General features: G+C 30.7%; 4 protein-coding genes and 1 non-coding gene across 5 annotated transcripts; 4 read left to right on the top strand and 1 right to left on the bottom strand.

Annotated features, from left to right (window-relative positions):
* The first annotated feature begins 3,775 nt into the window (after positions 1-3,775).
* On the top strand, positions 3,776-31,815 carry LOC131847827 (uncharacterized). The gene is given in 28 exon segments (XM_059197494.1): positions 3,776-3,928; positions 4,284-4,426; positions 4,805-4,969; positions 5,362-5,554; positions 5,785-7,974; positions 8,679-8,819; positions 9,198-9,356; positions 9,716-9,861; positions 10,664-10,734; positions 10,993-11,084; positions 11,982-12,242; positions 13,104-13,289; positions 13,933-14,057; positions 14,850-15,011; positions 16,067-16,153; positions 16,528-16,726; positions 17,033-17,158; positions 17,664-17,792; positions 19,609-19,812; positions 20,325-20,531; positions 21,224-21,326; positions 27,364-27,459; positions 27,651-27,790; positions 28,572-28,812; positions 29,649-29,816; positions 30,048-30,135; positions 30,220-30,325; positions 31,652-31,815. Coding segments are annotated over 28 exon segments (6,201 nt in total). The 3' UTR covers positions 31,772-31,815.
* Positions 31,816-73,087: 41,272 nt separating this feature from the next.
* On the top strand, positions 73,088-73,280 carry LOC131848495 (U2 spliceosomal RNA). Its single transcript, XR_009357760.1, has one exon. It is a non-coding gene; the product is annotated as a U2 spliceosomal RNA (small nuclear RNA).
* Positions 73,281-92,125: 18,845 nt separating this feature from the next.
* On the bottom strand, positions 92,126-242,931 carry LOC131846377 (uncharacterized). Its single transcript, XM_059195655.1, has 7 exons — positions 242,646-242,931; positions 240,737-241,148; positions 101,880-102,068; positions 96,157-96,344; positions 94,949-95,165; positions 94,010-94,238; positions 92,126-92,855 (listed from the first exon to the last, which is right to left on the bottom strand). The coding sequence occupies exons 2-7, from the start codon at positions 240,969-240,971 to the stop codon at positions 92,378-92,380; spliced, it is 1,536 nt and encodes a 511-aa protein (XP_059051638.1). The 5' UTR covers positions 240,972-241,148; positions 242,646-242,931; the 3' UTR covers positions 92,126-92,377.
* Positions 242,932-243,397: 466 nt separating this feature from the next.
* Positions 243,398-250,038, top strand: LOC131844910 (GTP-binding protein 128up). The gene is made up of 7 exons (XM_059193907.1): positions 243,398-243,577; positions 243,808-243,928; positions 244,759-244,934; positions 245,503-245,742; positions 246,281-246,449; positions 247,330-247,582; positions 248,126-250,038. The coding sequence occupies exons 1-7, from the start codon at positions 243,536-243,538 to the stop codon at positions 248,226-248,228; spliced, it is 1,104 nt and encodes a 367-aa protein (XP_059049890.1). The 5' UTR covers positions 243,398-243,535; the 3' UTR covers positions 248,229-250,038.
* A 609-nt stretch (positions 250,039-250,647) lies between these two features.
* Positions 250,648-252,629, top strand: LOC131847244 (centromere protein S-like). The gene is made up of 4 exons (XM_059196765.1): positions 250,648-250,680; positions 250,938-251,095; positions 251,202-251,268; positions 252,379-252,629. The coding sequence occupies exons 1-4, from the start codon at positions 250,648-250,650 to the stop codon at positions 252,610-252,612; spliced, it is 492 nt and encodes a 163-aa protein (XP_059052748.1). The 3' UTR covers positions 252,613-252,629.
* Positions 252,630-258,462: the final 5,833 nt, after the last annotated feature.

The raw sequence follows: 258,462 nt of genomic DNA, 5'->3' as shown, positions 1-258,462 counted from the left end.
CCATCATTATATCTCGGTGTTAATAGCTGCACTAAGTTAAAAAATGATTTTTTTTTGCACTGATTGGCGTAAATTCTCACGATTAGATAGTTCATCCGTACTGCTATCATCCGAGTCGTGGTATAACAGTAACGTTACCCCACGGCTATGGCAATGGTGCCTTTAGGTTCACCCTGTTTTTTTTTTGGACCCGATAAAGAATAATTGAGGTAAAGATTTATCCATACATTAAAAAAGATAGGTTGTGATATCTTGAGTCTATGATGCGGAGTCTATTCAGTATATTCTATGTTCTTGTTTATAACATTAATAACTAGTTAAGTTACAGTTTTTTTTGCGAATATTTCAATTGATAGACTAATAACTTTGATATTAATTACAAAACATTGAAATTATATCTTGCAAACTAAAATCATCAACAAAAACATAGAACTTTTAACTGGAATAGTAAATTAATTGGGCAGTCTAAAAAGATATTTGGGTACAATAGCAATAGTTAAAACTTTGTGCGCACGCAAAGTTGCAATTTGTTTGTTTTGAATTATACATTTATTTTATAGATAGACTAGAGTTTGATAAGACACACATATTATTATTTATTCAATAAATGAAACCGGCTGAGAATAAATTAATCTTTATTTTTTCCTTATTAAAATTTAATACATTATAATAATCTAGGACAATTCACACAACATCAACTAGTTCCAATTTAATAAGGATAACTTGTGTTATCTGTATTAGACAGCTGATAATTACTTAGATACCTTTTTTGTATGTGGCGCTATGTTTTTGTTGTGGGGTAGGTATACGTTTTTTTTCTGACATGTGGTCAACATTGATTCTGTTTTGTAATGTGTGTAAATTATTGTTTATATTTTTGGTCATTATTGTTGTGTCGACGAGTCAATAAATTCCATTCTATTTTAAATACATACAATATAAAAGTTTCGTACGTCTCGTACGTATATTATTATACGTAATGTTTGTAACGTGCGAGGAATCGAACCCGAGATCATTCGAATGAAAGCGGTGTTGTTGAGGATAACATTTTTGTATCGACTGCTTTTATTATATTTTGACAAATTGTTGCTTTTGATATTTATTGCAATACTAATATTTTATTGTAATAAATATCAAAAGCAACTGTTATTTTTACCAAACTGTTACTAGTATTTCTCCTTCACAATGTATTTTTTAACTTATTATTTCACAATTCCTTATGCTCGAATGGTAATACATTAATTTCACACATTCATTAATTAAATTATAGTTTTATTCTTAAGAGTTAAATTACTTTAAGTTAAATTACTGTCCTAAATGGTTAAATGTGAAGTTTATTGTTACATTGTGCCTTTTCAATAGTTTAATACTTAAATAGAATTGTAGCAGATTTTATTAGAATTGTAGTTGTAAAATGTTTTATCCTCTGGTATCCATAAATCTTGAAATCAAAAGTACCGCGGATCGTAAAGAACTAAGGTAACCACGGTTTACGAGAATGCTGTTGATTGATCGAACACTTATGGCAACTATACTTTGTAGTTAGAAATAGTGCAATATAAGTATATTTTTCGTTTTCGTTTCAATTTGTATCGCCCATGACTAACAAGTGTTAGTCATGGGCGATACAAATTGAAACCACAGATAGACTTTGCGAAAACTTGTCTGCGTGGGTCCTACAGTTTCACCAAGCATCTCCTGCATTGTTTAAGGGTGGGATAGATAGAACCATTACTGGTACATTTTAGTGTGGTACTCCGGAATAGCAACATATGGGTGGTATAGTATGGGTGTCACATGATAACGTGATATCCATCAATTCATGGTGACGATTACCACTTACCATCAAATTGCTTGCAATTCCAATTACATAAAAAAAAATCAATGTCAGTCATAGTTGAAGGCATAATATATACATTAATTAGGCAATACATTAACTGTAAAAATCTAAACAAACCAAAACGATAACCGGTTAGTTTCATAAAATAATATTTATTACAAAACTATAGACACGGGCTTCTATAGTGAATACAGTATTCTTCAAGCGTTACCATTATTTTTATGTTTCTTTACAAGCAAGTCTAGTAAGATATTTCATTACCAAATGAGATAAGGTCTAAAATGTTTTCTGGGTACCAATATTTCATTTGTGAATCATGCGGGCGAGCGAGAGTGATAGCATTTATTTGTGATCATTAATTGTATAACGATTAGGTTTGATTTACATTTAGAATTTAATCAATGTATCATAGCCGGATTTAAATTACCATAAGTAATCAAATTTATACTAATTTTATTATAATTCATTGATTTGATTTTAATAATTTCAGTACGGTAATACCTAAGATTCATTAGGTACGTCACGAGTCTTCTCTGTTGCATAAACTGTCGGCGCTATAACATTTTCTAAGACGTATATAAATATTTATATATAGGTATGTTGTACTAACAAGGAAAATCCTTTACTCCGCAGAATGCATCATGAATTTTTGGTATTTAAAAGCTTTATAGAGTTGTTTTTGTCATTTTTCTTTTTAAATTCTTAAGTAATTGTGTAGGATTTTCCTAGTAAAAAGATTTAGTCTGAACTATAACAATAATATCTGATGAATTTGTTATTATCTCTAAATAAATAACCTAACTAAGTAACTAATATAGAAATAAAATAGGCCCTAATTAAAACGGTTTTACTAACATAAGTAACTTTTTAATTTATTGATTCCCATATAGAATTTTATGTTCATTGTCATTATTTATTGACCACATACTTTACGAAATCCATTATGTTAATCAAATTTAGGACATAATCAACAAGTTAATAGTCAAAATTGAAGGAAATCCCAGGAAAATAGACTAACATATAATATTTTTTTTGTAATCATAGAAATAATTACGATTTTCAAGAGTAATAAACTATAACAAAATCATCTCTACACGATGATATAAATGAAACATAACATGATCAAAGGATCTTTGTGGTGTAACGAACCTACATCGAAATCTAAAAGAAACTCGGTTTCATTACACTATCTGATATGTCAAAAGCAGTCTTGCACACGCATTATCTTAATTAAATGGATATAGCACTAGTGTTTGTTACTGAATGCTCTGTTTGCGAGAGTATTTCGCAAATCACGCTCAGCATCCCGCAGTTTTCCGTATATCCCTTTGTTTCGTGCAACGATTAAAGAGCTAGACTTTCATTCCGTAGCTAGCTTATTTCAGTAAAAGTTGGCCCTTAGCTCTATTTAAGTGTTAATAAATGTTTGTGGGTTAAAATTGTAATCCGACTACATAACTATGAGGTAGGCAGTAAGCTAAATAGTAAATATAATTTCTTTATTTAAGCAGCCTGATGTTAATTCACAAAGCTATTTTTAGTACTAGTAGAAAAATACATAATTATAATAGCTAGGGGAATTATTATCTAATGTCATTTACAAAAGTATTTATAACCTCTGTGACACAAAATTATAAATAATGATAATCTAATACTGTATCTCAAAATATTACTAAAGTTTTTTAGTGCTCTGAGTATTACTACCTAGTACCTTGCATTATTGGAAATGGTAATAGGTTTAATAATTAAATGTTATTGTCAAAAAGTTCTACAGAAAAATAAAAATGACTTCAATCATAATAGACAGAGGATAATTTTGTTTACCAAGCTGGTACGTAAATATTTATCATCACATTCTAAAATTTCATAAAGAGCTTCCTAAATTACTTTAAAACTCCATAAATTATATTTTAATATTATTATAGATTATTAACAATGACTAGTGTTTCGAGAGACGATGATGATCAAGACGAAGCTGATGATTCGTATGAAGATAAGCCGATACAGTGGAGTGATTTAATTTTTCTCCCATTTCACCCTGTTTTCAAGATCATAGTTTTATTCAGCGTCATTCTGAAGACGTCATTGGTATATATTAATTAAAAATAGTACAAAATAAAATAAATTAGAAATGTAATATCCCGCATATTTTTATCGATATATTAATATGTGGATATTGCAATTTCGTTTAAAGTACTGAAAGATATTACCCACGAACCTAATAGTTTAATACTTCCGTTAGGCGATTAAAGGACTGAATAGTAACCTAATTACTAACGGTTTTTAAAAATGGTGTATTGCAAATATTTGAGCAAATATTTCATTTTTGTAAACATAAAAGAAATGTATAAAGTTCGAAGATGGGCATAAAGTAACGACATAAAAATATTTCGCGCGGATTTCAGAAATGTGTTACGAATCCATAATGCACATTTACTTTTAGGGGCCCATACAATCTGTACATCCAATTGTTTACTGCTCCGACGTAATGGATACTAACTGGTTTACATCTATTTTGAAGTACTACTATCTGTATTTGGGTGATTTGCTATACTTCACAGATACCTTACTTCATATTATACACAGGTAAGTCGTCAGTAATATCTTGACAATATTTTTTTATAAACTTCGAATGGCAAACAAGCGTAAAGCCAACGTAATTGTATGTGGTAGGTGTCGTTTAGATACAAGACTTAAAACCACGGACTTCACACCAGCATATGATCCTGTAGAATGCCTCATGCGTACCGATTGCGAACTAAGATATCTCCATTACTTGAAATTATGCTGTTTTATTAAGCCATCAACCGAAATACATCTTATAAGGATAGATGGTTATAACTGAAATGGGTAAAGAAAAGGTAACTTTGTGTATTACTTTTTATTTCCTTTCTAGAAACTATCAAATTAATTATTTCGGTAACTATAGCAGAATAAGAATACAAAATATCAAGTTTGTTATAGGCAAGTCATAGAGAAGGCAATGAGACGTGAATACCTACCAAAATCAGCATTTTTCCTAATACTGGACATGATATCGTTAATACCATGGTTTGAGATTATCAACTCGGATGTATGTCCAAAAGTTCAATTGTGGCCAAATGTCTTAGCTTTCATTGAGTTTGTTATGTAAGTTAAGCTATAGAACACTAGACAAAGATTATATTAGTATTTATTTTAAAAGCATATACTATATAAATATATATAGCTACAATAACAGCTTCATGAACATCCAAAATCAATGATCAAACATAATTTTCTTTAATAAATACTGCACGTAATAGCAGTCACTTGCTAATAGCAAATGACTAAGGCACATAATAATGTGCCTTATTATTTAAAAAGAAGACGCATATTTGTATATTTTGCTTCAAAAACTTATTAGATGGAACCGTTTTCTGTAAGAAGTGGCTTAAGATACAGGTGATGTGTAATCTTAAATTGACTACTTTTATGCATGCAATCAAATATTTACTATAGATTGTGTTTCTTACTAAAATATAATCTTATTTTCTTTACAGCATTTACAGGGTTGTAGAATATTTTTCTTTAGTAACAACTCATTCATTTTGGAAATTGTTGTGCGGTTTCACAATTTTAACCCTAATATGTGTAAACTGTATTTGTTGTTTTTGGTTACTATTGACTGTTGAAGGATTGTGTGCAAATTGTAGGAATGGTATATACGATTGGAGAAAATTTGTTATGCATAAGGTAAACTATCGAAATGTATTTCGTTAAACATTTTCCTTTAATTTTGCGTCATTTAAAGAAGTATTCGAAAGACTACGATTTAGTTTATGATGTTGAAACTCTGTTATTTGTATAGATTGGTCGTAAAGATACTCCTTACAGTAATTTTATTACCTATTGATAATAATGAATTGCTACTCTATGACATTGTAATTTTATATCTTTTATTAACTGCAACGTTAACCTTTCAGCTGAATGAAACTGACGAAGGATATACGACCTATGTTTATGGATATTCATACGTATTGTCTTTTGTTGTAAACATAATATATGATGAAACAAAGCCTTCCACTATAGTAGAATATTTATTTGTGATTATATTTATGATTTGCGGTTATATATTAGACATATGTGTTGTTTTGCCAAAGTTATTTGCTGAATCCATATTATCGCTTAGAAGAATTTGCACATATCATCCGCAAATAGTAAAAATAGTAGGCGAAACTCGTAGGAGGAATCCGGTGCCTGATGCCCATATTAGCGTCAAAAACTTTTACAAACTTATGTGGAACAAACGAAACGGAATTACTTGTATACCTCCTATTATAAGTGAGTTGCCACGATACTTAAGACTGGATATAAGACAAGATCTTGTATGGCCTGTTTTTTATCACAGCCCTTCTTTTAGAAAAACTTCAAATCCACTTAAAAGATGGCTATGTGAATTTATACGGTACGATTACAAGCTACCAGGAGAAAAAATATTTGCTGGACTTCATTGTCACACCAATTTGTATTATCTAAAATCTGGAATTGTACAATTAATGTCCACTGATGATGGCATTACACCTTTAATATCTGTAACAAGTGGAACTATATTTGGAGATATCAGTTTTTTTGTACCTCCTTTAAAAAGAAAAGTAACTGTTCGATGCCTTACTTATTGTGAAGTTCTTTACATATCACGTTACGACATTTTGAAAGGTTTACATAAATATCCACATGATAGAGAAGAAGTTATTAAACTAGCCCAAAATAGGATGAAGCATGCACGGTTATTGTATACGTGCAAGCAACATGTCAAAGGTTTAGATATAACCGAAGACGAAGGTATAGCCTGGATCAAGAGACGTTGGTGGGAAATATCTGATGCAATTGCAAATTTTAGAAAAAAAGGCATCAATAGACCGATAGATAAATATGAGCTTCCAGCAGAAGAAACAATTTACCATTGCGCTAAGTATATTGGACAGTTGGTGCTTTGTAGCGATGCACAGTTACATACAAAGTCGCTATTTACAAAAGATGCATTTCCGTGGCTATTATCACCTGATTCCACATTTGTTCATGTCTGGCAACTTATTGTTTTAACTACAGTTTTTTTTGTTATAATTTTGTATCCTCCTAATATAGTAAGATACGAAATGATGAATTGGTTCACATTTTTTAAATATTGGACTGATTTCATATATGCTACTGATTTATGTATATCTATGTTTACTTCAATAGCTAAACATGATAAATATGAAACTAACTTTATTGGAGTTATGTTTGCTCGCTGCAAGAGCCTCAGTTTTATTTTAGATGTCTTAGCAACTATATGGATAGAAAATATAGTTGTTATTATTGGAATACCAGAATATTACCATGCTAGTCAATTTAATAGATTAATAAAAGTTTACATGTTATTCTGGTCAGACTTGACACCGCATAATTATAACATTACAAGCAACCCAAAGCATAGAATATATTGCAATATGGCTTTAATGCATTTCTCCTTTGCGTACATTGTTGGTCACATTGTTTTTATGCTATCGAAATATATACCTGACCTAACTGTAACTTACTTTTTCGGTCTACATCCTTGTGGAATAGCCCCAAAGATTCGTAATGATAGCAAATGTGATCCAGCAGATACTGATCTTTTTGCTATTGCAATTGGATGGACATTTGAACAATTATTTTTAGAATATTTGCCACATAATTTGGCAGATATTTATGGTGCGATGACAGTCACTTACCTTGGTTTTCTGACTTATATGTTTTGTAGATCTAGATTTATTGCATTTCTTTACTTAAAATATAGAGAGGTAATTAATTACCAATTTTTTGTAACTAACTTGAAGAAATATTACGAACATCATAAAATCCACCCAGATCTTATGAAACGTTTGAACAGATATTTAGATTGTCACTGGAAATATTATAAAGGAATAGATGTGATGCACCCAAATCTATTAAAAGACGAACCTTATGATATATATTGGAAGGTTCAAGGTGAAGTTGCAGAAAAAATAATTAATCAGTCTTTAGCGTTCGATGGTGCTGAATCTTCGCTAGTAAGAGAACTCGCTTATGCTGCAAAATTTTTAATATTGCCGAAAAGTGCTACATTATTTTTATTTGGTAGTACGTGTAAGAATGTTACGTGGATAATTCAGGTTAGCAAAATCGTATTTCTTTTTTGTGGACTCTAGAGATACTGCTCTAATGGTATCGCAAGAATATATAGCATTAATGCATTGCCACGTTAAGCAGCTTACTTTCTAAGCTCTATGTTAATGTTTAGTAAAATCATATTTTAAGATATGTTAGTGAAATTATTGCATGCAGGCATGCAACCTTAATCCTCCAGAATAGCATCGCGTTGTAAGCGGGATACTTCAGGCGTCTCATAAAGACGCCAAGTGATGCCTGTAGTGCTGGTGGTATATACTGATGATGTAGATGTTACTACTTACTAAGAAGTTACCGTTACGTTCTTATAGCATACTCTATATCACTTACAATCAGGTGAGGCTGACTCTCACCTGATTGTAAGTGATTACCGCCGTCCATGAGCATTCGCCACACCATAGGAATTGTAAGTGGATTGCCTGTCTTTTAAAAAGGAACAAGCTCTTTTCTTGAAGGTTTCAATATCGTATCGGTTCAGAACTACCATAGCTTGTGGCGATTCTACAACTTTTCAAGTTATACTGCCAAATTTGATTTAACATAATAAGCATTTACTTAGATAACCTAAATGTAGCGTAAATAAAACTTCATTTATAAATAAACATTTTATCATAGTACCAAACGCTAAACACTGATAAAGTATTCGTACATTTAACTATATTAATTACCCATTTCATATTAACAAAAGGGTTATGTGAAAATCGAGTACCATAACGAAGAAGGGGAGCTACTCAAGACGTTTTATGGGCCTGGGCAAATGGTGTCTGTAACCTCAGTTTTGCTTGGGCAACCCTCGCAACGGACTTATAGTTCGTGCACTGAATGTGAGGTAAAAGTAAAATGTAATTTAAATTAGAAATATTTATGTCTATATTTCAAGTATTGATAGATAATATTTTATGCAAATTTTAATTATTCTTTATAGATTCACTTGTATAACTTATCTGCAATTATTGACTTTAGAGGACAAGTGATATTATAGTGATACATTTTTGCTTTAAATACCTGATATATTTGAATATTTTATGTATCTAATTTGTTTACAAAGCCAACTGTTGATAAATTTCTACATAATTGCAATTATCTTGATGGAAAAATAGCAGTTTATCTGTAAATCTACACAATTTATATCCTTGGTATGATAGGATATATTGACTATAGGCCAAGTTTTTTTATATTCGTGAATTAGTATAATTGTCTGTTTTAGATTTTATACATCAAGCTAGAGGATTTTTTCAATATTATCAAACGTTATCCCAATGAATGGTCGTATTTTCAAAATTGTATACATGAATATAGACCGCTTTTTCAACAGCTATTTCAAGCCAATGTCAAGAAACACAAAGAGGTGCAATATTTTTTAAATGTAATATTTTCGGATTTATAATTGTCTTATATATATATATATGTATTAAGCTAATAATAATTAAGCTGATAATTTAATTTAATTTTAAGTAAGCTGATAATTTACCGTACATATTTACCCCAAAAATAAAAATAAATATGTAACATGATGTTAACTTTAAAATAAGTTACAATAATATTACATAATGTAGAGTTGTTATATACTACTGTAATATACCAACTTTCTTGATTGAACCGCTTTTTAAGTCATCTTCGACGGGTATAGTTCAAAGATATTGTATGCTTACTCAGTTACCATATAGAGAATCTTAATATCAGTTATACATTAATATTAATATAGCTACTCAATATTCTCCTTAGTACCAAGAGAAAATTCGTGATCATATTCTTCATAGACATGGCAATAAACCACTGGTTCGTAAAGAACCGACAGAACAGTTAGGATATGAGGAAGACGTGGTATGGTCGTCATTAAAATCCGATTACTCTCTGCACCCTGAATCTGAGTAAGTAATAATAATAATACTATCTCGTCCCAAGGTAATCAGAGTTTGTGTTATTAGTACTATATAACTTGTAATATAATTAGAAAACAGACTGACGGATACAAATAATTATACTCCATAAATACAAATGTTTGTACCGTGCGAGGAATCGAATCCGCAAACTGGAAGTATGTCTACCTGTTAAACCGCTAGACCAGCTAGGCTGTCATAAGTATTACTTATATAAATATTTTTTAAGTAATGAAATGGCTCAAATTAATATTGTATAGTGACTGTAGGTATAAGTGTAAGAATTCTATATTATAATAAGACTGCCCGACATATCTATACATATATAAAATTGGAGTGTCTGTTTGTAATTGAAATAACCGTTTTTTACTACATGCATATGAATATAAATACGGTACACACACCAAAATAACATTTTTGTCTGTCTGTCTGTTTATTCCAGTTAATCTCTGAAATGACTGGACCGATTTTGACGGGACCTTCTTTGGCAGGTAGCTGATGTAATAAGGAGTAACTTAGGCTACTTTTATTTCGAACAACGACGACGAAGTCGACGAAGTCGCGGGTACAGCTTGTAAACAATAGATATTATTATATTGTTACTACAATATCAGTGACTCCAACTACTTACAATTGTACATCACTATCTACAGATAGTAATCAAACTACAATAAAAAGTATACATCTCAATCTATTATTACATAAATTAAATTATAAGTGGCGTAGGTATATGAATTTTTCAAAAAACACGTTTCCTATATTAATTGATAATTCAGAATCTTTCGTTTTTAAGCTTCATCAAATATTGGATGTTATTTCGTGCTATTACCGTTATAGTATCTATAGCAACTGCATCTTTACAAGGTATGTCTACATATTGCTATGTATTAACACAAAAAAAAATATTCAAGAACGTCGTAGTCTCTTTGATTACTACCCTGACTTAGAGGTCGTAACTTCAAATCTGATCGACTACAGAAAAATCTGTGTGTCAATTAATATTTCTGCCTCCAGTGAAGGAAACACCCAACGAAAAATAATTCAAGAGATTGCGATAGGCACACCTCCTGCCGTTGTAGACTCAAGTAATGTATAGTACATTTCTTTTTTTTTTTTCTTTAGGAGGGAGCGGTGCAGTAATCAAATGGCCATTGACTATTATCAGTATTTTTTGTGACTGTGTTGCATATGTTGATATCATGCTAAAGTTATTCGTAAGTCCACAAACTTTATATGTATTTATCAAGTTTAGTATAATGTTCGAGAGATATGATTCTTTATAGGTAATGTGCATACATTGTTGGTCGGCCTCGGTGGTCTAGCGGTTTAACACACCGCTTTACTTCCGGTGGTCGCGGGTTCGATTCCTCGCACGGTACAAACATTTGAATACATGAGTACAATAGTTTGTATTGATCTGGGTGTTTTCTATGTATATGTATTTACAAAAAAATATATGAGTAATTATATTAGTTATCTAGTACCCACAACACAAGCTCTGTTTACGTTAGGACTTGACGACGCTGTGTGAATGGTTCAGAGATATTATTATTGTCATTATTACAGCAGCCATACTTATATTTTATTTTTTGTAAATGTGTACACTGGGCTTCTACTACTTTTGGCTTCTCGACCAAATACTCCAATAGATTACTGCTATTGAGTAAAAACAACATATGCATGATGACTAGGGCCCTCACAGGACACTGCAAATTGAACAAGCATATGGCTAAGCTAGGCCTATGCACGACAAGTATCTGCAGATTCTGCCAAACTGAAGAGGAAACGCCGCTTCACATCCTATGTGGTTGTAGCCCACTCATGCATAAACGAAATATCTCCTTTGGAAAGTTTACACTCTTTCCCGAGGAGATAAAAACGATCGCTCCTAAGAATATCCTTCAATTCTTGTCCCTGACGGGTCTAGGTAGCGAACTCTGAAAAGGGCGAGCACAATAGATCTATGTAGGTCGCAGTGCTACAGGTGCTACACATCTGACAATAGCCCAAACAACCCAATAAAAAAAAAAAAAATGTGTACACAATATTACTAAAAATACAAGTGAGTGAAAATGCCTACTGTCTGTGATAACACATTCTCGCCATTCCAGTTACCTTACTACAATGAAAAAGGCATTCTAATATACAGTAAACGTAAATGTTTATGGAACTACCTATCGCGAGGATTTTTAATGGACGTCATTGGTGCTTTACCTGTGTTCGAGTTCTTTACGCTCGTAATGACTAAGACGATGTCGAACGATCAAGCTATGTTTATGAATACCGTTTGTAAATTTGCACATTTATATATTTTGACTGGATATTTTAATTATATTGCTGATGCACCGTCCATGAATAGTGGTTATCTGCTGGTTAGTTTATTTAAATAATTAATTTTACAAATAAATTAATTTCAGTCTCATTGCAATACGAACATTACCGATAATGTTCGTTTTGCATTGCAACTGAAATTCATGTAATTAATCTATACATATAAATAAAATTGGAGTGTCTGTTTGTAATATTGAAATAACCGTTTTTTACTACATGCATATGAATATAAATACGGTAAATACCACCAGACCAAAATAACATTTTTTACAATTTTTGTCTGTCTGTCTTTCTGTCAGTTTGTTCCGTAATCCATAAAATCCATAAAATGGCTGAACCGATTTTGACGGGACTTTTTGGCAGGTAGCTGATGTAATAAGGAGTAACTTAGGCTATATTTATTTTAGAAAAATAAAGTTAAATTCCAGGCGGGCGAAGTCGCGGGAACAACTAGTAATGATATAAATATTGTCTGTTATATAATTTATATAACCTGTTACCGGTATAACGGATTGCTATCGCGATTTTCACTAAAGAGGTCATATCATAATTATGTTAACAAAGTCATAGAAATATATATAAATTAGATTGTTTGATGGTGCATTTGTCCATTCTGATCTCAGAAACGACTTAATCGATTGGAATGTCGATTATACTGATAGATTTATTATAGCAAAATATTTACTTTATAATTTCAATTTGTTTATAAATAAAATATCTTATTTACCATAAATTATTAGTGTTAAGACCCTACTACATATATTATTAATGCATACAACACGCGAAAAATGAAAACAACTGGGTACTTTCGTAAATTTATTACAAATATCAGAAGTGCAGAGTGTGTAGTCTAACATTAATTTAGATATATATGTATATAGTGATAGATTACTCATTTACAGATAATTAAATGGCAAATAGTGACGATACTAATAATGCTGGGTGGAAGCCATTATCTGATCAATCATTGTATTGAATTCACGTTTGATGCAAAATACAAGCTTATTCACATGGCTCGTAGAAATTCCTGTTGGATTCCATCATACATGATTTTAGATAAAGAACCAACAGTGCAACAATTGCATGTAGTGAGTATTATATAAATTATTGATTATTACCATTGATAATATCTATGTAATTATGTAGAAAAAAAATCGGCATTCGTTCTATTGTAAAAACAGATTTCTCTGCACATACATATTTATATAATGACTGTTGCCAAAATAAACAGAAAAAAAATAGTAACTAAACAATCTTTAAAAATAGTTATTTATTATGTTAATTTTGATGGTGTTATATGTGTACGTACTAAGTACTTCTACTAATATCAGTTGTTTAGAACCTACTCATATAGGTTCTGAGTTTGGAATGAAACGGCCATAAAATATCTACAATTATTCTAGAAAAAAAGAAGATTATTCTAGAAAAGTATTGTCGGAAAAATAATAGATTTCTACAGTAATACTACACTACAAATCACATGATCTTGCAAAGAATCCGTATCTGCTGTTAAGATACGGATAATTATTGTAATTCTTACTCTAATATCATCTACGAATAATCGTTTTCAACATTAACTATCATCTACGAATAATCTCTTATTCATACAATATTATCATATTCATATTGCGTGGTTACTAATTAAATAAATCAATTTTAATTACATCTTCTCATATTACGTAGTTACAAAAGTAATTAATTGTAATTAATTAATTTTATTTCAATGGTCAGTTGTTTGCCGAAAGCATAAATTTAGCACAATCGGGACTTATGAAAATGAACTTGGGTAAGTTTCGAATAGACCGAGTTAATCTAGGCGTTGGCTTCACTCTGTTCACATTTGGAATTTTGTTTTGGTAAGTGTATATTTGCATTATTTATGTGTTTATGTAGCTGGAATGTAACGGTCTCCTATGTACATGAAAAGGGCCATCGATATTACGCATCGTGCGACTGTACCACAAATGCTTTGGAACTAAGATATCATGCCTCCATAACATAATCATTTATTTAATACACAAAGAAAACTAGTTGATGGTTAATACATTATGTATATATACATATAAGATCAAAAACTTGCAAGAAAATAGTTTATATATAGGAACATACCCTTTTGTGGTAGTATGTGGAATAACTCTATATAGTAACTAATATGATGATGTGAATTGATTTTGATAATGTGAACGGAAGAAGTTGACATTGATTGTTGAATTTCTTATTATATAAATACCGAATTATTTAACTCGTTCTCGTTATGAATATCATAATAAGAAGAGAAATAATCTAAGTTTAAACAAATTTTATCTTAAATACCTTTATACAAAAGTCATTTATTAAATTTACCATTTTCCGAATGCAGATTCAGCCAAGAAACGGTGATATAAATTAAATTCATGTTTCTTCTTTATAAATAACGAGCGACCCGTCTTAGCTTTACACTGATGTATTATAATTCTTTGAATTTATCGACTTCTATACTATAACACTCATGTATTAAACATATAAACCATCCTCTTAAATCACTCCATCTATTGTCAAAAACTGCATTTCTCAAATGGGTAGTCTTATTAAACCGTTGCGTAATTAAAAAAATATAAACGACCAGACAACGACTTTAACTTATGCTATATAAATCATGTATATTTCAGGTATGTAATATGCTATTCCCTAACAATCCTAGTGCTTAGTTCTCGAGGGGATACTTTATATCAACACGGTGTTAGTCAACTGAGGAGATTTTTACAAGCTGAAAGAGTCGACAAAAAACTTATTCACCATGCTATGGCCCATTTTAGTTACTGGTGGATAAGGTAACTGCATTTAAAATATCAGTAATTTTTTGCGCCATCTAATCCCACATTATATAATGCTTTTTGGGTACTAGACAAGTGATAGAAATACTAATATTTATATACATTGTAAATCAATTATACTTATGAATAGAAATGATTGTTATGTAAATAATTTACATTTATAAAATACATTTAAGCGTCCTATTATTGTGGAAGTAGCGACCCGCGACCCGTATTTAATATGAACGTGGATGGGGCCGATCATATTAAATACTTTAAATCATAGTCCACCCTCTCATGACATGTCCATACTAAAAACCCTTTACAAGTAAATTCGTATAACGTTTAATAATTTCCCCTGGGATATCTACAATAACGATTGTCCATCTGAAATATTGTACATTTAGTTATATATTACAAGTCCAATAATGAATTTCGATATTCAAACTTTGTATAAAGAAGCAAACTTGAGTGGAGCGGGGACAGTAATATTCGTATACAAACTACTTCAAACATTACTTCAGTTGTCAAAACTGATATTAGTCTTGGGTCTCGCTCTTGGCTGTTTATTGTCTAGTTCCCTATAGAACAAGATTAGTTTATAATCTTACAATGGAGGTGATCGTAATTGAGAATAACTTAAAATTTATTAACCCATTGCGTATTCATTTTGGTAGATAAAAGATGCAAAATATGTGGCCGGTAAAGATAGCTAGTATATTATATTATATCTATACGTATAGCAAAAACTTTATACACCTTTGTAAAAAAATTCTATTGTATTCTATTATTATTTAAAAATACAACAAAAAAAAATATATATTCATTACACTTACTTAAATCTGGATTTATTATATTTATTATCGGATTACGATCACTCGCTAACCATTACTTAATATAAAAGGAAATAAAATAGGAATGTGAATAGAGAAATGATTTTAATTTTAGAACTAATTTAACTATTATTAATAATGTCCTAAAAACATAAAATTAATAGTGCCCGAATAAAATAGTGTATTATTAAACATTAATTGATTAAGCATTCCACAATTTGTTTTTCCATTGATTTTCAGAACTAAAGGCATCAATATACAAAACTTAATGAATAGGCGTATTGGAGTCGTATTTAGACAAGATTTAAGTTACTACTTCTTTAAAAAGTACGTTTAGATATGTAGATATAAACATTTTAGATTCAATCTGTAATTATAGACTAGTAGTAGGTCTACACTACACGTGACTAGTAGATTTAGCAGTGCCCTGCATCTCTTCCTCGATCGCCGCTTGTGTGGCTACTCTTTGCTCAGTTTTAGTATATTTATTTTGTGTCAATTTTGATTTTATTTTTTTCACAGTTTTAGAATTGTCACGTATATTATTTCACCTTTTCACTGCTATTACTACTCGTGCAATGTATATGTGTATTTGTATGTGTATTTACCATTATTTATCCATTGTTTAATTCATCTCACACATACAGTCCACTGAATTATTGTACACGCTTAATGTTTATATATTAATACAATTTTTCTAGAACGTTTATAGCTTTGGATACTATTATAAACTGTGGAGAATCTCTTAGTCGGCAACTATCCAGTGTTTGTTCTCAAGTGTATTATTTGCCTTCACAAGAGATTGTAAGAGAAATGGACTTAAACCCACAGGTTTTTATTGTCCATAGAGGCAAAGTTAGCATAAGTCAGGGCGAGGAGAAACTGGCTGTTCTCACCAAAGTGAGTATTTTATTCTGTTACTTAACATAAACAGAATGGGTTTATGCAAAGGTCGGGATAACAAAGTGAGGAATGAGTAAAAACAGGATGCTGTTGAATTTTTTGCCAGTTCTTCTCAACTGAAATAACTAGCTGAACTAAATGTTAGTGATTATAGTCATCATTTCGAGTAAAGCTGGACGGCAATCACACAGAAATTACAAGGTGTTACTAATATTATGTTATTTGACTGCTACTGAATTTTTCGTAAAAATATAACGTAATACAACGAATGTTCTGTATGTTTCTATTTGTTTTATTTAACAGGGAGCAATATTTGGTCAGCTTAAAGGCACTGTACCGCGACCAATTCGTATTTCAGCTATTGCCGATGGGTATACAGATATTTTGCAAATACCCGTAAAACAGTTTCATGATTTTATTAGCGATGAGGTAAATATGTAATAAGTTAGTATATTACTAATAGAAAATTTGGCTTTAAACTGAGCACAAATTGAGATAGGGATTGAACATCATCTTAATTATTTGAATCGATATCAATATTATTAATTCAAATATGTCTTTGTTATATTTTTACGACTAAATGGTTGAATATATATATATATATTAATTACGTAGATAGAAATAGATGACGCAAGTATCTTAATATGAATACCTATTACTTATCATTACACAACAATTTACTTATATTACAAAAGCTATAAATAGCTTTTGTAATTAAAGCATATTGAATACCAAACTCTCTTCCTATACTGAAGTTCTATTTGCTATTTTTATTAACCTCATGTTTTTTTTACTCAATCTTTGCCCTACATACTCCGAATCGAAATTTGTCGTGCGTCAGCAGGGTTCTACAGAGCCCAATTAGGGTAAAAAAACTGGCTTAATCCATTCAATCCATTACTGTATTTCGAACTACAATATTTCACACTACTAGGTAAGGGAAACTATAGCTCATAACTATCAATCTGAAGATGACTATATGGCTACAAAGAAACGTTATCACGAAAATCCATATAACACCGTAAGATATATTCTTCGTGGTCGGAAAACTATAAAACTTCCAGTAAGTTCATCCTTTGCATATACTAAAAGTTTTTAAGAATCTTTTTAGTCTCTATTTATTATAATATGCTTGTATAGCAGAAGAGTAGTGATATTTTACATACATTGTTGTATGTATAAGAATCTTTAATATTAATAGAAGGCGACGTATTTACGAAGTAGTCTTATAAATCGTCAGCATGGGAGCTTCAGACGAAATATACTTAATTTTTAATAGTATAATAATATAATAATAATTTTTAGTAGTCAAAATTAAACACCACACCTGTAGTGTGGTAATTCTAGTTTTTGCATTCCGATTGTTTTAGTAACTTTTTGACTATTTAATAGTCAATAGTTACTAAAATATATTATTACTAATATCACTAATATATATTACCACATAATATTTCGTAGTTTGAACACTATACTTGATATACATAGTTTTAACACATGAAGTGAACCAAAGAAAAATGGATTATAGTATAAATATCAACTCTAAATCTCTCCTTTGCAACATTCAAAATTTACAACGTCATTTTCCACTTTTGAACACTTGTTTATTCACAATTAGAACACATGTTCACAGCTGATTCACCTGTCGAGACTTGTTATGTATTTTCCTATTTAAAGCCATGCCACATACATATAAGCTCTAGTTAAGTCCATCGTGAATGTTTTAAATGATTAACCGTTAACCTTACTCAATAATGTATGATGCTTTAATTCTATTACAACAGCTCAAATGTCAAAATAGTTTTTTATATATTATATCTAATGTTTGCTTGTCGTTTGAAGAAACCAGAGCCTGTAAAATTTTTTCACAATAAAAAAGAATATTTTATAAAAATTGGTAAGTTCTTATTTCACAGAGCTCCTCTAATTAATGAATATCGGGTAAAACATATAGTATATACGTTGCCATGTGAACCCAGTCTAAGAGTTTCATTTACGTTAATGAGTAACAGATTTATTTTAAGTGTTTTCGTTAATTTCAATTCCTCGTCACACGTTTTATCTGGGACAGTGTTTTCAAAAGTAAATATGATACCTCGACCTTGACTCTCTCGGGTGCTCTAATTACTTGAAGGACTATTTTAACGAGTGCGTAGTCTGTAACAGTAAATTATGTTTCTAGTAATTTAATACATTTATTATATATTGTAAATCGTAGTGTGCTCTAAATTAAAAAAATAATATACAACTGTTAAGGAATAACAGTTGTATATATTATATATAAACTGAATTCCTTTACAACCATTTGGTTGTAAAGGAATTCAGTTTATAAATAACCAACCTACTTTATAAAACTTACTGTTGTATATATATATACATATATAGATTCTACACAGTTTAAATTAGGTATTACGTCTTGATAAGATAGACAAGGTTACTGGGGTAAAGTTTCTAAAATTTGTTTGCGTGGGCCACCTAATTTCGAAGCTGTATTTCGATAGAAGGATCGAGATAGCAGTGAAATTACAGTGTACTAGGCATGACTCTTAGTCTTATAGAATTGCAATCCATGCACACATGATCACGTAATTTTCATACGTATATAAACACGCTGTTCATGTAGATATGTATAGGCGACTGCTACCAATACAGTACATTAGTACATATATTTTTTTAATGTTTCGATTATACTTTTCGTTTGTATACTTTTTACAATATATAATGTAGGTATTATCATTGCATGTAGTCTTATTACTCGAAATAACAGTAGCATTAGCACAAATATCAATAAATTTAATTAAATGGAATTGTAGATGCATTTTTTTATATTTGAATATAAGTTAATTTTATATTTTTTAAGGTGTACTTTCTTATAATTACAGTGGATGGTACTGCCAATGGAAGCACGTAGTAGGACTTGGTATTCAAAGTGGCTGGCTGTGGCTTGGTTATTTGGACCATTCTCTTCAGCCGTTATTGTTCTCATACTTAATACATTGCCAATAGATTTTAGAAGAAATGTAATTTGGATATTAGTTGCTCTAGATCTTCTGCACTTGGCGCATTTCTTATCAGAATTTTATACCGTAAGACTAGTTACTTTTTTCTTAATAGACTTCAAAGAAGGAAGGTCTGTATTAGATAGAATATTTTGTGTGTATATTAAATTATATTTTTATGATTTATATCTAATATTATTAAGTTATAGCGTTAATGCTATTGGTAATTTAATTAATAAATATCTATTATATACTTTTTAAGATATATTTTTGCAATAAACTTACCGCGTGGTTTATGTCTAGCCACGATTTAGTAACTGTCATGAATACATATACTTATCTTATCATCCTACAATGTTACATCACAAACATATATCGTTAGCACAGACGGGAGGATCATTCTATGCATGCATCATCATTATTTCAATTATCACAAAAACCAAGTTTTTTTTTCCATTTGGTTCCATTTGATTCCATTTGCATCCATTAAGGATGCAAATGGAATGATGCTCGATTTGTTATTTTCATCAGTAGATATTATGTCCTTATGTAGTCTAAGAGTTAATACCTACATAATTTCAGAATTTTATTGCTTATAGATGGAGCTGATGGTCATTGGTGATAAATGCATAAATCGGGTGGTTGGTTTTCGAATGCTAAAGAATTGGATGTTCTATGTTGACGTCTTATCTCTTATATTTCCTATGATAACTTTAGTAACTGGCGATTGGACATATCAGATCGCCAGGTTACTGAGGCTACAATTATTGTATCAGTTCCATAAACATTTTTGTAGAAGTTTTAAGGTAATTTAATTTTTACTATAAACTATAGTAATAAATTTAAAAAAAAAACACTATTATCATATTATGTGACAATATTATTATTGTCATTGTATTATACAACAATATACACAACATAATCTAATCTCAAGTGTTATGGGTACTAGACAACTAATGGATATACATTTTTTTTCTAAATACATAGAAAACACCTAGACCAATAAAACAATCATGCTCATGAATGAATGAATCCAAATGTTTGTACCATGCGAGGAATCGAACTCGCGACCTTCGTAATTTAAGCGGTGTGTTAAACCGCTAGTCTACCGAGGCCGTCATGTCATCAAGAAACAGAAATATAACTACGCTCCTTACCAGGGATAGGAGCGTAATTATATTTCTGTTTCTTGATGAATGACATGACGCCATGTAGTTTTAGGCAATATAGAAGTACCCTAACAGATTGTAAGTAAGTTATCAATTGTTAATAGAAAATATTGCAGCAATATCTAACTTGTAAGAGGGAAAAATATTACAACTTAGTTCTTAAGCAACGCATGAGATGTAAATTCAATCCTTTGACTAAAGAATGCTCTATCTAAAACATTTTAATATGAAATAAAAATAACATTACAGTAAAATTGCTAATGACGTATACATGGACGGATAGCAGAAAAATTGTGAAGAGGCATCTAACATAATGTACAATTTTACAGAGCAAGGCGGCGCCACTTGTGATGAAATTCATAATTTTATTTTTACTACTGCATTCTATGACATGTGGGTGGATATACGTCGCATGTAGGAGTGAGTTTATGTGTTACTTTGTACACACCATTTTTATTTTCAAGCGCACATTGTAACGAGTCATTCATCCTAATTGAAGTCTCTTGTGTTTGCTTAACGTATTCTGTATACGACGTAGAAATTTATATATTTTTGTATGTTTGAATTTTTTGAAGTTTGAACCCAAAATAGTAAAATGGTGCTCCAGATTTGATTTTACCTGTGCGTCAATCAGATTAGCAGTATGCTTATAGTATAGTATACTATTTTTAGCCTCAACTAAGGAAATCTCAATTATAATAATATTGTTTGGAATCCTTCCTTTGCTAAACGATTACTTAAATGACTAACGTGCATGGTAATAGTTGTTCATGTACAGGATTTTCATTTAATGGTACGGGATGCACGGTAGAAGAGTCTGTAATATGCGTACATTTGTTGAACAAAGATATTTTAATTTTATTTAAAAGTTAGACAGATCTATACATGTAAGTACATAATGTAAATATACTGGTTTAAAAAAAGAAAATCAGTGGTATTTTTGTTACCAGTTCTTCTCAATTGTATCTGTATACTGAACTGGACGGTAGGGAAAAAATATTAATACAAAAAACGTGACATTTATAAGCGGCTTAAGTGTCCTAAATGAATAAATTATATTTGATTTGTGATTCTGAGTTACAGTTCCGATTTTTTATAAACCAAGCATAATATTTTATTCTTAATAAATTTGAACTAAACAGATTTAAATATAGATATTATGACTCTTTAATTGGCAGGAAACTTCAGACACCCAATTTATATTTACTCAAATTCTGAAAACAAATTCTATTTGTTTTAAAATAGATTTATAAATAGCCGACGTTGAGGGAGAAAATAGAGATTGTACTTGAATTAACTGTTAAACATTACATATATTTTATTTTAAAAGTTTACTAATTACAATACAAGTAAATTACTGAAAATTGACATTAATAATTGTGGTATAATAGATACTTTTTATAGACCAACGTCATATTTATAATTTATCTAGCTGTTGATTGACATTGTAGAAAAACACGAAACTATGTCACTATATTCGTAACATATTAAATATATTCCTCAATTACTATATTTTAATACAACATAAATTTGGCGACGAGATGTCGTTGGAACGTTTTAATTTTAATATATTTGACAACAATACAGAAGACTGGGATTACTATATACAAAGATTTGAGATCGAGTTACAACTTCATGGGCTTGACGGAACAACATCAGATAGTAATAATAAGAGAAAACAATTACTTCTCTCCCGAATCGGTCCAACATCATTCAAGGTACTTGTGGATTATTTTCGACCGACTCCCGTGACATCGAAAACTTACGAGGAACTTATTAAAGTACTACATGAATATTATGGCAAGAAGACCTACGTTCTCTCCGAACGGTTATCTTTTGCTACAAGATATAGAAACGAAAATGAGACAATTTCACAATTTATACTACAACTTCGTTCACTCGCTGGATACTGTGAATTCGGAAATACACTAGAAGAACGAATTCGAGATCAACTAGTAATCGGCATTAATAACATTACATGGCAACAGGAACTCATCAAAGAACATCCAACGAATGATTCGAAACTTGCTGATATTATCGCTACACTGAACAAACTGGAACAAGCAGAAATACAGAGTCAACGTTTAACAAACAACAATTATACTACTATGGAAACTACTAATGAATCACCGCAAGCTGTAAACAAACTTAACATCAACATCAATAGAAAACCCGGAAAGAAAACAAACATTCCCTCAAAAAAATGTATATTTTGTGGAGGAAAATACCACCAAAATTTGAACGACTGTCCTGCAAAGGGGAAAAGATGCAACGCTTGCAATAAAATGAACCATTTCTCGAGCGTTTGTATAGGTAGTGGTCATTTAAAAATAAACAAGTATAATACAAGACAAGTTTCAATAAAGAAACATCGTACTGATAGCGAAAATGAAGATTCTGATGCTGAGAGCACACACACTCGTGCGGTTGGTTTTCGTAATCCTGCCAGCAAAATTATGATATCGACGAAACTTAACAGTATAGAAGTTGATATGTTATATGACCCTGGGGCAGTACACTCAGTTATTGGCAAATTGTTATGGAAAGCAATTGGTCGACCAACACTAAAAAAATGTAAGAATCTTGTTGCCTACACAGACGTCAAGATCGAGACTCTGGGAATCTGCGACATAACCGTAATGGCCTTTAATAGTGTGAAGATATTGTCAGCCTATGTAACAAAACATAATGACTTACCTTTATTTGGATTAAATTGGTGTTTACAATTCAACCTACCTATGCCACCGGGGGCTCGGCTCTGTAGCATAAAAGAACCCATAACAAAAACAATTCCCCCTATAACAGGACAACATAATAAGGATGAGGTTGAATGTTTACTAAAGGACTTTAAAACACTATTTGATGGGAAATTAGGTACAATTAACTGTCATACTGCCAAGATCCATATTCCTAACAATGTACGTCCTAAGGCTTTCAGACCACGACCAGTTCCATTGGCCCTACAGGACCAAGTCAACGACGAATTACAGCGTTTAGTAAGAGAGGGGTTCTAGAACATATTGATACAATGGTAACGCCGATTGAGTGGGCATCACCTATAGTCATTGCAATTAAATCTAATGGAAACGTACGTATTTGTGCTGATTTCAAAGTAACGATCAACCAGCATGTACAAGTTGATGACTACCCCTTACCAAGGTTTGAGGAAATTACATCCAAATTAGCTGGGGGTCAATTGTTTACAAAAATAGACCTTAAAGACGCCTACCTTCAATTATTGGTACACCCGGACTCCAGGAAGTACTTAACGATCTCAACACACAAGGGTTACTTCCAGTATAAAAGATTACCCTTTGGTATATCTTTTGCACCAGCAGTTTTTCAAAGAATCATGCATCAAATCCTAAGTGGGCTGGATGGTGTTGTATGTTACCTCGATGACATTTTGATAACGGCGGAAAACCGACATGAGCACATAAAACGAGTCAGAACAGTCTTACAAAGGCTACAAGAAGCAGGTATTAAAAGTCAGATAACTAAATGTTTCTGGTTACAGGAGAGTGTAACTTTCCTTGGTCATAAGATTGATAAAAACGGTTTACACCCAACATCGGAACGAGTTGAAGCTATCAAAAAAATGCCAACTCCAATGAACGTGGCCGAATTACGATCCTTTTTGGGTTCCATTACATACTATGGTAGATTTATAGACAATTTACATGTTAGATGTGCACCGTTGTATCGTCATTTGAAGAAGAACCAAAAATGGGATTGGACCAGCGAGGATACCCAAATAACAAACGATCTGAAAAACATTTTAACATCGAACGAAACACTTGTCCACTATGATGAGAAACAGCCTATCTACGTTAGTAGCGATGCCTCTGATAAAGGAATTGGAGCAGTGTTATTTCATAAAATGAATAACATCATGCGTCCAGTCGCATTCGCCTCCAGAACTCTTTCCGAAACAGAACGTCGATACTCAACAATCGACAAAGAGGCATTAGGGATTGTTTATTCAGTAACAAAGTTCCATCAATACCTTTATGGACGAAAATTTACTTTGCTAACAGATCATAAGCCTCTTGAACGTATTTTTAGTCAAGAAAGAGAAACACCCAAAGTCGCAAGCAACCGATTACTTAGATGGGCCATGATCTTAAACAGTTACGAGTACACCATAAATTACCACACGGCTAAGGAGAATACTCCAGCAGATGCACTTTCAAGATTACCGCTGCCAAACTCTGATTTAACTATAGAAGAACGAACAGGGTTACCCCAATTTGCCCATCTCTTACATCTTAGACTGAGTAATATACCCGTAACAAAACAAAAACTTAGAAAAGAGACACTTAACGATATAAACCTTAACAAAATCAAAAACTTCATAACAAATTATTGGCCGGAAAAAAAAGAACTACCGATAGAAATGCATACTTACTTCGAGAAACGAGAACAATTGTCATTTGAAGATGGAATTATCCTGTGGAACGGAAGACTATGTATACCAAAAAAATTACAATCAGCCATACTAGAAATGTTACATGACGGACATAATGGGGTAAATGCTATGCAGTCACTGGCAAGATTGCATGTGTACTGGTCAAACATAGACAAAGATATTCAAAATTTTTCGAAACATTGCAAATTATGCCAATCTTCAAAAACCAACACTAACTCTGCACCGGTGTATCCTTGGGGAGTACCGCCGGAACCATGGCATAGATTACATATAGATTTTGCGGGACCATTTCTCGGGTACATGTGGCTTATAGCAATAGATGCTTATACAAAATGGCTGGAAGTTATACCAATGAAATCAACAACATCAAGAGCAACAATAAGTCGTCTAGACAACATATTCGCCACATTCGGTATTCCGAAATATATAGTTACAGATAATGGCCCTCAATTCATATCAAGCGAATTTAGAAGCTACTGTCAGAGTATTGGCACAACACACATAAAAACAACACCATATCACCCTAGAACTAATGGGTTAGCTGAACGTGCTGTCCGAACATTCAAAGAACGTATGCTTGCCTCGGATAAGAATATTGACATACATGGACGCCTTAACAGAATTCTTCAGGCATACCGGAACACAACCCGACGTTCAACGAACAGAACCCCTTACGAAGCGATGTTTGGAAGAATAATGCGTACTACCTTCGATTTATTGAAACCTAACATCCGAGACGATCTAGAAAGAACGCGATTATATAAGGAGTTGAGACCAACAAACAAAGAAGTTGTCCCACCAACATATAAACTTGGAGATAAGGTTTGGGTAAATAAGCCCTTGACAAAGGGATCAGATCCTGCAATAATAACGAAATGTAATGGACCATACTCTTACGAGGTGGAGTTTTCAAATGGAGTTCGTAGCCGTAAGCATTCCGATCAATTACGTCCAAGATTGAGCGGCAGTCAGGATGATGACCCTACAAGTGCTTACACCCACTACTATAAACGTATAGACACAGAGGATCAATTACAACATGGTGATTATAGAAACCAGTTATCACCGATACCCTCTACGAGCGCGCAACATCCTGAGGGTCCAATAGTGTTTCAAGATGAGGATGCAACTTTTCCGTCGACATCACGTGGCGCCACTGCCACTACCACAACACCGCAGCTGCAAGTGCCACGTCGTTCGCAACGCCAGCGGAAACTACCAGCACGATTAGGTTTATAGAGACTAGAAGCTTTGTTTTCCATTGGGAGGGAGTAATGTGGTATAATAGATACTTTTTATAGACCAACGTCATATTTATAATTTATCTAGCTGTTGATTGACATTGTAGAAAAACACGAAACTATGTCACTATATTCGTAACATATTAAATATATTCCTCAATTACTATATTTTAATACAACAATAATATTAAAATGCACTCATTGAAGGGATAAAAAAAAGATTATGTTGTGTGTTACTTGGAATAAAAAATATTAAGTACTAGTAGGTAATATAATGTTGATAAATATAAATAAACCGGATCGACAACAAGTGACATATCTGGTGTTTCAGGTGTTCATAGGCCACGGTAGCTGTTTTTCATCTCGACGTATGCTTATAGTGGTATAAAAAAATAATTTCCATAGATAATATGACAAATGTAAATGCCTTTGCCTACGAATTGGTTTAGTTTTATGAGCTATTTTAACCAGTTAGAGGGTAGACGGGTACCGAACCGTCTACCCTCTAACTGGTTAACTGGCTCGGGAGTTAGAATCTCGACTTAGGCAGTCAAATTTCGCAAAAATGGTATTGATCAGATAAGTACGGGATTTGTTGGGACGATATATATAATATATAAATAACAGCCATATATATAATAAGATACTTATAATATAACATATATATTACACTATTGTATTTTAATGTTTAGTTATAATGTTAGATTGAAGTTTTCCTCGTTATTTCGCACTTTAATAATCTGTTCTTTAATGTATTCATCAGTTTGATTTATTATATGGTTATGTTATTTTTTGACAGGAACTGATTTTCCTGTACCTGTATTGGATGTACCACCAGACATTAATAAAACTATAGATTATCAAGAGTGGCAAAACCCAAAGGATAGACAAGGAGGTAATGAAAATTTATTTTTTTTGCTAAAAACGACAAAATTGAAAGACCTACCCAGATAATGCTATATATTAATGTACATTTAATTTTTTGCTAGCTATATTAAAATAAATTTCAACTATTTTGAGTATTATTCTATGTATAATTAAATATATTCAATTACATAATTATATAGTAAATTATTTAAATTGCAGGTTGCGCAAGAATAACAAGAAATTTTAATTATGAGAATCAATCAAGAGTGAGTTTTCTGGTACCAAAAAGTTGGCAAGACGATTACGTAGTTGCATTAACATTTATTATACTTCTGCATACACATACTGTTTTGGACACTGTAAGCATTTTTATGAAACATTTTAGATCATGTATGGTTTGTATAAATACAAATTATTGTTAAATATTAATAATTTGACGGCTTCGGTGGTCTAGGTATCCAGTATCGCACGTTAGAAACTTTCGTATCTGCAGTATAATTGTTAATATTAGTCTGGTTATTTAAACATATAAATGTTTTTGGTTTTAGAAAAAAATATACATTTATACATTTCTATCAGTTGTTCAGTACCCATAGAATGAGCTGATTAGTTTGAGACTACATGATAGTTTTGTCCTTGCCTATTATAATTATTCAAAGATAAATATTTGTAATTATTTCCATTTTCTAATAAACCGGTTATAATAGGTTTCGATAGATGCGAATTTTCATTTCATTCAACTAAGGTTACTTTATAGCAGAGTTTCAGTTAAAGAGTGAGATATGTTTGTAAATTACACTGTATGTATGACATTTTATTACTCCGGAACGGAAATGCAAGGTGTCATGGGCCCACATGGCAATGTTATCCGTGGTTTTAATTATGTACATAGGCGTCTTTTCCCACTTGTCATTAGGGTGCTATCAGCTTATTTGTCATACTAATATATAAAAAAAAATATGTTCACGATCACTGTTGTAGTTACAACTACACGTTAATGTAATAAGTCAATGCAGGTATCGAAGGTTGCTATATGGCACACTATTTGTTTGCATAACTTCGCCTTTTCGCGCGTTAAAATTACTTAATTTCAATCATTTGAACTTTAAATAACATTATACTTCTTATGGTTTATTTTAGGTAATGCCACTATCAATAACAGAAATTTATTACAAAGTCTTTATAAATTTCTTCATATATTTGATTGATATATGGCTGATGAGTGTAGCAGTGAGTGCAGTTTACACGACCTACCGGGAACTGTATCAATATGACTACAATGTCTCTAATCTAATATCCTATTTGAAGCATAGTGGATTGTCACCGGTGCTGCTGAAAGCTGTAATGAAGTATACCAAACAGTTATGGAGAAGGCAAAGAGGTAATTTTATATTTAAAATATTTTTCTCTATAAGAATTGTGTAAGAGTGAACTAAGAATATATTTTTGTCAGCAAACAACTATGCCCATTTCTTATTGTTTACTAACTACTCGCCCTGGCTTCGCCCGGGTGTATATGTTTTATACATATAAACATTCCTCTTGAATCACTCTATCTAGTAAGAAAAGCCACGTTAAAATCCGTTGCGTAGTTTTAAAGATTTAAGCATACATATGGACGGACAGACAGCGACAGCCATTTTCTTTTATACTATGTAATAATTTCTCTATCCACCCAAAGGTAGTCCGGAACAGATTGTTCAGCGATAAGACCGTCTTTTGTATTAGTAAATGTATATTTTCTATTTTAATTGTTTTTTGTTCTGTAATTGGTGCAATAAGGCGTATAAATAAAATAAAAATAAATAAATAGGCTTTGACAGGTTTATTATGGTACTGAAATTACTAGATAACTATCTATGGTAAAATTTAGATATATTTTTAAATGCATAAATGTTAGAGAAATTATGGGTATTATATAGATCATATTATATTTTTAATTTTTCGGCTGAAGCACACATAATAAATATTTGGTTTATCCATTGTAAAATCAATTTAGAAATTTTAGTTTTTTAATTGTTAGTCCATCTAAAAAGACCCAGAAAATTCTCAGCATTGTAGAGCTAGTCTAAAAAACATAGTGCCTAATTAAATTCAAAATGTTTTTTGTTACAAATGTGGACTCGTGGACTCTGTTAGCTTATAATGTGCCTAGTCAAATGTGACTTTAAGTGTATTATAATTATGTTCTTGTAATATTTTATTTTTTCTTCTTAGGTAATTGGCTACCAGAATTAGCTCATCAAGCACCAATGTGCCTTCGTGAAGATCTTCTCAGTGCTTTGTATATGTATCACATACAAACCCCGCCATTATTTCGTCTACTGCCTAAATACTTTGCAAGACAACTCGTCGCAAGGGTACAAAGAATTGTGGTTTTTCCTAGTAAGTACATTATTGTAACGCTGTCGGTTTCAAATAAATAAAAAATTGTGTTTTGAAGTGATTTATCATATCAATTATTTATAACTTCCGTGTATATTTTATTTATATTGGTAACCGGGTTCACACGTTTCTAAATGGTTCTGAACAAACTGATGACTTTGAACTACATTTTTAGGTTATCTTTTTTTTTGTCATAAATTAATATTTTTATAGTCCTATTCATTGTTTCAGACAAATGTATTGTACAAGAAGGTGACATATTTTCATGTATTTATTTCATACACGAAGGCGAAGTAGAAAAATGGTTCACCGATTCTAAGTAATATAAAATATATTACAATAATAACATAATATTTTTACTTAACATTATTGTTTAAAAATACTGAGTTTATTATTGTTTTAGTGGTGAAAAGAAGATGACGGCACTACTTTCCTCCAATGGATACTTTGGGTTCATACCTGGTCTTTTTCCAAATACACCGTTTCAATTCACGTATTATGCACGCACGGTATATTATTTTTCAATAATATTTTTTTTCCGGTCAATTAATACAACTCCATTTAGTCCTAGCTTGTGTTATGGTTACTAGACAATTGATATAAATATTTAGATATTTTGTGTAAATACATAGGTACACAATTTAAACACCCAGATCGATACAAAAAACATACTCATGAATACAAATGTTTGAACCGTGCGAGGAATCGAATCCGCAAGCATCGGATGTAAAGCGGTGTGCTAAACCTCTACACCATCGAGGCCTTCCGATTGTCATAAATAGCTATTTAAATACACCAATATAAAAAACGGTATAGCCAGAAGCAAAAGTATATCATTTATATTGAACTTGTTTTGCCACTTATTTATACACATCCCAATTTTTAACCCTACTGCCAAGATCTTACTGCACTGGCTACCTAGTATGTAATGTTATCTTATCTGTGCTAGTGCTACTTTAGTTGAGAAATGGCAAAAATCTCAACGAATTGACTATATAATCGTGGATTACAGTAAAGAATAGGTTATGTTTCGAAAATATTCAAAGTTTAAAATCGAATATAGTTAAGATAATTGAAATACGAGTATAAATGAAATCAATTTTGAACATTACTCACTCAAATAATATATATTTTATGAAAATAAAAGTATATTTTTATTTATGACAGAAAATATACTCAATTAAATGCTGTCGAGAAAATAACAATAGAATGACAGCTGGTTAGCCAAGCGGGATGAACCAAACACGAGTGTCGGGTGCTCTCGTGAGGGTGGTTAGCTAATGAAACGTGAAATTGTTGATATCTTCAGTATATTCGTTTATAAATACAAAATAGAGATAATATTTTGAGAGCATCGTAACCTAGTGATTGACTACTCGGACTTGCATCCAAAAGGTCGTGAATTCAAATCTGGTTGAAACAAAATAGAAACTTTATCACATTATATTACCGAATAACTCTCTTGAAACAAATATCGATTACAAATTTAGTCCGAAGTATAGCGGTATCTTCGCCCCCTGTCACTTTAGTTTCAAAATATACCAAAAGTAATGTATATCAATATCGAGTGTTGCCTTCTCCATGAGGTCGACAATTGATATGTCTCCTGACTACCCTATCTGGAATAACAGTCTAGATTTCCGTAATACAGTGGCAGCCCTAATATTTAGTGGCATCCTCAATCAACTTTCTAAGATAGTGACAACTACAGGCATTTTAAAATAATATAATATGTATAATTTATTTATGTAAATTAATTAATGAAATATTTAATGTCATATCTCATTGTACTAATATATATCTGTGGTTATACAATAGATTTTTTTCTATTTCAGGTTGTGGACTTGGTATACCTCCGTCTCTCTGATTGGCAGGACCTTCTGAATGCTTTCCCCGATGTGAAACAAAAGTTGTATATAGGAGCTAGACAACTAAAAAAGGATATTTTGAAATGATTGTAACTTCACGCTTTCATGTAATGAAGATATTTTAATTTTATACATTGTAATTTTTATGATATTTTTAAATATTTTCATTGACCAATATGATATGGACAATAATAAATATAAGGTATTGAATTTTTATTTCATTTTCATTTAAATGCGTTGTCTTTTGTTCATTCCATGGTGGTGACAAATCAGTATACGTTCACATTACCGATCCTTAAAAACTTTTTTATACCCTTCTTGAAAAACCCCATGCTGGTCTCTAGAGAAAACCTTGGCAGGTAGTTCATTCTACAATATAAGTATACCTATGCGGGAGTAAGCTCCTCAGGATTCGCACTGTCCGAGCCCACTTATGTTCTATTATGTGGTTATGAATTCCCTGTCGAATGATCGGCCTCGGTGATCTAGTGGTTACCTCACTTCTGATGGTCGCGAGTGCAAACATTTGTATTCGTGAGTTTGAATGTTTGTATCAGTCTGTGTATTTTTTATGTATGTATGTACATATTTACAAGAAAACTGTATCTATACATTTGCATCAGTATTACCCATAACACAAGCACTAGCTTGGAATTAGTCGGCGCTGTGTGAATTTTCCTGATATTTTATTAGTGTTTTTAATTATTGTTTGCAAATATACAAACAGCGTATATAGCACTTCGTTATGAGTGACAACGTTGTACCTAATCAACTTCATTAATTATGCTTAGATAATGTATAAAATAAATGGAATTACAATTAAAACAGTGTATATAGGTTGCTTTATTAGTTAATTATGTTTGAAGAATAAAGAAGACGATATTTAATATTTTGATTCTTCTGAATTCGTGCTATGTAGTAATTGGTATTTACACAAATTTCTCTAACTGTAAATATTTACATTTCTTAATAAAAAAAATATATATACAAATTTTAACACACATGTATACACATATAAATCTTCGGACATTAATGTCCTCTATATAACTGTAATAACTGTAAAAGTGATTTGCTCTATTATTAATAATTTCCGTAACGTACGATATACAAGGAATTTTTGATTAAGCATTTGTTTCATATAAATTATTAAACAAAAAAAAACTTCGATAATGTAAACCTTATCTTATATTTATGTTTTTGGATATATTCTATCCGCATTTAATTATTCTATTGCCTATGTTCACCAAGGATATAGTAGGATTCTAATGGTAAAAATATGCATCAATTTTTTTTTCATCAATCAAATTTTTCTTCTTCATAATATTAGTACAGAATTGACAGTGTTTGATTCAAAGGATTGTATATAATATAGAATTAGGACGTATGCGTACATATAAGGTTGAACAACAAAGATAACTATACATATCGTCCGCATCCAGAGAACAATTGAGAAAGTTTATTGGACCTTGCTATTGATATTCTTACGTGAACATGTTGTAGCTGTTGGTAGCCGTTGATGTGCAATGTAACTGCAAGTTAAACATTCAGAACAAACAGTCTGACCGGAGTCTAGTTTTGTTCTGCTATTGTACAATTTGCACGACTGAACGTTGCCAGATAATGTGCAACGTATTTTATATTGAACGTCACATGTTGTAGCTTGTTTTTTGACTATTATGTTATTGATGATTGAATATATATATGAACTCTTACTTTTATATCTTAGATAGACTTATTTTTATAGTTAAATTAGCTGACACGGTAAACGTTGTTTTATTACATAAAGTACATTAATACTTTAATTTATCTGGTAAAACCTAGGCGTTGATGGTAGAAGGGTGAAAATTTTGGTTTGTAGGTATTTATTTTTTAATGTCAAATCAAAAGAATATTTTACTGTAAAAACAAAATTAGGGTGAACCACCCTTATTATGTACCACAAAATTTTATTTAGTAGTATAGAGATCTCGAATAGATCTGAATGCTAAGGATTTATCCTTATCTTCTCGTTCGATTACTTTCATAATATATCATACTATGAAGTGTTGTATTATTTTATCCTATCTTAATTCTATAGGTATTTAGTAACATTCTACGTAAAACATGTTGTTTAAACTCTAGGAAATAATTAACTTCTATTTTGTTATATTATTTTCAATAATAAATCCAGGAAAGTCTGCTCATTGTTTTATTTTAACGAACTGCTCGTTGAGATCCTAAATTTTACAATATTTAATTCTAGCGCTTTATGTATATCTTCACCAAAACTGCATGGATTTAATTTAATACAATTGCAAGTGATTACAAAATAATGTATAAAATATGAAATTATTTGAAATAAAAGATTGAATATAAGAAGAAATAAAAAGAAACGATAATTACTAACTAGACTTTAATAGTTTTATGTCTTGTGAATACAACATAAATGGAAGGCTTAAAGTAATATTCTGAATTAATATATAATGATTTAAAGCACCCGGCACTTTGTGGCATAAAAGGGCAATGTTTTCTATAAATATTCAGAACAGAAAATTGTTTTAGAAATGGTACGAAGAATTTTAAGTGCAGAATGTGGATTCAAAATAGGTTTGTTAGTAATGTAGTTTTTTAAAGTAGGTGCATTGTAATTTCACCTGCTGGTATAGACAAGTGACCATTTGCCACTTGATTAGTCGAATGATCGTTTTATCGATCGAATAAGACGCATGAAAAAGAATTCAGTTATTACTATTACTGTCTTATGGAATCCAATGCATAAATTTATTGAAGAATAACATAAGACAAAAATGTATGGCTACAATTTTATTTAAAAAATTAAAATTGTTCTTACAATGTGTGAAGATCGACTTGACATCATTTTTTTAAAGTCGGTGGATATATGATAAAGATTATATAATTACATACATTGAGTTCATTTACATTAAGGAAATGTTAGTTTTTATGTTATAAATAATATCTTTGTTACGCTACCGTCACATAAATTTGTCGACAAAGACAAGGGTCTTTGTTTAGTGGTTAATCCATCTATCTCCTGTAAAATCTCCCCTAGGGTATATTTTACCGTTTGTTTATCCATTTATCCTGGTAAAAATAACATCCTTATAAGTCTGAGGTAATGTCAGAGAGTAAAATTGAAAAATTCTAGTTCCTTTTCAGATTCGACGCCTTAGGGGTGCAAACGAATAGAGAATACCTGTCTGTTCGAATCTCTTAGAAGCGTTCTAATTTTGAATTAAAATAAAATATCTAATATCTCTTTTTCGAAAATATTTTTAACAGTCTATAGATTTACTATTATTATTACATACATTTACTTCTCAATGTTGAGGGTGGGTCTTTACATAAAAGGAGATTCGTTTCAATCTAATTCAGGTGGCATAGCATAAGGCTTAATTTCAATTTCTTAATTTATACCGGTGTTTCATGTTGTATTAACCTAGTCATCTTTTACATCATGGAGATAAAAGGGAGGATAAAATATTGTTATACTTATTTTGTTACTACATGGACCCCTGAAAGTCGAATAGATAAGGTATTTTTTATAGGATTTGACTCTATGAGCTAATTTAAATTTCTAACTCTTTGGTGTTATAAAGTACGAGTAACATTAACAAACCAATACCAATGGATAGCAGTGCAACTGATGCTTGGCACGTTTGGCGCAAATATTCCCAGCGAAATATAGATATATCTAATGTTTACGTGTACAATAACATCAATAATTGCCTATGCCTCTACATATATAGGCATATCTAGTCTTACAGTTTTCGTTAGAGTAATATTTTTTTTTATATATGTAGAGTTTATATTATGTATGTAATATCGGGTATGCAATTGTAGCCGTCATTTACTAAAATTTATGTATTTCGTTGGTATACATAGATAACGAAAGGAAAGTATTATACATATTGATATTATCTAAAATTGCTCTGCTTTTAGTTTATTTAATATTGGTTTTGCGGCTCGCTGTATCTACGATATAAAAGTTACGATAATGCTTATACTTTCTCCACTAATTAATAAATAAAAAGAGTCTTGATAAAACTAGATACTTAATAAAAAAATATTAATTTATTCCTAAAAAATTTTTTTTTCATGAAGTCGAATGTAGGTACTAGAATTTTTTTCGTATCTCTTTTGTTTAACTAGCTGATAATCCACCTGATGCTAAGTGACGCCCATTGTAGAGCACTCAGATGTCATAATATGTTCATATCGTGTAATTTCATTGCCATATCTAATCTTTAAAGTCCTAACAGCTTACAAGCTAGCTGCTAAGCTGGCCGATGAAATAGATTAGAAAGAGAGGTAACCAGATGACTTTATACAAAGTCTTCCTCACAAAACGCAAAACAAATAAATAAATAAAAAGTCGCATAAAGATTCATACAAGTTAACTACTGCAACGAAGCAGAATTTTCGGTAATTTTATGGAATTAAATTCATTCGAAGCCTCCCTACTCTGGAAAGCCAAAACAATTTAGGATAATTTGCCTTTGAATATCTTATCCAAATAATATTGTGCTATTATCGCCTTTTTATTAACGCTCTAAAGATGAAAAAGCTTTTTATGGCTGCTTTTACATCGGCAATTTAGGTGGAAATTATATTTTTCTGTTTTCAAAATTATGCACGGGGTATTGGATAAATATTTTGGTATCAGTTTCCTGAATTTTACATTAGAGAGTAGAGTTTGTGATAAATTGCAGAGTTGTTAAAATACTCAATTATTTAATGCACTGAACTTTATAATATATGCATGGAATAAATATTTTCATATCAGTATTTTTTACAACAACTTCTGTCATAAGAAAAACACACCATTATTATATTTATTAGTACACATATGTAACTCTAATCATATATAAACATGTTATGTAGGTATATATATCATAATAACAGCATAGACGTATTTAAAGCACTTGCGTCGAATTGCGTTACATAAACATAAAAATATCGTCGAAATAAAAACCTCTTTACTTTGTTAATCAGTTGAACATATGAAATATATGATTTTAACTAACTAATCCCACCTAGTTATTCTGGCACCTAATTAATCTACTCTATGGTGAGAACAAGTGCGGGCTGCTGCAATCTTCTTGTTATTAATTCCTGGCTATGAGGTTCAAATTAAACTCAATGGCGAATCAGACGATGTACAATCACTTCTTTTGGTCTTAGTTATAAGAGTAAGCGATTTTTATATTTCAGTATAAATTATACATTGAAGATTAGCGAGGCTAACGAACTTCAATGACATTAGTACTGTGTTAAAAATTATGCTTCTACGTACTATAATATAAATAATTTTTTATAAACAGGTAAAGACTAAACCAATTTTGAAATTTCTTTTACTGTTTGATAACTGATTTTTTGAGGAAGGCTACATAAAATATAACATCACGCTATGAACAGTAGGAGCACAGTTTCTATGAAAATGTTTATAAAAACGTGACACTGACGATGTTGGTCGGGTTAGTTAGTAGTTAAAAGTTATAACAACTTATATTCAAAAGTATTTATTGTATTAACCAGTCCTATTATTTATAATTACTTATACTCTATAATTTAAAACATTTATAATGGATTAGTATGTGTGTAGTTATATTATTAATGAATTGATAAACGCTACAAAATTTGAAAGTTTTCTTTTTAAAAGTCAAGTTAGTAAAAATGAATCATTGAAACAGCTAAGAGTAATTACAGTTATATATATATTACTATTATTGTATATTAATTAATAATAAAATTAAGTATATCATATGTACATACATAATTATTGGTATATTTATTTTGGAACATATATTTGTGTAACATCTGATTTTAACTTGTCCCACTTCAGTGTATATTTTGTTTAATTAAGCAGCAAGTTAATCTGAGTTCCAGAATATTTGGTTAGCTAATAGAATGGTTCGTGAAATAATTAATTTTAAATATAATTATCTCGCCCCAGTCAAGAATATAACAAACAAATACAATCAACCAAACGAATAATTCTTGTAATACTTATAATATAATAGTATTTATATAACTTGTAAGATTTTATTGTTATGTACATATATTCTTGAATATATCTGTTGGTATTAATCTTGGTACGTTTGTATGTATGAATGTATTTATAGAGATTGTATTTGAGTTTGTTTTACAGATACATAGTAGTAGGGGTTAGTTTGAGTTTATTATTGTTATTCAGGATTATTTATATTATTTATTAAAGATGAAAAAATGTATACAATCCAACAGATACCACCACATTATAATTCTTCATCAACAAATAATATAGATATATTAAAATTATTTTAATATTAACTTATTATAATACAATTTTTGTTTAAATTATGTTACAGCTGTATGTATATATGTTCTATTCAATTAAATATATCAATATATCCATCTATTAGTCTTCAAAAAGTTTAGTAGAATCTATATCAGTAGAATTACCTAAACAGATTTAGTCCCTAAGGTTTTCTCAAAGGTATTTACAAATTGCTACAAATTTAGTAAGTTATGCCTACTGTACTTAAGTATATTTAGCTCTTTATCTTCATGAAATCCCATCTGCACTAACGTAAATGAGATTATATTAATTTGATTAGATAAAAGTGGATTTTTTATGTATCTATCCAATACTTTGCAGAGGTATATGGTATATTTCTAAAAGACTTTCTTGTAGCTTAAAAATTATATTATATTTGTAAGCTTGATGTCGGTGTTAAAAGTTATAGAATCATTGGCACACAGCCTTCTATGAGAAGATTCTATCTTGCACTTCCACACTAGGCAAAGCTTGATATATTACAGTCACTATTTTACGTTTAGTATCTACTACCATTTTCCCTGCAACTGATAATAGGAAACCTTCCCAGAAAATTTTAGATATGTATACTTATATATACGTAATTCTTCATCTTAATATAAATTAAACGAATATAATTAAAAATATGTACTTCAACATGATTTTTTTTTATTTATCTACTAACTAAAACGCTTTATTTAAACTATATTAATAGGTGTACTATCTGTTGAGAAAATTTCTGTTTTAATTTGAAATTAAATCTTTAATTACTGTATCAAATATTGTAGTCATGTTTTTAATATATATTAATTACAATAAAGAAATTGAATTCGCTATGGCCAACTCTTCGAGGCAATTAATATCTCTGATTTATCGTCCATTTTCCTTTGTTTTCGCGAGTGAATAAATCAAGCTAAAGAGGTTATTGAGTTCATATTATTCTCGGGAAAAAATGTAAACTCAACAGTTTTGTTAATAAGAAAAATGAATCGGGTTCTGTATTATTTTACTGATATTATAACGACTATGTTAGTATATTTAATACTTTTACACCTTTATTATTCACGTGTCACGCAGAAAAAGTCTAGAAGCAAGTAATTTATAAAACATAATATAGCAAGACACATGTTTATATACATAGATAGCAATATTTCTAACATTTTATTTATCGAATCAGTAGTTAGGTAAATAAGGAAAAATATTGTTAAGAAAACGAAGAAATAATTTGTGTAGGCCTTATTTGTACTATGCGACTACATATTTATTGCTGACGGTAAAAGATTCCTATTATATTATATATATGTATATATACCTTACTACGTTGAATAGTTTCAGGATGGTCAGAAAAACTTTCCGTTTTCTCTGCCAACATTTAGTCGCTACTTATTTCATTAATATGTTATATGTATACCTCTTAAGTTTAATCTTTGGGATCAATATTTTTTCAATATATATCTAAAGTTCGGTAATTTTCAGGGTAATTCGCTGTTCATGAAATGTTTAAACTCTAGTTCTAAACTTTATTACAACAAAGGTTTGATTAGAAATTCTCTCATGTTAGAATTAATAACTATCTATTAACAACCGTCAGTACCTACCTTAGGTGGTACTTTCAACCTGTGTTCATTTTATTTATAATATTTACTTTTTATTTTACATACAATGAAAGTAATAATAGTTTTATTGTAAAATTATGTACAAGGCTAATTCTGTAAGAGTTCTCAGCAAACCGAACAGTGTAAAGAGCACTAAGTACCATGGATGGTACAGGATGTATCTAAAACGTATGTCTTATACCTTCCAATTCATTTCCATTAGAATCCTAAAATAATGTAGGTAATACGAAATAAAATATTTCGAAATTATGTATCTGCTCACATGACAATTCGTATTATGATATTCCTAAATTCTAATCTCAAATATGATCACGTACTGGTAGTCGATCTTTCCTTTCATTATCTGCATTTGGTTCTAGTAACAATTTCTCAATTGTCTCTCGAAGGAACCGTGTGAGAGATATTTCTTTCTTTAAAAGCAATTCCGCTTTGTGAATTTTTCATCGTATTATGGTAGCAATAAAAGTCTTGGATATTTTATTATTGCGGCTGTAAAGCCAAAGAAGCTAATAAAAGGTACCACTCCAATTATCACCTCATTTTATGTGAGGCAATTTGTTAGAATTTATTTGTTTTAATTTGGATTTCAATATCCGTATTGTAATAATGGAACGAAAGCTGTTTGTGTACCCAGTGTTTTATTTCGTTTATTTACTTTCATAATATGTATTAATTTTAAACTCTACAATATCTATGATACTGTACAGGTATTATAAATTTTAAACAGACAGACACATCCGTCTGTTTATCACAGATTTAGTTTTCAGAGTAAACCGGCGGATCTTCTTAAAAACTACACTAGTTTATTGTGTTTTTGCTGTCCATAATTGTATCAACAACTTAAAATTAAGTAGTAACTTTTATTTTTATGTTTATTATTTAATTTTTATTTGTCAAGAAAATAAATTAAATAATACACACAATCCTAAATAACTATCTAAGATATTACAGGACTGCTAGTAAACCTATAACAAGAAATAATGTGTGGAAGAAAACCGTGTTTCTTACCTAAGTTTATGGATTACTTGTATCCACACAAGTTCCTTTCAATGTACACCACATTGCAAGGAACTTGTGTGGATAAATTCTATTGAAACGGCCGAGTGAACACATAGTGAAAATATCGTACACGTCAAGCCAGAAGTTATGAATAGGTTTGTTTTCGTGCAATTTTATTCGCATAAAGTACTACTCAAGAATTTCCTCATTCTACTTATACGCACTGTTTATATATAAATATATAAAAGGGTTATAAGGTTGAAGTGAAGTATTGGAAAAATTTAGTAATTGACTGAAACTTATTAAAGAAAAATAATACTATAATTTTTAAAAAATCTTATTTTCCTATCAAATATTTTTATACGATATGACGGGATTTTAAAATTTCATAAATAAAAAATGTGATGTATATTTGTTATAAGTCAGATATTATAAATCTCATTTGAAATTACAGTTATTTTAATCTAAATTCCAAATCTAGGCGTCATTCACACTCAAATAATTTAACATTGTATTGTGACATAATAAAGTCTTTTGATGATTATTTTATTTTTCAACATTATAAGTACCAAGTACATATGGCAAGCAGTGAAAAAATACAAAAAAATATAATTAAGTTTTATGCTTCCGAATTTCAAATGGGATTATAAGTAATTGTCTAATAGGCTAAATTAAAATAAAAATTATAAAGTATCCAAAAAAATGACGAAATCATAAATTATAGCTTAAAGTTAAATATTATTTTTTCAATAGCATTCATTCACCACTTGAATAAAGTTCCAAGTTTGATTTACTAAAATATATCTACAAATAGCTATTATTAGGTTTTCGCAGTAATTTTGCGAAGTAAACACATGGATTGGAACTTAAGAGAGAGAATTACTCGAGGAGGTGTTAGATATGGTTTAGTTAAACGACTAGCGATAAAGTTCCACATGTCGAAGTTTGCGTCGGAAATCTTATCTACTGCTAGTCTTGTTTTCAACATTTGAATTTATGTAAAAGCCAGATAGGTACGTTATTTTTATAGTTAATAAAGATAGTGATTTATTCTAAAGTAGGTAACAGGTTCAATATTCTATTACTTAGCCTTTACCTAAAGAGAACGTAATAAGATTACGTTCTCTTTAGGTACTTGCATTTTTTTATTATAAATTAGTGACTTGCCCTTTTTTTGGTACTCAAAATTGCATACAGTATTTGCAAAAGGCTCTAAAGTGTTATTTAATTTACCTTCGTATATAAAAAGTAACTATTAAAATACAATTATTCTTAAATATTTAAGAACTCTAAATGAAATGCATATATACATAAATGATATGCATAAAAATCATTTTCGATCAGCAGTAGTTCTATTATTTTCTGTACTGCGTCGTTAGATTTATTTAGTTATAGAAAAATTAGTCGTGAATATAATGCTTTTTTACACCTAGATTTATTCACGATTTTAGTATGAGATAGATTGTAAACTAAACCACAGTTGTAATAATAATAAAATAAAGCACTTAAATTAAATCTATGTCAAATTTTCGGATATTTCCATAAGTTTAAGTCTAAGTATTTCTAATAATTCACCGGCATTATTTGAAATACTTAGAGTATAATAAATCAATTCAACTAAATTAGGTAATTAAAATTAATTTGCGAAACTACCTAATTCATAATGGAGTCATGTTGAAACTTTATACAACTGTCTAGACAACTTTTATAACTTAGAATTGCTGTTGAATAAATAATAATTCTAAGACGGTGCGTCTTAGAATTATTATATATATTACTACTAACACTACATATACAACGAAAATAAAAATAAAAAACTTTAACAATAGAACTTCATCCTTTAGGTACCTATTTATTTTTGGTTTTGGTTCTAGGTTTGATTCGATTGAAGTGTTAAAATATGATAGAAAAAAAAATAGAAAAAATTCACTATTTTTATCTTACATTATAGTTTAGTTCTTTATAACAACGATATGTTATGGTTTAAAAAAATACGTATATATATGTAATCCGAATTAAATAAATAAATAAACATTTAGTGCAGTGACTTTAAAATTCGAATTACCACATATGTAAAATTACCATGTAAGTAACAGACGAAGGTGATAATAGTGTTAAAAAATTAATAAGCCACTAGATAGAAAAAAAACAGAAATAATTTTATATCTTAATATTGAATAAAAACTTTTTATAGGATAAAATACAAACTAAATATATATATTAATAGAATAAAAACTTTTTAATAAGGATATGATTAGCTACATGGAGCTAACTATAAGCATTAGAAAAATACAGTCTCATGCAATCAGTTTCATTTTTAGACTTTTTAATACATGTCTCATTTTGGATATGAAGCACCTATTTAAATTGTTAGAGACACAGAGAAGAGTGGTGAATTGCGGCCTCTGTTTTATTATGATACATGCAAATTGCTGTTTTTGAAGTGTATATGAAAAATATGGTCACTGCGGCTTTCATTATGTATATTTTTTTATAGCAATGTTTTGTTTAATTTTGTTGCTAAAATTTGTTACAAATTTTATGGAAGGGTTTGCTTGCTATTTAGATGACGAGAAATAGCTTTTCTCATTCTCACCGAGATTGAATGTTATTATGTCGTAATATCTTGTCTTGCGCTGTTTTAATATGATTAAACAATAATATTCGCACACAAACTTGTGCAATTGAAATAGTGAGATTTAGATAGATAGTACACATATAGTTTGTATCCATGTAGTTTTCGGACCACCACTCCGACAATGAATACAACGGTTATAGATATTATTATTAATAAAACACACTGAATTAAAACTGAACTGACTGATTCAAGATTTTGAGCACAAAGTGGAGTCACTTACTCATAAAAATAAAATATTAACCTACAATTACATTATCCACTCGCATTACAGAGCCTTGTTTCATTGTCACCAAGTATTCTATAGAGATATGAGGTTTTTTTAGAAGGGTACATTATTAAGGTTTCTTATGGATCGGCAACTCGCACGTGATTCTTCGTGACTTCTCATATGCATAAGCGTTTACCACCAGATTGCTCGTAAACTTGTTTGCCACTATTGTGGTATAACAAAAAATTTTAATTCATATAAATAGCTCGTATGGATAATAAACGAAACAGTCCAATAGATAAAATTAGTTTATTGGAGGTTAAGTATAATTATGTACAGCGTATAGTGTAGGTACAACATAATATATGTATACATGTATACACATTACATTAATAGATTTAACAGCTTAGATGTTCTAGGAGTATGATTAGTATGATTGATAGTACTATTTACTATATGTACTATTTACATAAGTATTTACAAAAAAATATTTAAATATTTCTATCAGTCGTTTAGTATCCATAACACAAGCTCTGCTTATTTTAAAACCAGATGGTTCTATGTGAATTATTGTCCAGTACTGGCCAGGGTTATTATTATTATTATTATAGATGTTTATAAGTCTTCATTATGTTATGATATTAAAATGACTAATATGTAGCAAAAGGTGAAATATTACATAGCGAATAGGCATGTGTGTGGCACGTATAATTGTTCATAATAACGCCATTTTGAAGGCATTACAGCAACGTTGACTAAATGCATGATTAATGTGCACTTTTACATTGTAAATTGATATTGCAGACAAATGTGGGGAGCGTGTTTAATTATTTTCGACATGGAAAGGATTTCAAATAGCCATATAGTTATATGGTTTGGATGCGGTTTGTGTGAGAGCGGAAATAATTCATGAAGATTTTATGTAAATTGGAACTTTTATTGAATTTAGAATTTTTACTGTATCAATACAGTAAAAATTATCAAATTATATAGATATATTTATATATGTATACATACATTTTATATATAAATATATTGATTACCTTAAGCAAGTCTTTTGTCAAAATCGACTTAATTACATAACAATAACAATTAAATTCCACAGTACGAACACTACACACAGGAGCTCGACGGACGGGACCACTACACTTACTTGACTGGCGCTGGAGTGCATAGTTATCCGGAGCGCTAAGAATGATTTTCAGATTATGGTTGCATATTAAATCGATCCTAATTGGACGTAGTTGTATGCGATAGTATCCACTTACTATGAAGTGAGTAGCCAGCTTTTGTGTTATTCAAATTTCAATAAAAAAACTCATCCAGATAATATACACAGTAAAAATAGCAAATAGAAATAGAAATAATCTTCATTCAAATAAACTTATTATAAGCACTTTCAAATAGTTAAAATAATGTTACAATGTTATGATTAGTAACAAACCAGCGATACTGTAACCCCAACCTTATAATATAATAAAGTATGTACCAGACTTAATGTTAAAGTAACGCAACCCCTTAGTCTACCCTACGGCTTCTTATCCCCGGTAGAATTACCCATTGACTCTACACCATTCATATTTTATGGAGCTCAGACCGTAAAAGTCACTATACTTTCTTTATTACTTCATTTTTAAACAGTTTGTTGACATTTTAATATTATACTTTTACTTAAGAATATCATACTTTCATCTATACATTAGTAACGGGTGAAATGTGACAAAAATTACTGAGGCTACACTATTTTTATTTTGGTCATAGAAAGCTATACCATAGATAAGATAACTTCAACACTATGATCAGTAATATTATTTTTAGTTTCCAGCCTGTAAAGCGTTTGTTGAAATTGTTTATTTATATAGGCACATACTTAGTTATTACTCCTTTATCATATAGAGATTCCTCATAATCCAGTAACTTCATTACTGTAATACTATAAAAGAATAGTCGTAATTATATATGACGAATACAAGCTTTTTACAGTTTGTTTTACAATAGTGACAAAACAAATTTACTGTTATTGAAAAATGATACCAAAAACGAGTACTATACGAAATTACTATAATCTATAGAAATAAAAGTATTAAAACTCCTGATGAAAGCTTGATATTATACAAGTCGTGTATATACTCATACTTAACTGTTTATCTTCTAAATATACAAAAGGCTAACTTTATTGACTGACATGTAGGTATAACCTCTGTATGTAACTTGAAATTTTGCACAAACGTTCCAAAAGTGACGTAGGTATCTGCTAACAAAGGGTTTTGGAAATACGTATAGAATTTCACAGAAACCGTTGGAAATGGGTTCCGCGCGGTGAAGCTGCAGGCAGTTATTCTATCTTTTCATATCGTTCACAATATATGGTGGTTATGCTACTTGTTTATCTTTATGTATAATATAATGCATGTCCAGACAGAATTAAGGGATTAGAATTGTAGACATTAATCATCTAAACTATATTATAAAATTGAAAAGGTTTTTATTAAACCAATAAATAAATATTTAACCAATTTTAGAAACCATTTTGTCTACAGACTAAAACTTTACAATATTTAGTTCCGAAACTGTATAGTCTCTCTTACTAATTACATGAAGAAGGAAATGTACATTAACCATTCCATATATACCTATATATTAGTAGAATTTATTCTACTATATAATGGCAAAACACTAACATATTTATAGTACTTACGTAAGTACTATAAATATGTTTAAATATGTTAAACTATAGTACTTACACTACTTTGTATTACGATGTATTTATAAACAGGTGTATGCATGGTAGGTATTAAAAACCTACATCTAAATAATTATTTTCTAGTATGGAGTAAAGCCAGTTACATTTTCATTCGTCATAGCGCTGTCGGATGACCAACGAAAGGCATGTAATTTTCGCTCGTCGCTAGTTTATTTTCTTTTAATATTGAATCTCAATCCTGGCTGATTGCAGTCGAGCAGTTTTGAAAGGCTGGAAAAGCAGTTCAATAAATTTCGCTCTGAAATTGAGGACGCGCCATTTGCAATCGCTTTTTATGTCGGTGCTGTATTTATGGGGAGATTATTATTTTTTTTATTTAGAGTTTTATTACTTTATTTAGCTGTGTCTGTGTCTGTAAACTTTTTATGTATCGCCTGTTAAAGAATGGCGTTTTCAAATTGATGTTTTTTGTGTGACATTTTTCAGTCGTTATTCCCGAGTTGTGTTATTTATGTAAAACGTTTATACAGATTTGTAATAGTTTTTTTTTCTGTACAAAGATGTCACCTTCAGATTTGAAAGTATGTTAGTTTGTAACCTTTTTTTCGTATTATTCTAATTCAGTTGGCCATAGCTGGCCTTTACAAATTCAGGGTCTGAAGATTTGAACCTTGTCAAGAGTTTATATACAGTCGAAATTTTCAGTAGTTTGTTATATATTAATACAAACCGTCAAGTTGTGAATCGTCCGTGATTTATCAGTCAAGTTCATATAAGTATAAAAAATATTAAAATACGAAAACTATAATTCAGACTACGTTCGCCGGTTAGATATTTTTTAATTTGGTGATTCGATGCTCGCCGGTCGATGTTTTATGTTGTTTAGTACCTTATTATATTTATAGTAGTTGTTCTAGGTTGTTACAAATATATGTAAATAGGTAGATGCAAATGGAGATATAAGTGTCCGCCGAAATCGATTGAGGTGCGTAGAATCTTTGATTACAACGGCACTATTGTACTTCCTTATGTAATTGTTATGAATATTACCACTTCCTTAAGAACCATAGAATAATACCAGTGTAAGTACATAAATTCATGTTGTGTTCACTAACAATGACAAATGCGCAGAGACGCGTGAGTACACATCTCATACAAGAGCATAACTCTTCATTTGAGTAATGGTGATAACCGCGCCTTTTCTTCCCTTTTATTGTTCAATAAACATTTGTAAATATGGAGTAGAGTTGGAGGAAGGGATGATCTAAAATATGAAAGTAAGGATAGTCGATGTATAAAGATGATATCTATATAAAAATAATAACTTGGACGGTAACTATAGCGTTGCTTAACGTTAAAATATTTATTAGCGGAAGATAATTAAATAGTTATTCTGTGCTAATAGTACATAATTGTATAATAATAAAAAATATTTATTTATTAATTTCTTACAAACATTGATGACAACAAATACTTGTAGTTTTTTTGGATAACATAATGCAAAAAAATACTGCTTCAAACAATTTGTGAGAAGTTGTTATTTGAACATTTGATTTATATAACTGCTGGCAAGATAAAAGTGAACTATGAAAGAAGGTCATTCAGCTAACCTTATGAATGCATGAAGAATTAACGACAATACTTTTTGCATGAGACGGCATGAAGAACGACAATACTTTTTTAAATTATGTAACCTAAGAAAAAATTTATAATAATATATAGACTATATGTATATTATTATAAATTTTCTCTTTGTCTTATTTACATCGGTCGATATTACAGACATGTAGGGGTATCTTTTATTTCATTTTTCATTAATTTTAAGGAATATTATACTATTTTACATTCCTAAATATCATTAAGAGTCAACTTAAATTGCAAACTGATATTTGACGGTGATATTTAGAGACAGACGAATAAAATAAATTAAACTGGTTGTTCAACCTAATCCCGTATTTCCCAATTGACTAAAGAATCCTAATAAATACCCTGATAAATTTATGTTATTAACTACGATTGGCAGTGATATGAACTCACACAAGTGAATAATCAAAATATAAAATAGGTATGTGTACGCACGAAAGATCAAACGCCGTCAATATTATGTAATTTTGTATTTATATTTTGTGTTCTTTTTATTTGGCAACAGCGTGGGTAGAATATCGTAAGTCAAATACATTTTATATGGAGAAAATTTGTTGTCAACAGATATATATATATAACAGACTTCACAATGATTTTAGCGTAGATTTTTAGAAGGATAGTAGAGGTTAAAGTGTTGTTCGTTATATAATTAAAAAAGAACTACTCTTTCTTCCTAACTATATAATATCACACGTGAGGTCAGCTTTCCTTGTTCTTCTCCGTCACATTATCCTGTCTCCGATATAATCCTTTGTGACTTCCCACTCTAACATGTCCCTAGCAATAGTATTCTGACGGGACATCTGTGAAGGATGATGTTATAAAGTGAGAATATATGTATATATAATACACAATTAGACGAACTGAACAGTTGATCGAATTAACAAGTAGTCTCTTTTAGTACTGCAAATACCATAAAAAATAATACATAAATAGCTGTTCCGAAAAATTTAGTATTTAAAACTGTACTGATAAATATAAGGAATCTCGAATTTAACTCAAAGAAAATTGTGTGAATATATTGACTTACTATTTTTAGTAAACGTTAGGAAACATAATTTATTATGTGAATATACAACTGTCACGAAGTTTTAATTGAATTCAGCCAGTGACTTGAATATAGAATCGATTATAATACTAATCTGCTAGTTCAAAGTCTGGCCTATTTTTAGCTACAATCATGAATTCATTTTCCTTGAGTTACAAACAATTCATATTCCATAGGCTGCATTTCGGCGAATGTGCTTAGGAAATCCATAGCCTCATTTCTCCAGCATCATTCCATTACTGCACAATAAGTACATAAGGAACGACTCCATCCATATAAAGTTGCCATTCCTGCTGCTTGTACCGACCGATTTGCATCATTTTTCCTAATGCGAGCTGCTAAGGAGTGGAACTCTCGCCCAGTGTACAACCAATGTTGTAAGAAACAGGAAACACAAATAGGCAACACATTACCTATTGCCTATTTAAGACCATTCGGTCTTTCTAGTCAAGAGTGAATAGGCACTATTTGAGCTCGCGTGTAATAGCTTAGATGGCATCATCACTTAACATCAGGCGAGATTGCGGTCAGACGCGCTTAAATTAGGTGAAAATAAATCAAGTTCTCATTAACCTAAGTTGGGCTCATATTATTGAATTAAACGAGTCCCTATTTAAATTGGACTATTATTGTCATTTAAATATGAAAACCATACGATAATGATTGTATATTATAGACATGTTATATATTTATCAGTATATTACAGACAGCTAGGTAACAAATATTTGTAGTGCAATCATAAAACAATTGTACATAAATATTGAACGCAGTCAAACGGTACTCTATCGAGGCCTGAAAGTTCTGTTAAACCGTGCAAATATCAGAATATCTCTCGCACTGCGCCTCGGGCACGTATCACTCGATGTAATATTGATTTTAATGAAATACTGGTTATTATTTTATCAAAACAGCTGTTGGTACTGGAAGTATAAGTTATAATATAAATAAAGAATGGTATATCATCACGACTGCTAATTCAGATAGGGGAGGTAGAGGCATTGTCAACTGCACACCCTATGGTTAACAACACTATACATTTTGCTTGATATATTTGAATTCAACGAGGTAGGGGGAAAGCCTATATCCGTCTCTCAGATTAGTTTATAAAATAATTTCTTTAATATTTCATATGTCAATATTTATATAAATAACTTAATACTTAATGTAAAAAACTTCTTTAAATATATGTAGTATTGATATTTTGCAACACTACAATTTAATTATAGACTCAGTGTAATTAATAAAATGACATTAATTAATGAAATATTTCATACATCATAGTATACAATAGAATAATAATTTGTCTAAAGTCATAATCAAAAGTTAGTATAAGTTAGAATAAGTTATTTCTTCGTTTCTTTAAGTTACTATTATCATAAATGCAGGTGTTGCAGGTGCTAATAGGCACTTCTAATCTCTTATCACTACGTGAGAAGCACGCTCGCTTGGACACTATGCATAAATAAAATATCCATTAATAATAAACTAATTGAAGTGTCATTTTCTATTTCCGCATTATCTACAACCTATCTGCCCATTTTAATTTATTAATCTTATTTCTACTGTATGAAATTTAATTTCAACTAATATTAATTCCAAATTAATTTTCTTAAACTTTTTTTTATGGTAAAAAATCTTCAATTATATAAGTTACACGTGTACCTTTGGGAGTAAATGTAGCAGGTTCTATAGCATTTCAGCATTAATAAACGATGGATATAATACAGCTAGCAACATTTGTAAGAATAACAGAAACTCGTAACACAAGAATTACTTACTGCCGTCCCAGGGGTATACGCGGGGTGAACTCAAAATTACACATTTATGAGAGCAGAAAAGTATTCATATAGACACTACACTCAAGATGGGATGAATTACACCCTGTCCATTCCGTATCGAATACAAAATAGGAATTGTTCAGACTAGTATATTTTCTGCAAGTTTGGAATGACAAAGAAACTAAACAATTATCTATGTAATGAAAGTACTAACCACGAAAAGATACGTGTTGTCATAAAATATGTAGTAGTGGCGGGGCTGATACATGCAATGACGTAATACAGCAACCTCTATCACCTCTTATAAGATACTATACGAATCTGAACAAGAAATTTGTAAACATCTTAATAATGACCTACATTCGGAAATAAAATATATTACTATTGTGCCTTCCTAAAGACTAAATTCATTTGAATGCCCTAATACGTACAAGCTTAGTAAGCTTACTTGGCGATAGATATAGTGAAATAACGATAAGGTACGTAAGGTAAAGCATCTGCAGATTTTCAAAGACTCCCTCTAGTGTTCTGTGTTCTTTTTTATTAGCGTACTTTATACGTGAATAAATTGTGTAATATTTTTAGTAGAACGAATTGTTATTATTATTATTTAATACCTGCTACAAAATTAATGTCAAAGTAGAATACTTTCGGATTTATGTACAAAATGATTAACATTTTGTTTTAAATTGAGTCATTATAATTATAGCGGTTTTTTGCTCTCTACTATAAATTAATAATTATAAACGATTAAACTTCATATTAATTTTTTATTTTACTGTAAATTAATACCTTTCATAACACGGTCTATTTCATGAACAATATTAGACATTTATTCACACAATATTTGAGTAGGGAAATTGTACCAAAAAGGTGAACATTGTATTACGATAAGTTTTATTTTAAATTTAGTTATACTCACTTTTACTTTATTATGCATATTAATATTGTTTTATGGATACTTCGTTTTATAAAACTAATTTATAGTGCTATTTTTTATACCACAATGGTGGTAATAAAGCATACGACCCGTATGATAGTAAACGATTACTGTATCCTACATAAGGTTTGACAAACCAGGGGTGTCACATGTGTTGTCGACCTTTAATATATCCTTTTTGAAACCTTCGTTACTTATAGTATTGTATCCTGGTCAGTCAAGATTATAGGCGTCAAATACATACCAGTTATATATCACAAATATTATAATTACCATGGTATTTTAATGAATAAATTTATGGCTTCTAACACTTAAAACTGCTATATAGATTGTACATACGCGCATGATAAACTTCTAGACTATCGAGATTATTGGAATTACTGAATATGATGCGGTACAAATTAAAATCATATTTTCTGTCTAAGTTTTCTATTAACCTTTTTTGTAATTTATATAGTTATAAGTATATAGGTCATTGTGTTATATATGTGGCATATTTAATTGGTTTTCATCTATCAACAGAGTAATTTCTGATGTAGGTTCAGGTGTACAATGTATGGTTATATTAGTCGTGCGACCAGAAGCCGATTGATAGTTGGATATAAATAACTGCTATGTCAGGCAGTCGACTAACATAGCTATTACTAATAAAATGCAAACGGAGCTAATTAGTCAAATTTAATGTATGGACATCAAAAGACAATTTATGCTTTTTTGTATAGATCATATAAACCATATATAAGTCAGACAACCATGTTGTATAATAATTGGAGTCATCCGCGAGTATTTGTATAATATCAGCCTGCTTTGTCTATGCTGATAGCAAAGTACCTAAGCATACTTCTTTAGACTATGCTAACTATCATAAGCAAAGATTTTTGCTTAGTCAAACAGTTTAGTTTGCTAAAGCGTATAGCAAAAGTATTAATCTGCAAGTTATATTGTTCTTCAATCAGTAACATTATAGAAAACTATTTTAGTTGTACAAGTTGTCTGCCGTTAATTGCTTGTTACAATGGTTTCTCGACAGCAGTTTGAAACTGAACCGACCATCCGATATCTCATTACTTTTACAGTATCCACTATAATTGGAAAATATAGAAGTTTCTAGATTAATCGTGAACTTTATGATATGTATTCTCTTGAACATTTACGTAAAACTCATGACTATAAATGAAGATGAAAATCAAGCATCCTTAAAAGAGCTATTGAAGATTAACTAACCACATTCAACGTTGCTTAACTCTGTTAATCGACAACGATCGATACCTAAGTGAATTGCACTTTGAGCGCTTAGTAAAAGCATAAATGACTATACTAGTTACTAACGTAAGTTAAACCACAAAGTAATAAATGCAAAAGCGATGGCAAAAGTATCTACTCAAAGGTTACCTCTGAAAAAATTCAATAAAATACGGAGCTAGGCGAGCATGTAAAGTACCTACCTAGGCGTATGCCAACCACAAAGCTCGCATTTCAGTACTAGAACATTGTTCTATATTTCCAGTTCCCTTTTGTTTATTTGTTACTTCTTTTCAGTGCATTCAAACTGCATAGCTGGAAGGAAATAATGCGGTTCTGCATGCATTGAACCTAGTTCTCTGTTACATAAGAAACTAGACAAAATAAGTGCATTTTGAAGAGAGCTATTTCTAAAATGTGTTTACCAAGACACCTAGGACTTAATATGTATATAGAATACATTATATAGCAAATTAATACTACTCGATACATAATGGATTTATAATGTGTAATTCCGCTACCATTAGTACATATGTGTGAGACTATGCCGAACAGGTCACATTAGGCTTCCAAAGTTATATCCAATCTCTATTAATGGCTTGATGATATTTCGTACAGAGGCAAAACATGTCTCGTAATATGTGTAGATTCAAAAACAGTTGGAAATTGATCACTAACGGATAGGGACACCTCGTAATGCTTCTAGTAATTTTGATCAGATTTCTTCATTGAATATTTATGGTAATAACACATACTGATAATAGCGGAATTAAATATAATAATGTAAATCTTAAGTAATTGATTCATAATAAATTAAATTATTAATTATAAACGTACGCAAAAAAAATCTAAACAAATAAAATATATAAAAATACTCAACTTATAATACTTCCACGAAAAATTTTTGCATATCAACGACAAGAAGTTTGCAAACCTTTTTAATTAAAAAATTTTTACAAACTTCATCACACAAACATATAGTACAAACTTGACTTCAATATGACACAAAAGAAGTATTGTCGAAGTTGAATTTTATTCCAAGATTTTCTCTTCTATTCGAAATTCATTTGATGATAATCGGCAACCTTATCATCTCTTTCTTTTTCTCTTTTCAAGGATCAAAACAATATTATGCATATTATTTCCCACTCGTTACTCAAAACGAACAAAAATAAATACATTTAGATAAAGGTAGGTAGTTATTTAGTTATTGCCTCTACAAAGTCGTTGTGTAGGTAATTCTGTTTCACTTAATTCAGTCGCTGGTATACACGACAGGATATGGAGGCATGACATCGTAGGCCTTCGAAATGGTAACGCATAAGTAAAATTACTGGCGTCACAAAATAACGTGGTTGCTCTAATTCCACTTTCAATATATGGCCCGTCAGCTTTTTTGCCCTCCTAGTTACGTAAACTAAGCTATGTATATGCAAAATGTTACAAGTACATTAGACTAACCAAAGGTATGTTTCACTAATGTATAGTACATTTATATAATTACAAACAAACATTAATGGCGATCTTGTATTGGTAACGATTAAAGTTGACTAAGAATATAGAGAAGTTCAATATGAAGCATCAACTTTACTCTCAGCCACAGCTCTCTAGGCAATTTTAACTACTACCTACGCTCGAGCTAAAAGTTCAATTTACATCTAGAACTTTAATTTGTACCTATGACGTAGTTTTTATATAATATATATAATTGGAATAGCAAACTAGTGATTTGTGTATCAAATAGAAAGTAATAGCAATCTACATAGAGACAATATCGAACAGAAATATAAATTTGCCACAAAGTTTTTAGGAATCGATCTGATTCTGCCTAACCATTAAACCATGACGCTGTCTACAATGTGTTTTTATGTAATTATTTAATAATCTATGTACCAATATAGGTATATCTCTTAGGTTTTCTTTTGTAGACTTATTCCAATTATACTGAGCTTACTAAGTATTAAAAGGGATTCAGTATTACACAAACTTTGAACAGAGGGATAATTAATGATTTGGTAGCAAGCGTGTTAATCTCTTTATTTTGATTGTATTAAAATACAATGTTTATATTAGGTCTATAAATATTGTCCGTTTAATATCCTGAAATATATTACGATATTGTTGGTTTATTCGATTATCTAGGATTTTTGGTTAATTGCATATCAACGGGATGCAACCGAAACGCATATTTGATGTTTGCAAAGTATGTGTGCATATTATAGAAATTTGTGAAATTTCATTACTAAAATATATGAATGTTGAAAATTAATTTCAAATAGTACAAATAAATGATATTTCAATTTATATGTCCTAATTTATTTATATTGAAGTGAAGATGGACACGAACATCTTTTCTCTGACATGTGTACTTTTTTATTTATGACGTCTTGTAGACTAGGAGCCAACATCAATGCTTTTGTAATGTTGATTACTTCTTCTTTATTTACATTAATTGCGTAGTGTCTGTAATATTGTTTTTTTTACTTTGTATAGGAAGAATGACTCTTTGATGCTGCTACTACTATTTATACTGTTATCCTAAAATCATCAATTGTGATTACAATAAGGATGGTATAATTTATTATTTATATAATTTCTAGTAGTAAAGTAGGCACATATTATTGTATCCATTGTATAGTCATTGCTGGCTCTTAGCTTAGAAGCTTCAATCCTATTTCATCTACGCAGAGCTTTAACTTCTAAGCACATCTTGATTGTTTCTTATTTTATTATATGTCGTTCTATTAAAGAATGTAATGCTCGGCTCTCAAAATAGTCCTGAAATTGAATTTTTATCCGTCTGTTCTTTTGGTTTGTTGCCACTTAATTCAGTATATTGTGGTATTTATATATAACATAATGTAATGCTTTATCTTCCAAAAATAGTATTGTAATTAGATTTTTATCCGCCCTTTTTTTCAGTCATATTTTTATTATTATAGTGTGGATAAATCATTTGTAATAACCGAGTTTAATCTTTCTACAATTCTTTTTACTTCGTATTTTAAATAATCTACAGCTTACATAGGCAAATTAGTATGTAATCCTGAACACACTACATTATCGTAAAATAGTATAACTACTCTGATAAGCAATTAACAACAATAGCCGTGTTACTTTAAAGGACCACCTCATAAAATGCAAGAGGTTTACGACATTTTGCCTTTAGATTTATGTCGCAGTAAAACACCTAAAGATTTATACGTCGGTCAATCTCGGAAGTTGCCAGCGATGTAATGGGTTGTAAAGTTGTAATAGAGATGTTTGATGGGCGGTCAGGGGTGACATGTTATTGCATCTGACGTAATATTGATTGTTTGCCAAGTGTAAGACGGTGTATTGAAAATTCGAGGGTTTATATAACGCCGTTGGCGTAGATTTTTATTTTTAAGCGACTTAAATTTTACACAACCTCCGTTTATATAACAACGTTATTAATTCCATTGTGCCTAAAGTTTTATGTGTGTTAAGTTAGAACATTTTTTTACAGACGAAATGATTTTGATGAAGTTTCTTTTAATTGCAATCTGCTGTCATGTGGTATAAATACTACACACTACTATGATTTATTCTTAACAATGTGCATTTAATCCATTTCAAATTCAGTTAATGTACCATTGTGTTCCATTGTGTTCTAATTTTATAATTACTTATCGATGTATGTAAATCAATAATGATTGAAGTGACAAGTTTTAAACTCAAATAAATACTTACTTTTGTAATGAAAGTAAATGCAGTTGGAATGGTTAACAAGTTGGATCTAATTTAATGAATTGTTACATCGGGTAATGTATCATATTTTAGTTACTTATACGAATTAATTGTTAGTGTATTTATTATACTAGTAATAGAAGAGTATTAATAGTATATGTATAATATTCTATCTATTAAACTTAGTACAAATAATAATCTTCATTTTTTCTTTATATTTAGTTTTCCTTTTCATGTGACATCTTGAAAAAGAAATGGTTACAATGGCTACACATTATATCTTCACATAGTCAACAGGCGTAATGCATATAAAATTTTAATTTTTTTTAGCATCATTAGAACTGAAACACAATTACAATCAGAATTGAAAAGAGTATAAGATACACCACACGGTAAAGTGCACAATTCTTACTAATTGAGGCATAATGTATTGTTCTACAATCGCTACAAAGTATTTGCCAATCCTGTCTGTATTACATAGCGATAAAGTGCATTTTGCAAATTCCTGAACCCGACAGATATACGTGGACTTTGTTGTAACTTTTTAATTAGCGCTACCTTTGTCTCTCGTAGAGAATAAATGATGAAAGCATGAGTAGAAATCTGCACAAATGATTTATAGAATGCTAACGCAAATTAATTCTGTATGTTGTTTCATTTTGGGAAAATAAACAGACACCATCTGTTCAATAATGTTCCACAAATAATTACATTACAAAATTCTAGTTAATATATTCACGTAAATGAATCTCATATTATAAATGAGAAGAAGAATATTATCAGAACTGCCCACGATCAACTGCTGGTCATTGATTTAAAATAAAGTATAATTTAGAGCCTGTTTTCCCATTATGTATTTGTAATGGCAAACAAATTGACCTAATTGAATTGAAAATGATTAATTAAGTGACGTCCGTGATATATGCTTATGCGTTGATGATTCCATATGATCACTAAAATCGTCTATATTCAAGCGAGTGAGGATTCCTGGATCACTTCCTAGATCGCCTACTCTAGTAAAATCAAGGCCGACTTGCCATAGTATGCCTGCCAAGGCGATTTCACTCCCACCGATGCTGCTCCGATATTACCCCTGATTTCAGTGTTATGTAAATTGCGGGCCTGAAATACATATTCTATCTATTTATAGTGTAGAGGGATATTAGCAACTTTTTATCTCAGTAAATCAATAAATAATAATATCACGTTCACGTTATGTTGTGGACAGAATCTTGTATATAAATATTGTATATATATAATTTATATAGCGAATGTCTTACACCAATTGAGCTATGATGTACTAATCATAGAGCAGATTTACTACTACATAGTTTGGAATAGAAAAATCTATCTAAGAAAATGCCCTCTTCAGTGGTAAATAAAATAAAAAAAACTGTAGAGTCATTTTTACGTTTCTTGTATGTTACCTACTACAGCATATATTAAGTACTTTAATTTATATATTTAACTGACGACCAAATATTTGAATTTCACGGTTTGTTCTGTATTATAGTACGCATGTATTATATACATAAATCTTGTTCTTGAATCACTGTACTAAATAAATATTAAATACTGCTAAAAACTATATTAAAATTCGTTGTGTAATTTAAAAGGTATAAAGAAACGGACAGCGGCAGTAACTTTGTTTTATACTGTGTGAAGAAGATACGTAACTACACAATATGATCACTTATTTGAGATATATAGTTAGGTTATCTCTAAGTAGACAATGCTGCTATATGGCCGCAATTTATTAAGATGTCGACGAGTACTCTTGATGACGCCAAATGTTTTTACTCCATATTTACATTGTACATTCTATTAAGAATTTTTTATATATTTTTGTACTGAAAGATTTATATAAAGAATTGTGACAGACAACAAGTACCCTTCAGGATATTATGTTAGTATCTAAACACCTCAATGATTTATAAGTCAAATATATCTATTAGGGATTTGTGAGTGAAAATCGACCACCTGCGTTCATAGTACCTATACGTATCTAAATTGGTGGCTTACATTTGGGTGTTCAGAATTAAACCCGTACCAATTTTAGACCATTAATTATCCTAAATCCTACTAAAATTATTAATGTGAGAGTTTGCATGTTCGAATGTCTGTTACTTAATCTCGATAGTCACTTACGTAGGGGTTGTGCCTATCAGCGACTGATATTTCTATTAGCCGTAGAGACTCTACGGCTAATAGAAATATCTAAAATAAAAATTGACATATAAAGCTTTAGTGATGGCCAGATTTTAACTTAAAAACTTTGAGTCTAAGTCTGCTTACTAAACCACTAGGCAAAGACGTTTTCAGTTATATATATAATGTCTAGAAGAGATTATTATTTTTGTACGTGCTGTAAATGTATCCCACGATACATTTCACGATTTGAAAATATATTTCTCAACCTCGGTTTTCAAAGACAATACCAAGCAAAAATAGAAATGATTTTGTGAAAGGCATAACAATTATAAATCAACAATGCGTCCTGCATAACGGAGCGCGGCGCACCGGGTTACCGCAAGTGCACTTGTGTCGAATGCTTTAATTATATTTAAACGTAGCATTGTTGACTTCACCGTAATGAGATTTTATATACTTAAGAATTTTGCGAACGTTGTCTCTTGGTGGTTTCCTACACCAAGCAACAAAGGTCATGATTTCGAATTCGACTTTATATGACTCATTGACCGCTAAATAATTTAATGTAATATCTGATTTGGTGATGGAAATACTGATAAAAAACAACACTAAGTCCAGACATGATATGGAAGTTTAAAATTCAAATGAACATTGTAAAACTTCAGTTAACAATGTTCAAAAGTTTGAAGTATGAAGATAATATAGTGGTTTAAGTCTGACGCAGTGGGAATTGGGATATGGGAACGAATTGGGACACATGAGAAATGCCTCAGATTACCCCATGTAGGACAATGTAATATTATATTGTCGTATATATCTTACAATTTAAATATAAATGCCTAAAAATCATACTACACTTTTTATGAAAACAAAAATATTGTTTTCATAAATTATGTACAATTGCATTTTTATAGGCAAACAACAACATTCAGAATTTAATCTGTCACCAGTTGAATAGAGTCAGAATTACTGCATTAAGAACAATAAAAAATTTTTTAATTAAAAAATTATTACAGAAATTACACAGTTATTACACTAAAAAGCTTAAGTTATCTGCATGTTTAAATTTGCCTTATTAATAAGGTCTAATTAATTTACAAGGGGTGGGGGTAAATTGTGGTTTAATAAGCGCTAGGTAGCAAGAGGTCTACATTATTGGGACTGTAATAACGTATACACATAATTATAAGGATCTAAAATTAATAAAGTAGGCACATATAACTTTACATTACATTCATATTCATGAGTATGTTCGTTTGTACTAGTCCACATGTTTTCTATATATATTATGTATGTGATTATAAATAAAAATATATAAGTATTATATTTCAATCAGTTGTTTAGTATCTATCGATAATACTAGCTCTACTTAGTTTGGTACTAGATAGCGCTATTTGAAAAAAAGTAACGATATGGTGATTACAGTATTCAATCAGGTGGGCCGTCAGCTTGTTTACCTTTCTCAGTAATATAGAATCGATTGATGGCGTCGATCAAGAAGATTGAGCACAATAATTTGTTAGCAGCTTAATATATTTAGAGAACAGTATTCAACATTGACGGATTACTGTATTTTAGCATATAATATACTTAATATGCAGAAGATTATACGTACCATCTATAAATCAAACGATATTGGGCAGGTAACAATATTAACTTAAACAGTAGAGTGATAAGCTTTTACAGAAAAATAAAATATTATACTTATATATATATATAAAACATTTATTATATAAATAGATTTGACAATATAAATGTTTACATGACCGATATGATGCCTAATTAGAGGTTAATAGTGTTATAAAATACATGCAGTTGCAACATTTATATTTATACATATGAATCTGAGTCTACACTTTGATTACTACTTTAATATCATTATTTTGATTAGACAAAGAGCTAAGAGTAGTATAATATTACTACACTTTTTTTTTCTTGCACGTCATTGAAGATACATGGGACCAAAATATACCAAGCGCCATTGCTACAAAATGATTCCTATCATCCTCTCTCCCTCATTAAGATAATGGTAGCAATACCTAGTGAAGTGGCCTTGTACTCGTATGATCTCTACATTGTCTCCCAATTGACCTGACTGGAGTCTCATTTTATAATTTTCTACTGATGCATCACCAGTATATATCATTTGCGTAAGCGGGATTACCATTCCATCATAATCCGTGTAAAAGCCCCACATCATTATATTACAAAGAGATATTTGTGTCCAGCCGCAGATATTGTTGGATTGTTATGATATCGTTACTTCAATAACTTCATATTGCGGCAAAAGGAAATTCTCTTGAAGTGTTATTAAGTATATATTAGGTACATTATAAAAGCTCTATCAAAGGCTTGCTGGCGAATATAAAGGCATTTCCGACGAGATGAAGTTTCATAAAATTCCACGGAACAAACTCAATCTTCCGCCCGCTCGCTTATGAAGGCTATAGATTCTGATTAAAAATTAATTAACTGTGTAATTCTGCGTTTGGAGATTTTGCAATCGACGCAGTGTTTTGGAATGCTATTGAAACAGTAGTTAACAAGTCTATTCGAATTAATTTCAACCAAATTTTGGGTTAAAGTTTTTATTTATTCAATCGACGGAATGCAACAAATTTTATTATTACAAGCTCTTAACTCTATATTAAAGTTGTTTGATAGCAAATATACAATTTTTTAAAACAAAATATGAAAAAGAACAACTAATATCAAAGAAACAATGCTATGTCAAAGTTACAGAATAATTGCAATGATACCACTTCGGCACTGCTCATATCAGATACCTTTAATAATTTATATTTGAGAACATAACATACATAACGAGGTATAGTATATAATTGTCTGGATGTGTCTACACATGACAAGATTTGTTACTCGATCTATTGGAGAGATCTGCTAAATCCAAATAAATTGGCACGCGACGAAACCAGTAGGGTCAGTCAGGACGATAAATATATCGTATAAATATATATATTTATATGAGTAAAGAACGCACAACTTTCACCCAATCGGCGCGACTTAGTATGATATCGTGTCGAGCATAACCGCTTATTATATTTCTTTTATCAAGTACTTAATTAAAAATCCTTGCAGAGAGACAAAAAGAATAATTTATGAATAATTGAATATTTTTTCTTAATCTACATATAAATTAAGATTTTCAGTGACAGAAATGAAATTCTTTACAAAAAATCCTAATATACTATTTTTATCAGTGAAATGAGAACGTTACTAATTTAGAATTTATTTCTTAAAATTGTTTTAAAAATAAACAAAGTAATATTAGTAGGCGAAAATAAGGTTGGGAGCTACTTAATTGGATATTAAAAGAATGATAAAATCAAAACCTCGTATCTGTGATCAAAACATATAAAAACCACACACACATCACAGATACGAGGTTTACGAGACAACATTTAAATAAAGGAATGCTAAATAAATGGATCAGAAATATCCTCTTACACTGGTAATGATAAGACTCAATATCATTCGTCGTTCACTTGGATACGTCTGTCCAACTACCAAATTCAACCAAGCAACTTGTAAGCTATTTTTAATTTAAAGTATTAGATATCTCATGCCTGCTATGCCTCTGAAATCCATAATCGTTTACATGTCACTCTCGTGTATACAGTTCATGTGTCAATGTTGTCAATGTTATGGTTCTTCACTTGGTGAAGAACCATAACATTGTTCGCCATTGCATTACATAAAAAAATATTAAGAGTGATCCATAGGATCATGATACACCGTTGTTTAAAGTAGAGTAGTCCAGACTTAAAATAACATAACGAATTTTTAAGAAGATATCTTACATTAGTACTTTCCAATCAGGTTTATAGCATCATTACCAAGTCACCATTGAGCTAAATTGAGTTGCCGAGACGAGAAGCGTGTGCAAAGACCTATAATGTCGGTACGGTTCAATCCCGCCACTTGACGTGACGCTGGCGTTACTCCAATAAACTCTGATTAAAATTTAATCAACCGTGTAACTTGCCTTACTCTGCGTTTTTGCTAACAAGCGACTGTCGAGATTTTACTACACACTGTTCCAGTAATTTATGCAGATGAATCCATACTAATATCATAAAGACGATAATATGTCTCGCTGTCTATCTAATATACCGTCTGGTTTTTATAATTATTTCACGACTAAACATTTGTAATATCTAGTATATAATCTTGATTAAATTTAATGTGATTCTATGATGAGAATATAGGCTACCTTTTACCTTAGAAAATAAACGGGAACCGAGTGAAAAAACGGATGGACGTTTGTATAGACAAAGTCACTGTAACTGCTAGTACGTTACAATTAAAATTAATATTTTAAATGTCAAACAGAGTTTAGCTTTCACAGCTAAACCGCTGAATCGAATGAGTTTTTATGTAGGTAAAGATATAGATACTACAATTCATTAATTTCTAGACCATGATATATATGAAATCATTGAGATAGTTATAATTTTTTTAGCGCAAATGAAACTTGTATCCGGTGAAATAAGGCATGAATAAAATTTGTACGCGGAAATAATTATTTCTCTAGCAAGAGATGTAAAACTAATAAATAGACAACTGCAAGTGTCTATACTATGCAGACGAAGTCGTACACATGAGGTAGTATGTAATATTTTGAATTAAGTGTATAGGTTAATTTCCTATATGGTATTCGCGTACTGGCTAAAAGGATTGGATATTATGCATGGATGGATTTAAAGGAGCATCCTATATTATTATGTAGCCCTAATAGCAAGGTATTCGTGCGAGTGAAATGGTTATCAAGAAACTTGTCTGATATACGGAACATTGGAATTTAAGCAATATCTATAATGACTATATGAAACAGACCTCGAGGTATTTGGGACAATATTGCGGGTATGAAATCAATATTTACCTACCTACACATTATTAGTAAGTTATCATTTACTATTGATGGCTCTTATATACGTAATATATTAAAGTTCAGCCATTAGAGTGGATAATTTGACATATATTTCCTTAATATTATAAATGCAAAGGTGTTAGTTCATTAATTACTTTTGCATTACTAAACTGTTAAACGAATATTCATGAAGAATGACATGAAAACAGTGTTTATTCCGAAAACAATCTTTTATACAGAAAAAGAAGACAAAGTTGTGAAAGTTGCTATAGTTCGGTGTTTAGCGGTTTACCGCTTTACTTTCGATTATGGGTTCGATTCTTCGTGCAGTCCAAACATTTGTATTCATGAGAAGTATGACTGTCTGTATCGGTCTAGCTGTTTTCTATGTATATTACGTATGTATTTACAAAAATAAAATATCTAAGTATTTATATCAGCTGTCTAATAACTATAACAAATGCGCTGCTTGCCGTGAGACTATGTGGCGCTGTGTAATTGTTCAAGTTTACTTATATAGTACTTATTTAGTTTTGAAAAACGTTACTTTACCTTCCATAGTACTTCCATTACAGCAATGTTCTTGGCCATCCTGACATCCTGACAGTATATTGTTGCAATGGGAATCTTTCTATGCCTCTCCATACTAATGGTGTAAATGCGTAAGTCTGTCTAAGCTAATATAATATATATATCTAAATATATATAACTCAAAGGTGACTGACTGACATAGTGATCTATCAACGCACATGAAATTTGGCATGCAGGTAGATGTTATGACGCTAGGGGATGAAAGTTTGTATAAATCTTTTTAGATTTTAGGCTGATTAAACTGAAATTAAAGATTGGAACTACTATGATGAAGACATTCGCTTAAATAGGATTTTGATAAATTCAACCCCCATGGGGATAAAATAAAGGATGATGCAGGATGTAAATGTACTAGTTTGAACCTATCAGTAGCTAATGGAACGAATAAATTAAGACGAACAAAATAATTTTTAGTTCTTTAGGCTTGATCTATCAACGCACATGAAATTTGGCATGCAGGTAGATGTTATGACGCTAGGGGATGAAAGTTTGTATAAATCTTTTTAGATTTTAGCCTGATTGAACTGAAATTAAAGATTGGAACTACTATGATGAAGACATTCGCTTAAATAGGATTTTGATAAATTCAACCCCCATGGGGATAAAATAAAGGATGATGCAGGATGTAAATGTACTAGTTTGAACCTATCAGTAGCTAATGGAACGAATAAATTAAGACGAACAAAATAATTTTTAGTTCTTTAGGCTACTTTTATTTTAGAAAAATAAAGTTAAATTCCATGCGGACGAAGTCGCGGGAACAGCTAGCATATATATATAATTGTAGAAAGTTCTGTATACTTTACGTTTATACTAATTGGCTAAAAGCTAATTTACCTAATATTTACACGTAACATATTTCATTCGGAAGTTATTTTTTACGATAACAATCTGCTTTGCTCCGTTTGCTTCTACAATGAAAATAATGAGCTCCCATAAATGTTGTTAATTGTATCACAGATAACAGATATTGTATTAAAAAATAAATAATATAGAATGTATTAATATTTATTCTATGATTTGAAAGACTATCTGGACTCATATACCACGGTCCGTGATATCAGGGACAACAATAGTTTTAGGATCCTATTATTTTAGAAACTTATATTATGAGGTTAAAAAACGATATATGTATAATAGTAAAATTTACCGTTAGTGAAAACCAGCCAGTCGGTTAAGCTATTCTTGAGATTGGAATGGTTTGAACACAAAATCAAAGAGACAAAATTCTATCAATTATTAATTAATTAAATAACGTACGTAAATAAGTATAACAACGCATTATAGGTTGATTGTTTTTGAATTTCGAATATAAATTTGCATTTTTTTAAAATTACATTTTTAATGAATTCGAGGTTTCAATTATTTTTGGCGGGAAAAAATACTTCTTTAAGTATTTTTTAATAGTTATTGAAATATTAATCAAAATTTTTATTAGAATTATGTCGTTCATAGCATGATTGATTAAATTAAGTTGATCTGTCATTCTTAGTGAAATGGAGGGAAAAGTGCATTTAACTTAAGGCGTTGATCGAGCTGTGTTTCTATAAGCAGCCTTTTGAAGATCAGTTTTCAACTTACACCTCTGTCTGTCAGGCTTCAAATAAAAAAAAATTCCTAATAGCATATCTATAACTGTGTATTTATCTATGATGCTAAATAGTTTGAAGTGTCATAAATAGGTGATATAAATTTTATTGTAAGTCGTCTACGCATGTATCATCTTACTATCTTACTAATATTATAAATGCGAAAGTTTGTGAGTATGTAAGGATAGATGGATGGATGTTTGTTACTCTTTCAAACAAAAACTACTCAATGGTTTTGAATGAAAATTTGCAAAAATATAGCTTATATAACACATAGGCTATAAATTTCATGCGGCTGAAACCGTGGTGAAAAAAATACTAAATTATTTTTCATAAAATATCAAATACTAAGTACTACCCGCGAATTCGCTTATTATTAAAACAAAAGTTAATCTATGTTCCCATCCTCGAGATATCATCCATCTTCGTGTCGAGTTACATTAAGATCTGTTTACCAGTTTAATCATGATATACATATAGACACAGACACGCTTTCGAATTTATTTATACGAACACAGTTTAGTATAGACTAATATGGCGTATTATGTATTTTGAGATGTGTTGTATTTTTATTGTTGGTGAGTAGTTCATATTCATGAATATAATATTCAACAATACTAAAACAGTAGAATAATGTCCAATGTTAAAATTGGACATTATTATTCAACTGTACGTTGGGAACTACAACTTTGTTCTGATAACGAAGTAGACTACGTTTCAGGTGCTATACAAAGCTGGGAACAACAGTTGACGACCGCATCTACAAGTCTTAGGCCTTATTCAAACGGAATAGGTCTCAAAATATGAGTATTATTCGCGCTTTAGACGTTCAAATGTACTACAGTTGAGTCGTATTACAACCCAGTGGAGTTATAAGCCACAATGTAGAGTTTGCGGCGAAGTTTCAATTGGATACAGAAGTTGTCTGTGGTTTACAAAACAAAAACTCATGATTATTGAACTTGTTGTGAACTCGCATCAAGAGTGTTGTCGGCGCTTCATTAGAAACATTCATCTTATTTGACGCGCAGATGTTTTTACGAATCTTTCATGGTTTACATTAATACTAGCGACGTGTGCTGGTTTCCAACGGGTATTTCAATGAGGGTCAATACGTAAGTTACTTCAAACGTTAAAGGTCACAAAGTGTAAAATTGTAAAATAATAATCAGCGAAAACTCTAACTCCTAATACTAGCAAGCGTATACCGATAGAGCAACCGCTATTGAAAGGAAACCATAATATAGAAACATCTTAAAAATAAATGAGAAGTCACGAAGTACGTGTAAATAAGGATGATGTAGGACTAAGGAGTGGGTATCATATTTTGTGACATCACATGTCAATTTTAGCATTAAAACACGCAATTTTAATGCTAAAACTGATGAGTGGATTGTAGGGAGGGAGAGGGTTGTAACTATAAAACTGGTTTAAATTATATTGAGTCATCCTCAATAATAAACGAACAGCCTGTTCATGATTTGCATGTTTCTGTATCCGGTAAAAAATATTTTAGAATTTTTTTTTTATTTTTTTCAAGTAAAATTTGATATTTTAAAAAGAAAATAAAACTATGAAAGTAGAATACATGTAGCAGAATATCAAGCACTAAACAAACAGATACAAATAATAATAAAAAATACTAGCAGTCAGTCGTATTTTTTTAGTACTGTTGTCTATTTGCTTGTCTAGCAATGTAAACGAACTAGTCGGAAAATATGTTGTGCACGCGAATAAAACCGATATAAAAGTAGTAAGTAATAAATATTATATGTAATATTATGTTATCTGTGGCCATACTTAAAATTAAAAATCTTAAATACTGTTAGTTATATACTATCGTTTCATGATTGAAACGACGAAACGCATCGTAATGAAATTTCTTGTGAATAAAAATTTTAATACGAGGATGGATATATATGAAATCTTTCATCTCGTCGTCAAATAAAGTCGCGGGTCACAGCAAGTAATTGTACACATAGAGTGCATTGTGGCCTAGTTTGTTTTACTACATTGTCAAATATTAGTATGTGAAATGTTTTTTTAATGATTTAATGTATTTTTTATACCTCAACTAACGTATAAATGCGTGTGTGCATAATTAAAGTGTATTATACACTATATAATACACTTTAATTATGCATACAATTTACATTAAATCAACAATAAGGTCTTTATTGATTTAATGTAAATTGTATGCATAATTAAAAAATATATATTAGTTATTTTTTACTAGACAAGACTCTATATAAACTATAAGTGTGCGCGAATTCCTAATTAGGTATAAAGTTTTTGCTCCACGTGTTAATATATAGATAGTAATTAGTATATATGCAAGGTGTATAAAATATAATAACTGGAGTCCACTTCCTCTGTGGTACACTAGGGTGCAAACTTTATAACAATTTGCTGAACTGCAAGCCGAGTGAGAATTAGTTTCTAACTCCATAATTTAGTGTCTAGGTGACCGAGCTTTGCTCAATCCCGTTTCATCATGAATGTGTATCTTGTTATATAATCTGAAGTTGAAGATTGTCTAACAAAAATTATATATAGTTATATTTGTTTCCTAAAATGATAAAACTGATGGATTGATGAAACTGATCATGATGATGAAGAATAATGATGATATACATGAAAATGATATTCAGTGATGACTAATTGAAAGAGATACGACGTGCTACGGTACTCTACTTGCCCCGATTGTTGATATCGAATGATGCATCCACATGATAAGTATAGTATATATTTATTCTGGCGCCAGTAGGTGATGATAAGACGAGAATGAAGTCAGGTTAGTTAAATAGTAACATAAAAAACTAGCTAGTCGAATTAGGTGGTAGGCAAAGGTCCTATGTAAATAAATTATTTTGATTGTGAGCTGACTCATGGCAGCGATTTCGTTAGGAATAGTTTAGTACAGTTTCCAGGGGGACTGCGTACAGATTGTTAGAATTCACATCATTATTGTAGAAAAAAATCGATATTTTAAAAATATATTAAAAGAAGGTAGTTTGTTTTTAGTACTAATGAGGTATCCAATGTAAGGATTATTACGAATATTGTAAATAGCGCCATCTAGTATTTATAGACCAACCTACTACACTGACTTAGGTCTATAAATACGGAGGTCGGTAGTTGAATAATCCTCATTCGTTGCGTGAGCCGTGGCATTCAGTCGACTAGCGCAGGGCGTGCCGGTTGTGTTTTGGATATTAAAGTGAAATGTATTAGCAATGGGTTTATCCCGGTCTTAGTTGGGCCTGGGGGGAAGCTGCAAGTAGTGAAGGTGAGTGTTAATGCATTCTAAAAGGGCCTTTCAAACCTACACCCGTGTCACAAGTCACGGGCACTACTTGGGGTTTCCCTTGCGGTAGCCGGCTTCAAAGCCTTCCATCATAATTAGTGCTTCTTACAAGATTAACATGGTATATTGCTAGAAATGGTACACTCCTAGTCCTCATTATTAGGAATTTCCTCTAGCCATATTGGTAGTACAAATCACTAAAGAACATTTTCTTAACCAATAGAAAAAAACATTAAATTCGTTGGATTCGTTCCATTCGGCCGGGCTTAGCGTGAATGATACAATAATCTTTTAATCGAAGAGGGATGAGTGAAAAACGACTTTGGGGTAATACCCTATTATCTACCTCCTTTTGTTTCGGTTACTGTGAGCGGCAAACTCGATGTGTGACGAATAATATAAACGTTTTTCTATTTAACCATTGTATGTGACTTTTGTTGTTTAAACAATGACCTTTAAAAATACGATACTAAACTGTACAAATGGAAGTGATAAGCATAAAACTTTTGAAATGTAATAATTTGCATTACATTCATATGTTATATGATTAGTAATCATGTCAACATATTTACCTTTAAGTTATTAATTGTGTAGCTATTATAATAAAGAAGAACAAACAAACTGTTTGTGTTTAAGGGGGTCTTCCTATGTGACGGCCTGTTTTTTAGGGATATTTTAGGATTTTTTTTCTACGACCAGTAAATATTTAGAGCTTCAAGTTTTTTATCATTTATTAACACATATTTGGACAGTATAAATATAAAATTTCAGCTAAAAATATTCAGTCAAACTAGAGTTACATCGCTCTGAACACCCCCGCCTCGAAAAAAAGAGCTCCCACTTCCTCCACGATTCCGGCTGATCGGATTATCTGAAAAAAAAAACAAAACGGCGTTTTAATTTGTAGGCTTAAAAGCACGGAATGACCTATAATCAAATGAATATAAAAAAAATTGGATTTTTGATAGACATTTGAAATAAAAGTTGCAAATTAGGCGTTTTTTTTTTTTGTTTTTTGCTATAAAAAAATCGAAGTTTTGAAAATTTTCGATTGATAATAGTTCATTCCATGCGTTTACATATATTGAGTGTGCCCTGTAAATTTCAAGTAATTCGGTCCAGCCGTTTCTGAGATACAATGGAGGAAAGTTTGAAAAACACAGTTTTGAGAAAAACGCGTTTAAAGTTTCAAGTCCGTTAAAAACTATTAAAATATCAACTTACTCTCAATCGGCGATGCCTGGTCCATAGAGTATTCCTTCCTCTTCCTCGTGAAACTCTTTTAAAGCAGATTGTTCAGCTCTTGAGTCAATCCTGGCTTGTTTAACGACATCACTTACGCGCCGCTCAGAGCGTAAGATTCGCTTTTCATCCCGTTTCTCAACATACGCTTGGGCTTCACGACCAACAGGGCATCCCATAATCGACATAACTTTTAAAATACCTTGAAAACCTTCATTAAAGATAATAACTGCTAAGTAGCTAGCAATTTCAACAACTTTGGGACCAGAATGAAGATGTTTAGGAGCGAAAGTCCAAATCAAAGAATTCAAAGATTCGTTATTGTTTTGTGTCTCTGCTCCTAAACAACGAATTAATAATTCGTCTTTCGATAAATCTTCGAAAACCGGTTTGATAGCTTCTTGGACTTGCGGAATTAGAGGTGGTTTATCGTGATGAAATTGGTCCAGTTCATTATTAGCTTCAGCCTTACGCCATTTTTGGTGGGTAAAACGGTTTCCACTAAACTTTCTTTTTTTACTACGACCAGGATGAACATTTCCACTCGTACTTCCTTTCCGTCCACTCATTATGAAAAAAAATAATTTGTAGCTGTTGCTCTCTTCGAAGTTCAACCAAGACTAAAATAACTTCGGTAAAATATTATAACAATAGAAATTTCTGTTTAAGTCTGTAGAAACGTGTCTAAACTTGTATAAACAAATATATTAATAAAAGGGAGGCCAGGTATAAAGCCGACGGTACACAATAGGCCCGGTCTCTAACTGCCAACTCACCGCTCCGAACCGCTCTTTCTTTTACCTGCTGTATCTTTAAAACGACTTCGAATTTTATAAAATCGCTTTACTACCGTATTCTAGACATGTTAAGGGAGCAATTTATGAAAAAAAAAAAAATCGATTTTTTCAACCCATCACATAGGAAGACCCCCTTAAGTGCTGTTGACGTAGCAGTAACAGAAACGATCTTCTATCCGTGGTGGTACGAGTAACCACAAAGGACTGCAGATCGTTTCTGTTAACCACATATTCTATGAATTTTATTAGGCACAACCCGTTATATATTAAAACAGTAATTTATTATAACCTTTCGTTAAAATATCTAAATGAGAATGAAACTCGTATTACATGGTTTAATGAACATAAATAAGAAAAGAAATAGAAAGACAGAGAAACATATATTTATATATAAGTTAATAGTATTCATAAAATTCTCTACTTTACCTTTCTCTGGCCGTGTTTTCTTCTCTTGTAGTTCTTTCCACTAATTAATGTATATTTGAGTGACAATATTAACTAATTATTGTACAAACATTAGTTTCGCCGGATCAAATAAAAAGGACGTGAGGGCTAAATAACTGACGACAAAATATTAAAAATGAATTATAAAAATAAAAAAAGTGAATTAATCTACCTAACCTATACCGCTAGGTCACCAACGGAAATTGTATTACGACTTGCAATAGGTCTGGCGATCTTTACATTTGATACAAAAAGAATAGTAGGGATCTTTAATCTCCTTAAATAAGGGAAATTGATTCTACATGCGTAGCCGATCCAGCGATAAGAGAAATAACGAGCACTAGGCCCTTAGACTCGGACATATTGGAGCATTTGTCCATCCCACTACGAACGGTCGATTGCCTTTTGATTACCTCTGTGTTTCCGTTTTTAAATATTATATACATATATTATTTTTATTTATGATTCGTTTTAATTTTGGCTTTTATTCTGATTTATTCAGTTCGGCATTTATTCAGTTTTTTAATTTTATTTTTACTAATATGTATATATGTATACACCATAGATTTTTTTAATACATTTCTTTTCTCTTATAGAATTATTATAGGCGTTTCCATTACTTGCTAAACAAAAAATACGAGAGCGTCGTTAATTGTAGTTTATTAACCCGACTCAAATATCTTGAATTCGATATTTTGATTATATTAATATCAATTTATAGTTTGAACTGCGAGGATCAAATGGAGTTAACGTTATGTTATTAAACTGCGTTAGATCACTGATGACGTCTTTAGCATGTAACAGTTCGATTTCTACGGCTCTTTGTTGTCAGATTTATTTCAATCGTATAGTAATGTAAAAATAGTTAAACTATAGGTTTAAACGTGATTTGATTTTTGTTTTTTTTTATGTTTGCGACTGTGCTGCTCCTTAGCCACCCTCGGAACCGCAGCTGACTTTCACTAGGCTTCATAATATAAATTTCAGGTACCATCTTAGTGGTTTTCGACAGTGTGGAAACAATTTACGAAAAATCCTCTGGTTTCTATGTACTATATAGTAATATATACCCAGATTATATTAATGAAAACCACTTTAGTTTGGATTCTATTAGGATGATTCGGAAGATACATCACAATATTTTCATTATTTTTAACCCACCCTGTCACAGTTGATAACTAATTTGTGAGAATACAGGGGGTATTTTCCCTAGAGTAATTTCATATATTATGCGAATTACGAAATTATAAGTTTAACCAAGAATATATATTAACATTATTTCATATTTTTAATTGTTTTCATATTATAAGGAAGGACAATAACCAGAAAGTTTTTTTATGCTATGTTTTACTAAACATATCACTTAAACCCAACAAACTGAGATATAAAAACCAACGAATGTAGATTCAACTGAACTCGTTGCTTACATAGACGCCAACGAAGCAATGTGGATAGTGTAGTTTCATTCAGCGCTCCTAGATGGCGCTGCTTAAAATGCATGCAGAATCCTAGTTGGCGATGTTAAGATTTTCTCGCTCCGAATGACCTCCCCACGTCAGGAATTGGTTGTTATCCATTCTCGGCCTTTTGGCTAAGATCAAAGTCTAGTATTTGTTCTTTTCAGATTAATATCTGAAAGTTTTCTCATGGGGGAGTACCAGCATATATTAAACTGTTTTTTGTAATCCTACGGGATGTTCGGGTCTCGGCTCCACTACCGTCACGGGTTAGCTCGGCATTGTATCCGGGATTGGCCTACATAATTCACACAACATCCTACAACTTGAACCCACAGCAACCACCAATACGGGGGTAGTCTACACGTCGCACGCTTTGCATTAGCGTACGACGTGTAGACAAACCCAAAAACCATAAAATAACTACAAAAGGAGTAACTTACCATAGTTATCATACGGTTAGCTACTCCAAATATTATACATATAGGCACTGCTAAGTGCTGGAAACAATTTATACTAGTTGCTTTTGATATTAATAGTTATTTTCTTATCTACTTTCTCCATCCACCCAAAGGTAGTCTGGAAGAGATTGCTTAGCGATAAGACCGCATTTTGGATGAGTTATGTATATATACATAACGCATTTTGGATGAGTTATGTATATATACAAAATTTGTATTTTTATTATTTATAATTTTAGTTCTGTATTTGCTGAAATGAAGACTATAAATAATTAAATACCTTTCAAATCAAACTTGACAAAAACCAAAGAAATATCACCATTACCACTTCGTGAGTATACAGTGCCTAATATATAGTATATATTTAAAATTTAAATAAGTAATAATTTTAGGCATATGAAATAATTTAGTTATACATACAATTTTTGGGCTTATGTAGGATGATTGGTCATATATTTATGACTCTCGGTCATTGTCACACCATATTACAGTTTATCAACCCTCAACCCGCCCCTTAACGTATGTTTTAATTTATGGCTGTCCCCTAATAAATTTTATATATTACATATATCCTCCATGTACAGACAGAGATCAGTTATTTTTTTTTATATGGTTCACATTATAACCATCATAGCATCTATGTTAAATTTAGCGCAATAATGCAAAGTCACATGTGGAAGAATATGAGTAAAGTTGGTCCGAAGTAAATTCATAACAAATTCTGCACAACAAGCCTCGTCATTGTCGGAGGAAAAGTTCTCTGGTAAGTTTGTTTGCGACGTTCTAATATAACTTTGACATTGCGGGTAGTTTGGTTGTTTTTTTTAAGCAAGTATAAACAGTTCCAGAAATTGTATCATACATTTAAATGTTAACATCCAAAATATATAATTTTGCAAATAAAGTAAAACATGTATGTATATCACCTAAACATTGTACATAAGTGTATAAAATATAGTTTTTTTTTAATAACATACATAGGACTAGGCATCTATCTATACCCATAGGCTAATAAATAATTAGAAATTAAAAAATAAACACATATACGCAAATTTCGAATACCATTAGACTTGAACACAGTTATCTGTTTGAGAAACTCTCTTTCATCTATTTATGAAAATAAATAGCATTTATGTAAATAAATTAGCCGTTAAATTTTGGAGTATTGAGGCATGACACCTTAGGAATGGAACCGTAAGAGTACCGTGGATGCCACCTGGCCCCATGATGTCGATGGTGCGGTTGTTGTCTATAACAGTTGCCACTTACCATCATGTTGGTCGTCTGCTTGTTTGCTTTTCCAATTGCATAAAAAACACATATCTAAATTGAGAAGATTTATTCAATTCCGTTAAAGAGATCGTATTATTAGAATTTTAAATTCATCCACCGACTTTTAACTCGCAATTTCGGGGTACATCAATAATTGATTGTCCCTACTGAGCCGAGAAATAAGATCCCACTTGCGGTATTATCTTTCAGACCCTTTTATGTGAAAGGATTTAATATAAAGGCATCGTCCATTGTAAGAGGTATTAAAGTTCGCATAGAGAGAAAAGGCCTTTATTGTTTAGAATTTAATTCGTTGTTTGTTTGATTAATCGTGAAGGTAAGGTGAGAATCAATGGAGCGCGATTTGGATCTTTAACTCATATTAAACTCTGGAAATATTCTACTTGACATTTTATTTATCAGTAATTTTGTAAATTTTGATAATATTATTAATTTGTAAATAATTTCTGTACTCTAAAAAGTACTGTGTCAGCAGAGATAGTGATAAAAATATTATGATATATTAAAATGGAGGAAAGAAATAATTTATTAAAAAATCATCAATAATAAAACCTGGTATATTAAAATCAATATTATATATATAATACTAGCTGTGCCCGCGACTTCGTCTCCGTAAGATGACATTACTTCCATGTAATCTATCATCTGCCCTCTCAACCCCCTACAACCTTTTTGTCACGCCAAATATAATTTAAATCGGTTTAGTACTTTTGGCATGAAAGCGAGACAGACAGACAGAGTTACTTTCATTTATAATATTAGTAAGGATTGAGAGACGTTACAAACAAAGTAGACGTTGAAAATAAGAAGTTGTATTCTTGTTTTATAATGTTTATAATTAAAATTTAAATAAACTCCATGTGGTGATAAGAGTAAGAATGTAATGTGTGAACATATCTTTGTATCTTTAAAATCGGTAAAGTTATTTGACAATATCGCATGGTAATCGAAAATAACGTAAAACTGTTTAGTATCGGTTGACTCGCTCCGTAACAGTACGTAAAAGAAAATTTTAAGTAAACTCATTGAAAATTGATAATGAGATTCTTCACGGATAAGGGTCGCCGAGTGACAAGTCGGGTTTAAGGTAATTTAAGGCGAAAGTTTCGAGTCTCTCGCTCCTGTGGCCGACGCCCGGCAAAATTGTTTAAACTTCACCCATTATCTTGTACTGATAAGTCCGTAGTACATTCATAATATTAATTATTTATTATAATTACATTTTGTTTTGTTTTCTCTTAATTCAACTTTGTGTTTTTGTGTTGGTTTTATCAGTCAAAGTTTGTGCAAAATCATCTACGTGAATATCTCTTTCTCACCTAATTGTGTTGCTAAGCAGCTTGTTGTGTCCTGCTTGCATCCTGTGTTTAAGTCCGATGTATAGAGATGAGATATGGCAGTGAAATTAAGGGATAGGTATGCAGGCATAACAATGTATAGTAGTTCTCAGGAATAGGAACGCATGTTATTACCTGTCGATAGCGTATCTTATAGTGTAGTATTTTGTAGTAATATACTTTGTCAAGAATGTAATGCTGCTCATGTAGGTATCATTTATACCATACGTATATAGACTGTCGTCTATGGTACATATGGTATAAACACGAGCAACAACCAGGTTAGCCTAAAAAGTAAATTGGACTTCACTTCTCAGTTGTGAGATTATTTAAACATTAACATTGATATTAAGAATGGAATTAGGTGATTTTTTGTATAATAGTTACTTAAAAAAATATTCAATACTTAGAATTAATAAGATAATCTGGTAGTGAGGAGTCTGCGACCGTCTCTTATAATGTTTTTAATTAGTCTTTATCTATGTTCCTGACTTTGTCTCTATGTATATGCTAAACTTTATAATGATTGTTTGATTGGTAATGCGTCAAGTTCAATTTTCTTTTCTTAAATTCGACAAACAATGAAATAAGTAAACATACGCACTCTTAAACATTTATTTTATATATAATATTTTTGAATTACTTCATTTTTGTACGCGGCACAAAGTATAGAACGGTAAAAAACCGTTTTACTTTTTTTTATATTTAAATATACGAAATTAACATAATATGATTTCCAATATATATATATAATAAACATATTTGTTATATATATAATAAATCACGGTAATATTCAATAAAACAAAACTAACGAATATAAACTATAAATGGTGAACCTTAATTCTGTTTAATTAAAGATTACACCGATATCTATTAATGAGCTGTTATTAAAATGATATTCTTTGAATTAATATTCACTATATCCCAAAGACATATTTTCTCCTATAAGTACCCACTAAAACTAGAGATAAGAAAGGTTTATGTACAATTTCCGTGCCTTAACGTGAGTAAACAAGAACAAATATTTACGTGTACACTTAAATTTATACGAGGTTTTCGCGTGCAGTGCTTGATTTATTATACTCAGTTAAGAAATGTGTGGTCATTTCAAGATCCTTAATATAGAACAACAGATATTATGACAAAAATAATAGACTTCGGTAATGCAGTGGAATGGCACTCTGCTTCACATTTCAGCGGACGTGGCTTCAATCTACGCACAACATAGACATTCATATTCATGATATATATATAATTGCATTATATATATAATTTATTATACACATACATATATATAATTTATTAACATGCATTATATATATAATTTATTTAAAAAACAAACTTTGATCAATTTATAATATAACGATGTGTTATATGTCCTGTCCTGAGTTATATTATCTAACTACTCATGAATACCAGTGCATAAAGAATCGAATCACTAGGCATACATTTTATATACAAGAAACTGAATTGACGTAAATGAAAATTGGTATGCATTTAAACTATATGTAGGGTAAATCAGTATGCTTACAATAAAACCTCTCTATGATAACGTGTCCTTCAGGGAGATAGTTTATATTTCGTTCGTTAGTAATTATGATAACTAGTGATCGAAATTTGACCATAATTAACTTTACATTCAGTAAGACTATAGATATAGATAATAACAATATTAAACTATTCTCAATTTGACTCCAGACCTTAAACAATAAACAAAAGAGTGTATATGTGTGTATGTGTCAAATATATAGTCGTATGTGTAATTATTTTTTTAGCATTAATCTATATTATTCTATAAGGGTCAGTGTGAGTCATACTTGCCTGTTCTAGCCGTGTTTGTAAAAAAAGGTATAGTTTTACAAAAATTTCGAGAACAGACGAGGATGACATTTCGCAAACATTATAGTCTAAATAGAGGAATGAAGAATGCAGTTATTTTAAAAGTTTTATTTCTCGTATTAATATATAGATCAAAAATGCTTACTGCTGTATAGTGCCTTACAGAGGTCGTATATCAACATGTCGAAACAATGTTCAATACTTGCGGCTTGGATAAGTAACCGCATATTGACGTAAGGACTGTTTCCTTGTAGCTTATCGCTTCTTGTCGTTGTGTAGTTGTGGTTTCTAATTACCTTGTCTTAGAACATAGAGTAAACTTGCACATAATTGGTAATAATCTTTTTGCAATGTAGTAAAAGAGCTTGAGAAATGGGTTTGTAATATTATAGAGAGATGATAAAATAAAATAAAAGTATAAACATGACTTTATGGTTATTATTTCAGATGTGGTAGTAAGAAGCAGTGGCGACTGGCCTCGTCTTAAACTGTATTAACCAAGCAATTTTTGTATACAATCTATTTATATGTTAGTAGAACGCCATCTAGTAAGCAATAGACAACCTGATAAAATGCAATATTAGCTTTAGCGCTGAGTAGCAATATATATATTTTTTGTTTTATATGTAACACTGATTCCCGGATGTGAATTTCCAGGTATTTCTACTTTTTTATTTACACACATATTTCATTACATTACAGGATACATCTAAATTAACAGCAAAACATTTTTACTCTAGGGTAGCACTATTTGCTACACGACGCAATAGCGCTGCGTAGCACTAAAACGGTTAGGTTCAACGGTGCAGACTGCGGGTATACCGCCGTTTCTAAGATTAATTTTCTATTAGTTTTTTAGTATCAACTAGATTTGATCCCATGGCTTTCGGTCTGTAATTCGTGAGGGTAGGTAAATCACTAGAGTAAGACGCTCGATTTTTTTTATTTAATTAAAATGGTAAACATCTGACAACCTGACGGTAATCGATAATCTTCGCCTGCATACATGAACAGTAGTACGAACAACACATTATCATGTGACATCCGTGATCCATGAATTTTTTAAATAAATATATTCATTATTGTTACCAATAGTGTATACACATAATACATTTCAGACGGCCTTGGTGGCCTAACGGTTTAGCACATTCACCGGCACCAGCAACTTCCACCGGCGCTGTATGAATCGTCGGTGTTTACTATTATAATTTTGATAGTTTAATCCCCTATAATTCCTTCCTCTAGGAAACTAGCAAATTCAGAATTAAGGCTGCCAACCCCGCAAACGTTAAGCGGAGGATCTCATAAAATATTAATATACAACTTTATTCTTTCCCCAACTTTGACAAAGACTACCTAATAAAATTATGAGGCTGAAGTTTTCAGACCCCTCGTCTGCGACAAAAAATCACCGTTCCATTTTCGTGAAAAGAGAAAAATGTGATTGTTATCGTAAACGGCCGTGATAGTCGTTCATTAATGTTTACTACAATTATTACTTCAAACATTCGTTTAAAATTATATAAATTAAGTAATTATTGGCATTGCGTCGAGGCCTCATTTGCGTTCTAAAGGTCAACTTTTAAACATTTTTTATAACTGTAATTTCTCAGAAAGCCATAGCAGTTCGGTGTTTAAATTTCGACGGGGGATAATTAGAGATATAAGTACCTAATGTTATAAAGAAAAAGTAACTACAGTAAGTAGTGATTAAGTATTAAACAAGGTTAATGAACATTTAATATTAATTATTAAATGTTATTTTAATTTTAATTAAAATATAACTTACCATTTGCAGTATAAAGACACATTGTTTACAATATTATATAAACCGGTCTAATGGTCAATGTAATTATGTTAATCCCATGTACCTGACTATGTATTATATTAGGTCGACTTATACGCGGTCACTCCTGGAAATCTTCGAGTTTAATTCCTGATATATTCTCCACGAACAATCTTCACTGTTGCCACACCAGCGTGGATACATAATCCTAAAATATCGGTAAGTATAACCTATATTTATAGCCATAGCCTAATATTTTTACAATATAGATTTACATTTACATATTACTTACTAAAATACATTTTTTTATTTCTATTTACAGTAGCCCCAAACTAGGGCAGACCCATATCTTGGGGACTAGGAGGCCGGATACTAAAAATATGCAAAATGTGTACACTAGTTGACTATTTTACAATTTAATAGATTAATTATTTTATGGTGAACTATTTTAAAATTAAAGTACTACATAATTCAAATATAAGAATTAATGATTCAAAGAGATTACTAGGTACTATGTACATATATTACTAGCTTTCGTCCCTATGGACGGACAGACAGTTCAGACAGTACTTTGTTTTATAATAGTTATATATATAATAGTTGGGTGAATATATATATTACATTTATTCAATGTATTCCTAAGAAGTTTCGCGGGTATGGCCATAGTTTTATACTTACCAATCATTTTTCTAACAAAAGACAGCTTGCAAAAAGGTTGAATAGAGTAAAAAATACCACCAACGAATTCCAAGCGATATCGTAAAGTATCATGACCCTATCCAAACTCATGGAACTGAGACCCGGCACTCATTTTAGAGGCTTTTTTCTCACGCTCCCGACCAGAAATAAGGGATATTGTAGGTTCATTTGTAAAGTGCGTAAAAGAAATTGCAAAAGGACTCGCTCTGCTTCAGAAATGATATCGTGATATCCCTACCACTGTTTATGAATATATGTATCTTTGTTTATTATCTTAATTACATTAAAAAAGTCATCAATTTCACTAACAGAGCCGTCGACAAATATTTACTGTCGTCTAAAATGTATTTGATCATAGAAAATCTGTCGCCGCCCCACTATTTTGTAGTTGAATAATATGTTTGTTCACGTATTCGTGTAGCGTCTCGATACGTGTTTAGAAATTCTATCGGGCAGTGAAATGCCAAGTGAAATAGTGTATTCTGTGATAGAGATACTTTCATACTTATCCGCTTTCGTCCCACCACATTACCTGCTAAATTTCGTTACAGAAAGCGTATTTTCTAAATGAAGTGTTGATAATCTTTTGTTATTTACATATTAGGTAAAATGTAGGGAAAAATAAATAACGCAAAAAACTTAGCTTGCTAAACTAAATGTCATCTGTAATATAATTATGTATCTATGTATCCTCACACCAGATTATTCCGGATTAGGCAGAGAGAATAATTAATTGAATTTCATACATAAAAAGCTATTACTAGCAAAACATATGCCTGTAAATAACGCGTTTTATAGCCAACTTGCACCACTTCGTGATTTTGAAGTAGATTTTGTAAAAAATTGTCATCCTCAGCCTCATCTATTCTCAAGTAGCTCGCTTTGTTTTGTTTTTCGGTTGAAGGGTGAAAATAAAGCAGTAAATTACAGCATAATAGGCATAACATCATAGTCAGAATGAGTACGGGCATCATATGATTACATGATATCCGTAGTACTGCTCATTTAAATAGGTAACAGTTATTACCTACCATCAGATTATTTTCCATTCCAAGTACATAAAAAAAACCTATTCGGGTTATATCTGCAACAATGATCCTTGGGTTTCAAATGGCAACAAACTATACAAAATAGATGCAGTGGTACAGAATGATATCCTCCAATACAACACATGAAATGCTTACGTACATTATATCTATAGTTAATACGTTTTCATATTACCTCAACGAAAAGGATTAGTTTCACTGGGTTGATTTTCAAGTTCCGTAATAATGTTCTTCCCAACAAAATATCAGTAAAAAATTTACTAACTTTTTCCCTCAGAAGGTTCACTATAATTGCTATAACAAACAGCAAGTCAGCGACAGGTAACGGATCATCAATCATCCATTCACTGCTAAACTAAATAGACATGTCCCCTGTATTCACGAAAACAACATTGTGCTCGACTTCAATAGTTTGCGATTTTGTACCTTGACGTGGTGTATTAAGGATTAATGTAATGTTTAGGTTTGAAGAAAATTAACTGAAGCGAAAAAGTGTGGTAAAGGCATAGAATGATTTCATACATAATGTAGTATGTAATATTAATAGCTAGAGAAAGAATTCACTGATTATCATAGTTATAATTGAACTATAATTTAAATAGCTTTATTAATATGAATATTGAACTACAAAAGCTCGCATGAAATGCCTACCATATTTCCTGTTTATAATTTTTAATATATTTTTTTATGCAAGCATATATTTTATGCACTGTCATACCAGCTGACAGCCCTCCAGATGGTATGTGGCAATCGTATATATAAATAGCACCATGAACACAACGTCTCTATACGATTAGCGTGGCACTATTCATTTGTGGACTAAGATGACATGCCTCCATAACCTGTAATTTCACTGCTTTATGCTTTTCAACCAGTACATGCTGATTTCCCAATAGCAATTTTGCTACTTTTCTTTCCTTCCTCTTAACAAGTGTTTAATAATTATATTAGGACCATCTTCATTCCAAGTACAACTGACTGTGAATGGTTACTTTTACGATTATGGCAAACATTATAGCCCAGCTATCTCCTGGTTTAATTAACAGATCAGTTCATTAACATCATTTTGACGGCCTCGAAGGTCTAGCGGTTTAGTATAGCGCTTTACTTCTGACGGTCGCGGTTTCAGTTCTTCGCATAATAGAAACATTTGTATAAGAGTATATATATATAGTATGTAAATTAATTATATCAAGGGTGTTTTCTATGTATGTATGCCTTTACAAAAAAAAGTATATACGTATTTTTAACAGTTGTATAGTTACCTTAACTCTGCTTAGCTTAGGACTAGATGGCGCTCTCTGAATTTTCTAGAGATATTATTGTTATTACTTACCCAATAAACTCGCATTATAAAGTGTTCATAATACCCATAAAGTCTAAAAACAATCGTAACCATGAACGGATAAACATTCATACCTAATTTTATTGCCGGAAGAGGAGTTCTCGAGGTAACTAACTGACGATTACAACCACTGGGGCGCCATTACTGCGTTGTTTAATTATTTTCAGCAAACCGCTTTTTCAACCTAATACTTGTTTGCGAATTTTATTTTGTAAGCCCTTTTCGGTGAAATTTCTGAGGGACGATTTTATTTTTGGATATTTCTTATTTCGTTTTGAAGGTTTTAGTTTTGTATTGCTTTATATAAAATGGAAAGTACAAAATCTTAGGTAGCTATTTAATAGATATACCAGGAAAATCAGGTATAAGACAAACAAATATGAAGACGTAAGATTTGATTGTATGTGTGAGAAGAATTAAAAAACAGATTGAAAATGCTAATGTATAATAGATACGAACAGAAATAGCAGTGACAATACTCTGTAATGCCAATTATAAAATTAAAAAAAATATATACAGGAAATAAATATTATAAAAACGACCAAAGAGTTTGAAACATACCAACCAACTTAAAAAATACTTGACCAATTTTTAGTAATACCTGCATTATCATAGTACCTAGCACATACACGTTCCCTAATTATAGTTCTTTATTTTGTAATTCATGTAATTTTGACCAAAATCATTGCCTCTTCAATTTTGCGACCAATTCTAGTATTTTTGCTTTGTATTAAATTCGCATGTATGTAAATATTTTATGGCAAAACAAATGGGTTAGAAAGTTCACTGTGGCAACGGTCCGCGCATAATTTAGAAGAATTGAGGTTTGGAACAGCATGACAAACGTACCTGATGTTCCTGACGCCTTGGTGTTCTTGTTTAATTCATAACATTCAATTTGTTCCACGTACCTATAACCCTTATTTATTTATTCATTAGATAGATTTATTTAGACTGTATTGATCGATCGAATGTGGCACAGGCGCGTTTAAATCCAATTGGTATTATCTATATGTCTTATTAAAAAAAAACATGCTTCGATTTTCAAAAGAAATAATACAATATTTTTGGTTGTCCGACGAAGATCGTGGGAAGATGTTGGATGCGAGCAGCGCAGACCCGATCGTCGCGTCATGGAGATTTTTGTCCTCTTTTAGCAGTGGACGTCCTCCGGCTTGAAATGATGATTACAATATTTTTCTTGAGAGCATTTAGTTATTATTTATGCATATGAGTATATTTTTTATTAAAAAATATTACTCTCAGGTTATCACCAGCATAATGACGTAAATACCTACACATGACAGCACAAAAACACTTAAATTGTAAGTACTCTTTTTATTAAGTATGTAAAAAATCGGCAATATAATTCTATAAATATTCAAGACTATTTTAAGAAAAAATATACCTAAGAAAGCCAACTTATTGGGCTTATCTGCCTATAGAAAGTGTTTTGAAAAGGCATGTAGATTAGAGATAGAGGCGTCGAGAAAAGGTAATAAATGTTTCTTTTGCTTAAAAGTGTTACATTAGTTATAGTTAACAGGTTTTACTTCGATTCAACATCGAAATATAGTTGTATTTTTCTTGTAAGTACGTATACATATGTATATAGTATGTTTTTTAGATCCCATAAATAAGGAAAAAATACAGGAATGTTATATACTGATAGATAGACGTCTATAAATACGAAATACGATAAGCCTGTAAGGTACAGTAGAATTATAATTCAAGGCAATTCAATGTCTATTTAATTTGTTCATCAACTGTCCGCCACAGCAAGCCAACAACTATGCGTTAAGAACGTTCAATATGTAATAATAATGACCATGGACAAAAACAATCTAAAACTGGATATGGCACTGAGAATATTTGAGTGAAACGTGGCAAGTTGATTTGTCAGGATGTAATTGTCGATTAGTTGGTTTCTTGTATCACCAAAGAGTTATTTAAATATTTTTGTAATAATAATAATATCTCGGGACAATTTATATTGCGCCATCTACTCCAAAGCTAAGTAGAGCTTACTAGACAACAGATACATATAGATACATCGGTGTTATTTTTTTGTAAATACATACATAAAATACCCAGACCAATACAAAGAATCATAGTCATGGATACAAAGTTTGTACAATGCGAGGAATCTAATGCAAGACCATCAAAATCAAGACGGTGTGCTAAAACACTAGACCACCATCGGCGTCATAATATAATAATATAAAAAAAATAAAAGACTTTTAGTCATCGCATAAAAATACAAAATAAACATTCTTAAAAACATTAGTGTAATCTAAATGTAACTTTAACAGTGTAAATACCACGTTATTTAGTTGTCTGAAATTTTTATCCACAAGTTAAGCACAAATGGACTGAAATATTAAAACTTGGCGCGAGCTTCCAGGCGTTCCGTTTAAAACTTGAAATCCTATCTCGAGAGTACGCCAAGGCAAGCCATTAGTATTAATAACGTGAACGTTCGCTCTCATTAAGCCCAGTTCCAACCCCCTCGCCACTTAGGGGCCATTCATGGACACTTTTGAACACTTTGTATTGATATTCCTGTATGTGAGAAGAAAGTGATACCGAACTAAGATATAGCCTACTTAATGGAATCGTTTAAAATTTATTTTTATGTAATGTCTGAACATTATACATATATATATATATATACAGGGGTAACACGTAATAATGCCTATCATATTCTTCGGTACATTTCGGCATAATGTCATCAATACATTTTTATGCATTATTATTTCATTTCTTATCTATGTATATTATCATTAGGTATGTATGTTCAGGTAAATGCGATAATTTCAAAATATATTTTAACCATTGCACTGTAAAATAATAAAAATAAACGAAAGGAATAGGAAATAAATAATTGCCATTATTACTTTTAATTGAAATTGTTTATTAATTATACACGTTACGCTTTGATATTTCAAGAATAAAATTATATTTCATTGAAAAACAATTTAATTCAAAACATGGAACGAATGTAATAATGTGGGAGAACTGGTATTTTTTTGTGCTGTTTTTTATATTTTTTTATAATTATAAAATACATATATATATATATATATATATATATATATATATATATATATATATATATAAAAAATAGTACATAATAAAATAATGCTTATGCTTATAACTCTTATAGTTTGCTACTCCCGAGGTTTTGCTTACGTTACTCGGTACCCAATATTTATACTACCATACCTTACTTCTCAATCTTCTCCATCAACTGCTACAGGAACATTAATGTATTTAGTTTACAAGCTTAGATATATTCTTTATTATGTAATAAAATTGTGATGAAGTGATAACTGTCTGTTTATCTCATTGTATATTAAGATTTCAGAAAGCGGGAATTAGAATGATATTTTCACAGAATTTATTGATGTATATCGGGACAATATATAGGTATTTATTTATTTATGCAATGTACATTATACATGTTTAAAGACGTAACATATATATAATAATAAAGGTGAGTACATGATAGGGTGTAATAAGGTTTTTTTAGGAAGCTAGTTATATAGAGGTCGGCTATCATAATACATCTAATTTAGCTACATTTATAAGATAGGATAAATAATCATTATAGGCTGAAGAAAGCTGAGAAAATGACTTTGAGGGACTGATAGTATAGATGGAGTGATAATCAATTTCGTGAATATTTTCAAAAATCTACCTAGTCTTAATTAATTAATGAAATTAAAAGATAGGATCATATAATCATTTTTTCATTATTGTCATTTAAATATATCTTCAAATGATGATAAACGTTATAATTAGTAAAATATAAAATGATTCAGAGAAGTCCAATATAAATAGGTGTAGGTATAATAAATAACATTTATTAAAGAAACTTAATCTAGTCACACAACATATTTAAGAGCTGTCATTATTATTTTTCTAAGAATATGAATACACAAGTAAACGTATAGGGCAAAAACATTAAAGAAAACACTCATTACGCCTGAAACGAAAATGCCTATTTACTTTGTCCCTTCATGGTTAATTCCGTACATGTGTGACGTTATTTCCACGGGCGAAGGTGCACGAAATCACAATTAACATATAGATGTGCTACTCGACCCGTGCCGGCCCCTTTTAGCGAAATTACAAAAGACACGCTTTTAACAAGGTCTTGTAAAAGTTTTTTTCGACCCTACATACACATCACAGATTAAAATATATTGCTTGGATAGTGGGTATTGTTACAACAGTACCCTAAAATGTTATTAGCTTAATGTTCTAGACTGTGGCGACAGTTCCGCTAGGGTTTTCAAGGGAATAGAAAATGAGTAGGGCGTTTGTGCTTTGACAATGGCATTCATTAGTACGCTTCGGGGCGAAAACAACAATGAGTCTGGCATTTTTTAAATCGACTCACCTGTTTTAGAAGTATTCTGACGATGACCTGTGAGTAATGATGTGACCTTTAAACTTAGAGGTTTCATTTTTTTTAATATTTAAGTTATTGTAACTTTATTTAATCGACAAAGATATACAATTTGCGTAACTGTCTCACTAAAACTTTTGCTTTTGATGCTATTGTGTAACGAGATTTGTGAATAAAATAATATGAATAACATGATGTTTCCAAATACTTACTTTAATTAACTATTTTTTTACCAACAATTGTCATTACCGAGTAACAGTTGTAAAGAAATATTAAGAATTGTTTAGTTACCAAACCTTGATTAATTGTTTATGGCCTAACGATGAAATAAATCTATATTATGGAATTTCAATATAAATGGTAACATCATGGCAGAATGCAAAAACATGGTACTTAGCGACAAAATGAATAGGAAACTGTGACATACTATAATATACAGGGACACAGAGTAAAATAATATAGTATACAGTAAATAACATGGAGAATAATCTTTTCAAAAAGGATACGGTCGACTAACAATATGCCCAAATAACTGGAGCCAATTAGAAACTATCCTATAATAATAGTGGTAGCGTAATAAACCGCAACAAACATAACATCCGAGTCGGGATCCGATAGATTATGGCTAACATATTCGAATCAATCCGGCGATCCGATTAAGGAAGGATATTGTGGGTCCATTGTGATTCTTTCTAACACAAATCTGCTACGGATTGTGGTTTTCCTATTGTAGTTAGATTACATTTATATCTGTAGTTTAATGAATATTCGTAGACTACAAATTGAATATATATCTATACTTAATTTAAATCTTTCTATAACAAAAGACTTCAAAATTAATATAATATTTTTGGAGTTCGTAAACAAGCTTACAGTTAGTGGTATCGTTTATTTAGATAAATAATACCACGGATATCAACATAAAAGATGTTTACCATAAATTTTAATGCTCGTTCCAAAGCAAGCTGCTCGGCGTCTGAACTAGGTGAGAAAGAGGTAGGTACTTACGGTGACGACTTTATATAAAGTCTACCTTCAAAATATAATCGATAATCATATTGCTATATAAATGCTTATTGTAACATTATTTCCTAATGTGACAAATCGATTATGTAGAATCGATATGCCACATTAGGAATTAAAGTTCTAGATTGATCGATGATGATTTCTTCAGATAAAATATTTCATAAAAAAGGTATAATTACAAAAACGCTTTAGCTGTAAGCAGACAAGCAGAAGTGCCCAACATTTAGCATTCGACTGATGTTGATTAATTATTCCGTTCTCGAAAAAATGCAAAAAATACTCCCAACAGGTGTTTATAAGGGGCATTTCACTTAACGTTTTTGCTACGAGTCTCTTAGAAGAAGACAAATGAAACCTTTGTTTGAGCAATCTATCTTGGACGGCTCAACCAGTATTAATTTCACAGCAAACAAAGCAATTTAGATTATTTTTTACTGAGATCTGGTTTGAAATTTAGAGCCATTTTTCCTTTTCTGTTGATAACTCTTAATCTCACTTGGTCTCATTCATTTCAATGTCATCTGTTTTTATTTTTGTTTCATGATTTCACAATATCATCACTTTTAAGCATATTATAGATTGACTCTTAAATATAGGTCTTTATTAACTGATTCCTATGCACGTTTAATTCAATGTGTAACTAAAATAAAATTCGTCCATTATCAAACCGTTGTCATTTCTTAAATTATGACCAACTCGTTTTCAACTTGAATTACTAGATCTTTCTACGAAATTTTAACTTTTAATGTATCTCCGTCAACATATTCATAAGTATGTTGACGCTTCTTCTTACGAATACCTATTCCTACATCAGTCACTTTGTATCATAGAATGTAGAATTACGATGGTGAACTCACTATTACGGCTTAGTTGACCTGATTTCATCCTCACCCTATCATCTCTTACTGATCTGTGTATGTTGAGATCGTAATCTCGCATTACTATCAGTCATTTCACCGATACTTCGCAAACTGTTGGTTTGTTATAAGTATGGACAGTTTAATTACAATCATGATTTGTCCAATTACAAACAACTGTTTGTTGGTCTGTATGTATATCTTAAAAGCAAAGTTGCGTCGTTTGTCTCTGGAGAGCAATACCATTATCCGCATTGCTGTGTTGGAAATGACTTTTGAGGCTTTATTCTTATCTGAAGTGACCTCTTTTTAAGACCCGACGTAAAATAAGGAATCAACATTCAACATATCTATCGGTGTCTATCTGTTGCATCTTCGCTCTTAAACAAATCTACTTATTTTGATTATTTCTATTGTTTGAAAGCTAACGTGGTCATAATTATTGGTTCAAATCTATATTTTATGAATATCGGTTTGGGGGCAATTACATTCTATATCATCATTATTACTATGCACAGAATTAGTAGAAACAAATTAATTGTAGATTTATAGAGAGATCTCACCACTCTCATTTTCATGTGTAGAATAACATACATGTTAGAAATCTGAAAATAATATATTTATTTACACACTTACCTACTTTATAGATATTAAATATAACAACTTTTCTTAGAAGTCAGGCCAGTGGTTAAATTAATCAGTTCCTTGCTTTAAAACAATTACATACTTGTATTTTATCGGTCTCATGACCAGTTGTGCACGTAACCGTAAGTATAACTGGCATATTAAAATGTTAAAGTTAGGAATAATTTTTCACTTTTAATTAAATTTGCTACATACATGTAGGTATACTACAGCCTATATTACCGCATATGATAGTTCAATTAATTCGCGAATGTAAATCTATAGCATCAACATCCATAGAAAAGTAGATTCTTCTTCAGCAACCCAGATACAATTTATTAACTTTTAATACAAATACTTATTAGTAGTGCTTTGATTAGTGACTATATTTTCTCATGTCGTGCATATCTTTAATTTATGTTATACATAGTCTGTTCCCTGCAATTATATTTAAATATAATTAATGATATGATGTTTTTCTGTAATATTTATGAGGCAAAATCTTGTAAATATTATAGATATTCTGACAGAATTATTAAACATTATAAAATACAAAATTACAAAATTGTTACATACAATGAAATGAAAAATTTCAGTAAAATTATAACTAATCGTTCATTGTTATTTATTTACTTTAATGAATGTTTTCACTGTAGATACAAAGAATTAGTAATTATAATTATCTCTTCTAAATAAAGTTACTGACATCATATAATTTCCAATAAATTTTATTACGAATTTAACAATTGTTATAAATGTTCAGAAACATATTCGTTCCTTGAAAAATACTTTAATTGTAACATTGGTTGAAAATAAACTAGTGTTTCATTCAATGGCTTACGTTATTTCCAGTTTCAGCTGCAAGCACAAAATGAACCCTACCTTATAAATAAAACTTGTTTGTTACTCGGTAAATTCCGGTTCAATTTATAGAAACTACCCACATTGTCAGCGCATGAATCATGACAATCTTTATTCAGTTCCGTGATAGAACTTCGCCACTAAAGGTTGCATTCAAAAGTTATATTAAGTTTGCGTCGTGAAGTCGCAAGGAACAGGTGGGCAACGGTGCCGTAATATTTCGGAATTCTCAAACTAGTTTCGAAGTACTTTGTTTGGAGCGATTGGAGCGACATGACTCAACGTATTTATTTACAACGCCATGATTATGCTGTTCTGCTGTAGCTGAAATTAGTACGAATGAAATTAGAACTATATAACTGACAGAAATACTGAAATTTTTTTTCGTAAATATATACATAATAACATAATCGTTATCTAGAACAGTTCACACAGCGCCATCTAGTCCCAAGCTAAGCAGATTTTGTGTTATGGGTGATAAGTATTTAAGTAAATATTTTTTTATCTATATATATAATATACGTAGAAAAGACCCAGACCAATACAAAAAACATGCAAATTTTTGATCCTGCGATTATGAAGTAAGGCGGTGTGCTAAAGCACGGTGGGCCTCGGTAGTAAACCACTAAACCACTGAGACCCATAATGTATCATCAAAGAAAGAAAAATTTATTCCCACGTGGTCGGAGGCGCCCTGTTAATTATTTTTATCTCTGTTTCTTTCACCGCAGTGTTTTTTAACAGAAACTGATGCCTATTTGAGTCAGCTTATAATGATTAGAACTATCTGTATAAATTAACATAACACAGAATTTACTATGTCAGTATATATGACTAGAACAAGATTTTTAAAAATTTGTTGCATATAAAAAGTATAGGTATAAATATATATCAAAGTAACTATTCCAACTATTATTAACATATTCCAAACTAATATTATAAATTATATCTGCCTTTCACGTTTCAAGGTTAAACAGCTGATCAGATCTTAATTAATTTAATATGACGATAGATTGTATGAGACATGGGGTAACACCTGATATATTATTTTCTTAAAAATTTTAAGAAATTTCATACAACTGCATTAAAAACATTCTTCTTAGCACTCTTGGACCCGTGTGGATCAAAGCCGATACATGGGCCGAACCCAAACGAATAATTTACCCAAACATGTGTTTCGGGCAACGCCGTAATTCAGGGCTACTCGCCCTTGTCCACCCCCACATAATCCTACTGGGCTTTTTAAAGGAATCAGGCTCTGTAGTTGACCAGTTAACCCATGTAATGTCCGCAAAATTATTTTAACCCTTCCAATGTTCGGACTCGAATTCGGGTTTTGTTATTGGACTGATTCATTTGTTATCAATTTATGTTGTACTACTTCGTATGACATAGAATTATCTTATATGACATAAAAAAGACAGGAAAAATTCGTTTGAATTTAATAGAAAAGGCAACGGAATGTTAAAATAAAAAATGTATCAAGTATCAACACAATTTTATTGTTTTATTACAATTTCAGCCTTGCTTTTATAAATAGATTTTATACATTATTTACATCACAAACTTCATTATAATTTTGAGTACAAATTCCGTAAAAATTCCAAACACCCTCTTCAAATTAATTTAGTTGAATTGAGAAAATAAATTCGTATGATACAATGATAATATGAAATACAATTGCAATAGTGAGAAATACAAGAAAAGGATCCAATATGAAAAGAATTACTTGGACCCAAATGAAAGCTCCCTACAATAACGATCATAACATCCTCAAATGATTATCTGTGGAGCTACAATCGCTTTTCTCGTATTGTCATTGACGCGACAGGCCTAAGCTGTTAGCTAACTGCGAACACCGAGCAACTACCTCATCTTGAAGTAAACTAAATGACATTGCAATTAAAATTAGTCCAAAAACCAAATATGCGCAGCACGCAATCATTTGTATGTATTCACTTTTTGAGGTTTCTGTACTTTGCTTTGAAGTTAAGAAACTGGTAGGCACAAAATCTCCAAAACCAATAGTTGCTAAAGCTATGAAACAGAAATAGGCAGCATCTAAGAAACTCCAGTTCTCCCAAGCGGAAAAGATAGCTGCGCCTACGCAGATGTACCCTAGGAGCAGGAATAACACAATGCCGACTGGTATATGACAGTGTTCGGCGCTATGATTTATGTGATGCTGGACGCTAGTGGAAGCACTGCTGCTAGGCACGGCACAGCTCTTATTTTTGTGGTTATCTTCATTCCAAATCAAAGGCACTCGTGATGGTGTATCGTGTGGACATATTCTGTAAATCAAATACAATAAATTTAACAAATATAACTAAATAGCAGAAAATATACCTTGTGGGTGGTCAGAGGCAATGTCGATTGTCTATATTGTGGTGAAGGCAACATCTGACATGCCTAAATTTTACAGTGTATATTTGATTCCAACGTGGAAGTGGTCGAACGTCATCTCTCGGCAAATTGATTCATTAACTAATATTAAATAATTTTATAACTATTTTTTAAGCATAAAGTCAAAAATTATTATACTGATTATAAACATATAGGAGGCGTGACTATTAGTATAGTTGCATTTTAGTGCCACAAAACTAAACATTAATACATAGTGAGAAACCGCGGCGTGGCGGGTTGGTCGTAGGAAATAAAAATTACGTCTTTTAACAAATAAAATATATCCTTAGGGCTTTATATTCTTTTAGCCTTTGCCTGAAACATATACAATATGTTAAGGAAAAATGGAGTGTCTCAAACACTCTCCGTAAAAGCGGATCATCTTAAAAGCACTTATTCAATTTACAATATACAATACATTACTTTTTCTTCTGAAACGAAATAATGACTACTGTCTACGTGATTATAATAATACGTCTTGGGAATGGATCTATTGTAACACGTGAGTTTATGTAACATTATTATTATAAATATATTTCAAAACAAAATAAATATGTTATAAGATAATTATACTTGCTTAACTTATACGTAAAAGTAATAACAATCTTAATTCACAATTACGCTATTGTACAGTAAATATATATATAGATTATGGTAGTACGGTAACCTAGATTGTTATAATTTCTCTTGTAGCAGTCGTTCACTAAAAAGTATCTAACAATAAAGGCTGGATTTTTTTATCATATTTGTACTTGTGTATGTAGCGAGGTATGAAGAATTATAAGCTTTATTACATTTTATTAAACGTACTCATTTTACTTTCGCACGACGATGAGAAATTATATTTAATTAGGATAATTAACTTTTGTCATCTGTAAGTAGACAACGAATATCAAGCGCCACAAAATAGAATACAAATTCGAGTTATTTAAAAAAAAATTAAATATGACTACACCGATATTCAAGCCTGAGAGTTAATTTGCAATAGTAGTGCGTGTGATTTTAACTTAGATCGACAACCAATGATAAATAAAAAGCTTACGCTTCATCGGGATCCTCTGAATCGTCTAAATCATCTTGACTCCTGTTCATAGGTAGTTCGCCACACTCTTCAGCAATTAGTTGTTCTATAACTGGCCCTCTCGGTCTTTGAATGGTCCCCCTACCTCTTCCTCGACCCGGACCATGAACTGTGGCCAGGCACTTCATACTGCTCATAGTTTTCTTCCGGTCTAATGTCTGCGTTTGTAAAGCTGATGATGTATGTGGCTCTGTAAATACGTAGCTTCTTTCAAAATTAATGTAATACAGCTTAATTGCTATTTAATGATTTTAGACTTCACAAGCATAGCAAAGAAGCGAACACTGATGTACTTGTACAATTTCCAATTTGATGGTTATACTTATATAAATCTGCTCTGTATGAAATAATTAAGAAAATATCCTTTAATTTTGTTACATGGAATTAATAATTAGACGCAATATGTAGACACGAGTATCTTATTATACGATATTCGGATTCTAATTGATAATTATATGTAATACATTCTGAGCCTGATTAAGATCTCTGTGTTATTAAGGCTATTAATAAATTAACGATTTATGAATAATCCTCTTTGTATTTGTATTATAACAATATTACATGGGTAATTTACGTCTTTCATCATTTTCGTACGAAGTCTTACTTTTTTTTTTATATCTCTGCTATCTATCTGACTGGTTTGGTGCGTTTTCATTTCGGTATAGAGACGCGTCTACGTGCAACGAATGTACTCAGTAGAGAATCTGTGCAGATTCAACATGAAAAGAAAAAGCGTCAACCTGACAATCTATTCTGAAAACTAATATTTCTTGGTAATTGAATAATGTTCAATATTTAATAAAAATAGTGCAGCACTGTATTAGTTTGAAATCGTTTAGAACCGATTAGATCTCAGAGTAGACTGGTCACTCAGGAAGGTTTATAGGCAAATAAGCTCACCATCAGCCAAGGCACTGCGCTTGATGCGACCTAGCGTCGCTGCTCTAGGACTCGTAGGCGCCTTCTCAAATACTTGCGAATATTGACCTCTTTCACCAGCCCTGGCTCTGACCGTGCCCGGTGAGCGATGAGTCCGTGGTGGAAATGATGTGTACTGATTATGCTCCGCTGGTTGTGGCAGCAGTCGCTGTTGTTCGTGGAGTTGCAGGTGATTTTCCTGTGATAGTAGAATTATAACTTAATATCATAATGATAATTATAGAATAAGAATAATTTATTGCTGCCAATTAAATTACATGAAAGAAACACGTTTAATATACGACGGCAAAAGAACCTGGCACAGCATATGCCAACAGGATACTTTTGCACGCTGCTGGTTTTCAACCCGGTCTTTTTATGAGTACAACAACAACTAGTTTACGTAACTTTGACATTAAATAAATTATCGAAAAATATTTTTAGAATGGTATTTATTCATCAAATCATATGTAAATGTCAATATTCTTACATTTGAATTTGCGTAACTGCAACAGTAAACAATCAGAAGATTCGTTTGGACGCAAGTGGCTACGGTTCCTAAACATAAACAACGGAAATTACGTTCTTATAATCTTGTATAATAATACCTCGTAATCTTACTGCCATATTATATACCACGACATATTTCTATTAAATAGGTGAGACAGAAGTCCCTACGCAGATGTTTTTGTACAATTTCAACCTTTAATCACATACAATATAATTTTTATATGTCATAAATAGTGATTGAAGGTAGAAATTGTAAATAAAGGGAATTTAAATATGGACCCATACTGCAGGAAAAAAAAATCAGTGCGTTTTTAATAAATATCATCGTCATATTATCAGCGAGTCAGAATGGGGGTCTGACGTTAACTCAACGTTTGTAGTTGTAATCTATCAAACTATGTGAAAGGTGACATACACCGTGATGTGAGATATTATATTTATATATCAACATCACGCCATACTTTGATATATAATTTATAACTAAAGCTATTCAACATCAATGCCGAAACATAAATTGTCAATACATTGACTGATGGAATGGCAATTTTTTTTAAAATAACACGACGAAAATCATAATGACGAGTATCCATGTTACAATCTCTGCTTAGTTAGGGGCTAATTTTATTACTAGGAATGTACTAAATTATAGTAGGACAATTAAAAAAAAATAAGTTAGGTACCTCGCCATCTTTTCTCCAGGAGTTTGGAATTTTTCTCTTCGTAGTCCTCAACCACAATAATCTGGCGAGTTTGGCCAATGATGCCCCTAAACCAGCTAGACATGCTAATGTCAAAGGGACACCAGCCGCTGCATATGCCACTGTTGCTGCTCTTCCGGCTGCTGTTCTTGGTGACACATTACCGTAACCTGTAATTAGGGTACATAATTAGGGTTTACTATATGACAATCCTTACTAATATTTTAAACGCGAATGTAACTTTGTCTGTCTGTCGCTCTTTCACATCAAACTTAATGAAATTTGATACACGCGTAAGTGGTTGAAGGGGAGACGAAAGGTTGTTTAATAGTATCGTCAGTTTTTAAGCTAAAAGCTGTTGATTAAATATAAAAAATATGACATTCAAAGTTTGTAAATATTCCCCCATTAAATGAAATAGGGCTGAAAGTTTGTTTGAAAATTCATCATTATTGAAGCCAGAACGATGAAACCGTTTACTTTGACTTTTTAGAGTGAGATTCTTTTTTTTATTTGGCTCAGCTAATAATATATAAATGATACATGATTACAAGATATACATTGTCTGATATACGATATCATACTAGAGAGATATATAGGTGCTATATGGATGAAGGGTATTGTAACGTTCCCCCCCTTGCCTAATAAAATCAACTAAACTACCCTCTCTAAATATAAGAGGAATCTAAATATAAGATCATATAACGATGGAACACTTAATCTTTAATCATTTGGCCATATAAATAAATTATTGTGATCGTCTAGTATCGGTGGACCCGTTGTGTATGTAGTAACTATAGATTCTTTGATTGGTATATGAAGGAGTAATATTTGCATAATTAAGTACAATCTAAATAATACAAATTATTATACAGAGTATAAGGAATAAATAATAATTGTAATATAAGGTATATAGTTGATTATTTTAATTAAGTAGCAATGTGGATTATAATAAATATATTCGTTAATAGAGATCGTAAGACCAATGAGAGTTGATAATAAAATAAAGGTCTAGGTTCCTAAAATACTATTTGTAATACTATTTCTACTCCTATTATTCACTACCTTACCTAACTACTAGATTATACGATTACATAGAATATGCTAGATCGGAAAGATTGAATACCTGTAATATTAATAATTCCAATATAATGGAATTTTAATTCGCATAATTTCAATGTCATAAATCTATAATATAATCTGACAGTGCAGCTATTTATGAAGGTTAGGTTAAGCAAGGTTCATCACAATTTCAAAAGTTATATTATTACTCCTGATTATGATGACGACAAAGGTACTGATGCCGGTCACAGATGGTTCAGGGAGGGCACCCCAAATAGCGCCCGAGACTTGTGACACGGGTGTAGGTTTAAAGGTACCTTTTAGAATGCATTAACACTCACCTTCACTACTTCTGGTAACCTCCCATTCCCAACTAATAAACCCCCCAATCCCTACAATATTCACAATTACATATATTTTCACTTAACTGTTTAATATCCATATCTTCACCTAATAGTTAACGTAATTTATTACAACCCTAATCATTACTCATGTAGAATATATTCAATAGAAAAGATAAGTGCACTTAACATTACTAATTTCAATGTGATGTATTTTAATAGTTGCATTCGTATAAATTCAATATGATAATTCTGTATTAATTTGATAGTTCCACTATTTATAGAATGTAAAAGACATCTCTATATTTATAAGGAAGTTATACTGAACCGAATTGCTACTGCTTCAGCTGGTTCATATAAACAATATTCAATAGTTAATTCGTCTATTAATTACTTATTTAATTTGTGCAGTGTGTAATAAGTTGTAATATAATAAATGTAATGCGTCCTAAACTTTACCCACACAATGCTGCATATCCAGAGTAGCAACATATCTCTATAGTGATACACCAGCCATACAACATGCATACGGTAAAACTTAGGGTGTGTGTCCTAGATAACCACTCAGTTATCAACTAAACAGAAGTCCCTATTGGTTGTAGAAATCTCCACAGGGATCGTGGTCTAAAACCTTCATTGCGAGCTTTGACTCATCTCTCCTCAAATGATGGAACATGTGACTTCATCATAGATTCATCGAACTGAGCCTCTCTCTCCTCCTGATAAAAACTTCCACAACTATTACAGAAATTATATTTCCTTACTAAAGCCTCCATAGAGATTTACGGATCATAATATATCATCAAAAACTATTGGAAAATGTCACTTCAATAGTTCAATCATCGATACAAGTATTTTCCTCCTTCCAGTGAAGCCTTCAGTAACCAGAACCCCCCCAAGCGACATATTTTGTGGAATGTATATAATCTTTGTATGGGTTAATTCGTCTATTAATTATCTATTTAATTTGTGCAGTGTATAATAAGTTGTAATATAATAAATGTAATGCATCCTAAACTTTACCCACACAATGCTGCATATCCAGAGTAGCAACATATCGCTATATTGATACACTAGCCATACAACATGCATACGGTAAAACTTAGGGTGTGTGTCCTAGATAACCACAGTGTTATCAACTAAGTTAAGTCCCTACTGGTTGTAGAAATCTCCACAGGGATCGTGGTCTAAAACCTTCATTGCGAGCTTTGACTCATCTCTCCTCAATGATGGAACATGTGACTTCATCATAGATTCATCGATCTGAGCCTCTCTCTCCTCCTGATAAAAACTTCCACAACCTATTTATTATAAACTTCACTTACTTGCTAAAGTCTCCATAGAGATTTACGGTTCACATTTGATCATCATAAATTATTGGAAAATGTTACTTCAATAGTTTATTCATCGATACAAACATTTGCCTCCTTCTAATAAAGCCTTCAGCAAAATATATATATAAGACTCAAAGATCTTCCTCTCACTACATCTTCCGTGTAATGTAATGTAGACATGTACTAAATATTAACCATGCAATATCTATATATTCGAAATAGTAAACGTAATTTACTATCCCAAACAAAGAACACCACACAGCAAGACATTTAGTGTGAATAATGAAATATTTGAAATAAGTAATAAATAGTTGAAATAAGTAAATGAAATATTTAATTTTGATAAAGTAACTGAACTATTATTAGCCATCATTATAAGTACAATAGGGTTTTACTATAACTTCCTTAATTTACTTTTAGCTTAGTCGTAGTAAATTTATTATTAATATACATAATTCTCATATAAAATATTAGAGTTATCAACAACTGTTAAAGGACACAATTAAATTCATTAGCATCTAACGAGTAAATATACACATTTAATATTAAACTCCTAACCTTTCAACCTAACTAAAGAAAATAAATCAATATAACTCAGATTTAGATACAAATTGAGACTATTATCGTAATATAAGAAAGACACAAATAAACCATGCTCGTTAAATTTTATATTATAAGTAATTAAACTAAATCAATGTATTCGTCAACATATTAATTCCACGCAAATCATAAAATAAATAAACACATGTACATTTCCTAATTAACTTGGCAGTTTATCTAAAATATCCCAATAATACAGTCAAATGATGACAGACATACAGTATATTATGAGCACAATAAATAAAGTGAAAGAATTAAAATGACTTACCAATATGTTGACAAGAACGGATATTAAAAATATTAAAATCACTTACTAAAATCTCATTATTTACGAATAGTAAAAGAATTAAATATACACTTGTTACACCTACGGATGCTCGCCATCGACTAACTCAAATTCCGATTTCTTCGTCCTTCCTCACAATTCTACCAATTTTGGTTTTGCCAAATATATATATATCTAAACATAACTCAACGTGAGAACTTCGTTCTTATGCAGTTCACACTAATTATACAGGTGATTTTTAAATTTATTTTGTATCACTTTTCTTTATCCTAAATTTTATTTTGCTTTTCAAATATTTTTCCTATATAAATTATAAATAACCATTTACCGCGTTTGCATATTATAATTACTTAATTTATTAATTTAATGCTGATACAACATCATAATAAATTGCAAACATATATATAATATGTAATCAATATTAAAATCTGTAATAAAAATTAAAATTTTTATTTATAATTTATTTAATAAATAATCAATAACTAATTATAATTAGATAAACGTTAGTATTCATAAATAAACACTCATTCTGTTGATAATATTATTTTACATACTGTGTTTTTATAAGATTCTAATAAATTCCTTTCTATTATCAAAACCTGAACTAATGTTTTAATACAATTAATTCCTTAGAAGTCGTTTTCTATTTATCTATTTAAATCATGATCTCTTACAATGTAGTAAATTGGAACATCCTATATATTTGTCGGCTTTCTTTTGTTAAACACAAAGGATGCCGTTCTATTGTCCTATTTGCTAGTAAATATGTTTACAGAAAAATATTTAACAGTTCTTAATGGTTTTGTTTTTAACACACGTGTAATATCTGTCGATAGTGTGTTTGTCGGCCTTCTTTTTGACGAACACAAAAGGATGCCGCCCTATTGTCTTTTCTACTAGTAAACATGTTTACATATATGCATTTAACAGTTTTTAATGGCTTTATTTTGACACACATGTAATATCTATAGATAGTTATAGCGAACTATCCTTTTTCTGGTGTTGAGAGCTAAATACACAATATTGATTTTATTTAGTATTTTGTACTATTTTACATCTAACTTATTTTATGTATTTTATTTATCAAATAAGACGATGTTTCTACTACAATTATTTTGTCAATTAAATAACGGAATATATGCTAATTTATTCTATGTATGTATAATTTTTGAAGTGAATATTTTTAATATGTACATTTTTCTTGTTATTTCCTTTTATCGCCCATTTTATGCAAAATATGACGTAAAACTAAAATGAGTACTAAGCGAACCGTCACAGTATAGATGGAATTATTGGATAATGAATACATTGTATTTTCTGCTATCATTGGACATATTTTCAAAATTTATTTTCACTTAAAGGATTTCATATATATTGACAGATAATATATATAAGGGAACATCTTATCCACATGACAACTGAAAATACAATAGAAGTTTTGAGGATACAGGTAAGGATACAGGTACCCACAATCTTATATAAAGGTCAGTAAACGTCAAGTCCTCAGTATCAAAGGTAAGGAAGGTAACGAAGCATTGTCAGGCGTAAAATTTCAGTCTCAATGTCTTGCTGCGAAAGGATTCAAATTTTCCCTTGCTCCTTTGAAACATTAGCTTTTTAATTTCATTATATTGAAAAATATGTAATGATTTCATAAATAACCAGCTTACTCCTCAAACGTTGTTTTGCTAGACAAATTAAAATCGCTATTAAAAAATAGAAGGGTGAAAATTTGGGGTTGCATGTATTTTTTAATGCGACATAATAAAAAAAATATAAAAATAAAACAAAAATGTTAAGGGTGGACAACCCTTATAACTTAGAGATATGAAACATAGATAGTAGTTGATTCGCAGACTTACTGAATTTGCACATAAAGTTTCATAAAATTTAACCAGGCTGTTTTGAAGGAGTTTGGTAACTAACATTGTGACTCGAGAATTTTATATATATGATTACCTAAAACTGAGTAATTTTAGTGTTTCGTCAAATCAAAATTCAACACATTCGATTCACTAGTTTTTTGTCCACCATTTTGTGAATACACAAGGGAAAGTAGATTGGAATTAATTTATTACTCACCTATAGTTGTAATCAACGTGATGCAATATATGATAGATCCTGAGAAGGTCCATTTGGAGTCTAAAGCTAGTTCGGGAGGTTGTGTTTCGGAGGATTGTCTCGCAGCCGCTACTATCGAGGTCTCGAATTTTCTCAGTTGTTCGTGTACTAAACGTGTCCAATTGCGTTCGTAGAGTACGTTGAGGCGCTCTGAAACAATACAAATATTCTGTTTATTCTCCTGGCTGCAATTTGAGGTGAAGAAAGATATTTTTATTACTCCAGTCTACATTTTAACAATTATCACTTTAAGCTAGATTCAGATATTATGGTATGCTATTACGGTAATAGTCTAAATCTAACGATGACCCAGACCTTAAAATAGTTAAAAAAAGATGGTAAAAAAAAGGAATCCCAGTAATACCCACGTGGAAATGTTAAATACGCATAACTGTTCCATTTTGATATCAATCCAACACTATGTTGAGGTGACCAATATGATTTGCTATTATTATAATGCACTGAGATCACGGCTGATGAATCTATTTGTATTTCGCAGAGAAATTGTATGCTCGGCGAGATGCATAACAAACGACTCGTATTTTGTAACTGCTACCCTCACATTTGGTGGATAATGATGAAATTATAATGTCGGTTGGAATAAAATTGCAAGTAACGTTTAGAAATTGATAGACCATATTAACCTCTTGCTTTACATATTTTTACATTTTTCTTCCGTAAAACAGTAATGCGCAGTTTGATGTATTTCGGTTTAAAGATAAAAATATTTTTCTTTCCAGATTGACGAAATTTTTATAATTCATTACCCCATTGTAAAATTCTACGCGCGCTGAATAACGCCGTTTGATAAAATTGTGTATATGTTGAGAGTATTTAATATTTTACATTGACGTATAAGCATACCAGAGAGAAGAATTCACTTTGTTCCACGTATAAAGTGAATACTGATCGTATATCTGGCTCTAGAGTTGACAAAGCAGACATGTGGAATTTGAAATTTTCTCAAATTTCTCAAATATCTTTTTAGGCATTATCGAAGATAAAAGTTGTAGTTACAATTATAGCTACCACTTCTATTTCCATATTTTTACAGTTAGACAAGAATGTTGTAAGATCTGACTGCTCATAAGTTATTCATTATAATATATTATAGAGATATAATATAATGTTCCGAAACTATCATATTTTTCTATTTGTCTCTTTATCATATTTAGATGTTTTTTACAATCTATCTGCATAGTCTAAGATATCTTTTGTAGGACTTTTCAAATTTGATTTATAACATTTGGTAGTAGGTAATTGTAACAATAATTTTTATAACAGCTTTATATTATCCTACTGGCTTCGGATCGCCTCTCAAAACGGCGAGCTTTTTGTCTACTACTCTAAGCTGCTCAAGCAGTTTAATATAAGATTTTATATAAAGTTTTCTTTCTCCTACATTGATATAATGTGCTTCGCCTGTAGAGTGACGATACATTATATACTCTTATTACGTAATTACAAAGAATATTTTACTCTGTCAATAATGAACAGTACGTATACTATTTCTAATTTTAAAACACGTATCACTTCGTCACTATTTCACAGGAAAAACATTTAAAAGTCATATTCACTTCTCTGACAATACTGGATATCTAACGTGGCTATAACAACTCTCTTGGTAAGAGACTATTATAATTCCGAAGAGGCGACACTTAAATTAATGAGAACAGCAATCACCTGTCGTCTGTTTAGTTTAATCAAAAGTGTAAAGGGCCATTTAACTATTAAGGCTTTATTTACAACCTCGTGTATATTTAGAACGATTAGCAGTTTCAACAGTAGGATTATATATGGGTAATCGGCAGTTTCGTTTACGTTAGATCAAACCTTTAGTTACGTTAACGTTAAATGGTAAATGATTTAAAAAAAACAGCCATACTTCCGCATTTTATCAATGCGGAAGTATTAGTCTAAATATCAACATATAGTTATTTACAATACTGTCATTTTAGGTTTTCCGTCCGGTTCTTAAGATTAGTCCTGGAGAAACCCTGCGGTATAACTGAAATACAGAAGAACTTTGATAAAGACATCTGATCTCTTTATTTCATGCAATAAGTTTTCCACGTACCAGGACCTACGTTTCATGTTATTATTTTATAGTTCTAAATCAATGAGTTACTTTTAATTACATTACATAAAACCTTATTGTATATGATTAACCGTTTCAATTTTCCGCCACTTTCAAGTTACATTGGCACAGAATTTATTTCGTTAAAATACTCTCCACTCAAATCTTTTCTACGTGACAAGTCTTTTTAGGAGTTTATTAGAATTCCGAGTGATTATTGTGGAAACAAGCCTTGGCAACCGGCTCCACTGGGTTTTGTGTTAATTGAATTTTATATTCTTGAGATATTGGGATTAGCTAATTGTTAATTCCTTTTTCTTATCAAAAAGTATAATTTTCCTTGAATAGCCGCCTGTAATATAGACGGAATATTTCATATTTTTATTAAGTTGTTTAACCGCTATCAAAAGGGATACACTATTAGTCTATATAGTATATTTTCTGCGTTCCAAATCTCAATGTTCATATTCTACCATAAGCTCAAAGGGATACAATCTAAGCCTTAGACAAGACAAGTCTTCAAGAATGGCAATAGGAGAGGGTTTCTTAACAGATTTAATATATCGATGACGGTTACAACATAGTATCAAGTATTTTCAGAACTTGCTTATAGTAAAAAAATATATTTATAAAATAAAATTGTAAATATCTCATATAAAGAATTCTCTTGTCTCATGATATAATATGTTAGTTACCATAAGCCTCCGCAATGGCATGATCGATTTTTATGAAATTTCATATCCATATTCAATAGATCTGAGAATAGGCTAATATCTATTTTTCTTACCCCTAAGTGATAAGGGTTGTCCACACCTAACATTTTTCTTATTAAGACATTTATTTTTATTATAATGTGTCATTAAAAAATACTTACAACCCTAAATTTTCACCCTTGTATCACCAACCCATATTTTTTTTAGTGATTTTAATTTATATGGCAAAACAACATTTGCTGGGTCAGCTAGTTCATTAAGAAAAATCGAATTACATGTTGTAAAATTAACTCGGAGGACAGTTTATATTTTGATTTTTATGGCCACATATTATTTTATCACACTGACGTAAGCCATGAAATTATCAAATACATATTGCTGCAACGTTTTCTGCTAAAAAAAACCTCGCATCCACATTGTAGAATGTCACGAACTGACGCTATCTCGATCTGTATACTGCTCCCTATCTGAATTGGGTTCGTGATCCCGCATTCTAGTTCGCTCAACTCGGCTTAACTCACGAATAGACGATGATATGAAAATATCGAAATTTTTAGAAATATTTTGACATACGATATTAAAAATTTACAATGGCAATTTTGAACGTCGCGAATAAATCTTCAAATGTAAAAATACCATACCAACTGTACTAGATAATACATCTTTCATATTTAAATTTGGCGTGCGTAGCCTTCATTATTAATTTTCATCAATAAATTATTATTTACAATGATATAAAATTACAATTACGGTATTTTATATAAATCCACAATTTAATTTAGATTTATGTAGGTATAAATAAGTAATTTACTTACACTGTTAATCTTTTTCAAGTAGATGTGAAAATGCCACTACACATCCTACGTGGTTGTAGCCCACTCATACATAAACGAAATATCTTTTTAAAAAGTATACACACTCTATCCTGAGATAAAAACCATCGCTCCTAAGAATAACCTTCAATTTGTGTGCAGTATGGATGCCTTACCTAACCTAGACGGTTAGGTAAGGCGTGCTTTGAAAAAAGGCGAGCACAATAGATCTATGGAGGTTGCAGTCTTACGGGTCCTAGCAATTGACAATAACCCAAAACTCACAATAAAAAAAAAACCGTTTCAACCATTGTGAAAGATCCTTTCAACAATTTTATTATAGAAAATTGTTTCAGTTAGTTTCACACATGAACTGAGAATGAGCAGACTAAGGAAGTTCTGTTCATGGCATTTCTTATGAATGATTCAACTTCCGAAGACTAAGACATAACCTCTTATATTTTTTCTCGTGACTGCGTATAAAAATGGTACTAAGATATGACGGTTTTAGAATCATATTGGAACGATATTAATACTGTCACATGAACACGTGCTATGCCCCGCACTGTTCATATAAACAGGTAACGATTGCCACTTACCGGGTGGATTGCCAGTTTGTTTGTCATTATGATTATCATGATCTTAACATTCATCCATCTAATGTTTTAAATGCGAATGTATCTGTCTGTTACCTTTTCAGGACTGAACGGCTAAATGAACCGTAATGAAATTTCTCTAAATAAATAATAACCCTGGACAATTAACACAGCGCCATCTAGTCCCTCGATAAGCAGAGCTTGTGTTATTGGTACTAGATAATTGATATAAATACTTAGTTTTTCTTTTATAAATACGTAGACCTAGACCTAGACCTAGACCAAGGCTGTCAAGAAATTTCAGATTGTATATTAGACTAAAGCTCAATAATTAGACAAAGTCTCAAGTAACATCTAATAATAATATATGTAGCTGGTCTCTAACTTCATGGAGATGCATTCATCAGAGATAAACAGACGCCTTAGGCATTTGTGTATTAGTATTGAATTAAATATTACCTACATTTGATACGACATTGTGTATCGATAACAGGCATGGCATCTGTCCAACTATGGGACATAACCGGCTGCAAATAGTAATTACAAGGGGAAGGAGATTGTTAGTAATGAAGATTAGTGGCTCTATTGCTAGTATAGTACCCCGTCGAGTCGATCATTGTAGTTAATCCCTGGTAATTTGACCACAATGGGATAACTAACCTGACTTCATCTTAAACCTATCGTCCTCCTCTGATAGCTCGCTCGTGAAAATCGTAGGCGGAGCATAATTACATTACATTACAACAAAAAAACTAAAAGAACAATCTTATAAGCAGTGGATCTGGAATCATTTTAATATACGGACTGATTGGTACCTTCATCGTTTTTTATTGATTAAAATGATAGTATCAACCGTGTTTATAAAAACTCAATTTGACTAAAAATTTGCTTATACAAGATAAGATTATGTTAAAAATTGTTTGCATACTAAATCAGCAGGCAACAAAATGAAGGGACTCGCCAATTTATTTAAGAGCCGCTTTTTATTTATCATGCTCACGGTTCAGAAGAAACAGCGTTGTTTATTAGGAAAAGTCAGTCGGCTATTTTGACAATTAGGAATATCAATTTTCAAGAAACATTTCTGACAGTAAACATAGAGTATATTTTAAAATATCACTTTTTTATTTATATTCTAAAACAAAAGAATGGCACCAAAAATTAGTTGACAATTGGCTGAGTCAAATATACTTCTGTATTTTAGATAAATTACCGGTGTTGTGTCTTAAATAAACGAAATGGTATGAAATACTCAATTAAAAGAAATAGGACAAAAAAAGTCTTTTGTGATTATATCGGTTAAAAACACAGAGATTCGTAATCAAATAATCATGGTAAACCTGTTTTATTATTTTTAACAGACTTCAAAAAAGGAGTAACTTCTATATTCGATCGATATGTATTTCTAGTAATAAATACAAGCTATGCCCACAACTTGCTTTGCATAACCAGAATATATTCGATTGGCCGGCTTTATATTTATGTGTAGCAATTTTGCTGTCTCACTATTTGATATATTGATAGGCAAACTATAGGCCTCATACCTGCATAATGCAATATTTTGTGGCTTACTGGTCAGGTTATTTTCTATGTATATTATTACAAAATATGTATTTATGTATTTCTAAGTATTATTCAGTCCTCTAGAATATGTAAGTAATACTGATGTAATAATGATTCAATTCAATACTTTATTTGCTTGACGACCTCTGTGATCCAGCGGTCTAGCACCCCGCTTTTCGTCCGATGGTCGCGGGTTCGATTCCTCGCACGGCATTTGTATTCATTAGTATGATTGATTGTATCAGTCTGGGTGTTTTCTATGTACAATATATATGTATTATAAAATACTGATATAGTTTTTAGATAAAGTTTGTAAGTTTGGATCTTCGGGTTTTGATATCCGGTACTATGTAATATTATCTTATCTGTAGTAATACTTAGTTTGTAACTAATTTAGGTTCTTTAAAATAAAAATAGTAACTTTATAGATGTTTCAAATCCTAAATACCGTACACTATAAAGTACGTAACACATATTATATAGCAATAATATACCTATCCTACATAACTTGCTGATAGTGTTTAAAATAATATTTAAGGTTACCTATAGCTAAAATAATATTTGAGTCAGTATATCTTTTGGAAACAAACACAATAAATAGATTTTTGTCTTTGCAATATTAGTATAGATAATGTAATATAATATTGTAAAATTGGATAGCAGGTCGCAACATTACCATTCCTATCGAAACGACCGCTAAACAATTTATTATCAAGATTTAATTTAAAAGTAAATTTAACGATAACCCATCAATACTTTATTAAGTATCAGTATAAAATTAATTTTATACAAGACTTGCTGGCGTAAAATTTTATCTATTTGAACGTGTATATCTTTGGTTTTTTTACGAGTACAGGCGTAAAAGTGAGCGTTAAAACTGTTTCGTTGGAGAATGGAAACTCTACGAATGGCCAATAAAATTACCTTTATAACGAAAAGTAAAATTCTGGGCCCATAACTTGAAGTGAAAAAAAAAGTTCATTCAAACTGTATACTTTTTATATTATTTGTGTTAAATAAACTGATAACTAAAAGTAATATTCTGGTCCCAAAACTTAAGTGAAAAAGAAGTACATCCGATGTATTTTTTATATTATTTGAAATGATAAATAAAGAAATACTATTAAAAGACAGCTAACATTCTCTGTTAATATACATACATGTAAAGTTTATTCCAAATTCCGTTGTCTATGCGAACCTATTCTTTCTTACAGTGATTAGACCCTCATATTAAAAAAAAAATTTAAATATATAGGTATTCAAAATTTCAACTTTCTAACTCCGTTAACTGTTGTTTGATGAAATAGATACAAACATTATTAATATATTTTTAATCCATACCATTCAGTACAGTAATAAATTTTTAGGTACACCTTTGAAATCAGTCTGTTTCTCTATGTTGAGTTCAATTCAATACTTTATTTGCAAATAAATACCAATATTATAAAGAGATAAAGTTTCTAAGTTTGGATCTTTGGGGTGACAAACGATACGATATTGATCCGATTTCTAAAACTCATAGCAATCATATAGCCCCTTTATTGAGGACCACTATAGGCCACATATCATTATACTATGATCAATAGAAAAATGTTCAAAGACAGGAAACTGTGACGCAGAAGTGGCCGGGGCGGCGGATATATAGGTACTTAATATATTTATACTGGTACATAAGGGAAATTATAATTGACGACCACGGTGGTTTAGCGGTCTAGCACACCGCTTTACGTCCGATGGTCGCGGGTTCGATTCCTCGCACGGCACAATGATCATGAGTATGATTGTTTGTATCGGTCTGGGTGTTTTCTATGTATAATATGTATGTATTTATGAAAAAAAAATCTATGTATTTGTATCAGTTGTGTAGTACCCATAACACAAGCTTTAGCTAGCTTAATTTGGATCTAGATGGCGCTGTGTGAATTGTCCTGATATTTTTTATTATTACATAAAAAATTGTCCTATTAATAACACACTTAAAGACGCTGATTTCTCTGAATAAGAGGTAGATTAGTTCTGTTATAACGACAAACTACTAGGCTACGACGCTCGCAAAAGAGTAAATGTACGAGCGACACATAATTTTAAATATAAATACATTTTCCCCGTATCACATCAACGGCAAGATTGTATTATTAATTATGACACGAATATTTCAGTTCACCTCGTATTTTATATTTTCCCTGCCTATCTTTGCACGAACGAGTGAATTGGAAACAAAATCGTATTCGAATGCGTTCTGAATTGTCGAGAATACGAGTATAACTTCCCTATAGGTATATCTCATATTGGATCTTCAATATCCACGTAATTCAGATATCAATCTGGTCAAAATTACCAAATATATATTGTACAAAAATGTGTTATAATATGTTTTTTTTATTGACGTAGTCGTTATGTATATTAATATAAATGTATAAAGGAATTTTATAATGCTTTATTCCATTTACGTTGATAATAATTGCAACACTGTCCAAATATCGAATGTAGAAAAATATGAATATATGTATATTTACCTTTATTCTTTAATATTAAGTTTTTTATGCGACTAAAATAATAACATGTTGAGCTTCCTAATTAGGAAATAAATGAATTGTATTTAATTTAGGAACCGTATAGTAAGTGACAACTGTCACCGTCCCCTATATGTATGGGCAGCATCAAGGACTGACGTCCAGTAATGTGGATCAGAGTGAATTATTGTTTCTTAATGACAACAACTAATTATATTGACATAGTATTTTTTTTTAATTTTTAATATAACACACAACGTAATTAAACTGGGAGTATATGAGATGCGTGGGAAATGAAGAGAGTTGGACACAGAGTAATGTTGATTATACACTGGCACAGACCAGCTACGGATGTACAGAGAAAAAAGCAACATGGCATTGTTTACCAATAATATAAATATACTGTATGTACACATATTATATTACAATATCATATTTTGTCGATCAAACCGCAGCGCTTACCGTTTGACGATATTTATAGATAGCCCTATAATATTTCTGAATAAATTCATCTGGTTAGTTACTCCTATCTTACATAACTATTCTTATGTTACTCGTATTTTAAATCAAATAAGTGAATATCTTTTCCCTATTTGTATGATCTCTATACAGTAAATTATGTAATTGAGAATACTCACAGCCCGTGGGACAAAGAGATACATCTTTAATATAAGTACATGGACCCTTTTAAACTAATTTCGTTTTTTTTCCATAAAGGCCGCTTTTGTTCGGCCCTTTTCTAAGTACAAGTTTGTGTTTACGTGATTTTGCTTTATAAATAATGTGTTTCAGTATTTTAAAGAATTAAAAAGTTTTTATTACTTTTTATATCTACAAAAATAGACACAGAAAGAATATTTTAATTTATTTTTCTTTTTAATATTCACAATAATACATGTTAATGTATAATTATATATTTTAATTTTAATGTATTTTACATTAAAATATAACTTAATTATCAACTTAACTATCGAAGTCACAACTTTAAAGACCGTTGGATGCACTGAAGTCGGGTTGATTATTGGCGCAAAGAACTATGTAGGTAGAGAAATCATCTAATCTACTAATCATCTATCTACTAAATCTTGTTAGATTTAGTCGTGCGTACGAGAAAGTATATCCTCGCGTTTACTTAGATCATTATTACTAAATGAAAATCATCATTCCTTGTTGCGCATTCTGTCAGTGTCTTCATAATTTCATGGTCACGCGAAACGCCGTTCGATCTTCGCTGTCGGGTTCCCGCGAAACTTTCTGTTTTTACTTATACTTTCCAAAGCTAATAATATTTCAGGCGAAGTTACTTTCCGTCGAAAGAAAATGTAGAATCGTTACAATGCTTTCGCTTAATCACAATTTTCATAATGCGTTTAAGTCTATTTGATTAATTTTATTATATAATAGGGTCGGCATAATACATAAAAAATCCCCTATCACATATAGTTACAATAATCGCTTCAGTTCAGAGAAGAAAACTGAAGTGACATCGTTTACCACACCACTGTAGCATATAAAAAGTCAGTGTTGTCACTTTGTTTTTTATTCGAAATATTTCACACTTATATTTTTGTCTCGCGAAGTATCTACTTTTATTAGAAGAACTGGGAGGAACCTTTTTAAATGGATTTTACAGAGTACTTAATTTTTATACATATGTATAAATAAATGAAACAGATAACTAACCATATAGGTTAGCTAACCTATCCCATATATACCCAGATAGCTATCTGTCATCCATCCAAGAGAATAACAGATTACAACATGATTGTCTAAGCAGGAAGTATTAGTTTGCATATTTAGTTAATAACCACCATGTAATTGTTAATCAAAGCATGTAATTTGCAATTAGTTCACCACTATAACTATATGTATGTCATATATAATGAGATTCTGCCGTTTGATTTAGTGACGGCTGCACGTCTTACTTATATGGTTGTAGCCAGGGATGTTAGGGAGCTCCGTAACCGTAACTGAAACTATCAGATATCCAATATAAAAAAAATATTCGTAGCCGTAATCGAATCCGAGATAAAACTTTCGGATAATATCGGATAGGAGCGGAGCCTAATTGAGACACATCATGTAACCATTTTATAATATATTTCTATTCTACTTTTGAAATTCCTTAAAAAATGAATATCCGTAACCGAAATTATCCGAAACTAACGGATGATCCGAAATAATTTCATATCATTCCTGCATCCGTATCCGTATCCGGTATAATAATCATTCCTATATCCGAAACCTATCCGTATCCGAAATTTCATATACATAACATCTCTGGTTGTAGCCCACTTATGCATAAATAACCAGGTAGGCTTTATAAAAAAACATTTAAGTGGGTATCTCAGTCTCTCTTATTTTAGCCGTAAAACAGCTCGCTTTGTAAATTATGTTATGGTTGTAATGAAATAAGGAGGTAAAATAGAGGATAAGAGGCATGAAAGCTTAATTACCGGGAACGAAAACGCATGAGTGATATCGTGAGCGTCATCTGATAATCTGATGTCCGTGATGTTGGTATAATCAGGTAAGGTTGTTTGCCATGTTGCATTAATAAACTGGTTAATTTTTCATTATATTCATATACTTTATTGAATGGATGAAATAAAGATTACATTAGTTCACTATTTAATCACCTATTATTGAATAGTGTATCACAATTATGTGAACTAGTCTAAAAATATTTATTTTTTAAGTCGGTCCATAATGAAATCGTTTATTTCGATGATTTTCGTTCTTTTTATTTCAAGATCAAATAGCAGTGAAAATACAAATCCTATTCTGTAGACGAAAAATCTAATCTAGGCATTCTGTGAGTTAAAATAAAAAACAAAATAATATCCATTTGCCGCGAAAAGGCAGAGAGCGGTTGCGCACAAAACGAATTAAAATTTCAACACACATCAAACGCAGTGCCGCTCTTTTTTTCACCTTCCAATTAAAAGTTTGACATATCGTGAATAGTTTGCTCATTTTTGTAAAAGAGCTGGGATTGTTTTCTGATGGATTAGTAATATATTTTTGTATATATGATGATGGAATTTGTCTATCGCCTGTTCTATCGGTTTTACGATTTAGGCATCGGTCAAATCTATGTGGTTACTTTATGTCAGGTCACAATACAAACATGTGTATCCAAGAGTATGTTGCATTACCTCAGCATGTTTTTATGTATTAATATTAATTGTCACCTTTTCCAAACCACCTCTAACTATATATAAGTTTGTATTTGTGAAACTATGCGGTCACGTTATCCGTTTTTTAAGCAAGAATCGAAAACTATTTTCATATTTCCAACCCACAATATTCCTTAGGGAAATTAATATGTTTCATGGATACAGCTTCTGAATTTTGAATTATAATACATTTAAAACACTTACATACTCTACTAGGTATTTGGTTTTATAGGCCTCGAATTTGTATGTAGAATTTCTTGCAGAATTCATAAAAATTTTAAACGTGTTTTATATATATATATACTACTACCACAGATAATATAATATTACTTAACGTAACTACATATTATATTTTTATTTGAAAAAAGTAATGCAACATTGCAATAGTATCTTATCTGTGGTAATAGTTAAAGTAAGTTCGTAGAAGATTTTTTGGTCTTAGGACAGATAACATAATATTACATACATAGTCTTAGTAATAATTAAAACTAAAATTTTATGAGACTCGTGAGTAAGACGTGTTTAACAGCGTTGACATATCGGGAGCTCGTAATAATATTACCATGGTAAATATCTCATTTATGTAATGTGTGTAAATATAAACAGCCATGTAAAAAGTTTAAAACTCTTTTTAAATTCTAATGTATATTCACCTATTTTTATTATTACAGTGCTGTGATCACTTTGTATGTTTAAAAGGAACTAACATTTAATATTTAAAGTTATAAGATATATTAGGTGTGGAGTTAATAAATACATATTATACTTTAATCAAGGTATACATATAGTTACTAGATTTTTAAAAGTAATAATAAAGAACTGATTAAAAATTTACGTAATAAAGAAATACGATATCTACTTTAGATTATAATTTTCTTTATATAGTATTTATTTAAAATTACAAATCATTGTAATTAATTGTTAACTCTAAATATGGATTAATAATATTATTGTAGACAGAATTTACAGAAATTAATTAGATAAATATATTCATACCTACATAGGTATATGACATTGCAAATGGACGTCTAATTTTAGAAGGTCTCAATAGGATTCCGCTTGCCGTCGAAGTTTTCCCAAAAATTCCTGTGAATTCTTATTGAGCAGTGTTAGGAAATTATTTGCCGTATTAATGACTCCTATTTATGTATAAATTACTATAAAAATTATACACAATTTAAATGTTTTTTTGAACCTAATATGTGTTATGTGTTACTAGTGTTAGCTACATAAATATAAAGTGAGTAACGAATTTAAGAGCAATTGTTGTGCAAATTATGACGATTTTCATTCATACCTTGAATAAAAAAAATTGTTTGAAAATTCATAAGGAACGGTAAAATATTGGTTTAAAAAATTCACATAACAAAATAAAACATTGACAGAATTAATATTTTATTTCATTACATAGTCATCGTAAAAACAAACCCGAGTGAATGAAACGAACATAAAGTTTTATAAATTTCTAAGTATTTTCTAGAACATTTGATCTATATATACGTATAGCAGTATAATTTGCACGCATCGCTATAATAAATTTTTATTTTTTAAGAAATAGCCACGTAAAGATGTCCTCGGCACAATGTACGAGTATTTCTCTATCTACGCCGTAGTCGTTCTACGCGTACGTTATATTACAAAAATGATAAAACTATTTAAATTTTTATAAACGGTAGTCCCCGTTTCTCTATGCCCGATCTATTAGACCATATTAGACAAAAATTGTAAGAGTAAAGAAAATATGTATACCAACATTAGATTAGAAAAAAATGTTACTAACAAATTAGCAATTGAGCTATAACAAAGATATATATTATTATTAAATCCTTTCTGTATAATAAAAGTTATTATTTAAATTTAATATAACTATATTTTTTACGAAAGAACTAAATTAATTTCTTTATATTTTCTTTTTCATTAATGACATACCAGTGCTACTAGATATTAGTTTGCTTTAGAATCCATTTACGTAATGTCGTTTGAAAATTAACAATATATATACTACAATATTTTTATTACCCACTGGTTTGATTAGCTTTTATCGCTACAACACTGTTGGGAATTGCAACGAGCATTTAAATATACTGCCACAGAGATTATTTTTCATTAACAACGTTAAATGTTTTTTAGCGTGTTTCGTGTAACCCGGAAAATGGTTGTATTCGACGTACGCCAAATGGGTAGCCTTCCGTATTTATAAGTATATACGTCGCCTGTTGCAGAGGTTATAAAAACATTTATTAGGGTTCAAGGAAGAAAAAATGTGTTACATATTTTATACACTGCAGCGTTAACCCGTCAGACGGCAAAGGTAAGTATTATTTATTAGATCCGGATTTTGAGATTCGATTGATCGAATTTGATACATATAAAAACTCTTACAGCTACATTATCTTACACTACGCCTACTCTGAAACATAAACTATTCACATGAAATTACTGTAGAAAAAGCGTTCCAAAATTAAAAAGAAGATTATTCCAAATTTGAAATAAAAAAAGACGTTCATGCAATTTAAAATAATATATTGTAGATCTTCGCGCTTATTGTTATTATTATTTTATATCTAATTTATTACTTTTTATTGCACCTTTAAAAAAAAAAATAAAAAATGTATCACCTAAGCGATCTACATTATATAATTTGTTGTAATAATAACACATTTATAAATACCCTTAAATAGTGAACCAAAATATATTTTAAAATCTTATAAGGCAGTATTTCTACGTTTTAGTATCCTTTGGGAAAAGTACAATTCTAAGTTTACAATAGCCAATGGCCAATCATTATATTGGAATCCCACGGGATGTATGGACGGACAGACGCGACACGACCGGTCGCATGTCAGTTCAACAAAGAGAAGGGACGGTAATCGTTCGTTTACAATTTTCACATAGTTTGACAACTACAATAGAATTAAAGTCTTCCTAATTTTAGAATTTATAAGAATTACAGGAATAGATGAAGTAAAATTAATTAATGCAATGGAACGACCAAATCCATAAAATACGAAAATATGTTGCAAGGTATACACGAAATCGAAATTAAATGCTATTCAGAGTAAATGTAAATCGTAATATGAGTAAATGTATATATATATATACAAATCCTGCGAAAATATTGAGTAATATTCATCATAAAGCAGTATATAAATATTATTATGTGTAACTTCATGAAGATATACTAATGGAACTCTGCCCACATTTCTTATTACAAATAGCTTAATTTAGATTTACTGTTAACATCCGAATCTTCCAAGAATATAATTTGTACATTAAACATAAATATCTAAAGAACCGTAATTTTATTGAAAATATTTTGTAGAATATATATTAAAGCTTAAACTGAAGTACATAAATTAAATACATTAAGCAAGCAAAACATGCAATTCAACTGTAGTAAGTTTCGCCACGTCGTAAATATTGTGGGCATACACAGAGACAAACAATCAAGTTAGCCGATGGCCGATGATGATAATTTTCGGTGGGAGATGAGCTCCCCCTTCATCTCCCAGCTATTATTATATAGTACTTGTTGTGCTCGCGGTTTCATCCGCATGATATTTGTAGCCTATGTATTATATATACACTTAGATTGTGGAATGAACTACCTGCCGAGGTTTTCTCGAGAGACTACAGCATGGGGTTTTTCAAGAAGAGTATATTAAGGTTTCTTAAGGGTCGGCAACGCGTATGTGACACCCCTGGTGTTTCAGGCGTCCATAAGCTATGGTAACCGTTTACCATCAGATGGGCCGTATGCTAGTTTACCACCTAAGTAGTATAAAAAAAAATATATTCTGATTTCTAAGCTACATTACTGTATAGTTTCATCATAAGTTATAATTTCAAAAAAATATTAAGTAAATTGAGGGGAATATAATGATAAATGCTAAATAAGTGTGTCGTAGATGAAATTTCGTGATGATCCACGTAACTTAGTTTATGATGCACTACATAATATTACAGCATTTCAAATGTTGTAAAATAAACATATTGTACATTTTATAAAATGATGTCGATATAGGGAGCTCATAAATAATATTAACATGGTTAAATGTTGCGTTTATATATAATGCGTACAATTAATGTATCGTGTTTTGATACGTTCTTGACCGTTTATTTAATTCCCAATCGTTTCTCAATTGAGAGACCTGAGGTTTGTTTAGAATAAATATTGATTTGGAATAGCAAACCGTTCGTATCAGCGTTATAGAATTAACGAATGATGCGGTATTTTGATAAACAATTTATTCAGCATTAATAACGACCTATTGTTTAATATCAGGTAAGAGTGACCGTATTTCATACAAAATAGGGAATCGGCAATAACTGACTCGAATGATATAGGTTATAGTCATATGCAAGTTACATTTCATTTTAATTTAAACAGTTTTAGATTACTCTGTTTACCACAATTGAAATTAATTTCAATTTAAAGAAATTAATATTTTTGTTTTCGAGCAGTTTTTATAATATTTTGGTCTATACGATTTTCAATCAAGTTTTAGAATCTGTTATAAATACACAAATTTAATCAGCTCCGAATATCTACCTACGCAGATTTATGTTACTAGTTATTGAAGAAAGATAATCCAACGCAACAAATAAAATACTTTCAATAAATATTGTTTTAATGAAATAAAATACAGTGGAAACCATCTCCTTTTCTATTTAAGTAGAAAATGGTACAATAAGGTTCTGGCTAAATGGAACAACTTTATTCGTTTGATTGATATCGTCAAATATAATGAAATAATAATAATTATATTCATATAGCTATATATATAATATATATAAATATATAGCTTATTTACGCGATTAAAATAAACACTTTTTATTGTATAATCCGTAAATAAATAAAGTCAATGTTAAGGGTAAGTTCTATAATATATATATTTTCTTTCCTTATTTCTGGATATGCCTATAGGAGTTTGACTTGAAATGAATTACTGAACTGAAAACTGAATACGTGGTTAAATATATTAACCCTTATTGAATAATATAGACGATGAAAATTTCATTTTAATATCTTCAGCAGTTTCAACGTGAAACCCTAATACACAAATAGAGAAACAACCAGCCGCTTTTAGCCATATCATGCTTTTACAATTTTATTATGTGTAATAATAAATGGGAAGACCAAGACACAGCTATATCAAGCAAGTTAAAGAAAAGGTGGACTCGTGTCGTATCAACAGCTAAAAGGACTGATGGAAGAAGATCGTGGAAGGTGGCGGGAGCTCCACCGACAAGAGCACAGCTCTTAAATTATGAATGAAATAATAAAGATATTTGGCAGTTGTCAATATTATCACTGTGTAAAGTAAAAGCAAAGTAGTAAAGCGTTCACATAAATTGTTCACTGTCGTACTCGTGTTATGTTATTTATTTTTACATTTACACTCGTCGCTTAATGTAATTATTTATGATCAGGAATTGCTATATATAACGTTTCATTCGGGGGCATACAGTGTAACATTTTTAAATATGCACAGATTTTAAGTACGTTTCCTTGTCGAAACTTAATGGGTAATAAAATTAGGAAAAGGCTTTGGGTTCAATGGAATTGAATTTTAAAATTTATCTTTATTTTGCCTTTCAGTCTGATATTTCTGCTTTTTTTTAAAACATTAGGTCTTTCGTTGTTTGTGATTGGATGGCGCTGTATGGTATGTCTTTAGAAATATTATTATTATTGATATATTAAATAAAGTAATTGTAGTTATATTTACATTAAAGTATTCACAGATTAATGTCTAATCTTGTGCATTATGGTTGTGTTTTTTATAGTAATGATGATCTAGCGGGATAAAATTGAAGGGAAAAAATTAATATTAAATTAGGTTAGTGAACATTTGCTACTCATAAAATTCATAGTTCCCATAATTAACTATCATCTCGCTATGACTTGCTCAATTACTAAAATTTTATTCTATAACCCTGTTTATTTATTAATAGATAAATCTTCATAAATTTTATTCTGAAATTTAGAATCGATTTGTTGAGGGTAAATTGGGTTCTATATTTAAATTAAGACAGAAATTGACACTTAAAATACTATATTTTAAGTGTCAAATACTATTATTTGCACATGAGTTGTCTATTGTCTCTATATTTTGAAGTATCACTATGTTTGTATGATTTTAAATTAAAATGGCCAAGAATCTTACAGTCACCTGATGCAAAATGATAACCTTCCACCATCACCATGGTCATCACCAAATAGTGATGCTATCTTAACGCTCATGCGTTATTATTCCTGAGGAATAAGTGGTTATGCCTTGCATTTTTATCGGCAGAAACCCGCTATTGTATTTAACCGATAAGAGAAGTATAGTATAGTGAACTAATTGGTTGAATTTTGACCACAACTGTTCTAGTAAATATTATCAGATTAGAAAAAAATATAATATATCAACCTTGTTACGTGACAAAGTACAGTCGTAAGCTAATGTTAATCGTTTAATATTATTAATAGCTGTTAGCGTTGAGAATTAAACATTTATGGTCTTATGAAAAATATTTACATCGTAACTTGTATGAAACTAGCTGTGCCCGGGGGTTCACCCATATATTCATTTATAGCCTATGTGTTATAAGCTATACCTACTATAAGCTATACTTTTATAAATTTTCATCAAAATCTGTCCAATATTTTTTGCGTGATAGTTTAAAAAACTTTCATATAAACTTACAAGTTATCGCGTTTATAATATTAGTTAGTATTAGTTGTTAGGGTTGAGAATTAAAACATGGTTAAAAAATGGTCCTCGGATAATTTTTTAACTAATGGTTGGATTATGACTAATTTAATTAATATTAAGATATTTTTAAATTTAAATATTCTGGTTCTAATAAATAGTATTAACCTTGGAAGTAATTATGCATTATGATTTTTCATTAGCTTTTTATTTTAGACAGACTGAAATTAGATATATACTTTACGTGCAAGATACGTTTATTATTCATAAATTTTAATCCGTTTGTTTGTTTACCTGTTCACGCTAATCTCATGATAACGATTTAAAAATACAGGTGCGCTTTTCACTAATGTATTATAGTTATTGTTTTTCGTACATTTCAATTATTTTCACTAATTATAAAACGAATAGCTCTACCTATATTTGGTAAAATCTTTTAAGTACATATATTTAAAAACCGTTTCACATTTCTATTCTCGAGTCGAATGTAAATGTAACCGTACGTTTGCTGGATCAATATATTGAACTTACGAACAAATCAAGCAAACTGCTAATATCTTGGCACCTTTGTACAAACACGCAGGCTTTGGAACGCAGCCAACTAATTAGTCATGTAAATGGAAACTACGCTCTTTGGCGACATACAAAGATTAAGACTTTAACAGAAAGGCCTAAATTAGAAAGCGATAATAAAATCGTAACGAAGCCGAATTTAGAAATATCTAGTAATAAGAATAATTGTATAATATATTATTTCTGATAAACTGTTAACCTCCTCCTCCGACCTCGGTGGTCTAGTGGTCCAGCACACCGCTTTACGTCCGATGGTCGCGGGTTCGATTCCTCGCACGGCACAAACATTTGTATTCATGAGTATGATTGTTTGTATCGGTCTAGGTGTTTTCTATGTATAATATAGTATGTATTAACGAAAAAAAAATCTATGTATTTGTATCAGTTATCTAGTACCCGTAACACAAGCTTTAGATAGTTTAACTTGGGACTAGATGGCGCTATGTGAATTGTCCTGAGATGATAATAGTGAAATAAATAATATTTTTTTAATAAAATATATTCTACATACACCAAACATCTTGCTTTATTAATAAATAAATAAATAACCCTGGACAATTAACGCAACGCCATCTAGTCCCACGGTAAACAGAGTTTGTGTTATAGGTACTAGAAAACAGACATAAATACTTAGATTTTTTTTGTACGTTGCTTGCTAACATGATGTCTGTAGTGCTGTTTGTCATTTTGATAACAAAATATAATTAGTGAAAAATTTGAAGAATTTATAACAATAAATTAAATTTAAAAATAATGTACATATTAGGAACAACATAAACAGAAAAGTAAACACAATATCAGGTATATTGTGTTTACTTTTAACACCTCTGGGCACTTATGTTTATATATAAATATATATATATCGCCGCATATGGGCATTCTTATTAATAACCCTAAAACAAAGCAGACTAAATACAACCATAACGACGAAAAACCGTATTCTTATTCTGAAAAAAATACATAATTATAACTATTTAGCTTTCTCTATAACAGAAGCAACTAAGTTTATGAACATCAAAGAGTCAGTTTTATGTCGCAAATGTCAAAGAATAAATGATTTCTTAACAAAATATAACATCTTAACGAGGCAAACGTATAATGAATTTGTTACTCTCCTTTAATTAGTCTCAGAATCTGAAAAACTTTTTATTACGTTTGTCGTAATCAAAATTCCTCCACCCTGAGTTTTGGTAGCGATCCTCAAGTTATCCCACGACTTATGACTTTTTCCAACTCGCTGTTATATTTTAGAAGTTCGCTTTTCATTAAACTTTTTACACGTTTTGCTAATAAACGAGAAATGACACCTTTGTGGAGTCAATTCGGTTTGTTTTATGAATTTCAATGTCAGAGTAAAAGTACATATTTCAAGTTTCTGATTTTTACTCAAATATTAAGCGGATGTAATAAAATAGCTTAGCTAGCAACTCACCTTGGTTTTACACGTGTGTACAGTATATGGGACTAACTATATGCGTGTATTATACATATATACCTATGCGAAGAAATTCTCTCAATAAAAATTATTAAAATCTGGTGCGTGGTATAGAAAGAAGAATTTACAGGCGACATAAATAAAGATCGGAAGATTATATGTATAATATTTATAGATTACGAATAAGTCATTATATAATAGTATATAAATAATCTGTTTTCAAATCAAATTTCATCATCTATTCGTTAATTTTCGACAAGACAAGAAACAGTCAGATGAAAACATTTTCAAATTTATGATTTTAGTGCCCAGTTTTTTTTTATTTATGCTACTAGTATATTCACTATATGTATATTATCTGTACCATATGTAAGTATTGTATCGTCAACGATCTCAACTATTGTGTCCCCGTCTACATTTCCCCTTATCCTTTTTCTTATTTATGTCCATACCGACGCCGTGGTTATTTGGGGTATTATAGGAGAAATATCTACGGTTACGGAGTAACAAATGATTTCCTATGAGAGTTCGAGTCCTGGTGGTAGTAAATATATTATCAGTTTATAAGTAAGACACATGGTAACACAGACTTTTCTGCGAAATTTAGTTTGGCTCTAATATTTTTTTTATATATTACATTTAGAATGACAAACAAGACTTCTTCTTCAGATTCAAGAAATGTGGTAAACGGTGTTAATGTTAAATATACCACGACATTGCGTCTTCTTGTAACGCATATAAAACAGCTTATGCGTTGTCTTTCCTCAGAATTAAGATGTCATGCATCGTATCCTTTAATAGCATTGCCTTATATTCACAGTTCAACGGAAACACGTTTTACCTTAAAATATACTGCTTGGCGGCGGTTATTACGAGACTACATCTACTATATGTCTATTTCGTTCCAAATAAGTACAACCCATTTTCCAAAGTGCAGCAGTCGAGTTTCTAGACTAGTTTCGTTCAGACATACACGAATAAAATTGGTTTCTTTTTTTAATACTAAAGAATAATATGAGTGTAAAGACGGAAAATAACGCTCAGTAAGTGAGAATATAGTACTTCTGTACTATTTTATACAAGGAAGAAGTAAGAAGAAGACTTTGATATTTACAACAATTTTAATATGTGACCAATTTTGAAGTAATCTATACCAACTCAAATAGATCATCAACATATGGACATCTCACATTAAAAAAATAGTCGTTTAACAGCAAAAGAGTCTTAAAGGACAACGAATTAGTCAATTAAATAAAAAATAATATTAACGTTAATATATAAGATAGATATGTCCAAACAGGTAAAAGTGGATTAAGTTTGTTTGGGTGATACTTGATTTATTGATTCGTAACTATACTGTCCTGAATATACAGGTTATTTTTCTCCTACTACAATAGATGTACGTGGGTAATTGTAATAAATGTACCTATAATAGATTTTTCATATTTTTACCGTTATAATATTATCTATATTATAAAAGGTCTAGTCACTACGAATGAATATAGCTCGCTTGTAGGTATACATTATCACAATTGAACTATTCAAACGTTTTATTCATATAATTTGAAGGGCACGTCACCGCTGAAAACGAACAGCTTTTATTAAGTCAACCCATTCATTTACAATTCAATCGTTATTATTAATATTTGCATTTGCTCAATTTTCTTTACAAACACGGGACGGAATGTTGGCGAGTTTTTGATGGCGTTTCTATAAACTCAATTAGTTTATTAAGAGGAAATTACATTCGCAAAGTAAATTACATTTAGGAAAGGTTAATGTTGAAATATCCAACTTTGTTTCTTCATTTCGTTAGTGTAATTAAATTGTGTAATGGAAAAGCAATGCCGACCTCCTTGATTCGTGACAGTTCAAATTTAAAAAGTATGCTGTTTTACCTGCTAGTATACCAGAGAAAAAATTATATCACACTGAAATAATAAATAATTATATTCTTTTAACTGAATTTTTTGTCAGTTCCTCACAAAACTACTATATAAAACAATCTGATTTTAGAAATGATGAATAAAAGTTAAGGAAATATATATGTATATATTATATCTACTGAATTTAGAAATTCTTTTCCAATACCGATTAACAGTTTTATAAAGTGGTTTTCCCGTTAGAAAAAAATATTAACAATAAAATTACAACAATCAGTTTTTATTAGAAATAGCAATCTTTCTTTTATATTTTTATTTTAATATGGTTATTGTACTAGTTCGAGCATGACGAGAAGATAAATGACAGGAGAATGTGTAAGCAAATCTACAAAGGAAAGTAAAGGGTCATGTCTGGTAACGGCAAAAAAGCAAGACGGCCGAGTGTGTGTGATAAGAATGGAGTAAATGGTCTATTCTTTCTTTTTTCTGATGTAATCTAATTTATTACCGTGTTGGATTCAAATAGGTATATCGAGCGAATTGTGGGCATGTCAAGTGTTACGTTTACCGTAATCATCGACAATGCCTCTGATTACTCCATCAGGGGTATAATCATACGTTGTACTATTTGTTTGTTTGATTGAGTATATTGTAAGATAATTATGGTAGTTGCATCCAGTGGGCATAGAAAAATCAAACCACTTTAATTTATTTTTTTAATAAATTAAATTTTATAAAAAAATTGCTACTAAACCTATTACTAAAATAGGTGTGACACCGTTCGATGTTTGAATAAACTAACTCAGAACTCCTAACGCAAAGTTGCCACAAGAACATAAACACTATTTTACAGATTTCTAATAATTAACTATATATTTTATAATGAACTAAATTCTAATTAAACCTGTCCAACTATTATACTGAAATTGAGACATTGCGGCCTCTTCAACACTTTTCAATAAGGCTGTGCGCTGCATATGTAACAAGCTTAACATTATTATTATTATTTAAAATAATCTATACCGAGAATGCCATAAATTCTAGTCTATCTCAATTTACTTCTTATTGTTAAAATAATTTTATTGATCAAACAAAATATATAAAAATGTATTAAAATATTCTATTACCTACATTATAATGAAACTTTGTGGCAAACAATTATTTCACGTATATACTTATATGACCTTTAAAAATAATACAATATTATTACAACAAAACGTGTCATCGACCCAAAATTACTTCTCCTTCATGCCCTCATATTCGCAGCTTCCAGCTGTCAACACTTCGCAATTAGTTTTTTTTCGCCAGCTGCCTGCGTACATAACTCATAAATCCTATGACAATTTCGTTTTGATGAAAAATGTTATTATTTTCATGTTAGAGATTTAATTTTCTCGTAATGTTTTCCGGGAAAAAATTATATTAGTGTACATAATATAATAAATATACTAAATTGAATTTGTGACAAGGAACAAAATGAAATATGTTATTTATTATAGAATAATAAAGTAATTATTACATTTTAGTAAAATTTATTATATCAACATTAAATACATAAAAAATCAAATAATATAAAAATTAAGTAACTTATATTTTAATACATATCATTATAAAACTTACTTTAATGATGTTATAATAAAGAGGTGAAAATGTCTGTATGTATGTAAAGACTGCTGGTGGAATTGGAATGATATTTAAGATATTTTTTTGGAATGTGTTGAGTTGTTGTTGTCAAAATTTAGAGAATCATTTTTAAAAAATGCTCCACACCACTAGGATACTCACCAGAAGGATGAAATAATTATTATTGCTATTATTTATCTACCTAATTAATTTATTAAAACGAATTAGGTATACTATGTCGTATAGATGTTTTATTTCCTATTAACATCTTATTCTCAGCACAAGATGACATTTACAAATAATATTCACACAAAGTCGGGGGAACAACTAGTATAAAAATATGTGTACAATCGTCAAACAGGGTTAAGGGTGTCGATATGGAATCTTGTTATATTCGCACTATTTAACCGAGTCCGGTGTTTGCATGGCCGGTGACCTGAGCTAAATCGTGAACCTTGCGATCTACTGAAAGCTATACATACTATATTACGATATCTCGTACCATCACTAGTCCTTATGTACAGACTTTATCTCCGTTTTTTTTCTGAAGTATATGAAATTATTTGTGATGAATCCTTCTCATCTCACAGAAACAATTACCAATTATGTGTAGGTGAAGTTATAGTTATACCATTGCAGAGCAGACTTTTAGTATGGATTACTGGACTAATCACAAATAATTAGCAGTAGATAAACTATATAGATATTAGATTATTAGTAAATTACTAGTAACCTTGTCAGTTTGACATCCGTACGTTCCCTGGACAAAATTGTTGTTAATTTCTGGTGTATTCATAACGATGTGCATGATTACCTGATTTCATCCTTTTCCATAATTTTCCACTGGTGCCCTGCTAACGTAAACTGTTAGCGTAGACGTTAACGAAAATTTAAATTATTTCAAACTTAAAATTTAAATTATTTAGGTTAACTTTCAACCGGTATTGAATATTATTTATTACTATTTACTGATCTAAATAAAAGCGTTGAAGAGGCAAAATACTGTAACACAATATTTTTTAGATATACAAACCACTGCGGTGGACATTATTGGGTTACGTCCCTCCCAAAGGTCTAACCTATGCGGGTGATATAAAAAATATCGCGCGGTCCAGACGACACTTTTATTGCCCTAAAATAATGAAGGCCTAGAGTTCCAAGTGTGCGGATATAAAATATGGGAGCTGAGAATTGTCTCATATATTTTTATAGAGCTATTTATAAGTGTAAGTTAAGAGGTCTAATTTAAGAGGTTTGCTAAATTTAGAAATAACTTTGTGTACTTACGAAAAATGATAGGTTGTCAAGTATTTTAACAAGAATATATTTATTTTGTTCAAAAATTGCTAGAATTATATCGATGGAATATAATTATCGTTGCTTATAAAATGTAAACTAGACTTTATACAAAGTCATCTGCATGCTTACGTAATTTAAAGAGATTAAGCAGCTTACAGAAGAAGGCTTCTTCCTATTTGTCACATGGAAATTTTTCGAAGTGTATCTTTTGAAAATTCAAAACCTCATGTATTTTGACACGGTAAACTGATATTTAACCTTTGCATAATCCATTATATACTATCGTCTATTTGTCTATGCGAGCAGTGAACTGTATTACATTTTTATTGTAGAAGTAAGTATTGGTAATGTTTCAACTATTGTTATATTAGTAAAAACCTATGCTTGCTATTGTATTTAACGTATCACATCTTATATTAATTCCGCGTAGAATAATGTATATAAAAATAAAAATAATTGTGCTATCTACAGAAAATAAAATGTATAAACCAACGTTGGTGCAAAATATAAAAGAATTTTCTATAGACGATAGAAGTGAATCCACCGACGCGACGGATATCTCAAGATATCACCGAGCGCGTCCTACGTGCAAACATTGGACTCTGAATAAAAGATTATACTGCAGAACAATTTACATCTACTAGGTATTTGAATCGTAAATATTGTAGGTAAGATTCAATCTTATAACTTCAGAGAAATACTGTCGAGATCCCTGATCTTCTCTGTTCTGTGGTCGAGATAGAGTATTAAGTATGCCGTCTGGCCGTTTTTAAATGGCTTTTATATACCTACTCCATGTAAGAAATTGTTATTGTTCTGTATACTTAGTGCTCCTGAGTGTTTCTTTAATAACTTCTGCAGTCTTATGGTTGCTTGCCAGTATCTCGTCTTTATAATAAGTTAAAATGATAATTAATAATTGTGGTTCTCTTTTCAATACAAAATTCGTAATTATCATTTCTAGAAATGATATTGGACTGAAAATGAAATGGTCTAATAATTCGATTTAAACTAACGAATATATTCCAACATATACCTTTAATTCAGTATCTAACTAGCTGTGCCTGTGGTTTCTCACGCAGGAAATTTGTAGCTATTCTGATGTATATGCTATATTACTGTAATATTTAATCTAAATCCGTTCCGTAGTTTTTGCGTGAAAGACTAACAAATATCTATCCATACATGCGAATAAACTTACGCATTTATAATATTAGTAAAAAGTAAAATAATTTTAATAGAGCAGTAACATTTTAATCTTGATATTTCAAATAGGTCGATTTAAAATTAGACCCAGATTCTTATAATTAACTTAATAACGTACAGTATTCGAATTCACGCACAGCAGAATCAAAACGTTGCGATGATTTTATATAAAGCTTTTAAAGAAATGTCTATATAGATATTATACAATTTATGTCTAACAACTTGTAATAAATATTCAAGTAACATCTACGCGTCATTACGAATATTACCATGTACTGAATTTATGACTAAAAACTAATTGGTAAGAATTTTTATTCATTATTAAAATGCAATAAAAGTATTAAATTAATTTACGAACGTCTGTCATAGTGTTATTTATAATATTAGTTAGTATATGTTACGTTATAAATTAAAAGTCTTATTTAATACTTAGATATTTAGTGCTATAAAGTAAACATGGGCTATTATATGAGCTTAAAATCTTTTCAACGTCCAATTAATTTTGCTAACGGCGTCGCAGAGCCGTTCGGTTAATTTATAAAGATACTTTTTGCAGTTATAACGAGTTATTATTTTTACTAACATATTTATTATATATTATTGGATAGTAACACTATTTGCGATCACTAAAAGCCGTTAAATAGTTCTTAAAAATAAAGTATATCTTTTGAAAATGGAACACTGAACATAGAGAGGCGATATTGTTTTGTTTTTTTTATTAAATTATACAAGTTTCTCGTATATTTTCACGGCGTTATAATAAATATATGAAGAATATAAACGATTTATATTTATTATTTTATAAATTTGCAACATACAATATTACTCTACAAAACAAGCACATCATGCACATCATACTTTAAGGGATATAAAGCTATTCGCTTGTTTTTGTGTCATTAAGTAAGAACGGCTAAATAAATAAACACATTGTCAACAATATACAATATATAAAATATGACTAAAAAGTTTACATAGATATATATACTTTATTTGAATAAAGATTATTTCTATTTCTATTGAAATCAATTGTCTAAATACAGTATTCCTGAAGGTAAGAATCACCTTAGGGAATGATATATCAGTTTCCAAAATGGATGCCACCTTCACAATTTAGGAAAAGTGAAATTGCCTGCGACCCTTCGACGGCTATTAAACCCTTTTTAGAATATAAATGTCACATAATATGAAGGTATGATTATAGATGTGAAATTTAAAGTGTATTATATTATGTAGGTATAATTTGCTCTAACAGGGGAAGGGCATTGTTAGTAATGTGGACAAATGAACACATATGTAATAAGCTAGTAATGTGCCACGTCAGATTGAGCTTCACGCGATTCTTCCTGGAAACCACCGTGAGAAATTTCTAGTGAAATTGCCACTATGGGCTAAATTACCAGACCTCATGCTTATCTTGTCATCCTCCACTAATGCTCCGCCAGCATAAACATTAGTGCAGGCGGAACTATTTCATTATTATAAAACATATTTGCTAATTTTATTTAATGTCTACATTATAATATTATACTTATTAGTCGCATGGGTAAAAATAAACAGGTAATCCATCAAGTAATTTAGTACAGTTCCTTAGCAACCATAATAACATAATCTTATAATGTGATTGAAAGTCCAAACATCGAAGGAAAATAAATTATATATACTGCTATTGTTTTCTTTAATAGACAATGATAGAATGAGGTGGTTGGTATAAGTTGGCGGAAATCACTAGTGGAGGAACCTGCACCTGCACCTACACACTAGTGGAGGATGGTAAAATGAGGTGCACCCTCATTTTACCATCCTCCACTAGTGTGTAGGTGCAGGGTGTTTCCAGGAGGAATTACTTGAAGATTTAGATTTAGTGACTATATTGCTAGCAGTGGGACCACTAGACTAATTATCTAATTAATATTTAATCACATATATATTATTTAGTACCAAGGTTTGCTGTTTATTAATATAACTGTCGATTAGCACTTTCTTTAATATAATTAGAGTGGATGTGAGAGTAAAATGGCATTAACAAATGCTGTTTTGGTAGGGTAAATGTACCATTTGCGGACAAGTATTAATTAGCCACTAAATATTACAATGTATAATAATAGTATATCACAAGATGTAATGTAATAAATGTTGACCTATTATAAAGGTTAGATACTAAATATTGATTTGTACATTAATACCGAAGTATATTAATGTACAAGCTTAATAAAGAGATATGAAAGAAAATTAAAAAAAACAGATTGGTAATAAGCAGGTGTCCAAATGTCAGCTGTCACCTTATATACATTTTAAAAACATCCGACCGAATCAAATCGTACGAGGAGTCGAACCAGCGACCATCGAAAGTAAATCGGTGTGGCTAAATCGCTAGACCACCGACGCCGTCAAAATGTGGTAAACTAATTACATCAGCAAGCAGAATATAGGTTTTTCTGTAAAAATATACAAAGAAATATTAATATTTTTATACTCTTCAAAAATTCGAGTACGCGCTTCAAGTATAGTATCTACATATATTATTATAGTCTTTATATAATTATATAAGTATAGCGTGACGGCGCAATGGCGTAATTACTGTCTTTCATATAAATTATCTATATATACTTACAATGACGACGTTAATAAATTAATCGTAATAAAACAGCTCGTTGAGGACAATTGAAATGTTTAATATTTAAACATTAATTAGTTATTCACTTTCACGTTTAAGTAGACGGATGGATTATCCATAAATAGACTACCGCGAATTAGTGGCCTTATCCTACGATATCACAAATGGCTCGCGTAATCTTGGCAAAATGACATCCCAAATCTGAGTTTATTGTTTCAAGCGCTATTATTTAAGAGATTAGAAGGACCCACGATGTTGGATCGTGGAAATTTCAATTTGCAGACTATACTCAATGCTTACCAGACCCGTTTATGTGCCCTGTATTATATTATTGTCTCTTAATCGAATTCCATTTTTTGAGTATATGACGCCTTTATATGACCTTGTAATTATAATTCAAGACGGCCTCAAGGGTTTAGTGGTTTAGCATACCGCTTTACTTCCAATGGTCCCGAGTTCGATTCCTCGCACGATGGAAACATTTGTATTAATTACTATGATTGTTTGTATCGATCTGGATGTGATCTATGTGTATTATATATGTATTTACAAAAAAAGTGGGACTAGATGGCGCCGTGTTAATTGTCCAGGATTATTCATTTATTTATTTCTAATCTTGAAATACATTACATCCAATTTGCATTATATATAAAAAAAAATATATTTTAAGATATTAATATTGACAAATCAATTGGATAAGAAAATTAATATATTGCATAATATAGACGTAGGAAAAATATATTGATTGAAATTAAAAAACTCTTCTTTTATATCAGTTTAAACATCAAACGTTTGCATATAGAATATCTATGTTGAATATATTTGGGTGGTTCATCATGGTATCCCCTCAGACCGCAGTCAGCTTCCACCAATTAATAAGGCTGTCGTTGCTTCAACCAAAAAGGTTAATCCCCATGTCTTTCCATCACCGAGAAGATAATTAGAAACATAAATTGACACACAAAGTTTTTTTATATTCATCAGCTTAGAAATCACTTTCCTGTATACTGAAAACTGGTAAATGTATCGCTAAACCATTGCTTTCTCTAGGTTACTTAATTAATATACTAAATGAAAAATATGAAAGTAATTTCCAAAGTGTGAAAGTTCCACAACAAAAAATAAATTGAAATATATTATTCACAATTTCACAATAAAAATAAACCACACTTCCAATATTATACTGATTACAATACGATGAATAGGTCAAACAGAAGGCACGAAAATTTGTGTTACAGGAAATTAACTCCGTGGAAAATGGTGTAGAAAAAGTATGGAAAAATTTTGGTGTCGCATTTTATTACAGATAATATTTTATTAAACAATATCTATATTCTGATCATGTTTTTCATTGTTTACTACTTGACTGTAGCAATTTAACATAATCAACTTAACCTATTATCCGACTTCGTCTACACAAACTTTTATACCCTATGTTTAAAACCTTTTTTGTACATAAATATTTAAAAACATTATAAAAACAATTTAAATATATTCATATGTCAACAGACAGCAGTCTTTGATTTCATAAATAATAATGTATAATATATAAAAGAACCGACAAATACAAACACCCTATTTCATCTATTTTCACTATGTTATTTTTTGAGATAAAATATAGCCTATATCGTGATATTATCTAATTTCATATTGAATTCCAATTAGCTTACAATCGGCCAGCCATTTAGTCGTGATAAATTATCAAACGGACAGACAAATAGAGACACTTGCGATTTTATTATGGAATGGACAGTCATAACTTATTGTAGTGTAGTTTTAAAATATAATATACATATATACTGACTTCCCTCAATTGTTTTTCACAGTAAAGAAATACATAATATAATAATAATGTTTGTATTTAGACTGCTCATATTACCATTTGCTTTCGCAGAAATCCACGGAAATGACTCGCATAAATTCCATATCAAGTTAATTCTAGAAGCAACCGTACATATACAATACGAAAGACATTGAAACCGCGTCTTTTAAACCATTTGAATGGCTTCAAAACTTGTCTATATTTAAGGAAAACCCGAAAGATCAATTTACGTCGTAATTTCGCGTGTCGAGATACGTTTTCTGATTTCAATGTAAAAGTTTACATGAAGACTGGATGGCATTGTATCCGACCGAGTTGTCACGCTATTGTTGCTGTTGTGCCAAGTGGCGTACTCTTTTGTAAGTTAAATAATTTATGATTTTCTATTATTGTGTATATGGAAATTGTCTATATATTAATAATTCAAATATTTAATTCGCTAATTGTATACTGGATTTTAAATATCTACTCGCATATCTGTAGATATCTTCCAACAAACCAATTTAATGTAATTCTTACATTGTTTTGTCACTTCGTTCAGATTAAGAAAGTAATTCAGTTAAAAATTTGTTAATTAAAAGATGAGACTATTTTATGAATAAGGAGAACGTTCTAAACTTTACTTTAAAAAGCAACGACACAATTATTATATAAAAAATATTTTCATAAGCTAAATTTAAAAAAAGTATTTATCTCAATAATAAATAAAAAGGATCTATTTATCTCTTCCTATTATTGTTTATATTAATGATTGATTAATATTATTAGTTGTTCATGCTTGTGATGATTTTCTTTCCAAATATGTAAACAGTAGAGCTTAAATTTAAGTCACTTTCAATAAAGAATTTTCTATTTTATTACTTTGTTGTCGATATTTACCATTACCAGAAAAATATAAAAATAATTTACAGCAACAAGCAAAGCTTCAGCTATATTCGAACTCATGATCTTTGAGGTGTAGAATTATAATAATAAACAGTTACAAAACCGACAAGGAAAAATATAATATCGACTTCTTAAAGTTATTACAAATACTAACATAGAAATAAAAAATAATATTTTAACCACTTATGAACGTAAAATTTTTTGTATTATATTTTTTTAGAAGCTGTAGTGTTTTTATTTATTTGGTTGAATACTCAATCTCGGGAATAACTGGTTACAAAAGTTTTCTTCATGGTATACATCCTATTTAGACATCAAGGAAAGTTATACCACGCTAATACTAATAGGAGCGTAGTAGTAATGAAAAATGTTGCAAAAACACGTAAAGTATGACGCAAAGCGTAGTAGTGCGGGCCAGCTAGTTATCAATATAAAAGCACTTGAAATGCAATCTCGTGGCTCGGTAGGATGCTGCACGTGACGTCTGCATTACGATACCAGTCGACAACCGTTCATTTTATTAATCCAGCAGAAAATTACTTTTACATATGACTTTTCAACAAACTAAGTTAGCAAAAAAATGTCTGTATAAATTGGTAACTTCGTTATTACATTAGTATATAATATATATAGTAAATATATACAGTATAAATTTGTATTCAAGTTAAACATTCAATAGCTCGGGATAGATTTGTAAATAATTATTTATTTATAAAAAATATTAATTTATTATCTAGTTTAAAAAAAATAAGTTAATAAATGTGGAATATAAAAATTTATAAGGTCACCACAGAAAAGCGGAAGAGTCCTATTGCTACATAGTGCATGAAAATTATAGAATAATATTTTATAAACTATGTATATACTTCATGAACAAAATTATCACTATTATAAAATCAAACATCCTATTCGTATATTATATATAAGTAATCAATATACGGAACAATCTCTATTTAAACTATTAAAATATAAGAGCAATTATTTCTGTTTCAATATGAATAATTGCCAATATCTCGAAAACTTTATTCCCGACCGTAGTGTCTGTTATCAAAGCAATCACAACGTTTCCTCCGCTCTGCAAAATCCTATTGAATTACAGGACTACTACGCGATTGGCGACAATCGCATTGCGAACTATTCCAGCTGCACAGTATTCATTGTGTTGTTGATAGAAACCTTCTTTCCAACGGAATGAATAAGCGTCGATGTATTGTGTTTAGCAGAGAGGGACGTCACCAAGTCCTGGCTTTGTTTCCATCGCGTCAACACTTGCTAGTAAATGAATGCAGAACTGGGACGTTCATTGTCGTTAGATTGTCGACGTTTTTGCAAAATGCTATAACGTGGAAAAAAATAGCGTAACTGGAAATTGTTGTCGGTTTATTAACAAGAGATTTAAGTAAGTATTGAACTTTACGTTTAAGTTATACGATAATGTAACTGTTTAAGATTTTTTTTCACTTACATCTCCCCTCCATTACGAGTATTTAATTTATTCATTTTTCTTCTTCGAGTCTCTTAATAATTGACATTTCGCTTGGTACTTTTATCGAGTTTAGTATTATCACAGATAACATAATATTATATATGACAAAATTATTAGTCGTTGCGTATATCATAGTGATTGATTTTAGCAATTCCTATTACTAATTTTGCACTTAATAGAAACGTCATAAATGTTTACTAATACAGTTAACGGGTTTCATCATTCCAAAAAAAAATGTTAGTTAAATATTCAACATAAGTAGGTAAAGATTTATAGGTACGAGAATTTACTGTTTCCGCGCTGGTACAAAACTAGTCGATAAATGTTTAAGTCTTAATATCCAATTTTTCTACATCACTTTTCACTTAATTAGGTTGGCAGTATTGTAAATTCAGGCTGTAGTACCCTGTACATTGTTTATATGTTGATTAATAGTATTACCAGTATTACCTATATAATGCACGAATTATGTCGCTCGACTTAAAACATAACTTTTCGATCGACTTTTAGCTATAAATTTCATGCAAATATTGATATATAAAAACTTAATCATTTTATTTCTGTATATTTAAGTAATTTTATTGTTAGACAAGTTCAGAGACATCACGACATAATGAGACGCTCTTGACGTCACTCAAAAATAACTGTCTCAAAGGATTAAGTGGTCATGCCTGCTAGGTTATATACTATAATCTCACTGCTTTATTTTATCATTCTACCAAAAAATATCTTACAAAACAAGCTGCTTAGCAGCTGGAAGTGGTGAATATAGGTATACGTAAACAATTTCTTACAAAGTCAGTGTGTAAGGTGTATAAATGTGATAATAACTGTAAAATTTACTCATATGTACACTGACGCGTTCTCTTTTATATAAATCCTGCATAACGCCATAAAACATAAATATTACGCTGGATAATGGTAATTGCTTCAACACTGTAATGCCGGCAAATGCCTTAATCGAGGGTAGTTTACATAATAACTGCTTAGGAATGGACTGGGGTAATTTTTCATAAGATTATGATAGGCAATTTATATTTAAACGGTATAAGACATATTAGAAAGGTGAAATATTACTCTACGTGGGTATATTTTAATTTTATATTGCAATAAGTCGAGATCACTGATTTTAAATGATATAAACATTAGTGAAAAAAGGCTATAGTCTTTTTTTCGTGTACTACTGTCAAAATTGAACATTAAGTAGTATGTCTGTTGAGTTCTCGCTATGGCTCGGTATTTATCACACACATCCAACTTCACTTTTAGTTATTTGCTTATGTTCAGAGGCATTTTGCGTTTTACTAAACTGTTGGGATGATTTTTTATTATTTCCTTGGATGATATTGTTTGTTTTAAAACTTCTTGTTTGTTCATGATGCAGCTCTTCATTCGTGTCATACCAAGGTGCGTTCGTCACTATCCCTAATATTATGTTTTGAAAGGCTAAAATTGATAAAAATAAGATAACAGATAGTATTTTAATATAGGATATAGTTTCACCACAACAAACATCTTTCGATATATCAAGGCAATTGGTTTTATACAAATTAGAGTGCTTGCGCCGCCTATCTCTATATGTGTCTCCCGAGAGCGTGATGAATGAATCTATCGATAACGCTTCGATCGCCACCGCATGCATGTTAGATCAAGATAGCGAATATTGCTGTCTCCTTTTATGTTATACGTGCAGTAATTCTTTTACCACTTCAGATAGCTGTTTGTAAATGTAATACAATTACATGAAGTATATCAAAATGTGTTATCCGACAAACTGTTACGTAATGGAAAACTGTTAACAAACGCAAATTAATCCGAAAGATGGCGGTTCGTACCCAGCTTATATAGGATCCGTAGGCTCGACTAAATGTGAGATAAAGTATCTAATTTAAGATTAACATATCTTCATGCATTCAGCGGGTATCCTATGTTTTCTTTCAATTTGACTGTATATAGAATATTCATTTGGATGTAATTTAGCGGAATCCACATCTTATGTGGCAATTTCTTTATGGTGATAGCTGTATTAAAAGCCCTGTGTGTAATTTATTACATTTCTAAAGTGGAATTACTTATAAAGTGTAAAAAAGAGAAGATTCAATTGTCATTTTGTTACTTTTATATATTTTCGTTCTGTAAGTATACTATAAAGGGAAAGTAAGGCTTGTGTAAGTTTATATATAAATAAAGATCTTAACAATAACATTAAAAAAAAAAATAGTTTATGTATATTGTTCTAACATAATTTACGTTAGTAAGTTAGGTATATATTTTGATGTCCTGTAGTGCGTAAATTAGAAATTTAACGTAAATTAGAGTGTCTTACTATTATTTCGAATTATTTGTTTAATTTCATGGCTAAGTAAATTATTATTTATAATTTACAAAATGAAATTTACTTAGAAACTCTACTTCGTCTGGGATTAGATAATGTGTATCATGTTTAATAAACAACACTAAATACTAAATACCGATCGAGATTCTTGTCCATTCAAGGTTGAACCGTACTTTTCTACTTGGTAGTAGAATTGAAGAGATTGCAATGATGCGCATTATTAAGTTTATTTTAATAACGATTATATATATTGCATACTATCATAGTACTTATATAATAAAATCCTCATGTTACCATACCAGCGTATATTTTCACGCTCGACCAAGTTAGGATACGAGTAGCTAAGTCCTTAGAAAGCACTTCGATAACTAAATATTTCGGAGATCCCGGCTAAGTTTGCAACTCATAATTGTACTAGAACTGCATAGCGAAGGATCCCAAGTTGAGCTCAGATGATGGTCGTCTAAATAGCTCTCCCTAACTTCCACGCTGCTGCACTAATGAATTGGATTTATCTAGAGTATAATAAAGTAATTACAATAAGGATGAATATAAAAAATACTATAAAAATAATTTTCCCTTATTTATACAACCTCTAAAACTACTGATTAATTCCTTTTAATCTGTTTTAAATTATTAGTAATAAAAGCTACAAAGCAATTATTTGAGTGCTTTGTAACATTTTTAAAAGTAAAAGTAAGTTACTAAATTTTCGTTCATTCTTCTACATATTGAAAATTTAACATTAGAAAAAGAAAAAATATCGTTCATAATAATTTAAACTTAATAGGTATAATGAAAATCTATTTCTAATTTTAGAAGTTAGTAAACATTAGCAAACAATTATGTGGTTGTTGATTGTATATATAGTCTATCTAACCAGCTTACAGCTTAATTGAAATATTTTAATTGTTCTTATTTCTTATTCATTCTGAATCCGAGAGTTAGTAAAGTATCACAATGTATACATTGTTCTACACAACTTCTATTCTGTTGTAGCCACAAGCGCTTGAAAAATGTATTTGTCTAAAAAGACTATTATTTTTTTCGAAATATTATACAGTACTAATTAATATAGATTCTAATTTTACCTAGACGCTTCTATCTTATGAATATGCTACACAATTTTATAATATAATATTTTAAAATTGTGTATTATAGCGCAATAAATTATAATTATATTCAAGAACACTCGTTAGAAGTAGAAAATAGCAAAACATATCTGAATATTTAATATTAACATAATAAAACGGTACAATAATTTGCAAACTAAAATTTATGAACCTCAAACATGGAGGTCGCGAATACTATAGATAGGTCGGGGTCACGGCACAATACTTCTAGAAATGTTATTTAATCTGTGACAATACATCAAAAGTTGACACGAATATACGACAGTCAGGAATAGTAGCTTTCCCTCAAATGTAATATTTATCATTGTCTAGAAACGGAAACTACCACGACCATTGTTTCAACTGTTTAAAGCTTGTCACATTCCGTCTACAACTATAAACACGAAATTTAATTAAACAATACACAATGTTCTCATAATTTACAAAATTTGTAATACTAATATTTTTTTTAAATACACAACAGTTATTGAAACATAATAGGCAAGTATACGTAGACATAATGTAAAAATATTTAATACATTATAATATTAATAAATAAATCGGGATTTTGTATATATTCTTTGTAACGTCAGTATTTGAATTAATAATTACAAATTTAGGATTGTCAATTTTAAAATTAATTATTTTTAAAGTCAATATTTCAATATCATTGTAGGTACACTGAAAGAAAATATGTAAGATTGTGTTTAAGAACCTATGGCTGAATACAGTCAATCCTAATAAGACCAGTTAAGTCCGAAAATAATTAATTGGCCTGTGCTTTAATAAAATAAGGTCGGTCGGCTTGGGTTAATTAAACCTCTCCGCCCGGAAATATGTTTCCGGTCCCTTCCCACCATTTTGTTGAATTCATGATATTTTTCATTATTCGTATATGTGCCGTATAGATTTTCAGAAACCTACCTCGTGCAAAATGCAAAAAATATTCAAGTACCAGATGTTCAAGTTAGTTATTTATTTGTACTCGTATATTTTTTTATTACAATGACGTAGTTTTTGTTATAAACATAAAATCATATATATAAAACTAAACAACAAATCAAATTAGAAATCATATACATTTTGTACCTTTAATACTAAATTAATGTGCTCACGCATTTTGTATGAAAGTTAATTCCTAATACTAGTCTTCAACTTAGTATATTCTTTCTGTAATTGGAATAATACGTAAGGTGATAGCTCTTTTGATGGTAAGATATCATGCGAAGCGATACCATGGGTTACCATTATAAAACCATGGGACTGTATTATGTCTCTTTTCCTGCAATTGCACTGCCATACCTTACTCGATAACCGAACATGTTTGCAACTAATCCAGTATACTTATGAACCTCTGGCCGACGCCGTAAGTTTACATATTAATATAAATTTCTGACTATTACTCCAGTTACCAAAAACACCATTAATATAACTAATCCGAAATATTGTGGAAGATTCGTTAACGTTAAATTCAAATAAAAATGTAGACTCTTGAAGTCTTTGATTACCTTATCTGGTATTGTAGTCAAATATATATGTAGATTATTCAGCCATGTCTTCAGAACACATTATTAATAAGTTATACATTTAAATATTATATTTAAAATGAATATATATTAGTATAAAAGTAAATAATATATTAAAAAAATATATTTAATCTATGAACAGAATTAGACGTCATTTAACTTGCTTTCTACTAAATGTACTAAAATAACAGCGAACACAAACAAAGGATGTATATATTTAATATCATCGTAAAGTAAATTAATAAATATGTTCATTTTCAACATTATATTTATGATTTTAAACAGATTGTAATAAGTTAAAATTATAAGTAGCATGTTCATCACAAAATATTATTTTTAATAGAATAATATTTTGTGTTGTATAATTTTTTATTTTATTTATTCATGTTGAGTTAGATCGTTCATGAACATGAATGAATAAAGGGATGAGCTTTGTTCGGGAATGGAACGTTATGTGGGCTATTAAAAATATATATTAACGTCATTGATAAATTTAAAACAATCTATCATATTGACAACATGGTCTTCTCTCATTATTCATCGCTTACACGTGTGGGTGTGACGAAGATGTATCTGACAGCTATTTCACACATTGATTACCAGCTGAAAGATATGTACTTATGATATTATACGAATCTAACAATATTTTAAAAGTAAAATTATTATTAAATAGATTATTTTGTTTGTAAATTCTTTTTTTTAACTACAGATTATGTATAAAAGGACGAGTACAACTTATAAAATAAAATAAATGTGTACAATGACGGACTTACCTCAAAAGAGGTATTTTTTCTAGTCAACCTTTAAGTGATTGAGAGGAATAGATATGACAGCTGATAGGGATCAATGGAAGAGAGAGACATACTAATATACATCATACACTAGATAATAATATATATCAAGAATAAAGAGAAGGCATTGAAGATAATTATATATTAGAAGAAAACATAACAGTATCAGTAAATTTACATATTTCTTAGATACGTATCAGATCAGATGCGCACAAAGTGCACATAGTTGAAATTGTCATCTTACGAAGCGGGAATTCAGTATAAAGGGTTTTTATAAATTCATATGGGAACGAAAAAAACGAGTTCCACGCGTGCAAAGCCGCATCGTTTTATTTTATCTATACGTATAAAAACGAATGTCCTGACTGATCAACGTACAGATAAAACTAATGTAGGCGTTTGTATTGGAGTGGAGAATTCCGACAGCAGTCATATTTTTTACATCTATTTATAATCATACTAATTATTTGGGTAAAAGAAACATTCACACTCAATTATATCCCTTTTCAGATATTTTTTGAGGCAAAAATTCATCATAGTAATTTAATTTCTCTAATATCAAAAAAAATCTAACATTAAGATCCGATACACAGAAGACAGACAAACCGTATCTATATATAACTAACCGTGATATTTCACTTTATCAACGTATTATTTAAGTAAATAAAAAACAAATAAAGGAATAGTTCACAAGTACAAGGTGTAAAATTACTGTATCCTATTGCATAAATAGCTCCGCTTGAGCAAGTGCAAATCGCTTTTTCGTCCATGAAAAATTCATGAGTACACACTCTCTTTCACATTTTACTCATATGCAGAATGTAGCTTTGAGCGCAGTATTTGGTTTTTATAATTTAGCTTGACAATCTATCTGGTACAGAGTGTAGACATGCAATAAACAATCTATGTAGCCTGTTGTATCTTTATTCTAGATTTTTAGATTTTTAGACTCTATAAATCTATAAATATACAACCAGGCTAGGGAGGCAAATAGAGTACTTTTTTCTGTGTAAAAAGCCATAATACTACTATTAGTAATTATAATACAGTATATATTAATGGATGATGAATGGAACGCTATCTTTGCCTGCGTTCGCCTCGAAGAAGTGGCAAGCAACTGAACTCAATTTCTTTGTCTTTTATTTAAAGCCATTTATTTAAAACAATGTGGCCATGTCAAGTGTTCATTGACCATGACGTCGACACTTGACAATGGTTCTGACTACACCTTTATATATACCCTATCAATATACCTTCGCCTTTCTTTTTAGATACCCTATCTAGGAAAGTAGTCATAAAGGTACATTTCTTTGGTTTCTTGCTGTTCCTCATCAACTTTTTTCCATCTACTTCAGATAAACTGAAAGAACTAGAAGAATAATTACACGCGGCAAACCAGTAAAAGTTGAACGTAGTTTAACTGCAAATTGAATAACTTTAAGTCGCTTTTAAATAACTCACTCGACTGACTAAATGAGATAAATAATCTTGAAAAACTAGTTTCGTCAATTGCAATAAAAAGAAAAAGTATTTAATTCACTATAAATACTTATTACTTTAATTCACTAAATTATTTAATACATTAAAATGAAATACATTATAATAAAATTAAATGTTACAACACGATAAAATAAAATTCTTAGAATCAAAAATAAATTAACAATACTAAAATGTGTACCTATATTCAACTCAAATTTAAACACCTAACAACATTATTTATATCGATGAAAATCTAAGTATTTTAATAATCTTTTGGGGTTTCTGATTAGTGTAGATATAAAATAAAAGTTCGACTTACGGTTGATATATATATTGTCCCAACACGTAAACACAGTTACACTTAGACAGGAAAAAAGTATATACAGTAGAAGGAGAAGAAAGTCACAAGCACAGTAAAGAAATAAGCACAGAATGAATATAAGCACTAATGAATAAGGTGATATAAATGAGAATAAGCAGAGCAATATCAATTACAGTACGGCCGATTTATCAAGCGAGTAGCGAGCGTTCCGCGTCATAGATAGTTCTCGACTGGTTTTGTAATATCGAATTGAATGTGCGCTCGCGCTGTTGGCCGGTTCCTCGGCGCGCTGACTACCTACATAGCGAACAAAAGAGTTGTGACGTCAACCTCTTATTGAGCGTTTCCACTGCACGCTGCAATTGTACTAGACGAACCGGTACGGTTTAATATTGATAAAGTGTAAATAAATATTACGTATATATTTCTGTATAAGTGTATGTATATTGTATATAATTAAGGTTATTATTATTAAATAATTGTATGTAATAAATATTTGTAAATAACTATAAATAAATTTATGAAGCTGTGTATTTATGTGTGGGAATCGCCTACAATCTCATTTTTGTGTTGATTATTTTTTAGCAAATTTTTAATTTCTTGGCTTAAATCTTACTGACTGTAACTAATTATGTATTTAAGTTTATTATTTAAACGAAATTTTTAATAAAGGATTTCCTAGATATCTCCATTAAGTATATTAACTAAACTCCGTGACCAGTAGGTAGTTAGTTAAATACAATCAGGTATGTTATAATCAATCAGAAAAATAAGCACGTTCTAGTTTCTAAAATTTCATCTTGTGAGCACCGCTACATAACTGTTATTAATTCTTTATTCAATAATTTACGTTTACAATTAAACCCCATTATTATATATTAATTACAATTTATGACAATTTTTTCATAAAACCTAAATTATTATATTATAATATATTATTTGATTACAATTTTGCTATCTCTCTTATGATATTCAGAAAATGTTTTATTATAACTTTGATATATAATTTCCCTACATATGCCTTCCAGGGATGCTACATGACTTTTGTCTTATATATTATTATTTGTGTAATTACTATATAAAAATAAGCTAATAAAAGTAATATTTCATGTAGGGTCACACAAAATCCTTATTATATGTTATTCATTTTACATTTCTTTGTTCGCCCAGTTTATTTAAAATAGAGCTCATATTTGCTTCTCAATTAGATTGCTTTTAGCATAAGGCCCTGGATCGCTAGAAGAAGTAGGTATATGTACCATTCCTGGTAAAATGTGTTTTTATAAAAAAAACTAAGATGTAAAGCAAAGGTCGGTCGCAAAGGGAATGTGCATAAATAGATTCACCAGAAAAAAAGTTGTGTTGTCGTCCAAAACTGAAACAAAAGTGAAATTGGGTTTTGGCAGTAAAACTTAGTTTCGCTCGGATACAATCAACAAGTACTTAACTGAGCAAGTGCATTTGTAGGCAACAAACAAAGAGTAACAATTATAAACTTTTGTACCTTGTCACAATGCCGCTCTATTATTATTAGTAGTAGTTTAAAACTGTTTGGAATTATCGGCAACTACGAATCCTAGCTTGTTTATGAAATTTCACGGTTCTAAGTTTGAAAATGACGGGTTTCTATGCACTAATTTGCCGAATTTTCTTCTTTTTTATTTTTACGATGATCCAAAAAAATCCTTCCTTTTTGGAAGTTTATTTCATAATTTATTCCTTGTGATTGGGGAAAAGAAAAGTGGACTGTTGAACTTATTGTTAGTAAAAGTCGACCTACGTGGTCTTCTCTGTGATGCACCGTGTGTAATTTGTCACAAAGAGCTAACTGACCTGACATCAAGCTGATTCTGTTTTATTCCTCCAGTGGCCCGCGAGCAAATGCTATTAGCGTAAGCAATGTATCAGCCAAGACTGATGATTCTAAATATTATATCCATAAATATGTCATACAGTATTAATGTACGTAACTGTACCAGCTTCTCGCTCAGACACTAATATAAAAACCCTGAAATTATCCACCTTAGGGACCCTCCCGCAAATTGCTGGCGATGCATTTTTCATGAGACCCGATATCCGATGCTATGAATCGTTGATTTAATTATTGAGATAGCTCCAAGCCTCGTGGACGACTGCATAATATCATCGGATCTCTTTTGCTTCTATGTAATATACGTAATTGAGAACTTGTTGGTCTTTATTAATCTAAGAAACTTTATTCTGTTTCATGTTGAATCAACTTTTTCATATCAGCGGATTCTTGTATATCTGTGGAAATTAGAAAACATACGTCAAACTTGATGTTGATTTCATTAGAGCGAGACTGCCAAGAGAAACCAAATAGTTTAGAAATAATAAAATATATAATTATAAACAATAGTTTCTTAGTAATAAATCGGGAAATCGGTTAAGAGTTAAGTTAGTAGTTAGTTCAGTAAGTAGTTTCAAATATTCTTAATATGTCTTTGCTTCGAATAAAAAGTCCAACTATAATCCAAAGATTTAATAGAATTAATCAAAGAAGAGGCTTATTTATGAAAATTCAATTATGATACAGATACAATCGATTTTATTATGAGAAATAACAGGATACTTTACACAAGTATTCTGTTATAAATAAAAATTAACCCTTGTTTGCCAGGAGATGACCTCGCTGGTTTACCAGTTTAGTACACCGCCTTGCTTCCGATGGTCGCGGGTTCGATTCTACAGTACAAACATTAGTATTCATGAGTATGATTGTTTATATTGTTGTTCTGAGTATGTCTGTCTGCCTTTTATATATATTATATATGTATGTGTTTACAAAAAACGTTTATTTGAGTATTTTAGCCAATCAAGTGTACCCGTAACACAATATCCGCTTAGCTAGTAGTTACTACTAGATGGCGCTGTTTTAATTTCCCTGGATTATTATTATTATTTCTTTTCAATTAGACTAGCAAACTAACATAAGTGCTAGAGAATATCGGAATTATCGGATTATCTTGAGTTTGATAAGTTATTTAACTATCGTTAAATAGCTGAATATATATGTATATGTTACGGTGCAGAATATTATTATATTCTGTGGTTTCAGTATGATGAGTGGCACGATACAGCAGTGATATTAATGTAACAAGGAAGCATGACACCATTTCCAGGAATGGAAATGCATAAGTCACATTGTTATCCTTACTATGTTAATAAATAGGTCAAATTCAAAATAGGTAGATATGCTAAAGTTGACGGTCTCGAAAATCTAGTGGGTTAGCAAACTTCTCTATTTTTGATAGTCATGGGTTCGATTCATCACATTTATATTCAACAGGTGTATTGTAACGTACAAAAAAATTATTTATGCATTTTTTACAATTGTTTAGTAGATAATACACAAGCTCTATTAAGTTTGTCACTAAAAGGCATTATGTGAATTTTCTGGGCTTATTATTATTATAGTTAATAGAGCATATAAAAATATAACATATGAATTTACAATTTGTTATATTATATATTTAAATCACCTAGAACTTTACTTATGACTTTCTTTTATAAATATCTTTATCCCTTAATCCGTTTGAAATGCTCATTTTATACAATCCCGTGAAAACCCTTTGATTCTAGGGATACAAGTCGCAAGATCCTATACGGCTTTCACCATTATCAGGTTCCGTTTGTTTATTTATATGCGCTGTATGTGTATATTGATACAAAGAACATAATACTTTTTTAACTAAAACGAAATTAATATGTTTTTACTTGTTATCCGGTGTTAATCTCGGTATTTTTCATTATTTTTTTCACAATTGCTTCCATGTTTGAAACTCAGAACTTTTTAATTTGAAATTTGTAGATTATAATTTTGGTTACAGAATATATCAGTAGACATTCTTAATGGAGTAAAATGAAAAAATAAACTGTCATCACCGCTTCATGCGCTTGTTTTTCATTTCTGTTTCATGACAGGAGATAAATGACGAACGCTTAGTTCTACGTGCTAGTAAAAGGTAGTACGATGCGAGAATCACATTTACTACTGATTTAAATCATTTACACCTCTTTTTATACATACGACAGTAAAGGATAAAGTTCGCAATTTGCTTGCAGTATTATCCTGCGTGTTACGAAGTTTGCCTAAATTTATTAGACAATTATTCCATTTTTTTATGTAGGTAATTGGAAAGGCAAGGAAGCTGTTTGTTTATAATTAGTAGTAAGTGTCGTTTCTATTAAACAGTACTACTATGTAATATTATATTATCTGTGGTACTACGGACATCACGTTATCATGTCACACCCGTCATGCGTTGCCATTCCAGAAAACTAATTTGGCATTCCTCTCATCCTGTCTTGTCTGCTTGTCATCCCTAATGGTATCTTACAACCAAAACCCAGCTTACAAAGCAAGCTGCTTGATGGCTGAAATGGGGATACTGAGTTACCAAGTTACCATTCTACCTTTGGTAAAACTGGAATGGTAATTAGCCCCTCTGCTGAAAGTGGTAACCCACAACATTGCGTATATTTAATTTATTTATAAATAAAACCACAAATATCTTGTAGACATTCATGACGTCATAAATTATTGGTATTCCTGGTACAAAAGACAAGAGTCTAGACTAGAATCAAAATAGAATATATACCTACTATTTAATTGCTCTATCATATCTCAAACAACATATGTCTTAAGAGCAAGTAATTTGTTATTACAAATATGTTATAAAAATAGGTGACGATAGACGGCAACGATATTTAGTTTAACAGAAACAATATTTGAAATTGGAATTTCCTGTTATTTAGCTTCTAGAAACTTCTAGGACTCTAAACAAACAACTAAAGATGTACCTGCTTTCACTAAGTTCAATATCTATATTTACCTATGTACAAATAGGCTTATAAATGGAAGCTTATAAAATGGCTTCTCAACTCCTAGAAATAATAGTATCTATTATATTAACTGTAACTAATATTTAGTAATAAATAAAGAAAAAAACAGATGACCAATGTTTAACCCGTGAGCGCTTATTAGTTAAGAAATATTCTAATTCATTTTCCTTGATTTGAAACTCTATATCATTGTATGTGATAGCTATTATATTAAATATATCCTGTTATTAAAATTTCGTATATACATAAATAGTAATAATAATAATTTATTTTTGCTGTACAAAATAGATATACCTATATTTATTTGTATAATAAATCCAGTGGCAACTATGTAAATTAGTGTAAAACAAAGTCAATCTGCAAAAAGAATGAACAAAATTAAATAGAATCAGTTTTTTCCAAGATATTCTCACAAAATATATAAGTGAGAATCTTGTTTCTCACTCTTCGTTCATTCTCCACTTATCATCATTTTAGAAATGGATGGATATAATACAAAATCATACTTAGACATGGACGTTCCACCTAATTACTAACATAAAATGTTTGACAGCGCAAAGGAAGTTAGTAACCATTCGGAAATGCTTATCGATTTTGTGCTCAAAATATATTATAATGTAATTTATTTCTTTGTATTATTACTATGGTTTGTCGAAGTGCTCTCGTCTTTATTAGGACTGATTTAGAACTCCAATAAAAGTGAAAACGTAAAGTAAAGATAAAATATTTTCAAATTTTGTTCATACCTTATCCACTACGTTAGAAATTATTTTTGGTGTAATTATTATAGATTATTTTATTTTGTTGTTCATTTTTATTATTAACACATTAAGTTATATTAGATTTACCTTTAGTTTATCGTGTGCGTAAGGTAAATATACGTACGTCTAGTAGGTGTCGTATAGATAGGAACACCAATATAGAATTTGCATATATTCGTCTGCAGGGGTACCTCTGTCTCACCTACAGCAGGCATAGAGACCATTAAAACCAGAAGATTGTTTTCGGTTGAAGGGTAAGATAAAGCAGTGAAATTACAGGTTACAGATGATACAGATTTCCTACAGGTACTCTGTACCAATTACTATTAGGCCATCAGCTTCTTTACCATTCGGTGACTCGCCGTCACGTCGCCTTGGCAGCTTCGGTGGAGTAGCGGTTGAAGACACCGGTTTAATTCCGATTCCTCGCACGGTGCAAACATTTGTATTCAGAAGTATGATTGTTTGTGATTTTGATTGATGTATGTGTTTACAAAGTATATATACATATAAGTTTTTAGATCAGTTGTTTAGTACCCATAACACAAGCTCTGCTTACTACTACGAACGGTACGGACTAGATGGTGCTATGTTAATTGTCCAGGGATAATTATTGTTTTATTATTTATTTATTGGAGTTACATAAAAATGTTATTACAAAAACTAAATCTTTATTTTTATAAACAAACTAAACCAAGGATTGTGAAGTTCCATCATTGTTAATGTAATTCAACTCCGTAGCAAAACTACAAAACGGCTGTGAGAATTGACAAAGTATTTCCGAATCGAATCCAATCTATTCAGAGTACAGTACGAGTGTTTGCTCGTATAACACCGGCGGGACTTTAGCTCAATAATTCTTTGGGTTCCGCAGCGATATTTAAAGATCAACCTTTCCGTTTATTTTCAACTAAAGTTTTAGTTGGTAATTTTATTTTAAGTAATATACCTTGTACCTTGAATATTTTATAAATGCAAAAGTAACTGTGTCTATCTATCTTGGTTTCACGCTAAAACTACTAAACTGATTTCAATGAAATTTGGTACACAGATAGTCTAGTCGGAAAAAGGATTTCAAGTGGTTGAAAGGGGAGATGAAAGTTTGTATGGAAGCATCGTAACTTTTTAAGCTATTATCTTGAAACTTATATTTTATGCTGTTGATAAATAAAGTAAAAAGGAATTAAAATTTGTAATCGAAATTGGGATACATTTGTATCAAAATTTCGAATGTTATTTTAAGGCATATTTTAAGCGTACAAGTAATTATAAATACATATATAGATACCTCGTAGGCTGGAACCCTAGTTAGGCTACCCTTTGCTTATTTTGTTAATAATTCCAGACCGTTATATATGTAGATACCTAATAAACCAACATTTAATTTACATAGCATTTTACTAAAATATTAGTTTCTTTCGGGCAACATTCTATTCTATTAATTCAATGTTTTATATTAGTGTAGGTTGTATTAGAATTTTAATTTATTATAAATTATTTTTCAGTTTATTATTAATTATATTTTACATAAAATTGCTAGATGGCGCTGTGGTGAATTTTAATTTTATTTTCGAGAAATATTATGTTATTACATAAATACAGAATAAATACACAGAATTGAATATATTTTTATATACGCTTGACACCTACTGTAGATTTTCCTGACGCATCATCACAGCTGCTGCAATCTTAATTTTTATATTAAGCACAGATTGATTATTTCTTAGTCTGAAGAAGGATTTGGTCAGCTAATCCTACCGGGTGAGGATCTGAACCAATGTCTTAAAAAAATTAGGGTTCTTTACCCATGAAAAATAAGATGGCCATGCTGGCCTTTGGCAATGGAGAACAAGTGATGATTTGATTGAATTATTAATTGAAAAAGGAAAATCTGTTGAATTAAATGTAATAGCGTAATCGAAATTGGGATACATTTGTATCAAAATTTCGAATGTTATTTTAAGGCATATTTTAAGCGTACAAGTAATTATAAATACATATATAGATACCTCAACGTAAGGCTGAAACCCTAGTTAGGCTACCCTTTAGCTTATTTTGTGAATAATTCCAGACCGTTATAGATAAAAGATGATAAAGGAAAGGTTCATAATAAAGAACATTTAATAACATAGCATTTTACTAAAATATTAGTTTGAAAACTTAATGAATGAAGAAAATTCATGGAATTCTATTAATTCAATGTTTTCATATTAAAACAAGCTGTGCGAAATATGAAAAGCAGTAAAGCCGTAGGACCAGATGGAATACTAGGTTGTATTAGAATTTTAATTTATTATAAATTATTTTTCAGTTTATTATTAATTATATTTTACATAAAATTGGGAGAAAATACATGGTGGATTTAATGCTGGATGGCATCCTCTACCAGTCAAAAATACCAGAAATGCAGTCGATTCAAAAGAAATATAATTATTAAAGAAAAAAATATGTAGCTATACTTTTATGATCGGTATATAGTCTTTTTAACATAAAAAGATTATGAATTGTTGTTACTACTAGATAGATTTTAAATTAGAGAACTAAAACTGAATACCTATTCTGCGATTTCGGCGGTCTCTCCAGTTTCAATCATCTAATGGTGATTTATACATATTTCGTATTTCCAAAAATATTAATCCACTAATTCAATGATTTTATATTATAATAAATTTTTTTCATAATTTTCATTTTGTATTTTCCTTATATCTGTATAAATTAATTATGTTATCTGTGGTATAAATACAGAATAAATATATACGGAACTTCGCCGGTTATATATTTTTGCGAGGTAACAGATTGAGCTGGTATGGGCATGTTATGCGGAGGAATTTCTTATGTTACTTAAACTTGGATGCAAAGGGAGGGGACTTCAGAAACACAGGATTGTGTGAAAGATGATATGAATAAAAGAAGATTTTTAGATATGACGATTGATAGAGATATTTTATATGAATGATATTGCTTGTTTACCGTTACTTAAGAAATATACAAACTGAGTATAATTTTATGATACAGATATTTTAAAAAATATATTTTTTTAATTGTTTCTACTCTACAATTTTAAATTTGTCGTACTCACCCAGATAGACAGTGTAGACTTAGGTTATATATATTACCTGAAAACAAAAAAACAATAATTTTAAATTGGATTGATTTAGTATTAGAAATTGCCAATAAATTATTTATATAGAATGTAGATTTTCAATAATTGTTATTTGAAATAATTCAGAACTAGTTCAGTAACATAATATCTATTTTACAAGTATGTTATATGCCAATGGCTTTTCAGTAATAGTGTTAGTTATTAAAAAGTATATGCTGAGCCGAAAGTCTCTCTGAGTGGCATGTCGTTTATACTATAACTCTTAAACTGTAATTTTTCCAACTTCCTTAGGTTTGAATAATTAATAAAGATAATAAAAGTATTTATTACACAAAATCCTTCTAAAAAGACATAAAATAACAGTAAAATCTAGTACCAGTGTAGTTAAAAACATAAGCGAAGAGAACATTCTTTTAATTATAAGCTATCACAATATTACTTTTTACTTAAAAGTAGATTACATTATAATCAATTTAAATAGCGAAATATTCAACATACAAATAATTTCCAGAGACTACATTTAAGTCTACAATAACCTCTGTTACATTTTAAAGTCTTGGAAGTTTGAAGAACATTTGCGATGACAGCGGGACCGCAAAATGTTCACCAAAATAGGTATTTATAAAGGGATCAAGGTCGAGTAAATGCGGGGAGGAAACAAACCCAGTTGACATCGTATAATGTGATTATTTGTAAAAAATGGGACGCGAGGAACGTATAAAATATTCCTAAAACGAGTAAATGTGAGAGGAACAAGACTTAAAATCAGTGGTGCTGACACATCCAATTGTGATTCTCTGTGAGAATATAATTAAGTTTTAATGAACGGAAAATAAAATACATTTTCAGATTTTCTTACTGCTTTACTATCCGATGGTCGTGGGTTCGATTTTTCGCACGGTACAAACATTTGTATTTATGAATATTGTATCGGTCTGGGTGTTTTCAATGTATAATATGTATTTATTTAAAAAAAAAATTATCCATATATTTATATCAGTTGTCAAGTACCCATAACACAAGCTCTGCTTAGCTTGGGACTAGATGGCGCTGTGTGAATTGTCCTGAGATATTATTATTATTCAATTATGGAAGTCAATTTACAGAGTACTCGGGAATAGCAACATATGAAAGATATCTATACCAGGGTTCCAATATATTCTGTGATGCTGTACACATATTTTAGTCTTGAAAAGAAATCACTGGCAACTACAGCCCTTAACTCCGTTTAATTAACACGGATATATTTTTGAAAACTAACCACAAATTTATGTAGAAGTAAATATAGTCATAAAATATTATTCAAGCAAATTCTTTGTTAAACTATAAGGGTTAATTAAGCAAACAGAATAATTACATTATTATATCAAACAAAGAGAATTACATGAATTAATGGATTAATTTAATTAAAAGTTAATTTTCTAAATGACATATTTTGCCTCAAACCTCCGTAATTCAATTTAAAATGTAATACGAATGTAATGTTTAAAAATGTATACGAATACCGAATGTCGAAGAATTGTAAATTATTAACAACTGTGATTTTTATATCGGGCAGCCGGTATTTCCGCAATTATAGTTCACCTACAAAATCATCGTAAATTATATTGAATATATATTTTCGGTGAACTTTATTTTTCAAGAGACCGACAGATAAACAGACAATAATTTTAAAAAATGGTTTTTTGGTGTGTGTACCGTATTTATATTTATATGCATGTAGTAAAAAACGGTGAATATTACAAACAGACGCTCCAATTTTATTTATATGTATAGATAAAAATTATTTCATATTAGGTCATCAGTGTATATACTCAAACTTTAGTTGTTATATTGTGAGTCACAATAACGCTGTCCCTTTATCTAGTTGACCGGTTGCCTTCTGTTATGTTAAATGTTTATGAAGTAGGGATTTATTTCAGGGGTTCTTTGCAGTCCTTCCTCGCTATGTGAACTCTCATTAGGAAAGTGACATATATAAAAATATTTTATTCAAACAAATTAAATATCAGTAAATAGAATAATAACTTAAATTGATATTCAGATTTCGCAAATAGATTAATTTTATGTACTTCTAATATTCGAAGATACTAAACTGATACACATAGACAAGTGTGTGTTAATTGCAGTAGAAAATAGAAAATTATTGCATGAAGCTAGCCTTGTATTTAAAAATAATTAATCCTCTACTATTATTTAAATGTACATTAATATATAATACATAATACATAATAATATATAATACTTTAATTCGGTTGGTGGATTTTTAGAAATCAATCATTATTTCCCATTCGCATCTTAACGTTCATTCGGAACTTATTTGAAGCGGTGTTACATCTTATAGAACAAAATACAAGTAAGATTTCTTAAAAAAACTTCTTAAATTATACCTTTATAATCTTAATTAAAGACCATTAGATGCCGTGCCAAAAATTAACTCTTTCATCTCACTGCCTTTGTGCCGCGGATAATTTTCAAAGCAATTGAAATGAGGATTTTAAGATGAACTTACTAAGTACTGCAATACCTTCGTAATATCTTTTTTAGTTCATCGTTTTCTTGCTTTTTTACAAGTACCTTAAATGTATGAACAATATTATATGTAAAGTATTTCCCGCAATTTTATTTACACAATTGGACGCATATATAAGACGAAAAGTACCCACTAGAGAATTCATAATCGAATAAAATGTTATCGAAATTGATACCGCTCTTAGACCCAAAAAGTAAACAAGCAAAGGCATACAAAAACTTTCTTATTTTCTATGTAGGAAAAGAAATTTAATATAAAATAACTTAAAAAAGTCAAGATAATCGGTTTATAGAATTCAAATAATTGCTTGATATAATAACAAAATACAGAGTAATTAAACATTAATCTTTGTAACTCTAAAGTTAATTTAAAATTGTCTAAGATGTAGCCTTACTATCTAAGTATGTAGGTACCTATAACTTTGTTTATAGGGAGGACTACGGTATAGTGTATAGAGTTTACACAGTATAGTATAGAGTATTCAAAATGTACTCCATCCTAAACACTGTCTGCTATATTTAAAGATTATTTTTATGGATCAGAATGAAATGATACACCTGCCAGACCTGAACTAATAGTATAGGCTGGCAGGTCACCAGTAAAGGATGACAGGATGAAGATAAAGCCAGTCAACCTACGTGACGAACTTATTAGGAATTTAACCACAAAGGTTTCTAGTGTATTAATAGATATAGTAATTGATAGCAATGTAATAACTACTTCCTATAATACTAATACTAATAACCCCAATCAACTTCTTTAATGATTATTCATTGAACTGTTAAAACATCGAAAGTTAAAAAAGAAATATTCTTCTTTTAAGACATTAAACAATATTTCGCCTAAATAGAATTTCGTGCGATTTGACCAACACATTTATTGTGCTAGTAAACGTTTTACGAGACATACAGCGGTTGCGGGATGCTAGTTTTCATACAAAATTCACGTTTACGATTACCCTTCGTTTTAGGATCGCTCCTTTACATGTGAGCGAATGTTGTTTAGCCAACCGTATATTTTTTCAGAAAATTCACTTTTGTGCTTCCAGCAATTGATAAAAGACGGCGTGCATATTGAAATTTCAATGAATTAATAAAAAGGGGAAGCATAATTTTGTTTGTACCGATACGATATTTATAGATGTTCAGAAAATTTATGATACCTTTTCAAACAATTCGTAAATGAAAGAGTGTAAGATGTACAAATGATGAGATAAGTGTACAAAATTGCCTTTGCAATAAAAAACAAAAATATTGTTTAATCGACTTGATATTTGTGGTTGTTTAGATAATTCATGTTGCTGTTGCTGTCAAATACAGTGAATATCTTATGTATAAAATTCTTGTGTCACAATGTTAGTTACCATGCTCCTATAAACCGCTTGACCGATTTTTATGAAATTTTTTATGCATATTCAGTAGGTCTGAGAATCGGCTACTATCTATTTTTTGTGCCCCTAAGTGTTAAGGGTTATCCACCCCTAACGTTTTTTTTTAATTTATTTGACAAAATTTTCTTTTTTTTTATAATGTTATAAAATATTATTTAAATAATTATAATACAACTCTCGACGAACTTTATAATTAAGTCCAGAAATACTAAATTGCAGACATTGTAAAAAAAGCGTAAAATTGATTATTACCTAGCCTGTACAGAAAACCAGCTATATGGAATGTTTTGACACTATAATCTTTCTAACTAACTTGAAACATTTAAGAGCTTTAAGCCGCATAAAGTTTTTAATTCTAAATTTCGGCCATACTTAAGTAATTTCGAATTCCTTACTTAATGTGATGTTCATAAAATCTTTCAAAAGTTGAAATTGCTTAACTTAAAGTATAACCCGCCATTAAATATAAAACTAGTTGTGTTAAGACTAGATAATTTGTAGAATAATTCTAATTTTATAATGAATATGGTGAAATTTTTTTCCTTTGACTTAGTAAATTAGGGATACACTTTATTATAAATTAATTAAAATCTTGGTTTTTGATACCACATGTTTGTGTGTTTAGATTCCGCGTAAAACAGTAAAATCTGTCTGTTTGTATGTTGTTAAATTTCAACATATAAAACTGCTAAAGAAAACTGAGAAAAATACAAATAGGATGAAATTTTGTAAAAATGTTCAATATCCCATTTACAATTTTATTTATTCATTCATTATTAAAAATTATTTACAAAATTAAAACTTTTATTTAAATAAAAGATTGTGTCGTTTAGATATTATATTTCTTGATGTCATTGATTATCATGAATGTTGATGTTCTACAAATGTACACGCAAAATAAAACTCATTCTATATAAACTTGTCTTCTATATTGATGTGGCCTCTTTAATTGGGCTACTTGCTGGTTGCTTATGAGACATATAAGTGGAACAGACAAAAAAATAGACTACGGACTGAAACGACAAATACAAAGGACGACTAAAATGAAAGGAATGATGTGAATTATATATTATTATTATACAAGATTTAATTTCAATCCATATTGACGACAATCTTAACGGTCCAGCAAAACTTTTCGCTTTATTATTGTGTTCAATAATAAGTTACAAAATGGTCTTAACTAAGTATTTATATCCAGTAGGTAAAATAGAATATATTTATAAATAAATAATAAATTCCATATTTGAGGCAACTACATCAATGTAATAGATAAAAAATATAATATGTATTAAATTTTTATATGTCATATTTTAAAAATAAATTCATTGTATTCAATTACCGTGTTCACATTCAAAATTTTTGATACCTCATACTTATTCTGCGTACAGTGACATTTCAAGCGAACAATGTAGAGCTTATTTTATTAAATCGCCAAAAATGGCAGACATTTAACGGAGCTCGAAGACAAGCAACAAGGATCCTCGAGATTGAGTGTCGTTACACCTTAAACGACGGGATGAAACGCTCGTAAACAGCTCGAAAAACGCGCCAAGAGGAATTGCTTCTTTTGTTTCACTTTTTTTCCATTATTAACTTTATGCCCATTGGGTGCTTAGATCACTTTGCAGATTTAATTGAAATACGACTTTACTTGCTTGAAATACGTCCAATTTTGCTGTGGCATCTTCAAATTTTAATTCCACAGTTGCTGGATTCAATATGCCGTCATTATCACTGCAATTTTATCTATATAAGGCTGTTCTATACTTAATGGAGTGGATATTAATATTTTTTGCATTGTTAATGTCTCTGTTCTATTACCACTTTTCACGGTACTCGAGCTGTCACTTTGTGGTATATATCACAATTAATTTTGCGATATTAACATTAATGTAAAAAATTCTAAGATTATCGTTATTTTTTAAATTCATGCAGTTTATTTATATTCCTGCATTAAGTATCTATGCAAGTCCATGTTTACATTATGCGCCAGGTCGCTATAGTTATCATTTGGCAGGCTGTATAATAATTTGTCAAACATATGTATGAGATATAACACCAGTCTACACTGTCAATAATTCTCTACAATATTTCATATTTTTATGGTTATTGATCTACTTAAATACCATCAATTTTCTCGTGTGATGGCGTGGTGTGCATTGTTATAACACAGATAGGAGACTATGAAATAATTATAATATAATATTAAGTTAAGTATAATAACACTATAACTTAACTTTTAAGGGAATATCTTAAATAATAATATCCTTCAAGCAGAAACAAAGCACGTATTACTATGTACATACTATATACATAAACTTGCAATCTCTGGAACAAGAAGTATGACTGACGTAATGTCTAATTATATTCTAATATCTATTGTGTTATTCATATCTATGTAAAACTGTTTCTAGGTTTACCGTTTACCATCAAGCAAGTTATTAGTTTGTTTGTGATCTACCTACAGTATAGAGTATAATATAAATATATACAGTAATTCATAAGTCAATGAAAGAATTAGTGTAATTGAATCATTTTCAAGAAAAGTAAAAAATATTTTCATATAATGAATTTAAAAAATTTAAAAAAAGAACGAAACAGGAATGGCTTCTTCTTTATGCTCATAAAGAAGAAAGAACTCAAATAAATTACTCAATTCAAGAAATGAAATAATAATTAAATAACAATTTATGAACAAGTTCATAAATTGTTATTAATTTCAATTTTAATAATTTCTTATTTGATTTCAAACAAATTAAATAACAATTACAATTCTGGTTTCAGCTTTCCACATTAATTGTTGGTGAATGTGGTACTGTTTTACGAATATTATATGTTACTTTTGCTTGCTTGTTTTATTATGCTTCAACTAGCTCTGTACTGTAACATAAAGAAGAATAATATAGTACTACTATCATAAATTTTATACTAACATTTCGTTTATGACAAACAAATTTCGATCAAATTATGCCTAATCGATATTGGATGTACCTATTCTGTCCCGTATACAGGCGCCGTACCACCGTTTCGTTCAACAATACAACGCCCATGAATTCGTTTTTATTGAAACGCGCTCATAAAATAGCGTGTCAAATGGCGCAAGGAATCCGAAGGGTCGGCCTGGACTTTTTCCTCGCCTGTAAAGAATCAGACCGTACTTATACGATCTAACGTTTCGAATAGATTTTACTTCGTTTTCTCTTTCAAAGGTATAATATTATATATGTCATTCCTTTGTCGTCATTCTTTCTGTATTAGATTATTATGAAAAACGATAGCACTCTTAGATGGAAGTCTTTACTTAATGATTCTCTTTCCCAGAGGCTTTCATTTATGTTATACCTTCAGGATCAAATATTCTTTATTATAGGCATCTTTTGAGTATATACTATACTAATATCACACTAATATTATAAGTACGAATGTGTATCTAACAGTGTTTTAAATTTGAATCAGTATGTTTTTTTTACTTTACAACTAACAGATAATATCATATAACTCTGGTATAATATATTGGTGATTAAATATCAAAAAGTTTAAAGTTTTCGTTTCTAATGCTATAGTGTAGATCTCTTCCCGTAACCGCATTTTCATCTGCATGAAATTAATTATTGTACAGATTCGTTAAAATCCATTCAGTAGTTTTTGCGAGAAAGTTTTAGTGATAAACATTCATCCATCTATACTCACGAACTTCCGCCTTTATAAGATAATGAGATTAATGAGCGATTACAAAATTTTAAATTATACAATACTTTTTATGTATATGTCGTTTTATTATAATAAGGTAATTAATCGGTAAATTATTATCAATAGCAAATAATTAATTGTTAATGTTTTTTATATTGAATAGCAATTATTTGCTTTTACATCATATAATATTTACATTCAAAGCATCTAACAAAATCTATTGTTAAAATTGTAACAAATACCAATCATCTAGAGTACAACAATCAATTAACGTGACAATGATACGAATAAAAAAATTAATTAAACAGAAAGAAAACACGAACATCATCTAGAAATACAAGTCAGTCATAAAACAGGTCTAAACGCCATGTACAAAGATACCAAAGTCATTTAATTTTCCGCCAAAACAGAGTAATGACCAAGAGGGTCTCTTTAATAAGACTGACGAGATTTTCTTGTGATTTTATTGCCAACTCCTGGGAGTAAATCGCTCGTTTAGTTGTAACGACCTCCGATTTACAGATCTCTTCATAGGCTGTCCCAATTTTCTTTGAGTTTTTATGTTTTAGTCATTAGGTACAAAGTAAAGTTTATATTTTATCAGCTCGGCAATCAATCTTTAAATACTTATTGTAAAACTTTAAAAGTATGCAATTTCGTTTAAAAATATACAGTGACAACCCTGGAACCATTTTATGTCTTGTATAAAGCTCACTTGGGTTCAAAATTTTAACACAACGCTCGACTGGTAGACTGTTGTTTATATGACTTGAACTGTAAAGGAGAAAAATAGATCTTCGTTTTTGCTTTTTTTTGCTTTGCCTAGCTATGGGATAACATAAAGTAACAATAAATAGTAGGTAACTCTTCTTACGCTGTGCATACTAGTGCACAGAAATTGCATCCGGAAAAAACGCTTATCTTGTTCTAGTACAGAGCAAAGTTTTCCTCCTTTAGTCCTTTTCTTACTTGCAGTTGTCCGCCACCTAGAATATCATATTTCTGAAGTCGCCACATCATCTCTTTCTAAACAATAAATTGTGATGGGTTTTTGAGCACATCTTATCTATCTTATTCATATTACTGATTTAGCCTATCCTACTTAATCGTCTATGATATTATTTTGTTGATTTGTGAGAATTTACGGGGCATTACTATTTAAAAAAAACTAGTTGTTACCCACGATTTATCCTGCTTTTTTAAAATTAATGATAGCTCCGATGTTCATCTTCGTCACACATACATGATGTAGCCTCATGTCCAATTTGATTGAAAATTTTCAGACGTTATGTTATGAAAAGGCTATAAACATCATATGTAGTTTTGCATTGATAATATTAGTATAGTGGGGTAAAGGGGATTGTTATTTATAGGTGACATTTAAGACCATCCTCATTGTGAACAACGTCATGTTCTGTCCCTCTGGATATCAATCTGGTTAATCTATTATCCTCCACCGGTGTCCAAGCCGATAGCATACGTGGGTGTACGATTCCATATTCATTCATGAAAAAAAAAATTGTATAGTACAACTAGATAAATATTGTGTATTTAGAGCTAATCTTTGAACACAATGTTGGCAACATTGTGTTCAAAGATTAGCTCTAAACTCTAAATAACTTGTCACAAGCATTTTTTGAACGTAAATATGCGGGCATTTTATCAACAAAGGTTTCCGAGTGGCTTTCAACGACTTGGCGGTTAGAAGGTTAAATAAAAAGTTGGTATCTGGATAATTGCAACTAGCTCTGCTTTCTGAAGCATTTCTAATTTTTACTAGAGTTACTTATGTATTTATTAATATGCAATTATCACAACTCAATCCATAATAATATTATAAATGCTAAAGTAAAGTTTTAATTAAATTTGACATGAATAATACAATGTAGTTCATATTGTGTCGCTTGGACGGTTACTTGTATAGAGTTTATACTATCTCAAAAAATAATCTGGTAGGGGGTGAAACGGGGGATGAAATTTAGTAATAATATCGATAACATAGTTTAATCAACTTTGAAGTATTTATTATACTCACTTAAATTAGCTATTCAATAACACAGTGTCTCACTGTGTCATCTTGTTCCTAACTGAGCTCACCCGTGCCTTATTCTCTGGATATCGGACAACTGATAGAATTTTTTTTTTCTTTTTAGTACATATACTACAATTATTTTTATGTATACGTACATGTTGTCATACAACATGTGACATTTATAAAATCTCAAAACATTATCATATTTATAAATTTTCCATTTTCATTTAATCATGAAATAATTTCTCAAACCGCCATTATTCACAGGTAACAGTACCAAAATGTGTATTATAAATATTACATGTACATTTTTCATTAAAATTTATCAATGAACTGTTCCACTTTAGAACAATAACTCTATTTCTATCACCAGCTTTTTTATCACTTACCATTGTTTACTTCGAATCGAAGATAAATAGTCCTGCAAATTAATGATCCTGCCCACAGCAGCAGATCTACTGACAAATGTTTAGAATTTGTCCGTTATATTTCCCTACATTATTACACGTTTCATGCCCGGGAAGATGTCCACAGAGAATTATTACAGGTAATAAGTTTGGTGACCCAACTACGGAAAATGGATACAAGCGTGCTATACTAATATTATATATTTATATCTATGTGTAAGGACATGTAGTACGTGATCTATGAAATAGTTGGTAGCTGTTAATAACTTACTACTAACTTTTACTTACGCCACTTTTATTAAAGTCAACAAAAGTAAGTAAAATTAATAAGACAATGAAAAATCTTGACCTAGTTTAGTTTAGGTTTATAGGAATAAAAGTCAGATAGGGAAATAACAGACCTTTCAAAGTAGACACATTTTGAAAATTTTAATTTCATAGTTTAACAAATAGTCTTAATTCTAGAAAACTTGGGGCAATTGTGTCATTATTTTTTACTGTGGTTCTAGAAATGTTATTTAGGGTTACGGTTCCAACATATAAATGAACAAAAATAATAAAAATTAACCACAATAACCGAAAAATGGTTACAGATTGACCAATAATTCAGGTATTTTTTAAAAGCCCATAATTTTCAAAGTGCATGACATAGACTTTTTTTTTATTTTTCTCGTGATGGTTACAATCAATCCTGTCACCCCGTTCCGGCTTGACGTTAAGTTCTAGGACAGGCTGTATAAATATATATATATATTAAATTGAAAACAAAATTAAATAGAAGTCAATTTCTATTACGAAACAAAGTTGCGTCGGAACAACGACTATGGCAAAAGAATCAGAAATAAATCGAAGGGAATTCCCTTACCTTTTCTAGGAATTGAAGGATGTAATCTTTTTAGTTTTCTATTTATTTTACCTTATGTTCGGAGTCTGGAGAAAGTGTATGGTCTCAAATGACCCGTACAAAGGAACTAGTAGATGGAGGGTTTACTGCATATTGCCTGAAATAAACTTCGGAGAGGTTTCCTCAGAACTTTTTTACTGTTAAATAAAACTCCAGTTTTAAGACGTTTTAATTTTATTACTTCAAAATGTATAAAGAAATATTGCTGTGGTAGTAAGAATAGTTAAAATTTAATTAATGTAGGCAATACATAATATTATAGAAAACTAAATTTTAAATATACTCAATAAATAAATTTCGTTATTCAGTTTTGTGTCAATTTTTTTTGCTTGTACATACAAGCAAAAAAAAATTGTCACAATTCATGTTAAGTAATATGTGTTTATATCTTTTAAACTAGTTGAACTCTTGTGGCACCTTCTGGAATAAACAAGAAATTTTCAATAGTATATTAAGCAGTAAGGTGCATTTAGTTCTTGCATATGTATAACAAATGTAAAGTAATGATTTTGTTATACGAGTATTAATATCAATACTATAAATAAATAAATAGACACATAAATAAATAATAAAATAATATAAATAAACAGGCTTTAGATTTATAGAATTTTATTCGTGTTTCAGAATTCCTTCAGAAACAGTACATCTTCGAGAGATGGATTGGAACTACTTTAAATTCAAAGTTGCAGTTATAACTGTTGAGTTTAAGAATATATTAGAATAGCATTACACAGTTTCGTCTTTGTGGTATATATATATGATATGCGTCTATTATTGTCAAATTATAGTATGTAATTGTTTGCGTACTAAATTTCGTAAAAATGTAATTCTTCTGTTATGAAAGTATACATAATATAGTGAAATACATATTATTATAGTCCCTTAATCTCCATAAATTCCCTCCATGCGATTTAACTCCGGCGTCATATTTAAGTATATGCCACGTCATTTTCTTTTATTCCGGCCGCATACGTGATTTCCCCAACATGAATGATATCAGAGTGACGTGATGCCATTAATTCGGCTGAACGCGTCTTAGCGACGACACAACTGACCTCCGACAGATTTCCGACGTTTTCCCGAGATGAAAAATGGTGCAGATTGACGGCGAACATCGTGGAAAAATTCGATATAAACACGTGAAAAAGCGACACTTATTCATCTTGTGATATGAAGTGAGAATTACTCATAGTATATTGCCATCATACAAATTCAATAACTTTCTTCTGTGTGCAACCATGTATGTATATGTTGATAATATTTTACTGTCCGTGTGGTAGGTAGCAGCACAGTTAGGAGAACACTCCACTGCGTTTCGGGGATCCCTAACATAATCTTCGTATAAAACTCTTAGAATTCAATTGTTGATTCTCAATTCGAGTGATTTTACTTAAGCGATATCTTCAAAAGTGTCCGAAGTAGATCAGAATTACAAATTACAGTTACTGAGTTATTCTCTTAGCTCATAAACTTACTTAGCTGATCAGCTTATAGGAGGGGTTTAATAAAAAAAAGTTTCTTTGTACATCTAAATGTCGCTTTTTATTTATAACGCGAATTTTCTAATTCTGGAAAATGTAAAAACTATGATTTATTGTATATGCATAATAAATTATGAACATCCCATTTAATAATTATGCTAACAATAGAAGCAATCTATTACACTTTAGTTATATGGACTGTCTTAGTACTAGTGAAGATGGATAAGGCATATCTATACCTCGCAGTCAAGTTACATGACAAATGTTGCAGCGTTTGGACAATCCATTTGTCAACGTAAGGATTTACGGTCAAGACGAAGTAATTCACGAGTGTTCAGCTTAATACACCTGCACACCATGCGATTAAAGCTTTAGAAGTAGATAATAATACATTCAAGATTAATTCATAGATACTAATGTTATAAATATAATAATAACTTTCTTTATTACCAATGGTGATAAAATGTTTAATAAATTCTCATGAAATTTTGGCTAATAAAATTCAGTGGCTAATTTTGAACTCCATCAATCAACAATAGAGCCTTGAATTAAAATACTGCAACATCCCCTACGTATGTAGTAGGTTATATTAATCTATATTTATATATGTAAGTTTGCAATTACGCAAGGCTTATCCAATAATAAAATTTAAATTGCGAAAGTTCTAGGTCGTTAATACGAAAATAAATCTTGGTAAACAAAACCACATAAACAAATATCGCCCTATAAGTAACTAGCGGTAGGCAATAAAGTTAGCTCCAATAAAAATAACATTAAGTTTCATCAGGAACCCTCTTATGTGCGTAGTTTGTTGAAAAAGTAATTTCCTAGCGACAGCACTTGGTTTAATGGCATCGAGTACCTTCAATCTTATCCCGACCATTTGGCGTAAGTCAAAGATTATTTTCAGAATTAAATCAAGTGGAAGAGACATCTGAGAAGAAATTACTGAGATCTAATTCTACATATACAGAAAATAGCGACCTATTTCATGTTACTGACATCTGAAATTCGTCTGTCGAGCCTTAACTTAACGTTATATAAGAAAAAAAAACATGATCAATCGTTTGAACGAATAGTTATTCTAGAATCCACTACCGGTTTCTCTACAAAGTGCTGTTCATAATATTACTTTTTTTAGTTAGATTGTATAGATGAAATTGCAATTTTAATTATGCCATGTACAATTCCTAAAGGTAAATATAGAGAATTTTCAATTATGGCATTTAATATGATTAAACAACGAAATTAGCAGAAACGAGTAATTATGATATAAATATATAAATAACATTTACAAATGTGGTGGATTCCTAAATTAATTTCCATTATTTTACCACTCGAGCAAAATAATATAAATTACTTAATTAATTAAACTGACTTAACTAAAATAACGGTTCGTGGTTCGTTTAATAACATAAATGTGATGGATATATATAAATACTAGCTGTCCTGGCAAACGTTGTTTTGCCATATAAATTAATAACGCTATAAAAAAATAGGAGTTGGTGATAGAAGGGTGATAATTTAGGGTTGTATGTATTTTCTAATGACACATAATAAAAAAATATAAATAACCAATTTTGCCCAAAAATAAAAAAATAATGTTAGGGGTGAATAACCCTTATTACTTAGGGGTATGAAAAATAAATAGTAGCCGACTCTCTGATCTACTGAATATGCATATAAAGTTTCATAGAAATCGATCAAGCCGTTTAGGAGGAGTATGGTAACTAACATTGTATCACGAGAATTTTATACCTAAGATAATGTGAATAGACAACTATTATTGTTCTTAACAAAAATTACAAATTACCATTATAATTATATATATTAATTATTACAATTATTATAATTGTACCTTATTAACAGAAATATTTACGATTGTAAATCTACATATATGCGGTAGTCAAAACAATTGTCAACAGAACATTGGGCCAGCAGCAGTAGGTATTTAATCTACTTAAAAAATAATATTATTTCATTACTTGCAACAGTCTTCACTTTTTAACTGAAACTGAGATATTAAATTTTTAAAAACACAGTGGTGGTAATCATGTACACGGTCCATCTGAATCATCTCAATCGTAATCCGTTACCGTAGCCTATGTACGCCTGAAACGCTGAAGGTGAGTGCACTGCCGACCTATAAGAAAATAAACTGATTTCAGTAATGAACTTGTCTTGAAGGTATCTTATATATAAGGTATACGCTTTTAATGGATAAGTGAAATGGATGGAATTGGATGTGCAATGAGCCTATGTATGTTAAATATAACAATACACACAGTGTGTTATGGGTATTAGACAACTGATAAATATACTGAGATACTTTTTTCTTAATTCTTTGTATTTTCTACGTATAATATGTAAATGCATATATGGACATATAAAATACTCAGACCAATATAAATAATCATACACATGAATAGAAATGTTTGAGCCGTGCGAGAAATCGAACCCGAGACCATCAGAAGTAAAGGGCTCTGCAAAAACGCTTGACCACCAACTAAATAAGTTATTATTATGTTTATTAGAAGAACTTAAATAGAAATGAAACAATTATTTTTCAAAGACGTTTACGAAAACAAGCAAGTAGAGTAACCCTCGTTCTATTTCAGCAATCGCCAGGTTAAAACATTCTCATCAAAAGCAACTTGAAGCATTCGCCCTTTTAACCAAGGCAATCCTAATAGAATTGTATAAAAAGTGAGATTAGATCTTTTCATTTGAGGAAAGGTCCGAATATTGGCCCTTGGAGGCAGTTACTGCCAGTAACGGTGGATCGAGTTTGGAAAGTCAACGCTGACGTTTAAAACGAATATATAGTAAACAGAGTTAAGTTAGAGAAGTGGTATTACCGTAAAACGAGTTAAAGCCGAAAAGAAGTTGGTACCTTTTTGTTATTTATTTTTGTGCACCTACATATCAGAAATACCTTTCTTTAATCCAAAATCTATTTACATCGATCAATAGTAAATGGATTTTAGTTTTCTCTCTTCTCTTATTCCCTTTCAGAATCAGTTAGTTCACTGCTGGACGTATGACTCTTGTATAATTTTCCACTTTGTTCGATTTTCGAAGCATCTGTTGTCCAGGATTTTAGTTTAAATTCTTCTATATAAATTTATGATATCGTGTTTCGCATACTCAAAGAAATGCTTTAAAAATCGTCTCTTACTATTACTATTATTTTGTTCTTATACGATATCTTCTCCAATTATAATGACGATTTATTATTATTGAAGACTTTAATATATCCTTGTGACTATAACGTCAAATGTGGTAATCAGTAAACGTTATCATCTATTGAAGTCGTAATTACAACTCTTAACATTTCGCTTAGTATATTAAAATCAACCGTAATATGGGGAAACCTTTCGCTGACTCTCAGATTAATTGGATTTTTATCAGTGTTTCCAAATTTTAATCATCGCAGAGTCAATGAAAAACATAAATTGAAAGAGGCTTTCATATTTTGCTAGATTTAAACACACTCAGGTATTATCAAGTCAATATGAATATTTTTAATATTATCAAAGAGAGAACGACTTACTACTCTTGTTGTGTGACACGTTCACAATAATGTATTATTGAAAAAAACTGGCAAACCAACTTTAAAGATTCGAAATTAAAGTCTATTTTTCATAAATATTGACTTAATGTAATATTATTAAGTGTGTGATATTTATTGTCAGTCTCGGTGGTTTAGCGGTTTAACACACCGCTTTACTTCCGATGATCGCGGGTTCAATTTCTCGCACGGCGCAAATATTTGTTTTCTTGAGTATGATTGTTTGTATCGGTCTGGATGTTTTAAGTGTATATATATTATGTGTGTATTTACAAAAAAATATCTTAGTATTTATATCATTTGTCTAATACCCATAATACAATTTCTGTTATCGTGTTATTATTGTTATTGTAATTGTCCACAGTTATTTATTTTATTTATTTATTTATTTATTATAGAAAATACCCAAAAATAATTTTATTTGTCATTTTTTTACCCATCAATTATAATACGATATAATAGTATCATTTGTTGCTTTGACGTAACAATAAAATGTACAAGCACATGTTTCATCTCAACGAGGTGGAAAACGAAGAGTGATTTATGGATAAAATGATATATCTGTATGATTCGATCTACAAACAATATGTACCGTGAAACATGACTAGTTATTTATAGATACCTACCTATTACCGTCTGTTCAATATATATAATCACGACAGTTATATCTGACAGGATGGTCAGAAACATTGTTACAGTAAATTATCTGGTTATCACAACACTTGACATGTCCACAGTTTTGGTATTAGCTATTATTAGCTATACCTTCTCCCGAGAGTCTAAATATAAATTGACGTAAAAATATTTGATCTCACGATTCTTGAGTGTAATTAGGGTCGTAAAACTACATTTTATATGTTACATTATTTATTTATTTTATTTGAACGTTCATTTCTTATTCAATAGACGCAGTCATTGGTAGAATATCTAGAGATAAATTATCTATATATATAGATAAATTAACTATAATTATCACTGTGTTTAAAATAATAATAAAGAATATTTAACCGTAAAAGGCAAGCGAGTACCAACATCCTACGCCCGTATTATCGTTGTGACTACAGTGTCATGACTTCGGGCTTTGTAATTTTACACGGTTTATCTTTTTTAAACAGAAATACAGTTTACAAAGCATGCCGTTTGATAGCAGAAACCGATGTGACAGTGGCAGATGACTGCACAAAGACTATCTGTGTTGTTAAGATGACATTGAGTTAATTCTGTACACATCGAAAAATTTACTATCTTATATTAATCTTATAGATATTGTTATTTTATTTATTTATATGTATATATAGGTATATGTATGTATATTTTATGTATAATGATTATTATATATGTGTCTATTATATGTAATTGTACATTCAATAACTAATTGTTATACCTCGACCAGACAGTCTAATCACTCCTATCCATCCTAAGGTTGCCTGGAAAAAAACACTATTAAGCGATAAGGCCGCCCATGTTACCTCTATATTATAAGTATGTTCTATATATTTTTTTTATATTTGATGTACCTACATATTAATTTATGTAATTGTTGTATCTTTCTGTGTGAAGAACAATAAAGTGTTTTTATTTCATTTCATTATTAATAATATAAACGCAAAAGTTTGTTAGTATGATGGATGTTTGTTACTCTTTCACGCAAAAACTAGCGAACCGTACTTTATGAAACTTTACAGTAAAATAGCTTATACATCAGAATAACGCATAGACTATAATTTAAAAAGATATTATGTAAATTGGGCGAAATAAAATGATAAATGTCAAGTAAGTGTGATGCAGATGAAGTTGAGCTGGTCAGTCAATCTATACAAGTCTTAAGAAGTTTGAAAACAAAAAATGACATAAACAGTATTCGATATATACTCAACTCCCGCCCTTGTCTCATGCCTCAAGTTTCATCTACAGGCTGTTTGATAAATGGGCCACACGCCTGCTCATTTTCACGGCACCTTGATTGATTAGTTCCAATATTGAAATTTGCAACGCCTGTATCGCTAAAGAGAAACGGTAAGCAAGTTGTATTCTGGCCGGCTAGCGAATCAATTTTCTTATTATTTGGGCATTTATTAAATACCCTGTCATCACTATTGGAACGTTGTTGCTTATTAAAGTTATTATTGATGTAGTAGAGTATAATGATTTGCAATTTCTGTAAAATGTTTCAAGAATACGAACAAAAGTACTGAATAAGTTTTGATAAAAAATGAAAACAATATACAATTACCTATCCAGTAGTAAGTTTGATAAGACAAAATAAATAATGACTAACTACCACAGATACACAAAACCTCTTTATATTAAATGCTAACTGACCCGCGCAACTTTGTCTGCATTACACTTACGAGTACTTGACATTTATCATTATAATTTGACCAATTTACATAACATCTTAAATTATAGCCTATGTGTTATTCTGATGTATAACCTATATTACTGTAAAGTTCCATCATAATCCGTTCAGTCAAATATTCTCAAATTTTCACTTTTATAATATTAGTATAGTAATATATTATAATACTAGCTGTTACCCGCAAACTCGTCCGTGGAATTTCACTTTCTTTTATTTAAATAAATAAATAATATAAATACCTAAGTTACTCCTTATATCATTAGCTATCTGCGAGCGAAAGTCCTCTCAAAATTGGTCCAGCTGTATTAGAGATTTTTAGATGTAAATTTTTAAATAACTTTTTCTATGTATGTACCGTCATACATATGTACTATCGTATACATGAAGTAAAAATTTTTTCGTTTTAATTTACAAACAGACATTTAAATTTGATTTATTTGTGGAGCAAGTTTGAAGGTATAGGCAGTATTTTGACTAACAAAATAAAAATAAACAAAGAGGCGGCGATAAGCTCGCCTCCTCCACGTTATATTTGAATATGGGTCGCTATCAAAATGATGTCGACAAAATATGCTAACTCTAATAATTCATCTGCAATAAGTATATATATATATTGTATATATATTTTTGTTCTGTTTATATTTTGTTGCATTTTGTTTATGTTTATAATTTTGCACCGCCAACAATTATTCTCTGCACCACCTTTGGTTGACTGGTAGAAAATTCCGCATGGTGTTAAGTCCGCCAAATGTACTATACTATATATTATATTGTGTGCATTAAATTTAAATAAATAAAAATAAATAAATAAGAGTCTTGAAGGAATATTATTATGGTACATCATCAACTAAGTAAATAATAAGAAATAAATTATAATTACCCAAGAATCTATTAAGGATAAAAACAAAGATTGTAATTTACATCATGAAACACAAATTACTCGGGTCACCGAGTTGCGCCGAGTTTCTAATTCCTCAAATTAACAATGGATTTTTGAAACTTTTATAACACCTACAGATTTGAACTTTATACCCAAATACAAAATAGAGGAGCTTAATATTTTAGGGGTATATGCATATTTATACTCATATAAAGCTATATGGTTCTTTTTTTAATATAAACAAACGTCCAAATTTAAAAAATCCTTTAGTGTTGGGTATACTATTTAACGTAGACATATCTAGTCTATATGACATCGCGCTACGACCAATAGGATTAATGAAATATTTGCAAAAAAGATGACGACCTCGGTGGTTTAGCAGTTTAGTAAACCGCTTTACTTCCGAAGGCCGCGGGTTTGATTTCATGCACTATGCAAATATTTGTATTCAAGTTTATGATTGGTCTAGGTGTTTTTAATTTATGTTATATATGTAATATATTTAGAAAAAAAAATTATTTATATCCGTTGTCTAGTACCTATAACACAAGCTCTGCTTACCGTGGGACTAAATGGCGCTGAGTTAATTGTCCACAGTGATTTATTTATCTATTGTATTATTTTTTAGAAAGGAAAATGTAAAGTATTTTGTGTGTATGTATTTTGCGCCACTCAGTTATTATTACTATATATCATACTACTACTCCTTAGAACTATTATATTTAACAATAATTATATTACTTATGACTACAGAAATACCTCTAAGCTAGTCCATATATCATGCATGCCATCATTGATTGAGTTACAGAAGACCAGTGTGGTTACATTAAACATATGGGTATACAATTGATATTCCTTGTAAAACCGCAAAGCAGATTGCCTGCATACTGTTTCCTGGTTTACAGGAATAGCATAATAATGATCTTTACTATATGGGGACTTTGTCATCTACATAAGGTATCCTATACATGAGGTAACCTTACTAGTGGTAGAGTGTTATCGCGACCACATGACTCATTTAGTGGTTATGTATTTCTCTCTCCCAGATCGTCTACCTCGGCGGTTACACAGACTTGATGAAGATTTACCCACACGTTAAAAAAAGTACCTCTATCTCACATATGGCCAGCATTATTTATAAGCTGTATTCCGTTTTAAGGGATATGTACCATGTTGGCACCTTACCCAACATTCTTTTTTATAAAATTTTATATTATTTTCATATGGTATTTTTTATTTTATTTTTGTCAGTTCTTTTGAGATGAATACATACATCTATAATCATTTCCTGGTTTTTCTAAAATCATATTATATATATCTTACTCCAGTCAAAGTGAGATAAAATGAAATATGATAATGGAATTTGGCAAATGGTTTGGATAATGCTCATTAATAATGCATAAAGGGTACTTATGGGCGTTACAAATGTAAAAAATATAGGATATAAAGGCATGACTTGTTAATCCTTCGGTATAACAACGTATGAGGAGTATCTACCTACTAAACTTAAAACATACGGAACTCAAAATATACCCGTTCGATACTGTCAGTCAGTTATTGTTTTCGTTGCTGTAAGACCGCCAGTAAACATTCTTTGACATGAATGTCGGCCTCAGATACTAATATTTTCATAGTGATTACAATTGTTCATAAAATTAAACTCATAATTGACACATAATAAACAAAAACCTCAATAATTTTGACAGTGACAACCAGATGTAAGAATATAGATAGAAGTTAGGTAACAAATAAAAAAATAGCGAATTACTAAAATGTTTTTGTTTATACATACTAGGTATATATAGGCTTTCTTTCAATTCTACCAACTATCCTTGCCGTCTTTTCACAATTAATTTCGTGTACCTTACACCACTTCCTCAATTAGATTAATGTAACGACAAACCATTATCTTAAATACAGCAGTTGACGAAGTTATACCGTAAAGCAAATGGTTTTTCAAAACAAATTCCGATCGATAGAACTTGTCACGTGTTGTATCAAATATTTTGTATCCTCTTATACACTAAGCGTATATTAATTATATTTCTCATGATTATTAAATGTACTCGTTTACCATTAAATGGGCCATATGCTGTGTTTAAAACCTTTTTTGTACATAAATATTTAAAAACATTATAGAAACAATTGGAATATATGTCAACGGACAACAGTCTTCGATTTCATGCATAATAATGTAAAATAGAATAAAAAGAACCGGCAAATATACACATGCTGGATCGTTAAGTAATAAACAATCATTTATTCACTTTACTTTTATTTGTATGTTCAAAAGAATAATGTAAAACCAGTTTCTATTAAAGTCGTTATGAAAATTAGGCAAAAGGAAAAACTTAGAATATATTATCCTAGATTTGATGGTCAAATGAGATATTAGGTCAGATGTATATTTGACCCAAATATACCTTTTTGTTGGTGTTTCCATCATCATGAAAATCATCAAATTTCAAAATATTATTCACGACTTTGCAATTCTGAAATAAAAGCATATATGGTACAATCAATATTCACGTTAAAATTTATCAGGATCCATTCATTTCATATTGTAAAATGAAAACTAACATACGCATTTATAATATTAGTTCGGTAGTATGGATATCATTGTGTAAATGAATAAAATATGCATCTATAGTAAAACCAATCTAAATTCGATTTAAATTACCTACTTGAATAGATTTAGGTCTTTGGAGATCTGAGGAGCCTTCTGTTGAACTTAATTCTGTGCAAAAACGTCTCGATACACTAAACAATTTGCAGGCGTTGTCGAGCGAGCCTATTACAGCCGGTTCTTCGATTAGGCGGCGTCGTGAACATTTTTCAACTTAATTGTTCGGTCCGGCCGAACTGTTTACGAATTTCGTCGGAAAGTTTGGACGGAATTGACGGTTTATACATAGATAATGTTTCAATTACCAGTTAAACTTTCATAAATTAATATGTACACCGCTGCGAATACATAAATAAAGTTGTAAATATTACAGAATTGAATACACTTTTTATTGAACATAAATGATGTATTATCATTTTCGAAGAATAAAAAGTTATGTTCGATGACTTCAATGAATGCTTCGCAATAGTATTTATTGTTATTTTCATTAACTATAATAATTATTAAATATTTAATTTGTTCATAATTATACATTAGTACGTATTTATAAATTAATTTGTTTAAACACGCTAATCACAAGAATTATAAGTCATTGTTTAATAGATAAAATTCAATCTTTTCAATTCGTGACAATGGAATCCAATCAATCCATTTCTTTATTCATAGGTCATTAAACTTTTAAAGCCTTAGGAACCAATCAAAACTAAAAAAGTCCGAAATAATGAAAAACGAAAAAGTAGTACCTAATAGTAGGTACGGTTAGGTGATGTAATGCGATGGAAATGGATACGGCTTGTGAAGCCACGGGACAAAACTAGTACAATATGATATGTACTAACAATACATTCTACGCTTTCAATAATTCATCCAAAATGCTGTATATGGTAAACCAATAAAATTAATAGGGCCACAGTTCTATATTTCACCATTTATAAAGCGAAACATTAAAGACACGCAATGCTGACAACTGTAGCTAAACGATCAATATTTGTAGCTAACTGCTATTTCTGATAAGAATATTCAAGTTGAATTTTTTCGTATAATTTCCCAAAAGGAAAAATATCGAAAAAAAAGTTTAACTATGGTATATTTTTCCGAGACCGATTTTGTTATAGACTTCTGCGTGGAATACCTACACTCATCTATTTTATAGGTCAAGCAGCTTACTTTGTAAGATTCGTATCAGTTAAATAATGAGTATGGCAGAATGATTACAGTGTATAGGGACAGGATATATGTATTAGTCCACCGAAAAGGCCACTCTTAAGTGGTACTAACATACTAACAAGACGACATAGTGCTGTCCACGGCTTCAGTTACCACCAGGTTGCCAATTATTTGCAATTAAAAAAAAACATGAGGAACAGAATCATGAACAAAACATTCTATATTATCCGTCGATATAATATATCTTATTTAGTATTATAGTAATAATAAGTAATTAATATTAATTAACAAAAAACTCTACTAGCCAGAACTATGTAATCGAGGATTTTCTAGTTATATTCTTTTATTTCTAAAATGACATGTTCTATATGAGTATTACAGTATAATAAGCAACCACCAAGGAGTAAACATGCGCACTATACATACATTTACAATAATAAAAAAACTGCAACTATAAAAAGCATAACAATGGTAGCAATCTACATAATAAATATTACTCTAATATTGTGACTCCATCTAATTTGTTACCACTCTTTTGGAAAATTCACACTTTATTTAGTTATGTTAATCAAAGATAGTGTAATAAATTTCATGTAGAGAAGTTTTCAGTTAGTACCATAGTTTCACCAATTCGTAAAAACAATTGGTTGCATTGTTGTTTCACTATTCAGATGTAATTATTGAATCACACTTGACTAATGATGAATCTACAATAGTTCAGCGTGGTAACACTGTGTAAACTAGTATAGTCAAATAAGCCGCATCGTTACTCAAAGTGAATTAGCGGTCACAGGAACACTACAGTGCACACGGCAAAGTCAATCGTCAAAGTGCTTGGAATGAGGTCAGAATGGTGCCTTGGCCCGGCGGAAATAGCGCGAGGGCTCTCATGACGATGACGGCTGAACGTCGAGATTTCTAAGCCGCATCGTATTTAATGATGATTCTGATTTCAATCTAAACTCTAAACTATGATAAAGAGAAAAAAAAACATTTTTGTTTGTAACGGATGAAAAAAAAACTTAGATTTCTAAATTTCTTTTACCTACCTACTTTATTGGTGACCCCTATAGGTTAGTTTATATTTATAAAAAAAATTGTTCCTACAATAATTACACGCAAAACTGGGTTTCTAGTATTTAATAACACTTTCAACAATCTCCTACGATAATTACGGTAATTTAAATAGTATTGACATTAATTTACAACTTTGTTTAACAACACAAATAAATTTTTCGAAACAATAAATAAAAATATTAAATCAAGAGGATAAAGGATTTGTTGATTAAGCTTTAATCAGATTCAGCAAGAAAAAACGGATATACATTACCGAAAACGTAAATACGCATTAATTATTTCAAATACGAGTAAGTTTCGATGCCTTAATCGTGGATTGAATAATTGCCCAAATTTCAATGCCTTTAATCATCTGTTTGAAAATTTATAACGATGTTGATTTGAAAGGTTAGGAAGTTGTTGATTTATGGGACGTACGTGCCGATCCTTATTCGTGCCCTTCAAAATAAAATATTTTTAACATTAAAGAAAGTAATAATTAAATTATGCCGTGGCGTTTTTGGCATGAAGAGTAGAAAATATTTTTTTTTTGTCAAATAACATACTTCGTATTTTTTCTGATGTTAGTTTACCTTCTATAACACACAAACATGTAACAAAGGTAAGTCAAACACGATGCAAGGAGGATAAACACATATGCACACTCCAATACAGTATAAAATACTCATAATCCAGGCGCACGTGCCAACTAACAAGGTTAGGTTTTGTCAGAGAATAGAGGATATTAAAAACAATAAACAGTGATGCATAATTAATCTATGGATACATGTAGTAAAAATGTACGAATGAGAAAAACTATTAGCTGATTTCGTGGCCTAGCAGTTTAGCATACTATTTCATACCCATAGTCACGGATTCGATTCCTTGCACGGTGCAAAAATTTGTATTCATGAGTATGATTGTTTGTATAGACCGAGGTTTTTTTCTATGTATATGTATTAATGTCAAATAAGGAAATTTGTCATCATAATAGAGAATTATTGTTAAAAAAAATTAATATTTGTTTTATTCCAATCGGTTTCTAAAAAAAAGTTATAAATTATTGTTATTCCGAATACCACTGGTAGAAAGTCTCGAGTTCATTAAAACACAACATATATAACTGAAAAAACTCCTACTTTGCTATCGGTTGAAACTATATCTTTGAAAGGAATAAACGAGCATAGCTGTGATCGCTCGGCAGTGTCATAATATATTCACGTAATCCCTCATCCTGTACAATAAACTTTTGATATACGATACAAATGTCGTACCCGGACCCTTGGATCCCTGGAATCGTGAAAGCAAATCCGTATGGTGCGTGATTTAGCTTCAAATTCAAATAAGGGTTGGTCACCTTAATCTTTTCATTTAGGGTACCCATATAGGAAGGCAGCAAGTGAGATAAGGTGACCACTAAGGATTAGGTTCAGATTACGATGGGGGTTTCGGGACGCTATATTGATATTAGGAATACTAAATTTACGTATCAGCTTTCCAGAACGGGCGCTGCTTAAGCAGATTGCTTTGTTTATTTAGACTTTAATTTATTACCTATCCGATGTGATTCCATCAGTTTTATCTGCTTACCTTACTTATAAAATTCCGGTACAACGAACGGTATAACAAATAAAATTATCACTTTTATATAACTAGAAATCAAATAAATACTATACCTGATTTTACGAATATGCATAAGTTTTATACAAGTAAACGGTCACATCTATTCATCATCTTTAAAATAACAGCATCATCAGAATATTAGTTCAGTTCCGTTTTTGTAAGAAATTGCCGTGAACATTATTCTATTGGTCAATAGAAAAATTAGCTTTACCACTTTAGCATATAAACAGCTAAAATATACGGTTTAATTGGAATAATTAATTTCGATCAAATTCGATTATTTTATATAATAATATACACTTTATCGATAACAGGTAATAACAAATTCAACGTCCTTATCGTAAAAGAAAAAATATTTATTCAAATATTTTTTGTGTTACAACGTTACAAAATTGTATATCGGCAGAGAAATTATCAAATTAAAAGTATAGTCACATATAATTAATCATTCTAAATTGTTAGAAAGTGTCCGAGCTAACCACGTGACTAGATTATTATGAATATAATTGAAATACATATCTATATCTACGCGTACGTATATTAAGCAAATAAATTTCGAAATGAATATACCATATACATTTTAATATGGAATATCGATATAAATCTGCAATTATTTAGTAGTACGTTAAAAGTAATCATTAATTCGGATCTCTCGACGTGCTATAAATTAATGGAAAAATTGATAAACAACGAAAATATCTCGTATTTTATCCTACATGTATATTTGCACATTGATTTGCCGTAAGACTCCCAATCTAGTGGTCAGCGATAATGGCAACTGACGATGTCGTGGTCAAAGTAAAAAATAAACACTTGACATAGACACGAACTACGAAATAACGATTCACCGTAAGGGTATGGGGGCCATCGTGTGGCAGTAATGAATATATATATCGATATAATTAGCAGATATATATTTGAACAGTTCAATTAATTATGACAACAATTCTGTTATACATTATTAATATGTGCGTACATGTATCTAATATTCTGATCAGAGAAGTACAGGCAATAATCCTACATTTACATATCCGGAATTCTGATTCTAAATAGAATTCCAATGGAAATGGTAATTGTATTTTGGGAGTATTAGGGTATACAGTTGTTTCTAATTTATTGAACGCCCGGCCCAAACTTCATTGGAGGATTAATTCGCACTAGCGCTGTGTCTGGCCTATCATTAATAGCATTACTCTTCATTTTCATTACACTACAGTATTGTTTGCTCCACGAATTATTATGTATGTAAATGTTTGAGTGTAGGAACTATAATTGCCAATAAATATTTATGTATAGACGAGTACTTGTATCAGTATCGAATTCAATTAAATTAAGTTTTAACATTATCGTAGTTCTTTTGACAATTTTATTTTTATTATTTAATTTAATAGTAATACTATATATTGACATATAATATCCTAGATGAGATATGCAGAGATATTGTCAACATTTTGCTGGGTATATACATTCGAAAAAAACGTGGCAGTGGTCGATCTACCGACACAGTTTCTCGAATTATTTTTTGTTTATAATTATTAGTGTTTTCACCAGAGTTTGTCAGAACTACAAAGAGGTTTTTTGCACGGGCCAGTTGACCAACAACTATGTATTTGTCATTTTTTTTAATCTTCTCTGACCTGTAGATTTCAATACGAATATAATATTATAAAATGTATATACGAGTATGTACGTAATAAAAAAAAATAAGACTATACTCGTAAAACGGAGGTTTGACACAGATAGGTAGCATATTTTATTTCAGTAAACCTCAGATGTTCAAGCAATATCAGTAAGCGCCGTGTTTTAGAAGTATTTATTTACTTGAAATGTTTGCAATTTATGTTTGTACGTAAAGCTAAAATCATGTGTGGAACTTTTAACTGAAATCCGCCACGCTCACAGATTTACGTCTTTACTAATTAAAAAAATGTAAGACTGTCTGCATGTTTGATTTACACATATTACGCCGGAATGACATAGCATATCAATCATATCATGACATACAATATATCATTATATAATGTTAACATAAACACTTATAAAGGTATAAGCAGCTCTGTAAAACTGGAACGTACTACTAGTAAATAAATTAAAATAATTAATATCTTACAAAAATAAGTTCCCGAAATTCTCTTAGAAATAAGATAAAACTAAGTCCAACAAAAACCTCAGTAAATAACATGTATAGGATAAGCAATACTGATAAGTTCACACTGCTGCAGCTCACGTATCTCATAAACTTCATTTTCCGTCATTTCGTGTTGTTATTTATTTATGTTTATGTTTTTCGCCCTGTTCGCTGACGAACGTTCATTTTTTATTGGATTATAATCATGAGATTACTTTGGCAGATTCAACAGAAGCGATTTTCAGTTTTGCGTTACACATTTTGTGTGTAAACTATGTATAAATTTACAAAACGGAATAATACAAATACAAAAGTTGTATAGTTTAGTTTTGTCATTATATTCTTGAATTTAGAAAATTGTATATAATTCGGCATAATATGCATTCTAATACATTAAGAAATAGAAATATTTGGATGTATTTCATAAATGTATGTTAGTTAATTTTAAAATTTATCAATAAATTACTATATTTAATGGTACAGTTATATTTTTATTACTAGTTTCATTGAGTAATAAAATTCTTATTTTATCTAAAAAGAGTTGGGAAGTAATAGAAATATAATAACATTGGCCATAAGCTTTGAAATATTTCAATAAATACTTAAGTGATGATAATTCAGTTCTTATTTGTAAGTGATAATATTAATATTATTTTTCCTAATCTGAATTCTACAAAACAGTTTTGTAGAATTTTTGAAGATTGTGAAATGTGCGATGATTTTACATAATTGAACCGATTTTGTATATTACAGGTCCCATATGATTATTGTCCCAATGAATTTGCTTTCTGTAGAACAAATATATATGTTTATATATAAGTGTATAATAAATATAGAGTCTAGTGCACAGTAGAGTATTTACATAGAGCGAGAGAAGTTAGAATACACCTTCTTTCTCTATGTAAATACTGTGTATCAACACCAGGTTGTCTGTAAAAGATTGCTAATATCACAGGTAAGATAATATTACATAGTCGTATAATAGCGATAAGACCGCCTTTTGTAAAACATTTTTTTTCGTTGTACTGTACTTATTGTTCTAGGTTTATGTGTAATAAAGAGTTATTATTATTAAATATACTGCATTTTTTTCAGATGGTACAGTCTAGCGCCAGTCATCACGGTATTTTCTTTGGTGTAATCTATATCACCGACAAGCACATGCGAATACCTGACGAATATCAAAGCATGCAAAATTTACTTCGTATTTAAAGTAGAAAATTTAATCCACCAAGAGGATGAAACCACAAATTACGCGACGGAACATACTCTGGAGATTTCCAGACGTTGGCAATTAGAGAGTATTAAGGGTACGAAATAAAAAGTTATAATTGGTTTATTGAAAGCACTTTTCAAAGTATTTTATATGAAAATCTCCCAAAATTTCGCTACCCTGAGTACACTTCTAAGAAATGTTAATAATTTTACTGCCTTAAACATAATCTTGTAGGGTTCGGGAAGTTGCGTCATTGTTAATCCCGTATACAGGGGGGAAGGGGATTGTTAGTAGTGAGGACTGTTGACCCTATTGCTAGCAATGTACCATGTCAGGTTGACTTCCACGCGGTTCCCCCTGGAAACCATCGTGATAAATTCCTGATTAATTTGTCACGATGGGCTAACTGACCTGACCTCATGCACATCTTATCATCCTTCACTGGTGTCCCACCAGCGTAAACCGTTAGCGCGGGTGCACCATTCCATTATCATGCTTAAAAAAATCCCGTATACATTTACGTATTTACAGAATAGTTACGTTTCTTAATGTAATTGAAATGTTAAAGAAGTCAGTGCACCCCCTGATGATAAGTTATATCTTGATTTTGATTTAATTTGCTTTAAATTTAAACACCCCCTCTATTTGATATGGGTGACGGAGTCAGTTGATTAAGCAACTGTTAATTTGTATTTTGGACTCTTTTCAGTTTTGTAGATGCTTAAAAAATTTACTAGAAGTGACAGACGTTGCCTATTATTATGTTATCTGTGCTATTAGACTTATAAGCAGCATACGAATATTAAGTCGCATTCTTATATCAACATATTGATGACCGTAGTTTCGACACATGCGTTGTCCTCTGGAGGACAAAGATACATCTGTACGCTATTATGTGAAGATTTATTATGTTCATGTCTTTAACCGAAACATAACTTACAAATTGCTTGAAGGCTGAAGTACATGACACCCAGGTAGACGACTTTGTACAAAGTTTATTTAAATATTTCCATGTACACAGTAGGTACAGGTGTAATGAGTATTAGTGAGTTAATAAATGTATAAACTATACTGTGACGAAACTTGATCAACCCAATATTAAGTACCTACTAAGATGAATTCGATTCCAGTTCCATCAAAGTCAAAACTTTCCAGATTTCTTTTTATGGTTACGTAGGCAAATGGCTTAAACTTAACCCTTATGATTTCGTCATTTCACAAAGTCCTGCGAACTCCACGACTTTTTTCAAGTAAGAGTAATGAGAATTGGAGCCACTTTTTACCTACCTAAATCTTATAAATTATTATTGGAAGAAATGCCTCCTTCACACATAGAATGCGTGGTATCTTAGTGATTTATTAATCTAAGTATCAGCCAAAGAACAACAAGTTTGAATGTTACCAACATCAGAAACTTTGTATGTCAATGTATTATTTTTACTTATTCCCCATTTATAAAAATACCGATATTAAGTCTCATTGGGAAGAGCTTGGCTGGCTATTCTAGTAGACTCAGCTCTTCATGCACATCGTCCTCGGAAAATAAAATCCTATATATTACAATACATTAAATCATAATAATTCAAATATAATACATACAGCAAAATATAGGTATGTCCAATGTTGCGTTCGCCAGGACTTCAAAAGTTAAAAATATATTTAACTATTTTCTTAATATGAGACACGTACCGTAGTATTTACATAAAAACAAAACATGAAAAAAGATGGATCTAATATATTTCTGTCACTGTACGCAAGCTGCGAAAATGTATTAAAAAGTAAAACAAAAAATTAGTATTCTCAACTTAACCATGCGAAAGAGCGTGTACGAACATTGAAACGTTTCAACGGCGTTCCACAGATAAAATATTATTATGACCCAAATGCGAATGTCAGATGAGTAGATAGGTACCTAACGTTCGCCTATAGGCAACTCCAGTTGGCTGAATGCCAGATACCAGCATCGGCTATCAAAGCATACAGCTATAAGGCTTTTTCAAATATCGAATGCTATTCTAAATTTAAAAATTATACGTAATTATATTTTTTAATTATTATATTTTGCTCTACAGAAAAAAACTATACAAATCGTTACAAAACCAACGTGGGAACAACGATCTTACAAGATTCTGCTAAATACACTAAAAACAGTTCACAAACTGATAATTTCATAAAGAAAAAAAATTAGAATCTGTGTATGTCCTTTCATGTCTATATTTCCTTAGGAACCAAACTAGCAAGTAGTTACCGATTAAAAAATGTTAGTTACATGTTTCAATCGGTAAATTTAGAAAACGGGTAATTTTTTAAAATTATGAATAATCGAATTTCATTGTCTTTGAATTATTAGAAAAGCAAATAATTTCCGAATATAGTAATTACTAGGTATTGTTATAAAGCACAAGCAATAGGATGTAATATATTTTTATTAATAATAACTCAATCTAAAAATATTAAATAATCATCTGTACAGCACATTACAAATGAATTTTATAATAGGAAAAAACGTAGAAATCATAATTTGATAAATTAAATTACTAAGTTGAGTACCAATCCACAAATACACTTGGAAACTTTCGCTCTGTAGCCTTGTTCCGAATTTATATAATTTATAATTACGTTAAGGTACCTTCGGGGTTTGTAATAAAGTAAAAGGTACTCGTACATACGTAGGAATGTTATTAATTAATCATTATTAATTCAAGTCAAAGGCGTATGTCAGTTGCGTATCAGTACGACAATATATGGCGTCTAAAAAGGCATATAATGTATTAACCCGTTTACTAATTACAACTAAATTAAGAATAGACAATTCCACTGAGACTTAGACTATGATGAAACTCTTAGCACTACTGGGCATAGTTTTGGGCTAATTACAAAATATATACAAGAATAATTATGCATCTATTGTGGTTTCATTGCTTATTTTAGTCGCATCCTTTCTGGATTAGTCTAAAGTAATGTCAATATTTCCACTAGGCGGGCCGATTGCATCTGGTGAGGAGTGGTAACTATCGTATATAGAATTGACATCGGAAATCATAAAATGAGATATACTATAATATTAACTATAGACCTCATATATAAGCTCAGAGTCACTCAGAGTGAAATGAGAGGGCTATTCTTGAAGATTCTCTGCGTGATCGTATCAGAAATCCGCAGGAAATCCGCAGAAGACCCAGAGTGACCGAGATAGCCCGAAGAATTGTAAAACTGAAGTGGCACTGGGCAAGGCACATAGCTCGTAGGATAGATGGTCCTTGGCAGTAAAGACCTCGAGTGACGATTGTGAAACCGGAAAACGCAGCGTGAGAAGACCTCAAACAAGATGGATCGACGATATGGTCAAGATCGCTGGAAAATGTTGGATATAATCAGCGCAGCACCGACGTGGAGATTTTTGGGGGGGGCCTTTGTTCAACAGTGGTCATCTTCCGGGCTGAAATTATGATGATGACGATGATGATGATATACTATGCCATTATACAAATACTATTTGACCCCCATTCTCTATAACTTCAGGCAGGACCACGGCCTACAAGACAAGCATTTAGGCAACCATAATAGAACGAAAATGACTCTGACCAAAATTTTAATTTTGGTCACCTTTTTGAAGTCGTTTAAAAAATATACACTACACAAGAAAATAAAACAAGATAAGAAAATAAAAATAAGCTTAGATACAGTTAACACAGAATTGGCTGGAGTGTCATCAGAGACACTAACACGTACACGTCATCCCGTGGAGGACCCTCGAGCTGGCCTGGCCTGACCTTGGCACGCTCCACAAAACTGTGTAACAATGTAACCTTGGCGTCACTTTGTCTTAGGTCATGTTTATTAAAAAGAAAAAATCTCATTTAGTTATTTATTCGAGGATCTCACTATAGCGGTTTCGCACGCCGCTTTATTTCAGATGATCGCGGGTTTGATTCCTCACTTGGTACAAACATTTGTATTCGTTTATTGAGAGATATTATTGTATAATTATTAACACGTATTACTATATTAGCTTTATCTATTCAATTTAAATTTAAATGAAATAGTCATTTATTCGTAATTCAGGTTTCCGAACTGAATATTTGTGGTCTCCCTCATGCTAACTGTAGCGGAATAAACGAAATGATATAAATGGATTTATATTAATTTATTACATTTTGCTACCGATACAATGACGTCTATAAAAATACTTTTATTTATACGTTGTCAGCAAGTAATATGAAATAATTGATGAAATTTAAATACAAAAATAATAATAATTTTATTCTAATGTTGTTTACAAATTTCCTTTCCACCAAATATCAGAAACTTCTTTAATATATTCCATCAAATACTTTTTGTCGGCCACACCAAATTTCTCAACTGATGCCCCGTAAAAGTCCCCATCATCCTTATTAATTAAAGCCCGCTTCCTCCCTCGCCTTCAAATACTTCAAATTCCATCCCATTAGGGGACATAGGGGATGGGCCAAGCTCTAATCGGATTCAATTTATCAAATCGACATTCAAAGATAATATATATTTCGCAACCTCAGTTGTCGAGCGATTTATATAGAACTACCTCATCTTCAAGTCGTTTATTAATATATTATTACATAGTATAAAACAAAGTCGCTGTCGCTGTCTGTCCGTTCCTATGTATGATTAAATCTTTAATACTATGCAACGGATTTTGAAGCGGTTTTTTTCATAGATAGAGTGATTCAAGATTTATATGTATAATACATACATACATGTATTATACATATAAATCTTATCTTATCTTATTATACATATAAACCCGGGCGAAGCCGAGCCGAGTAGCTAGTAAATAATAAATAACCCAATCAAATTAACACAGCGCCTAGTCCCACAGTAAGCAGAGTTTGTGTTATAGGTACTAGACAAGTACTTACATTTTTTTTACAAATAATATATATAGAAAAATACCCAGACCGATCAAAGAATCGTACTCATGAATCACTGCGATCATTGGAAGTAAAGCGTTGTGCTAAACCGCTAGACCATCCATCAAATATATGTATTTAATTATTATGTTTATTGTGTATTTTACAGAGGTAAACCTTGTAAAATGTCATCGGCGAGGGTACCTCATACTCACTTTTTTTGTTGAAGTCATAAGGATACATGACTTAGTCCTTAAGGCACCTTAGTCTTCAAGACTGGCATTGCATAGTATATTATGTAGTTTAGTGCTGTTAATGTATATACACGCAACGGTCACTACTTACCGTCAGGTGTGCCATTAGTAGTCAGTAATTCAGCTGCTAACAAATATCTTATAGAACAGGATGAAATTTATTGCGATTATATGGACCATTCTTGTTGTAATTGTAAACCTTACTTAACTTGCTAGCAGCCATAGGTACTATATCTATATAGATATTATAAAAACGATAACCTATTTAAATTTTTTATTAATGTTATTGATGCGAAAGTGCGATCTGTCTGTTGGTATGTCCATCCGTTATTTTCACGACTAATAGCTGCTACATACTGTTTTAAATTTGACAATTTTTTTTTTTCTTTAAATTTTTTTCAGTTTAATATATAAAACGTGGTAATATCTAATTGTACGTATAATTAATGGATATTACGCTGAACGAATGTACGCTCACGTATATTAATACGTATATTAGAAGCTAGATTATTTTAAGAAGTCTATTTTTTTCTAAAAAAAAGCAGACAATGTCGAGAATTAAAACCAGTCTATTATAATTAAGAATTATTAGAAACAGCGTCATGTAATAAGGCAACAGGAGTATCTCGAACTTTACTTCCATAATGTTTTTTTTTACTTCGCTTAAATAAGAAGAAATGATATTCCGTCTGATAATGAGAAAGCGTCAGATTCATTTCATATTCATTATTTTTGGATCGTTAGATCGTTTGATATACAAAATCTTTTGTTTAAGGGTGTGCACATATATAGAGAGAAATGTTTTATAATAACCAAGGTAAGTTGTATTTACTTACTCACGTATTTCTAAGAATAAAAACAAAATACTGTCTATTTCAAATACACATACTGTATATTAGTTTCTAGTCACACAGTTGCAATGAGAATCTATATAAATTTCTAATATTTCTCTCTTGCTTCAAAAATGTTTATATTGTTAACGGCTGCAGTAATCTAACGATTTAGTACACCGCTTTATTTCCAATTGTCACGACTTCGATTCCGCGGTACAAATAGTTCTATTCATAAGTATAAATGTTTTTATCGGTCTGGTTGATTTCTATACATATTATGTATATTTACAAAAAAAATCTAAGTAATTATATCGATTGTCTAGTATCTATGAAACAAGGTCTGCTTAGCTTGGGACTAGATGGCACTGCATGACTAGGGCAGGATTATTATTAGTATTATTTTATAGGTGAATGATAAATAAAATAACCATTAATAAAAAATGGAACAATGAATTTCAGTAACAGGGCAACCACTAGTACTTAACTATAAATTACCAATGCCCTGCCTCAGCTATGCTCGGGTGCTCAGAACTTTGTGAGATGTCTATCTATTAACATAATATACATATAGCCTATGTCACTTGTGAATAATGTATATTTCAAACAGTCAAATTGCTGGATTGAATCCGGTCTTTATCTTCCTCATAACAATATCTGCTTTCTTAATAAATATTAGAATCTTCACTTCCTTATTAATATTACTAGCTGTACTTGCAACTTCGTCCGCGTGGAATTTAACTTTATTTTTTTAAAGTAAAATAATTTTTCTAAAATAAAATTAGCCTACGTTACCTCATTACATCAGCTACCTGGCAAAATCTCGACAAAATCGGTCCAGCTATTTCAGAGATCAGCCGAAACAAATAAACAGACAGACAAAAATTGTAAAAAATGTTATTTTGGTGTATGTACCGTATTTATATTCATATGCATTCATTTCAATTTTATTTATATGTATAGATAAATGCGAAAATACGTTTGTTTGTTACTCTTTTACGCCTAATCTATTATGATTAAATTTGGTATAAAGATAGGTGAGCCCATGAAGACGATTATAGGCTATTTTTTCTCAACGGAAAACGGTAACTTTTAATTGCGCCGTCCGATTTACTTCGAACTTAGCAAAGTTATCTCACACTATTTGTAAAAGCCGTTGAAACGTCGTCCTGAAGATAATACAGAAGTTGAAATTTCCATTAGCGAAGCCACAGGTACAAGCTAGTGTATAAATATTACTATATACTGAAACTAAAGGGAACAAATAAAAAATTCACGCCTCCAACTATCACGGCATTCGTTTGCCGGCAGACTGACGTTCAATTAGGTACCTAATAGCGTTTGATTGATGTAGGCGTCCTCTCCAACATCGCCTCACCTGACGTTTACACATCCATCACAAATGTTTCTTGGAATAAAATGAAACACTTAGGAAACAACATGACAATAACCGATGTCAGCGAGAGTCGGTCACGTGGGTGAAATATGAAATATACAGGTGGGATAAATTAAAGAGCCTCTGGAGGAAAATACTAGCTGTATTCTGGCAACACCAGTACCAGAGAGCAAAATTTGAGTATATGTGTAATAAATCCTATATGTAAACCATCATACATCAAATTTCAAACACATCATACTCATGAATACCAAGTGCCGTGAGAGGAATCAAACCAGCGACCATCGAAAGGAAAGCGGTGAGCTAAATCGATAGACCACCGAGGCAGGTAATACAGTACTAATGACCCGACTTTGAAAATGCTTTTAGTTTGGGATAGACCATTTATTTAGAAAGATTAAAGAATATATAAGATCACGCTACGACCATTGGAGACGACTAATAGAGCTACAATGAACCAGATGAAGTTGCGTGTCAGCTAGTAATAACATAATCTGCGAATAACTAACATCTGATATTTTAATTCCCCATATAATTTGTTTGGTTTACATTTACTATATTTATATTTCAATTGCTCTACATAACATTTCAGTGAAAGGTTTTATAAAGCCCTCCTATAAAGTTTGGTTTCACATTATGTATACGTGCTTTTGAGAGAACGTGACGATATTATTGCTCGCAAGGCTTAAAATTGCATGAGATGCAGATACACACCAGAATCTCGAATCACTCCACCGTAAAAGCATGCAAATAGCTGCTGTAATAATGTAGGTAGAAGTTTTAAGAGCGTCTATGCTTATAAATATAACTGTCAGTGTGTACGCTTGTGAAATTTTAGAAACAAACTATTCGTTCTGAATATTTTAATGCTGCTGAATGTTCTACAAAACATTAACAATAATATCTTTTTTTGTGTGTTGGAATGGGAAACAAGACTACTGCAACCGTTTACCATCAGATAGGCCATATGCTTGTTTGCTACCATCGTAGTATAAAAAAAAAACAGATAACTTTGCCTACGTTCGGCACATTGGCATAACATGTCCGTGATATCACTCATGCGGTACTATATAGGAGTATTAAGAATATCATAATATCTCTTATCCTGTAATTCCACTGCCTTAGCTTATTCTTCAACCATACACACATTATAATATGTGCTTTGTGACTCAAATAGATGAGACTGAGGTATCTACGTTGACGACTTTTTAAAAGACATTGTTTACTTACTTAGACTTAAGAATCGGTAATAATAGTTATCTCTATATTCCATAGTATAAAAAAATTTTTAAATTACTTTCAGTAATAGTTACAGTACGATATATGCGTTTCATGGTAGATATAGAACAAGCCGAGTAATTCGATTCAAGAAGATTAGTAATGCATCCGGTTGTAGCCGGGGCGGGTCCCTAGTTTAATAAAATAAGAAGTTCTTAAAGACACCTTTTGTATAATTACTATTTATATAAAACAATCAAATCGATACAAACGATCATAAATCGAATCCAATGATTATAAATCATTGTACCATGGGATACGGAACTCGAATGAAAAGTCTACTATGTAAATCGCAAGACCACTGAAGCCGTTATCCATGAACAAATTAGATACCCAAAATAAATCTAGTAGTAAAATTGGAATTATTATTTAAAATTAGATTTGAATACCTATTGTTTAACAATCAAACCATTTTTCATACATTTTGGGTGAAAAATTTTGTTATTCTTATACACTATAAATATTACGTTTTTAATTAATTTTCGTAATTTCTTAGCTTATACGAAGTAGATTACACTAAAGCCACTATTATAGTATATTCAGTATTTTTTCATTTTCAGTCACTATTCACAATTTTATCATCGAAATATAGCACACATTTAAAAAGTACTATACGAACGGTATAGTATTTTTTAAATAGCGCGGGAAAAGTATAACAATCCGACTGACACTTAATTGTCGGGACATCTGACATCAAACATGCATCCGACAAAATATCTTTCAACTGGATAGTGCACTTCACTGTTCATTACCGCCATTATAAAGGTTATAAATAAAATTAAATAATTAAAATTAGTATTTTCTGAATAAAAAAATGTGTACTCTGTAAAACTAAAACTAGATCTATTATTTATTGATACATGCTGATGGCTTCAACAAATTACGAGGTGTAGAAATTATATTTGAATTGAATAATAATAATAATCTCAGAATATTTCACACAGTTATCTAGACCCATGTTAAGCTAAGCTTGTGTTATTGGCACTAGATAACTGATACAAATAGATTTGTATATTTTTTTAAATTCGTATATTGTATATTATACATAGAAAACACCGACCAGACATGCCGCGGCGTGGTGGCCAAATCATTGGGCACTCTAAAGGTCGAGCGCAGTGATAGCTGGCCGTCATATTCGTGAACGAATGCTGCCTGTAGGGACTGGTCTGCTATGATTACTACGAGTGATTTACTCTTATTTAGTTACTCAACCAGTTGGCCGTATATTTAATATTTTCTCTATTTGAGTATTTCATTGAATTAGTGCTAGTTGGTATTTTGTATTCACACACTTCAACTTTAAAATGTAAAATTATTATTTAAAAACGAAATTATTTAAAAAAGTAACAAGCAAGTTTCCTGCTCATTGTTCTTGTCATGAGACAGCTTTCTGATTGAGCGGTAAATTGAAAGAAAGAATGTGATAACTATTCAAAAGTATAATTTTATTTGAATAAATGATTTTCTATTCTATTTGATTTGAAAAAAATATTTCTAGGCAACGAAAACTTTCAACTTTTACGTTGCTAAGACGCGTCACATCTCACATGAAATCCGTGTCAAATGTGCCTAATACTTTACTCTGTACCGTAATCCATCGTAACACATAAGCTTTGTAATTAGCAGGTATGTAAACATATTGAAAGAAAGAATGTGATAACTATTCAAAAGTATAATTTTATTTGAATAAATGATTTTCTATTCTATTTGATTTGAAAAAAATATTTCTAGGCAACGAAAACTTTCAACTTTTACGTTGCTAAGACGTGTCACATCTCACATGAAATCTGTGTCAAATGTGCCTAATACTTTACTCTGTACCGTAATCCATCGTAACACATAAGCTTTGTAATTAGCAGGTACGTAAACATATTACAGGGTGTTAATGCACATCGAGAGATGAGCGTGTCTTAGCAGTAATTGTTCAAAGTAGGGTCACCATATGTAACTAAAATACAAATTATATTCATACTCATTCAATGGTAGATTATGACAAGAGTTTTTGTTATTTAATTATATAACAAATAAAAATCGAGTCAAGTAGACGTTCGGAGTTTAACACACGCAACTTAACTAATGATGGCCCCGTAGTTTAACAACTTAGTACACCTTCTTTAGTAGGGTTTTATTTCTCGCACGATACAAACTTTTGTATTTATCACTATTTTTTTTGTATTATATTTAAATTTAAAAATGTATGTATTTAAGTATTTCTATCAGTTGTTTAGACGGTGCTGTGTAATTGTCCTAGGTTATTATTGTTATTAACTAACGTAATAATTAGGAAAGTATTAAAAATAATCATTACAATCATAGTAGTGTACTGTCCTGCATATATGGTAGTCATTATTAACTACAAAGTTGTAGGTACGTAGCTAAGAGGACGCCAAGAAACTGTCTTTGTATCTAAGCTTTGTGTGTTTATTAAAAACATATCTTAGCTCTTCAGAATAGCAACGCATGGGTATAACTGGTATGACATGATATAAATGGTGCTATTTATGTGAATAGATGATGGTTACTACTTCTGATTAGACTGTGTCGTCAGTAGATTCAACATTCCAGTTATAAAAAAAACATTTAGCTCTGAAATTATATTTTAGTCATAATTTATCTAGACAAAGTATGCTCTTATGTAGTGTATATAATATATAATAAATAATTTTAAATGTTTTCATGCGTCTTCTATTTGCAAGACGTCCTACAATTTACAAATTACATGATCACACTAACAGACGAGATACAGCAAAGATGTGTGCGGTGAAAATCTGAAATTCTGAGAATAACGACACATTTTAGTCCTAATGTTGGTTTCCAATTGCCATGTGTAATGCAACACTTAGGTATATGCTCGTTTTCACTGAAAGCCGTGTCGACTTTATGTATGAAGGCAAAATTAAGGGAGAGAATGTGTATTTTCATATCCTCAACTTTCTTTATGACAATAGACAAAACAGTAAATATTGAATAAGGAAGATGGCACATTTACTATCTAAACAAGACATAATAGTTTTATGAAACATGTCTTTAGCCTGGAGAAAACTACACCTTTCTAACTCTACGCATATGTAGAACACTTGGACACCTACAAGTAATAATATAAATAGGTACGCATTACTAAGCTTAACTCAAAAATTCACATTAAATTTATATAAAACTACACAAGAATTACATAAGAATATTCATCAGTTCTCCTAGAAAAGTTCTAAGGTAACATAAAATATTTAGCTATTCTTTGATTTATCAATACATCCGTCACGGTGTTATATTTCAGAAATTATAAAATCATATCAGTATCATTTCATATTTTTTTTATTTTAATCATTATTACTCAATGGGCCTGAAGTTAGTGGAACTAAAAAAATTTAATACACTAGTATATTCTTTGCATAGCACTCCAAATGAAAACTAGTCAATGAACATTTTTATCTATCTCACATAAACATATAATTTCTACTCAAATATATATATAAATAGTGGTTGTCATTTATATATATTATTTTTACGTAAATGATAAGCACCATTATTACTAGCTCTGAGTAAGTAAATAGATGGCTAATGTAAAGCGATACCAAATCGAAAAATTACCTTATCATATATAATGCCCGTGATACGCTACATTGCCATTCCGGAGAACTAAGACCTCATACCACTTATTCTGTAATTTCCCACTGCTTTATCTCGTTCTTCAACTGAAGTTTACAAAGCACAGAGCCTGAAATAGATGAGACTAAGATACCGACGTGGATGACAAAAAAATCTACTTCGATGTTATGGTCCGAAGTATGTAAGAGAGAAATGATTACTATTGCCCTTCTACAATAGTAATCATTTCTCCCCGCTTACCCTGTAAGAGATTTAACCTGAAGATAACTCGTGAATGCGGTTGTACGGCTACGATGTCACGATATTAAAAATTCAAGTCATACTAAAGCAATTAACATTAGCCGTAGCATTTCGTGTGTCGTTTACTAGGTGGTCATAATCCGTCGGCAGTTATGATAAATGGCGAGTACAGCGCTAAGCTACAAGGGATTAGTCAATTCAGCCTAAAACCCACATAGTCATAAACGCAGTGTGGCCCAATTATAACGCTGACGAGATACACTTAAATTATAATAAACGTCTCGTTTTTTTTTGATAAAAAGGTTTATGGTCGGTATGGTATAATTAGCCTTACCTTATCTAGTAGTCAGAGGTTATATTTCTTCGGGAACAAGAAGGATAGAAGTGTGTTCCACTTTTTATACAGTGCGAATTAGAAATGACGACGCGAACCACTTTGTACGAATATGTGGAATATCCACGACGTACGGATGATCCTAGTGTTCGTTGTGTAGTTCAGTAATAAAAAGAGAAAGGCATAATCCAATTATACAGGAACTGAGTGCACTCGCCAAAGTGTATGCTATATTAGTTTATATATATGAATTATATTTGCAATTATTATATAAAACATCCAACCAGGCACCCGGGATTCGATAAAGTACTTTTTTTTATGTCAGAGCGGTGGTAACATACTAGTAAAATACTTATGTATATACACAGTTCGCCTATAGATGTCGGAAACACCAAGGCTGTCACATGCACGTTACCAGCCCTTAAGAAATAATCTCCCTATTCAAAATATTAGTATGATTATATTTATTGATTGGTTTTTGACTTACGTCTCTCAATAAATTTTTAAAAGTTATATAATACTCACATTTGTTTTTTTTTTGTTTGTTTTTTTAAGACAGTATTATTAATTATGAATAAAATTTATGCCGGTATTTGGTTCTTATTTAGTTAATTGAATAGGTATTACAGTACAGTATCTTTACGTTATTTAACATTATAGTATTTGTATAAACCCTGTGAATTTAATTCGGTAAACAGAAAATTGTTTGAACAATTATGGACAATGATGAAATAATTTTAGTGAAACGTAAATAAATTTATTGTTCGACAACAATTCCAACAGAAATGTAAACTGCCATTTCGGTATTTGATTCATTTCTATTATTATATAGGTAAATCTAACTAAAATGTACGAGAAATTAATTTAACAGATTCGGTTTCAATATTTATAAGTCGTTATTTTATTATCATCCATTCACTTGTGTATTTAGAAGTAGGCTTATTTTATAAACCTTAGATAAAATCATGAATATATTGCAACTGGATGAAGCCGAGAGTTCAGCTAGGCATTTAGTATATTAAGAATATGACGTGAATTTAATAACTGTACATTGATCAATCAACATAAGAGAGTACATATTTTTATTTATAAGTAATTAAGATATTTATAATTGAAGTTTATTAATGATTGTAACAATTATATATAATATTTGCCTATATTGCTCTTTGTCTTTTTTTAATCTCAATGAGTATGGAGCTAATGACTTGGAGCAAACACCATGTAAAGGAAATAGGGACCTGTGCCTGGAATATCATAAGGCACGCCTCAGATATTTACTATATCTTACTTGTAGAATCTAAAGAAATTTTTAGTTTCTATATATCACATTATAAAGACACTACAATTACTTATTTTAATCACAATGTAACATGGTACGGGGAGAGCTAGCGAGCGCTGGCGGTCGATCGCCAGCACGTAAAATTATCGGGATGCATGTGGCGAGCGGGCGCGGTGCCCGATTTTGAAATATTTTTTGATCACTATATCACTTTAAGGTAATAGTTCTCGCCTTGGCTTCGTATTCTACATAATGAACATGCGGAAGAAACTGGGGCGTTAACTAGTATTATATGGGTATCATTTTTATGTATCACGTGCGCGTTGTCGACCCTTGTTTCATTAATCTCATACATACAGTCCACTTATTCTATTGTTGCACTAATGTGATCACCGAGTGAGTGGTAATAATGTCAGTACAACAATAGTACCAAATCAACCCAATTTAAAAATAGAACTATGAAATAAAATTAAAAATGTTTTCAGCTATAAGTTTATAACTTGTACCACAATGCGCATCCGTGCCACGGATATCACAAGATACGGTCGGGTAGGCAACTGTCTACAACAACATCTTATAGAAACCCCTATTATAATTAGAGCGTGAATGAGATGAAATGGATGGGTACTTAATTATTGTACTGGTGTGAAGACAGCTTAACTGCTTGTCAAAGTTTCGCTTAGTAATTTGGGAGCAGCTTTCGTAATGGATATATTAATGTTACTATTAATAGTTGTATGATAAATCGTTTTATTGAATTGTTGGATGAATCAGAGTGACCCCAAGTGAAATTGCTTCTAATTTTTTGCTTTCTTATTACGATATTAACGTTTTAAAAAAGAAATAATTATAAAGCGAGCTGTGAAATTGTTTTAGTAAGAAATCAATATTTTTATTTAATTTGTAACTAAAAATATTCTATGTATGTATTTGTTATAATAATATATAAAAAAATCTACTGGTGCCCTAAAATGGTTGAGTCTTACGAACCAATCTGAGAACTATTCCTTTAATAACTAGTTCTCAGACTTGTTTTATAAGTACCTGTACAATTTAAGAATAATAATTTGTCAACCGTAGCCATTAATCACTAGACCTAGCGGTTTAGTACACTACCTTTCTTCCGAGGATCGCGGGTTCGATTCCTCGCACAATAAAAACATTTGTATTCATGAGTATGATTATTTGTATCGGGTTGAGTGTTATGTACAAAAAATGTATCTATGTATTTTTTTTATTTGTCTAGTACCCATAACACAAGCTCTGCTTAGCTTGGGACTAGGTGGTGTCACATTTACCGCTCGTTTGTCTTTTATTATATTATTAATAAACTATCTTTTAAATACACAAAAATAATCAGAATATAGCAATTGTATCAAATAAAATAGTCGAATAGTAGGAAAATATACGGCATGGCGGAGTAAACAACCTCTTAAACACGTCAACATCAATCATAATCGCAATCTGTTCTCTAGACGAGATAAATCAAAGCAAAGGCTAATGCCTGTCCGGACTCGTATACCGTAATGAAAAAAATCTACGAGCCCCGTAAATATTTGCAGGGATATTATTTATTGCGTTTCAAATATTTGTTCGAAATTTATACCTACTGTTCTCTCATAATCCTACTAATATTGTACAAATATATTTCATTTCACAAACAAAAACTCAAATAAGTATACAAATGTAGAAAATATTTATTTTTGTAACAGCACATAAATAAATATTATAATTTTCACAAACTATTGTAGAATAATATCGAATTGAAAGCAACAATGATAGTTTTGTATTTGTTAACCTAGGTACTCTAAAACTGCTGACTAAACCAATTTGAAACTATATCTTACTTCGCCTACATGATTGGGATACTTTTTATTGCTGTATGTTATACCTAGATAGGCTTTAAAAAGAACAGTTCACTTCCTTGCCACTTCTTACTAATTGAATCTGTAACATGAACGAGAGTTAAAAACATTAATAACTGACAAGCATAAAATATTCTACTCGAATAAATGCTGTTGAATTTCTGTTTGCGTTCGTATATCTGAAAATTACAATTTATCAATGCGGTATTAAAACTTTTAATTAAGCAAATAATAATGGATGAAACTGTCAAAAACAAACGGTAACATCTAACAAATTGTTCCGTGAGTTCATAAACTAAATTAGTAACAACCCCTATTAAGTTAGCCCTGTAAAGTCTCGTCTGGTAATAACACAGGTAGAATACCAGAGGCAGACTAAAAAGGCGTCTACGTAGGTACCTCAGTTGCTCAGCTGCTAGGCGACTGAATAAGGTAAGCCTTATTCAGCCGCCTAGCAGCTAGTTTTGTAAGCTGTGTTTTAGTTGTATGCTGCCGATTAATCAGTTAAATTATAGGATAAGGAACATGACACCTTAGTTCACTGGAATGGCAACGCATGAATGGTATCGCGGGTGTCACATGATAACGTGATGTCAGTAGTGTTGTTCATGTATATAGGCAACAGTTACCGCTTCGTCAGGTAAGCTGTCAGCTTGTTTATCATTTCAATTACAAAAAAATACAGACCTAATTTTTCAGACAGAGAATTCCCAATGCCAATGGAAATAATTCACGTTCATGTCAATTAACATTTGGACAACGCGACACGTAAATGGCTAATATAAGAACACTGATAACTTATTCAGTGCCTTGTCTAACAAAATTATTAAGTTATTGATGCATCATCAAATATATTATGTTTTAATGCATTCTTTCGTCATTTTCATTAACTTATCTATATAATCACGACACTAGAAGGCTTGAAGGTATTATATATTATTTTTTAATTATTACGTTACAAATAATGAGCTTGGTCACATCAAAAAGTAAGCCCTATTGGTATTGATGAATTGCTATGGTTACTATAATATATATGTTATTTGAAGGATAATAAACAAAATAGTTATAAATAGAACAGTGCAGAGGTGTTCTGACATAATGTTCATATAACCTAGCCAAATTGTGTAATTATATCTTATTATTGTTCGTCACAATATTGAAGCTACGTAAACTTGTTAGTTTTTGTGTACCTACGTAATTTATCGCATCGAAATATCATCCAATTTTCAACGAGAATGGGTAATTAAGAGTCAGCAATGTTTGAAATGGGTTTAGGCAGTTTGTAACAGGTTTGAATAACGATGAACGTGAACAATTTCCGGATAGAGGCGGTCTGCTAGTGAAATTCGTGATAACAAAGGTTCTTAAAATATTAATGGACAACGTTAAATAGAAAATTCGCAGCTGTCTAAACCAAAGATATTTTAATTATAATCAGGTAGATCCGACACGAAATTCGGAAGTGGGCTTTTAACTTTAAGTATGGTTAAACAGTAGTTTACACGTCCTAAAATACTGTCACTATCGGAATTTAAAAAAACATGATCACTTGCTAAATATTCTATTCAATTGAAGTTTAAAAGAATATTTCTCGAGATAAATGATGATCCACCTATTGAATGGTGATGATATTGTAAATACATATTTTTTATTTACCATATTTAACCTCATGGCCTATCGAAGATAAGTAACAAACATTGCTATTATTCATTGTGACTGATTGATATAACATACATAATTGACTTGACTTTGACGACCTCGGTGGTCTAGCAGTCTAGCACACCGCTTTACGTCCGATCGTCTCGGGTTCGACGCACGGCACAAACATTTGTATTCATGACTATGATTGTTTGTATCGGTCTGGATGTTTTCTATGTATATTATGTATGTATTTAAGAAAAAAAAAATTATCTATGTATTTGTATCAGTTATCTAGTATCCATAACACAAGCTTTAGCTAGCTTAACTTGGGTCTAGATGGCACTGTGTGAATTGTCCTAAGATTATTATTATTATTATTAATTAACTGCCGATTACTATGGTTTAGCGCTTAAGCACACCATTTTCCAACCAACGGTCATGGGTTGCATTCATCCCATGGTACAAACATTTGTAGATTAGAATAGAAAAATCTTTATTCTAATAAACTTAAAATTAGGCACTTTCGTTTGAACAGTCGTATTTATTTAATTTATTTTCTACTTTTTGGGAAAGCTGTCTGATCACAAGAAGAATTAGCAAGAAACTTGCGTAATGTATTCATGAATATAATTGTTTGTGTTAGTGTAGATGTTTTCTATGTATATTACGTTTGTATTTACAATAAATATATATCTAAGGATGTCCATCAGTTGTTTATTACCTATAACACAAGCTCTGCTTAGCTTGACACTACATAGATGGCGTTGTGTGAAGTGTTCAGGGATATTATTATTATTAATCATGGTACACATTATGCATCTCATTTCCGGTGGACTAGGGTCTCACGGTCCTGTAGCCTGTCATTTCATTGTAATATCTCAAGCGGAATACAGTTATAATGCAAGGTTGTTGGCGACTGAAATAGGTCAGACAGAGGTACCTTACATATATGACTTGGTACAGATTCTAGTGAAACATAGTGGCAGTCTTGGTACTTATACTTTAAAATTTATGTGGACTATATTAATATTCCTCAATACCAAATAATTCGGTGGTCTAATGGTTTAGCATACCGCCTTACTTTCGATGATCGCGGGTTCAATTCCTCGCACGTCACAAACATGATTCATGATGATGATTGTTTGTATCGGTCTGATTCTATGTGTAATATGTATGTATTTACGAAAAAAAATTATCTATGTATTTGTATCAGTTATCTAGTACCTATAACACAAACTTTAGCTAGCTTAACTTATGTCTCGATGGTGCTGTGTGTATTGTCCTGAGATTATAGATTATTATTTCACTTCCATCATCTTATTCTTTAAATCACAACATTAGGTACTTATATAAAAAACAGCTACTACTTAACAACTGCGATGGAACTAACAAGCCCCGCTAGTGATTGTTCAACTTATACCATTGCGTCTCTTGAACTCATTTTTGGTAAGATGAAGCCTTTCCTTCTCCAATAAATATAATTAGAATACACCTATCTTTATGCAATAGTTTCAAAGATGTAAACATGTTGGCATTTAGCTGTAACTTTATATTTCTACTACTTTAATAAATAAAGAAAAAATAAGTGTACATTTCAATAGATTATATTTAAAATGTATTAGTTAAAATATACTCTTAGTATACCACTTGAGATTGTTTGCAAAAATGCTATACTCTCTAACGTAATGGTGAATACACAGAAAAGCTTCTATACCAATTCTCCAAGGAAAACAATCTGTAAGGCAAACAAACATTTCTTGCTTGGACGCCAGTAATATTATAGCGGATTTAGATCTCATATAAACAATATTAGTATTACATTAAATAAATTTACTTTTATTTTTTGTCAAGAAAGAGGACAGATTTTATTATGAACATAATGAACTCCGGAACCACTGTACTGACTTGAGAAATTTTTTAATTATTGAAAAGATACATAATTTCAGAAATATATAACTCATAAATTTATAAGCATCCAGGCGAACTCAAAAGGCCACTAGTTTACGGAAATACAAGTAAAAAACAGTTCAGTGTTCTGCTACTAAACCGTTCTCTGCAAACAATATTACAAAATACTTACAGTAATAGTTGTATACTTGTGGTTCAGTAGAAATAGTTCATTAATAATAATAACACAGCGCCGCCATCTCATCTCTAACTATGTAGCACCTGGTCTCATGGATACTAAACAACTGATATAATAAAAAATATTGCATAGTGTGTGGAATCGAACCAGTAATCATCGCAATGAAGACGTGTGATAAACCACTAGATCACCAAGGCCGTTATGTATGTATATATTTTACATTAATAAAAGGGTAACAGTATAAGAGTAACTGAATATCATTGATAACATTCGAAAGTTAATTGACATTGATTGGATTAACGTTGATATAGGATATAAGGACTATATTAATTTGTATTTAGAGTTTATACTAGTATAAAACAGAAACAACTATTATGACAGTTTTCATGATATTTTTAAGCGTAACTGATGATTTGGTTATTTATATTAATACTATGTTTGTTCCCAATGTATTTGTTACTCACATATTGAGCGCAGCGTATTTATTTTTTTAAATGGATTATAAATGGAGGTCCGAAGGTCGACCTACAGTCGGTTGAAATTTTGGTCATGATCGGTCAAGCCGTTTCGGAGGAGTATCGTTACAAAGAGTGCAAATCAGATATCTTAAATCGCTCCGCGCTTAGCTCCACTCAATGGTCTGTATTCAAGGCTAAAAGTACCTACCTACCTACAACTACATAGTTACAATTTATTAGGTATCAGAGCCTGTCAAGAATTATATTTGAACCTTAAATGGTACTGTGGTAGATTTTGTACAAAATCGTCTATATTTCTACCTATTTCAACCGCTAAACAGTTAGACAGGCACTTACTTACCGTATAAGGCAGATACTTGATAGGGTATGAGGCATGCTGTCTTAGTGCTGCGAAATAGCAATGATTGAGGTGTATCATGTGTATCACGTGTATCACATAATGTTATATCGTCGTGCTATTCATATACATAAACGACTGTCACCATTTACCACCAAGTGAATTAGTTTGGTAGTCCACTTACATAAAAAAATATTACTTAAGTATTCCTATAAAAATTATTGGAAAGCTGACCTTGTAGCTCAGTAGACAAGCAAAGTTAACTTTGACACTTGTAAACAAATGGTCGATAAACCTTACTTGGGCGACACTGAAGGTTCTGATTTGTTTGACATCGGTCAACCATCATTTTATAGCGTTCAATGAGTTGACACTACGACGCCGCGACGTGGCTAAATACGGGTTCATTAATGGACTCTGTTTTTGCTGATTTGCTTACAGAACCCTAATTAAGTGTGTGGGGTCTCATGTCACATCCCTTACAAGACATTGCCATTATTCTGTCAAGGGTAGCCCTACCCAAGTCTACCTAAGCCGATGTGTTAAGTAGTTATGTAAATCTGCGGTACTGGGATTAAGAAACTATTCGTAACATAAAAGAATAACCGACTTAAAAAAGAAGTATGAATATATTAAAGGGTAATTTATTGAAGCACTAGTTTCTGCCGGTGCCTTATTCCGACTACGATTCACATAAATAAGCAGCCTGCTTAATAGCATCCATTCTCAACTACTAATATTAAAGACTATTAAAAGAATAAAATAAAATACATGACAAGATGTATTCGCACACAATGCATCGTATTGTATTTGCACTACCTTATAAAAACGTGTTTTTTTATCTACATTATAGACCCATTCGAAGTTTCTTATAATGATGCACATATGTCACCATGAGTAGCGTATTGTAAAATACAGGATAATTCGAATTTAAATAGAGCAAGTCTGCAAAATAGCGTATATCTCACTATCTATCTTTATGTTTAATTTCTATAAGTAAAAAGGTAACAAACAACAAACACTTTTACATGAAAGTGTTTGTTGAAAGCCCAAACTTCTTATATAAATATTATATAATATTAGTCTGTATTTTTATGACATTCCATCTGGGATGTCTCATTCAGATTATTTAATCATTTAATAATAATATTTATGAAGTTGGCTGTATGACGTAAGGGGAAAATAGTTACGCCAGGAAGTTACAGTTGCCACATGCCGTTATTTAAATCTGTGCATCTGATAGCTATAATTAATCAAAGGTATAGCACTGTTTACTGTGAGGACAACGTTAGTCAAGGATACTCCTTATTTATCCCTCTTTTTTGTGAGCATTGATGTCAGAAACAGAGCCAGAGGATAAAGCTGTCGACAGCGTTCAACACAAATGGACGTAATATAATTTCAAGGCACTTCAGTTAACATTAAGATTGATTTAAAAAACATAAAGGTGGAGATAATTTATTCGTATCTCATAGAGAAATGTGTATCAGCAAATTAGCGTTACTGCATTTTTTTTATAATATAACTAAATACTCGCTCCGGCCTCGCACGGGGGTTCATATATTATACTTTTGTACTGAATGGATTTTAATGAACAATAGCTTACACATCAGAATTACACATAGAAACAGCGGGCATAGCAATTAAGATATATTAGTAACTAGCTACCCACCCCGGCTTCGCACGGGTATATTTGTATTATACATATAAACCTTCCTCTTGAATCACTCTATCTATTAAAAAAACCGCTTCCAAATCCATTGCGTAGTTTTAAAGAATTAAGCATACATAGGGACGGACAGACAGCGACAGCGACTTTGTTTTACACTATGTAATGACATACATATACTAAGTACACTTTACAGAAAATAATGTACGTGAGCACCTTTACCGTATCCGTAGCTAACGGCTACGGATAAGCTAGAGATAATAGCTTGTTTGTTGTGTTTTTAAGCTGAATTCAAAGGCGAGCATAATAGATCTCTTCAGTTCAGTGCTACAGGTCTAAGCACGAAGTAATAGCCCAAACTCCTTAATAAAGAAAGCTGAATTTAGGTTGAAAGGTGAAACTTCAGTGCATGTACATTACATAATATTTTAGATCTCCAAACTACGAGCGCCACAATATATTTATGTCATACTCCTAAGTATATATGATTACCAGTTATAATCGAGGTTCATGATTAAGGATCATTAATTCCTCAACTTTATCAAACTCCTTCTCGGTAAGTCAACCATATTTTACAAATTATACGATTATAATTCTCATATTACCTATGTTCCGATTTTAATTAAAAATTTCAATAAAATAGTTAGGACATTTCAATAATTGCAAGCACATATAAGTAAGTTTAAGAAAATATTAAAATTAATGTTGTAGTCTGCAATTTATAATCGTGATAACTAGTAGCCATTCCCAACATCTTCGTACTTTATTCATAATATTTCTTGTAAATATACATACATATAGACTTTATCTGCCTCAAATAAACATATAAAATATTTAAACAAATTCTAATAATAGAATGTACTTAATTCTATAAAATATAATCCCAGATGAGGCAGTCAAAAGCATTGTATAACGTCGACGTCATACATACTGAAGCCCATATTATATATTAATATATATTAATCTAGATTTATTGTAGTGGTCCACTGCTGGGCAATGATCTACATTTCAGTTTATTAATTAACAGTTAATAATTCATAACTACATATTTACGGCAACTATATTCCGCCATATTCTGCAATGTAATTGCCGTAACTATTTAGGCTAGACCCCAATAATATACAGACTCTGAGGTCAGAACACATAAACAAAATGTACCAAATCTAAAGGGAGCAGAGTATTTTCGGAACGTTCGGGAAACCACGACCGATCCTCTGAGGGTCCATAATGTGTTTCGGCGAATGCGGACCAAATAGGTACCTCAAAGTTTTTTGTGGTCCACGAGTTTGCTAGTGAACTCGACTGGAGATTATTATGGAATAGATCTGGTACAAATACATAGATATATATTTTTTGTAAATACATACATATTATACATTGAAAACAAATGTTTGTGCCGTGCGAAGAATCGAATCCGCGACCATCGAAATTACGGTGGTGTGCTAAACCGCTGGACCACCGAGGCTGTCGGTACTAGTCAATGATACAATAATATTTTATACCGTAAAAAACCAAACTAATACAATATTATTACAAAATATGATTAGAAAATGATTAAAAATAATACAATTGTTTTGTTCTCTGTTTTTGACAGCATGAAAAGAATGTAAAATATATATATATATATATTTTAAGTGTAATAGTATAAGTATTAATATTATAAATAGAATATTCGTACCATATATGTATATATATACTGTGCCTACACCAAACATGGAAGGAAGGAAGAAAGGAAGTAATAATGATGATTATTTATTTGTTATATCACCAACTAAATTCAAATATCTAACAATAAAATCTGCACTGCTTTATGATTGATTGATAAATAATATCATTGGACATTAAGTACATACATACATATAACTACACATAGTTTACTCTTTGCATAAGTAGAAAAGGCACTACAAATATACAAGTTATTAAATACAACGTAGGTATATATCATGTAAATAATTCTCCCCCTTAAACAATGAAACAATTGAGAAAATAAATAATAACCAATCTAAAAATATCTTTGCCCTCTTATATATGGCTTTTGCAAAAAAAGACATTCGTAGAACTTTCAATTGTTTTCGCAAACAACAATAAATTATACTCTAGTCGATTTGCTGTAGGATTTCTTTAACAAAAACAAAAGGTTATTTATCTTGGAACTCCTTAACTTAATGTAAATAATTGCTTGTAATATCATGAAAGGTTTCATGGTGTTTATCAATCTACCTCTAATTAGCTGGTTCACGCTTCACTGGACACTTTGTTGTAGTTTCGAATTTCTAATACCTACTCCAATTTCCATAATATGGATTATAAATTGATATTCACTCTTAAAAACTATTTTGTTTTATTCTTATTTTTAAAACGATGGTTTATTAGATATATTTAGAAGTGATGATAATCAATTGCACCCACTTGTTAACGGTTTACGTTATTACCATTTCAGTTACATAAAATAATAATCCTACCTCTATAATTGAAATGTTTCAGTAGGTCTACCAATTTGTCCTATTTTATGAATAAATCGATATACGTCTGATCTGAAGCGACAATTCTGTAATAAATGAGACAAAGTAAATAAATTGCCTGATGTGTATTCTGTTCTAATATTATTCGAAAGGCTAGACGTAGAAAAAGAAGATCCAAAAGGTTATTAATATTTTATGAAGAGGTGACATTGGTGAAAGTTGTGCTGGCAGAGTAAAGGTCGTAAGCATAAATAATTGTTAGTAAAAAATACTGACTGGGCACCTAATACTTTTTTAGTGGCAATTTTTCAACAGCTAATAAGAAGAGCGATAATAGCAGCATTTTCTACAGAGTTAATAATTTACTTGGAAAAAATATAATCCCAGTTTTTTTTTGTCTCGATTTCTATGACTTTTTTATTACGTCAATTTCAGTTCTAAAAATCACTGAAGTCAAGTCAGTGAAAACAAGGCATTTCATTTTATTTAATCTTCATGTTACGTTTCTCATTGTCTCTAATCTGTCAGTTCAACAAAAACATCCGATGTCACATCAGCATGTAAGTCTAATCAGATGTTGCTACGGCACGTCTTTAGTAATAGACCTTAATAACGTTCAAACTTAAAATTTAAATTAATTCCAACCGAATTTCGTTGATCGACCACTAGATACAATAAAGCAGTACCTGTGATTTTTTTTTAAAACTTCAACCAAATTTCTTGAGAAATTGCATTCACAATATGTTTTTGAAATTCGAATCTTATTTACCGTAAAAACCAATTTATTGTTCTACGTCCTATGCCGTTATTGCGATGTAAAATTGTTTTATGTGCAGAGTCGTTTTGTGTAATACTACAAGAGTAGTCTGTCGTTTTAATGTGTTGGGAAGTCTATCGCCGTATTTCATAATCCTTACGACTTCACTTTTATGGGTATTGTTCGCAGATAACATTCAATATTTTTGTTTTCTAGGTCAGAACGATGACATAAAATTTATTCCACCACTTTCACAATTCCCACGAGTTGCTTTATTTCCATAGTTTCCAAATAACTTTAGTAATAATCACTATTGATAAACAATGTAAGCTTTCATAAGACTCACAGATTTTTTTTCTTTTTGGGAAAAAATATTCAAGTGTATTTCTCTTGTGGTATGAACGAAACTTATGTTTAGGACATTTTTTTCGGAACTTAACTCCTCTTTATCAGCCCACGCATGTGGTACTGCGAAGTTACCACTCAAGAACTTTTCCTGCTCTACGTTTGATTCATAGATATTATATGTTAATAACTGAAATATCTATAAGTAATCACCAATCATACATGTGCACACATATCGTGTACTTACCACTATATAAGGGAATGAATAAAATCTCAAATACCACGAAATACATATTCCTGTCCTGTCCTGTCTCTTTCTTATGTAACGCAGACAAAGTTGCGTTGGTCAGCTAGTTACCGATAATACTAAATGTATGACTATAATTTACTTACACTCAATTGCCTAATAGCTGGTGAACAGTTGATTAATATACACATATATAAATAACAGATTAACACATCGTGTTAATTTCGGATGACAAATATTACTACCAAAACTTTTCTATTATATTTACTTCAATATTCCTGAGTTCCTTGTTAATTAAAAGAAAAATAACTGCCATCTCTCTCCCACTTACAACCACAATGAAGTATATTGTGCCTCATCCCATTCTGTCCCAGATTCCTAATTGCTCCCTTACGGCGCACCTTAATGACTTCCCCAATTTTCGCCGTCGTAAGGATTTTGTTTTTAAATGACTCCTCGTCATCTAGAGAGGTTTCCTTTCGGTATATTATAGCTACGCAATCAAACAAAATAATATTACTTATATAGCACGTATGTACATTGTTTTTTACAACCTTTGTATGGTAATTTATGGCAACGCTAGAATTAATTTTCGTTTCAAATCTTATTAATATTACAAGCGAAAGTTAGTGAATATGTAACACTACTGAATGGATTTTAATGAAACTTTACAATAGCTTACACATCAGAATAACAAATAGAACTTAAGCACAGCACTTAAGATATATTAGTAACTAGCTACCCACCCCGGCTTCACACGGGTATATATGTATTATACATATAAACCTTACTCTTGAATCACTGTATCTATTAAAAAAACCGCTTAAGAATCCGTTGCGTAGTTTTAAAGATTTAAGCATACATAGGGACGGACAGACAGCTACAGCGACTTTGTTTTATAATATGTAGTGATTTATAAGTATGAAAATTATAAACATACTAGTACCTAGTATACAATTGTGTTAGTCTGTTTGTTACCTTTTCACCACTAAATAACGAGGACAGAATCGGCTATCTCTTATCCTAAAATAAGAAAACAGCGAGTGAGTAACAGATAGTCCTACTATACAAAATCTACCATTTTAATTTTAACTTGCTACAAATTGCACTTTTACCGCATATAATTACTATGACTAAAATTTACTTGACGAAATATGATCAAAGCCATATTGCAGGCTTTGACCATATTTCGTCAAGTAAATTTTATGGTAATAAATTATAAAATCAATATAAACAAGGCAAACATTGTTTATTATTATTACAATAAAACGTGTTTCAATATTCTATTCTATTATAGCAATGATATATGTTTTATCCTTATTAAAAATTCTCTCATACAGTTCGTTTTCATTGCAACAAGAGCGCCTGAAACATTCTCGCGTATATATTAATTGTATATACCCACAGCTTCATCAAAGCAAGGATTTGGTTTCGGAAACATAAACGCTAATGCTCCCTAATGCATCTGATAAAGCCTCCCAACCCTATCTGACTGATAGGAGGTCATAATGGACTCCTTTGCTTACTGATTACAAACTGCCTTGTCCATCTCCGGTGTTTAGTCTAAATTAACTCGATTGTATGTCTAACAACACTGGAATATTTATTTCACTTTTGAATGTTTTGTAAGATTGTACACAACAGATAAACACTGGGCAATAGTTAAGTAACACAGTTAAGTTATTTAATATAGAGAAGCTATCTGAAATCTATGAGTCCACATTGCATTTTTCGGTTATTACAGTTATAAAGATGAAATTACTTCTACTATAATCAGAAAGGGAGACAGTACTAAGTTATTTGCATATATTTTTTGGTTACTTCTACTGCTTTCATTGCTGTAGCACAATTTGAAGAGATATGGCAGAGAAATTACAGGTTACGTAAAAAGCACGTATTATTAATCAGGAATCGAGTATGAAGAATATAACTTTCGTTACAACTTTTCACTTGTTATTAGTATGTTTTTAAATTACATTAAACCAATGTTTAATTTAAACAATTAACGACATTGGTAATTTATAATCATACTATCTGATCCGTACAACTTCGTCTGCATCACATATGCAACAGAAGCTCTCAATTTTCCTTGTTTTTATTATATTTTGCCATTGATACTCCGCTCCTGTTAGTCGCAGCATATGTATATAGCCCATAGTCTTCCTCTACTAATAGTCCATCTAACAATACAAGAAAAAATAAATTAATATTATAATTGTTTTTGAACCGTTAGTTCCTGAGTATATGTAGCTAGCGCGACCAAATAAACGAACTATTTAGCTTTAATATTGGTATAGGTTATTACTGCAAATGTATATATTATTTGTATTTTTCTTAACGTTTTGTGCCAGTAATATGCCCAAGTCATGCCATGAGGTTGCATATAATGGCTTCATTATCATAATTTCACACAAAATAAATGGGGCCGATTCGTGCTTCGCCTCCACTAATATTATTAAAAAATGGCGTCCTGTCAACAAACAGTTTTCTTTTATGGATATCCTTTATTACAGTTATGTTTATTTTTATTAGAGATATCGGATCTTTAATATTTAAATGTACATTGGTATTAGGTACAGCTGCCAAGATCTAAAAAAATATTTATGTTTATGCGATATATACGTGCCACGTGCTACTTTTTCACTGTAATCTATGAAAAGTATACATATAAATAAATATATTCATTATATAAAGAATATATAATTTATATATTAAATTCGATGTATTTGATGTTATGTAAAACAAATAAATATTCGGAACTAATATAATAATATACGATTTAACAAAAAAAGAAGAAAAGGGCGAGAGGTATACTAGCGAAATCTCAGTACAATTTTCTAAAAGATTTTTGCCTATCTAGAACTATAAGTTCTATACTGGAACGTGTACTTAAAGTCCTTAAAACTACACCCGGGTTACAAGTCCTGTGAACTGCTCGGAGTTTCCTTCTCTGTTACACGACCCGGCGCGGCGCGGCACCCACACGGTGAGTCCATGGAATGCTAAGAAGTTCCTCTCAAAAATTAATTTAATTATTTTAAACAGATTCTGTTTTCGTATATAAAAATATTAAGTAAAAATATTTATACATTTTAACTTTCGAGTTTTACCTAATTACTTGCTTACTATATCATATATATATCTTTTAAATAATTTTATAAGATATATGTACCATTTAATAACCTTACTTTAATTTAGTTACATGTCCGTAAGGCTATTTTTTTAAATATTGAAAATTATTCAATTATTTTAAAAATGTATTGATAGCTCTACGTACTTTTGTAATTACAAAAGTACTAAAGTAATTTTTGATAGTGAAAATGCTATTATTAAAAAATTAAATGGAGCTATTATTACAAAAGTTTGTTCTAATTAGCTTTGACGGTAATATATTTTATTTTAATTATAAATGGTCGTTTCACACAAGAAATACATTTAACTTCACTCATTGCCGGCACATAAATCAATTTTATAGTATTTGCGTGATGCGTTACTTCCTAGACATAAATTAATCAAATTATAAAACATTTTTTTGTAGGGCTAATATACATTACCCCTATAATATTAGACCAATGACATACATTTTACGCTTTGTACCAAAGTGATTGAATATTATTTTGTCACTTTTCTATTATTTGATCTCTCTCTCTTCCATACTCTCGTCTTTTTAATCTGTATTAACTCCCCTAAAGATAAGTGCGAAATTGAGTTTGTCTGGATGACTTTTACGAGTAGCTCATTAACTTAAAAAGTTCCAAGTTAAGATACGCAAGATTAAATACTTATTAATGGAACTTGATAGTTGTGAAAAATATTATATTTTTATATTCACATTGTGAGATCAGCAATAATGGTATTTCCGAACCGATACGATATTGAAGCCTCCAAGAAGTCTTAAAATGCCTTAAAACACTTGCGATTCCCCCGGTATATACCACGGGTGCTCGTGGGCGGCGGTAATCACTTACCATCAGGTGAGCCGCATTCTCGTTTGTCGACCGTACTATAAAAACTTACGCTATTTCTACACAACACAAATGATATTCGTGATTCTACTCAACTAATATCACAGAAAATATCACTCTATAATCGGACGCATCATTTATTTTCCTTTCCATTAACGGAATTTTGTATTCTGTATTGTATATTTCGACTCGATTGATGTGCGTCAAATTTGTGTATCGATTTGTAACATATTTGATTTATTGGTTACCCACTCGTTTATTTCGTTTAATGTCAACAGAACATACAAATCATTACTGTATACACAGACAATCGTTTCCTGTCTGTTAATAAATATTCATTTTAAGTAATATATGTTAAATGACTGAGCAGCGGCGGAATATAGGTAAAATAATTTAAAAGTACTTGTCTTGGTTTTTTTGTTATATTTTTGCAGTTGAAAGTAGACTTTTTACAATAGCAATATTGTTTATTCAAATAAACGAATGATTTAAGCACTTTTGAAAGAACAAGCTTTTGTTAAAACAAAGGGTAAACAAAAGTAAAAATAAATATAAAAACTCACATCAAAAAACTAAAATTATTTTTAAAAATGCTCTGTCGCCAACAACCATCACAAAGTAAATAAATACCAATTGCAAAATTGACACTATCTACACATATATATATAATATATCTGCATTATATTATTGAATTTTATACCACTAATTAGAGATGTTTTTAAGAGTTCTTCAATATAAATAAGTATTATTCTTAATACAACAATAGTACTATAATACTTATTACAATAATACATATAATAAATAATTAATTACTTTCATATAAATAAAAATTTTGTCAAGACAAAGTTCATAGTATAAGATGGACCTACCTCGTCATCGTCTGCCCATTCTATCGTCAGAATATCTATACTGATATTATAAAGAGAGAAAGAGCATAGCTTTTGATAGAGAAGTCCAGATCCACTACACCGATTAGGAAATTATTTCGTTTAACATAATGTATATTATGTTAATTGACGACTTCGGTGGTCTAGCGGTTTAGCATACCGCCTCATTTCCGATGGTCGCGGGTTCGATTCCTCGCACGGCACACACATTTGTATTCATGAGTATAATTGTTTGTATCACTCTGGATGTTTTCTATATATAATATGTATTTACGAAAACAATATATCTATGCATTTGTATCAGTTGTCTAGTACCCATAACACAAGCTTATGCTAGCTTAACTTGAGTCTAGATAGCGCTGTGTGAATTGTCCTGAGATTATTATTACTATGTTAATAAAACTCACAAAGGTACATGAGGGACAACGGTGCGATTAGTGTGACTATACAAACATACCTGTAACAAAAATACACAACTCAATTAGAATTATACGAGGTCTTATATTAATAATTTTCCGGATCTTTTCATTAAATACTTGTTAGAGGCAGTAATAATAATAATCGAGTTTAATATACATAATAGTATACTAGTCTCATGTACATATAGGTACTGGCATATATTTAGATATTATAATGTATTACAAGTTAGTAACAAACAAAAATATGTATGTATATATAAATTAATCAATAATAAATAAATAACCCTTGACAATTAACACAGTGTCACCTAGCCCCACGGTAAGCAGTAAATACTTAGATATTTTTTTTATAAATACATACGTAATGCATATAGTAAATACCTAGACCGATACAAACTACACTTATGAATACAAAGGTTTGTACCGTGCGAGGAATCGAACCCGCGAACATCGGAAGTAAAGCATTGTGTTAAACCGCTAGACCACAGAGGCCGTCAAAATTATTTGGAATACTTAATGGATTTTGTTTATTTCTTAATATTCAGTAACTTAACAGTAACTTCTTAACTTCGTAATATTCAGTTAGGAAACGTGACAACCTCTACTGGAAACGTTATAATAATAAAAAAAAATATAAATTAATTAAATAATGAAATTCACTTCCCCAAAATAGCACCTGTAATATTTAAGTAGAGTAATTCCTACCTATCAAGAATAGGTACTACAAAACAGCATGTCGGTAGAACTGTTATAAATTAAAGAAGTGTTAATAGAAATAAGAAATGTTATAAGTTAAATATACTGCACATACAGAATTTGAACGCATTGTTATTGTATTAGGTGTAGTTTTATTCGTAAAAATAACACCTACGACAAATATGTTATAAGGATAATGCCCTTGTTTCGTATATATAAGTGTTTTTTTTTTCATTTTCATAATAAAAGTCACAATTTGATTAAATGCAGTAGTAGTTTATTTTTCTGTATCGTTAATTCTCCAGTCATAGACTGGAGAATATACTCTCAAAAATGAGACAGTAATGAGACAGCGTTGAGTGTTGTGCTCTTTTAAGAGGCAGGAACAAAAAAAGACTTTTAACTTTCAAGTTGTGTAACGTTTTTTTATTTATAACAAAATATTTTATTATTACTACTACTCGTCCCACTACTTTAGTTTAAGTCACTTAATAAATCTTGTTTAAATATTCTTTCCTACCGTCCATGGTTTTATCTGTCCCGATTTCTATGTAAGTACCAATTACCAACGATAAAAGCAAGTAATAATATTGTACACGTCTGTAATTGGTATAAACGTCATCGCCAAATTGTATTATTCATCCGTTTTCAAACAATATCATGGTTGGGTTCACAAACGACTGCCATTAAAAAATATACAATTTATTTTATTATAGTATTTTTTCGGGCATCTTTAATGAGGTATATTGGAAGAGTAGCACAATTAATTGTATTATATCTGAAAAATTTTACATTATTAGGTAAATGAAAAACTTTGAATACCTTTTTAAAAACATACGATCACGTATCACGACTTTGTGCACAATTAAAATTCATGTGAAGAACATTAGACAAAAGATAAAATTTATCTATTGTAATGTGTTTATATAAATTAAAATTAAAGTTATGAATTAAATAAAATATTAAATATTGTAAAATCCAAAATCCTGTCAACTTCAAATAAATGAAAGTTTAGTCCTAGAGTAACGTAGTGTAGAGACTGTTGCAGTATATTTTTAACATTAAACTAAAATTAATTAAATATAAGGAATGATTATAGGTACCTCTATAATCATTGTATATGTCTTATAAATCTTTTACAAAGGAAGCTTCATAACTTTAAAAGTTATGAGTTAAAACTTTAAATATGACGCAATTTAAATTTTTAAAGATTAAATTTAATAGTGATATTTGTAAGAATATTATAAATATTCTTTTTTAAAGTAAGACGTACATTCGAAATTTTACTTCAAGAGTAGTTTAAATGTAAACTTTAAGTCTTCACATTTATAAGTGAATTTAGTTTAACTTCGAATATAATTTGAATAATGCTTTTTAATTTTATTTAAAAGTCAGCTGCCGTGTTCATAGAAACAATAATATTATGCATTGAATTTAATGTACCCTGGGTAAGGTAATTTAAATCGTATCCGAGCATTTTGTTGGAATTAAATTTATGGCGAAACTTTTGAAATTGAATTTATGCAGGTCTGTGAGATCTTGGATTATACTTACATGCTTTTGTTTAAACGTAATATATATTATAATAATTTATAAAAATATTCTTCAACAATATGTTATAACGAAATTGCAAAAAGTATTTCCTATGCATTAAATCAATTTATTTACTACTAAGTACATATATGAAAATAAAACAAAATTATACACAATACGATTTAATTAATCTTTATTTGTTTCATTTTTAATAGTTATCTAATTTTATAATATGTTGATACACATTTATAATTTTTCATTTTTTAATATAATATATTTACGTTCTGAAAACAGATATAAAAAATACAAAAATTACACTTTTCAGTCGATATTTCATTAACGAGATTTCATATATATAAACATTAATGTATATGTTATAGATATTTTAATCTAATATTAAAATATCTAATTATATTATGTCTCTTTGATTGTTATTCGTATTATATTACACCACTATAATTGTTGCGGGGGAGTTCGTGGTAGAATTGAAGGGTGGCGATTGATTTGCTAATGGAATAGGATTCACACAGCCAACTGGTCGTCTTCTTCCGTATCCCCAACATATATTGTTCAGCAATTGATTAGGGTCCAAGTTATTTACTTCCCACCTTTGTGAAGCTAACCTACTCCACTCCCACTCACCTTCTAACACAAGTATTGGTGTTCGAGAATTTCTCAGTCTGCTGAACTCTCTCGCAGAATTCCTCATATACCGACTTACTCTGTCTCTGAGGCATCTGTTGTAATACACATTGTTAACTGGTAGACGTCTTCTACACTCCGTTACAGTATTGCCCTGAGCTTCACATCTCAAATAGTCAGCTTGAAGATAAGCATTTCTTCTAAGCATGTTCAGAACACATAACCTTGGACCGACGTCCAGTGCATTGTTACGAAAATAGTAACGAACTAACAAATCGGATCCTAGATTTGTCACAATCCATGGGAACGTTGTTCTGAAGAACTCTAAGTCTTGTGGGTTCGTGAAATCTGAATATACCCGTATCACTCTTTGGCTGTATACAATAGGTAATAACAGTACAAATATGAACTGATATTTCGACATCACGTCTGACCACTCAAGCGTTCACCTGCACTATGAGGCGATCAGGTCAATTAAAGTAAAGGCGTTTGTTAATGAAAATAATTAGACATTATAATTGCACTTGTTCCTCTTACATTGATACCCTGAATAGACTCTGTTAAGTTATATTAAGTACCTACTTAATATAACTTAACGTATATAACCTACGTTACCTAACAGAGGAGTGCAGTAAATGCCGCCTATAGATATGAAATAACAAATATCACTGAATATACTATCTCCTATAAAATTATTTTCAGTGTTAAAATAGACAGAGATATGATATAATAGTATCGTATATAATAATTATCTATATTCAAATAAACATATATTTTAACAACATGAATAAACAATAGCTAGTTCCTTAAATATTTTAAGTAGAATACAACCACTGGATAATGATTGTTACAAAGAATATATTCGACAATTGTAATTATTTATCTAATGGAATTATATTTCTTTGCAATCTCCGTCATGAACTACCACACTTGTAAATATATTTCCGAAATAATATGATATTAAAACCATCAAGAAAATGGCTCATATCTTTCTAAAATGCTATTGCCCTGATTTATTATGAAAAAAATAATTAAATAATAATCTTATCCATATAAAATACGAAACCTATATAAGTCCACTATAAAACTCTTATAGAAGGTGTATATATAAATAGTTTTGAGGTAGCTATAGAAAATAGAACGCCAAATGCTCCGAAATTTTACTCTTTGTAATTCGTCAATCTGTACAAATTTACAATTCTCATTTATTTACAATATGTGAATGAAGCCTTACTGTATATACTTCTGGCAAACAAATCAAGGCTTATGAAATCCTAGTAAATCAATAACCAGTCAAATGTCGGTCAAGCATCCGCAACCGTCATTATTAGGTATAATACACGATTTACAATTATCTTTGTAAAATGGATAATAATAATTTTGTTGGCAACATTGAATTTATTAAGTTGTGTATTTTTTATGGTAACGTCTTACCATTTTGTGGTAATTCTCTAGCCTTGTACACTGACACCAAATAAATCTATGTTTATATAATGTTTAGCCGACGAACGATTACACTTTTCTTTTTCAGAGGTAGAACTTTGTATACAGACTTTTTCGTACCTTTTTTTATAAACTTTGCATCAGTTTGAAGGAAAAAGATATGGCAGGGAAATGTAAGATACATTTTTACCTTGTATTTAAGATTTATATGTATAAAAATTATATATATATATACATAAATCTTATACATATAAATCTTAGTCCTCAAAAATAACAATGCATAAGCGACATATAATTGTTGATTTACACAAATAATGGTTACCACTTTACACGAACTTATTTACTATTCGTTACATAAAAAATCGAGAAGAGAGGAAACTGTATATCAAAACTTTTAAAAGTAACAAATTGATTATAAATAAAATCGACCGTCATTTCACCAAACAACATAGTCGAATTGGATTGCATCAATAAATATATAACAACGCTTACATAGTTATATAAATGTAGTTTGCATTCGACATTTCTATTGTGAATTACGAACTGAAATCATAGCACTTAGAACTAATAAAGCGGCAGCCACCGTAATTTACATACACAATATGACATAAATTTACATTTTACAGTACCATACTGCGAACGTTTGCTTTGGTGTAATGAATTTTAATTAATTATTTGTTATTAGAGTTTGTATCATTTCTTAAACATATTTAACACTTTTATAAAAGTTGCTCGAGTATGTTTTAGAAAATTGATAATAGGCTACCATAGCCGTTAAGCAACCTTCAAAGGTTTTAAGTGAGTGGGGGTAAGTGAGATATGGTAGCGAAATTACAGAATTCGCAGTCAAAATCCCTTAGTTCTCTACTTCCAAAATGGTAATACATGAGTGATACCACAGAGGCCAATATGATAACGTGATATCGATAATATTCAAATATATATTCTGTAAAAATATAAATCTATTATACAACAAGGTTTGTTAACCCTGTTTGCTATTTAATTGTAGGTTTCCATATAATTTAGTTATTAGTTACACAAAAGCAATTAGACCGTATTACAGCGTAATAATTAATAACAATAATAATTCAACGATAGATAAATACATATATATAGAAAATACTTACAATAATACAAATAATCATGAATCTCAGATGAATACAAGTATTAGTATCGTGCAAGAATCAGTAGTATCTATCCACCGGAAGCCTATGGATGGATTATTTCTATTTCTATTTGTATAGCCATAAATAGAAATAGAAATAATCTTTATTCAAATTGTAATGAGTTTACACTACAAGCACTTTTGAATAGTCATATATTGATTCTACCACTCATTCGGAATGCAGATTTATCACAAGAAGAATGAGCAAGGAACTTGTGTGTTGCTCTTTTGAATACATGTTTTGTGTTATATAAATATAATAATTACAGTCTAACAAGTAAGAGGCATGCGATAATCAAGATAGAAATCGCTACGCACTCATTATTACTGTAATCAGATAATATTGTCAGCGCTATGGATTTTAAGTTTTTCTATAAAAATATTACTATCGTTAACGAATTCTTCAATTTTATAATAAGCTTTTTTACAAAGTTTTATATGACATTTAAATCTTTTTTCAGGCAGATTTATAACAGACTCTGGTATTTTGTTGTAAAATACCACCGGGACCGTCAATTATTTGGTTTTTGTGTTATCGTCCCAAACTTTCGTAATCTAAACTGTCTTTAATACTTAACGTAAGACAGATTACGAAATTTATTTCAAATCCTAAAAATATCTCGACGGACAATGGACTCTCAATCCCGGATAAACCGCAAGACGAAAAAATCAACAGTGAAATATAAAAACGTCCCCGGTTATTTTCACGCCCGGAAATAATTTTCGCGGTCCGCCCGCGCTTTCTCTTTTCTATTGTTTTCATGGAAATGTTGGAGAGAAATAATAATCAACATATTATTGTAATGTCTACAATTGTAATGTAAGGTATCCTGTATAATGTTGTGTGTTGGCGATGGATGAAGGTATTCTTTATAATACCAACTTCAAAACAGAAGGTCCTTAATTCGAGGATATTTTCTATTTATTCTTAATACATACGATGTTACGAATGTAACTGGGTACAATTATGAACCAAATAAAAAATATTTTCTAAATTTGAACATGTTTTATTAAGAACTCATAGGTAGATAACGTAAATCTGAAAGAATATTCCTACAGTAACGCAATATTTTCAAAAATTCGGAGAAGATTTCGGTTTAAAGTCAGCGTAATTTCTCCCATATTATAGTCTATACTAATGTTATTAATTAATATAGAAGTTGGGAACTTAATAAAATATGTATGTATTTCAAAAAATAATACACAGTTAAAATTCGATTAAATTGAGTCTCGAAATTACAATTGTTAAAAGCATAAAAAGAAATTGATTATACAAAAAAGACATTTGGAAATTGTGATTACAACAATTTAAGTACAAGTACAAAGAAAACAAGGATTGTAGCGTAGCTATTCAACAATAATATCTAGTTCCTCAATTGTAGCTCTAACGGTTGGAAGCACTTTGCTGAGAAAAAAATCACTTCAAACAAGTCGCATTAGCGAATGTCTCCAAAGTATAAAAATCTCTTTGTAGTAATCGCGAAAGGATTATTCAAGACAGAACATCTGTGGAGATTTGAACGTTATCCTTAATGTACGAGAGTATAGTTTCGTATGATATATACGCACTTTCCAAAGGAACGTGCTCTCGTTAACAGCTTACAGAACTTTTTCAGAATGATTCATGGTAAATTTGAGATATTTATAACTGTAGGACCATATTTTCTTTCGTGTTGGATATTCAGGTCGTACAGATTTAATTATGGATAAAGTAATATTATTTTTCTATTCATCAAGAACGCAATTTTTTTTTTTGCGTAAACTGATTATTCAGTAGTTCAATATGCGACTGAAACCAGTTTGGATGAAATTTTGTATCAAATTCACAGGCCTAGTATTAAAATAAGCAGATTTTGTACTGTATACATCTTGTACTATGTACATACATAAAAAAATATTCATACTAAAACAAACCAATAGACTCATGAATACAAAGTTTACGGAGAACAGAGCTTGCGACCATCGGAAATAATACGGTATACTAAATAAAGTATGTGTGTGGCCGTCAAAATGTAATATTAATTCATAAATAACGACAAAGTTTCGACCCCAAGAGACTCCTGCTAGTAGGAATCACTCATTCGCATCCAAATGCGGTTAATCCAAGAACCGTATAATAAAAAGCAGGGATCCCATGTACATTTAAAGTCGGATATTTAATTTAAAGGCGTAATACTCGACACGCTGTGTGGTCATATACGTACGCACATAAACTGCAAACACAAAAGGATCCCATTTGCATTTTGTATGCGCACACGTGCTTATTTAGAATTTTTGAACTGAAGTGATTGCATCAAGGCGACAGTATCAAAAATAATTTAATAAGCGACAACGATACGCACTTGTCGTAAAGAATTTCTACATTTTTAAATTAAATTTTAATAATAATAATCTCAGGACAATAGTTAACTGATACAAATACATTTTTATTTCGTAAATATGTACATATTTTATATAGTAAATATATACAAATTTTATATAGAATAAAATATATATATATATATATATATATATATATATATATATATATATATAGAATGCCGTGCGAAGAATCAAACCTGCGAACATCGGAAGTAAGGTGGTGTTTAGTATTAAATAAATTTACATATATGAATTAATTCATTAAAATCTTTGCGAATTTATACATCATGAAGCTGTATGCAAGATATGAAATATCATTTACACTCATATTCACATGCATTGCCTTGTTTTTTTTTTATTTTTCAACAAATCTATCGTCTTTTCTGAAAATTGCATAACCACTATTTATATGGCATTTTTCTGAAAATTACTCAGTTAATTTATATAGCGCCGTTCATGTTTATACTCCATAACAAGCTGTTATCATATTCAATCACATTGGCTGTAGGAATCAAATTACTTTGGCCACTATCATTAATCTAAAAAAGTAAGTAATGACAGGCTTTAAAAGTAGTCAAGAAAGTTTTATATATTTTATTTGTTTCCCGACCTCAATTATCTAGTAGTTTATACCCTGCCTTACCTTCCGATGGTCAGAGGCTTAATCCTTGCGCAATATACTTGTACATAGTATTCATGAGTTTTACCATTAGTTTTGGGCTGAGTATTTTTTCTATGTCATTATATAGTATAAGCCAAAATCGCTGTCTGTCCGTCCCTATGTATGCTTAAATCTTTAAAACTACGCAACGGATTTTGAAGCGTTTTTTTTAATAGGTACAGTGATTCATTATATATTTTCATAATACATGTACACCCGTGCGAAGCCGAGGCGAATAGCTAGTAAATTATACAGTAATAATATACTTTGTCGTATTGTCACGACTGTCATAGTGTCATAGTCATATAGGGCACTCAGACATTATCAACGTGGTAGTAAAGGCAACATTTGATATGCCCACATTTTAGTTTTCTATGTATATTTATATGTGTTTATTCACAAATATATACATAAATACATATATTAATTGTCTGCCAATAGTATAAAGTCTTGCCTAGTTTAGTAAAAAAATAATAACCCACACAACCATCGAATTCCATGTTAAACAGAGCTGGGTTATGCATACTAAACAATTGTTATAAATACTTAGATACACATTTTTAAACATATATATTATATATATAGAACAATACCAACAAAGATACTCATAAATACAAATTTATACCGTGCGAGCAATCGAACCCGCGACCATCGCGGTAAGGAGTTGTTCCAAACCGCAGGACCATAGAGGCCGTCATATATATATGTGTGTTTATTTAAAAAAATATATTTAAATACATCTATCTGTTGTCTACTCATAGTAAAATCCCGGCTTAGTTTGGGATTTAATGGCGCATTGTAAAATATCTCACATCTATCAGTCGTCTAGTACCCACAGTACAAGCTCTATTTATATTGGGTCCATGTTTATTTATACTTGAAATATAAAAATGCCTTATAACAGTATAACTACCGTTTAAATCACAGTTGGGTATCCATATATATTTAAGTTAGCCGTCGAGATTTCAGGTAGGTCTAACTATACATCTTATCCCGTATCCGTAACCTTATAATTTTAAGTAAATCGAGTCACAAATTGAACCTAAAGGCACTAATTTAGTGGCTATAAAGAAATAACTAACAAAGTCGTCGACAGGGGATAGGATAATTAGGATAGGAGGGTTTTTGGGAAACGTTGCTATGTAAATTTCAGCATGTAATGTAATATACTTATTTTATTATGTAATTATATCTAACTAATAAGTAATTAATAGACCTAATTAGTATTATTGAAACTTGATGATTTAGTGGTCATAAATCTATATATTTACAGTTTTAACTTGTTAAAAATTAAATAGAAGACATTTTTATTGGATAATGTTACTATTCCGAAAATAATTACTAACTATGCCCATTAAGATTTCAGTTGAAGTACTGCTTTAATTTACTTTTTGAGTCACTATTATGTTTTTACATTGTATGTTTGTATTTAAACCGATTGAACTACACAATTTTTATTATTTCAAATGAAGAAAAAAAATTGTTCAAGGTTTTCTAATACGTGTTTTAATTAAGAACATTCGTCATCCGTATGATATAAAGTATCAAATTAGATAGATTGTAATATTATTGACGGTTATAATTATTTATTTCTTTTTTATTTCAGAGAATAGATAACTCCCATAGTTGCAACCTATGATACAAGCTTTTTATTCTACAAACTCCAAGGCAGAATACACCAATTCCAGTAATGAAAAACTAAAAATAACAAAGTATGCGAAGACAACATGAGAGTCTCGTCACCACAATATTATAGTCTTGCGCAAAGAAATTAAAGGTTGCAGAGAAAAAATAAGTAATCAAAACTATTGTATACGAATAAATATTTTTTTTATTTTGATTTTGACTAACCTTCACAATGGCAACACATAAAGGATACCACGGATGTCACATAACTACATAAAGTCCGTGGTTCTGTTCATATATAGGCGATAATTACCACTTACCACCAGGTTAGCCAACGGTTAATCTTCTTTTCTAGTTGCATTTTTTTTTTTGTTTTAATTAATTATCAAAGCAAAGCACCGCCTTATTATCTCTGAACAACGCGTCGGTTGACTGGTAGAGAATGCCATCAGGCATTAAGTCCGCCATGTATACATTTTTGTGTGCAAAAGAATAAATAAATAAAAAATGTACTACTCTGATTATTCTATTAACAAAAATAACCAGCGACTTCCAAAAGAAAGTGATTCACAACTCAATATTTTTTTTACATATGTCATCCGATATTTTATCCGAACCCTCTTTAGGTTCTACGAAAGTATCACTTGCAGAATAATTAACAATCACAGTCCACACCGAATTCTCGAGCCAAAGCTATTACGAGATATATTTTAACCACAGTAAATAGAGTCTGATTTTACCTAAGCAAACAGGCATATTTGCTCAGGCTAAATTAGACCTTACTGTGGAATAGATGACAAATTTACCCTGTAGGCCGACCTATCTCTCGTTTTTTTCAAGGTGACAATCTCTGTAGATTGGAGTCTTCCGTTTAAATTAAGGTAGGTAAGTACATAACATTGATGAAATGATAAGAATTTGAACTTAATAATAAAGGAGCCTTTATAAATTCGCATGTTAATAATCTAACTAGTTAAATAGTGTGACAGGAAGTTCACATTGTCGTATAATAAGGAAATACTACAGGCTTCATCTGCAGGATACTAGTCCTGTATGAATTTATAAATTAGGTAAACTGCAACGCAAACATAATCATACTGAAATACTGACGGCTATAAAGGTTAGGAATTGAGGGATGGTTGATAGATTTAAAAAGTTTTTTAATAAATAACAATGCAATGTTTTGATAATCTCTGTTGATTTGAATTTGTACTTTTTTTACTTTTCTTTTATTTTGTATTACTGGCATGGCAATGCACATTTTTATAGGCTGCCAGTTACAATTTAGGTTTTATACACAATTGTACAATATCAAAAATATATTACAGATGTTAATACCAAAGTGGAATGCGAGTTTAAAGACCGAATATACCAACCCCTTTTGGAATAAAGGGTTAGGTAAGAACTGCAAGCTTCACTTTAATCTGAAATACAATGACAAAGTCAGTCATCCGTTTAATCCAGGAAAAGAAATAAATTTTCCGTATAATACAAAATATTTGACATGGTGACCTATTTCATAGGCCACATTTTGTTTATGGTGTCTTGATAACCCAAATGATAGTATTATAGTAAAAAAAATGAGAATTGTGTAGCATTACAACAACCTAATTAATAAATGTCAAAGCGACACCTTTTTAAAATAAAATTAACGAGGTGTGTTAACAATGACCATTGTTTTTTTGTTTCTAAATTATTATTTTAAAAAGGAATGATATGTTTGTATAAAATAAAAAAGTCTAACAATTTAAAAATTACATCTTTAGAAAACCACATCAGATAAGATCAGTATTCAATATATATATTATACATAGTGTTTTTTGAATGCATATTATTTCGTTTGATGTTATTACACATATTCTCCAGACAAAAACCATCCTTAACTACCAGTCATAAAGACCAGAGCTGTACAACTTAAAAGTAGATATTTTTACACTTCTGAAATGGCAAACAAGCTCAAGGCCCGCCTAAATAGAAAGTAGTATCTATTGCGTATCCTATTGAAGTACAAATTCATTAATGGAATGAAATTACTGAAAATTGAGGCAGGACCTAACTGTATTTTGTGATTTTCATGCTATATTATTCATATGTACAAGCAATGATTATCCGCAGGTGGGTTTATTAAAAACAAACGTTTTTCATGTCGCATAAAATAAATATTATAATACTTATAATAGGAACAACTCCTTCAGCCCAATAAAGCAGAGTTTGTGTATATATACTTATATACTTTTTTGGAAATACATACATAGTATACCTACATGAAAATACCAAGGCCAATATAAACAATCCTACTCAATATCGGTCGAGGAATAGAACCCGCGATTATTGGAAGTAAAGCACAGTATTAAACCACGAGACAATGAGGCCATGTATATAACTATGTGTCTATGTCTACTGTAACTCCGGTAGTTAGCCCGTTACATGGTAATTGTAGGTTTATGCTAATAATAATTTGTTTGCGTCCACCCATTATATTTGTCACGTCTGGGCACATAAAATTTTACACTGTATGTGTTTTTCCACACCCTGCCGTGACCTTACTATGTTTATAGCGCATTAATTGTGTTTAATGTAGATGTTGAACGAGGGAATTGAATGTAGGTATTTACTGTACGTTCGTATTATAATAGATTATTTACAAGTATGAATAATTAGGTTATAGAACTTCATATTATACAAATTTCATTTACTGGTCTCGGTGGTCTAAGGTTTAGGTACTGCCTTACGTACAATGGTCGCAGGTTCGATTCTTGCACAATAGATATATTTCTTGACTATGATTGTTTGTAATTTGATACTGTTGGGGTTGGGGTTCATTATATTTAGTATATATTTTTAATTATTTCAACCAGTTATTTACTATGCCAAGCTCTGCTTTGTCTGGCAACATATGACGCTGTGTGATTTGTCCTGGATTATTGATATTTATTATCATTATAATATTTTATTATACATATAGTATTATATTAATGCCTTTGTTGCCAAAAGCAATCGTATAAATTAATTATTTATAACCTCCATATAAATATTTTTTATTCATATAAGCCAAAGTCAAACACATTCGTTTATATGAATAATATATTTATATGTAAAATAAATTCAAAACTGATGAGAGATGAAAACCGCATGAAAATCTGTTCAGTTGTTGTTGAGACTATAGCGAAAATGAGACCGACGCAACACAACCCATTTTTATAATATAATAATATCTCTAGATTTTTGACCTAACCTATACTTGTTCATATAATAAGATATACACTCTTGTGAGTTACGAGTTTGACCTGTTTCTGTGAATTAGTGTCGACCGTTATAAAATTATATTTCTTGATATGAGTTAGACTGTTAGACATATTATACAATATAACTAGCACAATTTTCATAATTATACCACCATTTGTCAGTATAGCAACATCGAAACCTATGATTATTTGGAAATAAAATAAATAATACAGTAGCCGAAACAATTGTTTACTTTGTCGTAACATTAAGTAGGCTTCCATTTGCGATATAAATCTTGAAAGTAAAATTATGGCCCTAATATAGTATTTATGATTTCGAAAGGATATTCATAAAAAAATAACTGTTACAGTTTTCCTTGAAGAATAAATGATAGTATAATACTATTATCAACTGCTAGTAGGGCTCTTATTGCCAAGTTTTTTTTATGTACCGCCGAATTTTTTACCAACGTAGAACGTTGTACAGTGTTGATTAACTGGGCATATTCAAATCAAAAATTATTTATTCATATAGGACATTTAAGCCGCTTATGTACATGAACTTTTATATTAATATCAATCGTCCACTTTAGTAAACTCAACTGTATGTGTTTCTTATTTTTCTAAACCAGTTTGTTAACGTTGTCTACTTATATACGTGTCTATGTCTTATATTAAGTGAAAATCTCATGTATTATTCGTTTGTTATGTAAGTAATCCGCATTCTTACTTATCAGTCGCCAAGCAGATTGCTTATGAGTTGTTTTGGTTGAAGGGTGACATATCAGTGAAATTATAGGATAAGGAAATATGACAACTTAATCCTTGGGAATATCAACTCCTGACCAGATCACAGTCTTTTAAAGATCATGTGAAGTGCTCGATGCTGTTCTAAAGTATTAATTTTTATTCATTATTGTCGCTTATCACTACCTTGGACATCAGTTATATTGCATCTAAAATAAATTTAAAAAATATATTTTTGTATTCGATATTGGGATAATGACTGCTTTCTTGCTAGTATGTAGGTACTTAAATAAAAAGTAAGACATAAAATCCAAACACCCACAACATTATCCAAACATGTACACTTGTCAAATATAAAATAGGGTATTTGGTTTACCAGTATTAAACTTGAAAACAAACTGTTATATATAGCAGTATATAGTACACAAAACGTATTGGCATCATAAGAAAATCCACAGAGATTCACGGTAAGTCCGGATGTCGGAAAATCCTCTTATAAGTCAGCAAGTACGATGAAATCCCTAGAGGCATTTTGTGAAATGGAATGACTAACAATAAAACTAAAATATAAATAGATAAATCCTTTATAATAGCAACGATAAATAAACATCTCACATGGGGATGAAGTCGAAGGGATGCAGTATAGTCTTACTAATATTAAAAACGTGAAAGTTTGTGAGTATGGATACATAGATGGATGGATGTTTGTTACTCTTTCACAGAAAAACTACTGAACGGATTTTTATGTAACCTCATAGAAATGTAGCTTATTCATCATAATAACACATTGGCTATAATTTACAAACGTATTATGTAAATTGAGCGAAATACATGATAAATGTCAAGTGTGATGCAGACGAAGTCGCGCGCGTCAGCTAGTTCCTAATAATGTTATGAACAACTACTACCTAACTCTTTAAATATACTATTATATGTGTACAGCAACAATAAAATATATTTTGTACAGAACGCGTGGTCTAGTGCTTCAGACCCAAAGGTCAAGAGTTCGATCAGGTCAACACTAAACAACTTTATGTATATATTTCTATCTCTATGGGAATGGAAATACCGTTATCAAACTAAATTTACTAAATTAATACAAGTAACCAGCGGGTTCGTCACCTTTATTGCTGGATTCAAATATTTATAGCAGAATTTGGATATGTAAAGTGTTGCTATTACTTGTTTACAATGTTATGTTATCAGATCCCCACAAAAACTGTTCCAATATTGCACCCTGATTTATTGTAGTATTGTCAAACATATCACTGGCAATTGCATTGTACAATTAACTTAATGATAGAGTACAATTGAATTATGTCGAATTCGCGCGTCGTTCTGGGAAATCTGTACGAACGAATATTTAGTCTTCTGCATTAATACTCAAGGTACCAGCTAGTAGAGAATAATAATAGAATAAATATTTATTTTTTAAGACATATGTATCTATTAATATTTTGATAAAGAATAATAGAATAAATAATAGTAGAATAGATTAATGTGTCATTTTTTACACTTTCATTTTCAGAGATATATGGAAAGCGCTATAAGTGTTAAAATGTACATAACTTCAATTCGATATTTTTTATTAATATAGATACAAATTTATTTATAATAATAACTGAAAGTAATTAGATATATAAATGTCAATAAGGAATACAAATTATGTATTAACAACAATAAATGTGTATGTTTTTATCGATGATTTTGGACTATTGTCAGTTGCTAAGACCTGTAGCACTGCGACATGCATAGATCTATTGTGCTCGCCCTTATTCAGAGGTCACTTTTTAAATGTGTATACTTAGGTTATTTTTAATATTTGTCATCAGGAACGGAGTAATAGACTTTAGTCATTAGAAAAAAAATTAAGTGCATTCTTAAAGTTACATAGGTTAGCGAGATCTTTATTAACTTAACGAAACTTATACAACCGTGAATTACAGCAACATATGTTGCTGCCGAACAAAGCAATTGACAATTACCATTTTGCAATAGTTGAGCTGTCAGTTTGTTTATAATAATTGGGAGCAAACTATCATAGATGAACCTTACATACTAGTATCGAAAGAGCAAACGAGATGTGACCTAGTTACATGCTCGGACTTAAAAGGTTGTTATGGATGACCTGCAAAGTCAATTTTCAGTAACGCTAACTTAGTAATAGCCTACAAATTTTCACTACAATCTAATCACAATATCGATGTCAATCCAAGGCAATTGAATAATGACTATTTTGATACGCACATATCAAATGCTGGTGCAACTGGAGCGGGAACACAACAACTATCGTTATACTATTCTATTTAGTAAAATATTATTTTTGAGTTCAAATAACGTTTTATTTATTTATTAAAAATCTGTAATAATTTTATAGGTGTGTACTTACCAAGAGGGCTCGCAAACAAGGCAAAAGTGACATAAAAGAGAGGTATCAAAATAATATTATACTCAAATTTATACTCTTCGATTGTAAACAAGTCAATATTCAACGTTTAGCTCTAATTGACAAATTAATATCCATTTACAAGGATCTGAATATCCCGCGCACTATTCAGAATTTACTTAAAAATCAAGAAAGATACAAACCAATTTATGAATATATTGTCTCTACAGTACATAGAAGATATCTGAAGAAGGAAAAAATAAATTAAAATACAGAAATGATACCAAAGACAACGGCTGTATGGGCTTAGACTCTTTGCCTTTCCATTATGGATAAATAAAACAAAAAAAATAAAAAGAACGGTGGACAAGTTGCCAGCTACAGCTATAATTCTGAAATGGAATAGTTAATCTTATTAATATTATAAACGCGAAAGTTTGTGAGTGTGGATGGATGTTTGTTACTCTTCCACGCTAAAACTACTAAACGGATTTTGATGAAACTTTATAGTAATATAGTATACTTATATATCAGAATAACACATAGGCTATAATTTGAAAAGATATTACGTAAATTGGACGAAATATAATAACAAATGTCATACAACTGTGATGTCGACGAAGTTGCGCGGATCAACAAGCAGCTATTGATATATATATCATTTGCAACTTAGGCATAAAATAGCATCAAAAATATTGATTATAATATGCACCCAATGTCATTTAGTTCATTTAATTACCACGTACCTAATCACCTTTCCAATATCGATCGGAATCGATAGATTGGAATTGATTTCAAGTGTAACCAAGTGACTTAAATTACTTAAAAGTGGATACTTACTTCTGTATCATTAATTCGAGACATCGATTACAATGAAATAACTGTTATCTTGAAATTCATGCTTGAGTTATCTTTACTGGGAAGTATCCGAGGAAATTATTGGTTTTAGTGAACTAAGTATTTGAATACTAATCTTCTTATTTATTGAAATGCTAGAGTATTCAAATCTACATATTCTATATATAACCTCGTTTAAAATTACTCTTTTCTTAACATGAAAAGGAAAAAACACTAACAAGTAAAATGTGTTTGTAAAACGTTTTAATATATATCTGAATGAAAGAGTTCAAACAGCTAGTATATAATAAATACACGCCGTAATTTTATACTCGTATGTCAAAGGCAACGCGAAACCATTGTCGTTGTGGCGAATTATATTTAAATTCAATTTGTGGACGCCTTGTTGATGTAGCGGTAAAATGCATTGTCACTACCGATGGTCGAGGGTTCGATCCCTTATAGTACAAACATTTTATGAGTATCACTATTTGTATCGGGTATTTTCTATCAACAAGATATGCTGAGTGATCTGCTCAGTACACACTAGAGAGGTCTATAATAATAATATTCCAAGCGCCATCTAGTCCCAAGCTAAGCAGAACTTGTATTCTGCTTACCAGAGAACTGATATAAATGCAAAGATACATATTTTTTGTACATATACATAATATACATATAAACACCCAGACTGATATAAACAATCATACTCAAGAATGCATATACATATTTATACCCTGCGAGGAACCGAACCTGGGAACATCGAAATCTAAACTACCGAGGCCCTCAATGCTACTATTTTAATGGATTTATATTGATCTGTATCATTTCATCGCGAACTGTGACATAATAAACTTATTGATATATTTTATTGTTACTAATATTACAATTTTTTATTAGAATAATCAATATAATATTTTGAAAGTCGTAATACATAAATTAAAAGTTATTATAAAATTGTTATAGTTCTTCTCAATTGAAATTCAAAAATAGGAGAATATGAAGCCGATGAGCAATTGAACTTGTAAACTGATATTACAAGGAACACATTAGAGAATAAGAAACACAAGAAGCGGTCTTAATGCTTAAATAATCTCTTCCATAAGTAGAACATAAATAAATATTAGAATATTTGACATGAATAGAAATAATATATACATAAAGCATTTTTTTTATTGAATTGAGATCAAGGTAATCTCAAAAAGAATTACTTATTTTGTTATTTATTTCATTATATCTGTCTACGTATATTTAATTACTTACGCAGCATTACATAAGTAAGTCAATAAGTAATATAATGAAAATATTCCATAAAAGAAAGAAATAAGGGAAAGATATTCTAAATTGAAATACACTAGATATTCCGTACCCGTCCGTACGGTGTTGAGTGAAACGAGGTAAAGTGAAATGTACAGATTAAATTATTATCTAACATTAGCCCACTCGACCCTTCGGGGAGTTGGGGGGCAAACGGAATCTTATTACAGGTACGTTAAAATATCGTGGGGATATTTTGGCCCGTTTTACTTTGGCTTCACGAGCGAATGATCGATGTCATGTTGTGTACGATTTATGGCAGACGATTTTGTTAATCGGATATCGTAAGTTACGTGTTTCCGGTTTTATTAAGAGTTAGTGTAAGTCGTCTGTCATGATTTTGTACTATTTTAGTAATTTACTAATGTAGCCAGTAGTTAAGTTATAAATAACCAAAGTAATCGACCCAAAAACTTTAAATAAATGAGCCCAATCTGAAAGTATACTTTAACAAATTAAAAAAAAATCATTCATTCAAAATCATCAATCCGATCATTTTATTAATGACGGAGTTTTTAGTAATAAACATAACAAAAATACAGTTGAATTGAGAAGCTTTTTTGGAGTATATTTGAAAAGAAAGAAAGAACCGTAGGTACTCGGAATCTAGAGGTATTTAGGCTCATGGAGCCCAGGAGCCAATAAGTTTTTATGAATTTTGTATAGAAGCTCATCGAGGTTACTAATGCCCCGAGAACTGGTTACTTGTTACTTGCCGAGAAGATAAGCATGGCGATTCAAAACATGAGCGTTGATTGTTTTTTAAATGAAAAGTCATTATTTGTATTAAACTTTAGTAGACAGTTACAATATTCTACATAATTAGGTTTCCAATTCAAAAAATATATATATTTAAGTGCCAATATTACTAAGAATACTTACCAAGTTTCAAGATTGTGTGGAACCGTATTCATAAGTAACCCAATGAAATAAAATGTAACTTATATTAGTCTATTACAAGCAACAAAAATCTAATGAAATGTGTACCTATTAGGAAAATTATATATATTTTTTAATTATACCAAATGAATAGTCATTTGGTATAATTAAAAAAAAATATGTAATATCACGACTTCAATCACAAAGTCTTGAGTTCGAATCATATTTGAAAAATATTTGTTGACTGGACTGACCTGCTGGTGATAGAAATAAGTATATTAAATCACTTTCACATGCCTCTGTATTTTCACCGTTAACATGGTATAATAATTTATATATATAGGTACATACAACTTCGCCTTTATAGGGTTTATACGCCTATATAGGTTATTTTTCACTTATGCTCCGTTCGTATTGTTTGTAGGCTAATGTTATATGTTGTATATAACCTTCTCGATACATGGGCTATCTAATACTAAAATATAGATATTGAAATCATCAATTCGAACTAATGGTTCATAAGATTAGTTCAACCAAACAAACTCTTTCACGTTATTATATTTATGAATAACTAGCATACCCGCGCAAATTTGTATGCGTCACATTTTCTTCGTTTTTTTCTACATTCTTCATTGCAGCGTCGCTCCTATTCGTCATAGCGTGATGTTATATAGCCTATATATAGCCTTCGTCGAAATTTAGTCTTTCAAACACTAAATGAAAATTCCAAATCGGTTCCAAATCGGAGATCCAAAGATAACCTTCCGCAACCTCACAAACTTATAAACGTTACTATAGATTTATATAAAAACGGCAATTATTTACTTCATTTATCCTTTAATAGCAGTATCAATATTGCCGTAAAATCCCATTTACATAATAAAAGTTTGCAAATCCTAAAGTTTTTGTTATTCCACACAAAAATAATCAACACGCTACATTAGGAACGAATTTTTCTTTGGCACCCAAAGCCCAAAATAGATCGGGAAGAAATTCCGGAATGTTCCAAGATCGTACTAAAGTTGTGTTAAGAGTTGCCAGTTTAATTAGATGCTATCGACTGCTACTCATTAAGAGCGCTGTAACTTTGAGCAATGTAAACGAAATTGTAGCACGGTATATAGACGACCCAGAAGTGTTGGAGGCAATCTCTTTAATGTATGCATATAGATACACCTATCGTAAATAGTAAACGAATACAGGATAATGCTGTATGTAGAATAGATAGCACAAAGATTGCTTGGAAAATTTATAAACAAATTAATAAAATTGAAGTGTCTACTAGTATTTTCTTTTTAATAGTTTAAACATCATCACATATTTTTATTTAAATGAAGTATAACTTACTTAATTAATTTTAATGTTGTAAGTATATATAATAACATATATAAAATTCTCGTGTCACAATGTTAGTTATCATACTCCTCCGAAACGTCTTACCCAATTTTTATGAAATTTTATATGCATATTCAGTAGGTCTGAGAATCGGCAACTATTTTTCATACTCCTAGGTGAATAGGGTTGTCCACCGCAATTTTTTTTATTGTTTTTTTTATTAATGTGATATTAAAAAATACATACAACCCTAAATTTTCACTGTTATATTTTAATAGCGATATTAATTTATATGACAATATAACAGCATTTGGCGGGACAACTAGTAACATATATTTAAAGGGTAAATAAATAACTAGGCGCTCCATATTGTGTCTGTTCACAACAGAGCCGGCTTATTCACTTGTCTGTTAATGTTTTCAAGTCGAGACAACATAGTAAACTGGCGGCCTTTTGTACAAGTTCACAAACAGTATAAATCACAATACGACTTTCACGGGCAGTGAATAAATTTATTGTAGTATTAATTCCGTATCGTGAAATATCGCTTCCCTGAACAAGTATACTACGTTGATACTATCAAATATATATAAAATTACAGATTTAGTGGAATATAAATTATTAAATGAGATGAATTCATAATTAAGGTTTTCCTTTTAAAAAAAATATACATATTTAAGTGCCTATATTTATAAAGAATACTTGACAAGTTTCAAGATTGGGTGGGACCGTACTCATAAGAAACCCAATTAAATAAAATATAACTTACATTAGTCTATACGAGTAACAAATATATAATGTAATGAATAAAAATTTACAAAATAAAGAAATAATCATTGTAATTTTGAATATATAATAAATTAGCAAACAGATTTCTTAAACATTATAGCGAATATGTCGCAATGTCCACTCTAGAGGCACTGGACATCATTGCAATGCTGCGGACCCAGTGCATCTGGACGTGTACATAGATATATGAATTGATATATGTATGTTGTAATTTACTAACATAATATGGATAGATATCCGAAATAAGGGAATAAATAAATAAAATCCCCGAAACCACAAACAAGAAGAAAAATATAATATACTTAAGAGAGGGCTTAATGAATTAAGCCATTTTCGCTTTTATTATATTAGTATGGAATAAGTCATCATTCACATCAATACTTTAAACATTTGGGTCCATATGTGTATTGTCAATTTATTATATCGTAAATTTATTGTATATATATTAGTGATTAAATAAATAATAATAATAATAATAAACTTTATTCATAAATGTATATATATTAGTGATTAAATAAATAAAACAAGTCTGTACTAATTTTAATTTAAATACATAGTATCTAATGTAATTATATAGCTAAAATCATTAATGTTTTAGTTACGTTATCATCAAGTATAGAAAAATGACGTCATCGTTATTATTAAGGTAGATATTGTATTAACAATAGCATAATGAAAAAAAAAAGTAACAATTGACGATCAGAAATGATTACTTCCATTCGTATTTGTTATAAACAAACTATCCGCCCTGGCTTCGCACGGGTATACATGTATTATACATATAAACCATCCGCTTGAATCACTCTATCTATTCCTGTAAACTGCATTAAAAAATCTAATCGAACAGACTGCGTAAGCAACTTTATTCTATATAACAATATTTAAGATTAGTATTATTATCCATTGTCATACATTGTTATTGCCAAATTTGTTGAGTGTTTAGAATTTCGAATAGAGTCAGTGCTTATTACACTCGCTTCCTGCCTTTAAAGTTAACATAATTTATTTCCCAGCCTCCAAACAAAGGGGACCAAACAAATTTAACAAAACACTTTCCAAGAGATAAAGAGATTTACGCGATATTTAACAAATCGACATTGTCACAGATCGTTTGGTATTTACTAAAAGATCGTTGAAATTCTTATCTAATTCATTTTCTTTATGTCCTATGGATTCTTATTACCGTGTTTATAGTGATCGGCATAATAAAGTAATGAATTGTAAAGAAAGAGATTCTGTAAGCATTACATAAATGTCAAGAACATAGAATAAAGACAGAGGAAAAAACAGATAGAAGAAAATCCTTATAACCTATATTCTTCTCTATCACAATGTTTACGTGTATGCCATGAAAACGTAAGAAGAAACAATTTTTTTTTATTATTGTGAGACGCCTACTGTCTACCAGATGGTAAACTGTGAAGCAGATGATAAATGATAAATGGTGAACTATGCACCATAAATAAGACAATAACCGTCTTCTATATGAATACCACAGACATTAAATTATCAGATGACGCCAGTGATACAACTCACGCGTTGCCATTCCAAAGTACTAAGATGTTATACATCCATATCCTGTAATTTAACTCTCGCATTAAACCTATAACATATTAAGATTTACACTTTATCCTGAGGAGAAACCATCGATAAGAATATCCTTCAATTCTTGTCCCTGAATGGTGAGCACAATAGATCTATGGAGGTCGCAGTGCTACAGGTCCTAGAACCTGACAATAGCCCAAACAATCCAAAAAATATTAGGATTTCTTGCAAAACACAAAGCAATCTGTTTATCCATTATTATTTTTTTTGGATACATTAAAATATCCTACGTTTACATTATCATCTGATGCCAGTGATACAATTCACGTGTTGCAATTCCAGAGGACTAAGATGTTATACCTCCATATCCTGTAATTTTATTTCCGCATTGAACCTATAACACATTAGGAGTTCTTGTAAAACACAAAGCAATCTGTTTATCCATTATTATTTTTTTTGGATACATTAAAATATCCTACTTTTACATTATCATCTGATGCCAGTGATACAATTCACGCGTTGCAATTCCAGAGGACTAAGATGTTACACCTCCATATCCTGTAATTTTACTGCCGCATTAAACCTATAACACATTAGGATTTCTTTTAAAACACAAAGCAATCTACTTACCCACTAAATTTTTCTTGATACATTACAATAACCTCCTCATTCATGCGACATGAATATTAAATCCCTCATTGTATAAGCAAAGGAAATTGCTTTTAAAACTCGCCGGCGCTTCATAGTCACGATTTTTCATATAAAATGAAAGTATCGTGAGATACAAATCTAAAGACTTGTGTAAGCGGATCTTTCAACGTGCCGTGATTAATTATATTATCATACATGGTTGTATTACTGTAATACTTTATTCATTAAACCTTAAGACAAAATATAAACTATATAGTATAGTTCTACATTATTTTCGCTGACTGTACCTAGTGCAAACATAAATATTAGAAAGAGTTAAATTAAATTAAAGCGCCACTACTGAACCAGTACTTTTAAATTTTTAATAGAGAATACTGTTTCGAAAATCGGTTTTCTATAAATGTTTCATTACCTATGGTCAGCGAAGATGTATAAATTCATCTTTAGGCCTTTACCAATAATAACTAGTACCAAGTCGTAATTGCTTATTTCATGAATAGGTTCTAGAAAAATAGTCTTTGGAACGCTGTTCTATACTAACCTAAAAATAGCGAACACATTGATAGTTCAAATTAGAAATTTCTATATTTTGTCAAATAGTATTTCTTTTATCACGACGTAGTTTTCGTTGTACCTACGTGCAAACTCAACACATACATATTTATATAATTGTAATTGGTAATTTATTGATGTAACAGTATTTTTCCTACAACCTCTATTCTCTAGCATGCTGTCTCAATTAACCCACTGAATGTGGCACTGAACCTGGGTGGTCTAGCGAATTAGCACACCTTTTTACGGCCGATGGTTGGAGGTTCAATTCCTCCCACGGTGCTAACATTTGTATTCAATAAGTATAATTGTCGGGGTGTTAAGTATTTATATTAGTTGTCTAGTATAACACAAGTATGGGACTAGATGACACTGTGAATTGTTCTATGGGTTGTATAAATTGTTCTAATAGGGTTGAATCTTTGTAGTGTTTGAATCAATAAAATTTACTCAAAAATAGCTACTACCGGTACACTATACTACCTGTTCTCCCTTACATGTAGTAGGTATACAACAAATGGTGGAATGAGATTATTAGTAATAGGAACTAGTATTGTCATTGGTAGCAATGTAGACATATTACCTAGTTAATTCTTGTCGGAATTGTAACCATTTATCTGGCCTAATTTTGATCCTCATCCTAATCATCCATCTTTAGTGCTCTGCTAGCACAAGAGAGCATAATTCATTCGTATATTAAAAAAAAAGCATACGGTTTTATTTTGAGTGTCTCTCATTATTAACATTGTCAAGTTTACAACTCGTGACCATGGCTAGTGCAACCTAATCGAAACGTCGTAAGAGGTAAATGCCCTTATTTACCATAATATTATTCGTAATAAGATATGATTAACAATAGATATAATGTATATTAAATACAAAACTTTAAAAATAACTTTTTTTCTGGTGTATACACTGGTATGGTACTAGGAACGACCGTCTGACATTCATCTCTAATAGAGGTACCTATTACTTACTCGTGTTTTAAAAATATTCAATGCCATAGGAGGTACTTATCAAACGATGTGTGCTAGTTATTGCTTAGGTATAATTTAAAAATAATATTTCACTGCCAAACGAACATTCAAGTGAAACAATAAAGGTCGCGGTCAGCGCCATCTGTTGAATGGTCATTAATAACTTTGATGGTGAATTGTTTCCAGTTTGAATATAGAATCCAATTAATTTGAATTCCGAACTTTCCATCCTTTTCATCGAATTATGGTGACGGCGGTATACTTGGGGAATCGATATCAAACTTATTCAATAGGTAAATACCAATCTACCCTATTGAATAATCATTTTGCATATTTACATATATTTACTTAGAGATCGTCATCATCATTTCAATGAACTTAAAATCTCATAAAGTTTCATTATTTAAGTAAAGAAAGTGTTCCGTTCCGAAAGTGTTATATATCCATGGTGAAAAGATTATGACTTTGAAAAATAAAGCTCGTGAAAAAGAGTGAAGTTTCTAGTTGGATTTACACAACGCTGTCGGCGTTAATGTACAAAAAGTATCTTAACTATTAATATGTTATATGATATCTTTACGTACTAAATTTCATTCATTTTTGTGGAGTAGTTTTTGAGTAAAAGAGCAATAAACATATGATTCAATTATTAATACTTTCTAACATTAATGTTTGTAATATTAGTAGTATTGATAATTCTACATTATTAAAATTGGATATAATAACTACGTTAGCCATGCTGCCAGAAATTAACGTAATATATCATATATTGATCAAGTTATATTACATAAATATTTTATGAAATTTTCGTTACTCCAGGATAGAGTCAAGAACTAAATAAAACCAGCATATACCAATGCAAAAAGAAGTACCCTAGCCTAAAATAGGGTAGGCACTAGTACCTAAAAGTTAACTCCTCTTTACCTATAAGGAGCTTAACGTGAAGATATATATATAGACACCTACACAATTCGATTCACGCTAACATATAAAAGATTACAGAAAAAATATACTTTTTCTATTCCTCAGGACTACAATATCGCCAAAGAACCTTTCTACATTGAATACATATAATTGACTGACTATGATCAAGGAAGCGTGACTAGGGCATTCTTTTTTACAGACCCCAGCGACCCGTAGTTCTGCATGAAAGCACTTTTATCCATATGATATGCTTTATCATTGCCTCAAGAGATACTCCGAAGTTTATATATTATCCCTTGTGGTTTTATGAATATTATTTTCCCTTTTATCGATGTCGATAATTTCTTATCGATGCGTAATAAAAAGATGTACATGATGATAGTAGGCTAATGGTCGTTTTGTAAAAAAAGACCCTTGCCCAGTCGTATGTCAATAGGTTATTATATTTTTTTAAGTGGCTGAAATGGCAAACAATCTGATTCATTAGATGTAAACTGGATACTGCTGTGGTATTAATTCCCTCCTATTTAGACTTAGTATAAAGTCATCTGCATGGGTACCTCACTCACACAAACAGGCCCATTTGCCGACATCAACACTCACCGTCACCACTCGTGTTAGGAGCCCTACCAGATTTGGCTGAGAAACACGAGCCAAAGCCAGAGCCAAAGCAGCTACAGGGACACGTTCTACTATAGAACTTAGTGCAGTTCTAGACAGGTCAAGATATTAATCATACAATATACTACAAAAACGTATTGACATCCCGTTCACACCACTGGCGTCATGATGTATAAGTGTACATATTTTTTTTTATTGGGAGGCTTGGACCTGCAGCACTACCTACATAGATATATTGTACTCACCCCTTTTCAGAGTTCGCTAAGTGTATATAAATGACCGCTGCCCCTTTTCATCAAGTTAGCTGGCTGATCAGCGTGATTGCAATACATTAAGAAAAAACTTATTACATCAGGTAACGAATAATATCTCTCGTGACTGCTCAAGAAAGTCTTTACGAGAACTTTTTATGGAACGTTCAATGTAACAGCGTCGTCATCATGTAACGACGTTCACATATCGCGGAATGGCAAAATATTTTTTGTTCCTTTGACAACTGACCTTTAGTGGAATACTTATAATTTCCCCTGTGTCCCGTTGTAACGACAAAGGAGTTCTTTACCGAATGTGCGCTGAATGGACCTTGTAGAAAAACGTTTAACTACATATATATCTACATTTTTGTGGCCTCGGTGGCGTAGCGGTTTAGAACACTGCTTTATTTCCGACGGTCGCGGGTTTGGTTCCTCGCACGGTGGTAACATTTGTATTTATGAGTATGAATATTTGTCTGATACAAATCTGGATGTTATCTGTGTATATAATATATGTATTTATAAAATAATATATTGAAGTATTTATATCAGTTGTCTAGCAGTTCTTTTTTGCATGTTGGTTAGTAATACTTGAAAGACAGATAACTAAAAGACTGATATTATCCAAAAAAGTAAATGTATGTAATTAAAATGGTATTTTTTTAAACTTTCCCTTACATGGCTCCAATTACCTCATTCTCCCCTACCTACTATACAAACTCTGTTTAGCTTGGGACTAGTTGGTGCTGAAAAAATTGTATAGGGTTTATTATCATTATTATTAAAATTTTGTTTTCATAATTATTATTATTGATCGGTATTTTCTATATCTTAAGGTCTATTAGTCTATAAATTTTATCTACACCCAAACCTCACAGAGCTGTATATATATATTTCTTGGTGGACCGGTAACAAAAGCATAAAAAATATTTTAGAACATTTTTTTTTTCATAATTTTTTTTATTTGATTTTATTATAGATACTGGACAACATTATTATACATTAATATGAAATACGTATACTGTAGAAATCACTTCAGAATATCAAGGAGGGGACTGGTGGCAAGGGAACTATGAAACCCATTGCTGGTGTATCTAAGCGTTAGATTAAAATTCACAGGATATCCGCTGCAAAAATAGTTAATTCCGCGTGAATTTCTCACGATGAACTAAGTGACCTGATTTCTGACCTGTTTCCATCTCTCATTTGGTACCAGCCACCCTATTATCTAAATCGGAATGGCCATTATCGTGTAGATTAAAATAACCCCTTTTATATGGGGGGAAGGGCATTGTTAGTAATGTGGACTAATAACCTCATTGTTAGCAATGCACCATGTCAGGTTGACCTCCACGTGGAAAGTCCCCTGAAAAGCGACGTGATAAATTCTTGGTGAATTTGCCACGATGGGCTCACTGACCAGACCTCATGCTCATCTTATCATCCTCCACTGGTGCCCCGCCAGCGTATACTATTAGTGCAGGCGGAAGTACATTCTCATCCATGAAAATTTATAATCCATGAAATCCATTCATCCATTGAACACCATTATCATCCATGAAAAAATAAAAATAAAACTCCTTTTAGTATGGGAAAAGTGAATTATCAGTAATGTGAATTAATAACCTTATTAGTAGCTATGTACCATGTCACGCTGAACTCCAGGTAAATTGCCATTTGTCAAGATGGGCTAACTAACCTGACTACATCCACATTTTATTATCCTCCACTCGTGGCCTGCCGCGTAAACCGTTAGCACAGCAGGGTACTATCATATCATTATCGTACATAGAAAAGGCCTTCTTATATATGAAAATGAGTTTGTACGGGCAGCGCTTTGACCTCTCAACCAGTCATTATTCAATTTGACATATATGCTACATAGTATTTTGGATGAGAGCAGGTCATAAGACATTATAGAGATGCACTTACAAATAAACAACAACAAATCCACATAACTCGCTATCATGAATAAATTGGCGGGCGAATTCTAATGCACGTACAAATGCTACTTAATATTAAGCGAAAAGAATATATATTAAAATTCACTAACCTGTAATAGCCCATAGTTCCTTCAGACATTCTTCCCTCGACCTCTGTATTGCCGACCTCTTTTGCACCTCAGGGCCTGATTCCAAATACTCAAATAACACAGCACCAAGCAATACATATAGTACAACCAATATTACAAGTCCTATTTGTGAGCAAGCTGCGCGCGCGCACACACCTACTGCCCGCCGGATCACACTTGGCCTCTCCCGTCCATCCAGTGACACTTCAGATGACATTTTCAAATTTTAAATTCGGAACGCATTTCCATTTTGTTTTATTTTTTTATTGTTGGCACTACTTTTATGTTCCCATGGCAAAGACAAACTATCAAGTGAACTTTTCTGGATAGATTATTTTTAATTTCTTTACGTTTTATTGATTTCAAGCATACATTTTTTAATATTAATTTTCATCTGTAACAATGGAAAAGGAAATGTTAGTTACACATGATTCATAAATAATTCTTAGATAGTAAAAATAAAAAAGTAGAACTTAAAAATATAGTTTCTTTTAGGCTATATTCATAAAATCTCAGACAAACTACTCAATCTTTATTGTTTAAATATCTCATCATAATAATTAAACAATAAAGATTTTATCTCTATGAGAATAGATGAAAAAATACGTTTGACCCATTTTATGAACATCGGTAGGTAAATCTGAGGCATTCGTATTATATTTATGTACTTCTATGTATTTCTTTTTTAATATATTCTTTATATTAAATTTAGAAATAAAAATACGATCTTTCCAATTTTAAATTTCGCTCCACATTTTTACGAGCTGAAATATTGTTAACATTTCGGGAATATATATAAAATGTTGTACCCTGGTTGTGACTGCAGCGGGACCACAGTTCAATAAAAAGCAGATATAATTGTACATACAATTATTCCTGTTTTTTATTGTATAATTGTAGAGTGAGACCGCTCCTGTCATATGCAATATTTACAAACGAATAAAAATATTTTTATAGTTGCTAAATTTCTCCGCATATATTATCACCAACGAATATCAAACTTGTACGAATGTACAATTGTACAATTTTCGTAAAGCTCCGCTGGCTATTGATCAAATCTAAACCAACAATAGAACATCCAAACATTTTCACGCAACCCTTTTCCATTTTTCTTGGGAACCTTAAAAAAATGTTATCTACCCGCGGGATTAGATCCCCACCGATCATATATCACTCGACAGTCGACAGTGACATTCCCAAAAGCATAGCCACTATGGGATTCTTATCACACACACAAATTCAACGATCCGCCCTTTTCTAATAGATAAATTTAATAATACGCGGCATGACCCCAACGAATTCAATAATGCACTGAATTCGTGAGCAATCTTCCAACATTTTTCCAACAATTTATCTATTTTTTTTAGAATATGTATATAGGAATTTCCTTTACATAATATCCTATTATTTATAGGTAATCAAATTAAAAATACATATCAATTATATTTTTTTCGATTCTAATAAAGTCATAAATAAATAATAATTAACTTTTTTTTTATATATTGTTTTACTAAAATAGATTCCCTGTATTTTTATAAGTACTTAGTAGTACCTATAGATATTTAGTGGTTAATGAAAAGTAAATACTCCAAGATATAAATAAAATTTAAGTGTTTGATTGTAATTTCAAATTAACATCTTTTTACTAGGTTAAAGCATATGCAATTAAATACGTACGTATGAAAAAAAAAATTTGTCTGTCTGTTTGTTTGTTACTGTTAATCTCCGAAACGGTGGAACAATATTGGCGTAACTTAGGTTACTCTTATTTTAGATTTTATTACTTTAAAAAAAATCCACGCGGACCGAGTCGCGGGCAACAGCTAGTGATTTAACAAAAAATAAGATTAACATTTTCTGTCATATATAAAAAAAACATAATTAAACTCACCTAATGTGGAACAATCTACGTTACGTATTTACAAATCTACGTACATTGAATAAATAACTTTCATTATTTCAGACACAAGAAACTAAGTTTTAAAATTACATTTAACTTTAAAATTATTTTACACAGGTTAGAACGATTATTTCTATTGCTGACTTCATCTATTATGCACCTACAAATTCACTTTTTATTTATACCATCACTTTATGCAAAGATTGTACGTAAAATTTATTTGCTCTCGGAAACTTGACCGTAGCAGGCGGCCCGAAATGACAAGCCCACTTCCCGCCCCAACGTCCAAGGTGGCACTGAGGCATACTTGTATAAAATATACCAGCAAACAGTTTTCCACTGTTCCTTTTCTTGTAGTTGGGTTGCGCAAACCTGCGGGGAAAGCATTTCCACGTGGCTTTGCCATTTATTCAAATCACAAGTAGCGCCATCTGTGGTGGGGTGAATGCAGATTGCCAACAAAATAAGTATAGCGCCATCTAGGAGTCGTGCAAGACAATACAAAAATCATTTGATATTGGAAAAAATACAAACATCATTACTGAAAGTATTATTTGACAATCAAAATTAGCTTTTAAATTAAATATATGAAAGTGCAATATAATATATATATTATTCTTGTGAATAATTAAAATCAATTAAAATGTACATGTCAGTAATATCTGAATGATGTCAACTTTACTTTGTTATGTCATTCATTGTAGTACGGTAACGTCACACGTCAGTCGACATTCTACAACAGTTCAAAAAAACTTGTACACGATTTATCGTGGACACATTTTTTCCAATTTCAATCATATTGTTATTTTTAATAATATTATAAATAAATAAATAATCTTCCCTATATTTATAAAATAACGTGCATAAAATAAACATTAAAAATGAGTACTATACTAGAGAAAATAGCCGCTATTGAGGCTGAGGTTAGTAATTTAGGTTATAAATGAACTAACTTTACTTTTATGTGGACAAATATATAATCTAGAAAATAATAACAGGGATTTCATGCGATTTCTTATTCAAATTATATGCAGCGAATATTATATCTATTTTCACTGTAATTCAAACTGTCGCATATTCCTTACTTCGACTACCTATTCCATCTGTAGTTACAGTCAACTATAGGTATTTATATTGTTTAAATGACTTGCAGATGGCCCGGACACAAAAAAATAAAGCAACAGCGCTTCATTTGGGTATATTGAAAGCGAGGTTAGCAAAACTCAGACGAGAACTTATAACTCCTAAAGGCGGCGGCGCTGCTACCGGCGAAGGTATGCGATACCGATTTAAAAACGTTAAATTCCTATACTGTTTATGAACAATGAAGAATTGAACTATAAAATGTATGTATGTAGAGAGGCAACTTATTAATATTAATTTTGGGGTGTTTAGGATAAAAGCCCTAAAATTACTCATTTATTTATATACTCTCAAAGCACAATAACTCGCAAGTGTATTTTTACACCCCCTTCCAATCGATCCCAAGTCCCATTTAAACGAGGATTATAATTAAGCTAGTCTGAGCTTAGTTTTACATCTGTAATGGTGCCCTAAGACTAAAGTTGTATCCATCAGGCAGGACTTGGCCCTCAGCTGCTCCATAAATCTTGTGGGTTTGCTTTGTGCACTTGCCCCCATATTGTTTGGTGAAGCTGTAAAGGGCACAAGGCAGTCAACATAAACAGAATAGTTTGAAAATGGAAAATATATAACATACAGTACTGTCTATACTGTAAAGAATTACATATACAGACTTAGTAATGTTACTATTATGAAGATGTCTGTGCTCATCTATCCTCTTGCCAATGTATTCAGTATATGCTATAGGTACTACATAGATTTTGAGATATTTTAGAATATTTGTTTTAATTAAATACTTGATTGAAATGCAGCCTAGCCTATATGACTCATTATTTAATTTAATGAATCTTTCATCAATCACATATCAGTTTATTGGTTCATTGGAAAAATACAAAAAATCCAGTATTTTCTTTTCTTTGAATAAAACAATTACTTTGTTCTATTAACATTAAAATGGGGACAAAATTCGAATAATAGACTACAGTCTTCATTAAACTGTGACATTTAATTTCTATTCTAGGATTTGATGTTGCCAAAACTGGGGATGCTAGAATTGGCTTTGTTGGTTTCCCCTCAGTTGGCAAGTCTACCTTGCTATCTAATTTGGCAGGGGTATATTCTGAGGTGGCAGCATATGAGTTCACAACTCTGACTACTGTACCAGGCTGTATTAAATATAAAGGTGCTAAAATTCAGGTAATTATTTTATAAATTAAGTACTGAAATATCATAAAGTCAATGGGTTTCTGATCATCTCATCTTTACCCAGTATTTTTTTGTCAAGGGGTTTGGGCTATTGTCAGATGCTTAGCACTGCGACCATCTATGTTTACCTATTTATCCAGTAAGTAGGGCCCAAAATGTGCACGAACTTTATAAATAACTTAGGACATGCTACTTAAGTTAGCACATGAGCGCACATTTAAGGTGTGGGAGTCCTTGAAGCTTGTATGTCTATGTAATATACATAGAAAATACCCAGACCAATACAAAGAATCAAATTCATGAATTTAAATATTTGTACCATGCTTATTCTCTATTCCAATCACATGTCAGACGAAGTTCTCCGCATTCATTATACGGGTGTCGGTTCCAATGTCTGGCAAAGAGGGAAACTCCAAGCAGTTCCTGGGAATTTTGACTAAGGTGTAGGTTTAGGGTGTAGGGTAGGTGTAGGGTTCCATTTGCAAACGTACATCAGCACTCACATTTACCACTCAAAACAAGCAATTAATATTAAGAAAATTTTTATTAAATCCTGCAGCTTCTGGATTTGCCTGGAATCATCGAGGGTGCTAAGGATGGCAAAGGTAGAGGTCGTCAAGTAATTGCCGTGGCTCGAACCTGTAGTCTCGTATTTATTGTATTAGATGTATTGAAACCGCTACAACACAAAAAACTATTGGAGCATGAGTTGGAAGGTTTCGGCTTGCGGTTAAACAAACAACCACCCAATATACACTTTAGGAAAAAAGACAAAGGTGGAATTAACTTGAATACCACAGTGAGTATATATTAAAGTACATATATATACATATTTATAAATATCCTAATGACTAAACGCATAGGTATTTGTTTACTTAAAAGCGCAACATGCAAGTTTCTTACTCCTGCAGACTCCTGAATCTGCAGGTTTGAGGAGTCTGCAGGAGTACATTCTGAATGAATGGTAGAAAAAAATAATGACTATTCAAAAGTGCTTATATCAAGTTTAGTGCTTATTTTAAGTTTGAATATAGATTATTTATATACTCTTCTATTTGTTAACTTTAATGTAATTAAGAAAGCAAAATACAGTTTTATTTTTAAAAAGGTGATGATGTTTTGTGAAAATTATAGTGGTAGTTTTATCATGCCTGTTTAGTTTTGTAGTAGTAGCTTTCACTGAAAAGTTCAGACACTTGTATTTTTTGGCATTGGCAATAGTAGTATATATTTCTTTTTTTGTGTCAGGCCGATTTCATATCACAACCCCTTGGACATAATTCAGCTTTACTTACTATTGAAATGAAGTATACATTCACGAATTTTTTATATTTCAGTGTACACAAACAGAATTGGACCTCGAGGCAGTAAAGACTATTCTTTCGGAATATAAAATTCATAATGCCGACATAACACTCCGATATGATGCTACCAGCGACGACCTGATCGATGTCATTGAAGGCAACCGGATATATGTACCTTGTATTTATCTGCTGAACAAAATCGGTTAGTAAATAATGTATTAAATTATAACACTTGCGCATTGAAAAATGATTGCAAAAGAAAACAACATAGTTGTGCAAAACAAAAAGGGTAAGGTAAAAGGTCATCTTTTATGTTGTTTTCTTTTGCAATTATTTATGTATAATTTTATTGCTTATAGCATTCTTTTCTGACAACCTAGTTATTGTTAAAATTAACGTTGACTAACTGATAATTTATTGGTATAAAATATATATTTGCTGGAATTTAAAAATATTACAATAACCATTCATACATTGTACATGGGAAGATCTGTCTATCTATTCATAATTAGATTATAGAATTACATTATATTTATGAAATTAGACATCAAGATAGATTACAAGTATTGAATATTTTTATTACATTTTATTTAGTCTATCACTAGAGGACAATTTTGAACTTAAATGCTATCATTGATGATTTTTTATTGTAATAATTTATCAATAAAGGATGTGAGAGAACAGTACAGAGGGTGGACTTCCTGCCTTCTGAGTTATAGATCGTTTTCTCTCGATTACATATTAATTTTATTATAAACAGCAATTGTAACAATTATTTGAGACAAATAAAGATCACTTTTAATATATCAAAAAATGCAAAGGAAGTCACAGTCACTTAAAACTGATTTGTATAAACAAAGTAAAAGCATGTAGTGGGAGTATTGAATAAGTGTGTAAAATATATATTTATAAAGTATAATTTCTTCAATTTTCAGACCAAGAATATGAGGGAAATGAGAATGGGGGGGGGGGGGAGTTGGTTTAAACAGATATGAATATTAGTAATAATTATTAATATTCATTTAATATTATTATTATTTATTTTAATTACACTTTAATCAATAAATTTATTATTATTCTAGATCAAATCAGCATAGAAGAATTAGATGTTATCTATAAAATACCTCACTGTGTCCCAATATCGGCTCATCACAAATGGAATTTCGATGACCTTCTAGAAAAAATGTGGGAATACCTAAAACTCATTAGAATATACACCAAGCCTAAAGGTCAACTACCTGACTACAATGCCCCCGTGGTGCTGCACGCTGACAGAACTAGCATCGAGGACTTTTGTAATAAACTTCATAGATCTATTGTGAAGGAATTTAAATAGTAAGTGTTGACAACTGATATATTTTTGATGACTGAACCCATAATGTGTCAAAGAAGTAAATTGCAGATGAATAATATTTGGTGGTGTGTTGTTGTTTTGTTTATTTGCAATGTTGTTTTTTTTTTTGCAATGTTGTTTCTGTAGTTGTATGTAAAAAAATTCTATTTATTATTGAGCTACAATAAGTGTTGTTGTGTTCAATATTATGGTCGAAAAGGATTTTATATATCAATAAATTGAATTAAATATTAGATTTTTCTCCTTATATGAAATGGCATATGAAATCCTTATAGCCATTTTGATTAGTGACATTTAGTTATAATTTTTTTAACAATATATTCTTATTGACCAGCTACATTGGTATGGACTCTTTATTATTAACATTCCAATTATCTATAAATGCAATTTTTATGTTCTCATCGGATGTCTGTATCAGTTATCTAGTATTCATAACACAAGCTCTGCTACCTGCTTACCGTGGTACTAGATGGCGTTGTGTGAATTGTCCAGGGGTATTATTATTATCTATTTATCTTTTACAGTGCATTGGTTTGGGGATCGTCTGTGAAGCACCAGCCTCAAAAAGTGGGTATTGAACATGTGTTGGCTGATGAAGATGTCGTCCAAATTGTTAAGAAAGTCTAAAGTCATTATCATAAGTTCATTGAAGACTATCTTGTGATTCTAAATTACCTATTCACACGGCATTGTATAAGCCAAAATGATTATTTGACACAAATAAGATGTGTTGCCAACGTAATACATACTAGAAATAACAAACTTCATATATTTATAAATATAATTTTTACTTCTGAAATGATTCAATGTTGTTTTGCCATATCAGCAGGCTAAGGTCTTTAGACCATACAGCCAGTTCGTTAGTTTATTTTTGTTTTGGCATAACACTGAAATCAGATTTAAGAATTATTATGATTTACTTCATACAAATGTTTTTGAAAAGTTACGAATTGATAACTGTAGACCAATTTCGCGCGTCGACATTTCCTGAGATGCGAGAAAAACTAGATATTTGCAGTAGAAATTTACAGAGGACAAGTTTTGACAAGTTTATTTATTTCGCATATTTATAAATATGAAAAATAAAATCTTTTTATGTTTACGAGTATAAAAAAAAGTACAGAATGATGACTAAGAAACTCTTATATAATGCCGTGCATACATAGGTTCTAATAACAGTATCTTATAATGCTTGACTACCTGAAAAGTATTTTTCTCTAACTGTAATCGATTCTAATGACTTCCGTTTGTTCTAACGCTTTAAATATCGAATTTATTGCATTTAACAAATGAACCTAGAATAAATCGAATAGATGTTAATTTCTTCTTATGTAGCATAAATACAGAGTAATCATCATGGTAAACGAATTCAAATGATAGTGCTAATTCGAATATGACAATATTAAAGATTCGAAGTAGTTTACCTAAATTTGAATCTGACGATTCACACTTAACTAGAAAGAAGATAACAATCTGTGCTTAACTTCTACCACCTCTAAACAAATAAATAAAATTGAAGTGTTTGTAATTTCAAATTAACAGGTTTTTACTAGATGCATATGAAACTATATGTACGTTTTTGTTAATCTCTGAAAAAGATGGACTGATTTTTACGGGCTTTCACTCACAGATGATTATTGTTATGAAGAGTTATTTAGGTTACTTTTATTTTTCAAATTTATTTATTTAAAGAAACAAAAAATTCACGCGGATCATGTCACGAGTAAAAAGTAAAGTAAATCTTTACACTTCTATTAAAATATATCGTTAGAATAATGATATTCTTTATCGATTGATATTAAATCAATTGTAAATACTTTTTACGATTCTCTACCGAAACCAAAATAAACCCGAATTGAGTTTTAGGACAGATAATACGATATACTGTATAATCACTTCATAAATACAAAGTAAAAAAAAAATCTATCTATCCGTATTTTATTTTATTAATCTAATTTAGTTTTTAAGTGTAAATGTTTTACGTTCAAAATAATTTAAAAATCTTTTCAGGTAATCAAATTGTTGTTATTGTCAAAAACATAAAATGTATGTTTTAAATAAATGCATTAATTCACTGTGGTAATCTACAGATTACACCAACTTTAAGCGTAATGTTACAATGTATTTTTTTACTCAAATGGTCTGGTTGGATTTATCTGCGTTAAACGGTAGACCAAAATTAAGTCCAGTAGTCTAAGAAACTATGTATTTGAGCAACAATTACCGTGGCGTTTTTGACTTTTGCCCACTCGGATAGTATTATATAATATCATAAAGTGATATTTATGGTTATGTTTTTAATACCAAAAAAAAGTACTGTAACCCTTATGTCAAGAACGCCATCTTACAGAGCCGACAGATTAACTATGGATACAGTTTTTAAGTATACTATGGTTGAATGCACATTGGGATGTTTTAGTCTTGTACAGAATGCTCATTAAACTGTAAATTTATTATTTGTTTTATTTGTCTCCTTAGTACGCACACTAGACGCTATTACTCATTCATTTGAGATTATAGATTTTTAAAACTATTTGGGAAATGAGAGAGTGTGATATCTCATACATAGGATTACGTTCATTAGTCGAACAGTACAGTAGTAACAGAAACTCGCAATGTCGCGTTGATTATGATTATTTCAGTTGTAGTTGTAGTATATTTATTACGATAGAGGGCGCCAGTGTATTATAACTATAAATGGGATTATAGTAATTATTGCAAACACATGAAAAGTACAATGGCGTAATAATCTGCATACGTGATATTTATTTAATTAGTGGGATCTATTCATATTTAATTTTGGCTAACAGAGATTTAGTAGGCTGTATGATTTTGTCCTTTGCCTTTTCCAATGTTGATATTTTTACACATTTTGGAGGTTATAATATTGTTATTGTCCAGTTATTATTTTCATACTTCAATTTTATAGAATAGTAGCTCTAATCTTATAATTTAATTGTTGAAAAAAGGTACTTAATATGTATGTTCTTACGCTGAAATAGTGTGGTAATGATTAATTGCAGTTACAGGTTACCGGAATAAAATAATGACTAATTACGAAAGTTTATCATCGGCAGAGGTATTTACAAGTTTTATTATTTGTTATATTGAATTTCAAATAGTATGCTATAGATATCTATTTATAATACTCTACTAACAATTAAAAAGACTTAAATTAAACATGCATATGATTTTTATTTATTATCATTGTAGCCGGTGGCCTTGGAATGATGTTTGCTGTAGAATGTCCAGTACATATCTTTTTTTCTTGATATTTATAAGCATATTGTATAGATGGCGCTGTTTCGTATATTTTACTACATTTATATTTTTCAGAAAATTCGCGCTACACTCCATAGAGATGTTCGGTCCATTTGTTCAGAAGCTTGCCATTTATTAGGATTGGAAATAACCAAACCAGCAATGGCAATTATATCTGAGTTAGTTTACAAAAAGCTAACTGTGTACGGATCGGATTTAGAAGCATTTGCCAAGTAATTTATTTATCTAGTTTTATACTGTTTGCTACTTATATACTAACCATTTTTATATTTCCGTATTGGATAATAAAATATTTAATAACTCTATTTCCGATTTTAGACATGCAAAACGCACCACAATTAACTCGGAGGATGTCAAATTGTTGGTGAGGAGGAATCCTTCGCTGGTGAGTTCATTGACAAGTAGTAGTAACTAATACCTATATCAATATACCTAATTGTATATTATATTGTATTGTGCTGTAAGGAATATCCAGTGCCGTAAAACTACTTAATAAAAAAGATCGTAAGTTCCAATCTAGCTGACACCATAAACCTTGTGTTCAGTTTCTACTTTTAACTGACTCACAGGATCCGAAATACCGATAACAAACCAAATTAATCCAGAAGATGGTGGTAATACTTTAAATTACTACCCCGGTTATCTTCTTTCTAAATTTTAATAAACTGGTGAATGGAATCACAACGTCGATAGTTGACTAAACTTGTTAATAATGTGGACTATGTTCCCATTGCTAAATTTTAATAAACTAAGTAGATACATTCCGTGTTTTTCACGTTGGGGACAATGTTCATTTTATCATCCTCCACTGGTGCCCCGCCAGCGTAAACCGTTAGCGCAGGCGGGTGCACCATTCCATTATCATCCTATAAAAAAAAGTTGACTCCGCCTTTAGTTACACCTATTATTTCATATTTCATATTGATTTGACACCAACTAGATTCGTAAAAAATATCTTTTTAAATATAATAATTATAATAATCTAAGCTTGTGTTATGGGTACTAGATAACTGATACAAATACGTAGATGTATTTTTTTCGTAAATACATACATATTATACATAGAAAACACCCAGACCTATACAAACAATTTTACTCATGATTACAAATGTTTGTGCCGTGCGAGGAATCGAGCCCGCGACCATCGGTCGTAAAGCGGTGTGCTAGACCGGTAGACCACCGAGGTCGTAAATAAATTACTTTAATTATTACTGCAATTATATTTTTTTATCTATAAAAATACTGGAGTCAATTGATTCTGATATTTTGAAAATACAGATTCGGCCAAGGTAATATAATGCATAATGATATCATAATGTAATGCTTAACCAACAACATAGTATTGTAAATGCAAAAGTACATCTGTCTGTCTGTTGGTTATCTTGGTACGACCTTACCTTATAAAATTTAACGTGAAAGATAGATTGTATCACGAGGTATCTCTAATATGCAGACGGAGTCACGGGTGATAGCTAATACTATATAATTATTCCAGAGAGCACGTTTAAATAATACTCAGCCACAAATCAAAGCAGTAGTTAACAAAGATAAGCGTCGAAAAACAGTCGTTCCTTCCGGAAATAAGCAAGAGGAAATACCAAAACAGAAATCAAAAGAGGATGAAACAGTTATATCGGAGACTAAGGAAACAGAAAGAGAGGCAACTAAAAGGAACGATGATTTCGAAAAAATGAATATCAGTGATATGATAGATTTAACATTCGATTAAAAATTTAATTAAAACTTTTTTACAATTCGTTGTTGCTGTCATTTTTCTGAAATGTTTCAACCTGACAATTCAACCTGAGATGGAGCATTGAAATGCAATAAAATGAAACTTGATTATTCCTATCATATACGAAATATACGAAAATATTATGTATGTGACTACAGTAAAAAAGTAGGTGATTACACTAATAAAAGCTTACGTAATGTCAACAAACTAGTTTTACCATTTACGAAAGTTAGTAATTCGTTTTATGGAAATTGCGTAAGGTTTTACAACAAACTCCCGGAGCCTGTACTCAATTTGCTAGAAAAAAATTCAAATGTTCATAAAATATTTTCTTTGTAAAAAGCTTATTATAAGACTGAAGAATTTATAAATGATAATAATGTTTTTGTAGAAAATATCTAACTTAAAATTCATAGCGCTGACAATGTTATCTGATTGAACAGAGATTAAGTGCGAAGCGGTTTCTATGTTGATTGTCGCATGCCTAATCTTTTTGTTGTTAATTGAATATAAGTAAATCAATATTTATTTAAAAGAGCAACACACAAGTTTCTTGCTTATTCTTCTTGTGATGAATCAGCGGTAGAATAAAAAAATTTGACTATTCAAAAGTAAGTTTATGAATAAAGATTATTTCTATTTCTATAAAACATACAACTACCAGACAGCGGTAACAATGGGCGGCCTTATCGCTAAATAGGGATTTCATCCAGGCAACCTTAAGATGGAGAGGATTGATTAGACTTTGAATCTGGTCGAGGCATATAATTTGTAATTAATAATAAAATGTGTATAGGTTATAAGTTTTTTAATGGATGATAATGTTTATGCTGGCTGTGAAGGATGGAGATCAAGATGACGAGCAAAAAGTAAAACGGCACCGTTGTCTATTTTTTGCGTCATATAGAAAAAATATAATATTATAAAAAATATAGACAATAAAAAGGTATATAAAATAGTTTCCAACACTGGCGGTACAACAGTGGAGGATGATAAGATGAACACGAGGTCAGGTCATTTAGCTCATCGTAACGAATTCAACAGGAATTTATAAAGATGAACCGCGTGAAGGTCAACTATAAGTATAATTACATCTTATTAATATTATATACGCGAAAGTTTGTGAGTATGGATAGATGTTTGTTACTATTTCACGCAAAAACTACTGAACGGATTTTCATGAAACTTTACAGTAATATAGCTTATACATCAGAATAACATATAGGCCATAAATTTCACGCGGGTGAAACCGTGGGCATTGCTAGTGTTATATATATTATACTATAGCGTGCATTACTAGCAATGGAGACATTAAAAAATCCTTCACCTTTTATATGTCGCTACATAACGATTTAGGTAAGAAGTGCATCAATACGAATTTGATGTTAGCGTGTATGTTGTTTACCTTCTCACCACAAATAATCCGTTAAATAGATCTTAATGAAATTTGTGTAAGATTGTATAACGGACCTTTATCTAAAAGAAGTCGTGGGGAACTGCTATTTTTAAATAAAATGGACTAATCCGCTGGTAATAGTTAGTATTTCATATATTTGATGACTGGGTATAAATGAGCAAAGCAAATGCACAGTCGCGGTCTACGGGCGTGCAGTCGCGCCGGACTCCGCCAAAAAACTCGTTATAACGAAACACAATTACTCAGGAACAGCGCAATGTATAGAGTAGATGATATTTACATACATGCTGCATAAAGAACTATTTTAAAACTGTATTTAGTGTGATTTTTTAATTAAAAGTCGATGTAACTATATAAGTTAGTAAAGTTAACTGTTCATATATTATATTTACATTTTGCTCGTTAAAGTTTAGATAAATAAACCATTTTCCCCACAACGATTCCCACGTTATGTATTATGCAGTAAATCTTAATAAACTCATATTTGACTGATTAGTTGATTTTCTCGATTTATAAGTGTCAGACTGCAAAACTGTGCCGGTTACAATTATTGTCAAGTGTTTTTTTGTGAATTTTGAATTCATTAACATAAAATAAAACTGTATGTACCTAAACCTATATTATCAGATGCGTCTTTATGGAATAATAACAAAAATAAGCTTAAATATATCGGGGGTATCTTTCCTCGTTATAAGTAAAAAAATATGTTTTTTAATTTATTACTATTTATTGCACCTCAAAAGTTACACAACGAACATAATTTACAAAGTAAAAAAGTACGCAATCTTTTACAGACAGGTGGTAAATTGTGCATACGTGGAATGAAAGAAAATGTTAAAATTACATTAGATGTGAATAATAATATTATATGTTAAATATATACACGTATTATAAACACAAATTATACAAATATAATAAATATACAATAACATAATATAAAATTTAGTTAATAACTATAATTTCGTCTCTTATATTGCGATATTTACGACATACAATTTATAATATTTTTAGTTTTCATTCCGCTCCACACCTTTTCATGTCCATTGTAGTTAATTACTCCTATAACGACAGTTAGAGCATAATGAGATTTTTGCAATTCAACAGTAGCACATTACAGGGTGCTGTTTGTCAACCCCCACCCCACGGCCACCGCCAACCGTAGGGGGAAGTTATTAGGCAGCTTTGCTAATGAATTTCATGCAAACACGTATGGGTAAGACAGGTAGGTATTGAAAGACTGGCCTGAAATCGTGCCAGTCACCGAAAAGGCTCTTTTTCAGTTGTAACAGTGTTTTTAAGTAATTAAAATAATAATAATAATAATCTGAGGACAATTCACACAGCGCCTACATATCTCAGCCACCAAGCAGCTTGCTTTATAAATTATGTTTCAATTGAATGATGAGATAAGGCAATGCAATTTCAGGATGTAGGGGCATGACATATTAGTACTCGGAAAAGGTAACAGACGTTATATGATGACGTGATATCATTATGATAGCATATAGGCGATTACTATTTACAATAAGTGTGTTTCAGTCCAACAAACAGACAATGCATGTTTGACCGACCTTGGTGGTCTAGCGGTTTAGCACACCGCCTTACTTCCGATGGTCGCGGGTTCGATTGTTTGTATCAGTCTGGGTGTTTTCTATGTATAATACCTATGTATAGAATGTATTTACAAAAATAATATCTAGGATTTTATATCAGTTGTTTAGTACCCATTACACAAGCTCTACTTACCGTGGAACTAGATGGCGCTATGTTACTCGTAATTGACCAAGGATTATCTATACATATAAATAAAATTGAAGAATATAAATATAGTACATACGCCAAAAAATCATTTTTTATAATTTTCGTCTGTCTGTCTGTCTGTTCCGGCTAATCTCTATAATGGCTGGATCGATTTTGACGGGACTTTTATTGACAGTTAGCTGATGTAATAAGGAGTAACTTAGGATACTTTTATTTTAGACACGCGGGTACAGCTAGTTTATTTATAGAAAAAAAGGTTTATTCAAATTTTATTTATTATTGAATGCGAGGCTTCGATGGATACGTCATCTTGGACCTATGGCATATGTGGTCTCAAATATATTTTGTGAGATGCATAGTATTTTGATATCTATAGATGGGTCATCGGTAAAAATGTATCATACAATTTTAATAAAAATCCCTTAACTACGTCAATATAGGTAGGTAGGTAGTTAATGCGTAATGGCCAGCAATTCAGAGGCGTTCTCTGCCCGTCTGTAAAGACCTAGCTACCTCAATTAGGAAGCTGTAATTATCGGCAGCGTCAGTACTCAGACGCCCGTTGAATATGCACGAGGTATGTCCTAGGACCAATTGGAATTAGTACTATCAAGCACTACTTAAATTAATATGATTTTGTACTTTGCAGATCTAGTTTGCACCTCTAATGATTAGATTAAGTAAAACTCGAATGTGTATATTGAATTTTGTTGTTACAGTAATTTCAATATACAAATTATTCGAATATTTTATATAATTAATAGGTAAGATACATATTAAATTAATTCTTATTTTATTTTAAAAATAAAACACAATAATTTTATTTTTATTTAGATAAAATGTGATTTATTGTTGTTAATTATTCAGGATTATTTTATATAAATTAGTGAGTTATTAAAAATTGTAAATTTAACTCCAATAGTCATTAGAGATTACCTACCTGAGTATTATTCGTGCATTTAAGTATCTACTTATGTAACTATTCAAACTAATATTAGATATAATGTGACAGTGTATATGTTTATTACATTTACAATATTAAACTGAACGGATTGTAATGAAAATTTGATATAACGATATATATTATATAAACAGGAAGGGCATAAGCTATCTTTTATCTCAAAAACACAAACAAAGTCGCTAAAGACAGCTAATCTTATTATTATTAATATTATTATAAACGCGAAAGTTTGTTTCTCTTTCACGCAAAAACTACTGAACGGATTTTAATAAAACTTTACAGTAATATAGCATATACATTAGAGTAATATATAAGCTATATTTCATGCGGGCTAAATCGCGGACACAGCTAGTCATTATCTAATTATATATAATACAAAACAAAGTCGCTGTCCCTATGTATGCTTAAATCTTTAAAACTACGCAGCGGATTTTTAAGCGTATTTTTAAAAGATAGAGCGATTCAAGAGGAAGGTGTATATATATAATACATGTATACCCGTGCGAAGCCGGTTCGAGTAGGTAGTATAGTATATTTTGTTCTTCAAATACAGTTCTAAGTGAAACCATATAGCATTCGTCAAGCGTGCCTACTTATTTAAGAGACAAAAGTCGAGAGAGTCGTATCTAGGGTACGGGCTCGGTCTGGCCTGCCTAGTAATACTGGAGATAGGCCTCCGGTGCTCATTAAAATATGTAAATGCTGCGAGACATTACGCAGATAGGTGCTTCTGACTTATTGGCTGGATTGCGGTAAGCCATGCATTGAAATTTCTGGGAAATGTTTTTTTTTGTTTTTAACTAAAACAGTTTTTTTTTAAATATACTAAGGTCTCTACTGTACATTATGTATTACATTTTTTACGTAATATTTATGTTAAATCTTATCAAACTATGTAAATATATTTTTTAATTTACGGTAAATGAAAATAAATTTGTATTATTTGAATATCCACTTTATTTATAATAATACTATAATGACGGACTTCACTCTTCTGTGATCTTATTTTACCTATTATTAATGGACAATTTCCATGGGAATGTTGAAGAAAGAAATCTGCATGTAAAATTTTGTGTATAAAATTAGGCTGTACAGTTCTGACTGTACATTAATGTAATATAAATCTCTAATTTTTTTTTTAAAGTGGTGAACTCCTAATAGTAAGTATGAACGTCCATGGTGGTCTAGCGATTTAGCTCACCGTCTTTCTTCAGCTGGTCGCGGGTACAATTCATTTCACCTGGAAACCATCGTGGTAAATTACTATTTACCAGGATGGGCTAGCTGACCTGACTTCATGCTTATCTTTCTTATCATCCTCCACTGGTGCCCCGCCATCGTAAACCGTTAGAGCAGGCTGGTGCATCATTTCATTATCATCCATATATATATATATTATATACTCGTATTGTGTATATAAACCAACGATTAACAAAACGCCTACTGAACCTAAATAGACAAAACCTCAAAATATCATTATTTGGCACACTAACGGGCCGCTGTTCTTTAAACATGCACCTGTACACAATTGGTGCTACAGACAGTCTGCTTTGAAGCCAAAGTTACGGCCGCTCACGTAATCCTGGAGACCGTAGCTGTGGCCACACAGCGAACCCAAATCCTCGGAACGGTGAGGTCGCTTCGTGAAGCCTGTGAAGACACCATGAGACTTATGAGCTTTTTGGAAGGAGCTTGGCTGGCTACT

Source organism: Achroia grisella, unplaced genomic scaffold, assembly GCF_030625045.1.
Source record: "Achroia grisella isolate CSIRO2021 unplaced genomic scaffold, CSIRO_AGI_Agris_v1 utg109, whole genome shotgun sequence".
Taxonomy (NCBI): Eukaryota; Metazoa; Arthropoda; class Insecta; order Lepidoptera; family Pyralidae; genus Achroia; species Achroia grisella.
The sequence above is the reverse complement of the archived record's forward strand: the minus strand, read 5'-3'. Positions and strand labels throughout refer to the sequence as shown.

Bases quoted from the DNA above. Each gene is read 5' to 3' on its own strand.
- LOC131844910 (XM_059193907.1), top strand. From the start codon at position 243,536: ATGAGTACTATACTAGAGAAAATAGCCGCTATTGAGGCTGAG. The intron at 245,743-246,280 runs GTGAGTATATAT...TTTATATTTCAG, and splicing joins GAATTAACTTGAATACCACA to TGTACACAAACAGAATTGGA. The intron at 247,583-248,125 runs GTAAGTGTTGAC...TATCTTTTACAG, and splicing joins ATTGTGAAGGAATTTAAATA to TGCATTGGTTTGGGGATCGT.
- LOC131846377 (XM_059195655.1), bottom strand. From the start codon at position 240,971: ATGTCATCTGAAGTGTCACTGGATGGACGGGAGAGGCCAAGTGTGATC. The intron at 95,166-96,156 runs GTACCTAACTTA...CTACTATCACAG, and splicing joins CCTGGAGAAAAGATGGCGAG to GAAAATCACCTGCAACTCCA. The intron at 92,856-94,009 runs GTAAGCTTTTTA...TTTGATTTACAG, and splicing joins TCAGAGGATCCCGATGAAGC to AATATGTCCACACGATACAC.
- LOC131847244 (XM_059196765.1), top strand. From the start codon at position 250,648: ATGACTAATTACGAAAGTTTATCATCGGCAGAG. The intron at 251,096-251,201 runs GTAATTTATTTA...TTCCGATTTTAG, and splicing joins GATTTAGAAGCATTTGCCAA to ACATGCAAAACGCACCACAA. The intron at 251,269-252,378 runs GTGAGTTCATTG...TAATTATTCCAG, and splicing joins TGAGGAGGAATCCTTCGCTG to AGAGCACGTTTAAATAATAC.